Source organism: Pongo abelii, chromosome 1 (genome assembly GCF_028885655.2).
Source record: "Pongo abelii isolate AG06213 chromosome 1, NHGRI_mPonAbe1-v2.0_pri, whole genome shotgun sequence".
In the NCBI taxonomy this organism is placed as follows: Eukaryota; Metazoa; Chordata; class Mammalia; order Primates; family Hominidae; genus Pongo; species Pongo abelii.
The window spans coordinates 48,604,703-48,881,234 of record NC_071985.2 but is presented as its reverse complement, the minus strand read 5'-3'; the positions used below and the strand labels follow the sequence as shown (position 1 = coordinate 48,881,234).

At 41.6% G+C, this 276,532-nt stretch overlaps 4 protein-coding genes, 1 non-coding gene and 1 pseudogene across 19 annotated transcripts; 5 read left to right on the top strand and 1 right to left on the bottom strand.

Annotated features, from left to right (window-relative positions):
* Positions 1-65,169: 65,169 nt before the first annotated feature.
* On the top strand, positions 65,170-189,693 carry CAMSAP2 (calmodulin regulated spectrin associated protein family member 2). 10 transcript variants are annotated; one of them, XM_063725990.1, is made up of 19 exons: positions 65,170-65,367; positions 86,943-87,202; positions 109,856-109,945; positions 134,839-135,000; positions 143,015-143,098; positions 155,462-155,494; positions 159,086-159,227; positions 159,589-159,728; positions 170,976-171,069; positions 173,746-173,833; positions 176,223-176,257; positions 176,596-176,665; positions 176,988-179,190; positions 181,490-181,626; positions 182,262-182,482; positions 183,809-183,881; positions 185,005-185,120; positions 186,300-186,418; positions 186,748-189,693. In XM_063725990.1, exons 1-19 carry the CDS (start codon positions 65,229-65,231, stop codon positions 187,051-187,053), a joined length of 4,512 nt encoding a protein of 1,503 aa, XP_063582060.1. In that variant the 5' UTR covers positions 65,170-65,228; the 3' UTR covers positions 187,054-189,693. The 10 variants fall into 10 exon arrangements, with proteins under 10 accessions (XP_063582060.1, XP_063582054.1, XP_054379489.1 ...); XM_063725984.1 differs by having other exon boundaries at positions 176,175-176,257; XM_054523514.2 differs by lacking the exon at positions 109,856-109,945.
* On the top strand, positions 164,789-169,070 carry LOC112128476 (prothymosin alpha-like). Its single transcript, XM_063726013.1, has one exon. The coding sequence runs from the start codon at positions 168,692-168,694 to the stop codon at positions 169,019-169,021; it is 330 nt and encodes a 109-aa protein (XP_063582083.1). The 5' UTR covers positions 164,789-168,691; the 3' UTR covers positions 169,022-169,070.
* A 2,983-nt stretch (positions 189,694-192,676) lies between the features above and the next one.
* Positions 192,677-193,523, top strand: LOC112133068 (large ribosomal subunit protein eL34-like; annotated as a pseudogene).
* A 7,235-nt stretch (positions 193,524-200,758) lies between these two features.
* GPR25 (G protein-coupled receptor 25) lies at positions 200,759-203,944 on the top strand. 2 transcript variants are annotated; one of them, XM_002809640.5, is made up of 2 exons: positions 200,759-201,044; positions 202,091-203,944. In XM_002809640.5, exon 2 carries the CDS (start codon positions 202,145-202,147, stop codon positions 203,228-203,230), a length of 1,086 nt encoding a protein of 361 aa, XP_002809686.1. In that variant the 5' UTR covers positions 200,759-201,044; positions 202,091-202,144; the 3' UTR covers positions 203,231-203,944. The 2 variants fall into 2 exon arrangements, with proteins under 2 accessions (XP_002809686.1, XP_054379492.1); XM_054523517.1 differs by having other exon boundaries at positions 201,006-201,044; positions 201,963-203,944.
* Positions 203,945-220,222: 16,278 nt separating this feature from the next.
* INAVA (innate immunity activator) lies at positions 220,223-244,847 on the top strand. Of its 5 annotated transcripts, XM_054523506.2 has the most exons (11): positions 220,680-220,878; positions 224,075-224,258; positions 227,565-227,628; positions 228,648-228,772; positions 229,280-229,396; positions 230,112-230,334; positions 237,035-237,088; positions 237,928-238,135; positions 238,412-238,585; positions 240,516-241,200; positions 242,647-244,847. In XM_054523506.2, exons 1-11 carry the CDS (start codon positions 220,718-220,720, stop codon positions 242,737-242,739), a joined length of 2,088 nt encoding a protein of 695 aa, XP_054379481.1. In that variant the 5' UTR covers positions 220,680-220,717; the 3' UTR covers positions 242,740-244,847. The 5 variants fall into 5 exon arrangements, with proteins under 5 accessions (XP_054379483.1, XP_002809685.4, XP_054379481.1 ...); XM_054523508.2 differs by lacking the exons at positions 220,680-220,878; positions 224,075-224,258 and adding an exon at positions 220,223-220,673; XM_002809639.5 differs by lacking the exon at positions 224,075-224,258 and having other exon boundaries at positions 220,529-220,878; positions 227,480-227,628.
* A 17,557-nt stretch (positions 244,848-262,404) lies between these two features.
* On the bottom strand, positions 262,405-262,507 carry LOC112130960 (U6 spliceosomal RNA). Its single transcript, XR_002913128.1, has one exon. It is a non-coding gene; the product is annotated as a U6 spliceosomal RNA (small nuclear RNA).
* Between the last annotated feature and the right edge of the window lie 14,025 nt (positions 262,508-276,532).

Sequence of the window (276,532 nt, the reverse complement as noted above, 5' to 3'; positions counted from 1 at the left end):
TTTTTAGTGGACAGAGCTCAGACATTCTTTTTTCTTTTTTTAGGAGAAAAAAATCATAAGTTCATTTTATTCAAATTTAGGATTACAAGGTTTTTATTTAACTTTAAAAAGTTAAAAGGTTTTTAATTAAAAAGTTTTAAATTTTATTTTGATATCATTTTTACACTGAAAATTTTAGTTTCTAAGTATATTAATGGCCAGGAGTGGTGGCTCACACCTGTAATCCTAGCACTTTGGGAGGTGGAGGTGGATGGATCACCTGAGACCAGGAGTTCGAGACCAGCCTGGCCAACATGTCGAAACCCCATCTCTACTAAAAATACAAAAATTAGCTAGGTATGGTGGTGCATGCCTATAGTCCCAGCTACTCAGGAGGCTGAGGCAGGAGAACCGCTTGAACCCAGGAGGCGGAGGTTGCAGTGAGCCGAGATCACACCAGTGCACTCTAGCCTGGGCAACAGAGTGAGACTCCATCTCGAAATAAATAAATAAATAAATAAATTTTAAAATTTTAATATAATTTTATTTGTTATATATAAAATGGCTTCCGAATAATAATACCAAAATTATTACTAACCATATAATTACTGAAAATAGTTTAAAATGTCTTTGACTTTTTAAAAATTCCAGATGTATTCTAGTAAGGATACATAGTCAAATTATTGTGTTTTAAAACCATGTGAAATAATCCTTTCTGTATGGTTAAGCCACTAAGTCAATTCAAAGGGTGGATTTATTTGTTTCCTTTTGCTTTTGATTTTCATGAATTGATTTTCTTTTCCATTTTGATTTAACATTGTTTTATAATTTTATAAACCTGTCTCAGATACTTGGGAGGCTGAGTCGGGAGAATCACTGAAGCCCCGGAGTGTGAGGCTACAAGTTGCTATGATCATACCTGTGAATGATCTGCACTCCTGTTTGGGCAACATACCTAGTCCTATCTCTAAAAAAACAAAAACAGAAACACAATACATTTACAGGGTTTGAAATCAAATCTACAAAACAATGTATATTCCGAAAACTTTAGCTTTTATTCCTGGTCCTTCCACCCTATTCCTTCCCTCTCCCATAGGTTACTTAATTTTTTTAATTCAAAAATTGTTTTGTCTATCCTTCCAGTTTTGAAAATATAAGCAAGTATTTTATATCTGTGCATATATATATACACCTTTTAGATAAACAAGCATACTGCAGACACTTTTTCCACCTTCTTTTCAGTTGACAACATATCCTGGAGATTGCTTCATGGCAGTGTATAAAAATATTCTTCATTCCTCTCCACTTCTCCATCGGGTGCACTATAGCTCCAGTCTTTCGCAGATAACCATTTGAGCTGTTTCCGGTTATTTGCTATTACAAATGCTGCAGTGTATAGCCTTCCAGATACTTAATTAAGATTTTATAAGTATGATCATATTTTATGGAATCTGAAACCCCATCAATTATAAGTGACACCATTACTCTATATAACACTAAAAAAGAAAAACACCCTGCCAATTAACTGTGAAATGCCATTGATTGTAAAATGAATCTCAATTTCAGAGCTGTAAAATGTAAAAAATGTACATCTTAACATTTAGGAAATTAAAATCTCGTGTAATCCTCATAACAACCTAAAAGGAAGGTACATATAACTATCGCAAGCTCCACGAAGGAACAAAGTTTTTCTTGTTTTTGGCGGTAATGTATTTTTTTAAAAATACTTTTTAATATTTTAAAAATAGAGATGGGGGTTCTCACTATGTTGGCGAGGCTGGTTTTGAACTCCTGGCCTCAAGCAATTCTCCTGCCTCGGCCTCCCAAAGTGCTGGGATTACAGGCATGAGCCATCATACCTGGCCATTTGGCTCTAATCTCAGCCCCAAGAACTATGCTTTCAAGGAGAAGTGTGTCTAATAGTGCACAGTAGACACTTAAATATTTGTTGAATAAATGAATGAGCCCCCATTTTACAAATGAGGAAATTCTGAGGTACAAACTTTAAGAAACCTGCCTGAGAGCAGTCATTGACTGGCAGAGCCTGGATTTGAACCAAGAAAGTTACAACTCATACCTGCTGCACTCCCGCCTTTAAATTCATGGGTACCCGGCCAGGCATGATGGCTCACACCTGTAATCCCAGCCAGCACTTTGGGAGGCAGGTGGATCACCTGAGCTCAGGGGATCAGCTTGGGTAACATTGTGAAACCCCATCTCTATCAAAAATACCAAAAAAAAAAAAAAAAATTCAGCTGGGCATAGTGTTGTGCACCTGTGGTCCCAGCTACATGGGGCTGAGGTGGGAGGAGAATTCCTTGAGCCTAGGAGGTGGAGGTTGCAGTGAACCAAGATCCAATCTCACCACTGCACTCCAACCTGGGTGACACAGTGAGACCCTGTCTCAAGTAATAATAATAATAATTCATGATTACCAGTCACAAAGGGGCCCTCAATAATCCTATTGCTTTTCTCTGGTCAACTTGCTCTTCCACTGCAGCAACAATTATTGTAAACCATCACTCCCTCCAAGCCTCAAAAATCCCCTCTCCCAGCTAGCTCCCCTGGACCCACTTCCTGACTGATTAGAGAACCTTGCCTCCTATTTCATAGACAACACGAAGCCATGACATAAGAACCCTCTCACCTTCTCACCAAACATGCAAATCTTGCTGCATTATATGTAATTCTCTGTGCTTCCTTCCCTCTGTGCTACATAGGATGTGCCCTTTGTCCTACCAAAGGCTGATTCCTCCACTGGGGCTGGGGATTCTGTCCCTCCTGCCTTCCTTAACACTAGTAGTTACTCCTTTTTGCCCTGTAAATTCAACCTGTCCCTCTGTATGAGTTAGGATTCAGCTTGGCTGCATATAAGAAAAAAATCAAATTAATTGTGGCCTAAATGAGAGAGATGTTTTTCACTCTCACGTATTTATTTACATTTTAATTGGTCTGAGTATGTGATGCTTATACATTGTATAAAAAGTAAAAGGTATGAACTGTACTCCTACCCTTACCGCAGTCACCTAGCTCCTCAACCACTCTTTTAAGTTTAAAAATAGCGTGTAAAGCGACAGGAGTGGAAATGGTCACTTGACTTGAGAGTATGCATAAACAGAGAGAAGGGAAGCAGGGACAGAGACTTTGGCACTCTTGCTTTTAAAGACTGAGTCGAAGAAGCACTGGCAAATGATCTAAGAATAAATGTCATTGAAGAAGGAGGGAAACCCAGAGATTGTTTTGCCCTAGAAGCAAAAGAAGAAAGTATTTCAAGGAGAAGCGTTTCTAATACCTCTCAGAGATTCAAGTAAAATAAAAACAGAGAAGTGACTGTTATATCTGGCAGAATGGAAGCCATTAGTGACTTGGACAAGAGGAATCTCAGGGGAAATGGACTGAGGAGAAAATGTGGGGTAAAAAGCTAATCAGCGATTATGGTCAACTCAAGAAGTTTTGTTATGAAGGGGAGCAGAGAAACTTGCCTGGGGCTGGAGAGAGATATGTGGTCAAGATATGTTTTTTCTCTCTTAAGATAGGAGATATTATGGCATATTGTTTGCTGGTGGAAATAAACCATGGGAAAGGGAGAAATTGATTATACAGGTGAGAGAGGGAATAATTTCCAGAGCAAAGTCCTTGAAAATGCAAGATTTGCATGGGCTCCAGAACACAAACAGAAGGGCTGGCCTTTGAAATGCAAGGACACTTGATCCATGGAACTAGGAGGTAACTCAAAATGGGTACATACAAAAGCACGCTGTAGTTTGAGTGGTCCTTTTCTGCTTTGATTTTTTTTTTTTTTTGAGATAGAGTCTCGCTCTGTTGCCCAGACTGAAGTGCAGTGGTGCAATCTCAGCTCACTGCAACCTCCGCCTCCCAGACTCAAGCGATTCTTCTGCCTCAGCCTCCTGAGTAGCTGGAATTACGGGCATGTACCACCACATCTGGCTAATTTTTTATATTTTTGTAAAGATGGGGTTTCACCATGTTGGCCAGGCTGGCCTCAAACTCCTGACCTCAAGTGATTCGACCACCTCAGCCTCCCAAAGTGTTGGGATTACTGGTGTGAGCCACCGCACCTGGCTGTCTGCTTTGATTTATTCATTTTTTGTTAAAGCTGTGGGTAAGAGTGGGGCTATAGCTGGGGTTGTGGGGAGGTGGTATCATTTAGAAGCTTTGAAAAGATGGAAGATGTGAACTAGTCTTTTTGAAGAGTGGGAAAGAGAACATTTCAAGAAATATAGTAGGATTGTCAAGTATGCTAAGCACCCAACTGAGATTTTGGGCCATGAATTTAAAGAAAACTAATGGATATGGTGAATAAGATCAGCTGAGCACTATTTGGCTGCTCTCATGCAGGCCCAGAGTGGGCAGATTGTTGGGTATAAGCAGAGTTGGAGGCTTTCCTAATTGAATACAACAGGGTAAGCTCAGGGAGAGAGGGGCAAGGGTTTTAAGGGTGTTTGCAAGGGAGTCATTATAAACATGAGCTGTGGCTTTTAGGTTAGCTAAAGAAAAAGACGTGAGGACACGGATAGCTGATTATAGTTGAGAAAATGATAAGAGTCTAAAGATGAGAGTTCTTCCTGAAGTTGAAGAATTGCTGAAGCAGGAGTTCTTGAGAATCCAGAAGGATGGGGGATGCTGGTCAGAGAATGGGACTCTGGAAGTTACAGTGTCAGAAGTGTGCAGCGATTGTCATGACAAAAAGAATGCCGTGGTCATCTGAGGGGGCACGGAGGATTAGATTATCAGAGGCCAAAAAGGCTGAGGAACTGAGAGGCCAAGATGTCAGATGGAATATCCACATGAATTGTGAAATCACTTCAAAAAGAGAGAGAGCGAGAGAGAGAGAGAAATGAAAAGGAGAACAATGAGCCAGGTGGGGTGAGGACTATTTATGTCTTCAATCAAGGCAGGCCTGGGCTTCACATTTTTTGGCTTTCTGAGGGGAGGATATTTCCAAGAAAAAAAAGAAGACAGGCACAAAGCAAAATGAAAGAAAAAAGCCAAGAGAGTTTGTCCCAGCCCAGTGTTCTAGTGTGGTTGCCTGATTGTGAACTGCAAATGCATTTTACTCTTAACTCAGGACTGCTCAAGTCTGAGCATTCGAGTAGGGCCATAGTGGACATAAGAGCACAGTTCTTAGCCCATTCTCCATATGTACATATGGGCTTTTTTATCTGCTGGAAGTATCCACAGATTTCATTAGACTCTCAAAGTGAGTATGACTCCAAAAGGTCAAGAGCCACCTCAAAGATCAGAGTGGGTTCCCTATAAAGGGGAGATGAGCAAAATCTCAGTCAATTGCACTATAATATTAATGATAATAATGATAATGATAATGGCTGATATTTATTGAGTACTTTCTTCCTTTTTTTTTTTTATGAGACGAGGTCTCACTCTGTTGCCTAGTCTGTTGTGCAGTGGCACAATCATACCTCACTGTAGCCTTGAACTCCTGGGCTCAAGCAGTCCTCTTGCCTCAGCCTCCCAGGTAGCTGAGACTACAGGGACTACAGGCACAAGCCATCATGGCTGGCTAATTTTTTTTTTAATTCTTAATTTTGTAGAGACAGAGGTCTCACTTTGCTGCCCAGGCTGGTCTCGAACTTCTGGCTTCAAGCAATCCTCCTGCCTTAGCCTCCCAAACTGTTGGCATTATAAGCCTGAGCCACTGTGCCTGGCTTTTATTGAGTATTTTCTATGTGCCAGGTCTCATGCAAGAGAAAACATACCCTGAGCAAACATTTTGAGCAATCTGGTCTGTGTCAGTGAGGTGCCTCACAAGAAATGAGTAAGAAGGCATTCCACTTTAAATATCAGTCTTTGGTGAGTTGGTTACCGTGAGTCCTTTCTTCAGAGACCAATCAACTCTCTGAATCACTGATCAAATTTACTTTCAGAACTTACATAGCTGACTTCACTTTGGTGACCACATCGATGTAAAGTAACCATGTGAGGCCTTGCTGGAGTAGTCACCCTGTCTCTGTAAATCTATATCTTTTTGATTGCTTCATTAGGTCACTTTCTTCAAAGTGTTTTCTTTCAATGGCAATTTACTCTGTGAGGCAAAATAAGGCAGTACTACATATAGAAAATAAAAATAACATTAAAATTTGAGATTTTTGTTTGAGTGTCGTGGCTCACGCCTATAATCCCAGCATTTTGGGAGGCTGATGCAGGAGGATCCCTTGAGCCTAGGAGTTCAAGATCAGCCTGGGCAACATAGACCTCATCTCTACAAGAAACTAAAATGTGTGTGTGTGTGTGTACACACAAGTATATATACATGTATATACATAATTTGAGATCTTTAAGATATGGGGAAAAGTTGGTTATTTGACTTAATCTATCAAAAACTTCTAGGTTTGAGATATCCTTCTTACAAAATCATTGCTAAAATGTGAATTCAAAATTTGTCAAGATTTTTAAATGATAATATCCAGCTTTAGTAAGCATATAAAGAAACTCACGCTCTTATACATTGCTAGTCAATTAATACAATAGCAGTATTTTTTAATCAAGTCCTTAAAAATATTTGTACTTAGCCATTTTTCTTTCTAGGTTTTTTTCTTATGGTGTAATTACTGATACAAATAAAGCTATATTTTGGGGATGTTTATTATGTTAAAGATAATGTTATTCTGAAAACAGTCTCTTAAGTATTAAGAGATTAGTTTAACTAATTTTTATACATCTGTACAATGGAATATAATGCGACCATTAAAAATTAGGTTGAATAGGCCGGGCGTGGTGGCTCACGCCTGTAATCCCAGCACTTTGAGAGGCCAAAGCAGGTGGATCATGAGGTCAGGAGATCGAGACCATCCTGGCTAACACGGTGAAACCCTGTCTCTACTAAAACTACAGGAAGTTAGCCGGGCATGGTGGCTGGTGTCTGTAATCCCAGCTACTCGGGAGGCTGAGGCAGGGGAATGGTGTGAACCCAGGAGGCAGAGCTTGCAGTGAGCCGAGATCGTGCCACTGCACTCCAGCCTGGGCAATAGAGCAAGACTGTCTCAAAAAAAAAAAATTAGGTTGAATATTTAATGACAGAGGATATTAATGGTCTATTAAGAGAAAAAAGTTAAAAACTGCATGCTTGGTATGACTCAATGGTTTTGAAAAAATAAATGTGAAAAAATTTATATAAAAAAGATGAATTCATAGCAAATATTAATAGTTGCACAAGGATAGACATATAGGTCAGAAAAATAGAATTGAAAGTCCAGAAATAAACCCTTTCACTTATGGTCAATTGATTTTTAACAAGGGTGTCTAGCCAATTCAATGAGGGTAAAGAATAATCTTTTCAATAAATGTTGCTGGGATGACTGGATATCCATGTATAAAATAATTAAGTTTGCTGGGCATGGTGGCTCATGCCTGTAATCCCAGCACTTTAGGAGGCCGAGGTGGGCAGATCACCTGAGGTTGGGAGTTTGAGACCAGCCTGACCAACATGGGGAAACCCCATCTCTACTAAAAGTACAAAATTAGCCAGGCGTGGTGGCGCATTCCTGTAATCCCAGCTACTCGGGAGGCTGAGGCAGGAGAATCGCTTGAACCCGGCAGGCGGAGGTTGCAGTGAGCCCAGATCACGCCATTGCACTCCAGCCTGGGCAACAAGAGCAAAACTCCATCTCAAAAAAAAAAAAAAAAAAGAATTCAGTTTAACCCCAGCCTCACACTTACCAAAAATTAAATCAAATGGATCAGACTCTAATCTCTAATGTCAGAGCTAAAGTTAGAAAATTTGTAGAAGAAAATACAGGCACAATTTTTATGACCTTGAGTCAGACAAAACCTTCTAAGATACAACACCAAAAGTGTAAGAGACAAAAGAAAAAAATAGGTAAATTAGACTTCATCAAGTTAAAAACTTTTGTGCTGCAAGTGATACTATCATGAAAATAAAAGACAATTCATAGAATGGAATAAATGATTTGTAATTAATATATATCTGATAAGAGACTTGTATCCAGAATTTATAATGAGGTCTTAATACTTTTAAAAAAACCAAATTTTTAAAAGGACAGAGGATCTGAATAGACCCTTTTCCATAGAAAATATGCAGAGAACCAATACATGAAAAGATGCTTAACATCATTAGTAATTAGAGAAATGCAAATCAAAACCACAATGAGATAGCACTTCACACTCACTAGGATAGCAATATATATATAGTTGGCAGACAATATAAAGGGTTGTCAGGATGTGGAGAAATTGGAACCTTTATACATTGCTGATGGGACTGTAAAGTGGTACAGCCATTTTGGAGAATAATTTAGCAGTTCCTCAAAATATTAAACGTAGGGATACCATATGACCCAGAAATTTCAGTCTCCTAGATTCTGAGAGAATTAAACAGAAGTACTCAAACAAAAACTTGTACATGAATATTTATAGCAGCATTATTCATGACAGTCAGAAAGTGGAAACAACCCAATCTCCATAATAAATGGATAAACAAATTATGTTATGTACATACAATGGAATACTATTCAGCAATTTTAAAAAATTAAGTACTGATACCTGCTACAACATAGAGGAATCTTGAAAACATTATGCCAAGTGAAATAAATCAGTTGCAAAAGACAACATACTGTGATCCTATTTATATGAAATATCCAGAATAGGCAAATCTCTAGAGACAAAAAGTAGATTAGTAGTTGCTTAGGACTGAGTAGGGGGAAATGTGTGTTAGGGGAAATGGGGAGTGATGCTAATAGGTTTCTTTTTGGGGTGATGAAATGTTCTAAAACTAGGTGCTGATGATGGTACAACTCTAAATACACTTAAAAAATTGAGTTGTACACTTTCAGTGGGTGAATTATATGGGATGTGAATCTCAATAAAGCTGTTAAAAGTGTTAATAGTAGTTATCTCTGATGGTGGGCTTATGGTCATTTTTTTTCTTCTTCTTCATAAATATCTTCTACAGTAAAAAAGTATCACCGGGCGCAGTGGCTCACACCTGTAATCCCAGCACTTTGGGAGGCTGAGGCGGGCAGATCACAAGATCAGGAGTTTAAGACTAGCTTGGCCAACATAGTGAAACCCTGTCTGTACTAAAAATACAAAAATTAGCCAGGTGTGGTGGCGTGTGCCTGTAGTCCCAACTACTTGGGAGGTTGAGGTGGGAGAAACGCTTGAACCTGGGAGGCGTAGGTTGCAGTGAGCTGAGATTGCACCATTGCACTCCAGCCTGGGTGACAGAGTGAGACTCTGTCTCAAAAAAAAAAAAAAATAATAAATAAATAAATAATTAATTAAAAAGTGTTTTTAGTTGTAAGAAAAAAGGAACAGTTATTGGTTTTAGTGGATTATCTCAACAAGGCAACAGAATTTAGTAGAGCATTTCAGGGATTTGAGAGCTTTTTTTTTTTTTTTTTGAGACAAAGTCTCTCTCTGTCGCCCAGGCTGGAGTGCAGTGGTGTGATTTTGGCTCACTGCCTGGCTCCAGCAATTCTGTCTCAGCCTCCTGAGTAGCTGGGACAACAGGCACCTGCCATCATGCCTGGCTAATTTCTGCTGTTTGCCTGGGCTTGTCTCAAACTCCTGAGCTCAGGTGACCCGCCTGCCTTGGCCTCCCAAAGGGTTGGGATTACAGGTTTGAGCCACCACGCCCGGCCAAAACCATTCTTAAATACTTGTCTCTAGAAGAAAACTGCTCCATTCTCCCATTCCATTTCCCACATCTTGTTGTTCTCTACTGTAAAATAGAAGTTTTTTTTTTCCGTTAAAATAATGAAACCTGTGAGTGTTTCTATTTTTCTTCATTTTATGCAGGATTCATTTCAGGCTGAATGCCTTTTCATTTTTGACTTCTCATTGTTTGCTGCATCATAAGAAACTTCTGCACTTCAAAATCTTTATTTTTATGGGAATACATTCAGTGTGCTTTCAGAAATTGAACTTAATACTTTAATCCAATTTAATAGATTGCATTCTTGCTCTTATCCCAGGACCAGATATCATTTGGTTATAATCCCTTAACAGTTATAAATATTAACAACAATGAATGCAGCTTGCAAAAAAATTAAATTTCAATTTGACAGTGTAATAATGTGCTGTGAGAATTAAAACGACTTGTTAAAATATAGTCTACAAATTACATGAAAGCATTGTCAAAATTAGGGATTTTCTGTTTATTATAGCATATTTTGATGTGTTGATTAATCGATCATTGCAGGTAGGTGGATTATTCAGTGTCAAATGATAACTGGACTTAAGTATGAGCGATCATGGTTGCTTAAAAGAGATTTACTCAGTTGAAAGGCAATACTACTAAAACAGTGGGAAAAGTCCATAAACATGTTATAATATCAAATTTTCCTATTAGATATACACCATGAAATTTAAAATGGCTACATTAAATTGTGGGAGACATAGCCCACAAAATCTGAAATAACTGATGGAAAAGTACTTGAAAAAGTTAAGAGCTTTTTTTTTTTTTGTGAGATAAAGTCTCGCTCTGTTGCCCAGGCTGGAGTGTAGTGGCACAATCTCAGCTCACTGCAACCTCCACCTCCCATGTTCAAGTGATTCTCTGTCTCAGCCTCCCAAGTAGCTGGGACTACAGGTGCATGCCACCACACTTGGCTAATTTTTGTGGGTTTTTTTTTTTTTTTGTAGAGGCAGGATTTCACCATGTTGGTCAGGCTGGTCTCGAACTCCTGACCTCAAGTGATCTACCCACCTCGGCCTCCCAAAGTGCTGGGATTACAGGCATGAGCCATTGAGCCCAGCCAAAAGTTAAGAGCCTTATAAAATATAAAATATTATCATTATTATCACATGAAGTAAGAAGACTATGTGTCCTTAGAAAGGATGAACATAGGCCAGGCGCGGTGACTCACACTTGTAATCCCAGCACTTTGGGAGGCTGAGGCGGGCAGATCACAAGGTCAAGAAATTGAGACCATCCTGGCCAACATGGTGAAGCCCCGTCTCCACTAAAAATACAAAAATTAGCTGGGTGTGGTGGTGGGCGCCTGTAATCCCAGCTACTCGGGAGGCTGAGGCAAGAGAATCGCTTGAACCCGGGAGGCGGAGGTTGCAGTGAGCCAAGATCGCGTCACTGCACACTCTAGCCTGGGAAGCTGAGTGAGACTTCGTCTCAAAAACAAACAAACAAAAAGAAACGATGAACATAAGCATTTGCAAGAAATATTCAAGTTAAAGGGTTTTTGTTTTGTTTTAATGTTTATTCTTGAAGTCAGCTTTCTGAAAAACAGCAGGAGTTCTGCAGAGGTGCTCGGAAATCAGGAATGAGGGTAGCAGCTTTCAGTTTTATACCGAGGGGTGATTTCATTTAAACACAGGATCTGGAGTCTAAAAGAAGGGAAAAAATGTTTGAAAACCATGACCGAGGCCGGGCGCAGTGGCTCACGCCTGTAATCCCAGCACTTTGGGAGGCCGAGGCAGGCGGATCACGAGGTCAGGAGATCGAGACCATCTTGGCTAACATGGTGAAACCCCGTCTGTACTAAAAATACAAAAAATTAGCCGGGCGCGGTGGCGGGCGCCTGTAGTCCCAGCAACTCGGGAGGCTGAGGCAGGAGAATGGCGTGAACCTGGGAGGTGGAGCTTGCAGTGAGCCGAGATCGCGCCACTGCACTCCAGCCTGGGCGACAGAGCGAGACTCCTCTCAAAACAAGCAAACAAATAAAAAATGACCGCAGATGTATATGTTTAAATCCTTTCAGTATTAATTGATGGATTATTACCTACCCCTGAATTATAAGGTGGAGAACTGAAGGCTCTTCTTTCTTTGGTGAGGCAAGCAGACCCATAGCTGGGCTGAAACCTACTGTCAGAAGTGTGAGCTATGTACCATAACGGCCCAAGTTTCTTCTTCTTTTTTTTTTATTTACTTTTTTTTTTTTGAGACGGAGCCTCACTCTGTCGCCCAGGCTGGAGTGCAGTGGCACAATCTCAGCTCACTGCAGTCTCGACCTTCCGGGTTCAAGCAATTCTCCTGCCTCAGCCTCCCAAGTAGCTGGGATTACAGGTATGCACCACCACGCCCGGCTAATTTTTGTGTTTTTAATAGAGACGGGGGTTTCACCACGTTGACCAGGCTGGTCTTGAACACCTGACCTCAGGTGATCCACCAGCCTCGGCCTCCCAAGGTGCTGAGATTACAGGCGTGAGCCACCACGCCTGGCAATGGCCCAAGTTTATAAGAGCCAAGGATGTAGTTGTGTTTGCATCCCTTGGAGATTATATTTAAGCAAAAGGACAGTGATGGGGGTGGGAGGAGAGTGCACTGGGGGTGTGTGTTTGTCCTTATAAGCAAATGCAAGATCAGGTTTTCACTCAGTGTTATAAGGTAATAATTATTTTGGATGAAAAATTTCACACTGGGGCTATATCAGAGCTTTTCACTAGGATTTCCTGCCTGTTTCCTGGGCTGCCTTAATCACTCTACTATAAAATTCCTGAAGGTAAAGACTGGCTTTTTTACCTTTGTGTCACCAGCACCTTGGCAGTACCTGATACAAAAATATTTGAATTACTTACAAGATTTAATAATCTAGCAAGCTACCAACAAAATGATAGAAATTTATTTTCCAACTTAGGGTAATTGATGGCCCTCAGACTAGAGAAAGCATTAGCAGGTGCCATTTGCGGATTCTTTTTGGAAAAGAATAGAACCAGATATTCTCCAAATATTCTCTGGCCCCAATATTCTCCATCTTAAACATTCTCATCCCTACACTTAGAGTTTCCATACTTTTTATAAGGTTAAGTCATACAAAAGATTGCACTGTAAACTTGGATAGCCTGTTTTTCTGGAAGGTCACAGTTTTAAATAACTGTGCCATTTTAATTACTCCCAAAACAACATTTCAAAAAAGCATTACAAATATTTTCTGATTTGAATTAGATTTTGAGAAATGTGAAGATGCTACATTTTCAGAGTCAATTAAAATTTAGCTATGAATATGGCTGATACATCTTAAACTAATTTGCTTTCTATAAATAGGCAAGTATCAATTTCTGTATTTTCTTAATTTTAATTTTTCACCTTGTCACTAAAAAAATCAGTATTTAGTTTACCATTTAATTGCTTTTTAAAATAATCATAGCAGCATAAATGTGTGATATAGTAGGCTGTGGAACTGATTTCCTTTCATATGTAGAAATTGAAAAATAATAAATAATAATTTTACCTAGCCTTACTTATGTTCATCTTACATGTAGATAGATTTCATAATGACCAAAGAAGGAAAAAACCTAAAATTTTCATAGGTTACTTTTGGAGGATGCTAGGGAATCAACTTATAATTTTAAAATGTGTAAGTAAAAAGAAAGAATGAAATGATTGTGTGACCTTTCTGGGTAACCATTAGTGGATGAAAGAAAGTTTTCCTTTATGGGGATATTCTAGCTAATGAGTAGAGCAGGCATAATAGAGTTAGAATATCACAGTGCTGCAATCTCTAATGAAATAATGGATGCAAGCAAAGATCACCAATGATTGCTAAAAGCATTAGGGGAAAAGCTGACAGAGAACTTTATAGCATATGATTCAGCCTGGCAAAGCCTGAACCCACTGATCAATTAGCCTCACATAAAGAAACAACCATATATTGTGTGTCTCTAATGAAAGTACACAAACCACTTACAAAGTATCTCACCAAAAAATTGAACCTCAATTGAATTGAGCCTCTAGATGTATTCATTTACAGAAAATATAACCGACAGAGGAATCTTTTAAACAACATCAGTGGGATGCAATTAGCAAAATTCAGACTGTGGGAAACTTTACAGGAAAAATGACAAATACATTTCAAGGAAAGGAAAGTGAGAGTGATAGAAACAGAGGAGGAACCCATAGTTTAAAAGAAACATACTAACTAAATGTAGTATGTGATCCTTATTTGCTTCCTCATTTAAAGGAACTGATGTTAAAAAAAAAAGATTCAAGAGCTAACAAGAAGCTCTTCCCTACCAAAGGCAAAAACAATATCAAAAACCCCTCTCTTACTGACTTTTGTTGGCGTAAATCCTACAATTATAGAAGTGTACCTTTTAGTTAAACCTTTTCGTCCTGAAATGAACACTCCTAAGAGTCAGCACATTAAACCTGTCAATCACAAACTTTACTGAGTTTATGACCCATTTTCCAAGGGCAGATGTCAGTAAAGGACCTGAAGCATGAAGATGATGATTAAAAAAAAAAAAAAAAAAAAAGTCCCTAGAAAAGGGGAGATAAGATGAAGATAGAGAAAACTCAGAAATCAAAGCAGTCTCCCTTCATTCACAGTTTTGTTTCCAGTGATTTCAGTTACCCATCGTTAACCACAGTCTGAAAATATTAAATGAAAATATTAAATTCCAGAAATAATGCATAAGTTTTAAATTGCTCTATTTAAATTTACTCAGAAACTTATCTATAATTATTCTATTTTATTATGTTATTGTTGTTCATCTCTTACTATGCCTAATTTATAAACTAAACTTTATCATAGATACGTACATATAGGAAAAAAACATAGTATGTAGTGCTACCTGCGGTTCCAGGAATCCACTGGGGTCTTGGAACCTATTTCTCTTGGATAAGGGGGAACTACTGTATATGAAGGAGTGGCCCGACCCACTTTCCTATTGAGGATATAAGCTGAAAGTTACATGAATCACTTCTACTCATGTCTCATTGGTTATAACTTTGCCACATGGCCACACCTATCAGTAGGGGAAGTGGGAAACATAAGGATTATTCTGACTAGCCATGTTCCTGGATACTAATTCTCTGACTTCAGAATAAGGGGATAATGCATAGTAGTGGACTATTGGCATTCTTTGCGATGATAACTCTAAAAAGAAGCTATGTGACCAGATATCATAATGATATTGTGTTCTAAACTAAGAGTTTCACCGAAATATCCAAATACAAGTAATATGTGTGTGATGGACATTTGTCCTTGACTACCTAACATCCATTCACTCTACTTTCAGTAATATACTCATTTTTATTTGAGAATCCGTTCTCCCTCACTCTCAGTCCATGGGGCTCTGTAGGTATGACTCCATTCTTAGCTCTAGCAGTGACTTGTTACCAACTCTAGGGGTGACTTGTGACCTAGCCTAGCCAACCAGAACTTCACATTCCCTAGACAACAACGGCTGTTTCAAGAATGGGCACATGACTTCATTACAATTACTAGGAAAGCTGACTTACTTTAAGTTTACAACCATCTTGCTGCATGGACCCTGGCAATAAGACCAATTTTATGTCGTTTTATTTGTATCCTAGGATCCAGCCATATTTGGAGTCTGCTTTACACTGGAACTTCTTTTTTTTAGATGGAGTTTTGCTCTTGTCACCCCGGCTGGAGTGCAGTGGTGCAATCTCAGCTCACTACAACCTCCGCCTCTTGGGTTCAAGCAGTTCTCCTGCCTCAGCCACCTGAGTAGCTGGGATTACAGGCGCCTGCCACCACGCCTGGCTAATTTTTGTATTTTTAGTAGAGACGGGGTTTCACCATGTTGGTCAGTCTGGTCTCGAACTCCTGACCTCAGGTGATCCACCCACCTCGGCCTCCCAAAGTGCTGGGATTACAGGCGTGAGCCACCACGCCCAGCCTACACTTGGGCTTCTTAGGCACAAGATCCAGTAAGCCCTCCCTCCTCCTCCCCACCCCTTTTTTCTTTACACTAATGTTTTCTGTAATCCTGCAATAGAAAGAGTCCTAACTGATATATTTGTGACCATTTCTAAATCTCCAAAATGTAAAATTATACAATTAAGAATTAAAATAATTTATTAAAACCAAGTGATATCTGACTGGTTCATGTATTTAAATGAATAAATTATTATCATATAGTAAAGAAATACAAAGCATCATTGTTCTACTCTGTATTTCCAAAATTTGAAGCACTGGTCTGATTACAGGCTTCAAAATCTAGTTCAAGAATTCTGTCTCACACATTGCCAACTAACATTACTGTAGATTCGAGAGCTTAAAAATTTGGTCATTATCAAGAATTCAGCCTTAAGTTCTTTCTGGAATGAAGTAGGACTATAAATAAGTTTAAAAAGTCATCAAGCCATTTTTTTCTCCTTTGGATGGCTTCTTTTCTCCTTTGGACGGCTTCTTTTCTAAGAAGTAAATCTCTATTTTCACACAAACCCCATATTCTCATCCTGTGATACTTTACAAGCACAACAATACTTCTTACCACTTAGAGTGAATAAATAATTCAGAGTAAGATAATATCAAATGTAACATAGAACTAGTCAAACATCTTACAAGCCCCTTGAGAAGTATCTTCAAAAGAAAATACTGAGGGACAATTTTATGGATTCCTGTATTTTTTCCAATAATGTCAAAACAGTAAGAAACATTCATATTTCATGTTGTCTTTTTGGAAAAGTCCCATTTGATCAACAGGGTAGCTCTGGTGTTCAGTAATGCACAAGAAGCCCAGACAGCTCCTGCAGTTTGCCAGATAATAGAATATAAGCTAAAAGGAGCTGAGAGGTCTTCCAGCACATCTTATCTAGGGAATGATTGCAGCAGAATTATGCTAGAAACGAGAGATTTAGCTCACTTTACAGACCGGCAGAGAAAGGAATGCCATTCTTTTCTTAGTAATCCATTTCAGTGCATAACAAGCCTCACAAGAAATTGATCAACTGTATGTTATCCAAATCCTGTGAGCTGAAATTTTTCTGTTATTAGTGAAAATAGAAAGCTGCTAGTGACTGTCATCAGTGTGAGAGCCCTTCATATATTTGGACACTGTAAAAAAGAGCTCTTATTTATGTTGAATATCTTAACCCCTTTAACTTAGTAGTTCTCGACTGGGGGCAATTTTACCTCCAAGGGACAGTTGACAATTTCTGTAGATATTTTTTAGTTGTCACAGATGGAGGCGCAATGCTATTGGCATATAATGGGTAGAGGCCAAACATGGTGCTAACCACTCTACAATACACAAGACAGTGTATCACACACACACACAACAAAGAATAATCCCCAAATATTAAAAGTACCGAGGTTAATAAATTCTGCTGCCTTTCCTCATATAGACTTATTTTCTAGACCCTTAATAATAATTTTCTTTTCTTTTTCTTTTTCTTTTTTTTCTTTTTTTTTTTTTTTTGAGATAGAGTCTTGCTCTGTCGCCCACACTGTAATGCAGTGGCACAATCTCAACTCACTACAGCCATGACCTCTCTGGCTCAAGCAATCCTTCCACCTTAGCCTCCCGAGTAGCTGGCCAATTTTTGTATTTTTTTGTAGAGAAGGAGTTTCGCCATGTTGCCTGGGCTGGGCTCGAACTCCTGGGCTCAAGTGATCTGCCTGCCTCTTGGCCTCCCAAAGTACTGAGATTACAGGCATGAGCCACCATGGCTGGCAAATTTGAATTTTTTTTGAGCCTCCTCTCAGACTTAAATTAGATTTGAAGCTATGAATTACAGATAGGCCTGATTATTAGTGAACATTAAGGACAAATTACTTCATAATTCCTTCAGTGTGTGATACTTGTTAAGGGATAATTGAAAGTGACTATGTCCTGCGTGAAGGTTATAGACACAGAATTCTCTGGGGATATAGATGACCCACATCAAATGTTCTAACCTAAGAGTTTCACTGAAATCCTCAAATACAAGTAATATATACGTGATGAACATATGTATTTTGATGAATTATAAGTGCATACCCAAAGTACTATCCAAATAAGATTACCACAATATCTGAGACTGATAGAAAAGGAGATGGGCTGAGTGTGGTGGGAGGGGAAACCTCCGTTTGATCTTCCTGAGCTACAGCCAGAGAATAAGAGTGACAGAAAAGGGAGGTCTCCCAAAGCTCACTCTTACAACTCCCAATGGAGGTGACCAAAGAAAGGGACTGAGTGAAGCTTCCTAGCTTCAAGTGTTTCATTGTGGCCTAAGGACATGTATTTAAGTTAACTTTTGGTGATTTTATAAACTTCTGTAACTTTTTATTTTATTTTATTTTATTTTTTGAGATGGAGTCTCACTCTATCACCAGGCTGGAGTGCAGTGGCATGATCTCAGCTCACTGCAACCTCCGTCTCTTCGGTTCAAGTGATTCTCCTGCCTCAGCCTCCTGAGTAGCTGGGACTACAGGCGCGCACCACCATGCCCAGTTAATTTTTGTATTTTTAGTAGAAATGGGGTTTCACCATGTTGGCCAGGATGGTCTCCATCTCCTGACCCCATCATCCGCCCACCTTAGTCTCCCAAAGTGCTGGGATTACAGGTGTGAGCCACTGCACCTGGCCTAACTTCTGTAACTTTTCTAATGTTAACTTTAAATCTCCTATTTCTCAGTAATATAGAGCAGTAAAAGCCCTTTAAGTGCACAGATTTGTGAGCCTGCTTCAAAATAGCAGAAGCAACCCCCTTTAAGGCAAACCGTGGAAAAATGGATTTCCGAAAGAAAAACTGGACTAGCTAGGAAGAGAATCAATCTGGGAGAGTCCCTGAAATGTGCAAGAAGAAATTTGGGATCCATGCAGGGCTAATGCTGGGGTTGGAAAAAGTGCTTCACGTCTTCAAATATGGATGCTGAGTTCTGCTTTACATAGCGCCTCATGAGAGGATTTAATACATGTTTTTCTGATTTTGATTAGTATTTTGCTTCTAAGTACTGCTCTTAAATTCAAATTATAGCTTTCCAGAGGATAAAAAAAAAGATGAAGAAATATGCTGAGGTCTGCATAGAGATCAAATGACCATTCCACTCTAAAACTATGGATTCTGCCATTTGTTGGGTTTTCATGCCAGGTTTGACATTTCTTACGCTTGATGTCTAGATACAAACATTCACATTGGAGAGTCTGAACAAAAATCACTTGGTTGGTTTGAGCATTGTAAGGAATATATAAAATGTTCCTTGAAATTATAGTTCCAAGTTTGCTTTTATATTTAGATGACTCATTGATATGGTTAGGCTCTGTGTCCCCACCCAAATCTCATCTTTGAATTATAATCCTCACATGTCAAGGGAGAGACCAGGAGGTAATTGAAGCATGGGGGCAGTTTCCCCCGTGCTGTTCTCATGATAATGAGTGAGTTCTCACAAGATCTGATGGTTTTATAAGGGGCTCTTTCCCCTTCACTCGGCACTTCTCCTTCCTGCTGCCCTGTGAAGACGGTACCTTGCTTCCCATTCACCTTCCGCCATGATCGCAAGTTTCCTGAGGCCTCCCCAGCCACGCTGAACTGTGAGTCAATTAAATCTCTTCCCTTTATAAATTATCCAGTCTCAGGCAGTTATATATAGCAATATGAAAACAGACTAATACACTCACAAAGACTTTATTTGCACACTATCCATTTAGCATGAAAGATGATCTGAATGAATATGAAAAACAATTGATTTCAAATTTAAGTAAAGAAAAGATGGCAGCTTAATGTCTCTCACATTCTCTCTCCTTCCAACTCCATCTTGACTCCATCTGCTGGGGCCAGTCAGTAGGCAGGAGTGACCTGGAAGGGGAGAATCATAAACCTGATGTAATGGTTTCTTCAGAGCAGGCGGGACAGGAGCTGGGGATTAAAGCTGGATGGTCCTGACATGAAGATCTAAAAATGGTGGTTGCTGGCAGCTGGACCCTCTTGTGGTGCCATGATAGCTGGCCTGCCAAGAGGTTGATTTCTGCTCTGTGAAAGTATACATATTATCCCTGACTGCAGCTGCTGGGGGAGACCAAACTGAGGCCAGGAGAACATGAGGAGATCAGGGAGCTTCCTTCCTTCCTGAAAAACTGTCTGCTCTTATACAACATGAAACATGCAGACACTGCTGTCTTTCACCCTTTCAGTGACACCAAAGCTACTTCCAAGGCACCCAAAACCAGAAAGAGAAGGAGCAAATTGAACAGAGTAAGTCTCTTATGAAACACAGTTGCTGAAAGAGACAGATGATAACCTGTGCAGCAAGAACAAATTAATAAGAACACAAAGGAGGTCTAAGTGCAGCACAAAAGAAATGCCCTGGAGATAAATAAAACCATGATTTTTCAGACTATAAGTGTAATAATAAAATAAAGGCCAGCATTGAGAATAAAATTAGAATCCTAGAAAATCCAATGAAAGAAATATCTCAACTGACAGAGCAAAAATACAGAGGGATAGAAATTATGACAAAAAAAAATCAAAGATAAGAAATTTGGAGGATAGACCCTAGAGGATAGATTCTAGAAAGAGAGAAAAAAAAAGAAGATGGAGGAGAGATAATAGTAGAAGAAAATATTTTGTGTTGAAGAAACATCTGAGTCTACAAATTCAAAAGGCTCACTAAGTTCCAGGAATAATTAATGATAAACATACCTAAGCATATGCTGGTAACATTCTTGAACTTTTTTTTTTTGTTTTTTTTTGGGGGGGGGTTTGTTTTTTGTTTGTTTGTTTGTTTGTTTTGAGACAGAGACTCGCTCTGTCGCCAGGCTGGAGTGCAGTGGTACAATCTCGGCTCACTGCAACCTCCACCTCCCAGGTTCAAGTAATTCCCCTGCCTCAGCCTTCCTAGTAGCTGGGACTGGGACTACAGGTGCTCGCCACCAAGCCCAGCTAATTTTTTTTTCTTTTGTATTTTAGTAGAGATGGGGTTTCACCGTGTTGGCCAGGATGGTCTCGATCTCCTGACCTCGTGATCTGCCTGCCTCGGCCTCCCAAAGTGCTGGGATTACAGGCGTGAGCCACTGCACCTGGCCACATTCTTGAACTTTAAAAGAAAATCTAACAAGTTTCCACTGGTGAAAAAATGAGTAAATTGACAAGAAAAACAACCAGACATGTAATTTATCTCCAACTTTGGAGGCTAAAAGAAAATGGGGCATACTCTACAAACTACTGAGAGAAAAAGACTACAATCCAAGAATTCTTTATCAAAGCAAGTTATTTGCATGTCAGTGTGAATGAAAGATATTTGTAAATATACAAGGACTCAGAGACTATATCACAGACATAATATCAGTTAAGAAAAAGATTTAAATATACAAATTGATTAATTATTTTTGAGATTGAGTCTCACTCTGTCGCCCAGGCTGGAGTGTAGTGGTGTGCTCTTGGCTCGCTGCAATCTCTCCACCTCTCAGGTTCAAGCGATTCTCCTGCCTCAGCCTCCCGAGTAGCTGGGACTACAGGCATGCACCACCATGCCTGGCTGGTTTTTGTATTTTTAGTAGAGACGAGGTTTTGCCATGTTGGTCAGGCCAGTCTGGAACTCCTGACTCCAGGTCAGGCCCATCTATCTTGGCCTCCTAAAGTGCTAGGATTACAGGTGTGAGCCACTGTGCCCAGCCATAACAAATTAACTTGGATATATACATATATAAAATATATAAAGTGCATACATATATAATATAGAAATATAATTAGTTATTTGTCATTGCATAACAAATTATCCCAAAATTTAGTGACTGAAAACAACAGTACGCATTTGTTATCTCTGTTTTTGTGAGCCAAGAGTGGCTTAGCTAGGAAAGTCTGTCTTGAAGTCACTCACATAGATGGACTCATGATGTGGGCCCAGGCTGCAGTTACTTGAAGGCTGAACAGGAACTGGAGGATCAGCTTCCCTGGTGGGTCACTCATATAGCTGTCAAGTTGTTTAGCTCTCGGCAGGAAACCTCAGTTCCCTGCAGGTGGGCTCTGCTAGGCCTAGGGCTGCTCAAATGTCCTCATGATATGGTGGCCAGCATGTGTCAGGGCTAGTTATCCACAACAGAGGAAGCCAGGAGCAGCCTCGGAGGTTGCACAGTATCATTCTAGAAGCAAGTCACTAAATCCAGGCTATGTTCAAGGAGAGGGCAATTAGATGCCATCTTTGAAAGAAGAAGTGTTAAAATATTTATTTTGAGGTGGAGTCTTGCACTGTTGCCCGGGGTGGACTGTAATGGCACAATCTTGGCTCACTGCAACCTCTGCTCCCCAGGTTCAAGCAATTCTCCTGCCTCAGCCTCCCAAGTAGCTGTGATTACAGGAACCCGCCACCACCCCCAGCGAATTTTTTGTATTTTTTTAGTAGAGACGGGATTTCACTGTGTTGGCCAGGGTGGTCTCAGACTCCTGACCTTGTCACCTGCCTGCCTCAGCCTCCCAAAGTGCTGGGATTACAGGCATGAGCCACTGCGCCCGGCCTGTGAATATGTTTTAAAACACCACATACATAAAGTAAAAGCTAATAGAAATGCAGGGAAAAACCTAATAAAAATTAAATCGTGTTAATAAATTTCAACATATCTTTTTTCAGAATTGGACAAATAAAGCAGACAAAAATTAAGGAAATGTAGAAAAAATGCATTAATATGCTAGATTTAATAAACATACATAGAGCCTTATATCCCTCAGAAAGAGCACATACATCCTTTAATCCATAAAATAAATAAAAAGCAGACCTAAAGTAAAAATATGTAGCAATATATTTGCTAGCATTTTTTTTTTTAGTTCATTCTGTATGGCAGGTGCCTAAGCACTTTACATGTAACAATTTATTTAATTCTCACAACAACCCATGAAGTAGGATTACATAACCACTTGGAAATAATGAAACATGTCAACACATGCTAGCTTATCTTTGGTCTAAAGAGGGAATAAAAACTGAAATTATAAGTGGGAGTGGATATTCATCAAAGTGCACTAATACAGGTATACTGGAGTTAATGGCTAACATCCATTCAAGTGGTAGGTTCCTGCACAAAACACTGGTTGTTAAACATATTTAATATAACCCCTATTATAAACTATCTAAAGAACTTTGAAGAGAATACTTCATAACAATAGCTTACACTTTATACAAAAATTACATCAAAATGGATTTCAGACTTAAACATAAAATTTAAAACTATAAAACTTTTTGTAAAAAAGTAGGAGAAAATCTAGGGAATTTAGGGCTAGACAAAGTTCTTATACTTGACACCAAAAGCATGAACCACGAAAGGAAGAATTAATCAATTGGACCTCATCAAAATTTAAAACTTTTGCTCTGCCAAAGCCCATGTGAAGAGGATGAAAAGATAAACTACAGATTGGGAGAAAATATTTTCAAATCACAGATCTGACAAAAGATTAGCATCTAGAATATATAAAGATCCTTTTGAACACAACAGTAAAAAACCCAAGCAACTCAGTTAGAAAATGTGCAAAGACATGAACGAACATTTCACTGAAGAGGCTCTGTATAGCAACTAAGCACATGAAAAGATGCTCAATATCATTAGCCATCGGGAAATGCAAGCTAAAACCACAGTGGGATTTAACTACAAACTGGTCAAATAAAATTTAATAAATTAAATAAAATGAATATAAAATAAAATTAAATTAAAATAAAATTTAATCAAAGCTGGAACAATTCGAGCAACAAAATAAAGTAGTATTGAATTATAGTGAAAACACCAAATGCTGGCAAGGATATGGAGAAATTGGACCACTCATATTTTGCTGGTGGGAAGGTAAAAGGGTACAACCACTCTGGAAAACAGTTTGGTAGCTTCTTATAAAACTAAACAAGCAATTACCATACCACCCAGCCATTGCATTCTTGGGCATCTATCCCAGAGACATGAAAATTTATATTAACACAAAAACCTATACAAAAATATTTATAGCATTTTTAATCCTAGTGGCCCCAAAACTGGAAGCAGCCCACATGTCTTTCAGCAGGTGAATGACTAAACAGACTGTGGTATATGTTCATTGTAGCATTATTCACAGTAGCCAAGATCAACCTAAGTGTTTACTGATAGATGAATGGATAAAGAAAATGTGGTATATACACAGAGTGGAATACTGTCTGCCCATCAAAAAGTAGGAAATCCTGTCATTTGCAACAACATAGATGAATCTGAAGGACATTAGGTTAAGTGAAATGAGCCAGATACAGAAAGACAGATACCACAGGATCTCACTTACATGTGGAATCTAACAAAGTTGAACTCATTGAAGTGGAGAGTAGAATAGTCATTTCCAGGGCTAAAGGGGTGGGGTAGATTGGGGGGATGTTGGTCAAAATATACAGAAGTTCATTTAGACAGGAGGGATAAGGTTTCAAGAGACTGTACAACATGGTGACTATAGTTAATAATATATATTGTATACTTGAAAATTGCTGCATAGATTTTAAGTGTTCTTGCCCCCCAAAAATGTGTCTGTGAGATAGTACATATGTTAAGTAGCTCAATTTAGTCATTATACAATGTATAGATATTTCAAAACATCATATTCTACACACAAATATACACTTTTTATTTCTCAATTTAAAAATGTTTAAAGTTGTGGTATATACACACCATGGAATAATACTCAGTGATAAAAATGAACAAACTATTGATAGATACAATAATTTGGTTGAGTCGTCAGGGAATTATGCTGAGGGAAAAAAAGCCAGTCCCAAAAGGATACGTACTATATAAGTCCATTTATATGACATTTCTGAAATGAAAAAAATTAAGAAATAAAGAACAGTTTTGCCAGGGGTTAAGGACAGGGGTAGGGAGGTCGGTGTCATAAACGAGCAACATGAAAAATTACTGGGGTGGTGAAACTACAGTATCTTGACTATGATGGTGGATACACATGCAATAATATTGTACAGAACTAAATATACACACACACACACACACACGCACACACAAAAATCAATACAAGTAAGGAAAACTGGGAAAGCCTGAATAAAATTGGTGGATTGTACAATGTCAGTATCCTGGTTCTGATATCATCCTATAGTTTTCCATAATGTTACCACTGGGGAAATTGGGCAAAAGGTACAATGCATCTCTCTGTACTTTTACTTATAACTGCATGTTAATCTATGATTATCTCATTACAATTTCAATTAGAAATAGATAGCTACTAACTTTTTATTTTTATTTTTTTTTTTGAGACAAGGTCTCACTTTGTTGCCCAGACTGGTCTCAAACTCCTGAGCTCAAGCCATCCTCCCACCTCAGCAGGACTTTCCCAAAGTGCTGGAATTACAGGCATGAGCCACTGTGCCTGGCCTGAACTTTAAAATATCTCAGAGGGCATGAAAAATGAGAGAAATAAATGCCATCTGTTATTGAAGACGTAGCTATAGGTAGACTGTCTATCCATCTGGAAAAAAAATACAGTCAGACCCTGTGTCTTATTATGCAAATTATACCATATAAATAGAAGAGATCATTAGCTTCATCTTTTATATATGTTTGTACCATGTTATTTTACTTGTTATTAGAAGCATGGGGTGCTGTTTTACTTGTTATTAGGAGCATGGGTTACTGCCGTAATGTTCAAAAAATCAAATAGAGAATTTTTTTTAAGTCAAGCCCAAGTTTTTCCCTTCAATACGTCAAATGTTTACCACGATCTGCATGGAGTGCACATATCAGAGGAATATGCTAAATGTCCATTTTAGAGACAGTATACAGTCACATATTGGCTTAAAAAATTACTTCAGGCTGGGCATGGTGGCTCAAGTCTGTAATCCCAGCACTTTGGGAGGCCGAGGCAGGCGGATCACCTGAGGTCAGGAGTTCGAGACCAGGCTGGGCAACATGGTGAAACCCTGTTTCTACTAATAATACAAAAATTAGCCAAGCGTGGTGGCACATGCCGTAATCTCAGCTACTCGGGAGGTAGGAGAATCGCTTGAACCCGGGAGGCGGAGGTTGCAGTGAGCCGAGATTGCACCATTGCACTCCAGCCTGGGGCAACAAGAGCAAAACTCCATCTCAAAAAACATAACATAGAAAGAAAATAATACTCAAATTTAGGTGCACAAATATGTATTTAAGTTCATCTTGAAAGAATATTAGATAGCAACTGATAAAAAATAAAGCAAAGCAATGCTCCCTAATGCAAAGCAAGAAAGAGACTGACTCAATGTGGATGGGAATACGATGCTGCCTGTAACACACAGCAGTGACTATTCAGGCCTGTGGGCACTACCTGTATTAACTCAGGCAGCCACAGCACCAGGCAGAGCCAAACTCATCATTTAAGACAGTTTGCTGAGGCCTGTAGGAAGACCACCAGGGCCTTAGGCAAATTGTAAAACAGAAAAATTTAAGTGTGTTCCCTTTCTTTATGTCTTCCCCTTCCTCAGACTCCCATTGCCCATGTCATTGGATGTGGAAAGAGATTTTCTTGTCTGAAAATTTCAGCACCAGCCTCAAAGCTGTGGATGACAGGTGACAAATGCCCCCGTGTTCAAAAGAGAGATGTTAGATACATTCATGCAAGACTTACTAAAAGGTGACCAAATCAATCTTTGTTTTTTTTTTTTTTTTGAGACATGGTCTTGCTTTGTCACCCAGGCTGGAGTGCAGTGGCCACATCACGGCTCACTGCAGCCTCAACCTTCTGGACTCAATGGATCATCCCACCTCAGCCTCCCAAGTAGCTGGGACTACAGGCACGCACCACCATGCCTGGCTAATTCTTGTTTCTTTATTTATTCATTTTGTAGAGACCGGTGTTGCTTTGTTGCCCAGGTTGGTTTTGAACTCCCAACTTCAAGTGATCCTCCTGCCTTGGCCTCCCAAAAGTTTGGGCTTACAGGCATGAGGCACCACACTGGGCTCCTGATCTTTAATAATCACTACTATTACCCGTCTCCAAGTTGGTAAGAAAAGGGGAGATTTATTAATGAGCTTCTTGGTAGTAAGAGAATTCGTATAATTAGAATGCCTTATTAACATGCTTCCTCTCCCACCAGCAAGTCAAAAGAAGCAGTCCCACTTGGAAGGGATCCAAATGATCTACTTTAGAGATCGGCGCTATCTACAGGAGAGGATACTGGCATCTCATTTTTCCATCTGGAAGCTGGATGTCTTGCTGCCACAGTGAAATATAGGAGCATTTTGGGGAGAAAACGTCTTCAGGAAATTGGGTTATACAAGATAAAAGGAGAGACTAGTGGCTTAACTCTCCCCTCACAGGGTGGGGGGCCTAGCTAGAGTTGCCCATGGCATCAGACAAGATTGTCTAACAAGCCAGCCCAGATTCTTTTTTTTTGTTTGTTTGTTTGTTTTTTTTGTTTGTTTGTTTTTTTAAATTTATGAAGTATTTATTGATCGTTCTTGGGTGTTTCTCGGAGAGGGGGATATGGGAGGGTCATAGGATAATAGTGGAGAGAAGGTCAGGAGATAAACACATGAACAAAGGTCTCTGGTTTTCCTAGGCAGAGGTCCCTGCGGCCTTCTGCAGTGTTTGTGCCCCTGGGTACTTGAGATTAGGGAGTGGTGATGACCCTTAAAGAGCATGCTGCCTTCAAGCATCTGTTTAACAAAGCACATCTTGCACCGCCCTTAATCCATTTAACCCTGAGTTGACACAGCACATGTTTCAGAGAGCATGGGGCTGGGGGAAAGGCCATAGATCAACAGCATCCCAAGGCAGAAGAATTTCTCCTAGTTAGTACAAAATGGAGTCTCCTATGCCCACCCCTTTCTACACAGACACAGCAACAATCTGATCTCTCCTTCCTTTCCCCACACTTCCTCCCCTTCTCTTCAACAAAACCGCCATCGTCCTCATGGCCCGCTCCCGATGGTCGCTGTCTCTTTGGAGCTGTTGGGTACACCTCCCAGACAGGGCAGCCGGGCAGAGGCGCTCCTCACGTCCCAGACAGGGCGGCCGGGCAGAGGCGCTCCTCGCTTCCCAGACGGGGCTGCCCGGGCAGAGGCGCTCCTCTCCTCCCAGATGGGGCGGCCGGGCAGAGGCGCTCCTCACTTCCCCGACGGGGCCGCCCGGGCAGAGGCGCTCCTCGCTTCCCAGAAGGGGCCGCCCGGGCAGAGGCGCTCCTCGCTTCCCAGACGGGGCCGCCCGGGCAGAGGCGCTCCTCACTTCCTCCCAGACCGGGTGGCAGCCGGGCAGAGGCGCTCCTCACCTCCCAGACGGGGCGGCCGGGCAGAGGCGCTCCTCACTTCCCAGACGGGGTGGCCAGGCAGAGGCGCTCCTCACTTCCCAGACGGGGTGGCCAGGCAGAGGCGCTCCTCACTTCCCAGACGGGGTGGCCAGGCAGAGGCACTCCTCACCTCCCAGACGGGGCGGCCGGGCAGAGGCGCTCCTCACTTCCCAGACGGGGTGGCAGCAGGGCAGAGGCGCTCCTCACTTCCCAGATGGGGCAGCCGGGCAGAGGCGCTCCTCACTTCCTCCCAGACGGGGTGGCGGCCAGGCAGAGGTGCTCCTCACTTCCTCCCAGACGGGGTGGCGGCCGGGCAGAGGTGCTCCTCACCTCCCAGACGGGGCGGCCGGGCAGAGGTGCTCCTCACTTCCTCCCAGACGGGGTGGCGGCCGGGCAGAGGTGCTCCTCACCTCCCAGACGGGGCGGCCGGGCAGAGGCGCTCCTCCCTTCCCAGACGGAGTGGCCAGGCAGAGGCGCTCCTCACCTCCCAGAGTGGGCGGCCGGGCAGAGGCGCTCCTCACTTCCCAGAGTGGGCGGCCGGCCAGCCCAGATTCTTAAGAATCACTCCTTCCTCTGAGTTCCGTATTGCTGACTGGCAATGAAATAAAATATTCTGTCTCTGTAAGCACCCTCAGATCACAAAACCTAATTTTCAGTTGAAAAATGTGGCCACCCTACACCCAGTCTTTCTCATTTATGTCACCATTTATTTTAATGTTTATACCCTACATGTCACAAATTCCTTGACAGCAGGGTTATTCTTCTTATTTGTCTCATTATATCCCCAGACTAACATGCAGTCGATTCTAGATAAATATTTGTTGCTGGTGTTTATGTTGCTGATAATTGAGTTCTTCCTTTTCTGCAGTCCTTCCCACCTTCTTCCTGGGGACCTCTCCCAAATACTCATTGCCCTTACGTTAACTTCCTTTTTTTTTTTTTTTGAGATGGAGTCTCGCTCTGTCACCCAGGCTGGAGTGCAATGGCGCGATCTTGGCTCACTGCAACCTCTGCCTCCCAGGTTCAAGCAATTCTCTTGCCTCAGCCTCCTGAGTAGCTGGGATTACAGGCACCCATCACCACGCCCAGCTAATTTTTGTATTTTTAGTAGAGACAGGGTTTCACCGTGTTTGTAAGGCTGGTCTCGAACCCCTGACCTCGTGATCCACCTGCCTCGGCCTCCCAAAGTGCTGGGATTACAGGCGTGAGCCACCGCGCCTGGCCACCCTTACATTAACTTCCTAATGAACTGGGAATCAAAACTACAGGCTTACTGTTTTACCAATGATCTGTGGGCCAGGTTTCTGAAAAGGCTTTGTTCTACTTTCTCTGTTTTAAAAATGGGAACAACAATATATTTTCTTCTGTCTAATCACTAAACATATTAGCAGAATCAAATGAGATGATGTGAATCGTGTTGCTCTGTAAATCTGATTATGTATCATTAGCCCTTTGCAAGATCATTTCCAGAGAGACACAGAAATAACTTATCTAAAAGGATACTAGCTTCTCACAGGATTTTTTTTATGCTCTTGTCAAACTAGAAATCAAGATTGGTAAGATTTCAGTCCTTTAGGAATGAGATAGCTGCGCCATGAAGCAATTATGACTTATTTCAAGGATTTAAACAATGTAAAGAAAGCTTAGCTCCAAGCCTTCTCATTCTGTAAAGGTTAAAAATTGTATCCTAATTTCCATTTCTGGAATCTCTATTAGTCACAAGGAGGAGTCTACTGTGCCCTAGTTTAGCAGAAGGCAGATTAAGTACAAGATCGACATTTGCTCTCAAAGAAAGCAAATAGCCATATTTTATCTTGAGAAACTACCACGATATGGAGAAAAAAATGAAAGATAATAAGATTATCTGGTGGGTTTTATTTGCTATGTTAATGCTCTGGATGATTCAGGAAAACAAGCCCAGAAACTGAATTGTCTAGATTATTTGTCATCACCTGAATCTGAATTTGCTTATTCCACAGATAAATCAGCCAACCCTTCATTTTCCTGTTGGTTGTTTAAAAGTAGGGCAATGAGTCAAACATCTGATTTTTCTTCCCTGGTAATGGAGAGTCCAGGGCTCTGACCTTAGCTAGAATTTTGGGGGTACAAAATCAGAACTGCCTGGGGTACAGGTGAACAGCAATGGGAGCCTGAGGTGGGGGACCCAATGAAGGAGTCTCGGGAAGCAAAAATAGAGGGCAAAAAAGATCAATGGCCCAGACAAAAGACAACTGGATTCCAAACAAAGATCTGCAATAGTGCATACAGGATGGAGTTGACTGCGATGACTGAGTGTGGGGGCACTTGAAAGTGCAGCAGGCAGAAAGACATCGTACGAAGTGCCCATTTCTGAGCATCATTAGCTGCAGCAAGTCAGAGTGGGCACCCCAGGCTCAAAGCAGCAGCTGTCACTTCACATAATACATTCCCAAGCAGAACTGAGGTTATCTAGTGATCTCCAAAGTATCACAGAGAAGTCAACTAATAGAATCCTTGCTAATTTATTCACCCATTCATGTCTTCATTCAACCAACACTAATCGAGTGCCATTCTATGCCAGCATCTGTTCTGTGCTATTAGGATATGGCAGCGAATGATGCATGTGGAGCTTAGAGTCTAGTGAAGGAAAACTATAACTATAGACAAAGTAAATAAGAAAGCTATATGGTATTTAATATTTAAGAAGATATTAAGGGCTATGGAAAAAATTACAGCAGGGTAAAAGTGTTGAGAGTGCCAAAAGTGGGAAGAATTTGCCATTTTAAGCAGAGTACTTACTGAGAAGAGGACATTTGAGCAAAGACTTGAGAGAGATGAAGGAGTTTGCCATGTAGATATCTAGGAACAGAATGGTCCATAGTGTTCCAGGCAAAGAGGACAGCCAGGCCCTGAGTCAGGGACAGGCCTGGTGTGTTGGGGGAACAGCAAGGAAACCAGTGTGGTTGGAGGTGAGAGAGTGAAGAGGAGAGAGTGAGGGGATGAAATCAGAGAGGAAAGGAGGGGAGCAGAGTTGCAGATCACACTGGGACTTCTAGGTCTTCAGAAAGAGTTTGACTTTTGATCTGCAAGAAATGGGGAATTGTTGGAGGTTTTGCAGCAGAGGAGTGATGTGATCTGATTTAGCATTCAAAAGGATTTCTTTGGAAACTGTATTAAGAAGAGACTGTAGAAAAACAAGGGTGGAAGCAGAGACTAGTTAGGAGACTTTGTGTTATTCTGAGGGAGAGAGATGTCAGTATAAGTGACGGGTAAAATTTAATCTGCTGTTCCTCAGTGAGCAGTACATTTGGATATTGTACCTATATCGATTCTTTTTTTTTTTTTTTTTTGAGACAGGCTCTCACTCTGTTACCCAGGCTGGAGTGCAGTGGCATGATCATGGCTCACTGAGCCTCAACCTCCCAGGCTCAGGTGATCCTCCTACCTCAGCCTCCCAAGTATCTGGGATTACAATCTCTTTATGCCTCAGGCAGTCAATGGTGTTCACTGAGATGGGGCCTGGTGATGAGTCAAGCTAAAGACCCAATGGCAAATTGATGAAGTCTGTTATAGCATTTAATAGGAATCTAAACACAAAGCAAAATATTCAAAATATCTAAATATCTCATCTGTATTTTCTCATCTTTATCTATCTATATTTCATCCATATTTGCTTATGCATTCTTGTTAGGGAGTTCCTACTTCTTTTTACTGTCATATTTGCTGACTCTTAACATGTGTTTTCTGAGGCATTATATCTACAAGTTATCTTGAATCTCAAGAATGCATATGATGGACAGAGTCTGGAGTGGTATGGGTCTTGTACCTCTTCCTACCTTTATTTTTCCCTCAGAGCTGCTAGGTCCACCCTAGCTGGCTGATTTCAGGACCCATCTCATGGCAGGTGGAAAACTACATGGCAGGGAGACTTAAAGCTGGACCCAGATTTCCTTATGGAACACAAGACCACTGCAAGAGCTGTCTAGGGCCTGTGAATGTGGGGTGAACTGGGCAGGTATTCCTCTGCTGGGAGATGCCAGGGCTGGCAGGAGCCAGACATGCATCACCTAAGACTTGCTGCTGTGGAATTCACAGTGGCCCAGTCACTGTGCTGAGGAGGATCTGTTGTTTGAAGGTAGTGATGACTCAGTTTCTGATGCAGTGAACATCAGTGATGAAGTGAATCCTCTGGATACCAGCAGTGACAAAGGATTTCATCTTCAAGAGTAAATGATTTTCTTGCTTTTCAGGATGAAGATTAAAATCTTTTATTAATTCTTGGATGTTTTGTGACTGATTTTACTCTACTACATGGAGTGAAATATCAGCTTTTAAAAAAATTCACTTAATTTTCTCCTCTTTGCTCCCTAGTGTCTAATGTGACATACGAAAGAACATTACAACATAGGAATCTCTTCTTTTCTGTTCTTTTTTGAGACGGAGTCACTCTATCGCCTAGGCTGGAGTGCAGTGGTGCGATCTTGGCTCACTGCAACCCCCACCTCCAGGTTGAAGTGATTCTCGTGCCTCAGCTTCCTAAGCAGCTGGGACTACAGGCACATGCCACCACACCTGGCTAATTTTTGTATTTTTAGTAGAGACAGGGTTTCCCCATTGGCCAGGCTGACCTTGAACTCCTGGGCTCAAGTGATCTGCCTACCTCAGCCTCCCAAAGCAATTGACAGGCATGAGCCCCTGTGCCTGGCAGGGAATCTTTTCAACATTTTCTGTTTCTATATTTTTTGTGACCATTTTCTTTTCTTTTTTTTTCTTTTTTTTTTTTTTTAACTGTGATATTTGTTAGTCTACATGTACCAGAGTCTGTCAAGTAAGAATCTTTGCTTTCAAACATCAGAAACAGACTCTGGGCCAGGCCCACTGGCTCATGCCTGTAATCCCAGCACTTTGGGAGGCCGAGGCAGGCAGATCACCTGAGGTCAGGAATTCGAGAACAGCCTGGCTAACATGGTGAAACCCCGTCTCTACTGAAAATACAAAAATTAGCCAGCCATGCACCTGTGGTGGCGGGCACCTATAGTCCCAGCTACTCGGGAGGCTGAGATAGGAGAATCACTTGAACCTGGGTGGTAGAAGTTGCAGTGAGCCAAGATCGCACCACTGCATGCCAGTCTAGGCGACACAGCAAGACTCCATCTAAAAAAAAAGAAAGAAAAAAGAAAAAGGAAACAAATTGGCTAATCTCATTCAGAGTGAATTTACTGGAAGGCTATTAGGAGCTCATGGAATTGACGAGAGGCTTAGAATCCAGCTTTGGAATAGGTCAGATACAAAGACAGTTACTAAGCCTAGGAAGCAGAACTCAGAGGAATTGTCTCATAGTAGGGACCTTCTGGTTCCTTTGCAATGACCAGGATGGCAGAAATTTTGACTGCTTTTAGTCTTTTCATCTCTTTGATCATGATCCAAATTTGGGTGTGGTGGGATGGTGATGACTTAGTCTGGGCCCTCTGAGAAGAAGGCAGACACCAAGATAGGATTAACATGCAAGGATCGTTTTAGGAGAAAAGCCTGGGAGGGGAAGGGGGAGGGAGCTGGGAAGACCAGAAGGGTCATCAGATCTTAACATGAGTCTGACTCTGAGTGAAGGAGTTAGGGAAGGAAGATAGGGTGGAAGATCCTAGATGGCTGTGCAGTCTAAGGAAGTTTTGGCAAAGGCCCTGGGGAGTTCTCCAACCGAAGCCACCCATCAGAGGAGGTCTGTCTCTCCCAGGAATGGGCCTACTGCATTTAGTCATTGGCTGGGAGCAGCCCCAGTGAAGCATGACCTCTGGTGTAAATGTGGCCATGGGTTTCAGCAGGCAGCAGCTGGGGACCCTAGGTCAGTTATGCTCCCTGTAGTTGGATCTCTGTGAAGTGCATTCTCACGGTTGCCTCAGTGACTGACAGGCTTAGTATGGGCCATGGTCCCACTCTGTTAGGGCAGGGAAGAGCCCTGTTACGGTATCACAGATGGAAGATGTAATTATCCAAAAGGAAATTAGGTCCTGATACAGCGGGGAAATGTATGATGGATGGCCAATACCCAACAAATTCCACTTCTTGTAGCTACTTGTTTAGAAATTCCTTAAAATTACCTGTTTTGCCACTTGTTTTGTGCCAACTTTAAAAAACGTATCTGTTTCATCCACATGGGCTATTAAAATTTCATGCAGGCCAGGCACAGTAGCTCACGCCTGTAATCCCAGCACTTTGGGAGGCCAAGGCGGGTGGATCACCTGGCCAACATGGAGAAACCCCATCTCTACTAAAAATACAGAATTAGCCGGGTGTGGTGGCACATGCCTGTAATCCCAGCTACTTGGGAGGCTGAGGCAGGAGAATCACTTGAATCTGGGAGGGGGAGGTTGTGGTGAGCCGAGATCATGCCATTGCATTCCAGCCTGGGCAACAAGAGTGAAACTCTGTCTCAAAAAAACAAAACAAAACAAAACAAAATTTCATGCAAACATATATTATGTTGATGCTTTTGGTTATGAATATTTGCTGAAATTACTGCTGATATTTGTTTTGATAGCATGTGTCTTATAAGGATTCTTTTAGTAAACATATGTGCTGTTGCCTGTTATCTCCCAATATTCAACATTACAAATATATTCTTTTTGCTAAGGGAGTTTATACTTATTTTAGGATTCAGTCAACTATTACTGCGTGTCTAGAACTTAAGACTGTTGACTTCGGATTCCAGTATTCTCTGCATTGTATTTACGTGAATAAAATAATGTTTTCTTTTATTTAAAAAACTTTATGGCCTGACCCGGTGGCTTATGCCTGTAATCCCAGCACTTTGGGAGGCCAAGGCAGGCAGATCATGATGTCAGGAGATCAAGACCATCCTGGCTAACACAGTGAAACCCTGTCTCTACTAAAAATACAAAAAATTAGCTGGGCGTGGTGGTGGGTGCCTGTCATCCCAGCTACTTGGGAGGCTGAGGCAGAAGAATGACTTGAACCTGGGAGGCGGAGCTTGCAGTGTGCCGAGATGGCACCACTGAACTCCAGCCTGGGCGACAGAGCGAGACTCCATTTCAAAAAACAAAACAAAACAAAAAACTTTATTTATTGATTTATTTTTATTTTTTGAGACAGAGTCTTGCTCTGTCTCCCAGGCAGGAGTGCAGTGGCATGATCTCGGTTCACTGCAACCTCCACCTCCGGGGTTTGAGCGATTCTCCTACCTCCACCTCTCAAGTAGCTGGGACTACAGGTGTGTGCCACCATGCCCAGCTAATCTTTGTATTTTGAGAAGAGACAGGCTTTCATCATGTTGGCTAGGCTGGTCTTGAACTCCTGACCTCAAGCAATCCACCCACCTCAGCCTCCCAAAGTGCTGGGATTACAGGTCTGAACACCGTGCCCAGCCTATTTAAAAAAACTTTAAAATGAGGCCCTCAATACATGTATTAATTTATTTTATTTTATTTATTTACTTTTTTGAGACAGGGTCTCGCTCTGTCGCCAGGCTGGAGTGCAGTGGCGTGACCTCGGCTCACTGCAATCTCTGCCTCCCAGGTTCAAGCGATTCTCCTGCCTCAGCCTCCCGAGTAGCTGGGACTAAAGGTGCGCGCCACCAAGCCCAGCTGATTTTTGTATTTTTAGTAGAAAAGGGGTTTCACCATGTTGGCCAGGATGGTCTCGATCTCTTGACCTTGTGATCCGCCCTCCTCGGCCTCCCAAAGTGCTGGGATTACAGGCGTAAGCCACCGTGCCTTGCCTGGCTTTAATTAATTTTTCCAAAGAAAATTTTCTTTGTAAAATTGAAGCATGCCTTATATGGCAGTAATCATGGTGGTTTGGGGAAGGAAACCCTGCCATATCCATCAAACTTCTGATAAATTCTCCAAATGTAAATAAACATAAATTGTACGTCATTTACTTTACTTCTAATTGCTAATATTGGAGGTTTTCTCCCAGCCCTCTGTAAGTGGATTATGCATCATATGAGTCCCACTCAACATTTTCTTTTTTTTTGAGACAGATTCTATCTCTGTCATCCAGGTTGGAGTGCAGTGGCGTGATCTCAGCTCACTGCAACCTCTGCCTCCCATGATTCTTCTGCCTCAGCCTCTCGAGTAGCTGGAACTACAGGTGTGCACCACCATGCCCGGCTAATTTTTGTATTTTTAGTAGAGATGGGGTTTCACCACATTGGCCAGGGTGGTCTTGAACTCCTGACCTTGTGATCTGCCTGTGTCGGCCTCCCAAAGTGCTGGGATTATAGGAGTGAGCCACTGCACCTGACCTGAGCCCCACTCAACATTTTCATAGAAATTATCAGGGCATTTTATAACATTTTTACCAATTTATAGTTATTAAAAGTCAAACTGCTCAAGCACGTAAGACTGGAAGATATAATTTGCTCATGTTTATAAGAGTTTTACAGTAATAAGGGGTTGATATGGCAATATATAAAAGTAGGAATCATTTCAATGTATCCCAGATGATAGTGGCATTAAATAAAAATAATATCAATTAACTAGTGAAAATAGACTTTCTGATGTTTCTGCTTTTTAGAATATAAAATGACAAATCTACTACATTTGCTTCTGTAAAACAAACTTTCTCTTTAAATATAACATGTGGTCAGGAAAGTATACAAATAAAATGTATGGCTCAATGAATTTTTACGAGGTGCATTTTGATAATCACTAGAATGCATCTTCCTGACCTCTAATAACAAGGAGCCTAATTGACCACTGTGCTCTACAATTTATTCTTATACCTGGGCTGAGGCCACTCTGGCCTTGGGCTGCTGTCAATCAATGACTATGTTACTCAGGCAGGCCCATTACTGGGAGACACAGGTCTTCCTTGATGGCCAACTTAGACTGGAGGACTCCCCAACACCCTTGCTGAATCTTCCCCAGACTTCATGGTGCTCTAGGATGCTTTCACCCAACGTATCTTCCCTTCCTCTTTTACTCAGGGTCAGACTTGCATGTGACCAGTCTCTTAGTCTTTCCAACTCCTTCCCTATGTTCTCACACAAGCATTTTCCTAATAAAATCCTTGAACATTTAATTCTGTGTTGGTGTCTCCTTCTTAGAGAACTCAAACTAACACATGAACCCAACTATGTAACCGGCCCCAGAACAAGAGACAGAATATAGCCAGTATCTTGAAAGAGCCTTTTGTGCCTCTTCCTAAAAATTATGTCACAACCAGCCCTCTATCAAAGGTAACCATTATCTTCACTTTTAATTCCATAGATTAGTTGTGCCTGTTTTAGAATTTTGTATAAATGAATCTTACAGACTATATTATTTTGTGCCTGTCCTCTTTAATGCAACATTATGTTTGTGGCATTCATCCATGCAGTTATATATAGCAAGATTTCAGATAGATTTTTGTGTCTTATTCATTCTAGTTGTTATTGATAGGAGTATTGATCTACCACATTAAGGTGATAGTGAATGTCCTTCACTAAATTTATATTTAGTAACTGTAGTACACCAAAGAATTTATTACCTAAAGAGTACCTTGTTAAATAAATAAGATCTATTCAAGCCTTCACTGGCTTAAAAATGAAGTTTCATTGACTTTTACCTTTAAATGAATGTAAATCCCTGGAGGATGTGGATGTCAGGATGGGACTTCAAATAGAAATGAAATAGACTTCAAAAAATGCTTTATATTATATAAGTACAAAGAATTCACAGTATAGTGTGCCTTTCAGCAGCCTTGAATTTATCACTCCAACCCAGTAAAAATGCTCTCTTAAGATTACTAGTGACCTCATAATTGGTCACGTTGATACTTTTCAGCCCTCGTTTCATTCGATAGTAGTGAATGACACTGTTAAATTAAATTTGGCCTATGGCTGCCTTCATAAGCAGTGAACTGAAACCTAACTCAGTATGTAAACAAACTGCAACTGAATTAAGCCTATATTCTTGTAACAGGTAGCTGATTCTCAGCCAATCATAGCAGCTGAACTTCAGCCAGTCACAGGTTGCCAACTGATTAGACCATGTCCATAACACAAATGGTGACCTGTAAACAATTAAACTGTTTCTGCATGTCACTCCCTTTTTCTGCCTGTAAATACCGCCTGCCTGCATTGCTGGGTGGAGCTCCCTGAATCTCTGTTGGTTCAGGGTGCTGCCCATTTCATGAATTGTTCTTTGCTCAGATAAACTCTGCTAAATTTAATTTGTCTAAAGTTTTTCTTTTAACATCAACGACGATATTCTTAAAATTGTCTTCTTACTTAGCTTCTGGAGAGAGAATATAGTGAAGTGGTTAAAGGTACAGGCTCTGGAGCCAGATTGTCTAATTCTGAATACTAGCTCTAAACAGCATTCTGTTTGTAATCCGTCAAGATTATGTAAGCTTTCTATCCTTCTGTTTCATTATCTTCACAATGGAGATAGTAATAGTGTTTGCTTCAAAGGGCTATTGTAAGACTTGAATGAATTAATATTTGTAAAGCACTTAAAATAGCACTGGCACATTTTAAACAGTATATGTTTGCTGTTATTAGTCTATTCACATTACTGATTCATCTCTGATATCCCAGTGGGCCTCAGTTGTCTCTGCAGGCTCCTCTTTTTCCCAGTTCCCTAAGGTTTTTGTTCCCAACAATTCTCTGGTAGTCTTCTTGTCACTTATTTATTTTAGAAACAGGGTCTCACTCTGTAGCCTAGGCTGGAGTGCAGTGGTGTGCGCACAGCTCACTGCAGCCTCAAACTCCTGGGCTTAAGCAATTCTTCCACCTCAGCCTTCCAAGTAGTTGGGACTACAGGTGTGCGCCACCATGCCCAGTTTTTTTGTTTGTTTGTTTTTTGTGTTTTTTTGTAGAGACAAGGTTTTCTATATTGCCCAGGATTTCCTCTCACTTTAAACACTCTCCTCAGGGCAACTTTACCCATGCTTCCAGATGAAAGACCACTTACAAGTCAATGGCTCCTTAGCTTAGTCAGCCATCTTGGCTTCTCTCATGAGCTCTAGATTTATATTTTCAGCTGATTACTAAACATCTAGAGGTACCATAGACACTTCAAACTCAACATGTCAAAAAGCAACTTAATTTTCTTGTTGTCTCCATTTTTCTAAACCTTCACTTTATAGCCAATGAAGAACCCTAGAAATTAGGGCAAGATGTTCTTCATTGTTAATTTAATAGAAGAGGATGTTGTAGTATTAAATATGGGTGGGGGCAGGTGCTGTTCAATTTCCTTTAGTGGCAGATATCGTCATGCCTTGTAGACCACATGAAGGGTTTTGGAACAAGACGGGTATGTGTTCAAGATTAGTTTTGAGATACCTAGAGAAAAGGTGTATTGTAGTCTAGAGTGGATGCTTTTACCCTTCTCTCCTCCCCTACTCATGTAAGCTAAAGCTCACTTCTCTCCCGTATCCAACAGGAGAATCCAGACTGAGGAGAGAAGAACTTGATCTGGAGCTCAGTGCAAAGTTCTGCAATTTACTAAACACATGAGAGAACTTGATTTTTGATGAAGAAGTGGCACATTCTGGAAAACAGAAGAGAGGTTAAAGACATCAGAAAAGGGATGAGTTAAAAGAGAAAGGGACTGTGGGGAGAAGAGAGCAGATTAGCCATAAGAAAGGTGGGAGTCTTCAACCAGGGACACCTGGAAGATCTGAACAGTGAAGCTCTGTGCTCTTATGGCCTGAAAGGGGATGAAAGGAATGGGTTAGTGGCACAATGCCTACTTTTCTACCCTCTGACTATATAGGGTTTGGATTTATCACTGATGGCTTTATGTAAAGAACTGTTTAAACACCCTTACGAGTCCAGTGTTTGTTTACTGCAGAAGCAGTTTTCCAAAATAGAATCTGGAATGAGGGGGGACTATTTTCCTTTATCCTGATTTACCAGTGGCAATGTTATATTTACTATGAAGCTAAAGAAGCATCAGCTGTACAGACATTCACTTGTGTGAGCCCTTGCCAAGGCCCTTGGAGAAGCAACATATCCTCCTGGTCAAATGTTTTTATAAAATTTGAACAGGCAAGATTTTTTAGTATTCTTTTTCTATGAAGATCTCCCCCATATCCCACCCCTATAAAATTATAGAAGCTTCAAACTATGTAAAATCTGACTCTGACACTGTCCCCCTACAAACAACAAACCTTAAAAACATCTGCATCGTAAACTACAAGGAAAAAATGACAAATCAACAAGGATGGGGGAGATTATAACATCCTTTCTCAGTGACTGATATATAAAGCAGACAAAAATTAGAAAAGATATAGATGTTTGAAAACACAATTAACAAACTTTATCAAATGAACATATATAGAACCTTGTAACAAATAATTAGATAAATTCTATTCTTTCCAAGCACATATGACACATTTATAAAAATCACATAGACTGCCACAAGAAAAAATTTTTAACAAATAACAAAGAATTAACATCACACATAGGATGATCTCTGAACATACTATCATGAAGTTACACATCATTAACAAAGTTAACAAAAAGGGATAGCTACAAACTCCACACATTTGGAAATTTAAAAATACACACCTATAAATTTGGCAAAATTTTGATAATTTTGACTCTGGGTGTCAAAATTCATTGTGGATCTTGGAAATTTTTTCATAATTAAAATATGCTTTTAAGTAATTCTCATGTCTGCCAGGTGCGGTGGCTCACGCCTGTAATCCCAACACTTTGGGAGGCTGAGACAGGCAAATCACGAGGTCAGGAAATCGAGACCATCCTGGCCAACATGGTGAAACCCTATCTCTACCAAAAATACGAAAATTAGCAGGCGTGGTGGCGCATGCCTGTAATCCCGGCTACTCAGGAGGCTGAGGCAGGAGAATTGCTTGAACCCAGGAGGTGGAGGTTGCAGTGAGCTGAGGTTGCACCACTGCACTCCAGCCTGGCAATAGAGCAAGACTCCGTCTAAAGAATAATAATAATAACAATTCTCATGTCAAAAAAAGAAGTAATAGACTACCTGATAGGCCAGGTACAGTGGCTCATGCCTGTAATCCCAGCACTTTGGGAGGCTGAGACCGGACAACTGCTTGAGGCCAGTTCAAGGCCAGCCTGAGCAACATGGTGAGACTCCAGCTCTACAAAATATACAAAAATTAGCCAGGTATGGTGGTGCATGCCTGTAGTCTCAGCTACTCAGGAGGCTGAGGTGGGAGGATTGCTTGAGCCCAGGAGGTCAAGGCTACAGTGAGCCATGACTGCACTACTGAGCTCCAGCCTGGGCGATGCAGTGAGACCCTGTCTCAAACACAAAAATTAAAAAAAAAAAAAAAAAGTAAAAGAAGTAATAATGTAAACTAGTAATTCTTGTAACTGAAAAATAATGAACATATATATATATACATATATATATACACACACACACACACATATACACATACATCAAAACTTGTGGGCTGAAGCTGAAGGTGTTCTTAGAGGGAAATTGATAGCCTTACATGGTTACGTTGACAAAGAAGAAAAAAAGGAAAAAACAGAAAAAGTGAAATTAGTGAGGTAGCATCAACTAAGATGTAATAAAGAGAACAATGTGAACTCAAAGAAAGCAGAGGAAGGAAATACAGAGTAGAAAATTAATGATACAGAAAACAAAGATCAATAAAAACAAAAGTTGATTTTTAAAAAAGTTTAACAAGATAGACATACTTCTGGCACAACTAATTAGAATATAAGAGACAAGGCACAAAGAAGCAATACTGGGAATGACAAAAGGGACATAACTACAGATAAAGCAGAAACTGACATACTGAGAGAATGCTAAGAGCAATTACATCAATCAATCTGAAAATATAGGTGAAATAGAAAATGTTCCTAGAAAAATATAACTGATCAAAACTTACTCATAGAAGGCCTGAATAGACTTTTTTTGTTGTTGGGGTGGGGAGGACAGTCTCTCTCTGTCACCCAGGCTGGAGTGCAGTGGCATGATCTCAGCTCACTGCAACCTCTGCCTCCCAAGTTCAAGCGATTCTCCTGCCTCAGCCAAACAAGTAGCTGGGATTACAGTTGTGCACCACCATGCCCGGCTAATTTTTGTATTTTAGTAAAGACGGGGTTTCTCCATGTTGGCAAAACTGGTCTTGAACTCCTGGCCTCAAGTGATCCGCCCGCCTTGGCCTTCCAAAGTGCTGGAATTACAGGTGTGAGCCATTGCACCCAGCCCTGAATAGACTTTTAACTTCTAAAATGTTGATTCAAAGGTAAAAATTCTTCCTCTAGAAATACTACCAGGCCTAGATTTTCTCAGTAAAGTTCTATCAAACCTTCAACAAGTTGATTATCCTATTTTATGCTGCTCCAGGTAACAGAAAAAGACAGAATGCCTTCAAATACAATTTATGCAATTAGTGTATTCTTTATGCCACAATTGGACAAAGAAAGAATGTAAAGTAAGTTCAGAGGTAATCTCAATTATGAAAATAAATGCAAAAAGTAATAGTCCATACCAGAATTGATAATATTCATCATGATTAAAACAAAACAAAAGCTCTTGGAATAAAAAGGAACTTCCTTAATCTGATAAAGGTTGTCTTCCAAAACCTTATACAAACAGGATACTTACTTGTGAATTATTATAAGTACCACTTTTAAAGTCAAGAACCATCCATGGAAACCTGTTATCACAATGTGTATTCATCATTGTACTGGAAGTTCAAGTCACAGCAGTAAGACAAGTAAAACAAGAAAGATATAAAGATTAAAAAGACAGAAACTATACTATAACAATTCACAAGTTACCAACTATCACAATTCGCATAGAAAATCTAGAGAATCAATAAATTATTAGAACAATAGAGTTTTAAAAAACTGAACTGCATCTACATATATCAACATAACAGTACCAAAACCCTTAAGATTCTTAGGAGTAAAACTAACAAAAAAAAATGTCAGGGACCTTTTAGAAAATAATTCCGAAACTAATTGAAAGAAATGAAAGAAGACCTACATAAGTGCAGAGATATACTTTGCTCATTGGAAAATTCAATACTGTAAAAATGTCCAATCTCCCCCAATTAATCTCTGAATTCATTGTAATTCCAGTGCAAATCACTACAGAGTTTTGGCAAGTGAATTCTGAAATTTACACGAAGAGATGCTTTTAAAGAAAAATAACAAAGTAAAGGAGTTTTTCCTACCATATTAGAAAGTGTATTATAATTAAGCTTTACGTGATAATAAAGACATGGTATTGATGCAGGGATGGGAAAATAAATCAATAGCATTAAACAGAGTTGCAAACTGAAAACATTTATGCATGGAAACTATATACAATATTACAAATCAGTAGGGAAAGGACAAACTTCCCAATGATTGGTGCTGGAAAAACTCATTAATCATATGAAAAAAACTAAAATTAAATACCTATTTCACACAATCTGCAAAGGAAAATTTTACATCAAATAAAGACAACACAAAAGCAAAATGGACAAAAGATAGGAATAGGCAAGTTACAGAAGAAGAAACTCAACACAAAATAAAAATGCTCAAGCTCACTTTTAATTCCCTTGTAATCAGAGAGATGCAAATTATAGCCAAAATGAGCTAGCATTTCATCCTACCAGAAAGTCTGATGATGCCAAATGCCGGTATGGATGTGAAACAGGAGAAGCTCATACACTGCTAGTGGGAGCTTAAATTGGATCAATCCACTTTTGAGAGCAATTTAGATATATATATATATAGTTAGGTTAAAGATGCACATATTCATAACTCTTAACAACTCTTACATGTACTCAAGAAAATAAGTACAAGAATATTCCAGCGCCTCTGCCCGGCTGCCCCCTCTGAGAAGTGAGGAGCGCCTCTGCCCGGCCATCCCGTCTGGGAAGTGAGGAGCGCCTCTGCCCGGCCGCCCCGTCTGGGAGGTGAGGAGCGCCTCTGCCCGGCCGCCCCGTCTGGGAAGTGAGGAGGACCTCTGCCCGGCCGCCCCGTCTGGGATGTGAGGAGCTCCTCTGCCCGGCCGCCCCGTCAGGGAAGTGAGGAACGCCTCTGCCCGGCCGCCCTGTCTGGGAGATGAGGAGCGCCTCTGCCTGGCTGCCACCCCGTCTGGGAGGAAGTGAGGAGCGCCTCTGCCTGGCTGCCACCCCGTCTGGGAGGAGGTGAGGAGCGCCTCTGCCCAGCCGCCCCGTCTGGGAGGTGAGGAGCCCCTCTGCCCGGCCGCCCCGTCTGGGAGGAAGTGAGGAGCACCTCTGCCCGGCCGCCCCGTCTGGGAGGTGAGGAGCGTCTCTGCCCGGCCGCCCCGTCTGGGAAGTGAGGAGCGCCTCTGCCCGGCCGCCCCGTCTGGGAGGTGAGGAGCGTCTCTGCCTGGCTGCCACCCCGTCTGGGAGGAAGTGAGGAGCGCCTCTGCCCGGCCGCCCCGTCTGGGAGGTGAGGAGCCCCTCTGCCCGGCCGCCCTGTCTGGGAGGTGAGGAGCGCCTCTGCCTGGCTGCCACCCCGTCTGGGAAGCGAGGAGCGCCTCTGCCCGGCCACCCCGTCTGGGAGGAAGTGAGGAGCGCCTCTGCCCGGCGGCCCCGTCTGGGAGGTGAGGAGCGTCTCTGCCCGGCGGCCCCGTCTGGGAGGTGAGGAGTGCCTCTGCCTGGCCATCCTGTCTGGGAGGTGTACCCAACAGCTCCGAAGAGACAGCGACCATCGGGAGTGGGCCATGAGGACGATGGCGGTTTTGTTGAAAAGAAGTGGGGGAAGTGTGGGGAAAGGAAGGAGAGAGATCAGATTGTTACTGTGTCTGTGTAGAAAGAGGTGGGCATAGGAGACTCCATTTTGTTCTGACTAGGAGAAATTCTTCTGCCTTGGGATGCTGTTGATCTATGGCCTTTCCCCCAGCCCCGTGCTCTCTGAAACATGTGCTGTGTCAACTCAGGGTTAAATGGATTAAGGGCGGTGCAAGATGTGCTTTGTTAAACAGATGCTTGAAGGCAGCATGCTCTTTAAGAGTCATCACCACTCCCTAATCTCAAGTACCCAGGGACACAAACACTGCAGAAGGCCGCAGGGACCTCTGTCTAGGAAAACCAGAGACCTTTGTTCATGTGTTTATCTCTTGACCTTCTCTCTACTATTATCCTATGACCCTGCCATATCCCCCTCTCCGAGAAATACCCAAGAATGATCAATAAATACTTAATTAAAAAAAAAAAGAAAAAAAAAGAATATTCAGAATATTCTAACACTGCTTGCAACAGTGAATAACTGGAACACCTAAATATCCACTAGCAGCAAAATACATAAACAAATAGTGGTGTATTTGCATAAAAGAATTCTATCCAGCACTGGAAGTGAATGAACTTGAGCTAAATGCATCAGGATAGGTAAATCTCAACATTGAAAGGTAGTATGACATTGTTAATATGAAATTTAAAAACATGTCAGTACAGGTTTTGTTTTACTTATTACACATTCATAAATAATAACATTATAAAAAGGAAAAACATTTGGTGTATAATAGTGCATACATGTAAGGTAGAGGGTGAGGAATCGAATGGGAAGAGTGTACAGAAGGTCTCTTTCTTTTTCTCTCTTTCTTTCTCTCTCTCCCTTCCTTCCTTCCCTCCTTCCCCCCTTCCTGCCTTCCCTCCCCCTCCCTCCATTCCTTCTTTCCTTTCTTTTTTTTTTTTTTTGAGACGTAGTCTCGCTGTGTCACCCAGGCTGGAGTGCAGTGGTGCCATCTCGGCTCACTGCAAGCTCCACCTCCCGGGTTCAAGCCATTCTTCTGCCTCAGCCTCCCGAGTAGCTGGGACTACAGGCGCCCGCCACCACACCCAGCTAATTTTTGGTATTTTTAATAGAGAAGGGGTTAGACTGTGTTATCCAGGATGGTCTCGATCTCCTGACCTTGTGATCTGCCCACTTGGCCTCCCAAAGTGCTGGGATTACAGGTGTGAGCCACCGCACCAGGCCTCTTTCTCTCTCTCTCACTGCTGCAACCTCCACCCCCTGAGTTCCAGGGATTCTCATGCCTCAGCCTCCCGAGTAGCTGGGATTACAGGCGTGCGTCACCACACCCGGCTAATTTTTGTATTTTTCCTAGAGATGGGGTTTTGCTCAGGTTGTCCAGGCTGGTCTCGAACTCCTGGCCTCAAGTGATCTGCCTGCCTCAGCCTCCCAAAATGCTGGGATTACAGGCATGAGCCATTGTCCCCAGCCAGAAGATTTCAATTGCCTCTGTAACATTTTATTTTTAAAAGTTGAAGCAAAAATAACAAAATATTCAGATTTGACAAAGATCGGTGGTCAATACTTTACAATGTTACTTTCTGTAACTTTTGGCAAGCTTGAAATATTTTAAAATTAAAAAATTAAATACAGTAGAACCAATACTGGGTGATTTATACCTTCAAATAATTACATTAGTGTCTTAATATAGTAATGACATATTGCATGATGTTAGAAACATTTTTCTAACATTTTCAACTTGATTAAAGGTGTCTTATGAAACATTGACTTAATAACAGTATTTTCTTCTTCTTTTCTTCACAGCAAATAATGAAATAATTTAAAATCAAGTAGCACTTGCTGAAATTGCTTCACTAAAGCAAAAGAGTGAAGACAGCAGTGTTTAGTGAAAACGAGTGAATGATGAAGGAAAAGGTGAAATAGGCTGGCGGTGTAGCATAGGGATAAAGAGAGGAATATTGCCGAGCAACCAGGAGGAGACAGGACCAAGAGTAAAAAGGACAAGAATTAAAAGGGATGCACCCAAGACCAACGATAAAGTGAGTACATTGGAAAGTAACAAATCAGCCTGGGCAACATTAGCCGGGTGTGGTGTCGCATGCCTGTAGTCCCAGCTACTCGGGAGGCTGAGGTGGGAGGATTGCTTGAGCCTGGGAGGCCAAGGCTACAGTGAGCAGAGATTGTGCCACTGCACACCTGCCTGGGTGACAGAGCAAGAGCCTGTCTCAAAAAAGAAAGAAAGAGAAAGAGAGAGAGAGAAAGAAAGGAAAGAAAGGAAGGAAGGAAGGAAGGAAAGAAAGAAAGAAAGAAAGAAAGAAAGAAAGAAAGAAAGAAAGAAAGAAAGAGGGAAAGAAAGAAGAAAAGTAACAGAGAGTAATAGGTAATTTTTTTTTTTTTTTTTTTTTTTTTGAGATGGAGTCTCGCTCTGTCCCCCAGGCTGGAGTGCAATGGCGCGATCTCGGCTCACTGCAACCTCCACCTCCCGGGTTGAAGCAATTCTCCCACTTCAGCCTCCCGAGTAGCTGGGACTACAGGCTTGTGCCAGCATGCCTGGCTAATTTTTGTATTTTTAGTAGAGACGGGGTTTCATCACGTTGGCCAGACTGCTCTCGAACTCCTGACCTCAAATGATCCTCCCATCTTGGCCTCCCAAAGTGCTGGGATTAAAAGCATGAGCCACCGCGCCAGGCCAATTCTTTATGTAACTATAGAAAGTAATCTGGCTAGGCGCGAAAAGAGCCTGGGCGAAAGAGCGAAACTCCGTCTCAAAAAAATTAATAAATAAAAGTAATTTAAAAGGCAGACCCAGATGCTAAATGTGATTTGATTTACTTAGACCATAGAATTTTACGGTTACTAGCATTTTTTTCAACACTCTTATTTCAGAATGGGAAAACTGAGTCTGATTTACGCACATTTCCCTGTGGTTAAGTGTAGAGCTGAGAGTAAAACTCATCCTCTGGAGGCACCTTGATGCAGTGATTCTTCCATTTCATTGCACTGCCTAATATTACCAGGATCTCCAACAGGCCATGCACTGCTTCTGGGTGGGAGTGCAGTGTGAGAGGGAAGCACAAGGACTCACCCAGGGCAGGAAAACTTCAAAAAATGATTGCAGCAGAGAGACATAAACAGAGCTAGCTTCTTATGCCTGTATAGTCCTCCTCTTCTGTTTTTAAGCCTTTAAAAAAGAGGCTTGTGGGACATGCTTCTCCTGTTTTAGGTATTTTAATGGACAAATGATATGAGAAATTTAAAATGGGGAGTTGAAAATAAAAAATGTTGAGAACGGTTATACTAATCTATTCTTTACTATTTTTATTTTAGTTTTTCTGGCAGAACATTCTCTATAACATATTCCTTGTAATCCAGTAGAGAAAGTATCAAAAAGGAACCTTCTCTAATTAGGCCCTAAAATAAGATTACAACCCACAAAAGAGGAGCTGGTCTATAAACAGTTCTATTATGATTACTCTGATTTCCCTTTTTAAGTGTGAATTATACCACATTTGAACAGTAAACCTTGGCTTTTAATGGTTGTTTGATTTTTCTAGTTAAAAGATGGTTTTTTATATATATATATATAATATATGTATATCTTTTTAAAAGATACATATATTTTAAAGATGGTTATAGTTTTAAAATTATTTTTTAAAATTTACTTCTCTGGAAATAATGCTAGATTTCTTTTTTATTTTTATTTTTGTAGAGACAGAGTCTCACTATTTTCGACTGGTCTCAAACTCCTGGCCTTAAGCAATCCTTCCACCTAGGCCTCTCAAAGTGCTGGGATTACAGGTGTGAACCACTATGCTCAACCTGGTTATATGTTTTAAGACAGCATATGAAATTAAAAAAAAAAACAAGCAAAAACAAATTGGTTGTGTGATACTCTGAACTTTAAGTTTCTCAGTTTTGTGAAACTCATTATTTCCTAATGAAATATATGTGCCCAAATAATTTTTGGTTTATAAGAAGTCTGATGCATAAAAAGATGCCCAGTACATTTTTGTATGTTTCTTTCCATGCCTTTGAGTTTTCCTGATAAACTTCACTAACAGCTCTAGCAATCTTATATTTAGCTGGTGACAGACTCAAGCATTAAGTGGCTGACTTGACTCATGAATGAGTCTTTGTTTGAGCAGAGAAGTTGTACTGCACTGAGGGCACTGTCCCACCCAACACTTGCCATTTAAACCTCCCTTTGCTGAGATTTATGACTTGGCTGGAACATGTTATTCATCATACAACTTGGTGTCAAAGGATTACTTTTTATAAATTCTAAAAACACACACACGAAGTAAAACAAATCAAACATTTCATAAATGGTAGAGCCTGATTTTCTCCCTTCGTAAGTTGTGTTCTCATTTTTTGGAGAAAGGATGCAATTAGGGAAGTGGGTGTTTCAATGAGACCTTTGATTAAAAACCAATCATACTCTTGGCAAGCATTTGTTACATAACGTAGTTTTAGTTTCATTTGGAATCTAGTAAGAACTAAGACATTCGTTTGGGAAAAGTGTGGTAATTTGTTTTCTTTTACGGCATTTCCTCTTAGAAAAGGTACCTGAGATCCTACTGAATCAGTTTAAAAACTGATTGTGGTAAAAGTCACTTAGTGTCTAAACTACAATAATTAATATATTTTTTAAATAATGTAATACTCAATTTTTAAGAAGTTCCACAAAACTGTCAGTATCCGCTAAAGTGTTGCAGAATTCAAGGATGAACTGGCCTCTGAGGTCACTTGGCCCATCTTTCCACCAGGCAGGGCTGTCCCCTGTATTGCTTCCTTCAGCATTCTCTCCAGGCTCACGGAATGTCTAAAGCAACACAATACAGTCCTTTGAATTATAATTGTACTTTGCAGTTTTCATCAACTGGAGCAATGCTGAGTGGAAATCATTTTTCTAAATTGAATGCTGCTTTTAATCTTCATTAAGATATTTAAAATTAAGCCAATGATACTTTTAAATAAATGTTGGTATTCTATTTGGGAGTGGGTGTTAGCTTGTATGCAACTTACAGACTAAGCAATGGTTCAAACTTTTACTATAATTAGTTATGTTTTAGAAGAGATAGCTCTATGCAGAGTCATGCTATAATGAGATGCTACTGTAACACATAATATTTTGAAAATGTATTGCTTTATTACATACAATTATTCCATAAAATGCTATACTATCTAAGTATTCAGCTGGAAGTGTTTGGAGAAAAATAATTTAATGGAAGAAATTACCTCAAGACAGAAGGCATATTACCCTAGAGAATAACTGCAGACACATTTATTAGAAACAAGTAGGACAGGCACGGTGGCTACGCCTGTAATCCCAGCACTTTGGGAGGCCAAGGCGGGCGGATCACGAGGTCAGGAGATCAAGACCATCCTGGCTAACGCAGTGAAATCCCATCTCTACTAAAAATACAAAAAATTAGCCAGGCATGGTGGCAGGCGCCTGTAGTCCCAGCTACTTGGGAGGCTGAGGCAGGAGAAGGGCGTGAACCCGGGAGGTGGAGCTTGCAGTGAGCTGAGATTGCACCACTGCACTCCAGTCTGGGTGACAGAGAGAGACTCCATCTCAAAACAAAAACAAAAACAAAAACAAAAAACAAACAAAAAACAAGTAAGAGACAATTAAAATGCTTTACTTGTGTGAGTGATACGAGTAAATAAGTTGAAAATCTATTATTACATAAACTACAAATATATCCTCTGTCATTTATAAGCACTGAGTTCTAAGTAGAATGGACAATTCTATAAGAAATTTCACCATACCAATGAAAAATTTTTGAAAAGAAGTACAAATAGCTTTTACTTTTGTATTTTCAGCTGTTCATCCCATCTCTGTCAGCAAGTTTTCTTCATGGCAAAATACATTTTGTGTTTGTGGATCCATTCTTTCTGTTCTGTTCATGAATAAAAATCAACGACATAATTTGACTACTTAAAATCACTGTTTCTGTAGTATAGTTGGTTTTAAACATTCCCTAAAGTTTGACTATAAAATAACTATTTCCCCAAACAGTTCATTTGAAATCCTTGGGTTGCCCACCCAAAATAGGAACAAAATAAATGAAGAGGCTGCTGGAGGATTGGGAGGAGGAGTGGAGAACCTATCACATATAAATCTGCCCCATGGAAGTAATTTGGATGGGGGAGGTGGTGGTAATATGTAATAATCAAAGCTGTTTCCTTTTCTCACACACACACACACACACACACTCAAATCCAGACCAATTTATACAACTCTTTTCATTGCTATCTGATTGGGAAGAGAAAAGGAAGGGAGAGAGAGAATGGGGAGGAAAACAAGGATAAGGACAGGAAGGTAGAAAAGTAGGGTTGTAAAGAGAAGGTCTGGTGAGGCAGGTGGAGGAGTAATACAGAGAGGGGCATTTGCTTTAGCACTGATGGAGAGCAAACTACCACCCAAATACCATCTCCGGGAAGTCTTTTCTGACCCCTCCTCCTGACTCACTGGCATATCCCCTTTATTAGCCATCTATTGCTATTTAACAAATTAACTCAAAACTATCTCACACAGTTTCTGAGTGTTGAGAATCCAGGAGCATTTTAGTGGAATCAATGTGGCTCAATCTTTCATGAGGCTATTGGCTGGGCTGCTGTCTATTGAAGGCTTGACAAAGACTGGAGGATTTGTCTCCAATATGGCTCACTGACATAGCTCTTGGCAGGCAACCTCAGTTCTTTAGCAAGTGGGTCCCTTCATAGGCCTTTTGAGTATCCCAACATGGCAGCATGATTTCCCAGGGCTAGAGTGTACTTCCAGAAAGAGTAAGAAGGAAGCTGCAATGCCTTTTATGGCCTCCTCTCCAGTGACTATGTTATGGATGCTATCTCTTATGCTTTTTTAAATTCTTTGGAATTGTGTTCCAATTCTTTTCTCCGGGAGGTCCAGCCCATGTTCAAAGGAAGAGTAATCAGGCTTCACCTTTTGAAGAGAATATCAAATGATTTGTAGACATATTTTGAACCATCACATCACTTACACTGCCTGGGCTGACAGAGCGGTGCTGAGCTCTTGTGTGGTATAGTACCATAATTTACAATATCAGCTCTCAGCCCATCAGTCTTTTATTCAATTCATAATAAAAACTGCTAGTAGAAATAATCCCTATGAAATAAAAAGGACAATGGCCCAGATTGCATAAAGTAAAAGTTGTAATAGATAAGAAGTTTTGCTTGGAGAATCACATCTTTTTAACAAAATTAGAGCTACGAAAATGTGACTGAAAACTGAACTTGTTAAGAATAATGGCCGAAAAAGAAAATTTATGATAGCAAAAGCTCTTGCTGTTAGAATTTGATGTGGACAAAAAAAGCTGTGCAATACAATAAAATCTTTATTGTAAATTGACATGGAACATAACTAATCCCAATAAAAATATTCTCAGTAAAACAGCAAAAGAAAATGAAAAAATCAGAATAGTTTAACTGCAGAGTAGAGAAAATTGATAAAATAAACTAGCCTAATGGTGCTCACCCTAAAAACACTATCTTCACAATCAACCTATTTGGTAAAATTCTGATTTAAACACTTGTGTTAGCATATAGAGCTAAAATGTTCTTGAGATCAAAACAGAGGAGTCTAAATATCTCTGGAGACAAAATGTCTGTATCAACACATTTATTCATTTATTACATGAATATTTATGTATTCAGTTATATAGCCTTTTGGGTGAGGGTGGCAGTGGAATAAGGGCTTTTCTAAGGTTGACATCTAAGGCAGAAATTGTAAAAGATTGATAGACTTGACTACAGAAGAACAAACGCAACCCAAAATGCTAACACAAACATTAAAAGAGAAATGATAAACTTGGAAAAATTACTGATTTTATAGACAAAGAATTGATAGGCTGGGCGTGGTGGCTCATGCCTGTAATTCCAGCACTTTGGGAGGCCGAAGTGGGAGGATCACGAGGTCAAGAGATTGAGACCATCCTGGCCAACATGGTGAAACCCCATCTCTACTAAAAATATAAAAATTAGCTGGGCGTGGTGGTGCATGCCTGTAGTCCCAGCTACTTGGGAGGCTGAGGCAGGAGAATCACTTTAACCCAGGACACAGGGGTTGCACTGAGCCGAGATTGTGCCACTGGACTCCAGCCTGGCGATGGAGCGAGACTCCATCTTAAAAAAAAAATAAAAAAGAAGAGTTGATGAATAAATTTATCCACATCTAAGAATAATCAGTGAGGTAGGCAAAAATGTATGTTCAAGGGTATTCTTTACAGTGTCACACTATTATTCCATAAAAACAAAAATCTAGAAAGAATGAACATATCCTTAACAGACGCTTGGTTAAAATAAGAAATAAAAGGATGTATCTCTATAATGAAATTCTATTATGCATTAAATTTATGTTTTAGGTGAACATTTACCAATATCGAATGATAGCAATAATATTGTTTTATGAAAGAAGTTATAAATGGGATGTACAATATGATACCATTTGGGCACAAAATGAATGGAAAGGTATACAAAGGATATCTGTAGATAATGAAATTATAGATGTTTATTTCCTCCATTTGCTTTTCTTTTTTAAATTAAATAAATGAATATAGATTGCTTTCATTATTAGAAAAACAGTGTGATTTTTTTAAGTATAAAGAATACACTCAGTTGTAATTAGAAGGCTGTCTAGCTTTATTTGTAGTCTTGATGTAGGGTCCTTTAAATTATTTATACTGTTTTTGGCCAGGCACGGTAGCTCATGCCTGTAATCCCAGAACTCTGGGAGGCCGAGGCAGGAGGATTGCTTGAGCCCAGGAGTTTGAGACCAGCCTGGGCAACAAGTGAGATCCTTGTCTCTACAAAAAAAAAAAAAAAAACACACAAAAAAAATTAGCTGGGCATGGTGGCTTGCGCCTGTGGTCCCAGCTACTCAGGAGGCTGAGGTGGGAGGATCACTCAAGCTTGGGAGGTTGAGGCTTCAGTGAGCTGTGACTGCACCACTGCACTACAGCCTGGGCAACAGAGTGGGCCCCTGTCTCAAAAAAAAAAAAAAAAAAAAAAATCAGTTATACTGTTTTTCCTCTTACTGATGAAAAAAATAACATACTTTTAAAAAAAGAAGCTGGCTAAGATTTGGGTACGGGCTGTAGCTATTACCACCCCCTGTTCAACCCTGCCCCTACAGTCCACGTTTCTACTCCAGTTTCCCATTCCTACTCTCACTCTGAAAAGTTAACCTGACTAGCCAAGTGGCTGATGGAAGGTAAACAATAAAATTTATTTCAAGCAAAGTAAAAAGTTAAATGATTACAGGTATACAACCTGCTTGGACCAACCCCTTTATGTGAATATGAATGTAAACATACAAGGCTTGGTAAGGGAATAATGGTTTACTATTAGCACACATCCAGGCAGTTCTTCAATTTCCAGTTCTAGTTATAAATAAATAAAAATTTCCTAATTTTATTTAGAAATGGTTGTTATTCTGAATTGTATTTCAAATGGCTGTAATTATTCTGGATTGTGTTCACTAATTTCATGTAACAAAAAATGTTTTAAAATACAGTAAGAAAAAAGAGAGAAAAAATACAGTAAGAAAGGGGCTTAACCAGATTTTAAATGGATTAGTAAAAGCACTAGAGTATTTCTTCTATTTTTAAAGAAATCTTTAATTTTGGATTTGTGAAGGACTAGGTCAGCACATTTTTAACCCACTAGGCTTTGTTGTTGTTGCTGTTGCTTTTCTTTTCTTTCCAATTCCAGCTTTCATTTTGAATAATCTAAAAGTAAAGTGTTTCTCATATGGCAAAAGTAACATTCTGAGCTATCTAAATTCTATAAAGAATATCATTTTGGATGCCACAAGCTTTTGCCTTTTCAAATTCTCAACGTCAAGCTATAATTTTCCTCTTCTAGTTTTATCCAGAACCTTTAAATTAACAGCATAAGAAAGTAAACAGGAAGTTACATTTCTCTGATGTAGAAAATTAGGAGGAAGATGGGGAACAGATGAGAAAGCTAAATCAGGGAAGGACGCCACCATGTTTGTTTCTGTTAATCAAATCATATATTCAAAATCCTCCTAGTATCCTAACTAAAAAGATGAAGTATCAAAAAGAAGTGTAATATATTTTTCCAGCTGTCCATAGGTCATAATGAAAGGAAGAAAATGACCATTTCCTCTGATGCACTGATGGTTCAAAATCTATTTAAAAAGGGGTCCATGAAAGTTAAAGCATAGCTCCTAACTAATGTTTCAAAGGAAGATTTGATTTATATTTTTAGAGATTTAAAAAGAAAGAAAATTTAGCCCATATGCCACGACTAGTTCAAATACCAACATATTTGAGACGACAACAATGACTGTTTCCATAGCAAATATAATACACAAAGATAACAGATTTTTGCTTTGTTTTTCTGAATACTATTAGGAGCCAGTTTTGTTAAAGAAGCAATCAGGACTAAGTCACTTATTTTGGTTAATTAGAGCAATGACCTCCACACTCTGGAATTTCACAATGCAACCAAGTTTCTTAAATGAATGAATGAATTGAAGAGAAGTGAATATAAAGGTATTAACTTTTTCATTTTACTAAAGGAGACTACACAAAAGCTCAATTAGTATCTACAACGACTATCATTTCATAAGAGAAAGGACATTTTAATAGAAAAAAAAAGCAGAAAGAAAATTATAATAAAAAATAGTCCTTCAGAGGAAAAAAATCAGGTGTATTAAAAAATCTCTACATTTTCTCAGAATAAATTTTAATAAAACATAATAGCTTTGTGTTTAGGAACCACTGGGAACCACTCGGTATAGCATTAAGGAGATCAACTTTCCATTTTTAATTCCCATATAAGCTAGTCAAGTTATATTGATCTATTTCATGGCCCTAGAATGTGTGTTAGTATGTATTTTTTTGTTACCCGCTAATTCACTGATTCTTTCCTCTATTCAAGAAATACTTGCTGTGGTCTATTATATACTAAGCACTGCTAGTGAAGCAGAATAAGATTGTCTTTTCCTTTATGGAACACAGAAAGAATTAGAATTCAAGACAAAACATACCACAACAGAGCACAGATATATCAGGGAGCCAAGAGTGGGGCAGGGAAAGCTTTACGGAAGAGAGGCATTAAAATTATTGAAAGTTGAGAAGATTTCCATAGCACATGTTGGGCTCATGAAGGGCATTATAGAGAAAGGTTAACAAAGGCCAAACCAATAAGCCTTGGAAAGACTTAAATATGTTGAGGGTCCTTAGAGTCGTTTGGCTTGATATATACAGGAGGATACTAGGGAAATGTGAATGTAAAGATAGGATATATTGTAGAGGATCTTCAAAGGCAAGACAAATGTTTATATCTGGTAAGCAATGCATAGCCACCAAGCTGTTGAGTGAGCAGTTGAGTTCAAGTGCAGGAAAGATTCCCGAACTTGAATTCAGGAACCATGAGTTTGAACATGGGTTCTGCTCTTTATCATAAAATCTTAAGGAATTTCCTCAGTCTTTCTGAGCCTCCATTTTTCATGTATAAAATTAGGCTAATCTCTATTGTTTTAAAAAACATTTAGACAAATGAAATTTAGCAGAGTTTATTTGAACAAACAAATAATTCATGAATCAGGGCAGCACCCTAAATCCTTAAAGGTCCACACAGTTCCATTCAGCAATGTGGGCAGGCAGTATTTATAGACAGAAAAAAAAAAAAGTGACATACAGAAATAACCTGATTGGTTGCAGCTTGTAGTTTGCCTTATTTGGACATGTCTGAGCCTATTGCAGCTTATGATTGGCTGAAAGCTTGGTGGCTATGATTGGTTGAGATTCAGTTACTTGTTACAAGAATACACTCTCAAGTTAGATTGCAGTTTGTTTATGTACTAAATTAGGTTGCAGTTTGCTGTGTATGGAGGCAGCCTTGGGCCAAATTTAACACTACGTTACGTGCTATTTTATGATTAAATTAAATAAGATTCAGTATGTGAAAGGCCTAGTACAATCTCAGACACATTGTCTGGAGTCACTAAAGTTTGCTGACTGTGGATATTTGTTGAATCCTCAAAGTTTGGTTTAGGAAAGTTAATGTGTTAACGTGTAAGTTCAAAAGAGAGAAACAGTGGGAGTATATGAGAGAAAATAAGACATTTGTGGGAATGGAAAAGAGTACATGGAAGTGAGAGATATTTGGATTGCTTGCATGGGGTGAGATGAGAGAAAGGGGGAGCTCAGGGATGACACATTTTAAGCAGAGAAGGGTGTCATTAGTAGAATTTGGAAGATTGGGACTAGAAGCCAAGTAAGAGGGAAATCTCATGAGTTTGTTTTTGATATGTTGAATTTGAAATCCTAGGACTATATCTGGGTTAAAATGCTCAACAAGCTTTAGGAAGCTACTCAGGAAAGGGATCAGGAGCTGAGATACAGATTAGGGAACCACCTCCATAGAGATGAGAGTTGAAGCCAGAAAGAGATCATTGAGCCGAGCTGGGGACAGTAAAGGATGGAGGGAAATAAGGATGGATGGAGTCGAGTAGCTGCCCTGCTGGGAAGGCAAAGAAACAAAGGAGGTGAAAAGGGCAGCTGAAAAGGTATTCAAAAGTGACAGAGAACCAGGTGCCTAAGGGAAGTCCCTGGAACCAGAGAGAGAAGATAGTTTTAAGAACTCCAGCCTGGGCAACATGGCAAAAACCCATCTCTACTAAAAATACAAAAATTAGCTGGGCGTGGTGGCGGGTGCCTGTAATCTCAGCTGCTCGGGAGACTGAGGCAGGAGAATCACTTGAACCCGAGAGGCGGAGTTTGCGGTGAGCCGAGATGGTGCCGCTGCACTCCAGCCTGGGTGATAGAGTGAGACTCCATCTCAAAAAAAAAAAAAAAAAGAACAAAGGGACACTCATAAGAACTACAAGCTATAGAGGCCAAAGGAGCAGGAGCACAAAAGTCACGACAAGGAGTTTTAATAACTTTTGTGAGAATAGTCTCAGTAGTGTGGTGGGAGCAAAAGCCACATTGCCAGGAGAGATTGAAAAGGTTAGTTTCAGAAATATTATTAATTTATATTTTAAGTAAGTAAAAATGAGAAGGGGTGTGGTGACTCAAGCCCTGTAATCCCAGCACTTTGGGAGTCTGAGGAGAGAGGATTGCTTGAGCCCAGGAGTTGCAGGCTGCAGTGAACTATGATCAGACTGCTGGACTGCAGCCAGGGTGACAGAGTGAGACCCTGACTCAAAAAAGAAAAAAAAAGTAAACATACATATAAATCAAAATGCATCAAAAGCTATCAAAGCATATAAAGAAAAAACTGAGTCTTTGACCTACTCTAGTTTCTTGTGTATCTTTCTGGGATATTTAGATATTTATATATTATAAATATATAAATGTACGTATTTTTCTTTTTAAAAAAATTTTTTTTAATAGAGACAGGGTCTGTGTTGGCCAGGCTGGTCGTGGACTCCTGAGCTCAAGTGATCTTCCCGCCTCAGCCTCCCAAACTGCTAGAATTACAGGTGTGAGCCACCATGCCTGGCCAATATTTTAACCACCGTACTAAAACATATTATTGTGCATTTTTCTCTTTTTACTTGACCATATGATGTCTTGGAGATCTTTCCATATGATGCAATGGATCCCTATGTATAGCATGATTGATTTGATCAAATTCTCTCTACTGGTGGAAATTTGGGTTGTTTCCATTAAGAAGCTGATAAAAAGGGCAACATCTTCCTGGTTAACTAGGTGACACTCTAGAATGTTAGACCTTGTTGGCTTATATGGTTGAACTACTGTATTTATCAACAAACAGCTGCATCCATCTCCTTCTCTCTAGAGTCCTTCCATTTTTTGTTTTGTTTTGTTTTTGTTTTTTGAGATGGGGTCTCGCTCTGTCGCCCAGGCTGGAGTGCAGTGGCGCGATCTCGGCTCACTGCAAGCTCCGCCTCTGGGGTTCACGCCATTCTCCTGCCTCAGCCTCCCGAGTAGCTGGGACTGCAGGTGCCCGCCACCACGCTCAGCTAATTTTTTTGTATTTTTAGTATAGACAGAGTTTTATCGTTTTAGCCAGGATAGTCTCGATCTCCTGGCCTCGTGATCCGCCAACCTCGGCCTCCCAAAGTGCTGGGATTACTGGCGTGAGCCACCGCGCCCAGCCTCCTTCCGTTTTATTTATTTATTTATTTATTTATTTATTATTACTATACTTTAAGTTCTAGGGTACATGTGCACAACGTGCAGGTTTGTTACATATGTATACATGTGCCATGTTGGTGTGCTGCACCCATTAACTCGTCATTTACATTAGGTATATCTCCTAATGATATCCCTCTCCCCTCCCCCCACCCCACAACAGGCCCCGGTGTGTGATGTTCCCCATCCTGTGTCCAAGTGTTCTCATTGTTCAAGTCCCTCCTTCCGTTTTTTATTTAGTCTCTACCTTAACTGGAGGATCCCATTTTCTGCTGTTACCTCCCCTTGACTTTCTATACAATCGCATCTTAAAACTTTCTGGAAATAAAAAAGTAACTACTGCGCTAAAGATTTAAATTCTGAATACCAGGCAGCTGACTGATTTAACTTTCAGTTATAATCTAGTAAAGTATGTAGATGTCATCCTCCTATCGTAGACTATTGGTAATAATGGTACTTTAGAAGGTGCCTGGTTCTATCTACCCTGTTGTTTTATTGCAGGGGAAACCTGAGAGGAGGGAGGTGGCACATGTTTCCTCAAATCACATGGCAGATATAAAGAGCAGCACTGGAACCCAGAGTCCATACTCCTAGCCTAGTGCTTTTTCTGTTACCTCCTAACACCCTGACCTGCCTTCAATGATGTTAAAAATAAAAGAAGCATTGCCCATTGTTGGAGGCCAAGGGTTCTTGGTTTGAGTAGGGGATTAATCAAGGAAAAATGTTTTAGGGGTCTGGGAAAATATGGTGCTATACCTGGATACCTGAGGGCTGGGTTTCTCTGTTTGGTTCAGACACTGACTCACAGTGTGACTCTGGAAAGTTATGTGGCCTCCCGGTGTGTCAGTCATTCCAGCCACACACTTGGCATCATACTACGTAGGCCTCGCTAGAACTATTGTGAAGGTTGATGAGGTAATCCTTATAAAACTTTGCTAGCTATTCCAATGAAAGCCACGAGTGTATCTAGAAATGATAGGCTGTCAGATATACAGCACAGACTCTTCTATCTCATGTTGGTTTATTAGAGTCGGCTATACTTCAACCAAGTGAACCTCTTATTGTCATCAATTAGCTTAGCATTCTTTCTCCCCTCTTCACCCCCACCCGTGGCCATTCTTAACCTGGTTGATTTGAAGTTTACTTATTCTAGTCCCTTGAGTTTCAAAGGAACGTAAGGTCTTCACCACTTAAAATTAAGTCTTCTGCCCCTTGGTTTCTCCAGCCACCAAATGAGGATGATAATAGGCGCTGTGGTGGGGATTAAATAAGTTACTGTAGGATCAGGACTGCTACACAGAGAGTGCCAATAACTGTTAGCTGCTATTAGTGTAACTAATTGAAAGTGAATGATAGTACATGTGTATATGCCTTCTATTTAAGAAAATAATGTGAAGTCTTGTAGTGCTTGCTGGTTTAGTACTTCTTTGCTTCTGAGGGGACACACTGAAAACGTCTATAGGTGAAGTCACAAGGCTTCTAACTTACAGAGATAAGGACATGACAATGAAGGAGAGCTGGGCTGCTCAGGCCATAGGGTTTCCAAGTTTTCTTACCAAAACTTTGTTTCTTCAGCTGTCTGTTTAACATCGCATCCTCAGCACCCAGGGGCTCTATCAATACTGGCTGATGAATGAATGAATGAACTTATGAACCTATCAGACAGAGAAATAGAGGATCGCCATATGGAAGGAAGTCTGGCTGGCATTTTGAATTTTCCAGGAGAAAAGAGAGAAACACGTTTAAAACAGAGAGAAGGAGGGCTGTCTGTGTGGGAATAAGGGTAACTGTTGCTCAATGAACTGAGCCCCTAGGCCTGGAGATAAAAAGTAGAGGGATAGCTGTGCAGTTGGACAAGCAGGACCAGAGAACCATTGGGTTTTGTTTTGAACAAAGTCAGATATCTTAAGGGGAAGTGGAGAGCATTTCTTTTTGACAGTGATATTCTGCAGAGATTTCCAGGTTTTAAAAGGATCATTCTTAAGGTGACACAAAGAACACCCTATTAGAGTGTCTGTCTCCCTGAAAATGAATCCTTCTTCTTTGTACTCAGGGTGTTTCCCTCTTAATAATAGCCTCCTACTATGACCCCAAGTTGTTTCACAGCCTCTCTGAAAGTAAAAGCTGCTCACTGTTTAGGCATTTTGTTTTTTCCCATTCCTAAACACACTCCTTCCCAGTTGGGGTTCTAGTAATGCCATCTCTACTAAATGCATCACCATTGAATCAAGGGACAAGTTGCAGCAACTTACTTTGTTTCCTTCTCTTCCTTGTCTTGTTCATTTAGGTTGAAATAGTTTTCAATGAAATCCAACAAGTATTTACCCAGCACCCATTGAAAGCAAACTACTGTGCTAGGTCACATGCAACACCAAGGTGATTAGGCATGATTTCTGGCCCTGAGAATCTTGTATTGGCTTGCAGATTATTATAATGACTGGTAAAATGTTTCAGTATCTCTCTTCAACCTTTCTGGGCTATAGGTTCTTCCTAACATGATTTATGTGCTCTAGAATTCAGTCAAAGTTGCATTTGAGAACACTAGATTCAACAGATGTCTCCAAGAAACCTTCCCAATCCCTCCACCTATATATGGTCTGCCTGCAAGCTTTTTTTGGTTTGTTTTTTGTTTTTGTTTTTTTTGAGATGGAGTCTCGCTCTGTTGCCCAGGCTGGAGTGTAGTGGCATGATCTCAGCTCACTGTAACCTCCGCCTCCCAGGTTCAAGCAATTCTCCTGTCTCAGCCTCTCAAGCAGCTGGGACTACTTGCATGCATCACCACGCCCAGCTAATTTTTGTATTTTTAGTAGAGATGGGGTTTCACCATCTTGGCCCGGCTGGTCTCGAACTCCTGACCTCGTGATCCACCCTCCTTCAGCCTCCCAAAGTGCTGGGATTACAGGCATAAGCCACTGCACCTGGCCTTTTTTTTTTTTTTGAGACAGAATCTTGTTATGTTGCCCAGGCTGGAGTGCAGTGGTGTGATCTTGGCTCACTGCAATCTCTGTCTCCTGGGATCAAGCAATTCTCGTGCCTTGGCCTCCTGAGTAGCTGGGATTACAGGTGTGTGCCACCAGGCCTGGCTAATTTTTATACTTTTAGTAGAGACAGGTTTTTGCTATGTTGCCCAGGCTGGTCTTGAACTCCTGACTGCAAGTGATCCACCTGCCTCAGCCTCCCAAAATGCTGGGATTACAGGCATGAGCCATTGTGCTTGGCCCCTGACTGCACTTTATATCTCTTACAGCACTTATCACTTTTACATCGTATTATAAATTTATTTATGTACATGTTAGCCTCCATAATGCGGAAAGAGAGCAGGCACAGGGAAAAGTGCCAGAGGAGTGGAGCCAGAAGACCTGTGCTTGAATTTGAAGCCAGACTCAGATATGAATCAACCATGAAATCTTGGCCATGCCACTTAATCTTTGCAATTCTCAGTCCTGCATCTAGAATTGGAAGACAATAATAATTCCTACTTCATAAAATAGATATGGAAATTAGTTATCATATGAACATGCTTTGTGAACTGTTATCTATATGTTGATTTTATTATCCTCCATGTGATACAGCAAAGGGCCTTCTTGCCCATGAGAAAAACCCTATTAATATTAATTAAATTATTGGAAAAATTACATCAACCACCCTGTGGCATATTATTATTCTCACATTCTTTTCATATCCCACATTGTTAGCAAGCCTTATCTGTTGTGTCCTACTAGGTTTAAGGAGGAGTGTTTACAGGGATTAAACAGAAACAAAGGGACCTGCTTTTTGACGGAGCTGCCCTCTGCCTTTACTAGTTGTGCAAAATAAGAGTAATTAATTTTTTTTTCTGAGCCTTAGTTTTCTCATCTGTATAATGAAGATAATACAGTATTTTATAAAGATTAAAATTAGATAATGCTAGCACTTTGGGAGGCTAAGGTGGGAGGATCCCTTGAGTCCAGGAGTTTGAGACCAGCCTGGGCAACATAGGGAGACCTCATCTCTACAAAAAATAAACAAAATTAGCTGGGTGTGGTGATGTGTGCCTGTAGTCCCAGCTATATGGGAGGCTGAGGTAAGAAGACTGCTTGAGTCTGGGAGGTTGAGACTGCAGTGAGCTGTGATTTTGCCATTGCATTCCAGCCAGGGCAACAAAGCAAGACCCTGTCTCAAAAAATAATAATAATAGGCTGGTCGCGGTGGCTCACACCTGTAATCCCAGCGCTTTGGAAGGCTGAGGTTGGCGGATCACCTGAGGTCGGGAGTTCGAGACCAGCCTGGCCAACACGGTGAAACCCCGTCTCTACTAAAAATACAAAAAATCAGCTGGGCGTGGTGGTGCTCGCCTGTAGTTCCAGCTACTCAGGAGGCGGAGGCAGGAGAATCGCTTGAGCCCTAGAGGTGGAGATTGCACTGAGCTGAGATCTTGCCACCACTCTCCAGCCTGGGCAACTGAACAAGACTCCATCTCAATAATAATAATAACAACAATCATTTAAAAATAAAATTAGATAATGTATTAAAATGAGACGTGAGGAGCTAGTGATTTAAGTAAGCTCAGTGTGTGTTAACTTTGATAATATTCACATGTAGCCCATTAATTGAGCAATTATACTATGGGGCTGGGCACCGTATAGCTGCTGGAGATATACCCTGTCATCATGTCATCAATGGGAAAAACAGACAAGTAACTGATTATTGCCACACGATGTGATAGATGCTACGACAGAAATAAGAACAGGGTGCTCCGGGAACAACAGGGGAGGCACCTGTGTGACAGCCCTGACTGGAAAGTTGTCAGCAGCTGTCAGGGAAGGCTTCATGGAGGAAGTGACTACTGTGGAGTTTGAAGGTGCAGTAGGAGTAAGCTGGGTGGACAGAGGAACCACCCTGAGCAAGGAGGTAGAGATCTGAGAAGGCATGCTCATTGAAGAAAATAGAGAGCAGTTCTGACAAAATGAAGCTATGAAGGCCTGTAGATGCCAGATCACAAAGGGCATTAGCTTGTTTTGTAAAAGAATTTATGCTCTTTTCTGAGCGAATAGGGAGGCACCGATGGATGTGTGCCCTCTCAGAGACAAAATTTAAGTGGAGAGCACTGAGTTAAGAAAATATCTCGATATCATGAAATTAACACAGGTTTGGAGCCCCCACAGATCCTCAATCCTGGTTAAGTTCCATGTATGACCTAATCAACTCCGCCTCTCTTTCGTGGACAATCAGCAATGACATCTACCTCTCAGGATTATTGCGAGGGCTAAATGAGATAGTGCAGGTCAAATTCGCTGCAAAGTGTGTGTCACATAATGAACATTTTAAATAAATATCAACTCTTTTCGATGAAGCACTGTGTAAGTAGAATATGAAAGCTATTGCCAGGCCTCTTCCTCCTCCCTTCCTTCCTTTTCCTCTCTCAGCAGTGCAGGCAGCAGCAGCCAAAAGCCAGGGACGTGGAGGATGTCCACTCAAGCGAGTACTCCAGAGCGATGATTAAAAGGCAGCCGCCCCGAATCCCGGGCGCTGGCGGGGAGCGAGGCTGAGCATGCTCACTGGGCCGGAGACTGGAGGGAAGCGGCGCGGGGGCGGGGGCGGGGGCGGGGGCGGGGGTCGGAGCCGCGCGAGGGCGCATGCTCAGTCCCCGCATCTGCTCTTCCATCCAGTGCCGCAGCCGGAAAACCGCAGCGGCGGCGGCGGCGGCGGCGGCTGAGGGGGAAAAACCCAGGGAGCTGCAGAAAGCGGGGGGGGCAGGAAAAGATTACAAGGACATTACTGATAAGACAGGAACTGAGAGCTTGGGTTTCGCGGCCTCTCCCAGGCCACCACCGTCGCCATCAGCAAGGGAGGAAGACCCGGGAGACGGCAGCGGCGACGGCGGCAGGGGAAGGAGGAGACGGCGACGGGAGGGAGCACAGAGGAGGGGACGGGCCGGCGGCGGCCTGTGAGCCGCAGTGATTTTGACGTTTTCCGCTGCTGCGTCTCCCGCGGGCCGGGGCCGGGCTGCGCTGGGTGGGCCACCTCGCCCCGCGCTTCCCCCTCGTCCTGCTCGTCCCTCCGCCCACCCGGGGCCTGAGGGGTCTCCCCGCTCCGAGGGAAGGGGAGAGGGAGGCGAGGGCGTGCGGGCATCGCGATGGCGGGGACATTTTCCACAACGTGATTGTTGAAGGTTCCCCCCACCCCCCCCTTTAAAATTCCGGGTCCTTCCAGCTTCCACCCTCCCCCAAGCCCGTGTGACTAAACCGAGACAAAGGGGAGGCGGCCTCGCTCACACGCGGGCTCGCGGGGCGGGTGGCTCGGAGGGGCGCGGGCACGGGGCGGACCTCGCGCGGACGGACGGACGGAGACGGCGCCGCCACATTCCTATGCCCGGGAGCGGCGGCGGCGGCGGCGGCTCCCGCGGGAGGCGGCAGGCGCACGGCGCGGACAGCTGAGCTTCTTCCCCGTCGGCGCCCGGGCGGACATCGCCCGGGCCCCGATGGTTTGAGCTTGCTTCTCCCTCCCTCCCGACCCCCGTGGTGGCGAGGCCACGCCATGTGAAGGTTAGGGCCGGGACATCCCGAGGAGCCGCGGTGAAAGATGGGGGATGCTGCGGACCCCAGGGAGATGAGAAAGACGTTCATTGTTCCAGCCATCAAGCCTTTTGACCACTATGATTTCTCCAGGGCCAAAATCGCCTGCAATCTGGCCTGGCTGGTGGCCAAAGCCTTTGGGACAGGTTAGTGGTGTCACCCCTTCCCTCTCCTCTTCCTCCTGATGTGGTCCACATCTCGGTTTTTGTTCCCGATTCTCGAATCCCTCCCTCCCCGTGCCTGTCTTCTCGTACAGGTTCAGGGAGATGATGGGAGGCTAGGAAGAGAAAGAAAGGAGAAATAAGGAAAGCGGGTTTGGTCTTCAATGAAGGGCACGTGAATGGTCAGGTGGGGTTTGGCCAGATTCCTTTTATTGGATGGCAAAATGTCCCCCCACCCCCACCCCCCAGTGAGCAATTTTATGTTTTTACATAGAGTGGTTTTAATTTGTGGTATTTTCTTCATTGTGCTGTGTACATTTCTGCCTCAGTCATAATTGTGATTACACCACCAAGAAATCTGAGTTGGTTTCTTTATTATTGCAAGAAGGTGGATGGTGCATAGTACTATATTGATTTTGACATTTGTAATGATGGCTGCTATTCAGGCTCCGCTGGATGTAAGGTGGCCTGTGTCGAGTGCAGTATTAATTTTTGTTGTCATTCTTTAAGGCTGTATCAGCCTTCTGCACACATGTTAAGTTCTTATTAAATCAGTTGTTTAAAACCAGTGTTCAGTTTGCTGACTGTAGGGTGCTGTTTTCATCTCATATTATCAGTGAGGCATATTCTTTTTTCCAAATATATTTTGGCTTCATAAATTAAAAGAAACAAAAACTCGCTACTTTGGGAAATTTTTTAATAGATGAGTTTTTTGAAGGCGTGTGCTGTTGACACAGAAATTGTATAGTACAGTAGCAGTTAAACACTCCCTCCATAACCCAGTCTTTGCAAAATAACAGGAAAAGGGCCTCCCGTTGTGATTCTTTAGTGTTGCCTTAGGAGCCCATGTTGTGAAATGCTAAAAAAATTAGAGAGCTGCTTTTCATTGGAAGGTGCTTCTGTAATTTGGTAACTTTTAAGAGTAATTTTACAAGATTTCTATTCCCTAGTTAATGAAGTTTAGATATATGAAATATTTGTTGAAAAGTTCCTTAGTACTCACAAATTTCCACATGTTAAATATAGGGTTTTTCAGGGGGAGGGTGACTAATTTCCAATTTTAGGACTATGTAATGTTTTGGTAAATGGTTTAGTTCAGTTTTACTGCTTAAACTTACACAGCTGAGTATTTTCAGGACTTACACATCCTACTTAAACAGCAGATTAATCTCAGTGTTTGGAAAATTATTTGAATTTGTTTTTGGGGAAACTTCACATTGATGTGATTTTATGTTTATGGCAGCCTTAATTTTACTTGAATTTTCATGCTTTGATATTAAGCTGGCATCAGGAATAAATATAGTAAATCCTTTTCAAATAATTTAAATTGTAAACATCTCTTTGAAATTAAATGTCTAGTGTAACTCATAGGAAGAAACACAAAATATTACTGCCTTTTTATAAAAACGTTCTGGCACCACTGATATAAGCAGTGAGAATAATAGATGTATTTTGGTTTTAACTTAAGCAGCACACTGAAGCTGGTATCTATTTGGATGGCAAATCAAGGCTATTTAAGTGCTTAGAAAACATGGAAAGAGGGAAATTTACATAGTCACCTATGTGGAAAAGTAGTATGTATGAAGTGGAAGGCAAAGGGAATAAGAGAAATATTTTCTTTCCATCTGGAACTGAGAGGATACTTATAGGATACAGATATCAAAATTTTGCCGTGCATACACAAAAGCTTCCAACTAGAAAATGGCCTACTTTCTGGGTATGTGTCAGGCAGGTTGGTAGATTCTAGACACTTGAACATATTGAACACACCTGAAAAAGAAAGGAAATGAAGGGAATCTGGTATCAGTGGAATCTGATGTCTGCCAGGCACTCTGCTGGATGCTTTGCATTAGGTTGTACATTAAAGATTGATAACAGCTCTCTGATGTAGGTAGTGTGTTCCCCGTTTAAAAAATAGGAGGAAATCAGTGCATAGAGAGGTTAACTTTCCTACTATCACAGTGTTAGTAAGTGGCAGAAATGAGTTTTGATTTGAGGTCTAACTCTAAAGGGTAAAGGTATTGGTGGAGGTGGAACACTCCTGTTAGATACCCAGCACTCTGAATACATTACTTCATTTATTCCTGCAGCAACCCTGTAGATACTGTTCTCATTTTGCAGATAAGGTAACTGGCTCACAGATTAATTTGCCCAAGATTAAACATCTGGCAAGTGATGTGTTCTGCATGTCTGACTCTGAAGGCTTTGCTTATTACTCTATACCATTCTGCAGAGTAACTGTTTTATCTGCAGGTGTGAAAAATGTGCACATAGTACATATTGAAGTCTAATTTTTTTTCTTTAAAAATTGTACAAATCTTAATTCATTTTCAGATAGATGATACTGTTGGCTATTACATTTGCCTTGGCAGCAGTTGGAATGGATGAAAAGACCATATTCAAATGGGATGAAAAACAAGTTTAGAAGACCTTGAGTGACTTAGTAACGATATATTAATACATTATTAAGAATGTTATGTTTGTACATTTTGTTTATTCTTTATCAACAGTCTTTCAAAACAAATTTATATGGAGTGAATAGAAAAAAATTAGGATTTTTTTTGATGTAAATATTCTTTATTTGCTGCAGATACTCTTATGCAGGAAAGATTAATAGATAGCATATTTCAAAGGTATTACCTAATTATATTCAGTTATTCAAAAAATTAGCCCAGCTTTCAAGTATGATTTACTAAAATCACTCCTTTGACAATGACTTACAGGGTCTTCAGGCACTGATTTGGTGTTTTCTATTAGAAACTTTCTAACTTTTGATGTACTGAAAAAGTAGTCAATTTTATAACCATATGTTGTAAAAGTCATTTAAAATGATAGCTAGAAATAAATTGCGAGCGTAGAATGAAGTAATTGAACTTAAAAAAAAAAACAAAACACTGATGTTGTAATACCTAGAAAGCAGATATGGAATATTTACTTAATTTGAAGTCTTAGGAGCCTTGAATCATTTTCTTCTCTTTACAGTAGTATTACAAAAGTATTACAAATAGCCCAAATTTTAATAGTTTATCTTGTGGAAGAATGCAGATACAGGTTTGATTAAATGAAGAATACGTTTTTATAGATGAATTTGAAACACTAAATAGATAATCCAAATTTCAAAGGAGGAAGTAGTTCAACTATTTGTGCTTTTACTATATTTGAAGAGCTTAACCCATTTAAGCAAAGATTTTACAGAATTTTCTTTAAATGTTCTGTTCCCTTAAATCCTTTGGGGGAAATGGTAGATGCAAAACCTCTTGTGACACTCTTACTAAACTCTTGAATTTGGAATTCAAGGCCCACTTCCTAGTGTCAGTTTATCACTTCAATCTTCTCAACTATTATTCTCCTTTTTATCCCATTTAGTTTAGTGATATAAAATATTTCCTATTATAAATATACTTTGTTACATTTCTTTGTCTATCTTAACAAATCTTGCTGTCAAAGTCCTATATAAGGTCTGACTCTTGTGCATATGTGAAGATTGTTGAGAGCAGTGGGTGGCATTGTGGTTAAGAGAGACCCATAGCAGAGGGGCCAGTTTGGGACATTATTGCAGGAGTCGGGGCAAAAGATAAGGTCCTGTGTCTTTGACTTTGTAGTCAACAGAAAATTTACCAATAAGAAAAAAAAAAAAGTTCATGAGGTCTTGAAGTAGGGGGGGCGGGTATGATAATAAAGCTGCTAATATAGGCCGGGCATAGTGGCTCACACCTGTAATGCCAGCACTTTGGGAGACCAAGGCGGGTGGATCACCTGAGGTCAGAAGTTCAAGACCAGCGTGACCAACATGGTGAAACCCCGTCTCTACTAAAAATACAAAAATTAGCTGGGCATGGTGGCGAGTGCCTGTAATCCCAGCTACTCAGGAGGCTGAGGCAGGATAATCGCTTGAACCCAGGAAGTGGAGGTTGCAGTGAGCCGAGATGGTGCCATTGCATTCCAGCCTGGGCAACAGAGCAAGACTCTGTCTCAATAAATAAATAAATAAATAAAGCTGCTAATACTTATTGAGCTCCTACACTGTGTGTCAAGCACTTTACACATACTGTATCATTTAAATCCTCATCACAGCCTTTTGAGGTGGAACGGTTACTTATTCCAGTTTTACTGATGAGGAAAGTGAGGCCTGGGGGCTTAGGAACTCTTCTAGAGTTACCCAACTAATGGAGCTGGGATCTGAACCCAGGGAATTTGACTTCAGCCTGTACTTGTAACTACTGTTCTCTATGGGTAGAAGTCAAAAAATGGAAAGGAGGCAAATGGTAGAAAAAATGTTGCAGAGATTTAATCTCTAGTATTTCTAAGTGGGTACATGGGAAATGGTTTGAATGAAAAGGGAATGTGTAAGAGGGTGAGGTCGCCTGAGGTTTTAAGAAGGATGAGGTTACCTGAGATTTTGAGATTTGGTGACTGACAGGCTGAATTGCGATGCCGTTGACAGAGAAGAAAGTGTAGTAATACTGAAGCCCTGGAAGGAGAAAATTTCAAGGAGAATGGTGTGATTCAACAGTGTCAAATCCTATGTGTTTAAGCTATGCCTTTCTTTTAAGAGTTTATGCTTTAGTAGGGGAGGTATGATAAATGTATAACCACAGTAGAGTTCAGAAATAAGCTAAGAGTCATATAATTGGAAATATGACATTCAGAGGGAGACTGGTGGCGGTAGGATGCGGTGGGGTGGCAGGGGAGAGGCCATTTCCAGCCTCATCAGTGGTCTGTGAAGGAAGACCTCTCTAGTGGAGGTGGTATTTAAGCTATAGGCTGAATTGAAAGTAGGCATGGTAGATGGAGGAAATGGTTTGTGTGTAGACATGGAGTTATGAAACCCAGGTAGTGCTAATGAAAGAGCATAGACCAGATTGATGGGATAAGGTTTATGTAATGAAGCAGTGAGAGAGCCAGCTTGAAAGACAAACGGACAGAATTATGTGAAGAGTGAGGTGAAGGAATTTGGTATTTATTTAGTAGTTAAATTATCCTAAGCACATTGGATTAAAAAAAAGAAAAAATACTATTAAGTGCATTAAACATGTACTTTGTGCTCATTATTCTTGTAAGCATTTTATATGCGTTATTTATTTTAATTCTGAGAATGAGGCTATTAAGTAGATATTATTTCTTCTAGGACTCTAAAACAGGGTTTCTCAACTGCAGAACTATTGGCCAGATAATTCTTTGTTGTTGTGGGCTGTCCTGTGCATTCTAGGATTTTAGCGGCATCTGTGGCCTCTACCCACTTGATGCCAGTAGTGTTCCCTACCTCTACCCCTACTCCTACCCCAGTTGTGACAACCCAAAATGTCCCCAGACATCTCCACATGTCTCCTGGGGAACAAAAGGAGCCCAGATTGAGAATCACTGCTATAAATATTATAAGACACACTATTGTGATCTAAAAAGGTTTTTTTTTTGTACATTGAAGTACAAATTAATTATAAGACATACTGATTTCACAAATATTCAATTTGAAAATAATAATTTAGGAAATATTATATGATAGTTCACCCTTTTTAAAATAAACAATGAGACAGATTTAGAGGAGTTAACTAACTTGCCCTTGGTCATACAACTTGTAAGAGGTGGAAACAAAATCAGAGTCTAAGCCTTTGTGATACTGAAATTTGTATCTCAACCTCTGAGTTACAGTCTTCCTGGATTTTTAGTAGAGATTGGGGTTTTGCCATGTTGGCCTGGCTGGTCTCAAACTTTGGGGGTCAAGTGATCCGCCTGCCTCAGCCTCCCAAAGTGCTGGGATTACAGGCGTGAACCTTCGTGCCTGGTTGATGATGATGTTAAAATAGATTGTTGACCATGTAAACTTATTTTCTAATTTACGTTTTATAGAATTTTGTCTCGTAACAGATTTTGAAACAGCAGAAATACTTTCTATTATCTACCCTTTAAAAAATAGATGCTAGTGGTCTTTATTTATATAGGTTCTTGAAAATTTATTAACAGTTAAAAGTTTTTTAAAGTAGGTATATAGGTACAGATTCAAAACTCAAAGGTATAAAAGAGTAGATCTTGTGAGATGTCTTCTTCCCACCTGGACCCTGAGCCAGTCAGTTTCTGTTTTAAGCGAGATGAAATCATCAGAAGATTTGTTTTTAGAAAATCTCTTGGAATACACTTAAAAATGGTTAAAATAGTAAAGTTTATGTAATGTATATTTTACCACAATTTTTAAAAAGATGTCTTGGAAACAGTAGAAAATGAATTGGAGGAGGGCCGAGAGTTATGAAGGAGGAAACCAGTGGGAAGTTATTATGTTTCAGGTGAGAGATGATGGCATCTTGAATGTGGATGGTAGTGGTGGATATGGAAAGAAGTGGGTGAATGTAAAGGATAAGTCTTGGTGATTGATTGGATATGTGGAAGAAAAGATGAGATCTTGGGAAGTATTAAGATTGATTCTATTTTGTGAGAAAGGGAACAATGGAAGAGGGCCAGTGTGTGTGTTTAAGAGTGGGTGGGGGGGAAAGAACCATGTTGAGTTTGAGGAAAATATAAAATGGTGGTGTGTGCATTAGACCTGTGGAAATTCATGTATGGAGCTTAAAAGACCTCAGGGATGAGAGCTATAAGTGGTAATTAAAATTTTAAAAGTAGGTGACTACCAGTCACTAGTCACATTTTTTTTTTTTTTTTTGAGACGGAGTCCTGCCCTGTCGCCCAGGCTGGAGTGCAGTGGCGCGATCTCGGCTCACCGCAAGCTCCGCCTCCCGGGTTCTCGCCATTCTCTTGCCTCAGCCTCCCTAGTAGCTGGGACTACAGGCGCCCACCACCACGCCCAGCTAATTTTTTGTATTTTTAGTAGAGACAGGGTTTCACCGTGTTAGCCAGGATGGTCTTGATCTCCCGACCTCGTGATCTGTCCCCCTCGGCCTCCCAAAGTGCTGGGATTACAGGCATGAGTCACTGCGCCTGGCCTAGTCACATTTTTTTTAAGGTCTCACTGTCACCCAGGCTGAGTGCAGTCATGTGATCAAAGCTCATTGCAGCTTCAAATTTCTGAGCTCAGGTGATCCTCCTGCCTCAGCCTTTTGAGTAGCTGGGACTACATGCCTGGCTAATTTTTTTGAAAATGTTTTGTAGAGATGGGGTCTCACTGTGTTGCCTAAGCTGGTCTTGAGCTGCTGGATTCAAGCACTTTTCCTGCCTCGGCTTCCCAAAGTGTTGGGATTACCTGCGTGAGCCATCCCACCCAGCTGACTGCCAGTCACTTTGAGGGAGCGTATGGAGAAAGAAAGGACCCAAGACAGGCGAGCCAGCAAAGGAGCTAGGCATAGGGTAATTAGAAGGAAAACCAAGGGAATGTGGAGGCTCAGAAGACTAGGGAAGAGAACACTGGGGAGGAAGGAATATGAGGTGTAGCTGAGAAAGATTAATCGAGGACTCTCAGAAAGATCCATTAGATTTAGCAACAAGGAGGTTATTGATGATTTTGCTGAGAACATTTTGAGGGAAATGTAGAGACACAAGCATGACTAGGTTGAAAGTAAATGGGAGATTGTATCAGTTATGCTGTCCTCACTTGTAGTAACAAAAAATCCACCTCAAATTGGCTAATAGTAAAGAGGATTTATTGTTTCTGAAAAAGTCCTCAAGTGGGATGGGCTTTGGTTTTGATTTGATCAGGGCTGTAGCTTCATTTCTGTGATTCTTTTAGCTGTGCCCTTGTTGATGTGTGGATTTCATTCTCAGGCTGTCTAGTCTCATGTTAGAAAATGGCTGTAGCAGTTCTAGATCTCACATCTATGTACCACACCATTCAGAGCTCTTCTCTAATCACTGAAAGGTCTACACTCTTCTCTTGCTTTTTTCTTTCTTTTCAACAGAAGGATTGATTATAGAAAATCTCAAATGTATACAATAACAATAATCTTTCACATACCCATCATCCAGCCCCTGCTGTCATCAACTTATGGCCAATCTTGATTCATCTCTAAACGCTCCCCACCACTGCCAATTATTTGAAACAAATTCCAAACATCATGTCATCCCATCTATACGTGTATCAGTATGTATTTCTGTAAGTCCACTCCCTTTTTAAAATGTAATCGTGGCACAGCCATCGCAGCAGTGTTGTCACAGGATTCCATATCATCAAATCAATATGAACATTTCTGATTGTCTCATAAATGTTTTTTATTTTTATTTTACAGTTTTATTTGTTCTAGTTAGGATCCATCTAAAGGCCATAGTTTGTAATTGGTTGATATCTCTTTATATTGTTGTGTTTTTTTTTCTTTTTCAGGTATATATTACCAGAAGATTTTTTTTTTTCTTAGTGTATAGGCTCCTTCTCCATCTCATTTTATCTTCCTTGCAGTTTATTTGTTGGAGAAACCAGAGTATTTGTCCTATAAAGTCTCCTACAGTTTGGAGCTCCATGATATTAACAAGTTTCTCTTTGTCCTCTGTATTCAGTATAAATTGATAGTTAGATCTAGAGGATTGATTGCATTCAGGTTTGATTTTTTTTTTTTTTTGGTATACTTTATAGGTGGTGTGTAGTTCTACCACAAGATACTTAATATCTAGTTATCTATCTATCATGACCTCTCTATTTATTAGCTGGAATGCTGTTTTAAAAATAAATTTCCCTTTATTATTTGGTTACCCTGAGTGCTGTGTGGGAAATTACCTTGATCCAATGGTAGCTTCTAAGTACGTGCCATATAAAACTAGCCTAGAGGTCACAGAACAGAAAGCTCACAGAACAACTTAAAATGCCCAAATTATGTGATTTGTTAAATCAGTTTTTAGTGAGAAGCAAGAGGAAAGAGATGGGATGAGTTAAAACACTTAGGATAGGATTCAAACAGGGAGGAAGGACCACACTCCTGAGTACTGCAGTATATTATACATTTCATATGTCCTCTCTCTACTGCATTAGCCTTCTCTGCTGATAGTGTGGTCACCAGGACCAGAGCTGAGGTTTGAACAAAGAGGCCCACACAGACATAGGCCAGTGCCACACACTTGCTCTATTAGACATGGGACAAGGAAGCCTGCCACAGCACTAGCTTGCCACAAGCCTGATGATAGCCATGGGCTTTGTGTTCCTTGGGCAGAGGACACATGGGCCAGACTGGGCATCACCAATGGGTAGCTGAATTAAGGACTCATGAATATTGTGCTCATGTGTTCATTGACTCTTGTTGTTTAGTGTCATGCATATTTACTCTGTCATGAATATTTAGTACTTAGTATATTTAGTGTATCATGAATATTTAATACATAGGTGCCTCATAAATATTAGGTATCTTGTTTTTTCCATCCCTTTCTATGTTTACTGTACGTGTGCTATTAACTGCTTACCTTTATTTAACATGTTCTATCAATTATATGTTTAACAAACTTTTAAAACTAGCTCCTTATCTATACTTAAAATATCTTCGAACATTTCATCTATATCTTACAAACTTATTCATCTTTATTTATAATAGAATTGAATAGTCTCAAAAGTAAAATTTTACTACATTGAGATACAGGGAAAGCAGGATAAATGCTATATTCTTTCTCTTTATGGGGGGGGAAACTGGACCAGACTGAATGGATCACTGGCCCCTGAGAATCTGAAAGGGAGTAAAGAATAGGGAGAACATTCCAGAGAATGTGAAAAGGCTCTGGAGTGGAAGAGAGCTTGGTTTCCAGGAACTGAATGTGACTGGCAGGGATAGGATCATTCCATTCTTGTAGGCCAGAGGAAGGATTTTAATCCTTAGAGAAGTGGGTAGTCATTGGAAACCCTTGGGGATGGGTGTGTGTGACATGACCAAATTTGCTTATGGGAAATAAGCAAATTCTGGCTACAGCAGAGAATGGTTTGGAGCGGGGAGCAGAGTGAATGTGGGAAGACAAAATTTGGAGTAAATATAGTAATTAAGATAAAAAGTGCTGGTTACCTGAACTAGGGAGAACCAGAACCTGGAGTCTGAGATAGTGAGAAGGGGGAAGACTTTAGACTGGATTCTGTAATGGATTTTATTTATGGTTGAAGGAGAGGGAGGCATTAACGATGACTCCTAGGTTTCTGACTTGTTCAGCTCGGTGGATTGTGGTGTACTTTATTGATGTAAGGAACATTGAAAGATCATCAAGTTTGGAAGAAAAGATTGGTTTGGGGCATTTTGAAGTTTTGTAGCATTTTCAACATAATTTCAAGTGTGTAAGAATAGTATAAAGAATTCCCAAATACTCTTTATGCAGATTTACCAATTATTTTGTCCCATTTGTTTTATTATTCTCTCATTCCTTCTTCCTACCTCCCACACAAATGCCTGTGTGTGTGTGTGTGTGTGTGTGTGTGTGTGTAGAGAGAAAGAGATAGATAGATAGATACGTCTTTTTTTTTTTTTTTTTTTTTGAGATGGAGTTTCGCTCTTGTTGCTCAGGTTGGAGTGCAATGGCACAATCTCGGCTCGCTGCAACCTCTGCCTCCCGGGTTCAAGTGATTCTCCTGCCTCAGCCTCCCGAGTAGCTGGGATTACAGGCGACTGCCACCACACCCAGCTAATTTTTTTGTATTTTTGGTAGAGACGGGGTTTCACGATGTTGGTCAGGTGATCCACCTGCCTTGGCCTCCCAAAATGCTGGGATTACAGGCATGAGCCACCGCGCCTGGCTTTTTTTTTTTTTTTTTTTTTTGAGACAGAGTTTTGCTTTGTCACCAGGCTGGAATGCAGTGGCACAATCTCGGCTCACTGTAGTCTCCAACTCCCGGGTTCAAGGGATTCTCATGCCTCAGCCACCCAAGTAGCTGGGATTACAGGCACGTGCCACCACGCCCAGCTAATTTTTGTATTTTTAGTAGAGATAGGGTTTCACAATGTTGGCCAGGCTGATCTTGAACTCCTGACCTCAAGTGATCTGCCTGCATCGGCCTCCCGAAGTGCTGGGATTATAGGCATGAGCCGCCATACCCAGCAACGTATATATAACGTGTGTGTGTGTGTGTGCGTGCGCATATATATAGGATATAAATAAATATATATAATATTTCTGAACCATTTGAGAATATGTAAAGAGATATTGTACCCTACACTCCTTCAGTGTGTATCTCCTATAAAATGAAGGATAGTTCCTGAGCATAATCTCATTTAAAAATTGGGAAATTTTAGCTGGGTGTGGTGGTGGGCACCTGTGATCCCAGCTACTCGGGAGGCTGAGACAGGAGAAGCACTTGAATCAGGAGGCGGAGGTTGCAGTGAGCCATGATCGCACCATTGCACTCCAGCCTGGGTGACAAGAGTGAGACTCCATCTCAAAAAAAAAGAGCAAAAACAAGCTACAATATGAGGCTATGGTAAAGGCAGGGACCAGACTACCAGATTAGTCAGTTCTCTCTAAATCATAACAGAATATTTAACAAACCCTAGGAGCAATCAGTGGAAGGTCACTGGTGTGTCAAAAGCTTTCCCTGGCTAATGATAAGGATGAAAAGATGGTGAGAGCACAGAAGTGTTGCTGGAAGTCATGCAAGAGGTATGGGACCTGGAATGAGGTAATGCATTTAAGATGGAGAGACACAGAGGTGTTCACAGTCTGTGTGGGAATCTGTGTTGGAAATAGAGCTTGGTTATAAATTAGATGGAGTATAGGGTTGGGCTGTGGGTGTAACAGGTGCAAAACTGACCCTCAGTTGACTCATTTGGAAATAGCAGAGTTGTGGTTTACTGACGTGGAAGCACTGGATTGGGGCAGACTTATTGTGTGCAACATGGGCCACATTAACTTGGAAATGCCTGTAAAACATACAAGGGAAGATATCACAGACATAATCTGTGGCTCAAAGGGGAGATCTGGGCTAAAAATCCAAATGTATTTTTTTAATTTTATCTTTCACTTTAAATTAAACAATGCATGACCATTGGGGAAAAAAAGCATTAAAAATGACCATAGAGTTCTTTCTCTACATGTGTACACATAATTATTATCTACAAAAAGAATTATATTATTTGTAATCTGATTTTTAACATTTTGAGCACAGTTTCTTCAGGTAAATATAGATTCCTTCTGTGATCTGTAACTTTAATGAGCATATAATATTGCTTAATGTATCTGTACTGTAAATTATTAACCTGGTTCTTATTTTAATATATATAGATGGTTTCTAATATTTTGCTACAATAAGCAGCACTACAATTAACACTGTTATATGTCTTTGTGTAATCACTTAGTAAAATTCATAATTCATAAGAAAAAATTGGGAAATTTAACCTTGACGTGATATTCTTATCTGATTCACAGCCCGTATTCAGATTTGCCAATTGTTTTGATTTTCATTATTGCTATTTTATTTCCCAATTCAGGATCATGCTTTGCATTTAGTTGTCATGTCTCCTTTTTTTTTTTTCTGAGATGGAGTCTCGCTCTGTTGCCCAGGCTGGAGTGCAGTGGCGCCATCTCCGCTCACTGCAAGCTCCGCCTCCCAGGTTCACACATTCTCCTGCCTCAGCCTCCCAAATAGCTGGGACTACAGGTGTCCGCCACCACGTCCAGCTAATTTTTTGTATTTTATAGTAGAGACGGGGTTTTGCTGTGTTAGCTAGGATGGTCTTGATCTTCTGACCTTGTGATCCGCCCCCCTCGGCCTTCCAAAGTGCTGGGATTACAGGCGTGAGCCACAGTGCCCGTCCTAGTTGTCGTGTCTCTTAAGTCTCCTTTAACCTGGAATAGTTCTTCAGTCTGCCTTTGTCTTTAATGATATTAACACTTTTGAAGATAGAGCACCAGCCTGGGCATGGTGGCTCACCCCTGTAATCCCAGCACTTTGGAAGGCTGAGGTGGGCGGATCACTTGAGGTCAGGAGTTTGAGACCACCCTGGCAAACAAGGTGAAACCCCATCTCTACTAAAAAATACAAAAAATTAGTCGGTGGTGTGTGCCTGTAGTCCCAGTTACTTGGTCCGTGCTTGTGGTCCCAGCTACTCGGTAGGCCGAGGCAGGAGAGTTGCTTGAACCTGGGAGGCAGAGGTTTTAGTGAGCTGGGATTGTGCCACTGCACTCCAGCCTGAGCAACAGAGGCAAAACTCCATCTCAAAAAAAAAAAAAAAAAAAAAAGATAGAGCACCCTTAGCTGTATGCTGGCTGGATATCAGGCCCCTTCCTTAGGCATTGTCTTAGCTCTTGCCAAACTTTTGCCTGTGTGTCTGGTACAAGCAGCCAGTTCTCTGCAGGAGCTGACTGGGTGCCTCCTTCTTTGTGTTCCTCTTTACTCTGGAGTGCTGGGCCCTGATTTAGCAGATGTCCCCCTCCACCCTTGGTCCAAATGACTGGGACAATGATGAGATCCTTACATGGGTGCTGGTATTGATAGGAATACCTAGACAGTAGGAAAAAAACAAATTACACAGAGTCCTACCCTCAGACAAGAGCTGATGGAGACCCAGGAACTGGAGACCTTCTCCTAAACCCCCACTACTTCTGCCCTCTGGTGCACCCTATCTTTTGGCTTTCTTCCCTCTTTCGTACTTCCCTTCTTCCCTCTCTTCCATTCACTCTTCCCTTCTCCCCTCTGGCAGACCCACTCTGTACTCCTCTTGCTTGTCACTGCCACTACCACGACCACCAGTTGTCTCTCTGTCAGCAGATGTGCCCTGTTGCCTCTCTGCACAGTACCATCCCTGCATTCCACAGAAGACTTGGGCAGGGGTGCCCGAGAGGTACCCAGAGACAAATCACGTGGCAGCCAGGCAGTCCCAGAGCAAAGATGTTCAGACAGATGAAAGTCTCCTTACCCCCATTTCTTCCAAGATCAGAACAGCTTACATACTCCCTCATACACAGTGATGCCAGGAAGGCAGGGGAGGCGTGGGAAGTCTTCCTTCCCAGTACCTGCAAAATGTCTGAGCATTATGTGGATTTTTTTCCTTTATTCAAATGTAATTTTTAATCTTATAAAAACAATAGGCCTGTTATTTTATAGAATGTCTCTAAATTTGGATTTGTTTAAGGTTTCTTTATTCAAGTTTGATAAGGTTCAAGTTATAGAAGCCTGGTAGACTACTGCAGAAGAGATGTTGTATTCTCAGTAAATCATATCAGGGGACACATAATGTTTGTTCCAGTATAGGTGATGTTAACTTTGATTACCTGGTCAAAGTGGTATCTGTAGTTTTCTCTATTATAAAATTTTTTTTCCACTTTAAATTAATAAGCAATTTGTAGGGAGGTAATTCAAAATATCCTGTTCATTAAACTGTTACCCGCCATTTTAGAATCCAATAATGATCTTGCCTGAACCGATTATTGCTGTTGATTACTATCCTTTTTTTCCATTTGTTTTTTGGTATTATTCTACCACAAGAAAGAGCTGCTTTTTTTTTTTTTTTTTTTTTTTTTTTTTTGAGACAAAGTCTGGCTCTGTCACCCAGGCTGGAGTGCAGTGGCGCGACCTCGGCTCAGTGCAAGCTCTGCCTCCTGGGTTCATGCCATTCTCCTGCCTCAGCCTCCTGAGTAGCTGGGACTACAGGCACCTGCCACCAGGCCCAGCTAATTTTTTGTATATTTAGTGGAGACGGGGTTTCACCATGTTAGCCAGGACGGTCTCTATCTCCTACCTTGTGATCCGCCCACCTCGGCCTCCCAAAGTGCTGGGATTACAGGCGTGAGCCACCGCGCCTGGCCGAAAGAGCTTTTTTAATGTATTATTTATTTGTGTCAGGATAGACTCATTGATGCGTGTTTTATTCAGTGGGTTATAATTCTTTATTATGTATTCTGATGTTGATGTTTTCCCAGTTTTAGCCAATGGCATCCCTTTCCATCTGGATCCTGTGTTCTTTTGACATGGCTCCATTATTTGTTAGCATTTCCTTACTTTCTGGCACATACCACAACAAAAATGTTCTAAGCATATCTTGTACTTTCCCTGCTCCACACCTGGAAACATTTCTTCAAGGAGCCCTGTTGCTTTTGGTGGGGAAGGTATTAGAAACCAAGATACAGCTGCTAGGCTTATTGCTAACAGTGTTATTTAGCAGACAGATAGTAAACACACACATATATACATAGTGTATAGCTCAGTCTATTTCTTTTGCTATCCATATATATAAAGAGATATATATCTGAAACATCATGTATTTATAATGACACTTCCCATTTCAACCAGCACCACAGAGTTTATTCTAGTTTTTCCCTTTTCCATATTTGTAACTCCCCTGGTCACTGAGAAACCTGGCTCCCGTTTTGAGTTAGGTTTCTTTGTGACACCCAAGTGAAGAGCTGAGTAGGCTGATGGCTTATAAAGATCTGGAGCTCAGAAGAGGTGCTTTGGCCTTATAGGGTAATGGGAGGAGTGGAGGTGATAATTTAAGCTCAGGAATGCTGCACCACACTTACCATGCTATTTGGTAATAATGTAGAGGGCAGGAGGGAGCTAACTTTTAGTTGGTACCTTCTTGGAAGGCAAGGCTCTATGTGTAGGCACCGTACAGTCTTTTGGTAAATATTTGAGTGTGTACTTTGTTTCAGATGCAGTTCCAGGTACTAGTGACACAGGCCAGATAAGTATCTTGCTCTCCTTGAGGTACCTTATAGTGAGAGGAGGTAGAAATAAAATATTATGGGATAGTAATAGTTGTTATCTAGAGAATTAAACTACAATGAGTGACTGGGTGGTCAGGGAAAGTGTGTTTGAGGAGGTTACATTTAACTGAGATCTGAATGGAAAGAGCCAACCATTCATTCGGTTAAGGGGAGGAACATTAGAGGCAGAAGGCCTCTAGTGCGTGGGCCGAAAGGTCTGAACCTGGCATATTCTAGCAACAGGAAGAGTTGGGTGTTTGGAACATAGTGGCCTGGGGAAAGTGGAGGAAGCTGAGGTCAGAGTAGGAGTAGGCAGCACATTTGTGGAATATGGAGACACTAAAACTCAGAGAAGTTAGTTACTGAACTCAAGATCCCATCAAGTAAATGGCTGGGCCGGGCATGGTGGCTGGTGCCTGTAATCCCAGCACTTTGGGAGGCCAAGGCGGGCAGATCATCTGAGGTCAGGAGTCCAAGATCAATCTGGCCAACATAGTGAAACCCCATCTCTACTAAAAATACAAAAATTAGCTGGGTATGGTGGCACATACCTGTAATCCCAGCTACTCGGGAGGCTGAGGCACAAGAATTGCCCGAACCCAGGAGGTGGAGGTTGCAGTGAGTCGAGATCACATCACTGCACTCCAGCCTGGGCGACAGAGTGAGACTCTTTCTCAAAGAAAAAAAGAAAAGAAAAAAAGCAAGTGGTAAAATTAGGACTCAACCGATTCTTTTAAAATCTAAAGCCTATACTTTCTCAAAGCCCAAATTTTTACCAAATTTCAGAATGGATGTAGGTAGTGAATGTAGGTAAACTGAAAACCTATTTGGTTTTGAGAGAGATTGCTATCACAGAAATTAAGTGTGGCCCAGAGAAAACTAAAGTTTCTCAAAGCATGTACAAGGAGTAAATAATGATTACTAGCACAGAATCAGGTAGTAAACTTGAGGGGGAAATTTGAAACCTGGGAGTACTTTCAAGAAAAGGCTAGTGACTAGAATTTTTTTTAATAACATTTTTATTTATTCATCAAATCTTTCCTTACCATGTACCAGGCGCGAGTTAGGCCCTAGAGATTCATATCATGGTAAATGAGGAAGACATGATCCTTGCCCTTTGGTCATATATTATTCATATCAGTACATCCTTGTCAACAGTGGGTTTAAACTTTTTTTTTTGTTTGCCATTTTGATAACTTTAATTACTGGTACTATGAAGTTTTAAATGTTATTGATCATCTTTATGTCTTTTGGTTAATTTCAAGTTCAGATTCTGTGGCTTGCTTTTAATTGGAGTTCTTTGAAACTTAGAAGTTCTGTAATAGTTATTACCTTAGAAACTATTTTTTAGATTTGGAAAATAAGGTGGCATTCCTATGATTTAGTGTGATGATATTTCTAAAATGTACTCCCCTCCTGCTTCCTGCCCCTTTATTGCTTTTAGTGAATCTGTGTCACTTGCTGGAATGTGGATGAAACTGGTAGCTAACCCAGATTTATAGAAAATTGCCTTGAGTAATACTGTCTCTGCTCCCTCTACCTGTACCTCAAGCATTTCAGGTGGATGTTAATTTCAAAACTTAAGTCTAGTCAGGACTTACAGTAACATGATTAAATTATGTTCTGCTTAAGTCATGGTATACAAGAAAAACTCATCTCGTATCCTTTGCAATTCTAGCAGTGGTATTTCATTCAGCCGTTCTGTCAGTATTAATTTCTTACTTTTTGTGTTCTGGAGGTTAGGGAGAGAGTGAAATCTCTTATCTTTGATTTTGCTGTTTATTTGTTAATATGCTGTTTCAGTTCATTTTTTTTAATGTGGTACAATTCCAAACTTTAAAAAAAATAATAGTTTTATACCATTGGTAAAATGATAGACACTTTTGAAGTCTTCTCTTAAGTATATTTAGCTCTTGAAGACTTGTTTTTAAAATGACCTATTTTATATTCAGTATGAAGTTTTACATTCTCTTGAGGGCTGAAAAATCTATTTTTGTTGTATTCTTGAAACAGTCTTTGATTAGCTATGGATCCTTTCCCTTTTCCTTGCATTGGGGTCTTTTTAAAACTTACACTTTCACAACTTAGGTTAGTGGGTATATTTTAATGAAATGGAAGCAACCCCTGGACTCTTGTCTTCCACCTTCCACCCTTTTGATCTTAGCAAATCATTATTATGTTTGAGCCTGTTTAGCAAGATGGTGTAGAGCTATAATTCTGTGCTTATCAGCTATGTGCCCCTGGGCAAGATGTCCTTTCTTGAGTTCTTTATCTGTAAAATAAGGTAAGAGGGTTGTCAGAATTAAATGACAGAATGCATGTTTAGGACTGTGTCTGACAAGGTGTTATAAAGGTCATATATGAAAATGGATGTAAAAGCAGTAAGTAAATGCTAGGTGGATATATAGGTATGATAGATAAATTTGTAATCCTGATAATGAGCATTTACTTTTCATAGCTAATATTTAGATGCCAAATAACCTATATTAGCCATTTTTTTATTGATACAGGAAATAAAAATCCATTATTTATACATTTTATAATAGTTATCTTAAAATCAAATAATTTTCCTTTTACAGCTGTTCTACTAATAGTTTCTGTTTATTTCCTACAATACTAAAGTGTAAATGAATACCAGCACTATATTCTGCAATTTAAAACTGAACTTCACCATCACGCTGAGGCAGCTATATTAAATTTAAAGCTGGCTCACTACTGGGTAATGCATCTACGAAGAAAGGAAAGTGTTTTCAATTATTAAATGAGGATGATATTTTTAGATGTCACCAAAATCCCAAATTGATACATCCACTCTTGACCTCTTTCCAGAGTCCTATATCTCCAGCTGCTTATTGGATATTTCCACTTGGATATTTTTGCTATTGTTTCAAACTCAATATGTCTAAAACTGAGTTTTTGATCTTGCTTTTAGAATTGGTGCTGCCTCTGATTTTCATTTTTCTATTAATGATATCACTGTTTCCCTTGTAACGCAGGCTTATTATTGATTTCCATCTTGACCCTCTCTCTTTGCTGTATTCCTGGGTACTTTTTGTTTGTCTTTAGCAGTTAGTCTCTTATGTCCTGTACTTTCTGTTTTCACTACTGCCTTTGAACTTCATTTCCTTGTATCTATATGGTAATCTTCTATCTCTGATTTTTATGGCCATCAATATTAAATACCAGATTGTTCCAAAATGTCAGTCTTAATGTGACACTGTCCTGTAAAACTGTCAGCACCTCCTTGTTAGCTAATTACAAAGGCCTCGTGTTTAAAAGATGAATATTTCTTTCAAGTCCTCATCACCAGCCTCTCCCATTCCAGCTTTGCCTCTTACTGCTTTCCCACATGAACTCTTCTCTCCACCCAGATTGTTCAATTTGGTGTCTTTTCACATCTTTTTTCCCTGCTTTTTCTCTCCTCCCCTCCTTATGTTTAGAAAGGCTCTTTTTTTTTCTAAGATTCTGCCGATTCCTGCTATTCTTTTTTTTTTTTTTTTTTTTTTTTTGAGATAGAGTTTCACTCTTGTTGCCCAAGCTGGAGTGCAGTGGCACGATCTCGCTCACTGCAACCTCTGCCTCCCAGGTTCAAGCGATTCTACTGTCTCAACCTCCCAAGTAGCTGGGATTACAGGCACCTGCCACCATGCCTAGCTAATTTTGTATTTTTAGTAGAGAGGGGTTTCATCATATTGGTCAGGCAGGTCTGGAACTCCTGACCTCAGGTGATCTGCCCGCTTCGGCCTCCCAAAGTGCTGGGATTACAGGTTTGAGCCACCGTGCCCCGCCTATTCTTTTTTTTTTTTTTTTTTTGAGACAGAGTCTCGCTCTGTCACCCAGGCTGGAGTGCAGTGGTGCGATCTCGGCTCACTGCAATCTCCGCCTCCCAGATTCACGCCATTCTCCTGCCTCAGTCTCCTGAATAGCTGGGACTACAGGCGCCCGCCATGACACCCAGCTAATTTTTTGTATTTTTAGTAGAGATGGGTTTTCACCGTGTTAGCCAGATGGTCTCGATCTCCTGACCTCAGGTAATCTGCCCGCCTCGGCCTCCCAAAGTGCGGGGATTACAGGCATGAGCCACCGCGCCCGGCCTCAATTTTTTTTAAAGATGAAGTTGTGTCCCCCCATTGTGATGCTCCCACTTCTGAACTCTAAGTACTTAATTGTTTATTTCTTTCATTTGGTGCTTAATAATTTCCTGCTTAGTATTGTCTCTAATTTCTGAATTGCTTAACTCTACCTCTCTGTCTGTTTAGAGTTTTGTAAATTACTGGCTCCTTGAGGATGAGGGTTATTTCTGATTCCTTGAATTCCTTAGAACCATGCTGGTATAGAAAATGAACATGCAATAATTATTACAATATTGTGTGAAGATATTTTTCTAAATAGGAACTTTTTAAAAAACTTTAAGGTGAAAATTGCTAAGGAGTATATTAATGCTTTGTGAACAAATTTTTCTTTTTTTTTTTTTTTTTTTGAGACAGAGTCTCGCTCTGTCACCCAGGCCGGAGTGCAGTGGTGCCATCTCAGCTCACTGTAAGCTCTGCCTCCTGGGTTCAAGCGATTCTCCTGCCTCAGCCTCCTGAGTAGCTGGGACTACAGGCACGTGCCGCCACACCTGGCTAATTTTTTGTATTTGTAGTAGAGACGGAGTTTCACCGTGTTAGCCAGGATGGTCTCGATCTCTTGACCTCATGATCCACCCGCCTCGGCTTCCCAAAGTGCTGGGATTACAGGCGTGAGCCACCGTGCCCGGCTACAAATTTTTCAAAGTACCAGTTTTGGTTAGTACTGTGGCATTATTGAGCTTATATTAAAGTTGCCTATTCAGGAAACAGCTAAGATCAGTGATGGGATGGCTGGCTTCAGAACCTCACTTTCTAGAGAGGAGGCAGGTGAGGGACTGGCTAGGTCTCAGGACAGAGCTGTCAGGTTCTATAATTGCAGTTCCATGTTAACCTCTAACTCAGAAGCCCCACCTCTGGGGGACATACCTCATCCTTGTCCTGCTTCAATGAGAGGCATAGAGCCCAGGTGAGAAACGGAGAGGAGGAGGAAAGATACAGGGTGGAATAGGCAAGAAAACTTGTAAAACAATGAGAAGTATTTTGTTTCTCTCGTTTGTTTTGGTAATTTTGCTGCCGTCAAATACAAATGCCTTTGCTTAAGGTGATTTGGGAGCAGACATTGGGAGAGTGGGAGTGGACATTGGAAGAGTGGGACTTGGCATTCTTAAAGGGTAGTGGCTAGCAGGAAAGAGAAACTTTGGAGGAGATTTTGGTTTCCTTCCCATCTCCCATTTCTAAACTACTAGTTATGTTTTAGTCGAACTTGTCAGTTGGGTGCCCAGGAAGTCTTTTTTCAGGTAGGATGGGGAGTGGTCAGTGGTAATGTGGCAATATCAGTGGTTTTCTAGTGTAAGGGATTTTTAAGAGTAGCTCTCTCCTAAACAATTGCTATAATTCTTTTTCAGTAGTGTCAGCAGGCTAAGCATGAAGGGAGAGTCGGCAGGGGTCTTGAGGCAAAGATAGAATAAGTTAGGCAGTCTCTATTCTGCAGCTCATTAGCTGTAAAACTGGGCAGATAATTTTGTATTCTCAGGTGGCAAGGACTAGCAGTCCCCTGAAATACCTACTGTGGTGCATTTCCATGTTGACCCCTTGCCTGTGAGGAGCATCACTGAAATTAGTTTTTAGGAATCTTATAGTTCGTTCTGTAGATTTGACTATGAATGTGGGAATACTTTCCCAAGAGCCACTAGACTCAGAAAACTTTTCTCCTTGTCTTGTAGTCCTTTTTTGGAATATACTCAGAAAATATCTTCTGTAAAGGAAATTTGTACTTTGTCTCATTCCAGATTATATGTCAAGGTTTAATGAATCATCTTTTCAGTTAAAGGGTTATTGCTATATTTTTAGAGGGAATCTTAAATTCTATGACATAAATAATAATTATTAATTAAATTCTATGTTTCTTTTATAAAAATCTTGTAAGAGAATTTTTTCCATTAATCTTTATAGAAAATGTGCCAGAGGAACTTCGAGAACCATTTTACACAGATCAGTATGACCAGGAACACATCAAACCACCTGTTGTTAATTTGCTTCTATCGGCTGAACTATACTGTCGTGCTGGGAGTCTCATTCTCAAGAGTGATGCTGCAAAACCCCTTTTGGGCCATGATGCTGTAATCCAGGCTTTAGCACAGAAAGGTCTTTATGTCACTGACCAGGAAAAATTGGTAACTGAACGAGATCTCCACAAGAAACCCATACAGATGGTGAGTCTTTATATACCCAAGATTATTTTAAGTTTGAAGTGTGTACTTTTGAGTGTGAATGATATACTGTAAAACAGAGGGAAATGTTTTGAAATTGGATTGTCTTTTTGCCTAGAGTTTAAAACTCATCTTTTTCTTAACCTTGTTTCCAAATGAAGGAAGATTTTAACGATTTTGGAATGTTTGGTGCCATCTAATACCTTGGAGAAACAACAACATAATTTCCAACTAACTTAATGTAATCTTAATTGAAAACTTTTATTTTTTCCATTGTAGAGACTGGCTAGAAGAGATGGAAAATGCATCCTTGACCTTAATCATTAGAAAAGAGTTGAAATTAATAAGTGCTCATTTATGGCCGGGCCCGGTGGCTCATGCCTGTAATCCCAGCACTTTGGGAGGCCGAGGTGGGCGGATCACCTGAGGTCGGGAGTTCAAGACCAGCCTTACCAACACGGAGAAAGCCTGTCTCTACTAAAAATGCAAAATTAGCCGGGCATGGTGGTGCATGCCTGTAATCCCAGTTACTTGGGAGGCTGAGGTGGGAGAATCGCTTGAACTCGGGTGGAGGTTGTGGTGAGCTGAGATCATGCCACTGCACTCCAGCCTGGGAATAAGAGCGAAACTCTGTCTCAAAAAAAAGAAAAAGAAAAAAAAAAAAGCTCATTTACTTACTTGAATAACTTCTTGGTAAATTTCTGCATATCAGATATTTTCATTTATTTAATAGCTTTGAACTCATTCTTGTAGAAAATACACACAGAAGGCCTCTAAGCTGGCCTGGGACCATCATGCAGGAACTCTCTCATAGGCAGTCTCAGGAGACATAAATCTAAATGTTTAAGTTCATTGTATGCTGGTTCAGTCCATTGTACTGCTTTAGCTTGAGTTTCACAAAATGTGGACATCACCAAGAATGGTATTAAAAACAAAAGTGGTTTTTCCATACTCGATTAAATCAAAGAGTAGAGTTTTGCTTGGGAGGAAGGTAAGGTGTATATGTAGAAAAGTATATTATAAAATTTATGAAGTTACAAAATTTAGGAAGATGAACAAAAAAATTAGTTTATAAAATCTATTACTAAATGAGGTGATGACCTTTTTTGTTTTCTGGTTTTTTTCCTTCTTTAAAGTAACTCTTTTAATATTTCTAAGTAATGGAAAATAATGTGTTGATTAGTTAATGGAATTTAGTTATAGATTTACAATATAGTTATTAACAATGACTAGAATATTGATTATCCAGTATGAGATTGTCATCTTTCATTAATGGCTCCAAAATCACCTTATAGTTACCCTCTGACTTTGGCATACCTGCTTTGCATACATACCATATGTGAACAGTTTGCCCATACCAGGGACAAGCAGAATCTACTTAGGTGTCCTTATCAGTGTCTCATATTCATCTGCCCCAGAATCATTCCCCTAGTTGGACACTCCAGCTTTTGATTACTTCTGCTTTCATTGTTTGAAGGCCAAGTGGATAGTTAGAAAGCACATCCATGACTTTGTGAAGTGGTGTTTGTTTAGTTGCTGTTCTTTCAGATACAGATATATATGTCATAGGTAACCTACTTATCCTTAGAGTGTCTATTTTACATCCTCTAATAAGAATGAAACAAATTTAACATGTTTTCTACATTTTTTTTGCAGTGTAGTTTGTATGTGTGAAATACTTGGACAATTAATTTTAAAATGAGAGGTTTGATAGACTGCTGATTGTGTTACTCAGGTTTCTTGCACACTTTATTGATCCTGCTGATAGCTTTGAATGTATTTTAATAATATTTAAGGAATGTAGTTTAAATGACATAGAATCTTTTTTTTGGTTTGTTTTTCTTAGATGGAGGCTCACTCTGTTGCCCAGGCTGGAGTGCAGTGGTGTGATCTCGGCTCACAGCAACCTCCACCTTCTGGGTTCAAGCAATTCTTGTGCCTCAGCCTCCCAAGTAGCTGAGATTACAGGCGTGCATCACCATGCCCAGCTAATTTTTGTATTTTTAGTAGAGGCTGGGTTTCACCATGTTGGCCAGGCTGGTCTTGAACTCCTGACTTCAAGTGATCCTCCCACCTCAGCCTCTCAGTATGCTGAGATTACAGGCGCACGGCACGGCCAACATAGAATCTTTATCTCTGCTTCTAACTTCTATTTGTGGATTGTTAGAACTTGAGAACTTCAGGCTGGGCATGGTGGCTCACGCCTGTAATCCCAGCATTTTGGGAGGCAAAGGCTAGCGGATCACCTGAGGTCAGGAGTTCGAGACTAGCCTGGCTAACATGGCGAAACCCCATCTCTACTGAAAATACAAAAATTAGCCAGGCGTGATAGTGCGCGCCTGTAGTCCCAGTTACTTGGGAGGCAGAGGCAGGAGAATCTCTTGAACCCAGGAGGTAGAAGTTGCAGTTAGCCGAGATTCTGCTACTGCACTCCAGACTGGGCGACAAAGTGAGACTTTGTCTCAAAAACCAACAAACCAAAGAACTTGAGAACTTCATATTTGACCTACATCATCTTAACCCTTTGCAGTTTCACATTTACCAACCTATGTTTTAATTGTATACTTTCAACTTTTATCACAATTTGATTTAAAGTTTTCCAGTTGCTTTGGCATTTTGATTGATGATATTTAATGTAACTATTTTCCTGAAACCTGCGTGAGAAAATTTCTCAGATTACTAGTAAAAAGTTGTTCCTTAAGAAACTATGTTTTTGGCCGGGTATGGTGGCTCACGCCTGTAATCCCAGCACTTTAGGAGGCCAAGGAGGGTGGATCATGAGGCCAGGAGTTCGAGACCAGCCTGGCCAACATGGCGAAACCCCATCTCTACTAAAAATACAAAAATTAGCCAGGTGTGATGGCAGGCACCTGTAACCCCAGCTACTTGGGAGGCTGAGGCAGGAGAATCGCTTGAACCTGGGAGGTGGAGGTTGCAGTGAGCCGAGATTGCGCCATTGTACTCCAGCCCAGGTGACAAGAGCAAGACTCCATCTCAAAAAAAAAAAAAAAGAAACTATTTTTTTAAAGAGTAAAGTAAGAGTTAATGTAAATTATCAGTTTTTTTCCCCTGCTTTTTGGGAAGTATCATGAAAAATAGTATGTTTAATTGCACTGAATGTATTGCCCCCCCACTTCCACTTCTAAATTATCTTAAATTTGGGATATTTTATTTCTGTATGCCAGCCTTTTGGGGGGGAAAAAAAGTGTGGTGGTAGCAAAAGTATCATCCTAATTTTTCAAGAAATAATGTTAGTACTAATTCTTTTTCATCAAAGTCTCAGTATAAAAATTCCCCGTGAAATAATATATATGAAGACAGTAATCTTTAGAAGAATTTACACCAGACTGTTAACTTTGGTTTCTTCTGTGAAATGGGATTAAATAGGATTGGAGAAATAAATGGTAACTTTCATGTCTTATTTGATATATTTCTGCACTATTAACATTTGTATATGATTTTACTGTTTTAAAATTTAAAATGTAGAGAAGAAATTTAAATTCAAATAGAAATTATCATTATCTGAAATAACATGCCTTGTATGCATACTAAATATTTCTGATAGTTAAATTGTTAAAGAGAAATAAGTATCCTGCATTTAGCCTTTAAGCAGACATAGGAAATAAGAGTCAATATTGAAGACCTCTCTAAATGGTTAAATTCCAAATATCCCATAAATGGCAATTCAAAGCTTTAAGGTATCTTTTCTGTAGTTCCTTTTAGTAATCAGTCTTCAAAAAGAAAAGATGTGGCTGGGCGCGGTGGCACATACCTGTAATCCCAGCACTTTGGGAGGCTGAGGTGGGTGGATCACCTGAGGTGAGGAGTTTGAGACCAGCCTGGCCAACATAGTGAAACCCCATCTCTACTAAAAATACAGAAATTAGCTGGGCGTGATGGCAGGCGCCTGTAATCCCAGCTACACAGGAGGTTGAGGCAGGAGAATCGCTTGAAACCGGGAGAAGGAGGTTGCAGTCAGCCGAGATTGCACCGTTGCACTCCAGCCTGGGCAACAGAGTGAGACTCCATCTCAAAAAAAACAAAAAAAACAGAAAAGCTCAACATAACTTCTCAAAACAAAAACATTTCTCTCAATCTCCACCCCAAAATTAATAATACAATCTGCCTCTCAGTCAAACTTGCCTTAGTCATACTTCTTTTTTATTTTTTATTTACTTATTTTTTTGAGACTGAATTTTGCTCTTGTTGCCCAAGCTGGAGTGCAATGGCACAATTTCAGCTCATTGCAACCTCCACCTCCTGAGTTCAAGCGATTCTCCTGCCTCAGCCTCCCAAGTAGCTGGGATTACAGGTGCGCCACCATGCCCAGCTAATTTTTGTATTTTTAGTAGAGATGGGGTTTCACCATGTTGGCCAGGCTGGTCTTGAGCTCCTGACCTTGTGATCCACTCACCTTGGCCTCCCAAAGTGCTGGGATTACAGGTGTGAGCCATCGCACCCAGCTATATTTTATGTTCTATGTATCCAGCTGACCACTGACATCTCCGCTTGAATGATGTTTGAACTAAAAATCTAATGAGGAAGAAAACTGGGAAAAAAAACTAGACAGTATGAAATAAATGTTCTAACTTTAAGCAATAGATACTGAGATCTTAGAGGTGGATGTGATCATCTCTATTAGGGAGGATCAGGGAAGGCATCATAGGGTAGAATGATAAAATGGGATTTCAGTAGTTGGGAAAAGGGATGGGATGAGAGTAGTAACTGGGTTGAAGGAATTGTTTGACTCATTGAACTGTGAAGGTATGTTAAGTATTACAAATTAAAATATTGACTGCATGGAGGGATAAATGTCAGATGAGGCTAAAAATAATTTAGAGCTAGATCATGAAGAGTCTGTAAGTTAGATCATGAGGAGGCTGTAAGTCTGAGTTAAGGATTTTTAACTTTCTATGGGTTACAGAATCATGGAATAGATTTTCATACTATATTGCAAAACATTTGGAAACATTGCGAACTGAACCGCTATACTGTCAGCTTAGTTTAAATAATTATTGCAGTCTATTAATTCTCAGATTTTATCTATTGTTTATTTATGAGACTATCAAGTAGCTCTTTTTTTTAATTTATTTTTTATTTTTTTATTTTTCTGAGACAGGATCTCACTCTGTTGCCCAGGCTGGAGTGCAGTGGCGCGATCACAACTCACTGTAGCCTCAACCTGCAGGGCTCAGGTGACCCTCCCACCTCAACCTCCTGGGTAGCTGGGTCTGCAGATGTGCACCACCCCACCTGGCTAATATTTTTTTAAATTATTTTTGTAGAGACAGGGTCTCCCTATGTTGCCCAGGCTGATCTCAAACTCCTGGGCTATGCTGGGATTACAGGTGTGAGCTGGGATTACCACCTGGCCTATCAGGTAGCTCTTTTCATTTGGTTTACTGTGTGCCAGGCAGTGTGCTTACACTTTAACACTCTTACATAATTTAATTCTTACAACAACTCTTAAGAGGAAAGGATCATCCCTGTTCTATTGACGAAGAAACTGAGGCTTTGAGAACATAACTAAGGTCACAGAGCAAGTATAGTAAGTAGTGAAGGCAGGATTCTGAACGTCTCTGCTTTAACTGTGAATCCCAAATTCTTTTTCTTTTTTTTTTTTTTCTTATTTTACTTCTCTTTTACATGATAACAGGATAAATCCTATGTTCTTAACCACTAAATTGTATTTTTGTCTTTGCCTAGGGAATAGGTAGATGGGAAGTAGTGAGGTGGAAGGAAATAGAAATGGTGTACCACCTGGAACTCTGCCTGGTGGTTTGTTTGAAATCTTGGTAACTTGCCTAGGTTTCTTTTCAAAGTAATTTCCCCTCTCTGTTCCATTTACCCACTCTGTGTCTTAAAGGTTATGTTAATTCCATGTACCTTAGGAGTAATTATAGCAGTTAAGTAGAATGACTGCTGACAGGGGATGAAGTAGAGTTGTGACAGAGTCTAGGTGGACATGAGTTAATTGATACAGTATTTAAGAATATGCAGGCAGCGTGCAGTGGCTCATGCCTGTAATTCCAGCACTTTGGGAGGCCAAGGCGGGTGGATCACCTGAGGTCAGGAGTTCGAGACCAGCCTGGCCAACATGGTGAAACCCCATCTCTACTAAAAATACAAAAAAAATTTAGCTGGGCGTGGTGGCACATGCCTGTAATATCAGCTACTTGGCACATGCCTGTAATACCAGCTACTTGGGAGGCTGAGGTGAGAGAATTGCTTGAACCTGGGAGGCAGAGATTGCAGTGAGCTGAGATTGCGCCACTGCACTCCAGCCTGGGCAACAGAGTGAGACTCCATCTCAAAAAAAAAAAAAAAAAAGAATATGCCGAATAATTCTCTAGTTACCATTATTTTTGCTGGATACACAAAATGTATTGAGAACAGAGAAGCTGATCCCAGGAACTCTGTGTCGTCCCTCTTTTTTTTTTTTTAACATATTGGTCTTATTTGGCAACTATGCTTATGAATTTCCATTGTGTCACCATCTGTTGGAACTCAAGTGTAATTTACTCATGTAGAGGCTTGTTAAAAAAAATCCTTTCGCTGTTTAAGAAGAGGATTATATAAATGTAGTATTGTAATAGTAGGTGAGAAGACATTAATTTCTGGTCACCCTTGTATATGAGTGGCTTGCAAATTTATAAGCCAAACCTGTCTTTGAAAAATTAATTACATTCTCATAGATGTTGTTGAACAGGGTTTTCTTCTTCATGCACAGTGCTAGAACTCAATTTTCTGTTTACTACTCATGTACCTAATTTGGATTCCATTATTTCTAGGTAACATCTATACCTCTGTTACAAATTCACAATATCTTTTGATACCTTACAACCATGTTTATCATGTTAGAGTAACTCTTTATTTGTGATCATTTATTTGGAGCCCCAAGTTTACTTTCTCATAGAAATAACTTGATGAATGGTACTTACCTTATTAGATGATCTCACAAAGACTCTTTTTAATAAAACTGAATTGTCAGACCGTTTATTAATTTATTTAAGGAACTTCTGCATTGTCCTTTGTATTTTCTACCATGACTACAAAGAGTTTCATGTTCTTCAGTGTCTCACTTTCTAGCGGTGGCTTATAGAAAACTGTCCAATGTTTTAGGAGTGTAAAGGCACCAAACTCTGTACTACACTTAAACTGAATTTTGAAGGATGCGGAGGAATTTACCATGTAGAGAAATGAAGGCTGTGTTGTACGGTATTGTATATGGGAGTATAATGGGATGTTAAAAGGGAGTGTGAGAGCATGGTGTACCCTCAGGTCAAAGGAAGCAGCTTGGTTGTAGCGTTAGCACTAGCTGCCTTTTGAGGGGTGATAAGAAACGAGATCACAGAGTTAGATAGGGACAGGGCATGAATGACGCTTTATGCTATGCCAAGTGTTTACGCTGTCCTGGAAGTGATGGGAACCCTAGTGTAGGGTTTTAAGCCAGAGAAGGTATCATCAGATTTGTGTTTCAGAAAGTCACTGTGGTGTATTGTAGAAGAGATACCACTTAGGAGGCTGTTGAAATAGCTGGAGGCCTGAACTAAGGTGCAGGCCGTGAAGATTTATTAGTAGGGTTGAGTGGGAGAGACTTTTTTGTTGTTGTTGTTGTTGTTTTTGTTTGTTTGTTTTGTTTTTTTGAGACGGAGTCTTGCTCTGTCACCAGGCTGGAGTGCAGTGGCGCGATCTCGGCTCACTGCAACCTCCACCTCCCAGGTTCAAGCGATTCTCCTGCCTCAGCCTCCCAAGTAGCTGGGACTACAGGCATGTGCCACCACGCCCGGCTAATTTTTGTATTTTTAGTAGAGATGGGGTTTCACCATGTTAGCCAGGATGGTCTCGATCTCCTGACCTCATGATCCACCCACCCTGGCCTCTCAAAGTGCAGGGGATTACAGGCATGAGCCACTGTGCCTGGCTGGAGAGACCTTGTTAAGGTAGGATTGAGATAATACCTTGATTTATCAAGAATTGGGAGATTAGGAAGAGAAACCAGAACAGGGCTGGCAAAAAGTATTTTATCCATTATGTCAACTCTAATTAATTAATCAGTAGTTAAATACTGGAAGGTGGGAAAAACTAGCTCCTTGGTTTTCACTCTGTTCCTTTGGGAGCCTCGGGGTCTAAATGTTCCCTTCCCCATCCTGTGTTGCTCCTAGTGCTTTTGAACTCTTGTATTTTTTACCTAATAGTGGTAAATGACAAAAACAAGTAAAGGAACAGCTTTATAAGTTTGAAGTCTTGAGCTGATATTGCTAAACTTGCTATTTTTGATGAGAAAGATAAAGGCTGTTCTGTAAGACTCATACTAAGTTTCTCTTCTTCTTAGAAAAAGAGTTGAAAAGAATTTTTCCCCACACTCCAAGCAACGGACACCAGTGGGGTGTCCTCTAATTCAGTTCCAACATTATCTACCTGGAGATAGTATCAGATCAGTGTCAGATCCCACAGGTTGAGGGCTTAGTCCCCAAGACTACCCCACCACCACACCAGTCACAAGTCCAGGCCTCTGGTACTTCTCACTGATCGGCTTCAAGTTGGGGTTCCCATGACCCCCTCTTTGGGTTCAGTTAATTTGCCGGAGCAACTCACAGAACTCAGGGAAACTCTTACCTACATTTACTGGTTTATTATAAGGGATATTGCAAAGGATACAGATGAAGACACGTTTAGGGCAAGGTATGGGAGAAAGGGTGCGCCACCCTCCAGGAACCTCCCTGTGCTTAGCTGTCCAGAAGCTCCCTGAATCCTCTTCTCAGTTTTTTTGAAGCTTTATAATCTTGGCATCCCTTTTCCCAGGGTATAGGGTGGGACTGTCTCATAGAGGGTCTTAAGACCCACAATCAGAAAGGCAGGAGATGATTAGATTCCTGCCTTGGGTCAGGTGAAAGGAGGGCAGGAGATTCTGTTTCCTGAGGCCTAACACACCCATGATTATAATGAAAGACTATAACAAGGTCTTTAGAAGTTATGAACCAGGAACTGTAGACGGAAAGCAATATATATCATAACACTGCAGTGATCAAGTAGATAGATGATTCTCCCCTATCATGTCTTGGAAGATGTGAGGTGTGTGATTAAAAAAGTGAGTGTGGAAACGGGATAGGACCGAAGGTACAGAATTGTAGGGATGACATGAGGGATGAGGAAAATTGAGTACACTTTACAAATATTATGAATGTAATGTTTGATATAGGTCGTGCCCTATCGATGAGGAAATTGATCTATAACTGACTCCAAAAGGTGAGTTAACTTGCCCAAAGTCAAACAGGTAATAAACAATAATGTTAGGATTTAAACTTGCATCTGCTGATTCCAAAGCCCATGCTTATTCTGTTTACACCACGAGGCCTTCCCAAACCAAAACAAAAAGTCCCCCTACTATTTTTTTTTTTTCCGAGACGGAGTCTCAGTCTGTCGCCCAGGTTGGAGTGCAGTGGCGCCATCTTGGCTCACTGTAAGCTCCACCTCCCGGGTTCACGCCATTGTCTTGCCTCAGCCTCTTGAATAGCTGGGACTACAGGTGCCCGCCACCACACCCAGCTAATTTTTTTTGTATTTTTGGTAGAGACGGTGTTTCACTGTGTTAGCCAGGATGGTCTCAATCTCCTGACCTTGTGATCCACCCGCCTCAGCCTCCCAAAGTGCTGGGATTACAGGCATGAGCCACCGCACCTGGCCTACTATTTCTATAGTACTTAATAGCTTGTAAAGCATGTATACGTTATTATTATTATTTTCTGATAATAACCAGAGAAGGCAAATAGGGCAGTTATTACCATCTCTTTTTTCACAAGTAAGGAAACTTTACGGATGGGTTTATTTAGTAGATACTTACTCAGTTCTTAGTGGAAAGAGATGTGGAAAGAAAAAATGCATAGATCATGATCACATGGCTAGGCTAGTTAGTAACAGAGCAGAGCTAGATCCCAGTCTTCTTACTTCTAACCCAGTCCTTATTCTACAAATGCATCCTGCTGCCATCCTTTTTCCTGTCCTTGTGGATTATACCATGTATTGATTCTGGAAAGACTAGCAGGAATACGAGCATGGAGTAGGATGTCAAATGCTGAGAGGCGATAGCAAAGAAGGGGAGAGGGGAACAGGGCAGGAATCCCAAGAATAGGAATAGAAGGGAGAAAAGGGGATTGTTTTGGTCACCTGACTAAAGCATTATTTTCTCATGTAAGAGATATATCTTGTTTAGCGACCACTGACAGGAAGATTTAGATCTACAAAAATAATTTACTTTGCAAAGTAATTTTTCATTTAAAAATATTTAGAATTAATTTTACATTGTTTTAGAAAAAACAGAACTTGAAGTAACAAGTTTTCAAGAACATGTGAAATGAAAAATACCATATTCATTATATTGTTTAATATAATGTTGATTATATTAAAAATTATCTCATTCTTAAGTAAAATATACATTCTCCTTTATTGATAACATATTTTATATTTTTTATATTGTACCAAGTATCATGCCTGGTACATAAGGGCTTGATAAACAAAGTGTTAATTTCTGGTCATAAAGAGATGTTTTAGGCAAATTGGGGAGGTGGATAATTCGTTATTTTTCCAGAGACCGTGTCTATGCCTCTCACTTTGCTTTCGGCCATTGCTGATTGATCTCAGGATTAAGAAATCAGATGTAAGATGGGCTGACTAGATTGTTTTCTGGAAAACTGGAAACCCAAAGGGAGGGAGAATCACTGTACAGTGATGGAAGGTGGTTGGAACCACCGTGTCTTATAGAAGCAGTGCCCTAGGGAGAAATCTGTGAGCTCCTGCTGCTGCAATACTGGAGCTGCTCAATTTCCATGCTTTCTGAGCTTAGTGTTTCAGCTCTTCCTTAGATTATGTGAACTGCTTTAGTGTTCCCTCAGTAAATTACAGCTAATTTAACAGAGTTAGATTCTGTTGCCTGCCATTAAAAGAACTGTAGCTAAACAGTAAATAAATAAAAAGCCACCTGTTGACTGACCACTTTTACTCACTTGAGGACAGATTTCATTACAGAAGTATAGTTTTAGAGCTGAAAGAGATCCTAGCAATTATCTGGTCTCGAGTTTTGAAATTCTCTTAACTATGACTCACAGTTAGGAATACATTTTGCTTCAAGATACACACCTGGTTTACCTAGTTACACATACATTACAGAAACTAAAGTACTTATCCTTGTAACTTTATTTTTTTGAGATTCTATTTGAAAAAAAAATATGGGTTGTGACCAACTAAATTGACTTTATGCATGACCCATGAATGGATTATAAACCCACATTTAAAAAATACTAATGTAGGCTGGGTACAGTGACTCATGCCTATAATCCCAGCACTTTGGGAGGCTGAGTTGGGTGGATCACTTGAGGCCAAGAGTTTGAGACCAGCCTGGACAACATGGCGAAACCCCGTCTTTACTAAACATACAAAAACTAGCCAAGTGGGGTGGCGTACGCCTGTAATCCTAGCTACTTGGGAGGCTGAGGCATGGGAATTGCTTGAACCCAGGAGGCAGAGGTTGCAGTGAGCCAAGGTCATGCCACTGCACTCCAGCCTGGGCGACAGAGGGAGACTGTGTCTCAAAAAAATAAATAAAAATAAATAAATTAATCAAAAATACAAATGTAGTTAAATTGCTTTATCTTACAGAGAAGAGTGGTAAAATGACAGTGTTGATACTGGAAACTAAATACCATACCCATGTTTTTCTTTAAAAATGTATTTTCATTTTCAAATTACCAATAGCATCTATTTGTTTGAAAAGAGCTATGGAAATAATTTGTTGTACGTACTCTTACTTCCTTGAAGTTTGTCTAATCTCTATGGTGTACTGCTGCTGGATTAATTTTCCTGAAATACCACTTTGATATCTAGCTTATTTCCTAATTCAAAACTTTTAATTATTTTATTTGACTTAAAATGCCATATATATTTTGGGTTCAGATGTATGTCCTTTTAAATTTGTCAAATTTTCAGAGCTAGCAACTGTAAGTATGAGGGAAGAAGTTGCTGCAAACTTTGTCCATAAATTAGATAATTCACTTTTGAATAGTGAAAGTTTTATATTCTTTTGTTTGTAATCTTATGTACATAAGAGACAATTCAAAGTAACAAAAGCTAAGATACTTAGGGACTTGTCTGATATTACAGACCTGCCAGCAATAATTTTTATGAATATAGAAGATGAATTAAGCATATATTAACCATGACTTTTCATTTTTTATTTTTATTTATTTATTTATTTTGAGACAGAGTCTCCCTCTGTTGCCCAGGCTGGAGTGCAGTGGTGTGATCTCGGCTCACTGCAACCTCTGCCTCCCAGGTTCAGGTGATTCTCTTGCTTCACCCTCCCAAGTAGCTGGGACTACAAGTGCATGCCACCATGCCCGGCTAGTTTTTTTTGTATTTTTAGTAGAGACGGAGTTTCGCCATGTTAGCCAGGCTGGTCTCGAACTCCTGACCTCACATGATCCGCCTGCCTCAGCCTCCCAAGTGCTCAGATTACAGGTGTGAGCTACCATGTCCGGCCGCATCTTTTAAAAAGATAAAAAGATTTCTATGCATTCACTGCAGATTAATAAATTTAAATAGATGGTGTATTATAAGGTAAGTTAGCGTCAGTGTCTGGGACCCGGCCTATTCTGGAGTAATAATGTTCTCCTAGTTTAAATATCTAAAAAACTAACAGTAGACACACACATATAAATAATTGGAGTGGCTTGGTACGGTGGCTCAGGCCTGTAATCTCAGTACTTTGGGAGACCGAGGTGGGCGGATTGCTGGAGCTCAGGAAGTCAAGGCTACAGTGAGCCATGATCATGCCACTGCACTTCAGCCTGGGCAACAGAGCAAGACTCTGTCTCAAAAAATAAAATAAAATAAAATAAATAAAATATTGGAGCACAAGGTTGAGATGTTTTAATAGGTTTTGTATTAAAACTACGTATTTTTCTGATTTACACAATACAGTGTAGTGCTGTAGAACAGTGGACAGTCACGGCAGTTGTCTGTGGCCATCCATACCCCAGTGAGTGTTGAGCAGATTGATGCCCCAACACTGCCATGATATGGAACCATTTTTGCAATTTGTTAGGTTATAGCAGTGAAGCAGATTATTTTTAATTAATGTCAGTGATGTGATTTAGTGAAATAAAATAGGTGGTCATTAAAACAAAAACTTTAGTAACTGTTATTTGGTTGCTTGCTTGTTTTCCGGTAACTGCATAAATGAGCTTCTGTAATAGAAAAAAAAAAAATCTTTACAATGCTGAGATTCCTTCTCAGCCTGTACTGTTCCATGTTTGAAAAGAGTGTTAGAATGAGCTGTGTTACAAAGTGCACTGTGTTACAAGCTGTCCTAAGGGCCCGTCTTTTCAGGAAGTTCTTTTGCTATACTTGGAGGATCGTGAGAATACTGATTATTGTTTTCCTGAAGCTAAAACTATTAGTTTGTGGTTAGCAAACAAGTAAACAAATATTAAAAAGGTAACTAGAGAGTGGTGAAAGCTATGAAGAAAGTAAAAGCAGGATAATACAAGTGATCTGAAGGAATCATGTGTTATTTTATTATAGTTAGAGTGGCTAGGAGCAGTCTTATACAGGAGATTATGTTTGAGCAGAGATTTGAAAGATGAGGAGCCATTTAGGCAAAGATCAGAGGCTAGCGCATTGCTGACGGAGGGAATAAATACGAAGACCCTGAGTTAGTATATAATTCACAAAATAAATAAACTTCATGGCTGGATGATAAAGGTCCTACTAAGAATTTCCTGGAGGGAACATCTTCAGGAATTTGAAAGTGTAGAGTCACATTTATTTACCATATAATATGTGTGATAGGAAGTACTTGACTCATTCAATAAGTACTTGTTGGTTACGGGATGTAGTAATGAGAAGACAGACCAAGCCCCTGCTTTCATGGAGCTACTATTTTAGCAGTAAAGATGACCAGAAAACAATTAGACAAATTGTAACAATTTCAGGAAATGGTAAATGCTGTGAAAAAAATAAATTAGTAAGGAGCTACAAGGAGTGGAACATGCTCTTTTCATAGGAGGCTGTCAGGGAAGGCCTGTCAACTGAGTTGATATTTGAACTGAGACCTAAATACCTGAAGGAACTGGCAGATGATCTGGAAAAAGAACATTCCAGGCAAAAGAAATAGTAAGCTTACTGGCTCTGATGTAAGAGGAGTTTGGTATGTTTCAGGAACTGAAAGAAGGCCACTGATTTTGGTAGTGAGCAAGATTGATATGGAGAGTGATAAGAGATCTGGTTAGAGAAAAAGATTGTAGCCAAAGCAAGTAAAGCTCTGTAAGCCAGATTTTATTGTGAATGTGCAAGGATGTCACTGGAGGATTTTAAGGAGGACAATGAGTTGATCTGGTTTACTTTTTTTCAGAATCATTAAATGCCATAATAATAATTTTGGTAAAATAGAAAAGCTTCCTTTTTCATGAATATCTGGGGTTTTTTTGTTGTTTGTTTTTTGTTTTTTGAGATGGAGTCTCACTCTGTTGCTCAGGCTGGAGTGCAGTGGCGCAATCTCAGCTCACTGCAACCTCCACCTTCCAGGTTCAAGCAGTTCTCCTGCCTCAGTCTCCCAAGTAGCTGGGATTACAGGCGCACGCCACCACACCTGGCCAATTTTTGGATTTTTAGTAGAGATGAGGTTTCACCATGTTGACCCAGGTTGGTCTCGAACTCCTGATCTCAGGTGATCCACCCCACACCGCCCTCGGCCTCCCAAACTGCTGGGATTACAGGCATGAGCCACCATGCCTGGCCAGAATGTTTGTATTTTAATGTAGTAACGTTATAGTAAAACAAAATAATTTGGGAAAAGACTTGATGACAAGTATATAACTTTAGTAAGTACAGAGTGCTATACCAATATAAAATCCCTGTTTCATCAAGGCAAAAGCTTTCAAGGATCTTTAAAAACAACAAAAAAAGAAAAATCACTGTTTCTTGCATGGTGAAGTAGGTAGTCAACATGAGTAATAATAATCCAGATAAGAACTTTCAAAAGCTTCTTTTTTATAGCAAAACATTTTGCCAATCTTATTATTTTTTAAAAAATTGTTTTTGGTGTTGAAAATGCATAGCTTTAGATGTTGTAATCATAGTATTTGGTCAGGGAGCTTGGAAACATTTTAATTGTTCTTCCACCCAGCCTTCAGGTTGCTTTGTGGAGAAATACTTGAGAGAACTAGGCACAGAAAAGGTAAAGCAAGACAAAGAAAACATTTTAGCATTAGCTCAGGTTAGGTTCCAACCCCTGATGCAGAAATCTGTTAGGTGAAACTGGACCAAGTAAAAGGGCTGTTTCTGTCCTGAGCCAGATTGGCCTAGAACCAAGTGTAGTCATAAATGTCCTTTATTTTCCTACGACAACCAAACATGGAACTCATTCTTCCAAAAATAGGGTCAATGGTCATCCTGCCTTCAGAGGGAGAAGAACTTGAGGGTAAGAGAGAGAGAGAAACCTGGGCAGGCTTGTGCACAGGAAGGGCAGGAATAGATAAAGAGTTGACCGGGTGTGGTGTTGGGTGCCTGTAATCCCAGTACTTGAGAGACTGAGGCATGAGAACCACTTGAACCTGGGAGGTGGAGGTTGCAGTGAGCCGAGATTGTGCCACTGCACTCCAGCCTGGGCAACAGAGTAAGACTGTCTTAAAAAAACAAAACAACAACAACAAAAAAACCAGACATTCATGAAAAAGGAAGCTTTTCTATTTTACCAAAACTATTATTATGGCATTTAATGATTCTGAAAAAAAGTAAACCATTGGTGGAAGACTTGGGAGAAGAGTGAGAAAAAAGGAGGAAGGAGAGTCAATGAGAAAGGAAGGAAAAGAAGGAGCTGGAATTGGGAGGAGACAGTTTCCAGACAGGTGCTTGCCTCAAGGCCCCTTATGTGGAAAATCTTCAAAGGAGAGAGAAGGACAAAACACCTCAAGTTTTCTCAGAGCTCCTCTTAATACCTTATTTAATAATCATAAGGAAGAGAGAATGAGAGAAGGATGACCAACCTTTCTCCTGAAGGAGTAGGTCCTGGGCTCATCAACACTGCAGCCATATGGGAAGAGGCAAAGAAAAAGCCATGACTCAGTGCTGACCTTTGACTGCTTTGAATATGCTAACCCTACAAAATGTGGGGCCCAGTCTGTGTTTTGGAGTCATTTATTCTCTTTCCTAGATACGGAATAGAGGGATGGACCCCTTTATTCCTCATGGTGCTTAGAAGAGAGAAGTTATTTCCTTCCCCTTGAGCCATCTTTGTAATGAAAAGGATTTAGACTTTTTCATTTTTTGTCTGTGTAGTAAAGTTGCTTCAGAAAAACAATGAGAAGAAGCATGGTAAAACATCTTGTGAATAACCTCAAAAGAAAGAATATTGCATGTATCTCTAATTGCCTTTTTTTCCTCCCTGATAAATGAGGAGAGATAAATCGTATTGAACAAAGTACTAAAAAGTGCTCAACAACACTTTTATCTCTTTAAGTTTTTCTTTTTCTAACTTCTAGGAGTCATTTTTAGGAAAGATGGATGCCTGTAGATTTCAGCATATTTTTATATAATGGAGCCAAAGTGAAATTTTTCAAGTTCTTAATAGGAAAAAAAGGTGTACTTTACAGTTGTGCCACCCAGCCAAGGCTAACATATATTCTCTATATATGCTATATGTGCATATATTCTATAATATAATCTATATTAAAAAGTGTGATTTTGGAAATAATAAATTAGCTGGGCATGGTGGCAAGTGCCTGTAGTCCCAGCTACTCGGGAGGCTGAGGTGAGAGGATGGCTTGTGCCTGGGAGGTAAAGGCTGCAATGAGCTGTGATTATGCCACTGCACCCAGCCCAGGTTACAGAGCGAGACCCTGACTCCAGAAAAAAATTTGTGAGGCCAGGCACAGTGGCTCACACTTATAATCCCAGCACTTTGGGAGGCTAAGGCCAGAGGATCACTTGAGCTCAGGAGTTCAAGACCAGCCTGGGCAACATAGAACTTGTTAAAGTGTGCTTTTTACAGAATCAAAAAACAATTTTATATAGAATCTTTTTATACAGAATCAACTCCACAAAGAGGGGGCCATAATTGTCATCGTATTCCCAGTGCCTGGTCTAGAGAAGATGTTGAATCATTGAACAAATAAGAGGTATTAGTGAATATTTTAATTAAGAATTAAATATATTTTTTAAGAAAATAAAGTCATTCAGAATTATTACTAAGAGAGTGGTGGAGGTTCTTTGTTTTGTTCCTCCCTTGACATTTGAATAGAGTAAGCAGTAATTATTGAAATACGTATTTATTGAGTTTTGAGAATTAAGTGTTTTGGGGAAGGCTCCTGAATGCCTGGAGTTTATACGATTATCTAACCAAGTGATTAGATGGTTTGTTTTCTACTTTATCATTTTAATATAACAAGTACCTTTATATTTTCAAATACTCATGGGGAAAAGAGTGGACTTTTGGTTTCAGTTAACCAGTGATCATTTGACTTTCCTCTCTACCTTTGCTTTTTGTGTCTAGCTGTGTTGTTTAAAATTTAACAAATAAATTAATCATGTTTAATATATAATACCTGCATTTTTACCAGTTTTTTTCATGAAGTGAAGCATGATTGAGATATAAATACTGTAGATCTATTTAATACCAATGATATATTTTAGAAACTAAATCCAGCTACAGTAGATTTAGGATGTTCCTCATTTTTTTCATTATATATTAATAGTTGGATTGTATTGATCTAGAAATCTTTTAATTATATGTTAATTCAGAATTTTATTGGGTTGGGTCCAAACCATTTTTTTGCAAGAGCAGTTAAAATCCAAAGAATAGCTATGACCTACGGCTCTTGGTGTGGGGCCTCTGGCACAAGATGATGAATGAGGCCAATCAGATTCTTTGCCTCAGAAACCTGAACAAATCGTGGAAGGAATTTGCTTATTAGCAAATTGGGAAATTAAGCAGAGTCATGAAGTAGAGTTAGGGCTGGAGGAGCTGTGAGAAACCATGGAGTTAACGCTGGGGAGGGTGCCTGGAAAAGCTTCATAACCATTTTTCCATTTTAATGAATATAGGTCTATACCGTGATTTTTGAAGGCTGCACAATGTTCTGTGGTATGAAAAGTACCACAATTTATTTGCCTCAATCCCTTGTTGATGAGTGTTTAGGACCTCCCCACACCAAAGGGTTTTTAATCACAACAATGACACCATCAGAGTTCAATTTTTAAAAGATAGAAAAGACTGTGTAACCTAGACTAAGCAAACTAGGTATATATTGTAGTGACTTTTACTCTCATAGGAAAAAGAGGAGAGAAAGGAATTGGAGTCAGGAAAATGGCCATGGTAGAGTGCAGAGATAATGCATTCAGTTTGGGACAAGTTTAGGATGCCTTCAGGACACCCAGGAAAAGATAACCAGGGAGGTATGGGCTTGAGATAGAGATTTGGGAAACAGCTGAGAGTAGTAGTTATTTGAAGTCATGGAAATTGTGATGCCCAGGGAGGGCATGTTTTAAAGTGAAAAGAGAAGGTCAGGGATAGAACTGTTAGAAGACAAATATTTAACTAATGTGCAGAAAATATTGTGGAGGATAGTCAAAGGTGTAGGATATAGAATTGAACAACTCTGGGTAACATCTGAAACTTCTTGTTCTATGAAATGCCTATTTTTTTTCTGATTTTTTTTCCATTTTGCTGGTTGATCATGTTTTTGGTCTTATATCTCAGATTGGGAAAATATTTTAACAATGTGTTTAATAACTAGAATATCAGGATATGTTAAGAGTGATCTTATAGATTTTTCATAATTTTGAAATAAAAATGGAAAATTCTTTAAACTTTTTAAAAATAATGAGGCAGACAGGTTCAGAAATTATTTGGCTATTTTGACATTTTATCATTTGTAATAAATACTATGCATAGGTACCGTGTGTCTATAATAAGCCTTTTCTTCTTATTAATAGAGTTTATGCCATACCATTAGTTTCCTTGTCACTAAAAGAATATATGAATATTTTTCAAGAAAGCCTGAAAACGCAAAGAAACTAGTTTTTTTGTCTTTATTTTGTTAAATAGCATTATTTATTGAATTGTTAATGTTTAGAATTTAGATTTAAATACTGTCAGTGATTTATTACGAATTAGTGTTTTAAAGGATCCATATATGACATGCTCTACCAAAATTACAGAGGTCGATGTTTTATGGGGCAGTACTTGTCAACTCTTTGAAAAGCTGGTGCTGGTAAGGTGTTGTCAGCTGATAGAGTTAAAAAAACTTAACAGTCTTTTGTAACCCTTCAGCAGTAAAGATTGACAACTTTATTGTGGGTAGGAGCATTTAGTGAGAATTATGACACCCTGTTAATTTTGCTTAATTTGGGGGCAAGGAAAACACCTGCTTTGTGGTTGACTAGCATCCCTTCTAGCATACTTGTTCATATATTCAAACTTATTTCAAGTAAGTATAAGTTCTGGTACCCACCAGATCTACAATTCCTGATAGCTACACTTTCTGTGCTCTGGCCATATCTGTTTGTAGAGGCAGTGAGGTGTGGGTTAGGTAATGTTTGGTCTCTTAGTTCCACCTCTAAGGCCTGCTAATGTGGTAGTTGCTTGCCAGCAGCATAGGTCTGAAAATGGGTGACTTCTAGATACTTGGTAGGTTGGAGGAAAGGTGTTACTACTTCTTACTGTGCTGTTTGAGTATTTGCCATAGATGTTTACGTTCAAATCTTGTGAAACCCCCTGCTGTTTCTCAACTGTAAGTTGTCTTTGTAGTTTATAAAAACCTGGGATGGCTACTTAACGAGGTAGATATCATGACTTTTTCTTTTCTCTTTCTCATACATAGTGCTTGGGAAATGAAGCCTGACTGAGTGGTAGAAGTAAATGGGGGAACAGTTACGATTATGTCAAAACCTTGTGTGGTTCAGTTTCGTTTTCTTCTAATAAAACTAGTGCCGTGAGGCACATTTTTTTATACACACCCAGCTGAAAGAAATGTGCTGACAAACTTTTTTTCAGGGAATTTTTTGAGTGTTAATTGGAGCTTTTACTGATGGTTATTTTTATATGATAAAGTATATTTCAGTGAATTTAATGTAACTTGTTTTAGATTTTTAGATTTGAAGCACAGTTTTTGGCTCAGGACCAAATATGCCTGGAAGACTTTCAAATCTGGAAAGCTATAAAACACAAACATACTTTGAAGTATGGCATGTGTGACTGTTTAAAATATACTAGGAATGTCTTTATTGGTTAGCAAATGAAAGAACATAGCTATCATTTTTATATTGTTGGCATAGGGTAGCAGCAATTATGTTGAGTGGTGGTGGACAGGCCTGAGCTGCCTTATATAAATTATCATAAAAATAAGTTTGCCCAGGTCGCTATGGTTAGGACATTTGAAAAATACATATGTTCTGTACTTAAATCTTGATTTATTGAATATAATCGTCTAGTGGGTTTTTTCATAAAGCCTATGTTGTATACTGTTTTTTTGTTGTTTGTTTGTTTTTGTTTTTTTTGAGACAGGGTCTCACTCTGTCACTCAGCTTGAAGTGCAGTGGCATCATCTCGGCTCACTGTATCTTCAACCTCCCGGGCTCAGGTGATCCTCCTACCTCAGCCTCCCAAGTAGAGATTACAGGCATGCTCACTATACCTGGCTAATTTTTTTGTATTTTTTGTAGAGACAGGGTTTTGCCATGTTGCCCTGGCTGGTTTCGAACTCTTGAGCTCAAGCGATCCTCCTGCCTCGGCCTCCCAAATTAATAGGATTGCAGGTGTGAACCACTGCGTGTAATCTCATGATTACATTATGTATACTCTTGATAGTTACTGTTTTTTTCCTGCTTACATGTCTTTGATGGCTCATTGGCAACTCCATTATTAGTGAACCAGGCACATGAAGAAATTTCCTAATTTATTTCCTTTAAGTATTAATTGATATAACATTTTGGAGGAAAAAACATAAAAATAAATGATTACAGTGAAGTTTGAAGATTATCTTCAGATTTTATTCATTATTGTAATAAAGTGATTCTGTAGGCTAACCTGATAGCCATACAGTGACTGTATAATGCCTTAAGTAATAAAAACACTAAAAATCTTTAGAGCATTGGGAAATTTTTAGAGCAGTTTGATATACATCTCATTTGATGCCGTGTGTGGTAAGAAATGAAGTATTATCCCACATTTAACAGATGAAGATGAGGCTGAGTGAAGTCCATTGATGTCCTAAGGTCAGAACTTTCTTTTTTAAAAAATCAACTTTACTAAGGCATAATTTACATAAAATGTACCAATTTAAAGTAATTTGGACAGTTTTGACAAAGGTATGCACTCTTGTAAATACCACTCCAGTTGAGATATAGAACATAATCACCCCCCAAAATTCCCTTGTGCCTTTTTGCAGTCAGCCCGCAGCCCCACCCCACTTCAGGCATTCATTAATCTCAGTTCTGTCATTGTAGATTAATTTTTGCCTGTTCTAGAATTTCATATAGATGAAAGCAAACTGCACGAACTGTTTTTTTACTAGATTCTTTTGCTCATATTTTTTAGATTCATCTATGTTGCTATGGGTAGTTTATTCCTTTTTATTGCTGAATATTCCATTCTGTGAATACCACAATTTGCTTATTCATTTACTTGCTGATGGACTTTGATGCTGTTTCCAGTTTTGGTGTGTTAGAAATAAAGCAACTATGATTTGTATTTAGACATGTATTTTCATTTCTCTCTCTCTTTTTTTTTTTTTTTTTTTTGAGACAGGGTCTCACTCTGTCATCCAGGCTAGAGTACAGTGGCACTGGCTTGATCACGGGCTCAACCTCCTGGGCTCAGGTGATTCTCCCACCTCTGCCTCCCAAGTAGCATGTACTACCATGCCCAGCTAATTTTTTGTAGACATAGGGTTTCACTATGTTGCCCAGCCTGGTCTGGAACTCGGAATCAAGCGATTCGCCTGCCTCGGCCTCCCAAAGTACTGGATTACAGGCCTGAGCCACTGCACCCGACCTTATTTTCATATCTCTTGGTGGGCCACATGTATGTTTGACTATTAAGCTATCAAGCAATTTTCCAAAGTGGTTGTACTTTCTATTTCACCACCAGCAATGTATGAGGGTTCCATTTGCTCCACTTCTTTGCCAATACTTTTGGTATTGTCAGTCTTAATTGTAGAAATTCTAGTGTGAATTAGATTCTCCTTGTGGTTTTATTTTGCATTTCCCTGAGGACTGATAGAATTTAATGTTTTTTGTATGCTTACTGGTCATTCATACATCTTTTATGAAATGTCTGTTCAAATCTTTTTCTCAATGTCTTATTGGGGTTTTTATTTTCTTATTACTGTAGGAGTTCCTTATCCTGAATACAAGTCCTTTGACAAATACATGCATTGCAGATACTGTCTCCTAGTTTGTGGTTCACATTTTATTTTCTTTTCTATTTTTGAGACAAGGCCTTGCTCTGTTGTCCAGGCTGGAGTGCAGTGGCATGATCATGACTCACTGCAGCCTCGACTTCCTAGCCTCAATCAATCCTCCCTCTTCAGCCTCCTAAGTAGCTGGGACTATAGGCGATTGCCACCAAACCTGGCTAATTAAAAAAAAAATTTTTTTTTGTAGAAACGGCCTCACTGTGTTGCCCAGATAGTTTTGAACTCCTGGGCTCAAGTAGTCCTCCTGCCTTGGCCTCCCAAAGTGCCGGGATTACAGGTATGACCACCATGCCCAGCCTGCATTTCATTTTCTTTGTGGTGTCTTTCAAGGAATTTTAAATTTTGATGAAAACCAGTTTACAATTTTTTTCTTTTATAGTTAGTGCTTTTATGTCATAAGAAATCTTTCCTTGCCTAATTATGATTGTAAAGATTTTTTTCCCCTATGTTTTCTTCTCAAAGTTTACAGTTTTAGCTTTTTCATTTAGAACTATGATTCATTTTGGATCAGTTTTTTTGTATAGTGTGGTTGAGGTTCATTTTACCCTTTTTTTTTTTTTAACAAGATTATCTAGTTGTTCCAGTAGTATTTATTGAAGACTGTTGTCTCCCCATTGACTGACGTTGACACCTGTGTCTCTTCCATTGATTTAGATGTCTATTAGGCCGTGCCACACAGTCTTGACTAATGTAGCTTCATAATAAGTCTTGAAACTTGTTAGTGTAAGCCATCCAGCTTTGTTGTTTTTTATCAAAATTGTTGTAGTTATTCTAGGTTCTTTGCATTTCCATATAAATTTTAGAATCAACTTGTCAATTTCTATTAAAAAAAAAAGCTTGCTAGGATTTAGATTGGAATTGTGTTGAATCTATAGACCATTTTGGGAAGAATTGATAGTTTAACAATTTTTGTCTTCCAGTGAAAACATGGTTTCTCTTCTTATTTAAGTATTCTTTAATTTATTTCGGCAGTGTTTTATAGTTTTTAGCATATGAGATTCATACGTACTTTGTTGAATCTTTCATATTTTTTATTTGGAATTGCATTTCAGATTTAATTCTTAAATTGTTTATTGCTAATATATAGAAATACAATTGAATTTTGAACATTTTTTTTATCCTGTGACCTTGCTGTATACATTTATTCCTAGTATGTTTTTGTGGATTTGTCAGAACTTTCAACCTAAACAATCATGTTGTCTGTGAATAAACACAGGTTTACTTCTTCCTTTCCACTATGTATGTGATCTGCTCCCCGCTTCTTATTGCACTGCCAAACACTAACAGGTAATGTTGAGTAAAAGTGGTGAGACCAGACATTTTTGTCTTATTCCTCATCTTATCAGGAATCTGTTGAGTTTCCCTTGTTAAATGTGATATTATCTGTAGGATTTTTGAAGATGTTCTTTTTCGGGTTAAGGGAGTTCCTTTCTGTTCCAAGTTTGCTAAGAAATATATGTATGTTTATGTTTTTAAAATCATGAATAAGTGCTGTATTTTGCAAATGCTTTTTCTGCCTCTATTAAGATAATCATATGGCTTTTCTCATTTATCCTGTTAATAGGTGAGTTACATTGATTTTCAAATATTAAACTAGTCTTGAATTCCTGGAGTTAAACTCAGTTGGTCACGGTAAATTATCTCTTTTATATATTGTTAGGTTTAATTTGTTAATATTTTCTCAAGGGTGTTTTACAGCCATGTTCGTGAGAGATATTTTTCTTCTCATTTCTTTGTCTTGTGTTAGCATCAGGGTAATACTGTCTTTATATAATGAGTTGCAAAGTGTTCCCTACTCCACTATTTTCTGAAAGACTTCACTTAGGATTTCTGTAATTTCTTCCTTAAATGTTGGGCAGAATTCACTAGGTATGCCACCGGGGCTTGATGTTTTCTTTTTTTTTCTTTTGGTTTTTTTTTTTGAGGTGGAGTCTCACTCTGTGCCCAGGCTGGAGTGCAGTGGCGTGATCTTGGCTCACTGCAACCTCTGCCTCCCAGGTTCAAGCGATTCTCCTATCTCAGCCTCCGAAGTAGCTGAGATTACAGGTGCCCCCCCACCACACCCGGGTAATTTTTGTATTTTTAGTAGAGATGGGGTTTCGCCATGTTTGCCAGGCTGATCTCGAACTCCTGACCTCAAGCAGTCCATCTGCCTCGGCCTCCCAAAGTGCTGGGATTATAGGCGTGAGCCACGCACCTGGCTGATATTTTCTTTTTTTTGAGACAGAGTCTTGTTCCGTTGTCCAGGCTGGAGTTCAGTGGCGTGATCTTGGCTCACTGCAACCTCTGCCTCCTAGGTTCAAGTGATTCTTGTGCCTCAGCTTCCTAAGTAGCTGAGATTAAAGGCATGTGCCCCTACTCCTGGCTAATTTTTTGTACTTTTAGTAGAGAAGGGGCTTCACCATGTTCGTCAGGCTGGTCTCAAACTCCTGACCGCAAATGATCCGCCCGCCTTGGCCTCCCAAAGTGCTGGGATTACAGGCGTGAGCCACTGCACCCAGCCAATTTTGGTTATTTTATATCTTTTAAGACATTTGTCCATTTCATCTAAATATGTCAATTTATTGGCATTAAGTTGGTTATAATACTCCCTTATTATCTTTTTAATATCTATAGAACCTGTAGTGATATCCCTTTTTACTTTCCTGGTGTTATTAATATGTATGGAGGTTTATCAATTCTGTTATCTTTTCTAAAAACCAGCTCTTTGTTTCAGTTTTTTAAACTAATTTTTGCTTGTTTTCTGTTTCACTGATTTCTGTTCTTTATTATTTCTTTTCTTTTTCTTATTTTGGCTTTTTAAAAAAATCTAGCTTCTTAAGATGTACTCTTAGGTTATTAATTTTAAAGCTTTCTTCTTTTCTGATACAAACACTTAAAGCCATAAATTGCTTTCTTTTTTTTTTTTTTTTTTTGATGGAGTCTTGCTCTGTCGCCCAGGCTGGAGTGCAGTGGCGCAATCTCAGCTCGCTGCAGCCTCCGCCTCCCGGGTTCAAGCGTTTCTCCTTCCTCAGCCTCCTGAGTAGCTGGAATTATAGGCGCCCGCCACCATGCCCAGCTGATGTTTGTATTTTTAGTAGAGACGAGATTTTGCCATGTTGGCCAGGCTGGTCTCGAACTCGACCTCAGGTGATCCACCAACCTCGGCCTTTTAAAGTGCTGGGATTACAGGCATGAGCCACTGCGCCCAGCCTAAGCAACAGATTTTCGATGTAGATGAAATAGCCTTCCTTTGGAAGAGGGTGCCATATAGGACTTGCATAGCTAGAGAGGAGAAGTCAGTGTCTGGCTTCAGTGCTTCAAAGGATAGGTTGACTGTTTTGTTATGGGCTATGCGGGCTAATGTAGCTGGTGACTTTAGATTGAAGCCAGTGCTCGTTTACCGTTCTGAAAATCCTAGGGCACTTAAGAACTATGCTAAATTGACTATGCCGGTGCTCTATAAGTAGAACAGCAAAGCCTGGATGACAGCACATCTGTTTATAGCATGGTTTACTGGATATTTTAAGCCCTTGTTGAGACCTGCTCAGAAAAAAAAAAGATTCCTTTCAAAATATCACTGCTCATTGACAATGCGCATGGTCACCCAAGAGCTGTGATGGAGAGAGACAAGGGCATGAATGTTTTCATGCCTGCTAACCCAGCTTCTGTTCTGTGGCCCATGGATCAGGGAGTAATACTGAGTTTCAAGTCTTTTTATTTAAGAAATAACATTTTCTAAGTATATATCTGCTATAGATAGTGATTCCTCTGTTGGATCTGGGCAAAGTAAATTTAAAACCTTCTGAAAAGGATTTACCATTCTAGATGCCATTCATGATTCGTGGGAGGAGATCAAAATATCAACATGAACAGGAGTTGGAAAGAAGTTGGTTTCCAACTTTTAGGGATGACTTTAAGGGGTTCAGTGGCAGAAGTATCTGCAGATGTGGTGGAAATAGGAAGAGAACTATAATTAGAAGTGAAGCCTGAAGATAGGACTGAATTGCTGTAATCTCATTATCAAAATTGACTGGATGAGGAGTTGCTTCTTACAGATGAGCAAAGTGGTTTCTTGTGATGGATCTATTCCTGGTGGGGATGCTGTGAATATTGTTGAAATGACAATAAACAATGGATTTAGAATATTATATATCAAGTTAGTTGGTGAAGCAGCGGCAGAGTTTGATAGGACTGACTCCACATTTGAAAGAAGTTCTACTGTGGGTAAAATGCTATCAAATGGCATCACATATTATAGAGAAATTTTTGGTGAAAGAAGAGCCAATCAGCACTCAAGTTTTGTTGTCTTAAGAAATTGCCACAGCCATCCCATGCTTCAGCAATCACCACTCTGATCGAACAACATGGAACCAAGACCCTCCACCAGCAAAAATATTGCGTTTCATTGAAGGTTTGGGTGATTGTTAGCATTTTTTAGCAATACAATATTTTTAAATTAAGTTAGGTACATTGGTTTTTTAGACATAATGATATTGCACTCAATAGATTACAGTATAATATAACCATAACTTTTATATGCCTGGGAATATTAAAAAATTGTGTGACCCGGTTTATTATGCTACTTGCTTTATTGCAGTGGAATGGAATGGAACCTGCAATATATCCAAGGAGTGCCTGTAGTTGGAATCATAAAGAATGTAGCCTTTTCACATTGACTTTTTATTTAATAATGTGCATTTAAGTTTCCTCCCATGTATTTTTATGACTTGATTGCTCACATCTTTTTAGCACTGAGTAATATTTTGTTGTCTGAATGTGCTACAGTTTTAAAAATTCATATATCAACTGAAGAATGTCTTGGTTGCTTCCAAGTTTTGACAATTATGAATAAAGCTTACATAATCATCTGTGTTTAGGTTTTTATGTGGACATAAGTTTTCCGCTCCTATAGGTATATACCATGGAGTGTGATTGCTGGATCATAGAGTAATAATATGTTTAGTTTTGTAAGAAATCACCAAACTCTCTTCCAAAGTGGCTGTATCATTTTGGATTCCCACTAGCAGTGAATGAAAGTTCCTGTTGTTCCACAGGAACTTTTCAGTCCAGTATTTGGTGTTGTCAGTGTTGTGGATTTAGACATTCTAATAGGTTTTAATTTGCATTTCCCTGATAATATATGACTTAGAACATCTTTTCTTTTTTTTTTGTTTTCGAGACGGAGTTTTGCCCTGTTGCCCAGGCTGGAGTGTAATGGCACAATCTCGGCTCACTGCAACCTCCGCCTTCTGGGTTCAAGCGATTCTCCTGCCTCAGCTACCTGAGTAGCTGGGATTACAGGTGACTGCCACCATGCCTGGCTGATTTTTGTATTTTTTTTTTTAGTAGAGACGGAGTTTCACTATGCTGGCCAGGCTGGTCTCGAAATCCCGACCTCAGGTGATCCGCCCACCTCAGCCTCCCAAAGTGCTGGAAATACAGTCGTGAGCTACCGCGCTGGCCAGAACATCTTTTCATATGCTTACTTGCCATCTTTATATCTTCTTTGGTGAGGTGCTTGTTAAGGTTGTTGGCCTGTTTTTTAATTGGGTTGTTTTCTTATTGAGTTTTAAGAGTTTTTTGTATATTTTGGATAACAGTCCTTTATCAGAGAAGTCTTTTGCAATTGTTTTCTCAATTCTCAATTTCTCAATTTCTCCTGTAACGGCCAGAACATCTTTTCATGTGCTTACTTGCCATCTTTATATCTTCTTTGGTGAGGTGTTTGTTAAGGTTGTTAGCCTGTTTTTTAATTGGGTTGTTTTCTTACTGAGTTTTAAGAGTTTTTTGTATATTTTGGATAACAGTCCTTTATCAGAGATGTCTTTTGCAATTGTTTTCTCCCAGTCTGTGGCTTATGCTTTTCATTCTCTTGACACCCTTTCACAGTGCAAAATTTTTTATTTTAATGAAGTCCAGCTTATCAATTATTTTTTCATGGATTGTGCATTTGGTTTTGTATATAAGAAGTCATTGCCAAGCCCAATATTATCTAGATTTTCTTCTGTTATCTTCTAGAAGTTTTATAGTTTTGTTGTACATTTAGGTCTGTGATTCATTTTGAGTTAATTTTTATGAAGGCTGTAAAGTCTGTGTCTAGAGTCTTTTTTTTTTTTTTTCATGTGGATGTCTGGTTGTTCTAGCACCATTTGTTAAAAAGACTGTCTTTCTCCACTGCATTGCCTTATTTGCTTCTTTGTCAGAGATCAGTTGACTTTGTTCGTGTGCTCTATATTCTGTTCCAGTGATCTATTTGTTCTTTTGCCAGTACCACATTGTCTTGATTACTGAATCTCTGTAGTGAGCTTTGAAGGTGCGTAGCATCAGTTCTCTAACTTTATTCTTCTCCTTCAATATTATTTGCTATTCTAGGTCTTTTGCCTCTCCATGTAAACTTTAGATCAATTCATCAATATCTACGAAATAACTTGCTGGAATTTTTACTGGGATTGCATTGAATCTGTAGATCAAGTTGGGAAAAACTGTTATTTTGATGATATTGAGTCTTTTTATCCATAAACATGGACTCTCTCTCCATTTATTTAGTTCTTTGATTTTGTTAATCAGTTTTATAGTTTTCCTCACATAAATCTTATGCATTTTTTAGATTTGTACTTAGTATTTATAATTTGGGGGTGCTAATGAAAATGGTATTTTGTTTTTAATTTCAAATACCACTTGTTCATTGTTGGTATATAGGAATGTGATTGGCTTTTGTATGTTAACCTTGTATCCTGCAACCTTGCTATAATATGGTGGTAAGGTGTGGGGGAGAGGAGAAGCATTGTATAGTCCTATAATTAAGTCTCAGTCTTTTAGTGAGCCTATGCCTCTGGACTGTGGACTTCATAGATGTTTCTCAGGTTTTTTTCTCCCTCTTTAGGTGGGTCAGGAAGGCTAGAGAGGACAGGATTTGAATGTTTCCCTCTCCCAGGTCAGTTAGGCTTTGATAGTACCTTAACAGATTAAGCTCTGGTTTAACCTAGTTTCTTCTGAGGGCAGGCCTTGTTAAGAAGAATGGAGTGCTCTAGTATATTTAGAAATTCTCTCTCCCCTCCCACTGGAACCATGGGGGCAGCGGGGCTGGGGGGAAGGGTGGGGGACAGTTTCTGATATTTATTGTGAGAACCTGTTCAAGCTAGAGCCTGGTTGAGCTCTTGAAGGTAAAGCCCTCTATAACTTGATCTCCTTGGAGTTTTAACTCTCAGACTTGTTTACTCTGAACCTGCAACAATTCATCAGTTACAGTTTAGTTTTCCTTCTCCAGCACTGGTTCCCTTGGCTGTTTCTGTTTGTGAGTCTTTGCTCTGGTAATCTGTGACTTCCCTTTGCCTGTCTGTCTCTCCATCCTTTGGGCTGTTGGTTTGCCTTGTGTTCTCACCTTTCTTTCAGATCTTAGAATTGTTGATACTTCATTCTGTTCAGCTTTGTGCTTGTTGTTAGAACAGAGTGACTGCTAAGGTTTTTACATGCAGACCAGAAACTAAAGTCTTCTTTCTTTTACATTTTTTTTGTAGTGCACATTTGCTAGTGACATCTTTAGATCAATAAACATTGAGAAAAGTTATCTTTATTTTACCTCCTTTTTTTTTTTGAGACGGAGTTTCGCTGTTGTTGCCCAGGCTGGAGTGCAGTGGCGCCATCTTGGCTCACTGTAACCTCCGCCTCTCAGGTTCAAGCGATTCTCCAGCCTCAGCCTCCCAAATAGCTGAGATTACAGGCACACGCCACCATGCCTGGCTAATTTTTGTATTTTTAGTAAGGATGGGGTTTCACCATGTTGGTCAGGCTGGTCTCGAATCCCTGACCTCAAGTGATCCACCTGCCTCGGCCTCCCAAAGTTCTGGGATTACAGGCATGAGCCACTGCACCTGGCCTTTGCCTCCATTTTTGTAGGTTATTTTTGCTGAGTAAGATGCATTCTGTGTCTTCTGGCTTGCATTGTTTCTGAGAGAAGTCAGATGTTATTCTTATCAGATTTCCTCTGTATGTAATGTGTAATTTGATTGTCTTCAGCTGCTTTTAAGATTTCTTTCTTTTTTTTCCCAGAATTTGGTTATGGTGTGCCTTAATGGATTTTTCTTTGTATTTACCCTGTTGGGGATTTTTAAAGCTACTCATATCCGTGAGTTTATAGTTTTCATCAAAATTGGAAAAATTTCAACCATTATTTCTCTGAATACTATCCCCCACCATGTTTTTTAGACTCCATTTGTATAACTGCTTGCTATTGTCCCACACACAGGTCACCGATGAGGCTCTGAGGCTCTGTTCATTTTTTTAAGGCCTTTTTTCTTTTTATGCTTTAGTTGGATAGCTTGAAATATCACTGGAAGTTGAGAACAGGAAAATCTGTTATATTTACAGTCTTATTCCTGTGGTCCATTTCAAAGATGTATTCTGTTGCAGTTAGCACCTGTGATTGTTATTCTTTTCCTTTAAGACCCTCTTAGAGATTTACTTTTTGTGCAAGCTAGTTAGATATGTTAAAAATTAAATAAATACTCAGTAAGGCCAATATGGTAAAGCCCTGTCTCCACTAAAAATACAAAAATTAGCTGGATGTGGTGGCACGTGCCTGTAATCTCAGTTACTCAGGAGGCTGAGGCAGGAGAATCGCTTGAACCCAGGAGGCAGAGGTTGCAATGAGCCAAGAACATGCCACTGCACTCCACCCTGAGTGACAAAGCAAGACCCTGTCTCCAAAAAAAAAAAATACTTACCCAAAATAATTTCTTTGTTTAACTATGCCATATGACCTGAGTTCTTCTTTTTAAGAATATGAACTTTAATTTCCTTAGAACTTTAAACATTCATAAGAAAGGTAGGTTAAATTGGGAAAATTAGGCCACCCATGATAGTAAAAGATTTAGTACTTCAATTTAATATATTTGAGGTAATCCTAAAAACATTAATGAGATAGTTTTGTTGAATGTTCAATGTGTAGGTCAAGCTGATGTATTTACATTTACAAAAGTGTTTATATTTCATAATCTGAAACAATTGTTGTCTTAAGTAGTTTACTGGAATACTACTCAACAATAAAAAGAAATGAACTATTGATACATATAACAGCTTGTATGAATATGCATAGACATGCTAAGTTTAAAAAAGCCAATCCCAGCTGGGCACAGTGGCTCAAGCCTGTAATCCCAGCACTTTGAGAGTTTGAGATCGGGAGTTTGAGACCAGCCTGGCCAACATGGTGAAACCCTGTCTCTACTAAAAATATAAAAACTAGCCAGGTGTGGTGGCAGGCGCCTGTAATCCCAGCTACTCGGGAGGCTGAGGCAGGAAAATTGCTTGAACCCGGGAGGAGGAGGCTGCAGTGAGCCGAGATCGCGCCACTGCTCTCCAGCCTGGATGACAAAGCAAGAGACTCTGTCTTGGGCAGTGGGGGTGGGGGAGAAGACAACCCCGAAAAGTTACATACTGTATAAATCCCATTTATATAGACATTCTTGAAATGACAAAATTATAGAAATGGAGAACAGATTAGTGATTGCCAGGGGTTGGAGAGAAGTAGGTGTGACTGGGAAAGGGCAACATGAAGGATCCTGTGTTCTAGTATTTTGTGGCTTAATTGTATCCATATCAGTATCCTGGTTGTGATATTGTACTATGGTTTTGTAAGGTGTTACCATTGGGGGAAACTGGGTATATGGTAAATGGGATGTTTCTGTGTTCTTTCTCACAGTTGTGTTTGAACTTACAATGAGCTCAAAATAAAAAGTTTAATAAAAAGATGTATGAGGAATGAATTTTTAAGATGAAAAGAAAATGCTACTATGTGGAGCAGAGATGGTTTCAGTGTCATTTCTCACTGGTAGTGAGAAAGTATGGAGTGATCGAGTACATTATCTCTGTAGCAGACAGACCTGGATTGAAACCCCAACAATGATCAGCAGTTTGACTTTATAACATTTCTAAAACTCTCTGAGCTTCAGTTTTTCTCATCTGTAGTAAGCAGTGATAATATTGTCTGCCTTATAAATAGGTGTGAGGATTAAATACAATAGTGGCTGTGAAGTATCTAATGTGGTGCTTGACCTATAGTAAGAAAGATCGGTGCACGTTAGCAGTCATCGTTGGTTTTTATTGACCTACTTCTATTTCTAGGGTGTTTTTTTAATGCATATTAGTATATATGTTAATTTAAATAACATGTATAACTGAGTTACTAGGAAAAATGTTTACTTATATATGGGAAAACAAAATAGTAACAACTAAAAGAAATACAATTATTTTTCACTTTAGATCATAAAATTTCTTAAGAGTAGATTTGATTTTGGAAGGGTTGCTGCAAAGAAAGCTGCCTTGTTTGGATATTACCGATGGTAGGACAGTATTCTGAGCTTAAAACACTTGTATCCTGTTGCTCTGTATATTTATGGTATAATTGAAGTGGCTTATATTTGCTTTGAAAACCCACTTGAAGGCATTTTATTCTTAAGGGTTTTTTTTTTTTATTTCCATCTTTTATTTCTTTTTGGCTTATTGATCCCCCTTTAGTTTCTGTAACTAATTGTAGCAACTGGACTCGCAAACGTTGTTTAATTAGCACTACATTAAGGTTGTAGACTTTCTTATACCCACCTGATGACATGTGTATTAAACAAACAAACAAACATTTTGAAGTGCATTCTTTATAAGGTAAGGCTTGGGAGGAAAGCCACCCACAATTAACTTAGGAATTAAAAAGGTAAGCAGAAACAACTTATTCTGTGGATGTAGTAACAGCTCCTTTTTAATCCAGATATTACCCAAAGCTTACTTGTAAACATAGTTTTCTGGGACAAGAATATTGAGATCTGTAAATTCATCTTCAGACCTTAGCTGACTTAGCTATGACATATATAATGATGCATGTATAAGATGTGCTTACTGATTTCTGTGGAAAAAATACAAGCTTTGTTTGCTTCTAAATTATATTTTCTTCTATTCTTAATTTTGCCGAAAGTTTAAAAACTAAGATAAGATAAACATTTTGCCATACAGTTGACCCTTGAACAACATGGGTTTGAACTGAGCAGACCCACTTTATAAACAGTTTTTTCAGTAAGTACAATAGACCTTGCAAATCAGTGGGTTTGGCATAACCAAATATGACATAACCAAATATTCCAGACTCACTTTCTTCTTTCCCTATCTCTGAGCTGGAACCAGCCGTTTTCTGTGAAGTCTTGGGTTTATATTAGTGGGGAATGTTATTTAGAAACCATGATCTGGGGATAGATGTATTTATTGCTGCTGCTTTGGTGTTACTGCTAGGCCCTTAACTCATGACAATGCCAGGAGAAATATGTAATCATGAGTTCTTACTGATATCTCCATAGGATTCTTCCATATTTGAATCTTATAATGAGCATCTGCCCCAGGACCCCTTCCGAGAGGTATGCATTCCCAGCACAATGCAGTTCTTGGCTAGGGTCAAGTTGTATTGCCTCCTATGCCTGCCTTAATCTGGCTCTGCTGGCTGAGATCCATGTCTATCTGGATTCACCAGTAGCATTCACCATGCGTGCTCTAATTACAGTCCCATCTGCATTTCCACATTGTAGTTTTGTGCATTTTTCAGTATGGCAACCTCCAGCCATGCTGATGAGTCTGCCTGGGCAGTCCTCATTGCCTCCTGGTTATAAAGTTGTGTGGCTTTTGAGTGATTCATCCTAACCCTATTCTTGACATAAACCATGTTATTTTTAGAGCATGAAATGCCTTGTACTATTATTGTCACTCCATTTTATAGTTGAGGTATTGGAGCACAGAGAAATTAAGGAATTTGCCAAAGATCACCTAGTTAGTAAGTGGCAGAGTTGGGATTAAACCTAGGTACTCTGCTTAAATGGTCTTTGCTAGCCTATGCTGCTAGACTATAGGATTTATGTGGGGAAGTAGTAGAAGACCTGAAAAGAGTGATTATTTTAAGATCTTGAAGAATTTTAACATTATTTAAATAATCTTGGATTTGTTGGGTAGGCCCTGGGAAGTCATTGAAGGCTTTTGACTGTAGAGTGATGTGATTGGCAGTGTCCTGTAGAAAGGTTAATCACTTGTAGCTGTTAAGGACTTTGAAAGCAAGATTCCTGATAGTATGCTGTTCTTGGGCCTCTCTCTAGAGATCTAATGAGTCAGTCTCTAAGGTTTGAGCCAGGGAATTTATGATCTTTTTGATGATCATCCATATTTGGAATGACTGCTCTAAACTGTTTCCTTTGTTTACTATATTCGTTTGACTACTAGTATGCCATTCCTGTATGTGTCCATCCAGTAGAGCCACATTTAAATGCCCTTAATTTGCCATTTGAAGATACATATAGTCCAGATGAAGTCGATGAGTCTGCTCAGGAGACATATCTTTCATCTGTTTGGGCCTTGCATTTCAATAGATATTTGAGTTATACTCTTTCTTGTATATATTAAGTTTGCAATAAAGCTTAATATCAGCTTGTTTTAACATTATCTTGGTAACACTTCTTCATTGGGTAGTGTGATTATTACCAAATGTAAGTGACAAGATGTAAACCAGATACTCATCTACTTCTGTATAAACAGATGAAAGAGAACTCTCAACTACTTCCTTGTCTCTAATATTTGCTTCCTAAAAATTTGGGCAGAATTAAATAGCAGCTAAATAGTATCATTGTACTAATAGTCGCATGCTAGTCATCATACTTTTTTGACTTGCTCTGCATAATTCATTGACATGTCTAACCAGGGAGGTCCAAATAAAATAAAAATAGCAGTTTTGTGAGATCAGTTGTTTAAGCATATGTCATATTGTTAAGATTTTGAAACTCTTCAGAGAGGTATTTTGAATCTCATGAAAGTCACCCCTCTTGCCAGGGCTGCCACATGCATAGTTCCACCTGGGTATATAGCAGAGTAGCAGTGGCACCTTTGGTCCTGACTATGTTTAATACAGATTGGATATAACAGCAGTATGTCTGGAACAACAATGCCATAATCCTCTTGTAGGTTACTACTTAACTATTTGCTGTTCAATAGTTAAACAAAATTTTTTCTGTTAAAAAAAATCAGTTGACCGTAGACATATGGGCTTATTTCTGGACTCTCAGTTCCATTGATCTCTGTTTTTATACCAGTACCATATTGTGTTGATTATTGTTGCTTTGTAGTAAGTTTTAAAATCAGGAAGTATAAGTCCACCTACTTTGTTCCCTTTCATGATTGCTTTGGCTGTGGTGAGTCCCTTGAGTTTTAATATGAATTTTAGGATCAGTTTGTCAGTTTCTATAAAGAAGCTGCCTGGGATTCTGATAGAGATCACATTACTTTGTATACCAATTTAGGAAAGTATTGCCATCCTAGGAGTATGTAGTCTTCCATCCATCAATATGGGATGTCTTTCTGTTTAATTTCTTTCAACAATGTTTTGTAGTTTTCAGAGCATAAGTTTTACACTTCTTTTAAATGTATTGCAAAGTACTTCATTCTTTTTGGTGCTATCGTAAATGGAATTGTTTTCTTAATTTCATTTTCAGATTGTTTATTGCAGATATATGTGTTTACAAATGTAATTGCTTATTGTATATTGATCTTGTATCCTACAACCTTAGTGAATTCTTTTACTGGTTCTAATTGTTTTAGAAGATTCCTTAAGACTTTTTATATATCAGATCATGTCATTTGCAAGTAAAGATAGTTTAACTTCTTTCTTTCTGGTCTGGATGCCATGTCAGATATTTTTTCTTTACTGCAATTTAAGCAGTATTGTTATTTTACCAGAAAAAAATTTCCTCTCAATATGTGGCTTTATAAAGGTTTCTAGATTCTTTGGGTTTTTAGGATATACTCAGTTTTGCTGTAATGTAATATATATGCTCTTTAAATCACTGTACTATGGAAAATTGTGCAATAAACACCACAGGACTTACGAGAAAAGCTGGTAAGAGCAGTGTATGTTGTTTTAAAATGATAGGAATATAATAAAAATGGTGGTATAATTTTACATGTGTTAATGTTTAAAATATACATACATACTATATTATGTATGGCACTTCACTTTGAAAAAAGCCTGAAGTTTTCTTGTGGAAGTAGCATTAAAATGGTTGCAGCACATGAGTTATTGTGAAGTATCCTGTCTGAAATAGGATGGAAAGTGATAACACCAGAGAAAGTTATAATACCAGATGAGAAAGATGAGGGTATAGTTCATGTTACACACGGTGAACTGAAGGAAGTGGTAGATGTCTGAGATGTGTGTGCATATATGTATTCCCACATGTCTCAGTACAGCTGTGTGTGATTTTTTGCATTCACCTAGTATTTCTGGTGAACAAAGCTATGCATAAACAAACTGCAATTCAGATTGTTCCTTAATATACCAGTTGCATGGAAACAAATGTGTAGTTTCAAAACAGAAGTAACTGTATTTCTGTCAGATATTTGCTCCTCTAGTTGCAAAATGAAAGCCAACCTAATTCAACTTGCAGAAATTTGCTTTATACAAAATTTATCCAGAGAAATCCCTATACTACTAAAAGGCAAGAACATTGTAAAATATCTGAAGGTTATTTATTTATTTTTTAATTATACTTTAAGTTCTGGGATACATGTGCAGAATGTGCAGGTATGTTATATAGGGATACATGTGTCATGGTGGTTTGCTGCACCCATCTACCCATCATCTACATTAGGTATTTCTCTTAATGCTATTCCTCCCCTAACCCTCTACCCCCTAACAGTCCCCAGTGTGTGATGTTCCCCTCCCTGTGTCCATGTGTTCTCATTGTTCAACTCCCATTTATGGGTGAAAACATGCAGTGTTTGGTTTTCTGTTCCTGTGTTAGTTTGTTGAGAATGGTTTCCAGCTTCATCCATGTCCCTGCAAAGGACATGAACTCATCCTTTTTTATGGCTGTATAGTATTCCATGGTATATATGTGCCACATTTTCTTCATCCAGTCTATCATTGATGGGCATTTGGGTTGGTTCCAAGTCTTTGCTGTTGTGAATAGTGCTGCAGTAAACATACGTGTGGATGTGTCTTTATAGTAGAATGATTTATAATCCTGTGGGTATATACCCAGTAATGGGATTGCTGGGTCAAATGGTATTTCTGGTTCTAGATCCTTGAGGAATCACCACACTGTCTTCCACGGTGGTTGAACTAATTTACATTCCCACCTACAGTGTAAAAGCATTCCTATTTCTCCACATCCTATCCAGCATCTGTTGTTTCCTGACTTTTTAATGATTGCCATTCTGACTGGCATGAGATGGTATCTCATTGTGGTTTTGATTTGCATTTCTCCGATGACCAGTGATGATGAGCTTTTTTTCATATTTGTTGGCTGCATAAATGTCTTCTTTTGCGAAGTGTCTGTTCATATCCTTTGCCCACTTTTTGATGGGGTTGTTTGTTTTTTTCTTATAAATTTGTTGAAGTCCCTTGTAGATTCTGGATATTAGCCCTTTGTCAGATGGATAGATTGCAGAAATTTTCTCCCATTCTGAAGGTTGCCTGTTCACTCTGATGATAGATTCTTTTGCTGTGCAGAAGCTCTTTAGTTTAATTAGATCTCATTTGTCAATTTTGACTTTTGTTGCCATTGCTTTTGGTGTTTTAGTCATGAAGTCTTTGCCCATGCCTATGTCCTGAATGGTATTGCCTAGGTTTTCTTCTAGGGTTTTTATGGTTTTAGGTCTTATGTTTAAGTCTTTAATCCATATCGAGTTAATTTTTGTATAAGGTGTAAGGAATGGGTCCAGTTTCAGTTTTCTGCATAGGGCTAACCAGTTTTCCCAACACCATTTATTAAATAGGGAATCCTTTCCCCATTGCTTGTTTTTGTCAGGTTTGTCAAAGATCAGTTGGTTGTAGATGTGTGGCATTATGTCTGAGGCCTCTGTTCTGTACCATTGGTCTATATCTCTGTTTTGGTACCAGTACCATGCTGTTTTGGTTACTATAGCCTTGTAGTATAGTTTGAAGTCAGGTAGTGTGTTGCCTCCAGCTTTGTTCTTTTTGCTTAGGATTGTCGTGGCTATATGGGCTCTTTTTTGGTGCCATATAAAATTTAAAGTAGTTTTTTCTAATTCTGTGAAGAAAGTCAATGGTAGCTTGATGGGGATAGCATTGAATCTATAACTTACTTTGGGCAGTATGGCCATTTTCACGATAGTGATTCTTTCTATCCATGAGCATGGAATGTTTTTCCATTTGTTTGTGTCCTCTCTTATTTCCTTGAGCAGTGATTTGCAGTTCTCCTTGAAGAGGTCCTTCACATTCCTTATAAGTTGTATCCTAGGTATTTTATTTTCTTTGTAGCAATTGTGAATGGGAGTTCACTCGTGATTTGGCTCTCTATTTGTCTCTTATTGTGGTGTATAGGAATGCTTGTGATTTGTGCACATTGATTTTGTATCATGAGACTTTGCTGAAGTTGTTCATCAGCTTAAGGAGATGTTGGGCTGAGACGATGGGTTTTTCTACATATACAGTCATGTCATCTGCAGACAGAGACAATTTGACTTCCTCCCTTCCTTTGAATACCCTTTATTTCTTTCTCTTGCCTGATTGCCCTGGCCAAAACTTCCAATACTGTGTTGAATAGGAGTGGTGAGAGAGGGCATCCTTGTCTTGTGCTGGTGTTCAAAGGGAATGCTTCCAGCTTTTGCCCATCCAGTATGATATTGGCTGTGGGTTTGTCATAAATAGCTCTTATTATTTTGAGATATATTTCATCAATACCTAGTTTATTGAGAGTTTTTAGCATGAAGGGGTGTTGAATTTTATCGAAGGCCTTTTCTGCATCTATTGAGATAATCATGTGGTTTTTGTCATTGGTTCTGTTTATGTGTTGGATTATGTTTATTGATTTGCGTATGTTGAACCAGCCTTGCATCCCAGGGATGAAGCTGACTTGATCGTGGTGGATAAGCTTTTTGATGTGGTGCTGGATTCAGTTTGCCAGTATTTTATTGAGGGTTTTCACATTGATGTACATCAGGGATATTGGCCTGAAATTTTCTTTTTTTGTTGTGTCTCTGCCAGATTTTGGTATCAGGATGATGCTGGCCTCATAAAAAGAGTTAGGGAGAAGTCCTTCTTTTTCTGTTGTTTGGAATAATTTCAGAAGGAATGGTACCAGCTCCTCTTTGTACCCCTGGTAGAATTTGGCTGTGAATCCGTCTAGTCCTGGGGTTTTTTTTTTTTTTGGTTGGTAGGCTATTAATTACTGCCTCAATTTCAGAACTTGTTATTGGTCTGTTCAGGGATTTGACTTCTTCCTAGTTAAGTCTTGGGAGGGGGTATGTGTCCAGGAATTTATCCATTTCTTCTAGATTTTCTAGTTTATTCGCATAGAGGTGTTTATAGTATTCTCTGATGGCAGTTTGTATTTCTGTGGTATCAGTGGTGATACCCCCTTTATCATTTTTTATTGTATCTATTTGATTCTTCTCTCTTCTTTATTAGTCTGTCTAGCAGTATATCTATTTTATTAATCTTTTCAGAAAACCAGCTCCTGGATTCATTGATTTTTTGAAGGCTTTTTCATGTCTCTTTCTCCTTCAGTTCTGCTCTGATCTTAGTTATTTCTTGTCTTCTGCTAAGTTTTGGATTTGTTTGCTCTTGCTTCTCTAGTTCTTTTAAATGTGATATTAGGGTGTCGATTTTGGATTTTTCCTGCTTTCTCTTGTGGGTATTTAGCGCTATAAATTTCACTCTAAACACTGCTTTAGCTGTGTTCCGGAGATTCTGATACATGTGTCTTTGTTCTCATTGGTTTCAAAGAACTTACTTATTTCTGCCTTAATTTTGTTATTTACCCAGTAGTCATTCAGGAGCAGGTTGTTCAGTTTCCATGTAGTTGAGCAGTTTTGAGTGAGTTTCTTAACTTTGAGTCCTAATTTGATTGCACTGTGGTCTGAGAGACTGTTATGATTTTCATTCTTTTGCATTTGCTGAGGAGTGTTTTACTTCCAATTATGTAATCAATTTTAGAATAAGTGCAATGTGGTGCTGAGAAGAATGTATATTCTGTTGATTTGGGATGGCGAGTTCTGTAGATGTCTATTAGGTCTGCTTGGTCCAGAGCTGAGTTCAAGTCCTGAATATCCTTGTTAATTTTCTATCTCGTTGATCTAATATTGACAGTGGGGTGTTCAAGTCTCCCACTATTATTGTGTGGGAGTCTAAGTCTCTTTGTAGGCCTCTAAGAACTTGCTTTATGAATCTGAGTGCTCCTGTATTGGGTGCATATATATTTAGGATAGTTAGTTCTTCTTGTTGCATTGATCCCTTCACCATTATGGAATGCCCTTCCTTGTCTTTTTTTTATCTTTGTTGGTTTGACATCTGTTTTATCAGAGACTAGGATTGCAACCCTTGCTTTTTTTTGCTTTCCATTTGCTTGGTAAATCTTCCTCCATCCCTTTATTTTTAGCCTATGTGTGTCTTTGCACATGTGATGGGTCTTCTGAATACAGCACACCAGTGGGTCTTGACTCTATCCAATTTGTCAATCTGTGTCTTTTAACTGGGGCATTTAGCCCATTTACATTTAAGGTTAATATTGTTATGTGTCAATTTTATCCTGTCATTATGATGCTAGCTGGTTATTTTGCCTGTTAGTTGATGCAGTTTCTTCATAGTGTCGATGGTCTTTACAATTTGGTATGTTTTTGCAGTGGCTGGTACTGGTTTTTCCTATCCATATTTAGTGCTTCCTTCAGGAGCTCTTGTAAGGCAGGCCTGGTGGTGACAAAAATCTCTCAGTATTTGGTTGTCTGTAAAGGATTTTATTTCTCCTTCGCTTATGAAGCTCAGTTTGACTGGATATGAAATTCTGGGTTGAAAATTCTTTTCTTTAAGAAGGTTGAGGCCTGGCACGGTGGCTCACACCTGTAATCGCAGCACTTTGGGAAGCCGAGATGGGTGGATCACAGGGTCGAGAGACTGAGACCATCCTGGCCAACATGGTGAAACCCCTTCTCTACTAAAAATACAAAAATTAGCTGGGCGTGGTGGTGTGTGCCTATAGTCCCAGCTACTTGGGAGGCTGAGGCAGGAGAATCTCTTGAACCCGGGATGTGGAGGTTGTGGTGAGCTGAGATCGCGCCACTGCACTCCAGCCTGGTGACACAGCAAGACTCCATCTCAAAAAAAAAAAAAAAAAAAAAAAAAATAGAATGTTGAATATTGGCCCCCACTCTCTTCTGGCTTGTAGGGTTTCCACGTAGATATCGCTGTTAATCTGATGGGCTTCCCTTTGTGGGTAACCTGACCTTTTGGGTGAATCTGATGATTATGTGTCTTGGGGTTGCACTTCTCGAGGTGTATCGATTTGTGGTGGTGTCCGTATTTCGTGAATTTGAATGTTGGCCTGTCTTCCTAGGTTAGGAAGTTCTCCTGGATAATATCCTGAAGAGTGTTTTCCAACTTGGTTCCATTCTCCCCATCACTTTCAGGTATACCGATCAAACGTAGGTTTGGTCTTTTCACATAGTCCCATATTTCTTGGAGGCTTTGTTTGTTCCTTTTCATTGTTTTTTCTCTAATCTTGCCTTCATGCTTTATTTTATTAAGTTAATCTTCAGTCTCTGATATCCTTTCTAAAATATCTGAAGGTTTTTAAAGCTTACACCATCTAAATTATACTTAGATGAGTTACCTATAAGCTAAAAGCTAGAGTCAGATGGCAGTATCTAAGATGAAATCTTGAATGTAGGTGGTATCCTTGTTTTCTTTTTCATAATCTCTTTAACTTGTCTTAGTACTTTATTTATTTATTTGTTCTGGGAACCACATTTGAGCTTTGAGAGGCAGGAGGACAGTGCTTGATGTGTTAGCAGCTAGTAACCCCTAGTTTAACTGAGTTGAGGACAGTAGTAATACTATGGTGGCAATAGCAAGATTTTTATCTCTGCAGCCTTATAGTACAACTGTCTTGGTTTAAAACTGGATTTTAACTAAATTCTGTTTTAAACCAAGATAGTTCTGTATAAGAATGTCTTTGGATTGGAAGCCTTGGTTTTAGTTTATTCTTGAATTGTCAATATCAGAAGTATTAGAAATAGTAATTCAATGGCAAAGTATTATTACATAATAACAAAAGATTTATTGTGAAATACTGGGGCCAACATGGAGGAATGGCAAGTATACGAGCTTTGACCGTAGACAGACCAGGATTTTGAATCCTAGTTCTAACTCTTACTAACTCTGTGACCAAATGTAGATACTCATCCTGAGATTTCCTCATTGATAAAATGACATATCACCTCAGCGGAGTTGCAAGTGGTGTTTTACTTTTATCTCCACGTAAATTAAAGATAAATGAAACTTACGAAAAAGTGTTTATATAGATAAATGATATGTAAAATATTTTCTAAATTGGAATAACTTTGAAAAACTGTAGAGTATAATATGAATATGCTGTATGTACCATTTCAGCAGAATAACTAGTACCTCATGTTTGTGATTGATTTAAGTATTTATTTCCTCTTAAATACCTATGGGCGCACTTGGGCATAGTAGGCAGTCTAGCCACTTTATTAGTCTAAAAACTAAGTTCATTTTAGGATTTTTTTTTTAAGTTCTATGTCTAAATCTGATACAAGAATAGTAAAAGCCATGCAGTAGCAGAACTTTTATCTTAATTTATGAGGCTAAAAATTTCTTATAACACTGAAGAGCTTTCCTTTCTTTAATAGGTTTAACCTTCATTTCTAATACATAAATGTAATTTATTTTTGCTTAGGCTCCACTAGTTGGAGATGATAAAAATATAACCCTTGTAACACAGATATAGAACCTAATGGTGGCCTTTGGATGATACTTCAGCTCTCACCCAGTAAAGTCCCTGGGATTCCACATTCCCCAAATCCTTTTCTTTTCATTGAAATGCCCTCCTGCTTTTTCTTCCATAACCAGTCTTCCTGCTGCTGCTCTTAGATGTCATGCTATGCTCTGCCACCTGGTGGTTGCAATGTACACTGCTGTTTCTGTTGCTGCCGCAGTTGCCTCCTACTACAACACTGAGAGTCAAGGTGCAGAGGTTGGGATTAAGTCTGCAGGTGTGATGTTCAGTGATATGGGCTCTGGAGCCAGATTTCTAAGTTTGAATCCCTACATCACTACCTCCTTGCTGTGTAACCTTGGACAGGTTATACAGTTTTCTTATCTGTAAAATAGCTAGAGTAATAGTGCTTACCCTCACAGGGTTGTTTTATTAAATTAATACAAATGCTGAGAACATTACATACTGAAAACAGTACATGACAGAAAACAGTAAAATGCCAAAAACAGTATGTGACACTTAACAGTGTTAGTTATTGTTATTATTCTGATCTGAATGCTTTAGGTCAGCAATTAAACATGTGTATTTTATTTGGAGCTATCATAGCTCCAAACTGATTGATTTTAGCCTTGAGTTTATTTTTTAATGTTGATCTTTTCTAAATCCATTATGTATATACTTTCTGTTATACATAATTTTCAATTATCGGTATCTCATATTGTAAAGTTAAGAAGTAAAAAAAAAAATCACACTAAAATGTAAGAGTTCTTAAAGTGAGTGAATATCATATGGAAATAACCATAGCACAGTAGTGGAATTTTTAGAAATTTGTTTTTTAATTTGGGAAGTTAATCAGTGAAATGAGCTTTGTTCTGAAAATGTATACCAATTTTCGAAGTAAACTATAGATTTTATTTGTGTTTTTACATACTATAACAAGGTAATTTCTAAGTTTTACTTTTGTTCATTCATTTTCCCTTTCTGTTGTGTGTGTGTGTGTGTGTCTGTGGTATTCAAACATTATTATGGTATGATGTTCTGTTTTTCTTTTCTTTTTTTTTTTTTTTTGAGACAGAGTCTTGCTCTGTTGCCCAGGCTGGAGTGCAGTGGGGCGACCTCGGCTCACTGCAGCCTCCACCTCCCGGGTTCATGCCATTCTGCTGCCTCAGCCTCCTGAGTAGCTGAGACTACAGGTGCCTGCCACCCCACCTGGCTAACTTTTTGTATTTTTAGTAGAGACAGGGTTTCACCGTGTTAGCCAGGATGGTCTCGATCTCCTGACCTCATGATCTGCCCGCCTCGGCCTCCCAAAGTGCTGGGATTACAAGCGTGAGCCACCACGCCTGGCCAGATGTTCTGTTTTTCTTGTTTCTGTTCTGTTTCCTTCCTTTTTCATATTTTTATGTATATATAAAAAACAGTATTGTAGTGTGGTATTCTGTTTTTTCCACTCAATTTTATATTGTACACATTTCCCTTATTTTTAAATAGTTTAATATATCATAAATTACTCATTTTGATTGGATATTGTTTTCTTTCTGTTGTATAATATTATAATGGTTATTTTTTATTTATACAGCTTTTTTCTCCTCTCTCATGTGCTTATGGAACAAACTGCCAAAAGGAGTCTTAAGAGTACATGAATGATTTTGTGGCTCTTGAAATATTTTCCCACATTTTAATCCAAAAATGCCATGCTTTTTAATGCTGTTAAACACGAATTTACTTTCACCCATAAAACATTGTCTAGGAACAAAAGTGAAAAAGACAGGATCCCTGCTCTCCAGGAAGGAAGAACTGGGATAGTTGGACAGTAGCAGTGTGGAAAATACTTCTTAGAGGAGATTGAACATGAAAATGTGGTTTTAATTTGAAATAATTATTGATGCTACTTTTTCTTTCTTGCATATTATGTTTGTCTTTTCTGAAACATATTTTTTTGCTTTGCAACAAAATGACTTAACTCCTGCCAACTGCATGATATGGTAGAAAGAGCACACAGGTTTGGACAAATTGTTTAATTGTCTAAACTTCAGTTTCTGCACATATAAAACATAAATGATACTGCCTTTAGAGACTTTTGAGGATTATAGAAAGTGTTTTTTATCTATTATCTCCAGGCTTATTTCAAAAAATATTTGAAATGAAAGAGTTAATATACTAATAAAGTATTTAGCACAGTATATGGCACATAAGTTAGACTTAGTAAGTAGGAGCCACTATTGGTTTTATGATTGCCAATGTTAAGCATTCTGCTTCTTACAAAGCATCAGCTTTCCTATAAATACTGCTCAGTTTTCTAGAAGCTGGAACTGCCACCTCCTAAATGATCAGAATTCACTTCCTCAACCTCCAGAGTAACCCAGCTCTTGAGTCTTTATAGAAACCAAAAGGCTAGCTTCTTTCTTTCCTTTCCTTTCTTTAGCCCCTGCTGGTTGCCAGGTACCATGTTAGATGTAGGGAATAGGAAGATAACTGAGATAATATCCTACACTGTCTACCTAGAGAAATAGAGTCATATGCAGGTGACTGTGCACATGTCAGAGAAATCAGTGGTTCTCAACCCTGGCTGCTCATCAGCATCACCTGGGGAAGCTGTTTAAAAATACCAGTGCTGATGCTGTACTTTTGATAATTTAGAAATTAATGGAAGCAGAAACAATATTCTGTAGGAACCTGTACTCATTGATAGGTTGAGTGAGTCATTTTGATTGGAAAGAGAACTGGAAAAATCTTCACAATTAGAGTAACATTCAAACCAACAACAAAACTTAGTCTATATTGTTAGGAGGACAACAAGCCAGGGCACAAAAGCTTGAAAACTGGTAGCAGATTGGAGAAGGAAATAGTAGATTCTAAGGCTAGACTAACAAAGCAGCTAATAAGAAAGAAAGAAACTTTACCTCTCTTAAGGAGTTTAGACTTCATTATGTAGAAAATGAGGTAGACTTTATGAGAGAATGATATGATGCAATCTCTGATTTGGAAAAAACAGCCACTAGTTTATAACATTGTCAAAAGTAAATTCTAGATGGAATTAAAGTTATGGAAAAAATAGAGAATAATATTTCTATATTTTGGGGTTGGAGAAGACCTTTATAAACATGTTATCAACTCCAAAGCCATAAAGGAAAACACTGAGATTAACAGATTTTACCAAGTAAATATTTAAAACTCTGCAACAAAAAGTACCCTAAAGTTGAAAGTCTGGAGACAAACTGGGGGAAAGTATTTGCTACCTCAATGACAGAAGGTTAAAAAGTACCTAATATATAATGAGCTCTTGCAAATCAGTTAAGAATAGGCAAAAGATTTGAGCAGGTAGCTTTCCAAAGAAGAAATGCAAATGGTTGCTAAAGCACATAAAAGGATGCTTATCTTCAGTGATAATCAGGATTGTAGAGTCAAACAAGAGTGGGGTCTTCTAAACTTTCATGTTGATACAGATTTTTAAAAGTGAATAATATCTAATGTCAAAAATGTGGAGAAACAGGCAGGCTGATAACGTTGGTGGGAGATAAGTTGGTGTAACCTTTCTAGAGAGTAGATTAGTGGTTATCTATCAAAACTTAAATTGTGATTGCCCTTGGACCCAGTAGCCACAACTAAGAATTATCCCTGGAGAAATACAATGTTGTAACATTGTTTGTAATGCCAAGCAGTGTAAATGTGTACATATTTGATAGGCAATAAACTTTTTTGTAGGAATATATACCAGACTGAAGAAACTGGTGGAGAGAGGGGCACTTTATATACTGCTGTAATGTTTTTTTTAGAACTTCCATATAACAGTGTGTGTGTGTGTGTGTGTATCTATCTATCTATCTATCTATCTATCTATCTATCTATCTATCTATCTATCTATCTATGCCAAATCTATCTGTGCCAAAGGCTAGAAGTCCTGTTCTGGATGAATTAGATGAGGAAGAAGTTGGAGGCAGGAAAACCAGTTAAAGAATTTTTTGCCTTGTTCAAGTGTGAGAAATGTTTGGGTCTGAATTGGAACCGTGACAATCAGAATGAGGAAGAGGGAAGATTTGAAAGATAGAGAATCTATAAACTTGTACTATGTGGGTGAGAAGAATGAGGAAAGACCGTCAAAGATGGTTCTGAAGTTGGTAAGTTATATTGCTGAGTAAGTGACCATGACATTATAAAAAATAGGAAAAACAACAAAAGAAGCATCTTTGGAGTAGAAGATAATGAGTATCTTAAATATAGATCCTCAATAAGTATTTGAACAATAAATTAGTTTGGGTCAGTTAGCTCATCTTTAGCATGTACAATTTATGCTTTCTTATTAAGGCTGGTCTTCTGTAGTTATTCTTCTGCTTGTTAGAAGATGTCATTAACATTTCAAAATATGTAAAAAGCAATTTCTAAGTATAATTTTTAAACTATTTGTCTTGTTTTATATTTTCAGAGTGCACATTTGGCCATGATCGATACCCTCATGATGGCTTATACTGTAGAAATGGTCAGTATAGAAAAAGTAATTGCGTGTGCTCAGCAGTATTCAGCTTTTTTTCAAGCCACAGATCTGCCCTATGATATTGAGGACGCTGTCATGTACTGGATAAATAAGGTAGGATTATACTCACTTGAGTAAATTGCATCTCATAGCCAGAAGACGTGAAATTCTAAATTATACATTGCCACTTCATTACTCTTTTTGTTTCAAATCAAAGTGCAAACTTAAGTTGTAAAATACACTTAAATTTTTTATTAAAAAAGCGTAAAATGATGAAAATAGATTTCTGTATACTCAGCAATATTTATAATTACTCTTTTTTTTTTTTTTTTTTTTTTTTTTGCGAAGTAGTCTCGCTCTGTCACCCAGGCTGGAGTGAAGTGGCATGATCTCGGCTCACTGCAACCTCCGCCCTTCAGGTTCTAGCAATTCTCATGCCTCGGCCTCCCAAGTAGCTGGGATTACAGGCATTTGCCACCACACCCGGCTAATTTTTGTGTTTTTAGTGGAGACGGGGTTTCGCCATGTTGGCCAGGCTGGTCTGGAACTCCTGGCCTCACGTGATCTACCCACCTTGGCCTCCCAAAGTGCTGCAATTACAGGCGTGAGCCGCCACGCCTGGCCAATATTTATAATCACTCTTAATGATTAATCTAGTTCATACCAGATTATGAAAAAATTCAGAACACTCCTAATAGTGAACTATACACAGTGGGTGTTCAGTAAATATTTTTTGAATTCATTTCAAGAATGAAATAATTTTCTTACATTTCCAGTTAGGGGATTCTTAGGTTTGCTTGACCAAATTGCACAAGATCGTATTGATTGTGAATTCCTCTTTTTGGAAATTTTTATGGAACTGTGATTTGTGCTTTGAAGATGCTTAATTTGTCAGCTTATCACTCCCTTTGCCAATTTGAGTAGTTAATTTGTCTTGATCCACTTTCATTTACAACTGCCAGCCAAAAGAAAATTAAACCTTATCTGAAGACAAGCACTAAACAGATTTAAAAGAAGTTGTATCTTCAGGTATCCTTTCTTGAAAGCTGGCATGAAGCTCGTAATAAAAAGCTAAATGTAAAAAACACTATTACAGCTATCTTCATTATCCATAATATCAGTATCATTGTAAAAGGACTGCTTAATACTTTGCCTCTGGAGTTCCTTTATTTCTTCATCTTTAGTAATCGTTCCCTGACTCCTCCTCAGCTGTAGAAAATCACAGTCACATTCTAGACCTATTCATCTTGAGAAACTATGCAACCTTCACATCCCATTACAGACTTCCCATTCTTGAACAGTTTCTCCTATCTTCCTAACTCACTTGCTTTAAATAATAATTTTTAAAATGTTTAACCTCACTATGACGTATAAACTATTGAGCCTATTATTTTCTCACAATCTTATTGGACTTCATATTTGTCCATCTTGAACTTAGATTTTTATAAGTACTCTCAGTTCTTATGTCTCCCCTTCCCTCCCTGTTACTCATTTGGTAACAGCTCAGATGGTTTAGCTTAGTTACCCATTTTATTTCCAACCTGCATTTGCAGAGGCAAATATTGCTGGAGAAATTTACACAAGGAAGTTGGTTTCACTTTAAGTTCATAAGCACAAACTTCCACTGCCAGTCCAACAAATGTGTCCCTAAGTTTGCTTTCCCACGCTTCATGACAACTGTGTTACCCATTTTCCTCTAATTCTCGAACCTTCTGTAACCCTTTCCCTACTACTGTCAGCTAAATTTGCCTTATCTTTTCTTGAGACCAGAGATGGGAAGGCTTTAGGTGGGAATTATCTTCCTTTCATACTAGCAAATCTGTAAACAGTTTTGGATCGCACTCATTGCCTTTCTTTTGTCCTACTGTTAGAATGAAGAATTTCCCCCTTCACATCAAATGTGAGTTCTCTACTACTTGCTCTAGAACTTTCTTCCCTTTTTTGTGGTCATTGGTCCTGTACTTCAGTTCTTACTTTTTAATATACATAAGAATTACCTGGTGTATTAGTCCATTTTCTTCTTGTAACAGAATACCTGAGCCAGGCGCAGTGGCTCACGCCTGTAATCCCAGCACTTTGGGAGGCCAAGGCAGGTGGGAGGTCAGGAGTTCAAGACCAGCCTGGCCAACATGGTGAAATCCCGTCTCTACTAAAAATACAAACATTGGCTGAGCATGGTGGCAGATGCCGGTAATCCCAGCTACTCGGGAGGCTGAGGCAGGAGAATCACTTGAACCTAGGAGGTGGAGGTTGCAGTGAGCCGAGATCGTGCCAGTGCACTCCAGCCTGGGTGACAGGGCGAGATCCTCTCAAAATAATAATAATGATAATAATAATAACAGAATACCTGAAACTGGGTGATTTATAATGAAAAGGAATTTATTTCTTATAGCTATGGAGGCTAAGAAATCCCAGGTGAAGAGGCCACTGGTGAGAGCCTTCCTGCTAAGTGAGGACTCTGCAGAGTCCTGAGGCAGCACAGGGCATCATCACATGTCTGAGCATGTTAGCTCAGGTCTGTCTTCCCCATCTTACAAAGCTGCTAGTGATAGCCCGTTGATCCATTGATCTGTGAATTGGGTCTGCTCTCATAACCCAATCGCGTCTTGAAGGTCCCACCTTTCAGTACTGCCACAGTGGAAATTAAGTTTCAACATGAATTTCAGAGGGGGGCAAATATTCAAACCATAGAACCTGGGAACGTGTTAAAACAGCTGATCTGAATGAGGAGGTGTCTAGGGTGAAGCAGGAGAGTCTGCATTTCTAACAAGCTCCAGGTGATACTAATGCTGCTGGTTTGGGACCACACTGTTACTTGTTCACTCCCACATTGACTCTTCCTGCCTATTGGATCATTCTTATAAGAATACAGATTTGGGCCAGGCGTGGTGGCTCATGCCTGTAATCCCAGCACTTTGGGAGGCTCAGGCAGGCGGATCACCTGAGGTCGAGAGTTCAAGACTAGCCTGGCCAACATGGTGAAACCCCATTCTGAAAATACAGTAATTAGCCGGGTATGGTGGCGGGCGCCTGTAATCCCAGCTACTTGGGAGGCTGAGGCAGGAGAATTGCTTGAACCTGGGAGGTGGAGTTTGCTGTGAGCCGAGATGGTGCCACGGCACTCCAGCCTGGGTGACAGAGCGAGACTCCGTCGCAAAAAAAAAAAAAAAAAAAAAGAATATAGACTTGGAGGCTGGGGTGGCGACTCGCGTCTCTAATCCCACTACTTTGGGAGGCTGAGGTGGATGGATCATCTCAGGGCAGGAGTCCAAGACCAGCCTGACCAACATGGCGAAACCCTGTCTCTACTAAAAATACAGAAATTAGCTGGGCATGGTGGCACATGCCTGTAGTCCCAGCTACTCGGGAGGCTGAAACAGGAGAACCACTTGAACCTGGGAGGTGGAGGTTGCAGTGACTCGAGATTGCACCACTGCACACCAGCCTGGGCAACAAAGCAAAACTCCATCTCAAAAAAAAAACAAAAAACAGACTTGCTCTAGTGTCTTCTATCCTAAGAAACAAAACTTCCCCATCCAAATACGACCCTATTTCTCCATACAACAGACTCTCTCAAGAGTTGTTTGCTATTTCTTTAGCCTGCTCTTATCTCTCTCTCCCATACCCATTCCTACCCTGAAATTGTTCCTGAGTTGGTCAAAAAGGCAAATCCAATCAGTATTTTTCTGTCCTTAATTTAAACTCAGTCTTTACTTCTAAAGCATGAACCACCTTTTTGAAGTTTCAGTGGAAAACCCAAGGTGTTTACCAAGCCCTCCTCTACTTGGTGGGATTTGAACAACAAACTCTGTCTCCCCTGTGGTGGCAGTTTCTTTGGCTTCTGAGCAGTTTTCTCCCTTCACTTCTTAGAATCTTTCCTACACGTGCACAGTCCAGGGCTCAGCCAAGAGTTGAGGGAAGTTTATATGCAGATTTTGGGCCTCCCCCATTACCCTTCCTAGAATATTCCTCCTCAGTATCCAGCTACTCTAGCAGTGCCAGATTTCCCTTGATTCCTCCTGCCAACCAGACTACAGTTTTCTCCTTGAGTTCTAGTCACAGTGCACTGCTGAATTGAGGGTAAGGCCATATAAACATGGATTTCACTCAGTGTGTTTCTTTCTTTCCAAAGTTGAATTCTTTCTTGCTTCTACCTGTTCTTGGTTGCTCACCAGTACCTCCAACAGATGCTTTGTATATTTTGTCCAGAATTTATAATTGCTCTCTGCAGGGATTAGTGTGATGCATGCTATTCCACTATTACCAGAACCAGAATTCTAAAAGTATCTTTTTATATTGCAGCTTGGATCATGCCATTCTTTTGCTCAAAACTCTTCAGTGACTTCACTTTACCCTTAAAATAAAATGTAAAATTTATCATGGCCTGCAAGGTACCACCTAATCTGACCCTGTGTACTCCGTAAGAGGCTCATGGCCACTGTATGCCTTTCTCACTTCTTTGACTTCATTCCCACTATATGCCCTTTCTCACTTCTGAACCATTGAACCTCATGTTTCCTATTTCTGGGCAGCTGAGCTCCCAGCTTTCTGCATGACTTAGTGCTTCTGCTCTCCATCAGCTTGGATAGCACTTTTTCCTGACAACCTTATCTAAATGAAGTGCCTCTATCAACCCCTTGTTTTCTATACTCTAACACTCTACTTTTTTTCTTTCATGGCACTTTTCAGACTAATTACTTTTCTTAATCATTTAATTTTTTAAAATCTGTCTTCCTAACTAGAATAGTCTATGTGAGGATAGGTACAATGAACTTTTTATTTCTAGTGCCTACGATGACCTTCTTTCTTCTTTTCAGTTTTAGTATCTAGACTAGCACAGTGTTTAACAAAGAGATTATATTTAATAAACACTAAATTAATAAAGAGAAGAGATAGTTTAAGCCATTGAATTAAGCTAGGCACTTTAGAACTTTGGAAATCTACACAAAATTAAGGAAATCACTTAACTAGGAATGTTCAGCACCTTTATGTAGTCATATCCGCCTCATTCCATTTTCAAATTAGGTTTAAAACAATTTGATTCAACCTGAACTGCAATGTGTTTTTTCCCTTGATCCATTCTACCAGCCCCAGCATTATTTTTTATTCTTGCATTATGACTCACCCTTGCCTCTCAGATTTAGTATATGTTTTCTCCTTCTGGCTCTTGTTTTGGCTCGTCCGAACCCAGTTGCCTTTTTTCCTGGATAATGCATCCACAAGTATAAAAAAACCTACCAAAGAAAAATGGCAATAACATGGCTAAAATAATTATCAGCATAGTGGCTAAAATGAATTTAAACTTAAAAAAGCAAAATCAGAGAAGATAAGATTATATTGAATGATTGAATCATGCAGAGATACACAAAAATCATGAATATATTAACCTTATATTATTTGGCTCTACCTCTGTTTCAGATCTTATTTTGTGACTTCTTTGGGTTCACTGTGTCATTCTGTTACTTAAACACGCAAGTATTTTTCCTACCACAGGGCTTTTGTTTATGTTTTTCATTCTCTCTCTGGAGTGCTCTTTCCTCTACTTTTTCCATAGCCAGCTTGTTCTCTTTAAGATCTCAGCTTAAAGTTACTTCTTAAAAAATTGTCTTAGTCTGTTGGGGTTGCTATAACAAAATGCCTTAGCCTAGGTAATTTATAAACAGCAGAAATTCATTGCTCATAGTTCTGAAAGCTATGAATTCCCACATCCAGGTGCCAGCAGATTCAGTTTTTGGTCAGGACTTGCTCTCTGCTTCAGAATGGCAGCTTCTTGTTGTGTCCTCACGTGGCCGAAAGGGCCACTGTGCTCCTTCAACCCCCTTTATAAAGGAACCAACCCCATATGCAAGGGCAGAGCCTCATGACTTAATCATGCCCCAAAAGGCTACACCTCTTAATATTAACATATTGGGGATTAAGTTTCAAATATGAACTCTGGGGGGCAAACATTTAGACCAAAACGAAGGCCTTGTCTGATATAACCATCTTTTCTAAAATAGATCTTCCTGCTCCCATTATTTTCTACTCACATTTTAATGTATTTATAGCATTTACAAATGGTTTTTGTTGTTGTTCTATCTCCCCTGCTTCATGAGGACAGGAATCACTTTGGCTTTGTAGTCCATTGTATACCTAGCCTCTTAATACAGTATCTGGCACATAACTGGCGTTCAGTAGATATCTGCTGAATGGGCAAATACATGAGTGAATGGTGGTTTAAAATGTTAATTTGTGACCACTTTGCTTTTTGGACAGAATCAGATAAAAACCTCTTTAAAAATGAAAATATTTCCTCAGTGGGGAAAAAAATAAAAACAAGGATATTTCCAAACTGGCAGATCAATTACGACTACCTGACAATGAATTAGAAAGTGTTTGTTTTTTAACTTAAAGGAAATGAGGCTGGATGTGGTGGCTCACATCTGTAATCCCAACACTTTGGGAGGCTGAGGCAGGTGGATTGCTTGAGTCCAGGAGTTTAAGACCAATCTGGGAAACAAGGTGAAACCTTGTCTCTACCAAAAACAAAACAAAAAACAAAAATTAGTTAGGCATGGTGGTGCACGCCTGTGGTCCCAGCTATTCAAGAGGCCGAGACAGGAGGATTGCTTGAGCCCAGGAGGCAAAGGTTGTAGTAAGTCGAGATCACACCACTGCACTCCAGCCTGGCTGACAGAGTGAGACTGTGTTTCCAAAAAAAAAAAAGGTTGGTGGGGGGAGGGAGGGGTGGGCGGGTGGGGAATGAAAATACTACAAAACAAACAAATAGAAAACATTATAAACTTTCCCAGGATTTGGTCCTGTCTTCTTCCCCTCCCCCAATTGGTAAAGAGACCAAAATGCTTAAAGATACATGGGTGTTATAAAACTGCTTTGTAACACCATGTATTACCATGATAGAAAATATGGGGCCGGGCACGGTGGCTCATGCCTGTAATCCCAGCACTTTGGAAGGCCGAGGTGGGTGGATCACCTGAGGTCAGGAGTTTGAGACCAGCCTGGTCAACATTGTGAAACCCCATCTCTACTAGAAATATTTAAAAAATTAGCCGGGTGTGATGGTGGGTACCTGTAATCCCAGTTACTTGGAAGGTTGAGGCAGGAGAATTGCTTGAACCCAGGAGACGGGGGCTGCAGTGAGCTGATACAGTGCCACTGCATTCCAGCCTGGGCGACAGAGTGAGACTGCGTCTCAAAAAAAAAAAAAAAGAAGAAGATATGAATGATTTTGTCAACATGTCAGACTAAAAGTACAACTCTTCCTGTTAGGAACACCTAAAAATGCTTGATAAATATAATTAGAAAAGTTTATACTGCAGAGTTGAGTTTAAAGGAAGAAAAGGGAATTCTTAGGTGCCAGAAACAAAGTGGGGACTGAAAGTTTCAGTGGCTAATGGCATTAATATTTTCTACAGTGCCATGATTAATAAATATGAACTTTTATTGATTGTTACTAGAGTGACCTTAAAATCATTAATTCAAAACCAAAAATTATCTAAAGTCTTCTCAAGAAATAATTTATGCACCATGTAGACTTTTTTTTTTTAAACTGTTTTTGGATTATGGATTGCTTGAATAATCTGATGAGCGAGAAATTAAGCTCTCTCCCCAAAAAGTTTTCATATGCAGAAATTTTGCATGTGTTTTAATTGTGGCATTATGACTGCCCTAAACTCCCCCATGATTATGGATATGTCTGAAATCATACCTTAAGAACTTGATTCACAGTGTTATTTATTGATAACAACAACATTAATTTTAGGGAAAATAACTTTCATTTACTAGTTCTAAAATAGATTGTAAAATTTTTACTTGGTATTAGTTTGCTTCCTAAGCATTAAAACTGACATTACCGAGTACCTTTTTTCCCTTAGCGCTCCAACCAGTTCCTGACATACAGTGTCTGCTCAACAACTATTTGATAAATTAATGAATTCTAGAATATCAAATAAGTACCCATAAACTATTTTTTTCTGATTGTGAAGCTGAAATTTTCTTTGAGTGAGACTGATATTTGACATCAGGGCTCTGACTATAGGCATCTTAACGTGTGTTATTTTATTGTTATATTTGAATGTAAATTCAAAAAAAAGAATACAAATTCAAACTGATATTTTTATATTTTAAGGTAAATGAACATTTGAAAGACATAATGGAACAAGAACAAAAACTGAAAGAACATCACACAGTTGAAGCTCCAGGAGGTCAAAAGGTATTTATTTCAAAAACAAAAAGGTGCCTTTATGAGACTGTATATATGTTCACATATTTGTATTATTTTGGGAAATGTTAATAGTTGTGTTAATTAAATTATTTTTTAGTGGTGTTAACTGTACCCTAGAAAGCCATACTGTAAACACTAAGTAAATAGAAGTACAAAATGAAGGTTAATTGGATGATGGTGTTTGTAAAAAAAATATATTAATGACTAGAACTCAAGTTCTGAGGTTCTTTTGTCAGAAATAACAGTTTGCCTTTGTTTGGTAAAATGTGTAAAACAACAAGGAAACAATTTTAAATGTTCAGGCTTTATAATGACGTGCAATGCAGCAAGACCAACATTTACAACAAAATTCCCAGAATTTCACTGGGTGCGATGGCTCACGCCTGTAATACCAGCACTTTGGGAGGCCAAGGCAGGCAGATCACGAGGTCAGGAGTTCAAGACCAGCCTGACCAACATGATGAAGCCCCATCTCTATTAAAAATACAAAAATTAGCTGGGCATGGTGGCGTGTACCTGTAATCCCAGCCACTCAGGAGGCTGAGGCAGGAGAATCGCTTAAACTCAGGAGGCAGAGGTTGCAGTGAGCCGAGATCATGCCATTGCACTCCAGCCTGGGCGACAGAGCGAGACTCCATCTCAAAAAAAAAAAAAAAAAAAAAAATATATATATATATATATATATATATATATATATATATATATAGGGCCAGGCTTGGTAGCTCACGCCTGTAATCCCAGCACTTTGGGAGAATGAGACGGGCGGATCGCCTGAGGTCAGGAGTTCGAGACCAGCCTGACCAACATAGTAAAACCCCGTCTCTACTAAAAATACAAAACATTAGCCAGGCGTGGTGGCCGGGGCTTGTAGTCCCAGCTACTCGGGAGGCTGAGGCAGGAGAATCTCTTGAACCCGGGAGGCAGAGGATGCAGTGAGCCAAGATTGTGCCACTGCACTCCAGCCTGGGCAACAAGAGCAAAACTGTGTCTCAAAAAAAAAAAAAAAAAAAAAAAAAAAAATATATATATATATATATAGACACATACACACATATATATGTGTATATATATGTGTGTATATATATATTTTCCCAGAATTCCAAAATGTACAGTATGGTTGTTCTGTGAAGAAAGAAGAAACATTAACATGGATTTATTCTTTTAAAATTCTCAAACAGACTTTTAGAGTTTTCTTTTGTCACATGCTAAGACCAAAAGCATATTTTTTATGATATAGTATATCTTATGTCTTTTAAAATGTATTGTAATTGGAACCCTTTAAACATGTTGTATAGTATTAGAATTGAGGTATAAGAAATTGTAATAATTCAGAAACCTTAATCTCCATTTGGATTAAAGTTTCTTCATTATTACACAGTACTTCTATTATTTTGAGCTTATTCTTATTCCACTAGTCACTGATCTCTCCATAAAAAGAGAAAGAAGGGAAAAAGGAAGGAAAAGGGAAGCTGTTCTCTTATCAACTTCAATGGAAAAATCTTGTGGAGGACCACGTACAATTTTGTCTGATTTTGATGTTTTGGGATCACAATGCTTTCCCCCATTTGGTTAACCGACTGGCTCCTGAAAATACAATTTGTGCTTAATCCTTCATCCTAACTCTGTTGAGGTCCTTTCCCCTAAAGGTAGATTGGAATGGAATTCTCCTTTTTTCCCATCACCCCAGATTATGTTTCATTTCCCTACTTCCAGCCAATTTCTGTCCTTGCCTCTTCCCTGTTACGTCCCACAGTCTTTTCTTGTCAGCTTCCTTCCCTTTCTCTTTTTCATAATCATAGGAGCTGAAACTTTTGCCTTGGAGATGTGTGTAATCCTGCCCCTCAATTTTGCTCCTGGCTTTTTATCAGTAATAAGGTTGAGGTGGCGTCGTTCTAAATTATAACACTAATGAAATTTCTCTATAGAAATCTTGTGTATTATATATAATGGTTAAATTCTGTAGTATTGCATATACATTATGAACCAAATGGGGGTTTTATATGATGACAGAGGGCCCAATAAACATTTTTTTAATGAAAAAAAATGCTATTTGTATTTCAAACAACCAAATAAAGTGATCTTGAAGAAAAACTGTATGGAATCTAGACTCTGTTGTATTACATGGCTTTTACTTTTTCACAGCACTTAGTTCCATGCAGTTGCACGTATTAACTGTACAACTAGTATTTGTTGAATGGGTGACTGAGTGAATAAAGAAATGATTGTGCAATTCATTTTTAAATATTTGATTAGTATACATTTTTAGTTTAGCATATACATAGCATTTACCCCTTCATTTTCAAATGAATTTTATCCTTTCCCCCCCATTGTTTTTGAAAATTGAATCTTTGTGAAAATAAGGGTTAATTTAACATAATCTTACTGTAGGTTCAGGTGTTGTCATTATTAAGAAACACACTATCACAGAATAAACTAGGGAAAGGAATCTTGCTCTGTTACCTAACAATGGGATTTTTGGCATTTGAACTATGTACTTGGTTTGGCTAGAAATATTATCATTCCATTCTTGGTTTTTAATTCTGTAAAAGCAAAATTCATGCTCCTTTTCTTCTTTTACAAATGAGAGAGAAAATGACTTGCTCTTTCTTATTGCGATACAGTTGGTAAGAAGTTGCCACTCTTTCCATCTACTTCAGTCAGCTTTTCTAGTGAGGCGTACTCAGGAGCCTAGCCCTGTTGCCTGTTGCTTGTCCAGCTATAGACAAAGCCGGTGGTATTGAATAATAACATATCTTACCTTTTGTCCTTGCCCAACTACTCTTAACTCAGATGTCCAGTAGAATTTGTTTTATGAAATATCTTTTTATAACCATATTCTTGGTAAAATATATGCACATGTTGAAAGATACTTGTACTATATATTATTAGGGTTGGACTGAAATGAAAGATTTCAAAGGTATTTCTTTAGGGTATTAGATCCTCCAATGATGTATTTCTGATCATTGGATTGGGTGGTGTCCTAAGAGAAAGGCATTTTAAATAGTGTCATGTCCTAGGAAAATGTTTTGTTTAAACAGTTTACTAATGTTATTTTCTCTTTTTTTTCCAAGTTGCTCATTTTGCTTCTAATGCTTCTTTTGATTGTAAATTAGGGTGCGTAATTAAATTTGAATGCCAGAGAAACAACAAATAATTTTTTTATAAGTTTCACAGGTGTCTTGTATTGTGTGAGCATCTTGTATTTATTTGCTAAATCTGGAAGCCGTACTTGAACGATTTCTGAAGTTTATAGCCGAGATGACATTAAGTCCAGCATTCATTCTCTTGAAGAGTTTGTATAAAGTACTATGGTAAAATGAGTATTGCACATAAAGTCAGGCTAGTTCTGCCACGAAATAGCATTGTGACCTTTACAAAGGCACTTGACCTCTCTGGGCCTTGGGTTGTTTTTTTTTTTTATCTGTAAAAATTAAAAGGTTGGATTAAATGGTTTCTAAATTCTGTAATTAAAAAGATGCTCAGTTTTTCCCTTTTCAGTATGTTAGTAAACATGAGACAAAAACAAAAGGTTTGTGAAAATAGTAAATAGTTATCATAGACTTTTCTATATGTATATTACTAGTAGATTTATGCTAACTGTATGCATGAAATATCTAGGAGTACCTTCTAGAGGATGTGGGACTTTAACAGGGCCTTAGTAGATTTCATGATACTAGGTCATAAGGAACAATATAAGTAGTGACACTAAGTCACAAGTGAAGGCACATGTGGGAATTACTGAGTGGATGAATTTGGCAGAATCAGTTTTGAAAGAGCTATGAATTCATGAGTTTGTATTCTAATACTAACTATATAGAGAATGAAGTTCAATGTTTCTCAAATTTTTTTTTTTTTTTTTTTTTTTTTTTTTTTTGAGACGGAGTCTTGCTCCATCACCCAGGCTGGAGGGCAGAGGCATGATCTTGGCTCATTGCAACCTTGGCCTCCTGGGTTCAAGCAATTCTCGTGCCTCAGCCCCCCTAGTAGCTGGGATTACAGGCCTGCACCACCATGCCCAGCTCATTTTTTGTGTATTTTTAGTGGAGATGCGGTTTCGCCATGTGCTGGTCTTGAACTCCCGACTTCAGGTGATCCCCCGGTTTGGCCTCCCAAAGTGCTGGGATTATAGGTATGAGACACCACCCCAGCCAATGTTTCTTAAAGTATTAAAGATACATGTTTACTTAATGTGGCATTTGCTACTTTTTAAAAAGAAATATTTGTGAGATATTTTACAGGGGAGTAGGAATTAGGTGAAGGAATTACCTTTGGAGAAAAGACATCCACAGAGCTCTAATTGCTTTTCACTTTAAGGTGTATCTCAATATAGACTACATTTTCCCCCTATGAGAGAGTAGGTAAATGCTTATACCTCTTTGCCTGATTACTTCAGCCCTTATGAATTTCTCCCTTGACTAAAATTCCTTAACAATTAAAAACTATAACCCACTTTTTTCTCCCTCAAATGCTGTTTCTTCAAATAGTACTATTTGAGAGAAGGGCTCTGAAGTAAAATACATTTGGGAAATGCTGCCTAGTCTGTGCCCTTTTAAGAATGTTGCAATCCATTTTAGTACATTAAAGGCCCAGTCAAAGAGACTGTCTAGCCATTTTCCAAACATTTTTGATCTTTGAACTGTTTTATGAATGACTTTTACTAGCATCCCATAGAATTAGTGTTCTTCAGTGCACAATGTAGAAAATGGTAATTTGTAACGTATAACTTTGTACTTAAGTTGCCTATTTAATATGTATATAAATATATAAAACATTTAGTGTTCAAATATAGCATATCATTCTCAGGTACCTCATTTCATTTGACTCTTAGATTTACCTTGATTTCTTTTATACCATTATTTTAGTTAACAAACTGTGAAGACATAGCCTGTCTAAATTAGATAATTTTTGTTTTGAATCCTACCCTTAAGATTCTGTTTTATAATTATAAATCTATCCATATGTAGCCTTCTTCTTCTTTTTTTTTTTTTTTCTTTTGGAGACAGGGTCTCACTCTATTGCCCAGGCTGGAATGAAGTAGCGAGATCATGGCTCACTGCAGCCTCAATCTCCTGGGCTCAAGCAATCCTCCCACCTCAGCCTCCCAACTACTTGGGACTATAGCCGTGTGCCACCATGCCCATCTAATTTTTTTACTTTTTGTAGAGTCAGGGTCTCACCATGCTGCCCAGGCTGATCTCAAGCTCCTGAGCTCAAGCAATCTGCCTGCCTTGGCCTCCAAAGTGCTGGGATTACAGGCCTTTGGCCAATGTGTAGGCTTCTGTGGTCAGTGCTAATTCATTTCTTCTTCTTCTTTTTTTTTTTAAATGTTTTTTATATTAATAGGGATGGGATTTCGCCATGTTGGCCAGGCTGGTCTCAAACTCTTGGCTTCCAGCGATCCACCCGCCTCGGCCTCCCAGAGTGCTGGGATTACAGGCGTAAGCCACCACACGTGGCCATTTCGTTTTTTTATCCCTAATATCAACATACCTTTTCTCTTTCATAATAATTTACTTGCCCTTACAGGAAACACAACAACCTAGAGTATGTCCCTCTTCTATTATTAACTCATTTATTATAGTTAAGAGAACTTGGCATTTTAAACATTTTTTTGAATTCAGAGATGGTACCATGGTTTTAATCTTTACCTAAGAGTATGATAACCATTAGATTTCTCTAACAGTTGTATAAATTAATAGTCTTGTGCATTTGGACACAAGACCCTATAAAGACTTGGATTGGTATAGATCTAATATAACTTTTAAAGAACTTTTATTTTATTTTGAAATAATTACACCCTTACAAAAAGTTGCAGGAATAGTAAAAAGAATTCTCAAACTGTTCAGATTCATCAGTTTTTCAGCAGTTTGCCACATTTCCTTTATCATTCTGTCTCCCTCTCTCTTTCTCACTCTACACACACACACACACACACACATAAATTGTTCTACCACATTTAAAAGAAGGTTGCATATATCATGCCCCTTTACCCCTTAATACTTCAATATATATTTCCTAAGAACAAGGCAATTCATTTCCATAACGACAGTACAGGTAATTTAATGTCAGTATAATACTTTATCATTTATGTTCCTATTTTATCATAATTTATTTCGCTGTCATATCCCTAGTCTTCTTTAAACTGAAGCAGTTCTTTAGCTTTTCTTTTCTTCGTGGCCTTGATACTTTTAAAGAATCAGGCTATCTTAATAGAGTACTTCTCAATTTGGCTTTTTCTAATATTTCCTCATTATTAGATGAAGGTTGTGCTTTTCAGGCTAGAATGCTTTGTAAATTGTGTCCTTATCACAGTGTAGTATCCAGAGGCACATGATATCCATTTACCCCTGCTAGATAATGTTCATTTTGATCAGTTGGTTAAGATATTCTCTGGTTTCTTGACTACAGGGTTGCATTAGTCCTCTTTTATCCTCAGAGGATGTGTTCCAAGACCCCCAGTGCATACCTGAAACCTCAGATAGTACTGTATCTACACTTTGTTTTTTCCTATACAGTAATGGGCAGGTAGCATATACAGCATGGAATGCTGGACAGAGGTATGATTCCCTTCCCAGACTGGATGGAATAGGACAGCATGTAGTTTCATCACACTACTCAGAACAGCATGCAATTTAAAACTTAGGAGTTATTTCTGGAATTTTTCATTCATTTTCAGACAGTGACTGTGAATAACTGCAGATACAAAACTATGGGTAAGGGGGGGACAGCTATATTATGTTTCCGTTTGTAATAGGTAATTTGAGAGGAGTTACTCTACCACTGTAAATAGCCTGTCTTTCTTGAAAGCTTCCCCTCATCCTAGATTTAGCATTCATTGAATATACCTACCTGAATTAATTTTACTATGATAGTCACAAATTTATAATTTTCTAACCCCTTCATTTATTCCATATTTATTAGTTAGCATTCTGTTATAAGCAAGTTTTTCTTCTTCCACCCATCTATCTACCTGTCTATGTAACATTTCTCTACTATCTGAATGAGCTAATGGATATATAATGGGTTATAATCAATTTTTGTCCTTGTATATTTACTTTTAAAATTATTGCAGAATGATTTTAGATTTACAGGAAAGTTTCAAGGATAGTACAGCTTCACCCAGTTTTCTCTAATGTTAACATCTTACATAATTGGAGCCCATTTGTGAACAGTAAGAAAGTAACATTGGTACGTTATTATTGAGTACACTACAGACTTTGTTTAGATTCTACCAGTTTTCCACTGATGTCCTTTTTAAATATTTGTCAGGTGTTTTGTAGTGTTCTTCAATTTGGGTTTGTCTGATATTTCTCATGGTTAGACTGGAGTTACAGGTTTTTTGAGAAGACTACCAGAGAGGTCATATATCATATCATATATTGTATCACGGGGTACATGATAAGAACATGATTTATCACTAGTGATATTAACCATGATCCCTTGGTTAAGGTAGTGTTTGTCAGGTTTCTCCGTTATAAATTTACTGGTTTTCCCTTCTTATTTTTGGAAGTGGATCACCACCTCCATCCTACACTCCAAAGGAGGGAAATTAAGCTCACTCCCTGAAAGGGAGAATACTTGCATATACTATTAGGGATTCTTCTGTAAGGAAGATTTGTGTCTTCTTCCCCATTTATTTTTTATATTCAATCATTTATTTATATCAGTATGGACTCATGTATACTTAATATTTTATGCTTTGGGTTACAATCTAATACTGCATTGTTTATTTTGTTGCTCAAAATTTTACAGCATCAGCCACTGAGAGCTTTTTGGGGTTAGCTTTGGTATCTCTTGGATATGCCCCAGTCCTTTTGTTTTTTGAGCACTTCCTTACTTTCTGGCACTACAGAATGCTCCAGGCTCATCTTGTTCTTTCCTTGACCTAAAATTAGCTATTTCTTTATTTTGATGCTCAAATGGTCTTAGATTTGGCCAACGGGAGTCCCTTCAGACTGACTCCTGTGCTTTTGATATGCCACCATTCATCCATCTCTTTTTTTTTTTTTTTTTTTTTTTTGCCCTTCCTTACTTAATTTCTGGCTCAACAAGATGTTTCAGATTCATTTTGTAGTTTCCTTGCCATAATCCTAAAATCAGCCATTTCTTCAATAAGTCTTAATTCTTTTTTATGGAAAACAGTATTTAGCAACTGTAAAATCTGGGCACTAAGTGACTCATTGCTACAGGAATATCATTACTTCTAGGCCCTATTTCAGTAGACAGAGTTCAGAAATAAAATTTTAAAAATACACAAACATGATTTCATATATAAACCTCCAATTCCAATCAAACTCCATAGAGTTCTTCTTGGCTTCCCCTATTCCACACGGGACTTCCCCTTCCACAGTGAGAACTCAGGCTTCTAACAGCATTAATATATTTTACTTATTTGCTCAATCCTACAATACATATACAATAGTTTCAGAATTGCTATACTCATACCAATATGAAAAATAAACCTACTGGCCGGGCATGATGGCTCAAGCCTATAATCCCCGCACTTTGGGAGGCCGAGGCGGGTGGATCACTTGAGGTCAGAAGTTCGAGACCAGCCTGGCCGACATGGTGAAACCCCGTCTCTACCAAAAATACAAAAATTAGCCAGGTGTGTTGGCATGCGCCCGTAATCCCAGCTACTTGGGAGGCTGAGGCAGGAGAATTGCTTGAGCCCGGGAAGCGGAGGTTGCAGTGAGCCGAGATCATGCCAGTGTACTCCAGCCTAGGTGATAGAGTGAGACTGTGTCTCAAAAAAAATAAAAAATAAATTAAAAAACCTACTAAGAAGAGTTTAAGATTTGTTTGCAATTTTTTTTTTAGACGAATAGTATATAGTCAAAGTACCGTGTTAAGTTGTTTCCCTCTGCCCCCACCTTCATTGTGGTTATATTATTCCTTTGAAATACGTTTGTGTTAATTGGTTTCTGTATTCGTTCCATTTTAGCGATCTTTTTTGACACCATCCTTGTTAACTTTTGTTTTTTGTATATGTAGAACATTGACGTAATTCCAAAAATCAGAACTATATAAATGGTATACTCAGAGAAGTATCACTCCCTCCCCTATCTCTTCTACCCCTTACTTATTCCACATGTACTCCCTGCCAGCCCTTCTAAATGGACCAAGCACGTATGTGCGTGTTTGTTTCTCCTCCTTTCTAGCACAAAACATAACATATTTATTCTTTTGCAGTTTGCTCTTTTCAGTAACTGTATATCCTGGAAATTACTCCATACGGTCCCTAGAGATCATTCTTTCTTTCTTTCTTTTTTTCTTTTTTTGAGACAGAATCTTGCTCTGTCACCCAGGCTGGAGTGCAGTGGCACAATCTCGGTTCACTGCAACTTCTGCCTCCCAGGTTCAAGCGATTCTTCTGCCTCAGCCTCCCAAGTAACTGGGACTACAGGCGAGCACCACCACACCTGGCTAATCTTCGCATTTTTTAGTAGAGACGGGATTTCGCCATGTTGGCGAGGCTGGTCTCGGCCTCCTGACCTCGTGATCTACCCGCCTTGGCCTCCCAAAGTGCTGGGATTACAGGTGTGAGCACTGTGCCCGGCGAGTCATTATTTCTTAAAGCAGCATAGTGCTCCCTTGTGAATATGTGCCATAGTTTCTTCAACTATGTACCTATGTGTAGGCATTTAAGTAGTTTCCAGTGTCTTGCTATTGCAAATTGTGCTGCACAGAATACTGTTATATGTGGCCTTTTATATTTTGGATATGTATTTTCAAGGTAAATTTCCTAGAAGTTGGACTGCTAGATTGAAAGGTAAATGCATACTGTATGTAGTTTTGTTAAATGTTGACAAAATCCCCTCCAAAAGAGCTTGTACCATTTTATATTCCATCAGCTATTCTACGTAACTTTTGGATCTACAACAGCTAAGAGATTAAGTCTAATGGCTGGGCGTGGTGGCTCACACTTGTAATCCCAGCACTTTGGGAGGCCTAGGTGGGAAGTTCACTTGAGGTCAGGAGCTCAAGACCAGCCTGGCCAACATGGTGAAACTCCGCCTCTACCAAAAAATACAAAAATTAGCCAAGCATGGTGGTGCATGCCTGTTGTCCCAGCTACTAGGGAGGCTGAGGTGGGAGAATCACTTGAACCTGGGAGGCGGAGGTTGCAGTGAGCTGAGATAGCTCTGCTGCCCTCTACCCTGGGTGGCAGAGGGAGACTGTCTCAAAAAAAAAAAAAAAAAAAGATTAAATCTAGCAAATTAACAAGTCATGCAGTAACAAGTCACAGCCATGATTAACTCCCTGAAGGACCCCAACTCTTTGAGGTTTCCAATAAAGACCACACCAAACCAATATCCTCCTGGAACGGCCTGAGAGCACCTAGTAGTTCAGGAATTATCCTACCTTGCCAGAATGTTGTAGATACCCAGAGGAAGAGTATTATTTGGAGAGTATTAATGGCAAGTCCTAAAACAACTAGCCAAAATTTAGGGTGAGCCAAACATGTATTATAAAGACAATTGAAAGGAATACTTGAAATTAGAACTATTCCAGAAAATCTGGACTGCCTAGGTTGGCCCCTTTGTCGGTGGAAACTTAATAAAAGTTTTTTCACCTGTTATCCATGGGTTTTAAAAAACCCTTTGTTTCTTGCCCTGGTGGTCCTGATAAAAAGAAAAAAAAAAAAACAAAAACACCTTTGTCATGGTTATTTACATCTTAAAACAGGATTTGATGTTGCAGTTTGCCTAATTCTTCCCTGAAAACCAAAAGGATAGTTGCTGATCACTTCAGAAATGGAGTTATTCTTCAGCAAGGAACTTATGCTATGTATTTGAGCTTTTTGAAGCATACGTATATAAGTATGCATAGTACATTTATTTGTTCTTTTAGTACATTTACTCTTTTTAGTTAAATTTCCTTCACACAGCCAATCTGTGGGTTTCCTTTTTCACACAAGAAGATTGCTGTTACCAGTTTAGATCAATGGAGGGGCAAGAGAAAGGCCAGAGCAGTCTGAATTAGTAACAAAATCCAATTATTGCATATTTTACAAGAAATATGGAATAACTTTAACCATTAGAGACTTCTTTGTACACCTGCTGTTAGGAATAGTCCACAATAATTTCTTGTTATCACCGTTTTCTATTTAATGGGTTCTTCTAGTCTAGAAAACAAAAAAATCCTTGTTTTTAAAATTTCTGTTACAAATTGGAAACCCTGACACGTTTTCAGTGGCTTCCTGCTCTTTGGTCCTGCTCTTGTACTTTTTGTGGCTATTATAACTGCAGCTGCCAAAAACGTTCAGTTAAATGGGAGATTAAAATACATTCCACAAAATTATTGAGGCTGTTCTTCCTGGTGCTATAAGAAAAATTTATTGGAAATGTTGTTTATATATAGGAAGCTGATATGTTTCTGATTCTTCAGGTGACATTTTTCTAATTCTTAAAGTTCTTGAAAATACCTTATTTATATTATTTTTCTAAATAATCTTATTTTTCTGTCAGTTTATATGGAAAAACTTTCTACGTAAAAATTTTGGATATGAATTTTAATTTTGGATATGAATTTTAACTCAGATTCTATTTACTTTGGTTCACTCCAACAAATATTTATTCAGAGCCAGAAGCTGTTTTAGCAGATACAAAGATAAACAAACACAAATGATTAATTCATGTTATCTGAAATTATGGGTTTATTATATTCATTTTTTTAAAGAAGAAAATTAGATTCTTTGAGACAGCCCTTGATAGTAAATTTAATAACATTTATATTCTCTTTGTATGAGTAGTTACTTGCTTTAGACACTTATAAAAATCTTAACTGGTAACAATTGCCAACTAGGTTTTTTTCCATTAATTAAAAGAAACTTTTTATATAGTGAAAGAAATGATCATCTTGGTATATTCTACTATATTATTATTTGCTTTATACTTGTTTTATTGAAATTATCTTTCTACTTTGCTTTTTTGGGGAATATTGCCTTGTCAGATAGTCTACTAATACCTAAGAATTATGATTGCAAACCTAGCTGTAGAATATTTTTACTTCCCTTTTGTGACATAGATTTATTTTTTAATATGACATATGATTCCAAAACTCAGAAATAAAATTTTTTGCTGCTAAAGTATACAACATATTCTAGGTATCCTAAAATGAATATCTGTATGGGGAGAGGAGAGAGACAGGAGAAGATGGTGGTCTTTATCATTAGAAACTTATATATTTTTAACTAAAGTACTTATTAACATATGAAATGTTATGAGAACTATAAACTTGGAACTCCACTATCAGAAGCTTTACTATAATTTGTTAGTTGAAGATAATTCTGATGAATTTTCCCTTTACCTTTTGCTTTCCCCTTTTTTCCCGCTGCTTCCTCTGAAGTCTCCTTCCAAATGGTTTTGGAAACTGGTTCCAGTAAGTTTGCTCAGCTACTTCAGTTTGCTCTCCAGAATTGTAATTGTAGAATGGTATTGTTTATGTCTTGCTGTTAAAGTCGTTTCATGTAATTCTATTAGTCACTGAATAGAGATTGGATTTTAAGGTCATGTAAAATGGAAAGATAAAAGATATAGCCAAGGTTTAGATCAGAAGTTCTAAAAATAATTTAAAGGGTAAACATCCTATTGCTAATCTTGTCAGTATTCACAGACTATCAGTAAGTAGGTTAAAAAAAAAAGAAACTTATGGGCCAGGTGCACTGGCTCACACCTGTAATCCCAGCACTTTGGGAGGCCAAGGCGGGCAGATCATGAGGTCAGGAGGTCGAGACCAGCCTGACCAACATGGAAAAACCCCATCTCTACTAAAAATACAAAATTAGCTGGGCGTGGTGGTGCATGCCTGTAATCCCAGCTACTCGGGAGGCTGAGGCAGGAGAATCGCTTGAACCAGGAAGGCAGAGGTTGCAGTGAGCCGAGATCGCGCCATTGCACTCCAGCCTGGGCAACAAGAGTGAAACCGTCTCAAAAAAACAAAAACAAAAACAAAAAACTTACTATGTAGCTTCTCATTAGTTTAAATAATTTTAGTAAATATTAATTTGAATTGCATGAATAAATTGCCTGCATTTAAAAATCATCTTTGTGGCTGAGCATGGTGGCTCACACTTAAAATCCCAGTACTTTGAGAGGCCAAGGTGGGAGGATTGCTTGAGCCCAGGAGTTCAAGACCATCTTGGATAACATATTGAACCTCCATCTCTATTTTAAAAAAATTATCCTTTTGACAGAACTAGTTCCTTTTCAGCTTGAATTATAGATGACACTTCACTTTTTGTGTGATTAAAAAAGCAGAAGGTTTTCTGTGACCTCACCAGAAGTGGACCAAAACCATATTAAATTCTGATTTGACTTAAAGATTGATCTTTCAGGTTTAAATATGGGGATGGGTGTGTTAAACCACTTAAGAACTGTTTTACACCCTCGAGAATAAAACTCTAATTTAGAAATATACCATAATGGCCGGGTGCGGTGGCTCATGCACATAATCCCACACTTTGAGAGGCTAAGGCTGGTGGATCCTTTGAGCCCAGGAATTTGAGACCAGCCTGGGCAACTTGGCAAAACCCTATCTCTACAAAAAATACAAAAATGAGGCAGGCATAATGGTACACACTTGTGGTTTCACCTTCTCAAGAGGCTGAGGTGGGAGAATCACCTGAGACCAGGAGGTCGAGGCTGCAGTGAGCCATGATTGTGTCACTGCACTCCAGCCTGGGTAACAGAGTGAGATGCTATCTCCAAAAAATAAATAAATAAAAAAAAATAAAACAAACAAAAAACAAAAAAAGGAGAAGAAAATAAATATACCATAATGTTGAAATATAAAAATATAGGGTGTTCTTTCTAAATGCCAAATTTCTAAGTTTGCAGAAAGAAAGGGCATGTTTCCATGCAATGAGTTTATAAAGCAAATAGCATGTTCAAGTACAAAAGACTCTTTCATGCATTGCAGATGAACCTTCTGAGTGCTGGACATAATCTCAAGATTTAAAGTTGGTTTACCTAATATATCTTCTAGAATACAATCTTTAGGAAAATGTTTTGGCATCCCATTCATAATTCTCTGTCTAGTCTAAACCGTAGATACTTATTGCTAATGTCATATAAAGCTGTGTGTGTGTGTGTGTGCACGCACACATACATATGCCTGTTTGCACATACCTTGTACAAAAGTGCTACTTTGCAGGAGGGAGTAGAACAAATCACATAATTCAGTTCTTTGTTCCATGACCCTGGGTGCTTGGCTTAGTCCAATTCAGGTCATAGGCTGAAAACAAACTACTAGTCCCAGCCCAATTTTGAGGATGTCCAAGAGGCAGACTATTTTGATCCCAGATAACCAAAGAAAAGCATGTAAGGATCTGGAACAGATACTAATTGTGAGAACAGTAGCTTAAGCCTGGAAGATACCACTGTACTGGTTGATTTCTTTTTCCTTTCTTCCTTCCTCTTCCTTCCCCATGGTTGATTTTAAACTGTTTCTTAGCTGCAAAGTGAGGAATTTTCTAAGAATTATGTTAAAATGAGAATCAATTAAAAAATCTATATAGTACCTGCAAGTAATTTTTTTCTGAATATAGTTACCCCCTGAATTAGGGATGTACTCTTAAATACAGAGTCTATTATGCACTAATTAATAAGAACCTTCAGAAATCTTTAAGAGAAAAACATGTTCCATGAATTTTGTCCTTGGGTAGCCAGTGAGAGAAATCCAGGAATAAGTTATCTCCTTCTTCATTAATGCTGATGCTTTTCTGAGAGATAGCATTGAAAAGAAATCTAACTTCACTACCAAATCTTAAGTATTCTCTTTCAATAAATTTTTATTTTTCTATTTTTATTCTCACAAAAGTGTTTTATCTCATAATTATATTTTAATTCTAAAATATAGAGATGACCAATTTAGATGGAATTAGAAGAAACAATAGTTTGATAACCTTAAAAAAACTACCAGTAATTTATGTTATATATTTTGCTAGTAAAATACTTTAGTGTGTACATTCACTAAATCTTCAGCATTATTTTACTTGGCTTTAGAAGAATTAACAGCTAATAGCTAACCTTTATTGATTGCTTGCTATGTGCCCAGCAGGATGCATAGCACTTTGTGTCCATCATCTTACTTAATCTTCCAGTGGTTCTATGAAGTGGGTACCATTATTACCTCAGTTTACAGATGGGAAAATGAGAAATGAGAGTTTAAGTAACTTGTCCAAGATCACAAAACTAGTAAGTGGCAGAACCAGGATCTGAACCAGGATCTGAATTTGGTCTCTTAACTATTACAGCATGTCTCATTTTTTAGAGATCTATTTTTAAAAATTCTATCTAGCCACACCAAACAATCTTTAGGAAACAAAGGTTTCCTCTCTTTTTCTGAGGGGGAGCAAGAACCCATATACTTGCTCAATTATTAATGAAATCTAAGTTGGGAGGGTTTTTCTTTTTCACTTTCAAAGTTGTTAACTATTTGTGTTTCCTTAACATTCAAATAATAACCCAGAATGTCTTGGTGATACTATTCTAGTTCCTCAAATTTCTTTTAAGAATAGTATATTCTTTTACCTTCCCCCTCATTTTGATAACTCTTTCTGCTTGAATAGCATTCTTGCTCTTCCCGTATAAGAATTTTCAGTTTAAATTAAGTCTGAATTAAAGTGGATGAATTTTATTATCTTCAAAAGAGCAGAACTGATTATTTGGATACAAAGTGTTCAAAATCTGTTTTGTGATGTTTTTATACTTAAATATTTAAGCCAAATGTCAGTTAGTGTAAATTAGCAGTATGTTGTATTACGTATTGAGCTTCAAAACTATAGCTATTGCTGCCGTGTATTTAACTTTGGTAATACCTAGTGTTATTTAGAAAAAAAGAAATATTGGTGAGTGGTCTCATTTCTCATGATTTATTTTATTACCGATACATTAGAATTTACGGTACTGATTTTTTTCCTATGCGTTGTCTGGTACTTATTTATTTTCATGTATTTTTTTTATATTATAGGCTCGTTATAGGAAAGAGCAAACATTGCTTAAGCAACTGCCTTGCATTCCATTGGTAGAAAATTTGTTGAAGGATGGGACAGATGGCTGTGCATTAGCTGCCCTTATTCATTTTTACTGTCCTGATGTTGTCAGATTAGAGGGTAAGTGTTCCATTGTAATATTTCTGAACTGTAGACAGATAGTAACCAATATTTAAGACAGTATCATTTTGCACTCCAGCCTAGGTGACAGAGTGGGACCCTGTCTCAAAAAAAGACAATATTATTTAATAAGTACTGAAAACTTTTTTTAAAAAAAAAGAACATTTATATATAATTCTGAGGGAGGCAGTTCAAAAAAAATAGTGCTCGGTTTCTAAGTCTTAATGTATAATGACTACTATATTTATAAATGTATGTTTGTTAACCAGAATTGTGTATTTGTACTAATTACAAGATGGATAGGAAATATTTATTATCAAATTAATCCAAAGTCACCACCTTGCTCTTTTCTTATTTGAAGATATTTGTTTGAAAGAAACTATGTCTTTGGCTGATAGCCTGTATAATCTGCAGCTGATTCAAGAATTTTGCCAAGAATACTTGAACCAGTGTTGCCATTTCACTCTGGAAGATATGCTCTATGCTGCTTCATCCATAAAGGTAAATTAAATTATTCTTTTTTTCCCTTTGCTTTGTTAAAATATGTTTTTTTAAAAAACAAACAAACAAAAACGCCGGGCACAGTGCCTCATGCCTGTAATCCCAGTACTTTGGGAGGACAAGGTGGGGGAATTGCTTAAGCCTGGGAGGTTGAGGCTGCAGCGAGCCATGATCGTGCCACTGCAGTCCAGCCTGGGCAACAGAGAAAGACCCTGTCTCAAAAAATAAGTAAATAAAATTTTAAAAATAAAAAATAAACCATAGAACAAGATATATAAATGACCTAGCAACTTTAAGCTTATAGATTAACTATATCAGTCAAAAGAGCTTTTGAAGAAAGTTTTTGATTTTTTTCTCCTTATTTTGTTTTTTAATATACTATTAGCTACAAGTTTCTTTTATAGTGCAAAGCCAAACTTAAAGTCATGTACAAAATTGGCCAGGTGTAGTGACTCGTGCCTGTAATCCCAGCACTTTGGGAGGAGGAGGTGGGCAGATAGCTTGAGCTCAGGAGTTCAAGACCAGACTGGGCAACATGGTGAAACCCCATCCCTACAATAAATGCAAAAATTAGCTGGGAGTGGTGGCATGTGCCTGTGTTCCCAGCTACTTGGGAGGCTGAGGTAGGAGGATTGCTTGAGTCTGGAAGGCGGAGGTTGCTGTGAGTTGAGATCGCGCCACTGCACCCTAGCCTGGGCAACAGAGCCAGGCCCTGTCTCAAAAAAAGAAAAAAAAAAGTCATGTACAAAATTGATCTGTTGTCTTAATGTTTGCAAAATAGAGAATAAGCCATTAAATGTTTCTTACAAATAGCAATGCTTACAAATAGTAAGATTCTTTATAAATAATGAAGCTTTTTCTTAAAGAATTTTTAATTTTTGAATTAAACAAAAAATTAATTGAAAAGTAACATTATGTACTATTTAACTACCATTATGCATAAATATATGATATGTATAGTTAAATGATATGGTATCCTTGCGTATTTTTATGTGTACAATGAGTCACTGAGCATTAAATTGAAATTTAGTTTGTTTATTCTCACTAGATTATATATAATTGTTCTGTAGTTATCAGACTGTTTGAAATTTGTCACCTTTATTGTCCTTTGACTGTTGGCTAATGTATGCTGTCAGATTGTGTTAAAAGAATAAAATTTCACATGGGTAGTATTATTTTCTTAATTTTAAGTTGATTATATTTTATTTACATTGATGTTAAATGTTAAAGATAATAATCATGGCCGAGCATGGTGGCTCACACCTGTAATCTCAGCACTTTGGGAGGCTGAGGTGGGCAGATCACTGAGGCCAGGAGTTTGAAACCAGCCTGGCCAACATGGTGAAACCTCACCTTTACTAAAAATACAAACATCAGCCATGTGTAGTGGCATGCGCCTATAATCCCAGCTACTTGGGAGGCTGAGGCAGGAGAATCACTTGAACCTGGGAGACAGAGGTTGCAGTGAGCTGAGATGGCACCACTGCATTCCAGCCTGGGTGACAGAATAAGACTATGTCTCAAAAAAAAAAAAATCATCATTATCATCATCATGAATAGATTTTTGAAAATCATTCCATTCCATTCCCAAGTTTGAAAATTAAGTTGTGTTATGAATACTGTTATTTTTAATACTTCAAGAATTATTTCTTATCCTCCAGATGTTATTTTAGTAATGTTAGTGTTATATTTTATGTGAGTCAATAATATAAAGTCAATTCAGAAATCAGAAATGTTTTCTAGTTGAGTCATATTAATTTATGAAATACTGAACTACAATATAAAAACTTCAGGCCTGGTGCGGTGGCTCATGCCTATAATCCCAGCACTTTGGGAGGACAAGGCAGGAGGATCACTTCAGTCCAGGAGTTTGAGACCGGCCTGGGCAACATAGTGAGACCTTTGTCTTTACAGAAAATAAAGTTAGCGAGGTGTGATGGCACACACCTGTAGTACCAGCTACTCAGGAGGTTGATATTGGAGGATTGCTTGAACCTAGGAGGCTGAGACTGCAGTGAGCCCTGATTGCATGACTGCACTCCAAACTTAGTGACAAACCAAGACCCTGTCACCAAAAACAAAACAAAACAAAAACCATAGGGGCTTTCTCTTTTAATTTTTAAAGGTTAAAAAAGAGTGTTTAAAATAGTAATTATTTGAAGTTCAAGATTTGCTGTTGCTAAAAACATGGTGGGAATCATATGCATGTTATATAAACACAGGCAACCCCCATGTCTGCAGTTTTAGTTCTGGTAAACCATTTGGAAGCAGATTGGGGAAACGAACTGGGTACACCTATTGCTTTTGAAGAATTTTAGGATTTGTTTGCAGCTAGTCTAGATTACCAAGTGTCACATGTGCATCATTAGAACAAAGCCCTAATTTAAGACACTGAAGAAACTACAGAATGCAAGTGTGTAAAAGTTATTAAGATGAAAAGAAAGGAGCATTAAACAAGTTTGTCAGCAAAATGTAAAATGGCAAAATTTGGAGATTATTACAACTTTTAGAACATTGCAGGACCCACACTAATGTTTGAAAAATATTTTAGCAAGAGACTATTATATGCTAGACACTGTGCTGAGCCTGGGGATTTGGTCATTTATTCATTCATCGGCAGATATTTACTGAGTATCTCCATGTGCCAGACACTATTCTTAGCTTTGGAGGTAAAGCAGTGAACGAAATGGCAGGGTAAACTATAAAGCCAGTGGTAAAGACATTTCCAAAATAAGCCACTGCTCCTGCTGACCCGAAGTTGTACCCAGTCTCTTGTGTCTGACACATCAAAAACAATTTTTTTCTAATTGATGTTGAAGGTTTAAACCCTTGTCATTCATATCAGAATGAAAGTTAGGTAATATTATTTCCATATATATCGTAATGCTTTTTCTGGCATTTTCGGGTAATAACAGAAATATTAATTTCTGTTAATACCAGAAAAGGCATTAACAAGATATCTACGTTGTCAGCTAAAAATTTAAATGCTACTTCTGTAATCTCAAAGGAAAAAAACTGTCTCACTAAATACATGGAGATATAAGATTGCATTTGTTTAAGTTGGTATACCTTGGACTTCCAATACATAATATACAGTCCTGATGTTTATATCAACTTTGTCTGGGTACGACCCATATAAAGATATTTTCTTAAATTAGGTATATTTAAACTATGATTGTCTACAGAAAGAGCTTTGGTCACTTTCTATGTTCTTTACTTATTACTACCACAGCTTTGACTTCATTTGAATACCTTTTTTTTTAAGTTCAGTCTTATTTTAAACTTTTAGCTTAAGTTCAAGGGTACATATGCAGGTTTGTTACATAGGTAAACTTGTGTCATGGGGGTTTGTGGTACAGATTTTTATTTCGTCACCCAGGTATTAAGCCTAATACCCGTCAGTTATTTCTCCTGATCCTCTCCCTCCTTTCACCTTCCACTCACGGATAGTTTGCAGTTTCTGTTGTTCTCTTTCTGTCCCTGTGTTTTCATCATATAAGTGAGAGCATGTGGTGTGTGGTTTTGTTTCTGCATTAGTTTGCTAAGGATAATGACCTCCAGCTCCATCTGCGTTCCTACAAAGGACATGAGCTTGTTCTTTTTTATGGCTGCATAGTATTCCATGGTGTGTATGTACCCCATTTTCTTTATCCAGTCTACCGTTGATGGGCATTTAGGATGATTCCATGTCTTCGCTATTGTTAATAGTGCTGCAGTGAACATACACATGCATGTGTCTTTTTGGTGGAATGATTTATGTTCCTTTGGGATATACCCAGTAATGGGATTGCTGGGTCGAATAGTATTTCTGTTTTTAGGTCTTTGAGGAATTACCACACTGTTTTCCACATCGGTTGAACTAGTTTACACTCCCACCAACAGTGTGTAAATGTTCCTTTTTCTCTGCAACTTTGTCAGCACCTATTATTTTTTGACTTTTTAGTAATAGCCATTCTAACTGGTGTGAGATGGTATCTCATTGTGGTTTTGATTTGCATTTCTCTAATGATCAGTGATATTGGGCTTTTTTTCATATGCTTGTTGGCCACTTGTATGTCTATGTCTTTTGAAAAGTGTTTATTCATGTCCTTTGCCCACTTCTTAATGGGATTATTTTTATCTTGTAAATATGTTTAAGTCCCTTATAGATGCTGGATATGAGACCTTGGTCAGATGCATAGTTGCAAAAATTTTCTCCCATTCTATAAGCTCTCTGTTCACACTATTGATAGTTTCTTTTACTGTGCAGAAGCTCTGTAGTTTAATTAGATCCTATTTGTCAATTTTTGCTTTTGTTGCAATTTCTTTTGGCACCTTTGTCATGAAATCTTTGCCCATTCCTATGTCCAGAATGGTACTGCCTAGGTTTTCTTCCAGGGTTTTTATAGTTTTGGGTTTATATTTAATTCTTTAATCCATCTTGAGTTAATTTTTTTATATAGTGTAAGGAAAGTGTCTGTTTTCAATCTTCTGAGTATGGCTAGACCGTTATCCCAACACCATTTGTTGAATAGGGAGTCCTTCCCCATTGTTTGCTTTGGTCAGCTTTTTCAAAGATCAGGTGGTTGTAGATATGTGGCCTTATTTCTGGGCTCTCTATTCTGTTCCATTTTTTTACCAGTACCATGCTGTTTTGGTTACTGTAGCCCTGTAATATAGTTTGCAGTCAGGTAACATGATGCCTCCTGCTTTGTTCTTTTTGCTTAGGATTGCCTTGGCTATTCAGGTTCTTTTTTGGTTCAATATGATTTTTAAAATAGTTTTTTTTAGTTCTATGAAGAATATCATTGGTAGTTTAATAAGAATAGCATTGAATCTATACATTGATTTGGGCAGTATGGCTATTTTAACAATATTGATTCTTCCTGTCCATGAGCATGGAATGTTTTTCCGTTTGTTTGTATCATCTCTGATTTCTTTGAGCAGTGTATTGTAGTTCTCCTTGTAGAGATCTTTCACTTCCCTGGTTAGCTGTGTTCCTAGGTATTTTATTCTTTTTGTGCCAATTGTGAATGGGATTGCATTCCTGATTTGGCTCTTGGCTTAACTGTTGTTGGTGTATAGGAATGTTAGTGATTTTTGTATATTGATTTTGTATCCTGAGACTTTGCTGAAGTTGTTTATCAGCTTAAGGAGCTTTTGGGACAAGAGTATGTAGCCTTATGACCATCTTAACTAAAAGAAGGAAAGAAGAAGCTTTTAAATGAAATTAATCTGGCATCATTCCTGAAATATGGTGACAGATTTATTGCTGTTTAATCGTCATGAACTCAGAAAGACATAATCTTCATGAGCTTTAATTACTGGGAAAATTATTTCTTACTGTACTGACATCTTGTGGCCAAATAGTACAATTATGTTATTAGGATGGCTATCTTACCAAAGTCCTTAAAATATTAACTTATTTTCTGTTCAACAGATAATTATTGAGCACTTAAGCAGTATTTTTTCAAAATATAATCAGCTTTCAGTTAACTAGGCTAGTAAAATGGAACCTAGCACCAGTACTTAAAAACCAATTTTATACTTTGGCTTTAGAAAGTATACCATAAAGATAAGTATAAAGAAGAAATATAAATCATAGTAATCTTATTACCCAGAAATATTCTGTCAATGTTTTGATGTTTTACTGACTGTTTTTTTTAGTACGTAGATTCATTCATTTGTACATTCGTTTAATAAATATTTATTGAGCATCTATCATGTGCCAGACACTGTTTTAAACACTGAAGATATAATGATGAGCATAAGCTTTGTCTTTTTAGACCTTATCATCTGGAGGGTAAGATGAGGAACCCCGGAGAATGTAGTAATAGATAAATCTGGGAAGAGAAAAAGGGACTGTACCAAGTAGCCTCTTGTAAGCCATAGTAAGATTCCCTTTACCTCAAGAGCAATGGAAAGAGAGTTGCATTTTGAAAAGTTTGTTTTCTTAGCAAGCCAAAGAAAAAGCTATTGTGTTCCAAACAAGGCAAAAATGTTTGAATCAGAGCAGTTATGATGGAGAGAAGTTGGTGAATTTCAGAAATATTTAGGATGCAAAATCTGCATGCTTTGGTGATGAATTGGACATGGAAGAAAGAAGAAGGTGTCAAGGATGACTCCTAGGTTTCTGGTTTGCACACTGGGATAGTGGAGCCATTCAGTGAGATAGGACTGCAATAAGATCACATTTGTAGAGAATCTGGTCACTATTTCAATTTTGGACATAGGCCTTTGAGATATCCAAAAGAAAATGCTCGGTAGGCCACTGCATATATAAGTGCAGTCAGTACATTTGAGAATCATTTAGTAGATGATGGACGTAGGCATGGCAGTGTTTCAAAAAGGGGCGAGATCAGGAATATCAAATACAGCTGAGAGGTCAAGTAAGATGGGAAATCTGTTTGATTTAGCAACATATGTACATCATTGGTGACTTGAGCAGTTGCTGTTAGGGGAATGATGTGACTCAGTGCCAAGACTGAAGTAGATTAGAGAGTAAAAGTGATGAAATGGAAAATGTCAGTAGAGGCCTGCTCCTAAAAGAAGTTTGTGAAGAGGTAAAAAAATGGTGGGAATGAAGAGAAACTAGAGAATAGTTATTGAGTAAAGGTTTTGTTTCATTTATTTTGATGGGAGGGATTTGAGCATGTTTTTTTTTTCTTTTTTTTATTATTAGTATACTTTAAGTTTTAGGGTACATGTGCACAATGTACAGGTTAGTTACATATGTATACATGTGCCATGCTGGTGCGCTGCACCCATTAACTCGCCATTTAGCATTAGGTATATCTCCTAATGCTATCCCTCCCCGCTACCCCCACCCCACAACAGTCCCCAGAGTGTGATGTTCCTCTTCCTGTGTCCATGTGTTCTCATTGTTCAATTCCCACCTATGAGTGAGAACATGCGGTGTTTGGTTTTTTGTCCTTGCGATAGTTTACTGAGAATGATGATTTCCAATTTCATCCATGTCCCTACAAAGGACATGAACTCATCATTTTTTATGGCTGCATAGTGTTCCATGGTGTATATGTGCCACATTTTCTTAATCCAGTCTATCATTGTTGGACATTTGGGTTGGTTCCAAGTCTTTGCTATTGTGAATAGTGCCGCAATAAACATACGTGTACACATGTCTTTATAGCAGCATGATTTATAGTCCTTTGGGTATATACCCAGTAATGGGATGGCTGGGTCAAATGGTATTTCTAGTTCTAGATCCCTGAGGAATCGCCACACTGACTTCCACAATGGTTGAACTAGTTTACAGTTCCACCAACAGTGTAAAAGCGTTCCTATTTCTCCACATCCTCTCCAGCACCTGTTGTTTCCTGACTTTTTAATGATCACCATTCTAACTGGTGTGAGATGGTATCTCATTGTGGTTTTGATTTGCATTTCTCTGATGGCCAGTGATGAGCATTTTTTCATGTGTCTTTTGGCTGCATAAATGTCTTCTTTTGAGAAGTGTCCGTTCATATCCTTCGCCCACTTTTTGATGGAGTTGAGCATGTTTAAAAGCCAAATAGGAAGGATTCTGTTGAGAGGGATACATATGAAGGATACATATGTAGGAGAGAAAAGTAGGATTAAGAATATGATTGCATTCACAGCAATTTGGATGGAATTGGAGACCATTATTCTCAGTGAAGTAACTCAGGAATGGAAAACCAAACATCATATGTTCTCACTCATAAGTGGGAGCTACACTATAAGGATGCAAAGGCATAAGAATGATACAGTGGACTTTGGGGACTCAGGGAATAAAGCGGAAGGGACGTGAGGGATAAAAGACTACACATTGGGTACAGTGTACACTGCTTGGGTGATGGGTGCACCAGAATCTCAGAAATTACCTAAAGAACTTATTCATGTAGCCAAACACCACCTGTTTCCCCAAACACCTATTAAAATAAGAAATACATTTTTTAAAACTGTAAAGTTTCTGAGAAGTCAAGCAGGGATGAGATCCACTGCATAGCCTTTATGGATTATAAGGATTCTTACTACTTTTTTTAGTCACAAATTTTAATGGCTGCTTCAATTAGTATGTATCTGTATATCAACATTCTAAAATTCTGAGTATTTATAGTAAAAGCAAACACTGAAGGTAAAGTAGAAACCTACCAAATGCTCTTCATCACTGTGCATTATCTTCTGTAACACTCCAGACTCTTACACTCAGCCACCTACAAGACAGGTCCACTTAAATGTCCAGTGAACATCTCAAACAATGACTCTAGATTCCTTTCATTACCTGTTTCTCCCAGTCCTCTGTATCTCACTATTAGTTGCTCAAGACAAAAACCTAAGAGTCATCACTCTTGATTCTTCTCTTTTCATCACTTTCTTTTTATTTTTTTTAGAGACAGGGTCTCACTCTGTCACCCAGGCTGGAGTGCAGTGGCACAGTCAGCCAAATCCTGGGCTCAAGCTGTATTCCTGCCCCAGCCTCCCAAGCAGCTAGGATGACAGGCATGTGCCACCATGCATAAGCTAAGTTTTAAAATTTTTATAGAGGCAAGCTATGTTGCCCGGGCTGGTCTCAACCTCCGGGCCTCAAGCAGTCCTTCCTCCTCAGCCTCCTCAAGCACTGGGATTACAGGCATGAGCCACTGTGCCCAGCCTCTTTTCTTCACTTTCTACATACACAATAGCCTTCCAGAACTATCAGATGAGAGATGATATTTGAAAGTCACCAACTTAAACATGAGAAATAAAACCAAGAGAACGCAGGAGTTCTAGTGGAGAGCATACAGAGTTTAAGGATTATTCATAATTAGCAAGTAGAAAGAAGGCAGACTGGCTGCTCTGAAAAGCCATCTTTGCATTGTTCCTCGTCCGCCTCCTTGCTCGCCGCAGCCGCCGCCGCCGCACGCCTCCTCCGCCGCCGCGATCTCCGGCAGCTTTATCGCCAGAGTCCCTGAACTCTCGCTTTCCTTTTAATCCCCTGCATCGGATCACCGGCGTGCCCCACCATGTCAGACGCAGCCGTAGACACCAGCTCCGAAATCACCACCAAGGACTTAAAGGAGAAGAAGGAAGTTGTGGAAGAGGCGGAAAATGGAAGAGACGCCCCTGCTAACGGGAATGCTAATGAGGAAAATGGGGAGCAGGAGGCTGACAATGAGGTAGATGAAGAAGAGGAAGAAGGTGGGGAAGAAGAGGAGGAGGAAGACGGTGATGGTGAGGAAGAGGATGGAGATGAAGATGAGGAAGCTGAGTCAGCTACGGGCAAGCGGGCAGCTGAAGATGATGAGGATGACGATGTCGATACCAAGAAGCAGAAGACCTACGAGGATGACTAGACAGCAAAAAAGGAAAAGTTAAACTAAAAAAAAAGGCCGCCGTGACCTATTCACCCTCTACTTCCCGTCTCAGAATCTAAACGTGGTCACCTTCGAGTAGAGAGGCCCGCCCGCCCACCGTGGGCAGTGCCACCCGCAGATGACACGCGCTCTCCACCACCCAACCCAAACCATGAGAATTTGCAACAGGGGAGGAAAAAAGAACCAAAACTTCCAAGGCCCTGCTTTTTTTCTTAAAAGTACTTTAAAAAGGAAATTTGTTTGTATTTTTTATTTACATTTTATATTTTTGTACATATTGTTAGGGTCAGCCATTTTTAATTATCTTGGATGACCAAACCAGCCTTCGGAGCGTTCTCTGTCCTACTTCTGACTTTACTTGTGGTGTGACCATGTTCATTATAATCTCAAAGGAGAAAAAAAACCTTGTGAAAAAAGCAAAAATGACAACAGAAAAACAATCTTATTCCGAGCATTCCAGTAACTTTTTTGTGTATGTACTTAGCTGTACTATAAGTAGTTGGTTTGTATGAGATGGTTAAAAAGGCCAAAGATAAAAGGTTTCTTTTTTTTCCTTTTTTGTCTATGAAGTTGCTGTTTATTTTTTTTGGCCTGTTTGATGTATGTGTGAAACAATGTTGTCCAACAATAAACAGGAATTTTATTTTGTTTATTATAAAATTTGTTTATTATAAAAAAAGAAGGCAAGACATTAGAAAATAACCATATCCAGGATAATCTTAAAAACTTAAATTTAATATGAAATAAGACCTTATTAAATATTAATAAGTTTGATAGTAACTATTTTATTAAATGCCAAATACCCAAAATTTAGAAAACATATTATTTTAAATAGTTATGAAAACAGATTTTGTACAGTTTTTAAAAATTTACCAAATGCCTAAAATTGAAATAATTCTTCATGCTTATAGCTTTTATTATATATGGATTTTAAAATATAAGCTTGTAGTAGAAATGTGCTTTTGAGGACCCTTAATCCTTTCTCTTAATTTTAAGCCGTTTAAAAAATTATTTACATTTTAAAATAGTAATAAAAGGTAACATTGTTGACTTAATAACTTTTCGAAGTCAGGTGGATACATTAATTGTATAAATAATGTTTTGTACATTTCAAAATTATTAAAAATTAGCTATAAAAATTTAGTTTTGGTGTTATTTAGCACCTGTATTACTGGTGAGTTTGGCATTACTGAACACATACATATAATTTTTTTTTTTGAGACAGAGTCTTGCCCTGTCACCCAGGCTGGAGTGCAATGGCATGGTCTTGGCTCACTGCAACCTCTGCCTCTTGGGTTCAAGCTATTCTCCTGCCTCAGCCTCTCAAATAGCTAGGATTACAGGCACGTGCCACCACACCCGGCTAGTTTTTTGTATCTTCAGTAGAGACGGGGTTTCACCTTATTGGCCAGGCTGGTCTCAAACTCCTGACCTCGTGATCCGCCCACCTTGGCCTCCCAAAGTGCGTGAGTCACCACGCCCGGCCACATAAAATATTTTTTAAACACTACATCCAATTACGTTTTGGAGAAATTTCTAGGGATCTGAGTAGAGCTTAGTTATTTTTTGAAAGTGATAACCCCTCTTTAGAGTGTCAGATGATTGAATAACTTTTTAAGTTGCTTATATTTACTTTGGAATGAAAGTGCCTTATAATTATCTCAGTGTTCTACACAGTTAGAGGTATTCATGCCTGCTAGATCAGTTGGACCACCATTTTAGAACTATAGAGCAAATGATCAGCAAGAGGTTTTGAATAGTTGTTATAATTTTTACCCACAAGAGTTAATATTCCATCCTATGTTTAATAGCCTGTAGTGAATATACTCCAGTGATGAATGAATGAGATTTAAACCTATATTTTAAAACAATAAAATTCTGTTTATTGTGAAGTTTTACCTAATGTAGGCTTTCTCTTAAATTTCCTATATAGAGTAATTATTTGGTGTTCATGGCGGAACTGTTCTGGTGGTTTGAAGTGGTGAAGCCGTCTTTTGTACAGCCTCGTGTTGTTCGTCCACAAGGAGGTAATCAATCTTTTTAATTTTAAATGTTCCTATGAACAGAAAAAAATGGAATGTTGATATAACCTTACCTGGTTACGTTTTTAGAAAGCAGCCTATTTTTTTTTTTTTTTAGATTTCAGCTATTACCCTTGATAGATTCTCCTAACCTCTTAAAATGGTTAGAGGAGAAGAAAAAGAAAATGGAGGGAATGGCTTTGTATTTGAAGTCTTATGATGTGGAACTTTTAGCTTTAACTGTCCATTTCTTTTCTTTGCATCTTTTATCCCTATCCCAGCTTTTATTCCCTTTTAGATTCTTAGTTTTTAACATTGTGTTACCCAGAATCCCCACAAATTATTGTTTGGCCTTAACCCGCAACTCGAATTTGCCATTAAACCATAAAAAGGTTTGTATGGATTTTTAAACCTAGTGGATTTCGTGACTATTATATCATGAACTATTGATTGTACATAATAAGAATAAAACTAGTAAGAAATAAGGGGGTTACTGTAAAGACCCAGAGATACAAGGAACAAAAAATCTTCCTAAATTTTCTGTAAAGCAAAATTTCACATAGCAAAACCAATTTTCCCTTGGCTCCCATTGTAAAACTAGAGGTTTATTTCTAGGCTGGGTGCGGTGGCTCACGCTTGTAATCCTAGCACTTTGAGAGGCCGAGGCAGGTAGATTACCTGAGGTCAGGAGTTTGAAACGAGGTTGGTCAACATGGTGAAACCCTATCTCTACTAAAAATACAAAAAGTAGCCGGGCATGTTGGTGCATGCCTGTAATCCCAGCTACTCAGAAGGCTGAGACAGTAGAATTACTTGAACCCAGGAGGCAGAGGTTGCAGTGAGCCGAGATCGCACCACTGCACTCCAACCACTGTCACTCCAGTGACAGAGATGAGACACCGTCTCAAAAAAAAGAAAAAAAAAAAACTAGAGGTTTATTTCTACAGGTGGAAAAATGATCTTAAATTATAAGCTTAGCCCACTAAAGAACTTTCTTCCAGCATAACTTATAGAAACATTTCTGTCTGCTACCAATAGCTGCCCTACCCAACACAACACATGATTATTGTGCATCCCAACTACTTAGCAGCTTTCCTTGGCTCCAAAGTTTGTTATTTTTGTAACTGCTACCGTTACCTGCACCTCCCCCTTAAACCCCCAAAAAATAAGAGAAAGTGATCAGGAAGGAGGAAAAACATATGTAGCCAAAGGGGAGGCATAGTCTAGTGAGTACAAGGAGGTTACTTCAGGCAGCCTGCTGCATCTCAGGCAAAAATCTGTGAAATAAGCAATAATTTGAGCATTGCTAAGCTTCTTAAGGCAGATTCTGAATATCGAGTCACTATATAACATTATATAACTTCTTTACATGCCTATAAAAAAATTGAGATGCTCCCCTAAGGCCATTGAATGAAGTCAGATATTCTTAGTAATTTTCATAATCAATATTTGTATAATTTTTAAAAATTATTAACAGGGTTTTCACTACATTGCTTTCTGTGATTTCACCTGTGAAACTCACTATTCAAAATACCAACAGCTGTTGCATCAGATCTCAAAGTCAAAAAGTAAATTGAGTCTTCCTCCAGAGTTACTTACAAAAATAAAAGTATACCAGCAGGTTTAATTATTTTCTAAAGAAATTCTGTTTTTCTCTAATTGACCAAAATACCAGCTATTTCATAAAGAAGCAGAGCTGACCATATGTATTTGAAGTTCTATGAAAGTTTTCACAAAATTAAACACTCAAACTTATTTTTGTTTTTTGTTTGTTTGTTTTTGTTTTGTTTTTGAGATAGAGTCGCTCTGTTGCCCAGGCTGGAGTGCAGTGGCACGATCTCGGTTCACTGCAAGCTCCATCTCCCAGGTTCACGCCATTCTCCTGCCTCAGCCTCCCGAGTAGCTGGGACTACAGGCGCCTGCCACCACGCCTGGCTAATTTTTTGTATTTTTAGTAGAGGCAGGGTTTCCCCATGTTAGCCAGGATGGTCTCGATCTCCTGACCTCGTGATCTGCCGGCCTCAGCCTCCCAAAGTGCTGGGATTACAGTCGTGAACCACCACGCCCAGGCACTTATTTTTGTTTTAAATACGAGTATTTATTTTATGTTAGGCTTTTTCCCCCTAATTATCCTGAATCAGATGAATTTTTTAATTTAAGAAATTTTTGGCCGGGCGTGGTGGCTTACGCCTGTAATCCCAGCACTTTGGGAGGCTGAGGTGGGCAGATCACAAGGTCAGGAGTTCGAGACCAGCCTGGCCATTATGGTGAAACTCTGTCTCTACTAAAAATACAAAAATTAGCTGAGTGTGGTGGCGGGCGCCTGTAGTCCCAGCTGCTTGGGAGGCTGAGGCAGGAGAATCGCTTGAACCCAAGAGGTGGAGGTTGCAGTGAGCTGAGATCACACCATTGTACTCCAGCCTGGATGACAGAGCGAGACTCCGTCTAAAAAAACAGAAAGAAATTTTTTTTAAATTTTGAATTTAAGTCTGAATACTTCAAAAAGATCTTAGAGAAATTTGACCCTTTGAAAATTATTTAAGAAGAAAACTTTATGCTATGATTTCTCAATACGTAGAAAGGGAAATAGAAGTTAAATTTTATTATAAATTTGTTTATGGTCCAGAATTTTTCATAGAAATATGCTAATTTGAGGTTCTTTTTAAAAATCTTTTATTCCAGCTGAACCTGTAAAAGATACGCCTTCCATTCCTGTCTTGAATGCTGCCAAAAGAAATGTCTTAGATAGTAGTTCTGACTTCCCTTCAAGGTAAACTCCACAATGACTTTATTTTCACCATTTCTATTCTATTTACTGATTAAATCAAATAATATTATATTACATTAAATAAGGTTTTTAAGAATTTCAGTTGGATTTTGAACTGTTATAATTAGCTTACCCTATTAAAGCCTGTTTTAACTTAAATATAAATTGAAATGTACACTGAAATGAATGTTTATGTACCACACTGAAAAGATGGGAGAATATATTCTAAGTTCCCAACAACCAACCTAAAACCAAACTTTTGATGCATAACTTGTTCATAATTGAGAACTGTCTAATAGGTAACTCTTAGGCCTTGGAGGAAAATTTTGAAATTCTATTAGGACTTCTACATATTTTATTATTTTAAAAATCTTTGAAGGTTTTTCCTGCTTTTTTTTTTTCTGGTTAGGATAGCTATTGAGAGGTCACAGTGTTACCCACACAATGGCTGGGTTTGGTCTCTTGACAGATGACAGTCCAAAGCCACAACCAAGGAGGATTTAACAAGACGAGGATTTTATTACTTGCAGCAAGTAAGGAGGACACCGGGAATAATTCCCCAAAGCAGTGCCTCCTCAAGCAAAGGTGAAAATAGGGCTTTTAGTAGGCTGGTTAGCTGTATCACTGTGTGTAGAGGTGGAGTAAAGGCAGTAAAGGTGCGGGCATCAGTCACGCTTCTGCATACTGGCATGTATAGAAAATGCGGAATAAGCTCCTCCTTGGATGGGATTTTTAGTGTGGTAATGGTAATACATCTCCGTCTCAGGCATCTCTGCATCCACCCAGCTTGTGTATTTTTTGTTTTGTAATGTGGGGTTGGGCTGCTTCCTGGAAATTTCTGAAACAATAAAAATCTCAGGGTGCAACAGTTACAAGCAGGTACCTTTTCACAGTGTGTACCTGAAAACCCAAGGACCCTGGGTTACAACAATAGAATATTTATTACAATATTGAATCTTTAATGCTTTAGCACATAATGTTAGGAACTAAATTGAAAGCAAAGTAAAAATGTCCTATCATATTAATACCTAGGTAATCCTGACTTCTCACCCAGGTATGTGATAGGGACATTAGTTTGTTTAAAAATGTATTTCAGCAGCTCCTATAAGCAGCTTTTTATTTGAATTTATTAGAACCTACAATTTATATTGACTTTGGACTCCTAATCTATTCGATTTTTTACGTTAAAACTAATGTCTTTTGTGGGTTTTTGGAAATTCAGACACATTAAAAATACATTTCAAAAATTATGAGTAAAACATTCAAAGTAATTTCTGTATGAATTCTTGGCTTAACACAAAAATATGAAATTTAGCAGTCATGGTGGGTCAATAGTGACATTTCCTTCCTTGAAGATTTAGAAAACACTCAGTGTTCTAGGTCATCACTCTTGCCCTATTAAATCTTTAAATTCCACTTTCAAAGTGGAGGTAAGTAAAGCTTTCCACTCAAAGATTAGATTATTCCATAATTATTCTAGGAACCTAAATGGACAGTCTCCCACATTTCTGAAAAATGTTTTAATTCATGTCCTCTGGAAAACTCATCTCTTTTCTCTCAGACATCTCAGCGGCTCGTTTTTCCTATTTTTCCCAGCAGAAACTCTTTTTATAGTGCAGATGGATGTCTACATTCTTTTCCTTGAAAAGTTATTGTGTGGCCATTATTCTAGGCTGTTCTGAGTTCCTAGTCATCCTCTCATTTCTATAAGTCTCCATATGGTCCATTGTAGTTCTCCAACACTGTGGAACTTTTGAGAAAGAATTGAAGTATTTTTCCCTTCCTGGGGATAATGTAGCCACATCTCAAATGTTAGTGAACCTAAATAATGATTTTATGAGAAAGAAAAAAACAAAGGAAGAAGACAGACAAAGCAAAAGATGTTTTCAGCAGCTACTCCACACACTTGGCTACCAGCTGTTGGAGATATACAAACACAGGTCCGTGAGCAGAGAGGCTATCAAGGTATTTTACTAGGGTTTATTATACCTGTAGTTTTTAGAGATTCAGATTTGACCAAAGTATTTCAAATTGATGAGTTTCATTTTACTTTTTTACGTATCAGTTTTTATGTTTATAAAATGAAAATAATTCACATCTCACAAAGACATTGAGATGTATATGAAAGTACTTCAAGTTGTTTGGCTAAAAGACATAAAATATATATAGATACATACTGTAATCACAGCCATTCTTTGGTTTAAACAATATATTATGTTTCCATATTTTTAAAATTTAGGATGTAGAATCAGAGGTGGTAGTGTTGTTTCTAACTTGAGACATTCTACCAAAATTTATATTAAACAGCTAAAATATAACATTTTAAATTTATTTTCCATTGCAGTGGGGAAGGAGCTACATTTACACAGTCTCATCATCATTTGCCTTCTAGGTATTCACGTCCCCAGGCTCATTCTTCAGCCTCAGGTAATATATTTGAAAAAGCCTAGGAAAATACTCTTTTAAGTAGGTTACCTGGGAAATGATTGACAATAAATATAAATAAACAAATATCCAGGGTTTTTTTGTTTTTTTTGTTTTGTTTTGTTTTGTTTTTTTCTGAAAAATGGCTATTATAACACACTAAAAGCATGGTCAGTTTCACTGTGGTTGCTTTTCTTGATAAAATGATCTCTAATTCTCCTTATGTACCTACTTAATTTGTATTGCTATTAATGAATCCTCAAATACGTGAAGTCTCCTAAGTTGCTATAAGTTGATTTTTTTACATGATTTCAATGGCTTTTTCTTTTTTGCATTTGAAGGAGGAATTAGAAGGTCTTCATCTATGTCTTATGTTGATGGCTTCATAGGGACATGGCCCAAAGAGAAAAGGTAAACAAAGAGAATTACTTTTAGTGTATTCAGATTATTAAGAAATGCAGATTGCATCTGTGTCTCTCTTTTATTGATAACCAGATTGCTAAAACTTTTAATTAGTTCCTAAATTTGAAAAAGGCAGTATAGGCAGATGATAGAGATGTAAAAGAGGCTAACTTTAAAAAGTAGCTAGATAGCCCTCCCCTTACCTTGAAGACAGTACGATTATGAGAACTGGGGAAAGAAAGGAAATGTAATTTCAAATAATTCTTGTTAAATGATACTAAAAATCATTTCTAGGATTTTTAAAGGATTTTTCTCTTTAACTTTTTTTTAGATCATCAGTGCATGGCGTATCATTTGATATTTCTTTTGATAAAGAAGATAGTGTACAGAGATCCACTCCAAACCGAGGAATCACTCGTTCTATTAGTAATGAAGGACTTACTCTGAACAACAATCGTGTATCTAAACACATTAGGAAAAATTTGTCCTTCAAGCCAATAAATGGAGAAGAGGAAGCAGAGAGCATTGAAGAAGAACTTAATATAGATTCTCACAGTGACCTCAAATCTTATGTGCCCCTTAACACAAATGAACTAAATTCTAATGAGAATATTCATTACAAGCTTCCAAATGGAGCTTTACAAAATAGAATACTTCTTGACGAGTTTGGCAATCAGATCGAGACACCAAGCATTGAAGAAGCATTACAAATAATTCATGATACCGAAAAATCTCCTCATACACCTCAGCCAGACCAAATTGCTAATGGCTTCTTTCTTCATAGTCAAGAAATGAGTATCCTGAATTCAAATATCAAGTTAAATCAATCTAGTCCTGATAATGTAACTGATATGAAAGGTGCCTTGAGTCCCGTAACTGACAATACTGAAGTAGACACTGGAATTCATGTTCCTTCAGAAGATATTCCTGAAACTATGGACGAAGATTCTTCGTTGAGAGATTATACTGTAAGCTTGGACTCTGACATGGATGATGCATCTAAATTTCTTCAGGATTATGATATACGAACTGGCAACACCAGAGAAGCTTTGAGTCCTTGTCCAAGTACTGTAAGTACCAAGTCTCAGCCAGGGAGCAGTGCTTCTTCTAGTTCTGGAGTTAAAATGACCAGCTTTGCTGAACAAAAATTCAGGAAACTGAATCATACCGATGGAAAAAGTAGTGGAAGCAGTTCTCAAAAAACTACACCAGAGGGCTCTGAACTTAATATTCCTCATGTGGTTGCTTGGGCACAAATTCCAGAAGAAACAGGGCTTCCACAGGGACGGGACACTACCCAGCTGTTGGCTTCTGAGATGGTGCATCTTAGGATGAAACTAGAAGAAAAGAGGCGTGCTATAGAAGCCCAGAAAAAGAAAATGGAAGCTGCTTTTACCAAACAGAGACAGAAAATGGGAAGGACAGCATTCCTTACTGTAGTGAAAAAGAAAGGGGATGGGATATCCCCTCTACGAGAGGAAGCGGCGGGTGCAGAAGATGAGAAAGTATACACTGATCGAGCAAAAGAAAAGGAATCACAAAAAACTGATGGACAAAGGAGCAAGTCACTGGCAGATATAAAAGAGAGCATGGAGAATCCTCAAGCCAAATGGCTAAAGTCTCCAACTACACCTATTGATCCTGAGAAGCAGTGGAACCTGGCAAGCCCCTCAGAAGAAACTTTAAATGAAGGAGAGATTTTAGAATATACCAAATCCATTGAAAAGTTAAATTCATCCCTGCATTTTCTACAACAAGAAATGCAACGCTTGTCACTTCAGCAGGAGATGTTAATGCAGATGAGAGAGCAACAATCTTGGGTGATTTCACCTCCACAACCCTCTCCACAGAAACAGATTCGAGATTTTAAGCCTTCTAAGCAGGCAGGCCTGTCATCAGCCATTGCACCATTCTCCTCAGACTCCCCTCGTCCTACTCACCCATCTCCACAGTCTTCTAACAGGAAAAGCGCATCTTTTTCTGTTAAAAATCAAAGGACTCCTAGGCCAAATGAGTTAAAAATAACACCTTTGAATCGAACCTTGACACCTCCTCGGTCTGTGGATAGCCTTCCTCGGTTAAGGAGGTTTTCACCAAGTCAAGTTCCTATTCAGACTAGGTCATTTGTATGTTTTGGGGATGATGGAGAACCTCAGTTAAAGGAATCCAAACCTAAAGAGGAAGTTAAAAAGGAGGAATTGGAATCCAAAGGGACTTTGGAACAGCGTGGACATAATCCAGAAGAAAAGGAAATCAAACCTTTTGAGTCAACAGTCTCTGAAGTCCTATCACTGCCTGTCACAGAGACTGTATGTCTGACACCAAATGAGGACCAATTGAATCAACCCACAGAACCCCCTCCTAAACCCGTTTTCCCACCCACTGCTCCAAAAAATGTTAATCTGATTGAAGTTTCCCTCTCAGATTTGAAACCCCCTGAAAAGGCTGATGTACCTGTTGAAAAATATGATGGAGAAAGTGATAAAGAACAATTTGATGATGACCAGAAAGTATGCTGTGGATTCTTTTTTAAGGTGTAGTATTAATCTGCATAGTTTTGGGCATCTTCATTAGATGAGTGCGGTTGTGTTGGATATTTTTTTTTTCAGTTGACATGCTTGCTTCTTTCAGTAGCAGTCTCTTTTGATACAAGTTCATCCCCATTAACTATAGTAACATTCAAGCACACTGTGGTTTCCAGTATGGACTCAAAGCTGTAATAAATCCTTTTATCACATGTTTAGATATATTCCTTGGTTTTGCTCCTCTACTGCTCTTTCTCACTTTCACAAAAGCCTTTTAAAAATTAAGCTACTCAGATCTCTTCAGAGAGTGATTCCATTTTGTCTCTTAATCATGTAACACTGCCATTTTTTTTAACAGAATGCCACTCTAGACACTAATAGATATTAAAATGTACTGTCTAGAGACTCTGTTCCTTGCAGAGGAAGGGAAACAAAGGGGAAGAAAATCATTAGTGTAAAACAGGCAGTACCTCTGTTGCTTCATTTCTATTCCATTTATTTACACATCTTCACCACCCCATTACTCATCTGTTGGACTATGGTTACAGCTTCTTGACTGGGCTGTCTGTCTCCAATCATGCCATTCCAGTCTTCATACTGCTACTAAAGGTGATAGTTCCAAGAGCATAGCTCCAATTGAGTCTCTTTCTAGTCAGAAATCTTGCCTGTTGAATAAAGTTCAAACCCTTTAGCACAACATTCAGGGACTTTCACAGATGAACCTAAATCTTTTTGTCTAGCTTCTTCCCCATAATTTTATTTTGTACTGTTCTTGAAGATTAACTTCAAGCTTCATCTAAAGCGTTTTATAATTCCTTCAGTCAAGGTCAGATGTTTCTTCATTTGTGTATCTATTGTATCCTTAATGTACTCATACCTGTCCTGTGTCCCGGAGTTTTCAACTGTTTCGTATGATTTGCTTTGTCTCTTAGACCATGACCTCCTAGAGGTGCTGCATCTTTATATTTTTATTTATTTATTTATTTTTTGAGACAGAGCTTCGCTCTTGTTGCCCAGGCTGGAATGCAATGGCGCAATCTTGGCTTACTGCAACCTCCGCCTCCTGAGTTCAGGCGATTCTCCTGCCACAGCCTCCCTAGTAGCTGGTATTACAGGCATGTGCCACCACGACCGGCTAATTTTCTATTTTTAGTAGAGATGGGGTTTCTCCATGTTGGTCAGGCTGGTCTCGAACTCCCAACCTCAGGTGATCTACCCGCCTCAGCCTCCCAAAGTGCTGGGATTACAGGCATGAGCCACCGTGCCCAGCCAAGGTACTGCATCTTTTTATCCCCATAGCATAGTAAAGTGTCTGGCAAACTACAATGTATATAATTTGATAGATGAAGACATATGAATGTTTGAACTAATTGCTTGAATGGTATCTTCTGACTTTCTCCATTCAGAGTTAAATCTCTCTCTGGATTTCCATACAAAGCCTGTTGTTTGTACCTCTTCCCCTTGTGATTTTTTAGGCTCCTTGACCTGAGGTACCATATATTTTAATATATGTAATATCTGACACTATGTTGTGAGTATATTAGACACCAAAGAAATGTTTATTGAATTAAGCATTGGCAGGGACAATTAACAAGGAGACATTAAGACAGTGAACCACTTCTACAGCAGCTTGTTACTTTGCTGAATTCTGAAGCATTTTGGAAGCCCGCTGAGAACTAGGGCTGTCCCTAAGGATTCAGGTAGAAACTAGGGCAGGCCCAGGAGGCCTATAGAAAATGAACTAGCTCTCAAAAGTACTGTAGAAGAGAAGTATAATCATCCCCATCTTTTCTTCAATGGAAAAATTTTCATTATAGTTCAGAACCTATCAAACAGACTGTCAGTACCTCAACTTAAAATCATGCAGCAATAGTTTCATTTATGTGATACAACATTGGGTGGCTAATTTTGGGATGTTTTTACTTGAGGTATTTTTACTGAGCTTATATTTTAAATAAAATTTAAGTGCAATTTTAAAAATTGGTGGGGGAACTCCCTACTGTAAGTTATTAAATTAGGGTTAAAAAATTTTGTTTTTTTTTTTGTTTTTATGGTTGTTCTTTGCAAGTCTCATAGGTTTTGACAGAGTGTAATTAAATAAGTTTGCCTGTCCTCTTTTTTGATGGAACTGTTACCACTGTAGTTCAGTTCTTCCTTCATAATTTCTCAACCACATCCACATTCAGAAGGGTTGTAATAGTTCAAACTTTCAGTTATAGGACTAACCACAAAATGTGACTATAACAATTGAAAATGAGAATATTGGTACCTAAAATGTTTCATTGTTTTCAATGAAATTCGTTCTTAGGATGATCAAAAAGCAGAAAATGATATGGCAATGAAACGGGCAGCTTTGTTGGAGAAAAGATTAAGAAGGGAAAAGGAAACTCAGCTCCGGAAACAACAGTTGGAAGCAGAAATGGAGCATAAGAAGGAGGAAACAAGGTAAAGGAAATTGCTGGGCCAGTGCTAGATCTGAACTTTAATGATGCATGGGCATATTTAGAAAAAGTTGGTAAGTACTCAAAGAGGTAGTCTCTCATTAATTTTTATTAACAGATTTTTTTCAGAGAAGTTTGTAGTATAGACAGACAGCTGGATCAATGCTTCTTTTTGGTGCTTTGTAGAAATCAATTTATTTTCCCAAAGTATTGCCTAATTTTATATTTTTATCTTAAGCTTAAGGCATCTCATGGGAAAGTTCTCTAGAAATATTAATTTAAATAATTAAATGTTTAAAAAACATTAAAATAACTTTTCTGGGACATATATATATACATATACATATATATACATATATACATACATACATACACACACACACACACACACACACACACGACCTAAATTATCTCAAATACCTTTATTTTTATTTCTTTGACTTTTCCTTCCCTCCTTTATTTACTTATTTATGCTTAATCCCATGTCTCAGCAGAATCATCAAGTACCTTTTAAATGAACCATTTATTCACCAAGGTGATGAAATAGAATTCTCCCTTCTCATATCAAATACATAACTCTCTCCTGTATGGTTTGTCTTTGGTATGCAGAATAAGAACTGTAACCATTTGATTTCTTAGGCGTAAAACTGAGGAAGAACGTCAGAAGAAAGAAGATGAGAGAGCACGCAGAGAATTTATTAGGCAAGAATATATGAGGCGGAAACAACTGAAACTAATGGAAGATATGGATACAGTAATTAAACCCCGTCCTCAAGTAGTAAAACAAAAAAAACAGCGACCAAAATCTATTCACAGAGATCATATTGAATCCCCCAAAACACCAATAAAGGGTCCTCCAGGTAACATAGCTTATTATGAAGAGTCTGTTCATAAAAAACACCAGCTTGGTTGGTTTGTCATACTAACTTGGTTGTACTTTGATATGCAAAATTGGATACACAGTTTGACATTGTGCATGCTCCCTTTTGGAAAACCAAAATGAGCAAATGAAGTTTTTAATGAATTAAATGTATTATGTGTGCATGCATATATTCAGTAGAACAAATGTGAATGCTAAAAATCAAATCTAAATATTAATCTATTAGGGAACTGTGCCCTCAGATATAATCTCCTTGAATTATTAACTGCCCTTTACATACTTATAAATTTAAATGTTATATGCATGAAATGTGCAAGAAACATGTTGGTATAATAAGGAATGTAAGATCAAGAGTTCAAAAGTCCCTCCTTCAAGATAGAAATGGTTGAAAATCCAAACTTATAATATCTGGAGTTGAGAGAATATATTTTCTTTAAAAGTCAGTATACATACTCATTATTATTATTATTATTATTATTATTTGAAATGGGGTCTCAGTCTGTTGCTCAGGCTAGAGTGCAGTGGTGTGATCATGGCTTACTGCAGCCTCCACCTCCCTGGGTTCAGGTGATCCTCCCACCTCAGCCTCCTGGGTAGTTGGGACTACAGGTGAGTGCCACCATACCCGGCTAACTTTTTTGTATTTTTTGTAGAGATGGGGTTTCTTCATGTTGTTCAGGCTGGTCTCGAACTCTTGGGCTTAAGTAATCTGCCTGCCTTGGCCTCCCAAAGTGCTAGGATTACAGGCGTGAGTCACTGCGCCTGGCCATACTCTTATTTTTAAAAAAATCTTGGGGTGCAGGGATAAATTTGTAAAAAGAAAAGAAATCTTTAATAAAACCAAATGCCATGGAAATTTTTTAGAGAATTCTCATAGTTATACTAAACCTGAGGAAAAATAACATAATATTGACTGTTTAAAGAGAACTCTCTTTTCAAGCCTGTAAAACTAATTAATATAGTTTTCTACCTAGAATTTAGATATTATGAAATTTTTTTGTTATTGTTTTTTTCTTTAGGATCACAGTATCATGTCTCATATTAACACTTTCCTTTTGGAACGCAAGTTAGTTTTATCATTGTTTCCTAAAAGTCGTTTCCTTGCTAATTTTAAATAAATTGTGTATATATGCATGCAAGCATATTATGTGTTTAAATTAAAAGCACAGAGAAAAGGAAAAGAAATTACAGAAGCTCAATTTTTATATGCTGGTGTTATCTAATGAACAGACTCTTTGCTAGTTGCTCCTTTTAAATTTCTAATTTTGTTTTTATTCAGGATCATGAATTTATCGTGTTTTTTCAGTCTCTAGCCTTTCTTTGGCATCGCTGAACACAGGTGATAACGAGAGTGTACATTCAGGCAAGAGGACGCCAAGGTAAATCTATAACGTATGAATATTTTTACAGAAAAGAATATAGTACCTGCAATTATACAAACTCTAAGTAAAAATTCTTTAGTGTTTTTATTTTATATTTTATAATGACCAAATCATAATCACAAATTTTTCTAAGTTTTGCTGACTTAGGACTGTTAGCGTTTCTGTTAAAAGAAATTATGTAAAGAGGTGTCTATTCATCTTTCAGTGCTTTTTGTCTTTTAGAATTTAGAATTATTGACATTGATAACATACTTTTTATAAGCTATGAAACATTAACAGTAATTATACATCAGTAATTGCTAACATGATTATTAAATCACAGTCAGTAGAATGAGAGTACCAACTTCTCTAGTCTATTACCAACTAATACAAAGGAGTTTTCCCCATTAGAATAATTCCAAAGTGGGTTGCCTATGACTTAGGAAAGATCTCTTTTCTATTTTCTTTCTCTAGGATTCTTTCTCTAGATTAGAAGCTAAAAGTCAGTATTTTATTACTTTATACTATAATATCGTATCAGAAAAGAACATTTCTAGTGACAGTCATCATCTTAGAGTTCTTATCTTTGTATTACCATCCTTTGTGTTATTTGCCAATTTTCACATTGAAAAACATTCATTCTTTCAACAGATATTTATAGAATGCTTACTATGTTCTAGGAACTTGGATGTGTAGCTGTGAATAAGACAAACAATGTTATATTATTTTTTATTATTTATTATTTTTTTTGAGACGGAGTCTTTCTCCGTCGCCCAGGCTAGAGTGCAGTGACATGATCTCGGCTCACTGCAACCCCTGCCTCCTGGCTTCAAGCGATTCTTCTGCCTCAGCCTCCTGAGTAGCTGGGATTACAGGCGCGTAACACCATGCCCAGCTAATTTTTGTGTTTTTGGTAGAGACAGGGTTTCACCATATTGGCCAGGCTGATCTCAAACTTCTGACCTTGTGATCTACCTGCCTCGGCCTCCCAAAGTGCTGGGATTACAGGCATGAGCCACCACGCCCGGCCTTATCATATTATTTTTAGGCCTTTAGGTTGATTTTGATTGGTACTTTCATGTATACCCTCTGGGCCCCATTTTTTCTCTGAGACATAAAACATATTTTATTTTCTAATTAGATCAGAGTCTGTAGAAGGCTTCTTATCTCCAAGTCGTTGTGGCAGTCGAAATGGAGAAAAAGACTGGGAGAATGCATCAACAACTTCTTCAGTGGCTTCTGGAACAGAATATACAGGTTAGTGTCTATACATTTTTAGAGAAACATTTGAATTTAACACACTCATAAATGGAGGGTGTACTAAAGAAAATTTTATTGGCTCACCTTTGGGTCTTAAACATAGGCAACTAATAAACAGTGAATGCAGGTGGTCACTTTCAGGTAGTTCAGTAAGTTTCTAAACAAAATTAGTGATGCTACTTATATCTCATCCCTCTAACCAAGGCTGGCCATTTCTGTGTGTAGTTTGGGTCCGAAGAAGTTTTAGAGAAGTTCTACATAGTTCCTCAGTACTGAGTAAAGGCTAGAATCCACCAAGTCCTCTCCCTAATACTGGGATTTCAGGTATCCAGAATTGTGCACCTCTAGCAAGTATTAAGAGGCTCTAAAAGATAAGAATGCGTTGAATCTAGGAAGGTATCTAGCCTCACATATCCCCACCAAGTCCTCTTCTAGCTTCTAGGTAGGCATGATTGGAATAAAAGCAATGAAGAATACAATGTGGGTTAAGGACACTTCTAAATAAATGAAGCAGGAGATAAATCAGAAGAAATGTCAGCAGCACGTTGAGAGGTAAGATAGGAAGGCATGGGAGAACATGTATGGGGAAGAGCAGAGGGAAAAGGAGATGCCTCCATCCATCCATGATAGAGTGGAAGTGGAAACCCTAGAAAGGCCTAAAGAGGTTAGAACTTGCTAGAGACCCACTCTGTGGCTTTTAATACTACCTCCTACAGCCAGTCTGACAGCCTTTAAGGCCTGGGATTTGACAGTATTTCCATGTTACTCCCTCTGCTTCTCTATGTTAGTCCAGTTGAACAATCTGAAAAAGAAAGGTTTTTTTGCCTTTTGAAAAGACTTAAATTACTCATGGACCCATTCTACTCTAAGCTAACCAGTAACCTTATAGATTTAAGAAAGAAGGTTAAATAGGCAGTATGACAGTTATAGCAATATTTTATTTTTAGTACTGCTCTCACAGGATACTCCAAAAGGCCATAGGAACATCCTCCATATCTCTGGTTGGATAAAACAATGTTTTGGTTGGATTGCAGCCAGTAAGAGGCCTTTAAGCACAGAATTTGGTCTTCTATTACAATATTTCAGCAGTGTAGGAACAATTACATCATTTTAAAATAGTAGTATTTCTGACTTAGGAATGTTATTTTTATTATTGTTGTTAAATCCCTACCATAGGACCAAAGCTCTACAAAGAACCCAGTGCAAAATCCAATAAGCACATAATACAAAATGCTTTAGCTCATTGCTGTTTGGCTGGAAAAGTAAATGAAGGTCAGAAGAAAAAAATACTGGAGGTAAGCATGTTTGCATGTAAATTAAATTTGGCAAACTGTAGAAGTCTTTTATCCATTCAAAAGAATGTACTCTCATGGGCCTAGACTTTCAACAGCATGTAAAAAGATCTGTAGCTAGATGTTTTAATTATCAGATTTAGTTTATTTTCACATTAGGTTCTGGAAGCCTGCAGATTTTATTAAAGACTAGCAATAGGCTTTAAGATTTGTTATCGCAATAATGTTATAAAATGTGACTAAGAAATGTAACATAATTATATAAACTTTATTCAGCAAAATTAAGGGTTTTTATTGGTGGTGTTATGTTGTTTTTGTTTTTTATTTTAAAGGAAATGGAGAAATCAGATGCCAACAACTTCTTAATCTTGTTCCGGGATTCAGGATGCCAGTTCAGATCTTTATATACTTATTGCCCAGAAACTGAAGAAATCAATAAACTGACTGGGATAGGCCCTAAATCTATCACTAAAAAAATGATTGAAGGACTTTACAAATATAATTCTGACAGGAAACAGTTTAGCCACATACCCGCTAAAACTTTATCTGCCAGTGTTGATGCAATTACCATTCATAGCCATTTATGGCAGACCAAAAGACCAGTAACACCCAAAAAACTTTTACCCACTAAGGCATAGAAGTTGGGAAATACTTGCTTCAGAACATTCATGGTAAATTTGCACTTCATCTTTCCTGCCTATAGAAAATCTTTCTAATTGCCAACAAGACTTTTATTAATTAAAACTGGACATTAAGCTCTGTTGTCATGAACAACTGGAATGTAAACCACAGTATTTTGGAGTGCAGAAGATTCGTACTTAAGTGATAAGTCCAAGTGATGAAGGAAATGTTTTAATTCACAAATGGAGATTTGTATGTGTTATCAGGTTCACCTGCTTGATATTAAATACATTAAAGCACTGAATTTTCATGGATATTAGTTGGATTTATCATTGAAATATAGTTAAGATGACAAATTATGTGTTTTATTTGTTGCTTTTTTTTAACCTTTTAATGTATATTCTTGTCTTCAGATGGTTTGCTATTTTTCTCTCCTGGGGGTTTATTCTGATACCTTTGTATTTTGTTTCATGTGGAGATCATGAAAGTAGGAAGTAGACCTTCAGAAGTAACTCGCACCTTTCTTATGATGTTAAGAGAAACACTAGTGTTTAGTTTTACAGTAACCCTCATATTTTAATGGTGTTACAGCATTTGCAAAACTTATTCTGCTAAGTATTTACAACTCTATTTATTATTCACTCAAGTATTAACATTCTCTATTAAATAAGAGGAGGTGTTGTAAAGAGCTGCTAGTAGGTTCGCTTTAAACCACATGAGCTTAACCAAGAATATGTTATAAGAAGTTGCTGATTAAATCAGTGCTGTTTTTACACCACTTCTGGCCAACTCAGAATTATTTAGATTGTTCTTTTAACAAAAAAGGCTTTCTATCTCTTTTAAAGTAAGTCACTTTATAAGTTGGCAGAAGTGAATGACACTTTGAGAGTAGTCTTTCAATCTGAAGATGTAAGACTTCCTGAAACAAGTTCTCAAGAAGTCTTTACATTATATTTATAACTCATATAAAAATTATATTTAGAATTTTTAAACATGTACAAAGGGCTACATTTTAATTTTAAAATAGCTTCACATTATTTTACTTATATTGGGTTTTTCTTCGTTTTAATCCTTTTCAAGTGGAACGGCTTAGATTAAGTATACACTTGAAATCTCCTCTACATGATCTTTGTTCTTTAACAGTGTATACCAGAGGGTTAGTTGGGGAAAAACTTCATTCTCAGGAAAAGACTTGAATGATTATGTGACCCTGTTATGTTTCAGTGTTGTGACAACTGTGTAAACTAGGGGGGAAGACAGTATTGTATCATAAATGAGATGCGTAGTTTGTTTTCTTTCATGGGAAGTAGAGATAAAAATATATACATTTCTCTAATTGAGTTGTTTAGAGAAAGAACTAATGTCGTATATGATGTATTTACTTATTTTAAAAAAAAGAATAGGAATGAGATGTCCCTGAGCTGTACTTTTCTATTATTATAAGGCCTTTAGGCATCAGTGCATCTGGGTTATCAACATTTTCTCAAATGCTGTCAATATTTTACTGTAATTTATGTTCTTATATTTATGTATATTTGTTAAAACTGTAAAAAAAATTTCACAGATTTTTTTCCAATACCTGTGCAAGATACATGTGTAGCTCAAAACTATTTGTGATCTACTGTTTGCATGTAAGAGACCAGGATATGTAACTCTTATATTTTAAGTGTATACATATTGTGTATATAACATATGGATATTAAAAATGGGGAATTGCACATTTTACCTTTTAGACAGTAATTTCTATCACAATTAGAAGGAAATGATTGTCAAATACACGTTTAGATTAAAACTAGTTTAAAAAATTATAAATGAATCTAATCAGAATGTGAATAGTAGTCAGAAGGATAATTTAATAAGCATTTTACATTACTAAATTTGTTCATTTCAATATTAACTCAATTTCCCTCATCAAAGCAATCTTTGTGATATTACTTGGCTATTAAATAAAGAAAATTGGATGCAAGACAATGGAGAAACTTTAAAACTAAACAGGACCACCCTTTATTCTTAACTTTGTGTGTCCAACAGTTGAATTGAATGTCTATAAGGTCTAAAGGTAGAATGTGAATATTGCCACAGAGTTCATTGCTCTCAGTATAAGATTTTACTTTATTAATGCAGAAGGAATATGGATATATTTCTTTAAGTCTGCAGATTTTTTTATTATGGTGCAGCTTTTTTAAATTATGTTTTTAAAATTATACAGTTGAAAAATATGCCATTTCATAAAGTCTGAGGATTTTCGTCACCTTACTGAAACACACTGGTGCTTTCATCGTCAGAGGTCAAATTATTATGATAACTATTCCATTAAGTTTGCCAAACATTTGTCGTGGTTACCAGTGCAGCCTGTCAAATTCTGCTATTTGACACAGCTTTGGAAAGCTTTTAGTTCTTGGTTTTTCCGTTTTGTATTAGAATGACTGTTACAGTTTTATTTGGCTGTTTAAAGCCAAATTCAGCTATTTAATTATGGTTTCATGGACACTGTTGAGCAATGTACAGTGTATGGTGTGCTAACCTGTCCACTCTAGAGCATTGCTTACAGGTTTTTTGTTTTTTAAGATGCTGTGCTGTAAAATACTGTCATACTTGCTATTTCCTGGTACAGTGTAGTTTTTCCCCTTTCATTTGAATAAAAGCATGGCACCAAATGACTCCTTTTCTGTTTCTTGAATAAAATGTAGTTTTTGGTAAAATTATTTGAACTTGAGGTAACTCATACAGTTTTTCTATCCCCTAACCTATGTTTAAATTTAATAACTTGAATATTCATAACAGGCAACTTGAAATAATTAGCCTTTTAAAAATACTAACTTAGGGCAATGTTAAAAAGTCTGTAACTTTCTATGCTTAGCTCAGACGGTCTACATAGTATGATTTATAAATGTGCTTATCTTACATTAATCTTGCTCATACTAATTCACTATCTTTTGGTGAATTGATAGTTATATTGTACCAGAACTAGTGCTCTGTGTCTTTGAAACTGAATGGCCAGTGAACTCACTGATCTGGAGTAGCCATGAGAAGCTAGTTCTTGACCATTATTTTGTAAGTTTCACTTTGATTTTGCTGATTCTACTTACTCAGAACAAAGAGGTGTTTTTTAAGAAAAAAGAGGTCTGATAACAAAACTATAAAATAATCTTCATGCCTAATTATATACCTGAAGAAATATCTGGTTAGTAGACATAAATGTGGTTTTCTACCTTGGGACCTTTTTGATAGGTTCTGTAACTTCAGAACACAGCTATACTTCCACAATATTTTCTAGTACTTTAATTTTCAGAAATAAAAATATTTAACCCGGCTGGGCGCAGTGGCTCACGCCTGTAATCCCAGCACTTTGGGAGGCCGAGGAGGGCGGATCACGAGGTTGGGGGATCAAGACCATCCTGGCTAACATGGGGAAACCCTGTCTCTACTAAAAATACAAAAAAAATTAGCCAGGCCTGGTGGCGGGCACCTGTAGTCGCAGCTACTTGGGAGGCTGAGACAGGAGAATGGCGTGAACCCGGGAGGCAGAGCTTCCAGTGAGCCGAGATTGCGCCACTGCACTCCAGCCTGGGTGACAGAGCAAGACTCCATCTCAAAAAAAAAAAAAAAAATTTAACCCTAAGACCCAGGCAACATTAGAAAAATGTACACAATGCCAGATATGGTGGTGGCTCATGCCTATAATCCCAGCACTTCGGGAGGCCAAGGCGGGTAGATCACTTGAGGTCAGGAGTTTTGAGACCAGCCTGGCCAACACGGCGAAACCCTGTCTCTACTAAAAAATAAAAAAAATTAGCCAGGCATGGTGGCAGATGCCTGTAATCCCAGCTACTCGGGAACATGAGGCAGAAGAATTGTTTGAACCCAGGAGGCAGAGGTTGCCGTGAGCCAAGATCGCACCTCTGCACTCCAGCCTGGGTGACAGAGCGAGACTGTCTAAAAAAAAAAAAAAAAAAAAAAGTGTACACAAAACCTGGAGCCCCCACACAATAAGAATGTGTTGCCTTATGACTGAAATTGATACTTCTTAACTAGGGCAGAGGAAAATATTCTGTAGTGAATAGGAACAAACACCTTTATTTCATGATCTGTCTACACAGAAAGATGATAATAAAATTCAGCAAAGGAAATGTAGCTGTAATGTTATGACCTAGGAATTGGCTATTGGAGAAACACATCTATAAAATGAGTGTGAAATTCTGTTGTCCCTCAGAAGTATATAGATGCTTAAGAAATAGGTATCTTCTCAAAAGAAACAAATGAGATATTAATGATTTTGCCTAATTTGATGGGGGTGGGGGAAGTACACAGATTGGTATGTCAGAGTTGCTCTTCAAATAAGGAGATCTAGAATCTGGTTTCAGTCACCTCCTTTTTGCCCCTGTGGGCATGTAGGTCTTCTAGCAACTCAAGGCCACATGCTTAGACAACAAAGATTAGTTTTGTACATGTGTTTAAATCACTGTGGTGATATGTGTCACAACAACAGCTAAAATCAGATAACTTTATTCCATCTACAGTGGCTTATTTATGTCAGAAAAATAGGGGGCAATTATTACTTTCCATCGAAGAGGTGAAAAGCAAATTAAGAAATGTTTTAAGACCCACTAAGTTTTGTTGTTTTTTTTTTGACACATTAAGCAAAGCCACCATGGTACCTTAGGCTACTAATGCATCTGATTCTTCTTAACCCCAACCTGTTGTTTTAGGTGAATGAACCTGTGATTCAGCCTTCAGTAGGTGTTAGAGGCATCCAACACAGGTGGCATGTGTCATCTACAGCACCTCTACTTCACAGTTACATTCAGCTGCTGTGATTCCTGGCCGACCCTATTATTCATACTTCAGGGTTTGTGTGTTTATGTAGAAAAGGAAATGTGGCTCTCAACCCGAGATCGCGCTGCTGCACTTCAACCTGGGTGACAGAGTGAGACGCAGTCTCAAAAAAAAAAAAATTGCTTTATAATTTAAAAGATTCTTTGCTTTGCTTTCTCTTTTAACTTACTGCTGCCTGGGAGGAGGTGAGCATTTACATCTCCATTCTACAGATGAGGAAGATGAGGCTTTAAAAGGTTAGTAGCTGTCCCAGGGACTCAAAGCTAGTAAGTGACAGCATTACAACTGGCACCTAAGCCTTCTGGTTTCAAATCCCCTTACTGTGCCATATGGTACAGTTTCCCACTGCGTTGTACATGTTGTGGAATAAGAATAAGGCTCACAGCTGTACTAGTTAATAATGTATTCACCATTGGTAGAAAACTCAGAACTTGGGGTTAAAGTGGATTTTGTTCTCTTGCCCAAGACTTAACCATCATCAACACAACAACAGCTAAAATCAGACTGTTAGGCTCACCTACTGTTTAATATCTAGATTCATAAGGATGAGAGAATGGAGAAATTGCAAAAGTGGTGAAAACAAATTCTGATAATAGGTTGATCAGAATTACCTAGGAAACAGTTATTAGATGAAAAGGGCTAGGTAGGTCACAAAGGTAAGTTCTCTTCCACCAAGGAACTCTTGAAGTGGATGCCATTAGACCTTTACAAACAACTGATATACTGTTTGCTGTATTAGAGGTATGGAACCGAAAGTAAAGGACAGATGCGCCCTTGTCTTGTCAACAGTAAGAGGCTCTTGTCCATCAAGAGAATTCATGTACTAGATTATCTTATTAAAACTAACTCTATAAAGAACTTAAGACTGCTCTTCCTGGGGAACTTGTCTACAGGCACTCAGAATGGTCCAGCATTTGACATACTGTTGTAGGCTTTCCTACAATACAGCCTCTAACAAAAATACACTGTCCTGAACCCCTAGTAATAGAATTATTTACCTTTATACCAAGAAGGTTGGGAAAGCATCAAAATCTGTGTGTGGCGTGTGCCCAGGCAGACTTTGAGGGGTTTGTGCTGTAAGACCTAAAGTTCTTATGAGGTTATCCAAAACAAAGAAACGTGTTAGGAGGGCCTATGGTGGTTCCATGTGTGCTAAATGTGTTTGTGACAGGATCAAGTGTGCTTTCCTTATCAAGGAGCAGAAAATCATTGTGAAAGTGTTGAAGGCACAAGCACAGAGTCAGAAAGCTAAATAAAAAATGAAGCTTTTTTGAGTAATAAAAATGAAAAGACTTGCTGTATGAAAAAAAAAAAAAGACTATCTTACCTTGTCGGCCAACAGGATACCACATTAATTCTTTAAACAGTGAATTTTGCCGGGCACAGTGGCTCACGCCTATAATCCCAGCACTTTGGGAGGCTGAGGCAGGCAGATCACGAGGTCAGGAGATCGAGACCATCCTGGTTAACACGGTGAAACCCCGTCTCTACTAAAAGTACAAAAATTTAGCCGGGTGTGGTGGCGGGCTCTTGTAGTCCCAGCTACTCAGGAGGCTGAGGCAGAAGAATGGCGTCAACCCAGGAGGCGGAGCTTGCAGCGTGCTGAGATCGCTCTGCTGCACTCCAGCCTGCGCAACAGAGCGAGATTCCATCTCTAAATAAATAAATAAATAGTGAATTTTGAATTGCAGAGACATCAGTTCTGTTGATAGGGCCTTGAGGTCCTCATTTATGATGAGAACAAAGCTAACTGTAAACTGCATCCTCTTTCTTAGCCAGAGGCTAAGTACAGATATTTTTGTATACATTAGGAAATGAGTTTGTGCTTGGATTCTTTATAGTCTCAACACAATCGGTATTCAATAAATATTCGTCAAATGAATACATGAAGGGAAGACTATGCAGTCCTGGCCCAAAATTCAAAATCAAATTCAAAACGTGTTCTGATTTCTGCTAGGTCACCCTTAATTTCTTACTATAGATATTTTTGCCCCCAAAATATAAACCCACAGTTGGCTTTTCTGCTCTGACTCCCTCTGGTTCATGCCATTTCAAAGGACCCAGGTGCAGCTTGAAAATCTGAACTATTGGTCACCGTGACACAATGATGTACTGTTCCCTTTTACCTCTCTCCAGCTCTTCTCACAAATTATGGGCCAGTCTCAAGGCTCAAGTTATTCATGTTCTGCTGTTTCCACTCTTTCCAAGAAGGCCTTCAATATCAGCTTCGACTGACACCTCCATTCAGAATCTACATCTCCAGCCCTGAAAGCTCCCTCTGGGCCCACTCATGCATCTAACTGCCATCTCAACATTTTCACCTGGGAGTTCCAAAGTCATTCTCAACTCAATCTGTTTAAAAACCAAAAGTCAACCTGATTTTACAACTTCCTTATAAAATCAACTCTCCTTCTCGAAAGCCAGCCACCAAGACTGAAAGGTCTTATCCCTTCCTCTCTTGTCTAACACAGAAGACAGCCTCATGCCCAGACAGCCACCAAATCCTATCAAATATTTTTACTTTGAAACTGCTCCTCATCCCTGCTGCCACCAGCTTCAAGTCCAGGCACCAAGATTATACCTAACTCTGCAAGAACCTTCAAGTGGTCTTTCCCTAATTCGATTTCACCCTCCAAAGTGTCTTGCAAAATCTAACTTTCTTAGACTTATCTTAAAAGTTCAACATTGTTTCTATTTTGAATTGCGGGGAGGATGGGGGTGGGGTGTTGAGGTGGTGGTAATCTGTTCAGTGCTTGGAACCACTAAAGGAATTGATCCTGTTTTTCAGGCTGCTCCTATACACAGACCTTTTCTTCAGAAAAGCTGACCTGCTTCAATCTTGATAGAAGTCAGGATATCACAATCTGCCTTATATCAAAGTTATTTGTACATTATAGCTAATCTCCAATAATGTGTAAGCTTCCTGTAAGGATGCACCATGTCACATTCTTTGTATCTGTTACATTACCCAATAACAGTGCTTGCCCCACAGAAAGAAGAGGCTGTTTACAAAGTCAACTGGAATCAAGTGTGATATTAAGAATTGGTTTTGGCCCGGGCGTGGTGGCTAACGCCTATAATCCCAGCACTTTGGGAGGCCGAGGTGGACAGATCACTTGAGGTCAGGAGTTCAAGACCAGTCTGGCCAGCATGGTGAAGCCTCGTCTCTACTAAAAATACAAAAACTAGCTGTGCATGGTGGCGCACGCCTGTAATCCCAGCTATTCAGGAGGCTGATGCAGGAGAATCACTCGAACCCAGGAGGCAGAGGCTGCAATGAGCCGAGATTGCACCACTGCACTCTAGCCTGGGTGACAGAGCAGGACTCCATCTCAAACAAAAAAAAGAATTGGTTTCACTGATCAGCAGCAGGATCACAGCACTGTAGAGGGAGCCTCTACCAATGCCAAGAGAATGCTGCCAAATTCCTGCTGCAAATACATGGAAATTTACACTAACTCTGTGAAATCACTGAAAAGTAATGGCAAATCATAGGTTAGAAGCTCCTGTGGGCAGAATAATTGCTACAAAGAGAAAACGTTACTTTCTTTCCAAACAAATTCTGGGGTCATTTTTATATTGGGGATGTCCCTATTGCTTGTCTTTTAAGTTTCTGATGGTTTTTTTTTTTTTTTTACCTTTAAAAAACGTTTGAGCGACAAAAACTTGCAGTGGAAGAAAGGAGTCTCACTTTCCTTGAAAGCTACACTCTTCTCCTCCAGCTTCCCCTCCCTTCCCTGACTCCCTCCCCCATGTCCCCTAAGAGGCATCAATGATGTCAGGGGTAGATGGGGGGCCCTGGGACAATCACACAGCTGCAGGCCACAAGGCTTTCACATTGAGTCATCTCCTTAGCAGTGTGGGCTGAAGCCGAGTCTCATGTCTAACTCAGATGGTGCCCTTTCCCAGCTACCCCGTATTTAGTACCTGAAAGTTTCTGAAGTAAATGAACATCTGAAACGTTCTGCAGGGCCTCTGGCATCCAGGGTGGGGCTCCTCATCTGGTGTGTGCCAGCCCTCCCTTAGATGTTGAGGGTGTTGAGGGTGCAGGGTAGGGGCAAGAGCTATTGCTGTCTTCTGTCCTCTAATACCCTGTTCCTCCCCGCCACCCTACACACACACACACACACACACACACACACACACACACACACACACACACACACACACACACACACACACACACACACACACACACACACACACACACACACACACACGGCCTCAGGGCTATGCGGTCTATGGGAAACCTCATCTTGGTAGCCAGTCAGTAATAGTGAATAAAATAGAGGACTCCCCATTCCCAGTTCAATGTTTATCGAGAGAGGTTGTAAAAACAAGGAGATGTGGCTTTGCAAGATTTTCCTCACACTCAGGACTCAAGTTACTGTTAACCTCTCCGTCAACCGCAACTGACTTGGCATAAGGCCACCTGTCTGTGCTTCAGTCCTGTCAGCAGTTTCTCTGCAGCATCCAGACTGTCACCTTGTAGAAATCACCATTAGGATAATACCAGGCACCAGACACTGTGGTGGTCAAATCTTGAAGAGTCAAATCTTGGGAGTCTCTCTTTATAGATTCCCAATCCAATCCCCAAAACATTTACTTACCACCCAGGAAAGAAAGCACCGTGACCTGGAGGGTAGGAGAAGCAGCGCAAGCAGCTGAGTCTAGCAGCAGGACCACCAGAAACTAGAGCCATTCTTCACAATGCTGCCAGCCAGGGAACGGAGTGAGCCCATGAGCTCCAACCCAGCATGGGCAGCACCTTCCACAAAGGGTGCCTTATTTGATCTTCACAACACCCCTATCGGGTAGATACTATCATGCCTATTTTAAGATGTGGAAACTGGAGCCCAAGATCACACAGCTATCAAGTTATAAAGCTGACATTTAACCTGGACTCTGACCACTAATAACCTGATCTGCATGTTCACTGATCAGAAACAGACAAAATGACATATAAGAAATTGATATTGGCCGGGCACAGTGGCTCACACTTGTAATCCCAGCATTTTGGGAGGCCAAGGTGAGAGGATCGCTTGAAGCCAGGAATTTGAGATCAGCCTGGGCAATATAGTGAAACTGTATCTCTACAAAAAGTAAAAAATAACATTAGCCAGGCATGGTGCTGTGCACCTGTAGTCCCAGCTTCTCAGGAGGCTGATGCAGGAGGATTGCCTGAGCTGAAGAATTCGAGGCTGCAGTGAGCTATGATCGCACTGGGCTACACTGCAGCCTGGGCAACAGAGCAAGCCCCTGTCTGTAAAAAAAAAAAAAAAAAAAAAAAGAAGAAGAAATGCATATAATAAAAAAAAAAGAAATGCATATAATAAATTTTATATCACAACACAGAGCAAGGTTTTAAAATATATATATTTTAAATTTAATGATGTTAGGAAAGCTGGATAGAAATATGAAAACATCGATTACACACTAGGCAAACTTTAAAATATTAACGAAAATTATTTTTTAATGACAGACTGAATCTTCTTACATTGTCAAAGAGAAAGTAACATTCTAAACTCTGAAATTGCTAATAGCAACAAATTTGACTATATGAAAATGTAAAACTAAAATAAATAATAGCTAAGAAAAGAATTTGGAAAAATATTTGAATCAAGTGGAATAAATCATGATTCATCCTACATATATAGTTTGTACAAATTAATAAGAAATACAAAGATTATAATAAATGTGTGAAGGACATGATTAGAATGGTTCACTTAGGAAATAAATAGATTTTCCATCTTATTTATAAACAAGTGCAAATTGAAATGAGGTACCATTTTACCTCACTGCCTATTACAATGGAAAATATATGTTACTAATGAACATCTCTAAGAAGACTGTGTTGAACCTTATACTCTCATACAATGCCAGTGACATTCTAAACTGCTAATTACTGTAAACATTTGTATCAAGCAATAAAAATTTTCATAGCCTTTGTTACAAAATTTGTATTTATAACGTGTTTTATAACATATTTATATAAATAAATGTTATATTTATACATATTTATATAAATATGTTATATTTGTACATATTTATATGTATATAAATACATACTTATATGTATTTATAACAAATACAAGAACATTTATGTTATAAAAACAGTATAAAAGAAAAAAGTCATAAGTGCAATTATTCATTACAAATTTCTATAACAGTTAAAAATACTAGAAACATCCTAAATATCCATATTTAAGGGTTTAGAAAATTAAGCAACATAGACTCGTGGATTTATATGATATTAATTGAGAATACTGTGTACACTCTAATTACAGATATGATTTTGAAACACCTGTGTAAAAAATGTGAAGAATATCTGAAATGGAATATTTAAAAATAGAAAATCTAAAAATCATGAGATTATAAATGAATACTTTTGAAAATGTCCTTCACTGGCTAAGTTTGGTTGTGTAGCGGTAGCAGGTCCAAGATGACTACTTCTTCTTTATTCTGTAATGTGATTAGATGGCTTTTATGATTAAAAATAAAAAGGCAAATACAATTTACTTAAAATGTTAAGATTCTTTGTACAGAAAAATTAAAATTGGAAAAAATAAATTATAAGAACTTAAATATAACCTGTAAAGGGGCAGAAATAAACCTACTCTCGAAAACAATTTAGCCCGAAGCATTGGATATTTATTTAAAGTATCTCCTCTGTTTTCAGGCTTGTGCTAATCACCCTGATGAGCAGAAAGAAGCTCCCCCTCGCCCTGAGAAGTTCATAATCCCATGGGCAAGGCAAGACAGAGCCACGTAACAGTTGCCCTGGCTCCAGCAGTGCAGAGAGAGGAAGTCCTATTAGGGATGGAGGTCAGAGAAGGCTCCCAGGGGTGGGATGGAGGAAGAGGGAAGACTGCTTCTGCTTTGTCCACACCTGTTAGAGAGCATGGCCGGGATTCCCAGCCTGTAAGGGTGAGTGTTTCTATTAGGTGACTTGTGTGTAATCCTGTGGGGAGTCCTCCTGAAGGGTGAAAGAGCGGTCTTGTGAAGTTGGCCTTGGTCACTGAAACCGGGCTGGGCACCCCGGGAGACCAGGCCTAAGGCAGTGTCCCTGACTCTGACCTTTGCTGCTTCTTCCCATCCAGACAAGTTCAGTAAGGCCCACGGACAGCACCCAGGCCTCAGCAGAGAAAATTCAGCATATGCTCTGGGCCACAGACTTCCCTTGGGTATGAGATGATGGCCCAGGAAGCAAGTAGCTCTGTGATTTTTAAAATAAACAACCTACTTCTACTTCCCCTCAACCCCCTTCCTATATTCCCCTCTTGGTCTGCTTGCCCCATTCTTTGTTTTCACCTGGTAGCTTCTCTGCTGTTCATCTCTAGCTTTCAGGATCACTCACACTCTCTGAGCCCCCAGACTGAGGTGTGCCCGAGGGGGTGAAGTCCAGCAACACTGGGTCTGTCTCTGATGGTCTCTGGGCTCTGGCAGGCAAGCACTGCCCCTGCTAGCCTTCTAGGGGAGGAGGCTGCAGCCCCCTACTCCACCCCGGATGTGGGCACCGCTCACCAGCAACCACATGCTCAGACATTAGAAAAGCGGCTCTGGGGTGGGTCTTCAGGGGAAAACCAAGCCCGGAGGCTGAAATGCCAGTGAAGGGAAGGTCCAGACCATTCATTCCCTAGCCTCTTCTCTTCTCTGCCCATCTTGTAATTGGTGTGGGAGAAATTCTTGACAGGAGCAGCCTAAACACTGCATACCCAACCTTCTGTGAGCTCTAGGACCATTTTCTTCTTGAGATGGAGTCTCTCTCTTTCACCCAGGCTGGAGTGCAGTGGCTTGATCTCAGCTCACTGCAACCTTTGCCTCCTGGGTTCAAGCGATTCTCCCACCTCAGCCTCCTGAGTAGCTGGGACTTGCGTGTGCCACCGTGCCCGGCTAATTTTTGTATTTTTAGTAGAGACGGGGTTTCACCATGTTGGCCAGGCTGGTCTCGAGCTCCTGACCTGAAGTGATCTGCCCACCTTGGCCTCCCAAAGTGCTGGGATTAGATGTGAGCCACCGCACCCAGCCTCTAAGACCATTTTCCAAATCCTTCCTAGGGATCTCCGTGTGCCAGAGGGAACCTGAGCGAGGGTGACCTTATGTCCCAGTTTGCCCAAAATAGTCCTGGTTTACGGCCCAGGTTAATTCTGATAGTGCCCCTTTCACTCTCAGAAACATCCTGGTTTAGATGATAAATTATTTCATGACGCCACTTCAAACCAACATCAAACTGAACATATACACACACGCGCCTCTCTGTGTTCTTGGCAGTTAAGGGGACAGCGTCCATATAGTCGCTAAGCAGAGAAACCCCAGGCTTATCTTTGACTCCTCTTTGTGAGACCTATGATGTTACAATTATCTCTTGAATATATCCTCCCATTTCTGTCCCCACTGCTCATGATCTATTTCAGACACAAATAATTAACAACCTACTATGGGGTCTCCCTGGCTTGAGACTCTCCCTTCTCCATAGTTCTGCCAGCGATCTTTTCAAAACACAGATTGATGCCTCCTGGCTCCCCATGACCTACAGATTGAAATCCAAATCCCTCCATGATCCTTTCCTGCTTCATCTCCTGCCCCCGCCTTCCTACCCTGGGCTCTGGCAGACTGCTTGTCCCCTGAAAAGCTCACATTCCTACTCATTTTGGTATACTTGTTCCCTTTACTCCCTCCTCCGAGTCTCACCCTTTCTTCTCTTTTCTGCTGCTCTTATTTGACTTTCAGCTCCTTCCTGGGACTGATCTCAAGTGTCATCTCCTAGAAGGCCTTTTCTGATTCAGCCCTCCCATCAAAAATAATCACTCCCCCTCCACTAAACCCTAAGAGGGCTTGGTTTTTAACATTTACTACAATTTGGCCCCTGCATAAGGTTACATAAGTTTCTGCTTATGTAACCATCTCTCCTGCCTATGCAACAAACTGCGAAGGCCAAGAATGGCATCTCTTGCAGTGCCTGGAACAGTGCCCGCTTCATGGAGGAGTTCATTGTTAACAAGTCTGAATCGAACAAAATTGATAATCCACCTCAAATTTTCCACACCAGGTTGCCCAGCACATCAGCCACTCATTCCTGGGAACACTGGGGTCAGACTCAGAGGGCACTGTTACATCATCAGTTCCACCACAATATCTTGTGGAAGGGATATCTGCTAAGAAGAATTCAGATGTAAGTGGCTGCATGCCTCCTTCAGGAGAAAGAGCAAGCTTTCCCTCACCCATCCTCTCCTCCTTAGGTCCCACTGCTCCCTCAGGGTCAGACTTCATTCTCCCTCGTCTTTATGAATCCTCCCCTTACTCTCAGTTTCTCAGTTCACAAGGGATCTTGCTGCCTCCAAGCTCCTGACTCATAATTTAGGACAACTAATCTGGTGTTTCATTAGGTGTCATCTTTTGAACTAAGCTTACATCTGTGTCTGGCTTGATAGGTTTTTTAGGATAGGAGAAGACAGGGAAGAGGCAGATGTGAATCCCAGGTTTCACCCCTTTCCAGCAGGATGATCTGACTACACCCCTTCCTCGCTGCCTTAAAACCCTTTCGCGTGGCTTCATGAGGACCCGACTGGGTCAGAGAAGCCACTCATAGGGTGAAGACATGAGCCCCACATCTCAGGACGCTAACAACTGCTTAAGTGCCCAGGGCGGGCTCCCCCACCCACCCAGATCTGCTGTGTCCCGGCAGTGGACTCTTTCCTAGGGAAGAGGTGGATTTGGGGTGGGGCGTGCCTTAGGCCCCATACTCATAAAATCCCGGGGCTGTCTTCTCACCTCTAAAACAGAGAAAACAGCAGCTGGTGGGTGCAGGTGGGAAGGGGTGAGGTGGAGGCTGAGAAGAGATTAGGGCTCTCGGGCACCCACCACCTCTTGCAACACGACCCTGAGACAGTGGGGCAAGTATCCCGATTTCACGAACAAAGAAACTGAGCAACTAAGAGAGGAATGGGCCACGCTCCTACTGGGAGGCCGGGCAGGTCTCCCAGCCCTGAGGACTTTTCCTCCCAAGACTTAGATGTGAAGCCCCTTTTGCCTGTCCCTGCCCTTACCCCTCGGGTCAGCCCCAAATCGGAGGCCACCATCTTTCTCACAGGAGCCTGCCCCTCCCACCTCATCCCCTCCTCCCTCCCCTCTTTCCTGCCCACCCATTTGCCTCGGGCTAGGGTGGCAGGAAGGGAGGTGCAGGGCACGGGCGTGAAGAGCAAATCCCCTCCTGCCCAGAGCTGCTGCCGCCTGAGCCCAGGGCTGCACCCCGCGCAGGCCTCATAGCCAGGCATGGCCCCCACAGAGCCCTGGAGCCCCAGCCCGGGGTCCGCGCCCTGGGACTACTCGGGGTTGGACGGCCTGGAGGAGCTGGAGCTGTGTCCGGCCGGGGACCTGCCCTACGGCTACGTCTACATCCCCGCGCTCTACCTGGCGGCCTTCTCCGTGGGCCTGCTGGGCAACGCCTTCGTGGTGTGGCTCCTGGCCGGGCGGCGCGGCCCGCGGCGGCTGGTGGACACCTTCGTGCTGCACCTGGCGGCAGCTGACCTGGGCTTCGTGCTCACGCTGCCGCTGTGGGCCGCGGCGGCGGCGCTAGGCGGCCGCTGGCCGTTCGGCGAGGGCCTCTGCAAGCTCAGCAGCTTCGCGCTGGCGGGCACGCGCTGCGCGGGCGCGCTGCTGCTGGCGGGCATGAGCGTGGACCGCTACCTGGCCGTGGTGAAGCTGCTCGAGGCCAGGCCTCTGCGCACCCCGCGCTGCGCGCTGGCCTCGTGCTGCGGCGTCTGGGCCGTGGCGCTGCTGGCCGGCCTGCCCTCCCTGGTCTACCGGGGGTTGCAGCCCCTGCCTGGGGGCCAGGACAGCCAGTGCGGCGAGGAGCCCTCCCACGCCTTCCAGGGCCTCAGCTTGCTGCTGCTGCTGCTGACCTTCGTGCTGCCCCTGGTCGTCACCCTCTTCTGTTACTGCCGCATCTCGCGCCGCCTGCGCCGGCCGCCGCACGTGGGTCGGGCCCGGAGGAACTCGCTGCGCATCATCTTCGCCATCGAGAGCACGTTTGTGGGCTCCTGGCTGCCCTTCAGCGCCCTGCGGGCCGTCTTCCACCTGGCGCGTCTGGGGGCGCTGCCGCTGCCGTGCCCCCTGCTGCTGGCATTGCGCTGGGGCCTCACCATTGCCACCTGCCTGGCCTTCGTCAACAGCTGCGCCAACCCGCTCATCTACCTCCTGCTGGACCGCTCATTCCGAGCCCGGGCGCTGGACGGGGCCTGCAGGCGCACCGGCCGCCTGGCGCGAAGGATCAGCTCGGCCTCTTCGCTCTCCAGGGACGACAGTTCCGTGTTCCGTTGCCGGGCCCAGGCCGCGAACACTGCCTCGGCCTCCTGGTAGCTGCCCCGGGCCGCTGGAGGTGGGCGGCAGCGGAGCACCGAGAGGAGGCGAGAGGTCCCGGAGGGGACTGAGCTCCCCAGACGCGCGTGTTCTGGCGGCAGCAAGCTGCTCCGGCCGGCATCGCATTTCCTCGCGCGCTGCCTCGACTCCCAGGGTCTCCTCCATCAGCTTCCCCGGAACCTCAGAGCAATTAAACTCTCCTAAACCAGGCTCCTGTGACTAGCTGTTCCCTCTCAGCCTGCAGGGTACCTGAGCTAATTTTGTCCGGTCCAAGATAGGTGCTATGAGATGGAGCAGACAGCAACTCGGAGACACGCAGATTCACCAAGTAGACAGAAGGGAAGTGGGTTTCCTTCTCTGTCCCATCGGGAAGAGAACCCACCAGAATATCTAACCCAGACCCCCAAAATGCCATTCTGATTTCTGGCTGTGCTTTCTCCCGTCTCCCACAATAGCCTTTGCTTTCAGAGAAATACCTTCTCCAAGTCAGACCCCCTGCCCTTCTCACTCACAAAAGCCTGGTGTTGAATCTGGTGACACTTCTCCTCGTGAAGCGGCAGGACTCACCTGGAAGTTGTACTGGTCTTTCCCTCTGGACAGAAGGTCCTGAAATCGCTCACCAGGCGTTTTTTGAGGTCTCCATCACTCAGCCAGGAACCTCAAAATCTTCTCTGTGAATTCATCTTTCTCAATAAACACTCTTGCTAGCCCTGTCTTGACAACCGTCTTTGCTTGAGCAGTGGGAGTGAAATGCATATCAGGAGGCGGGTCGTACACTGGGTGAGACAAAACTCAACACAGTAGTTGAGGTTGATCTCAGGATGATGAGGATTTGGGGTGGTGTCTGGGAGCATGAGAGCTGGCTGCACTCTGCAGGTGCAGTAATCTCACAGGAGGAAGCAAATCATTTGTTCTTATTTTTAAGGACATTTCACATTTTGAAAATTACCGAAAGAAAATATGTTTATATAAGGGCATCTGCCAGCTGAGTGTCACTTCCAAGAGAAGATGTGTCGTTTTGGATTTTCAAATATATACCAGGCCTCCCCCGCTTTTTTTTTCCTATCTTTTTTCAGACCTTCCAGTACAAACTTTGGGGATTAGCCATTTTCTGACTCTGTCATTTCTCCTTTGAGGTTTCTGTAGGGTTTGGAAATTCACTGTTTATACTTTTGATTTAAGAGGATTTGGCCTAAAGACATTTCAGTCAGTGCACATCCTAGCCAGATCCCCACAGGCCAGTCTTGATGTTGCAAGCTTTGGGGGAACGGGTGGGTGTGCACGCAAATCAGCACCTCAGTGCTAGGTTGGGTCTGAAGCCTGGCATTCAGTCGCAGGCTATCCATCCCATCCCGCCATCAAATACCCCTGTATTCTCTTCAGCATTTGGAGCTGCTGGATTGAACAACGGCTCTCCTAGGTCAGCCTGCCAAAAAGTGCATCTCTGCATGTTCCTCCCATATACTCCAAGAGAGGCAAGCCTTGCAGCCTGTGAGGTCACCTCTGCCAGCAGGACACATTTCAGGCACTTCGGTGTTTGAGAGTTCAGTTAAGTCTTGGCCCTTCCTATCCTCACTATTGCTCTCCAAGGCAAGAAATTATTTTTTCATGGGGCTGAGACCCCAGAATTTTCAGGGCAGGGAAGCTGACTGTCATCTGGGTTTGTGTGTGACAAGATCTCAGAGTACAGAAGAGGAACTTTTCTAGGCTATTGGGACTGAGCCCCCACTTCCACCCCTGCCAAGTTGCTGCTTCTGACTTACTGACTAGTTGAGTTCCCTGAAAACAGACAGGAAGAAAGAAGGCTTCTCCGTGCCCTGGTGGGTTTTCGTCTCCCCTCCTGCAGTAGCTATTGAAACTCAGCATTCCCCTCCTGCTGTGGAACTCTGCAATGCGGAGACAGTTTCCACCCTTTGAGTAGACCACAGAATCGATCTACCATGTGTCCTTTGGAAATTTTCCCTTCAATTCAGACAAAAATGAAAGAGGATCAGTGAGCTCCCATCTCCCACTGGGGAAGATGAGGCTCAGATTCATCGAGGAACTGGTTAAACGAGCATTCCCGCATATGTGGCTGGTGGGAGTAGATTCCTTTAGAAAGCAATTGTCAATCTTTGTCAAGAGCTTTAGAACTTTTCATATCCTGTTTATTTAAAATGTTTATACCCTTCGACCCTGTAGTTTTGCTTCTGCCACTCTCTTCTAATGCAACCGTACTGAATTTAAATGATTCTGCACTGAGTTATAGAAGTTTTTTTGTTTTGTTTTTGTTTTTTGTTTTTTTGAGGCGGAGTCTTGCTCTGTCACCCAGACTGGAGTGCAGTGGTGCGATCTCGGCTCACTGCAACCTCCACCTCCTGGGTTCAAGCGATTCTCCTGCCTCAGCCTCCCAAGTAGCTGGGAATACAGGTGTGCACCACCACGCCCAGCTAACTTTTTGTATTTTTAGTAGAGACGGGGTTTCACCATGTTAGCCAGAATGGTCTCAATCTCTTGACCTCGTGATCCACCTGCCTCGGCCTCCCGAAGTGCTGGGACTACAGGTGTGAGGCAGTGCACCCGGCGGCTGAGTTATAGAAGTTTTTAAAGAGTTAAACCTGAAAGGAAACAACTTTAATGTCCAACAATAGTGTAATGTTTTTATTAAGATGAATGACTATTATGCAAATTTAAGATGTTCTTTAAAGAGAGATTGAAAAATGTTGACGATAACTTAAAAGGGAAAAAAAGGTAAAATTGTATCTGTAGCACACCCACACACTTCAAGTCTGGAGGATGTAAAATGGTTAGCACTGGTTTTGTTAAGTAAAACATAACATGCTTCATAGTCCTTTTGATAAAAATGATCTTTTGCTCTTTTATTTCTCATAGCTCAAGTTTTGAACACTATAGGTATATCTCTTTTCTCTAGGTTCTAACTAATGGAATGCTGTCGATTTATTTCATTGCTTCTTGCTTGTCTTTCCTGTCAGGATGCGAGCTCCATGCATGCAGACAGTTTTGTCTGTTGGTTCAAGGCTGTGTTCCCAGTGCCTGGAACATGCCTGCACATCTCAGGCACTCACTAACTACCTGTTGAATGAATGATCATCAGGACCATGTCATGATATGAAATGATGTCATAGAATGTGAAGAGTAAAAGGAAGGCTATTGCATTTTATGTATAACAGCTATGGTTTATTAAAGGACTTGCAAAAAAAGGCTAGGAAGAAATACAATAATCATTAATGATAATGATTGTGTATGATTGTATTAGAGTAAGTGGATTTTAGATCGTTTTTCCCCTCCATTTCTTTACTTTTAAATGTTCTATGAGTTTTTTTTTTTTTTTTTTTTTTAAAGACACAGAGTCTTCCCGTGCAAACATAGCTCACTGCAGCCTCCACCTCCTGGCCTCAAGCGATCCCCCAACCTTGGCCTCCCAAGGTTTGCTAGGATTACAGGTATGAACCACTGTGCCTCGGTTTATAAGCTTCTTTTTTTTTTTTTTTTTTTAGACAGAGTCATGTTCTGTCACCCAGGCTGGAGTACAATGATGGGATCTTGGCTCACTGCAACCTCCTCTTCCCTGGTTCAAACAATTCTCCTGCCTCAGCCTCCCAAGTAGCTGGGATTACAGGCTCCCGACAATTTTTAAATATTTTTAGTAGAGACGGGGTTTCACCATGTTGGCCAGGCTGGTCTTGAACTCCTGACCTTAGATGATCCACCCGCCTTAGCCACCCAAAGTGCTGAGATTACAGGCGTGAGCCACCATGCCTGGCCCCTATAAGCTTCTTTTAAAGGGCAGTTAACAAATAACAGCGAAGCTACCAAAGCACTGGAGCTCAGTAACAAGCTGCCTGTCCTTGGCCACCTCGCTTAGCTTTCTTGAGCCTCACTTTCTTCATCTAAAGGATGAAGATGATAATGTCTCCTCAGGCTGCCTCACAGATCAAAGGAAATAATCTTGAAAGTACTTTGTAAGCTGTGGTGTTTTAGACAAACATACTGCAGGAGTTTTAGACAACACACCCTCAGGATTAGCTTGTTCCAGGCCGGGCTACCCCCTCCCCATCCTTGTAGCCATGGAGAGGAGACGGGGTGGAGCCACTCTGGGTTTTCAAAAGGTCAGCATCTAGGCTAAGGCTGGGCACACTGGCTGTGTGTGATTCTGATTTGCTTCTTGTGACTAATTCTGGGCTTCCTCCTCACCTCTCTCAACCCCTTGGGTGCTTTCTTGGGGCAAGTGTGGGAACCTAGGGCACTTGGGTTGATGAGTGATTTGGGGAGTTCAGCAGAATGGCAGAGCTCCAGGGGTGGCACTTGGTGATATGACTCAGCCCCACACCACTCTGAAGGCAGAGTGAGGACTCTGGACACTTGTGAGTACGTCTTGCTTGTTAGAGCTTACTGGGTCTAACTCCCTGTCCCACCTGGGCCGAGTGGCCACAAGACATACTTATCCCATCACCCCCAGCCTCAGTCAAAAGGGGCAAATGATGAAAAGACCGGGAAATGCTTGGGATATGAGAGGAAAGGAGAAAGCAATGATGTGAAATCACCCCTCCTCTTCATCATCATGAAAATCAAAAAGTATTTATTGAGTGTGTAAGTACATCTTCCATGAAAGTGGGCACTGCCTGAGATTCATATTTACATCCATCACAGTGCTTTAAGGACAAAAGCTCATTTTGTCCATTCTGAGAACGAGGAGACTGAGGGCCAGAGATGGGAGTCACTTAAGGTAATAATCACCACTTATACCTGTGTAGCATATTGAAAAAAAAATTTTTTTTTTTGAGACAGAGTCTCACTCTGTCGCCCAGGCTGGAGTGCAGTGACGCGATCTCAGCTCACTTCAACCTCCGCCTCCTGGGTTCAAGTGATTCTCCTACCTCAGCCTTCCAAGTAGCTGGGATTACAGGCACGCGCCACCATGTCCAGCTAATTTTTGTATTTTTAGTAGAGACAGAGTTTCACCATGTTGGCCAGGATGGTCTCCAACTCCTGAGCTCAAGTGATCCGCCCACCTCGGTTTCCCAAAGTGTTGGGATTACAGGCATGAGCCACCACACCCAGCTGCAAATTTTTAAAAAGCAGCCTGGGCATGGTAGCTCACATCTGTAATCCTAACACTTTGGGAGGCCGAGGTGGGAAGATCGCTTGAGCCCAGCAGTTCGAGACTGGTCTGGGCATTATAGTGAGACTCTGTCTCTAAAAAAATTAAAAATGGCCAGGTGCAGTGGCTCATGCCTGTAATCCCAGCACTTTGGGAGGCCAAGGCGGGCAGATCACCTGATACCAGGAGTACAAGATCAGCCTGGCCGACATGGTGAAACCCTGACTCTACTAAAAATACAAAAAAATTAGCAGGGCGTGGTGTCGGGCGCCTGTAATCCCAGCTACTTGGGAGGCTGAGGCAGGAGAATTGCTTGAGACGGGGAGGCGGAGGTTGCAGTGAGCTGAGATCACACCACTGCACTCAGCCTGGGCAACAAGAGCAAAACTCTGCCTGAAAAAGAAAAAAGACAAAACAAAAAAATTTTGTCAGTTTGGTGTCTGCCCAACTTAAAAAGAAAATATTTACTATCTTGTTATATTATTTCAAAGACAAAAACCTTTTACACATAATATCTCATTACAGTATCCCTCTGAAGTAGGTGTCAAGATAATAGCTAATATTTACCGAGCGCAGCTGAGAGGCTCTGAGCTGAAGTTCGTACTTTATGTATATATATATTTATATAATATTAATCCTCACAATAACTTTATGGGGTATATAATATTATTGTTTCTATTCTACAGATTAAAAAAATGAGTTCTGGAGAGTTTATATAACTTGCCCAAAGTATCTTGCCTAAAGAACCTGTATTATTATCCCCATTTTAGATAGGAGAGTTAGAACTCCAAGAGCTCAGTTGACTTGCCAGGATCACACACGCAGGGCAGGGCTGAAAATTGTGGCTTCCTGGGACACAGCTCAACCCACCTTCCATCTTCCACCAGTTTTCTAGTGCCCGCTAACCCTCTTTCTCACTAATTGGTACTAAATCAAGTGTGCCAGAGTCAAGGCTGTTGCCCAGCATGGAAATTACCCCGCTTCTGTTCTCAAAAAATCAGAATCCCTGTCCTATGGACATGGACAGTAAATTGTTGGGGCATCGGATTGAGAGAGAAATGGGGCTCTTCCCAGGGGTGCTAGGGGCAGGACTGGGGAGAAACCCACCAACCCCAGGGTTGCCTGGTAGTCCCAGCAGTGAGTGAGAGAGCTGGGGAAAGACGGGCTGGGCTTCGATGAGCTTCGATGGGCTTCGATGGACCTCAGACAACAGCTGCCAGTGTCTGGGTGGAGACCGTGGTTTGCCTCAGGGAGATGTGCTAGACAAGGGGTGATTAATTGCTACCCTGCTCTGAAAATGACTGTCTTCGCACTGTGCATGCGACCATTTCTTTCTATTCATCATCTCTGCTTCTGAACAACCTAAAGCAAGCAGGTTGTGCCATAGGCTGCTCTTATTCTGGGTCCCACGAACACAGAGTGGCAGGATAAGGAAGGTCACAGGGCACTCTGAATTCCGTTTCTTTGTAGGCAAAGTCTTCTTCTTTATATAGCCAATTGTCCCAAATCTTCCTAGGTTTCTTTTTCTTTTCTTTTCTTTTTCTAAGAAATGGGGTCTTGCTTTGTTGCCCAGGCTGGAGTGCAGTGGCACAATCATAGCTCACTGCAGCCTCGAAATCCCAGGCTTAGCCATCCTCCCGCCTCAGCCCAAGTAGCTGGGACCACAGGCACACACACCATCACTCCTGGCTAATTATTTAAAAATTTGTTTTGTAGAGATGGGGTCTGTCCATCTTGCCCAGGCTGATCTCAAACTCCGGGGCTCAAGCTATCCTCCCATCTTGGCCTCCCAAAGTGCTGGGATTACAGGTGTAAGCCACCATGTTGAGCCTTCTCAGCTTTCAATTTCTAAAATTATTATTATCATAAAGAGAGGAAATATAATATTAAAAGTGAACTGACTCAAGGTCCTGCACCCTAATTGCAATAATTTTCATTTTTGCCCATCCTCTTAACCCTTCTCCACATGGTCACATTTTACATTGCTGTGATCGTGTCGTGTCCAGCTTTATTCTTTTTCAGAACATATTATAAACATTTTCCTGTGCCACTATATAGATTTCATAGTTTTCATTTTTAAAGGTGTCATTCAGTGTATAGCCCACAGTATAACTAACCATTCTTCCGTGATTAGACATTTATGTTGCTCAGGAGCCTCTGCTTTTATAAATATACCATAACAAACATCATTTCTATCTAATTTGGGACAATTTTGAATGTCTGTTTCAAACTGAAAAAATTCCCCTGCATCCATCACCCTCTTTTGGGTTCTTCCCCTTCACCACCCTGTGTGATTCTGTCACCTGTTATGTTCTCCTTCAAAAGATTGAAACCTCCTCAAAAGCAGTAGCTGTGGACTTGTGGGAAATGCATTTTGAAAAGAAATAGAGCACTCTAGGCCGGGCGCAGTGGCTCATGCCTGTAATCCCAGCACTTTGGGAGGCTGAGGCGGACAGATCACAAGGTCAGGAGATCGAGACCATCCAGGCTAACATGGTAAAACCCCGTCTCTACTAAAAAAATACAAAAAATTAGCCGGGTATGGTGGCAGGCGCCTGTAGTCCCAGCTACTCGGGAGGCTGAGGCAGGAGAATGGTGTGAACCCAGGAGGTGGAGTTTGCAGTGAGCTGAGATCGCGCCACTGTACTCCAGCCTGGGCAACAGAGCGAGACTCCGTCTCAAAAAAAAAAAAAAAAAAAAAAAAAAAAAAGAGCATACTAATGAGTGTTAAGTGCTTGTTAGTAACCATATATAGGCGTTCAGGGCACAAACTTCAGTGCCACTAGCTAGGTTTAAGTTCCAGCTCTGCTCCTCACTGTCTTTGAGATCTTGGGTATGTTATTCACTTACTTTTCCCCTCGGAATCCTCCTCAGATCACAGGAGGAGGGGATGATACTTCTTAAGTCACAGAGTTTGTGAGAGGGTGAAATGTGTTGACTATGACTATCTGGCACATATTAAGCATTCTATATTTGCTATAATTTTAAGAGTAAAATCGAATTCTACCATGGTTGTGGATTTCTCTTCCCTTTTTTTTTTTTTTTTTTTTTTTGAGACTGCGTCTCACTCTGTTGCCCAGGCTGGAGTGTGGTGGCGCGATCTTAGCTAACTGCAACCTCTGCCTCCCAGGTTCAAGCAATTCTCCTGCCTCAGCCTCCTGAGAAGCTGGGATTATAGCCGCCTGCCACCACGCCTGGCTAATTTTTTGTATTTTTAGTAGAGTCGGGGTTTCACTGTGTTGGCCAGGCTGGTCTCAAACTCCTGACCTCAGGTGATCCGCCTGCCTTGGCCTCCCAAAGTGCTAAGATTACAGGTGTGAGTCACTGCACCCGGCTGGATTTCTCTTCTTAAATTCAATGATTCAAGAAACTTTCATTTTGCATTACTACCGTGCCAGGTAGGATGCAAGACTGTGGGGCTACAGAAATGAAAAAGACGGCCAGGCGTGGTGGCTTACCCCTGTAATCCCAGCACTTTGGGAGGCTGAGGCGGGCAGATCACAAGGTCAGGAGTTTGAGACCAGCCTGACCAATATGGTGAAACCTTGTCTCTATTAAAAATACAAAAATTAGCCAGGTGTGGTGGTGTGCGACTGTAGTCCCAGCTACTCAGGAGGCTGAGACAGGAGAATTGCTGGAACCCAGGAGGTGGAGGTTGCCGTGAGCCGAGATCGTGCCACTGCACTCCAGCCTGGGTGACAGAGACAGCCTCCGTCTCAAAAAAAAAAAAAAAAAAGGAAGAAAAAAAAAAAGAAATGAAAGAGACTCCCAGCTCTCCTGCAGAGCAACCACGAGTAATTTGTCTCCATCCCAACCAAAAAAGAAATGGAAAATGTGGGCTTGTGTGGATCTTTTGTTTTAGGTAAAATGTTATTTTTCCTTTCCTATCTCTTTTTCTTGAAATTAAAAACCATACAAAGAATTCCATGCTGTGAATCGGCTGCTTTTGTATATCTTTGATTTTTGGAGATCAGTTGGTCAGTGTGTCCCCACAGTGAAAGACTGTGAGGAGACCCAGGACACTTTGTCTCTCTGTCTGGGAATTTCCTGCCAGAGCCCAGAGTGGTCTCTGAAATGAGTGAGGCTGTGTGCTTAATCCACAGCGATAGTTTTGTAGTGGTGCTATCTACAGACAAGGCCCCAGCACTGGGTGGGGGTTGGATAAGGAGACCTCTCTGATCCCTCTCAGCCCTAAGATCCCCAAATCCTATGACTGTAGGCCTAAACCTGTTCTCTAGAGACTTGTCTAGTTTATTGCTTAAAATTATTTTTTAACATTTAATAAAATGGACCCATCAAAAGGCTAGAAGTAGACTATCATCAATTAAAAATCAAATAATCAGATCAAACAATCAGGCAAAACAATTTAAAAAACCCATCCATTACTATGAACAAGCCCATCAATAGGAGACCAAAGAAAGAGAAATAACTGACAGCACTTATGCGAGTAAAATACACTTCTCAGCCCACTTAATACACACTTTGTGACATGTAAGAGCCTGATTCTATGTGGTCCTGTACCAAGAGAGATATGTGCACAAATACTTTATGCATTCTCAGAGGTTACGGTCTAAGGAAGACAGCAGAGCAGAGTTGGCAGAGGGCTCTCCAGAATGCGGTACTAACAGGGAAGTTGTTTTTAATATGTAATAAATCAATACGGGTGTCTTTATGGGATTTTCTTATATCACAAGCTGAATTTGGAAGCTAGATCAGTAAGAAGGTGATTAATCACATTTTATGAAGTTTATTGCTTTTTAACAGTAAAACTCATTTTAGTAGAAATAGCAAATCGCCTTTTGCAACCTCTAATAAAATAATTGATTCAGGCAAAAATCATCAACGACTGCTAAAACCATTGGGTGAGAGGCTTCTGGGGAGCTGGACTATTGCAAGATGTCAACATGTCGCCCCACAGATTCTTTCCCAGTGAGAAGGCGGAAAACGCACGATGATGATGAGGGGGCAGGCTGTCACCATCTGAACCCACTGATCTACTTAGCATTGCTAAAAGAGGACAAACAGACATGACATGCTTCAGAGTAGGAGCAGGATGAAGCACCCAGCACCACCTGTGAGGTACTTGCCAGAAAATGATAATCCTGAATGTTTGCAAGCCTTTGGTGCTAATTTCCATGTTTTAGGAAATATAGGGGTTAGGAGGAGTTAAATGACAACTTGAGGACACAGACAGATAAAACAGAATTTAGGACATTTCATGAGACAACTGACCCGATTTCTTTAAACAAGTCACTGACATGATTTTAAAAGTTGGGGGTTGCGGGGCAGGGAGCAATACCAGATTAAAAGAGGCAAATGCCATGTGTAGATCTTACTGGATCTAGATACAAACAAACCAAAATTTTATTTTATTTTTTTGAGACAGGGCCTCACTCTGTTACCCAGGCTGGAGTGCAGTGGTGGGATCTCAGCTCACGGTAACCTCAACCTCCCTGGGCTCAGGTGATCCTCCCACCTCAGTCTCCCAGGTAACTGGAATTATAGGAGTGTGCTACCACACCCGGCTAAGTTTTGTATTTTTCGTAGAGACAGTGTTTCTCCATATTGCCCAGGCTGGTCTTGAAGTCTGAGCTCAAGCAGGGAGGCCAGCCCAGGCCTCCCAAAGTGCTGGGATTACAGGTGTGAGCCACTGTTCCCGGGCTAACCAACTTTAAAAGACAGTATGAGGACAACTGGGGAACTTGGAATATAACTTGGTATTAGGTGAGATTAAGAAGTGATTGTGATAATGGTCAAGCGATTATATAAGAAAAATGTCCAATTATTTTCAGAGATACATTCTGAAACATTTATTAGTCATATGTCACCATGCCTGGGATTTTCTTTAAGATATTTCACTAAAGAAAAAAATAGTCCCAGTGCAGTGGCTCACACCTGTAATCCCAGCACTTTGGGAGGCTGAGGCAAATGGATTGCTTGAGCTCGGAAGTTCGAGACCAGCCTGGGCAACAAAGTGAGATCCTATCTCTACAAAAAATATAAAAATTAGCCAGGCATGGTGGCGCATGCCTGTGGTCCTATCTACTCAGGAGGCTGAGGTGGGAGGATGGCTTGAGCCTGGGACGCAGAGGTTGAAGTGAGCTGAGATCGTGCCACTCTACTCTAGCCTGGGCAACAGAGCCAGATCCTGTCTCAAAAAAAAAAAAAAAAAAAAGAAAGAAAAATGAAAGGTAATAAAGAAAAAAAAACTATAAAAAAGAAAAAATAATATAGGGAAATGTTAATCTTTACTAAATATACTAAATGTAGGTGATGGGTAAATGGGAGTTCATTCCATAAAACTGACTTTCCTACTGAGCCCTGTCTCACCACTGCCCGAGCCCACAGAGCTATGACAGTACCTACAACACTTTGGTGCACACATTTTTGAACAAACGAATGAAACTGCATTGACCTAAATGAACCAATTGCAGAGGGGTGTGGACGAGTGTGGGTTGGGGGCAGAGCTCTGAGGAGAGATGGGGAGGAGGTCACACGTAGCTGGGTTTATGGACCATTTCAATGGATTTAGACAGCATCTGACCTCAATTAAAACCCTCCTTTCTTCAAAAACACACTCCTTTCTTATCTCTTTGAGTATTTTAAGACAAGGCAAAGGTATAAGGTACTAATTTGTTTTTATGTAACCCATGCCAAGGCCATAGGCCCAGGCCTGATCACAGGGGGAGATTGGCCTTTTGAAGCCTCAAGTTGTTAAACCACAGGAAGTGGAACTTGGTCACCAGTAAACAGGTTTGGACCATTTAATTTGTAATTATCATGAGTAAATACTATCTTGTTTTTCCTGGGGATTGGGTGTGAGGAAGAGGAAAAACTTAAAAAAAAAAAAAAGATAATGTGGAAAACATCTTTAAAACACCCTGCCATTTTATTGGGTGCTTACTATGTGCAAAGCACAATGCTCAAAAGCATTTTATCTGCATGATTTCATTATCCTCACCACAGTCACGTGAGTGGGTCCTCTCATGCCCATTTTACAGATGAAGAAACTGAGGCGATCTGACTACAAAACACATATTTAAAAAGTTTCCCCCAAATTATGTACCTGAGCCACGCACTTAACATTCACAGGGTAAATTGATAAAAAGCCCCAAATGGGTCAGGTGCTATTTATTTATTTATTTATTTTTATTTTTATTTTTAGATGGAGTCTTGCTCTGTTCCCCAGGCTGGAGTGCAGTGGCACAATCTTGGGCTCACTGCAACCTCCGCCTCCCAGGTTCAGTGATTCTTGTGCCTCAGCCTCCTGAGTAGCTGGGATTACAGGCGCTGGCCACCACGCCTGGCTAATTTTTGTATTTTTAGTAGAGACGAGGTTTCACCATGTTGGCCAGGCTGGTCTCGAACTCCTGACCTCAGGTGATCTGCTCGCCTTGGCCTCCCAAAGTGCTGGGATTACAGGTGTGAGCCACTGTGCCTAGCCTGTCAGGTGCTATTTTAGAGGGCATCTCCAGCCCAAGGTCTTTGAAAAATGCAACTGTTATTAGTGGTATTAAATAAAATTTACTGGAGGTCATTGATTTGGACTGACCTCCTGCTCTAGGCTCAACAGAACAAACCAAAATGGTGTCACTTATGCTAAAGTTTCATGTCACCAAACTGAAACTAAGTTGTTTATCTGACCTTCCAAGAAAACAGGAGAGAGAGAAAGATAATAGCCAAATCCCCAGATAGGCCAATTTTAGCCAGCATGATAAGAAGTCCCCTCTGCTTTAACCCTTACAAAGAAAGTTAACTGAAGTTACCTGATGCTAACTGGTTGCTTTTTGTTCTGATTCAGCTTTCTTCAGCCCTTTTCTGCCTGTAAAGCCAACCTCCTCTGCTCAGCTCATTGGAGCACTTTTTCTCAGTTTTTAGAGAAAAATGCTACCCAGCTTCATAAATCACAAATAAAAGCCAATTACATCATTTAACTACATTTGTTGTAATTTTGTGTTTTGACAGAGGGGTAATAATCATCCAGCCCTCAGACCCCTGTCACAGTATCTTCACCTCCTGCCAGTATTTCAGGCTTCCTGAGGTGCAGCCCAGCTGAGACCTGGAAATTCCCGACCCCACACACCACCGCCTGTCGGGAAGGAAGCATGGACTGGCAACAAAGTATCTTTACTGTGTGCCATCTGATTGCAAACAGAACTGGGCTTTCCAAGAGAAACTGAGGAGGACAGTGGCGAGTTTTGATCTTGAACCCGGGAGGTGGAGGTTGTAGTGAGCCGAGATCGCGCCACTGCACTCCAGCCTGGCGACAGAGCGAGACTCCGTCTCAGAAAAAAAAAAAAAAAAAAAAAAAAGAGCGAGAGAATGGAGAATGGCCACAGAGGCCCGGGCATTAGGGCTTACTGGACCAGGGATGCTGCAGGGGGCTTGGGCTTGCGGTGAGAGAGGGGCCAGGTTTTGTTCTCCCCAAAGCAGGGGTCCAAGTCTCCCCAAGCAGGGCCACAGAAAGCAGGGGGTTCCAGGTTAAATTAGCGCCTCCAGGCCACCCCACTCCCTGCTCTCTACCCCCCAGCACTTTCACCCTTAGGTTTTCTTCCTCCAGGGCACACAGAAGAGCGGACTTCTGGCAACTGTCGCCCCCTGGGGGTCCCGCCCGGGAGAGCGAGTTACAAGAATGGCAGAGGTTGGGGAAAGTGTGTCAGGGGCCAGTGCTCTCCATGGGCAGCGCGAGGTCACTGTCCTGTGGTCCCTGAAATCTTCTGGGAGCCCAGGTGGCCAGGATAGAAGAGCTGTAGAGGAAGGGGGAGGAGGAAAGAGAGAGAACAAAGGAAAAAAAAAGTGAAGAAAGAGAGGAGGCGGGGAGAGTAGGAAGAGGACCCTAACTCCCTGGAGAGGACCTGGGAACATTGAGAAACCAGCCCAGGATTGCTGGCCAGGAGGATGCCGGTATGTCTCTGGGGAGCAGGCTCCTTTCCCATCTCATGCAACTCAAGAGTCTGAGCCCCAGTGATGGGCTTGCTCCTGTCCTCCAAGCAGCTCTCTAGATTCAGTATCCTGGACCCATTTGGGGGTTTTTCTTCCTTTGAAGCACTTTGAAGCAGCTGAGTGAGTCCCCCTGGCTGGACCTCCTAAGTCAGCTGTATGCGTTTCGCATAGCTACTCACCCGCTTGCAGCCCAGCCTGCACCCGATCAGTGGAGAGGGATCTGGTCCACAGAGGCCGAGGCCAATAGAGGACAGTGCCCCTTCTGCACCTGCCTCTGGCTGTGAGCTGCAGGATGCGGTCAGGAGAGGAAGCGAGGCCTAGGCCCGAGTCATTCTGGGGTTTCCTGAGAGCTTCTCACCGAGGGCATTGACAGGGCACTGTCTGGGTCCAGGCACGCCTCCCTCTCCTCATCCGGCCCCTGGAGCAAGGGTGGGGGGAAAGGGAGAGTGGGGAAGTTGAGCCTCTTCCCCCTCTTCCTCTGCCTGGCCAGAGGGCCTGAGGATTGCGAAACTGGACCAGGATAGCTCCCTCCGGGCAGGGAGAGGGCTGAGTGAGTCCCTCTACTGCGTATGGGAGAGGATGATGCTTCAGGGTGTGAGCAGCTGCCCAGCTACCATGCAGCTTTTAGAAGCTCAGCTAAGGACATCCAACTCTGCTTCCCTTTCTCCTGCCTAGCAAGAACTCAAAGTTTTTCCCCACTTCCCTTCTACTTCCCAGAAAACCCCATCTGACGGCGAATGCTTGCCCCTTCACCCAAAGTGGGAAGGAGAGATCGCCGATGGGGGCTTAGCGACCTTTTCCAAATTGCACCTCCTTCCTTCCCCTGCATGGGCTGAACACTCAGTTTCCATTGAGGACTCTGGTTTGTGCCTCCATGGTGCCTGCTTCTGAGGCCCTTGACCTCTTCCCTCTGCCTTTCACCCACTCTCTCCCCACTGCCACAACAGGAGTCTAGGTGCCATCGCCCTCGCCTGCACTCCTGCCTGCCTATGCTTTCTCCCCACTCCAACCACTCACATGCCACTCATCTTCTAAAGGTCAGTTTGCCCAGTTCATCTCCTGGGTCAACGTTTTTCAGCAGTGTGATGGTTAATTTTGCATGTCAACTTGGCTAAGCCCAGTGCCCAGATATTTGGTTAAACATTTTTTCAGATGTTTCTAGAAGGTGTTTTGTTGTTTTGTGTGTGTGTGTGTGTGTGTGTGTGTGTGTGTCTTTTTTTAGATGAGATTAACATTGAAATTAATAGACTTTGAGTAAAGCAGATTACCCTCCAATCTGTGGAAGGCCTGGTTGGAACAAAGTCTGATCTCCCTGGAGCAAGAATGAATCCTGCCAGCAGGTTGCCTTTGAACTTGAACTCCAGCTCTTTCCTGGGTCTCCAGACTGAGAGTCTATCCTGCAGATTCTGGACGGGCCAGCTTTCACAATCCAATGAGCCAGTTCCTTAAAATCAATCAATCTCTCTCTTGCATTCTCTCTCTCTAGATATAGCTATCTATACATACACATCTTACTGGTTCTGTTTCTCAGAGAGTGCTGATTAATTCAAGTAGCTTCTCTTCAACTTGAGTATAAAAATTTTGAATCCTCACCTAGCCCACAAGGCTCTTAGTCATCTTACCTCATATAATGCCTTTGTACAGATTAGAAAAAGCCACCCTCTCTAGGCAGATACAGCTCTGACCAAACATAGGGCAAGGTGTGTGGAGAACGGTGAACCTTCCCTCTTAGTATGGTGCACAACCTGGACAACCACATGGAGTTGCCTTACTTTTGTTTGTTGTTTGTTGTGTGTGTGTGTTTTTAATTGAGTAAGAGTCTCGCTCTGTCACCCAGGCTGGAGTGCAATGGAGTGATCTCGGCTCACTGCAACCTCTGCTGCATGGGTTCAAGCGATTCTCGTGCCTCAGCCTCCTGAGTAGCTGGGACTACAGGCACCCGGCACCATGCCTGGCTATTTTTTTTGTATTTTTAGTAGAGATGGGGTTTTGCCATGTTGCCCAGGCCGTTCTTGAACTCCTGACCTCAGGTGATTCACCCGCCTTGGCCTCCGAAAGTGCTGGGATTACAAGCGTGAGCCACCGCGCCTGGCCGTTCGTTGTGTTTTTTTTTTTTTTTTTTTTTTTTGAGACAGGATCTTGCCCTGTCTCCCAGGCCAGAGTGCAGTCTCGGGATATCGGCTCACTGCAACCTCCGCCTCCCTGCTCAAGTGATCTTCCCACCTCAGCCTCCCAAGTAGCTGGGACTACAGGTGCGTGCCACCACTCCTGGCCAATTTATTTATTTTTTGGTAGAGACGGGTTTTCACGATGTTGCCCAGGCTGATCTCCAACTCCTGACCTCAGGCGATCCTCTGGCCTGGGCCTTCCAAAGTGCTGGGATTATAGGCGTGAGCCTCTGCGCCTGGCTGCCCTGCTTCTGGATGAGCCCCTGACTGACGAATTAGCCTCGTCTCTCTTCCATGTTCTTTCCCTTTACTCCTTCTTCATCCAAAACCCTAACCTCTCTGCAGCTCCTGGAACCCGCTGTGCTCCCTTGCTGCTGTGCTTTTGTACACCTGTCACTGCTGTTTCAAGTCTCCCTCTTATCTTCTGGTATTGCTTCCTTTGGCCAAGTTTTGCCGAGGCTCAGCCTGGGTCAGCCTTCCCTCTCCTTGCCCAGGGTCCTAGCCCTTACTTCAGGTACTGTGCTGCTTCATCACTCGTCTAGATTGGAGAATCCTCCAGTGAATGGGGCTTTAGCTTTGATCCATCGTGCTGGGCACTAGTAGGTGCTCAATAAGTGTTTATTGAACAAGTGAAAACCGGGAAGTGAATGAATGGATGAACGGGGACACAGCAGCTCGCAGCGGGCAGCAGGAGGCGCTCGCCGGGAGGGTGCTCCTTCCCTTCAGCCAGCTCGAGTTCAGCCAGCGGGCCCGGCGGGAGGAGTGGGAGTGGGAGTGGGCCGGGGCCGGGGAGGAGCGGCTATCCCCGCGCGACCTGCACGTCCGGGCTCCGCGGCCCGCAGCGCCGCACAGCGAGAGGGAGGGCGCCTGCGGGGAGGACAGGGTCGGGGGAGCGCCCTTCCGCAGGCTCCTTTCATTCTTCCACTTGGGGGTCTCCAGGAATGAGAACTGGCCCCAGCCAGGCCAGAGCGCGCGAATGAAAGGCGGCACTGGGACCAAGAGAGAAGCTTCGTCCCGCCTGGGCTGCGGAAACTGGCGGCGCCGGGGGTGTCCCACCGCGCGGGCGTCCGAAAGCGGGGCAAAGGGGACAGTCTCGCCCCTCGAGCGGCTGCTCCCGCAGCTCGCTCACCCCTGCGGGTACCTCGTCACACCCGCGTGCGGCTCCCTCCCGACTCTTGGATCGGACTCTCCAGTCCCTTCTTGCGTCTTCCCCTCTTTCCTCTGGGCCTTGGTATGCCCCAGGGGACAGATGTCTTGGGATCTTTAACATTTGGGATGCTGCAAATGCCGAAGTTAAATGAAATACCTCCGGGGAGGGCAGGCCGCGGGGAGGCTCGGGGGGAGGGAAGATGGCCTGGACAAACAGGTCCTGAAGCTGCGAGGCTGGAGTGGAGGGCGCAGGGGCAGGCGGGCGGCGCCAGAGCTCCATGGGACAGGTAAGAGGGAAAACTTCGGGGCACCCAGCGCGGGTGAACTGGGGCGGGGGATCGGGCCCCTGAACCCATGGTCTTCAGCCTTAGCGGAGGGTGCCCTACAGGGAATGGGCTAATTTTTTCAAAGGGGCAGGAATTCTGAGTTCCTACCAAAAATGCACATTTCCAGCCCCTCAACCTTTCTCCTTCGACCTTCTTCGTTCCTGTGGGTCTTCCTGGCCAGGTTCCGGGAAGCCAGAAAGCAGCCAAACAAAAGGAGCAAAGTCTCGGGCCAGCCTGGATGTGGAGGGCGCAGTGGGGGAGGGGAGCAGGGTGGACAGGACAAAGGGGCTTTTTAGAGAAAGCCTAGAGGTCTCATTTCAGGGCGCATTCCAAGCTGGCTTGGAGTTCCCCTGTCCCAGCCCACTCCACCTTTGCTTAGTGGAGGCGAACACCTTTCCTAGTGAGCAGGGAGCAGATGCGAGTAAGAAAACAGTGAAGGAACCATCTCCCACCCCTCTTGTCTGGAGGGTCCTGGGCTATTTCACTTCTTCCTTTTTTCACTGTTGTCTCTAGCGCTGGCCATTGATTCCTTAATTTATGAAGTAAGATTTTAGCAGTGCCTGAGACTACTTTGCTGGAGGCTGTTGGGGATGTGAAGATGGTAGGACGAGGCCCTTGCTTTAAAGAACTTCAAATCTGGTGTTATCAGAAGACCCTAAAAGAAGGAACTTTTTTTTAAAAAATGGAGAGTGGATGGCTACAGCGCTGGGGAAGAGTTTTCTGATTCGGGACTTTTCCTTAGGAAACGAAAACACTGAAGAGGTCCAGTTTCTCTTCCCTGGGGAAGGGCTCTTGTCTGCAAAGATCAGATTCCAAATACTATAATGTTTTGCAAGGAAATACCACTTCCTCACCAACTGGTGGTCTGGACGGCACTCTGGGGTTTGGGGCTGGGGCATCAGTCCCCTGACTCCCCGGCCTGGCTGGAGTGGGGAGCTGTTTCAGATTCCCAGCTGGCCTCTGGAGTGCCCACCTCCCCCACTGGTATTTTGAATTGAATGACATGGCCATCAGAGAGCTCCAAGGATGGCTCCCCGGGGTTCTTGGCAGGAGGTTTGGTTTGCCAGCTCCCTTCCAAACCTCAGATTCTGCAGGGTTGGGAAATGTTGAGCGTGAATTTGGGAGAGCAAGGCGTTTTTGAGAATTCCAAAGGATCAATGCAAACAGTGAGATTGAGCATCTATACTAACCTCCCCTGAAGTCAGAGATGGTGGATTACCTGAGGGCAGGGATTCTTAACTGGGTTCATTGGCATTAGGCATCTGTAGATAGAATTCAGAGGGCGTGTAAACTAGGTGAGGCAAAAAAAGATATCATTGTTTTTCACCAACCTTTAACAGATTTTAACATCACCTTTAGTTATGAAGACAACAAATCACAGTAGCATTGGCAGTACCTGTGACTTTGCCATTAATAGAATTCACAGTTTCATATCACACTGCAGTCACAGCAATCTTGAAGTATTGTTTACACTCAGCCCTTGTGTGAAATTATCCACTGCTAGACCCTGCTTAATGTTAATAAAGAAGCATATATATTGCTATGTTTTTATATTTTTAGAACTTTATTTCATATAATTGACTTTTTTAGTGATCTTCTTAATTTTATTTTATGCATTAAGAAATGTGAACTGTGAGCCAATTCACAGCTGGTAGAAACTTCCACCAACCCCCACCTGGAGCTGGGCAAGGTGGAGGAAGGGCCGCTTATGCCCAGAGTCAACCCCTCTCTGCTTGACTTTGTAAGAAAGTGCCAAGCCTCTATGGGGAGGGACGGTGGGTCAAGGAGGACTGGGGAAGGGCAGGGCTGCAGGCTCTTTGGGAGACCCAGAGAACAAGCTCCCAATGGGGTGGGGGGAGGAGGAACTGACCCCTGTTAGGGCCCCTCAGCCTCAGCCTGGGCAGAAAATGAGGTGGTCAGCCTGGAGCACTCTGGGGCTAGCATTGTTTGGAAAAAGGGTGTGTACAGGAATGTGAAGGTGTGCTGGGTGTGTGCACTGGAGCAGTGGGGGATGCTGGCGGACTCCAGCCCCATGAGTTCCGCTCCACAGGAGATGCCTGGTGAAAGCAAACTTCCTCTGTCATCCCTGCACTTGGGGGTAGGGAGTGGGGACAGGGCTTTTTAGGGGCTGGGGGAGGGGAAGCAATCCAGACATATATTGAGGCACTGGAATCTGGGTGGGGGGAATGGTGGGAAGATCAGAGAGTGGGGGGAAAGGGAGGTGGTAAGATGGAGACTTGAGGGGTGCAGCCTGCTGGGGACAGGCCAGGCAACAGTCAGCCTTAGCTCTACTTCCCCCTTGAAATAGGCTAGATTCCAGTTTCCCATTTGCTTGGGGGTCGGTGGGATGGAAGACCTTGAGGCTTATTTTTTATAGGAAATAAGTTCCATTTTGGTCTCCGGTTCCTTGCATTTGGGGAGTGGGCTTAGGGTCTGGGGTCACAGTGGACCTCCTGTGGAGTAGGGAACAGGACTTGGGCTCAGGTCAGTGCCTGTCAGTGCCCTATGAACATGCATTGCTGGGGGATGGATGTAAATAATCAACAGAGAAGTGATGGCCTTGATACCCCTGGGGGACGATGTCTGGGATAAAAAGAACAGCCTGATCCTCTCTCTCTAAGGTTCTAGAACTTCTGCCTATTGGAATTCCAGCTGCCTTGCCTGAGGTTTTAAAATCCTCACTCGGGAGAGATAAAACCCAGGCCTTGGTCTCCATTTCGGTATGTGGGGAAGAGCCGTGACCCATCCCTGTCAGTTTGTAAATGTCCTGCCTGTTTTTTCCACGGACGGTGGACATTTCATCCTGCTTCGGGGGTGCTTAACAGGCCTTAATTTCTGGAAAGAGAAACTGAGGTCAAAGGAAGGCAGGGAGAGCCAGGGTCAGGACAGGAGGGCACGCAGTTACCTCACAGCTCAGAACGTTGTACTAGGGTCTCTTGAGGCCACGAAGACATGACCCTTGTTGTTGCCTTCTTTGGGGATTCCTCCATGGGAGCCCCTTTTTCCCTGCTACCCTCCTGCCCCCGGGAAGTGCAGAGGCCCAGGAGCTGCCTGCCGGCACCAGTTGCACGGGATTAGTTCAGGGAAGGACTTGCTCACCTGCTCCTCCCCTCTGACTCAAGTCATAACAAGTAACCTGGTTCCCCTGGCCCGGCAGGCTGGGAGGGACGGCAAGGCAGGCAGGTGAGCCGAGACGGACGGACGGCCAGCAGCCCCGTCGGCCGGAGAGAGAGCACAGGCCTGTGGCTTGGGAGACCCTGAGGCGACATGCGAGGGCCCTGAGCCCCCTGACTGGAAGCAGGGGCTGTTTCTCAAACTCCTGGACTAAAGCCCAGAAGCAGGTGAGGGCGGGGTAGGTGGAATGGGTCTTTGGGGCTGAGAGCAGGCTGGCCTGGGAGTGGAGGAGCCCAAGCAGTGGCCATCACCCCCCTCCGACCCCCACCCCCGCCAGCCTACGTCTAGGGTGTAGGGATGACAGAGGGGTGCTGGTGGGCTTGGACGGGAGCCTGTTCCTATGGTTGCCCAGGCCTTAGTTTCCACCAGAGGCAGGGCAAGCAGAGATGAGCTGGGACAGGCAGGCCCGAGACCTGGCTTCGGGGACACGCTTGGGATAGAGGAGGATCCCCCATGGCCCGGCCTGAGGGAAGGTGCTCTGGAGTTTCTCTCCCTCCCTCTGTGCCCCTTCTGGTCTCCTCTGCCTTTTTCTGGCGACATTGTTCAGCCGGGTGGGCTGCTTTTTAGGGCCCAGTACTGGGGCTTGAAGAGGCCCAGGAGGGATCCCTGTGTTAGGGAGGGGGCGGGGATGATACCTGAACTGCCTTTATCTAAAAGCAATGCCTTAGACACTTAAGACTCATAGCCTCCTGGGTGGGGGTGGTGCCCTCTCTCTCACCTGTGGACTCTGGGGCAGGTTCCCTACAGCTGTGGAGGGCGGCCTGGGCAGAGGCAGATGTGGGGGTCTGCTACATGGCTGTGCGGGTTTCCTTCTTGGCCTGACATTGACCAAGAGGTCGAGATTCAGACTGGGGGCCTGGAAAGGCTTTAGACACTGTGCAGTCTTTATTATGCACAGGAGGATAGGAAGCCCGGGGAGGCCTGGTGACTTCCCCAAGGTAGCACAGACCGCAGCAGAACCAAGCCTTGAGCCCACAGCCGGGGGCTCTGGGCGTCTGACGCTGTTCTCTTTGCGCTACTTGGGGCGGCAAGTCATCCCAGAGAGGACCCAGCATCAGCCTGGGACCACTGGGAAGATCAGTGCCTCCCCTTTGACGCTGGCAGTGAGAGACTGGGCTGAGCTGGGAGAAGGGGAAGCTGGCGGAGACAGGAGGCATGCTAAGGTACCCCTCTGTCCCTGTAAGTCCCCACTCCTCTGCAACAGTCTCAGAGCCCCTGAGAAGCAGGGGCTGAGTTGGCCCAACTTTCCAAGGCAACTACTTAGTGGTTAATAATTAATTAGCAAGCGTGACTAATTAATGGCTTCCCCTCCCATATTACTTCCTCCTCTGTCCAAAGCAGACACACTCAGCGTGCTAGCTGAGACCACCTTGCTTCCTAGCTCTGGCTGCACCCTGCCCTTGGCTTCTGGGGAGGGTGAGAGGATGGCTAGGGTGGGTGGGAAGGGGTGGGAGTGAGCTGCCTGCTCCTCTGTCCTGTTCTTATCTCTATGAGGGATAGAGTATGGGACAGATGGACAGTGCAGAGCTAATAGTCATCCGAAGTATCCTGCGGGGTGGGGTTCCAGAATATATGGCCAATCTTTCAGAACTTTGGCATGTTTGCAAAGGCCTCCCATAAAGTTAAAAAAAAATACTTCTCCCATGCATTCTCTAGACTTCCTTGAATAACTGAAATTCCAAAGTGCAAGGTACATGTTGCTTTCAGGGCTTTGTGTTTGATTGTTGCTGCCTGTGGTTGCTGTGTTGTTTATGTGGGTCTACAAAAGTTCTTGATCGTCCTGCTCTTATCATCTTGATGGGTGGAGAGGTATCACCGGGGACCTGGCTGACAGCAGTCCCCTCTCCCTGTTGGCCTTGCTTTGTTACCAGCTTTCCCAAGGCCGACTTTTCTGTCCTGTTGGCTGCCTGCGGAGGGGTGGAGCTCACCTCCCCCACCCTGCAACCCGCGCTCTGAGGAGGCAGGATAGGCTCCAGACAGAAACTCGGAAGGACTTTTGGACTCTTGCTCAATGGGCTGACTCAGTGAGGAGGTGGCTGGGCTCTCTTTCCAGACCGGACCGCCTGCACGGGCTCCGCCCATCCCTCCCACCCCTGCTGCAGCCAGCAGCTGCCAGGCCCTGGCCAGCTGGGACCCCAACCAGGGGTGTGGGTTGGTGAAGAGGTGAAGAGGGAGAGGGGGTGGGCACAGGTGTTATCTGGGTGACTGGTCCCTAGCTGAGCCGACACAATGGGATGGCACCTGTACCACCCAAGTGTTCTCCACCCCGAAGCAGGCAGAGGAGCAGTTGATCTCCTTTCTGTCCTTGCGCAGCTTCTGCTCTAGTCACTGCTCGCCCCTCACCTGTCAACCCTTGGCAACCCTGACATACACAGCCCTGGGTCTCCCCTGGCTGCGGGGTGTAGGGGATGCAGGCTGATTCCCCTTCAAGGTTCTCCTAGGAGTAACTGATGGTTTGAAAGTTGTTTGAGGGCTTTGGGACAGCTCTCGGCATTCAGTGGCTGCACATATCTGCAGATGTGAAGTTCAGAGTCCAGGGTGCCAATTCAGACAGCGGGCATCCTGGGCTTTGGAGGTCCCAGACCAGGGCCTTGGCCATGTGCCTGCCCACTTCTTGAAGTGCCCTCGGCCACTGGGGCAGTAGGACATGCCTCACACCTCCTGGGTTCTTGGGTTGAGGATAGCTGTGTCCCATAAAGATGTCTTCCCCTTCCTCTTTCTTTTTTTTGGAGACGGGGTCTCTCTGTTGTCCAGGCTGGAGTGCAATGGTGTGAACATGGCTCACTGCAGCCTTGACTTCTCCAGGCTCAGGCAATCCTCCTGCCTCAGCCTCCTGAGTAGCTAGGACTACAAGTGCACACCACCATGCCCGGCTAATTTTCATTTTTGGAGAGATGGGGTCTAAGTTGTCCAGGCTGGTCTTGAGCTCCTGGGCTCAAGCAATCCTTCTGCCTTGGTCTCCAGAAATGCTGGGATTACAGGCGTGAGCCACCATGCTGGGCCCCCTTCCTCCTTTCTTTGTTATCTCATCCCATTTTTTGTCCCCTTCCTTTTTATCCTGTCGCTGCTCTTTTCCTTCTTGCCCTTCTCCCCAGTCAAGTGGCTCTTGTGGCTACCACAGCTGTCGACCCCCTTACGCCTAGAGGACTTAGGCCCAGAGGGGAGCTAGGCTGGGCCCCTGAGAGCCCACTGAGAACAGGGTTTGCTGGTGAGGCCCACAGCCCCTTCTCTCGGTCAGCACCCCCAGTGCCAGAATCTCCCACCCTAGATTGTTCCTGAAGCACAGTCCTCCCTTCCACTCCCCTGCTCTCAAGCATTTGTTAAGCTTTTTGTAACCAAGATGGTTCATATCTAGCTTTTTTGTTATTGTTCTCTTTTCTCTTTAAAGCTGGGGAAACTCCAGGCTACCTATACAACCTGGCCCAGGCTGGTCACGGTGTCCCCCCTCCCTGCTCTGTGCCCTCTCCTTCCAGAAATCCACCATGGAGAGTAAGGATGAGGTCAGCGACACCGACAGCGGCATCATCCTGCAGTCTGGTGAGTGTTCAGGGAAATCCCCCTGCCCTGGTCCCTGGTCCCTGGTCCCTGGCCCTGACTCCTAAGTCCTGAGTCCCCAGGTGCTAGGGCTGGCCGGGCTGAGACTCCCAAGGGCTGAGAGGAAGGAGAGGGAGAGGCCTCTGCTGGGAGGAGGAGGAGGAGGTTTTGGAAGGGCTGGAGCCTCAGGGACATGTGGAGTTTTCCTCCTTGGAGAAAACTGGTTTGGAGTTTTGGTTCTATCTGGAAGAGGGATCTGCAGTGTTCAACTTTAGCCCCTGTTGAGAAGTTGAAAAATCTTAGCCAGGCACGGTGGCTCACGCCTGTAATCCCAGCACTTTGGGAGGCCAAGGCGGGTGGATCACAAGGTCAGGAGATTGAGACCATCCTGGCTACCACGTAGTCCCAGCTATTTGGGGGGCTGAGGCAGGAGAATCGCTGGAACCCGGGAGGCAGAGGTTGCAGTGAGCTGAGATCGCAGCATTGCACTCCAGCCTGGGCGACAGGGCAAGACTCCATCTCAAAAAAAAATATGATCTGGCCAACGTGAAAGTCCTGCCTCTCTGTTTGGCCAGACCTGTGGGCCTAGTCTGGCCTAGTCTTGACAGAGGACAAGAAAGAAGAGGCCTATGTGTGTGTGGTAGTGGGGAGAGGGAGAGAGAGAGAGGAAGAAGAAGGAGAAGGAAAAGTGGAAGAAGAAGGGAGGAGGAGTGGGGGGAGGACTGCATGGGCAGAACTCCCTCCCTGCACTCCCCCACATAGGTCACCTGGTGGGACGACCCTCCCTTCTGGGCTGTAACATTTGTGCAGCCAAGAGACGTGGTGTTTTGTGGCTGTGACACAGGCCACAGCAGCCAGCCTGCAATTTGTGGGCAGGCATGAGATGTGTGTGTGTGAGTGGGTGTGTGTGTGTGCATGTGTGTGCATGTGTGTGCATGTGCATTCCCCTAGGGGTGGTCAACAAGTAACGGAGGAGGCTTCCACCTTCAGCATCCCTGAGCATGTGCCCCCCACCCTTGCAGGCCCCGACAGCCCAGTCTCCCCAATGAAGGAGCTGACGCATGCAGTGCACAAGCAGCAGAGGGCCCTGGAGGCGAGGCTGGAGGCCTGCCTGGAGGAGCTGAGGAGACTCTGCCTTCGGGAAGCGGTGAGGCCCCAGCCAGCACACACAAGCATCGGGTTCATCTGAGGAGCTGTGAAGCCACGTGTGGGGATGCGGGAGCTGGGGAGAGGGAGCCCCATTCTTGAGGGAATTCTGGACATCAGGCTGGGGGCTGGGCCCCAGAGTCCCCATGATGCAGTGTTGGACCTTGTGCTGGATGCAGAAGAGTCAGACCCAGGCGGGGGGCCCAGGCACAGAGAACAAAGTTCATCAGGCGCTGCAGAGGGACTGCATAGACATAAGTGCATATGAGTGCTGTAACCCGGGTGGGTGTAGCTCTGGAGGAAGTGATCAGAAAGAGGTCTGAAGGGAAAGGGGAGGAGTGCAGAGTGGGTCTGAAGACAGGAAAGACAGTGTGGAGGATGGGATGAGGTGGGGTGGAGCGTGGTCCCACCAGGACTTCTGTGGAAGGCAGGCACATGCAGTGAAGGGGCCAGTGAGCCAAGGCTGGGCAGGTGGAGAGGACCTGGCTGGTCTCTGCTTCCTCCCCAGGAGCTGACGGGCACCTTGCCAGCGGAGTATCCCCTCAAACCAGGGGAAAAGGCCCCCAAGGTTCGCCGCAGGATCGGAGCGGCTTACAAACTGGATGACTGGGCCTTGCACAGAGAGGTGAGGAACCTCAGGAAGCTGCCAGTACCCTCGATCCCCAAAGCTGATCACTGAGACACCACACCTCAGCTCAGTACCCTGGCAGGTTCCCTTCCACCCTTTCACACCCAGTGAGGGTACTTGGCTGCCTGTTGGTGAGGGGCACCATGAATATGTAGCCCAAATGGCTGGGGAGAAGGGGCGCCACCATGGAACTGAGAGCTGGGAGCTCAAGGGAGGACACCGGTTTTGGCCCCATTGGGCAGAAGATCAGTTAAGAGCACTGGCCACCAACCCAGCGGGCAATAGCCTGCTCAGACAGGTTACTCTGGCCCCTAGGGCTGTCCTCCTTTCTCAGGAGGAGGTGGGGGCAGTCAGGCCCTGGGTGCCCTTCCCCCGTGGCGTCAATGGCAGCAGTTTCCCATGGGCCAGCCTGCCCCACCCTTTGGGGTCAGGAGGGAAAGTGTCCCACTTGGGTTCCCACCCTGCCGGGTTCAGCAGGCGGGCTGGTGGGTGGGTGCCCATGCCAGCTTTTCAGGCTGACAAGTTTGCTTTTTGGCTCCTCCCACCCCTCCACCCTCTGCTCCACATCCGTCCATTGGTGCTGCTGTCTGCCTCTCTTCTGTTCTCAGGGCTTAGGACTGGGACCTAGAGCACTGGGTCAGGGCCGCTCTCTACCCTCTGGGCCCCCAATCTCCCTGCCTCTCTCTAGCCTCACTCCTGCTCCCTCTCTCAGGACCCCCTAAGCAGCCTGGAGCGCCAGCTGGCCCTGCAGCTGCAGATCACAGAGGCAGCCCGTCGGCTGTGCCTGGAGGAGAACCTCAGCAGGCAGGCTCGGCGGCAGCGGAAGCACTCCATGCTGCAGGAGGAGAAGAAGCTGCAGGAGCTCCAGCGCTGCCTGGTCGAGCAGCGGCGCAACAGCGAGCCACCTCCGGCTGCTGCTCTCCCCCTGGGCCGAGGTGAGCCTGCTGCCCTGAGGGCCCTTGGGCCATGCTCCTTAAATGAGCTTTTGAGGGATGGTGGGCACACAGCCCCGTGCCACTGCCTTTGCATTCGGCTCCAGCTGGGTAAAGCTGATTCTTGGGTTCAGCTCCATCCCATCCTGTTTCTCTCCAACTCCAGCAAGTCTTCCCTATCCTGTGAGGTTCTCTCCTCCGTCTCCTTAGAAAACACCCTACTCTCTCCTTCCGTATCCTCCTCAAAATACACTACCTTCAAGAGACTTCCTACACAGAGATAGTTCTCAGCTGACCCTGAGCTGAATCCAAGGTTATTCAACTGGATAGCCCAGGCTGGCCCCGCTGCCCTCCAGGCCCACAGGGTGATGGTGTCTGGGTCAGGGTATTGTGAGGCTCCTGTGAGCCCGAGGCTCTGAGTTGATGTGTAGTCCCCTGGCCTGAGTTAGGCAGCAAAGGGTTTGACCATTGCTATGTGTTACTGATCACTGAATTGTTTCAGGGGCCCACAGCTACTTAGGAGATGCTCAGGTTGAAATCCAGCAGCACTGGTGCCACACCCCACAGCCCCTTAAGTATCTACAACCACCCTGGTCAAGGGTGGGTTCCTTCCATGTCTGTTCTCTGCCCTCCTTACGTCTGTAGTTCAATCCCTGAGCTCCTTGGCCCAGAGACTGGTGGCCGCGGGGGCACCTAGTGAGTTGTTGATGCCCAGGGCCTGCCACATCACATCAGTGTGTCCACCACAGGTTAGCTTCCAACAGGTGGTTCTGAGCCCTTAGGTGTGACTGTTTTCCTTTGTCCTGACCCAAGGCCAGCCTATCAGGTCAGGACTTGCATCTCTCCATTCCAAACCCTACCACAGCAGGCCCATGACTCAGCTCTGCCCCCCATCTCTCACATGGGACCCAGACCTCCCTGGCTGCCTCAGAGGGAACCAGGAGGGAATGAGGCCGTGGCCCTGCAACAGAATTGGATTCAGAGGTCTCAGCCTTCACTCACATTCTCAGGCTCCCATCCCTGCATATCGTGTTGGCTTTTTGCCAAGACTTCTCCTCAGCCTGGGAGCAGTCATGGGGAAGCTGGAAGGCCTTTGCTAGTCCCTGTGCCCCGGGGCCCATGCCTCAGGCAGGGGGTTATCTCAGCACAGGTCTCAGAAGTCCCTGCTCCCATCCGTGGCCTCCAATTTAGGGTAGAAAGTGCGTGACCAGACACCACCCAGCTCACCTCCCGCAGCCAAGAGTAAGTGATAAAGGAGGAGGTGCCTCCATGTGACAGTTAACCCAGTAAACTCAGAAGACAGTGGGGCTGACCCAGGGAAAATGGCCAGACCTTCGTCTGGTTCCAGTGGTTCTGGCTTGGCCGCAGAACAACACTCCCAGTCTCTGAGGCTCTAATGGAAGCAAGTTCTACAACCTTACTCCACTCTCAACAGGGATCCCAGGACTTGACAGCAACCTTGAAAGGTAGCTGCTGAATTGGACATGGAAGCCCCTAAGGGCCAACTTGCTCTGTGCCTGCAGGGAGAGGTCAGGGCGGTGAGATTGCCCATTGGTTGCAGCGCCTCCTGCTCCCTGGTCCAGCCTCACAGTGCTCAGCAGCCTCCCCTGTCCACCGGGACTGCCATTGCTGGGAGCTTCTGCCCATGATGGGTGGCAGGGGAGTGTCACCCTGATGCTGCCATTGTGACCCATAATGCTTCTTGTTGGGAGTCGGGAGCAGGCCAGGACTTCCCTGGGGCTCTGTGGGAGGCAGGAGGATGAGGTTCTGAAACCTTGGAGCACTCAGTCCAGGTGAAGACAGAGCTGTGGAGAGGAGACAACTGGTGTAGCTGCTGACTTTCCCACATCAGGAATCAAGACCCCACTGGCCAACTTCAGGCCCTGGGATCTAAAGTCCCGTCGTGAGAGCACAGAAGGGATCAGTTCTGGACAAGTAATTTCTGTTTTGTGGCTCCTCTGTCCAGCCGAGCCCTCCTAGAAAGGAGGAAGTAAAGCAGAATTATTAGTAGCTGAGGTGTTTTGAATTAAAAAGGGAAGGCCGGATATGGTGGCTCATGCCTGTAATCCCAACACTTTTGGAGGCCGAGGTGGGCGGATCATGAGGTTAGGAGTTCAAGACCAGCCTGGCCAACATAGTGAAACCCCATCTCTACTAAAAATACAAAAATTAGCCGGGCATGGTGGCGCATGTCTGTAGTCCCAGCTACTCCGGAGGCTGAGCCAGGAGAAATACTTGAACCCGGGAGGTGGAGGTTGCAGTGAGCCAAGATCGTGCCACTGCACTCCAGCCTGGCGACAGAGTGAGACTTCATTTCAAAAAAAAAAAAAAAGAAAAAAGAAACCCGAGGCCAGGTGCAGTGGCTCACACCTGTAATCCTAGCACTTTGGGAGGCCGAGGCGGGTGGATCACTTGAGGTTGGGAGTTCAAGACCAGTCTGACCAACATGGAGAAACCCTGTCTCTACTAAAAATACAAAATTAGCCAGGCATGGTGGCGCATGCCTGTAATCCCAGCTACTCGGGAGGCTGAGGCAGGAGAATCACTTGAACCCAGGAGGCGGAGGTTGCAGTGAGCCGAGATTGCACCATTGCACTCCAGCCTGGGTGACAAGAGCGAAACTCCGTCTCAAAAAAAAAAAAAAAGAAAAGAAAAGGGAAAAAAGCAAACAAACCAAAAACCCAAACAAAAAACCACCCTGCCCCCTTGGGCTCCATACAAGGGTAATTTAGTTTGGGAAAGTAACTGTGCTAGGTGAGAGTCATCAGCCATACTTTGCAGTGGCAGGGAGCAGTCAGGTGTTGAGCTCATTTACTGGAGTGAACCCCATGAGGGCCACCCAGCACCCACCTGTGCAATGTAATAGGCGCTCTGGATGCATCTGTTGGTCAACAACACCAGCCATTAGCCACATCCTCATAACATTTCTTTTTCCTTTCTTTTTTTCTTTTTTCTTTTTTTTTTTTTTGAGACGGAGTCTCGCTGTGTCATCCAGGCTGGAGTGCAGTGGAGCCATCTCAGCTCACTGCAACCTGCACCTACTGGGTTCAAGCAATTCTCCTGCCTCAGCCTCCTGAGTTGCTGGGACTGCAGATGCATGCCGCCACGCCCAGCTAATTTTTGTATTTTTAGTAGAGATGGGGTTTCACCAAATTGTTCAAGCTAGTCTCGAACTCCTGACCTCAAGGGATCCTCCCGCCTCGGCCTCCCAAGTGGTGTGATTACAGGTGTGAGCCACTGCGCCTGGCCTCTCATAGCATTTCTGAGATGATGGAAGTGTTCTGTATCTGTGCTGTCCAATACAGTAGCCACTCGCTGCATGTGGCTATGGAGCATTTGAACTGTGCCTAGTGTGACTGAAGAACTGACTTTATTTAGTTTTAATGAAAATAGCCACATGTGGCTAGTGGCAACTGTGTTAGACAGCATAGCCTTGGGGGAGGCTCAGCATTTGTGAGTATAATCTCCACCGTTACCCCTCTGCCTGGGGTGTCCTGCGATGCTGCTGCGGGGCAGGAGAACGTTGAGCTAGGGCAGGGTTGGGACAGTTACTGAGATAGTGAGCAGCTCTCAGAAACCTGAATCTTTTTTTTTTTTTTCCAATCTTTTAAGAGACAGGGTCTTGTTCTGTTGCTCAGGCTGGAGTGCAGTGGTGTGATCATACCTCACTGCAGCCTTGAACTCCTGGGCTCAAGTGATCTTCCTTCCTCAGCCTCTAGTAGCTGGGACTGCAGTCATGTGCCACCACACCCAGCAAATAAAACAAAACAAAACAAACAAAAAAACTATTTTAGAGATGGGATCTTGCTATATTGCCCAGGCTGGTCTCAAACTCCTGGTCTTAAGCAATCCTCCTGCCTCAGCCTCTGGAGTAGCTAAGATTACAGGTGTGCCTGGCCCAATGAAAATCTTTATTCCTAAGGTTTTTATAAAAGATCAAAGGCAGGAGACCAGAATTCAGTAAGAGGGGGTCTCTTTAATTGAACCCTAAAGTAAAGGCTACTTGTAAGCCAAGCAAAGCATAGGCTGTCTGGCTACTCAGTAGTCAAGCCCAGCTCCTGGCACCACATGTCCTACAAATCTACCGCCTGCTCTGGGTAACGTTTTTTTCATTAAGTTGCGGAGCAGGCTGGGCATGGTGGCTCAAGCTTGTAATCCCATCACTTTGGGAGGCCAAGGCAGGAGGATCTCTTGAGCCTAGGAGTATGAGACCTACCTGGACCACATAAGGAGACCCTGTCTCTACAAATAACTAAAATAAAAAAATTGGATAGGCATGGTTGTGGACACCTGTAGTCCCAGCTACTCAGGAGTCTGAGGTGGGAGATTGAGCTCAGGAGGTCAAGGCTGCAATGAGCTGTGATTGGGCCACTGCACTCCAGCCTAGGCAACATTGTAACACCCCATCTTTAAAAAAAAAATGTTGTGGAGCAAAGGTTAACAAACTTTTCCATAAAGAGCCAGATAGTACATATTTTAGTCTTTGTGGGCTGTTTGGTCTTTATCACAACTGTTCAACTCTGCTACTTCAGTGCTAAAACAGCCAGACATTGAATAAACAAATTCATAGCAGTGTTCCAATAAACATTTATTTATAAAAGCAGCTATTGAACTGGATTTGACCCCTGGGCCACAGTTTGCTAACCTCTGTTGTAAGGGATTTCAAGATGGTTGGAACTTTTTACTTTTTTTGAAACTTCCTGGGCAATGCCCATGCATTTGAGATGCAAGCTCACAGGGGAGAGCCCATAAAGGGTTGTGGTTAAGAGCAGACTCCAGTCAGACTGTCTGGGTGTGAATTCTGACTCAACCACCTTTGTTGAATATACAACCTAAACCACGTTACTCAACTCCTCTGAGACGTGGTTTCCTCAACTGTCACTTGCAGATGATAATATCTACCTTACGTGGTTGTTATGAGAATTACCTGAATTAATATATATAAAGTGCTGTATTTAGAAATGTATTGGCATAGTAGAAACATTAGCAATTATTACTTTTTCCTCATCTTCATTCTCAAACACAGTTGAAAATGTTTCATGAGTTCCATCCAGGTCACTTTAGGCTTATTCTCAAGATCTGAAGGCCTGGCCGGGCATGGTGGCTCACGCCTGTAATCTCAGCACTTTGGGAAGCCGAGGTGGGTGGATCACCTGAGGTCAGGAGTTCGAGACCAGCCTGGCCAACCTGGCAAAACCCTGTCTCTACTAAAAATACAAAAATTAGCCAGGCATAGTGGTGGGTGCCTGTAATCCCAGCTACTTGGGAGGCTAAAGCAGGAGAATCGCTTGAACCCGGGAGGTGGAGGTTGCAGTGAGTCGAGATCACGCCACTGCACTCCAGCCTGGGTAAGAGAATGAGACTCCATCTCAAAAAAAAAAAAAAAAAAAAAAAAATCTGAAGGCTTAAGTTTCTTCAAAAGCAATAGCAAAGATGATTTCCCACTGATTTCTTAGGTAACAAGTGCTGCTATACCATGCAGAAAAGTCACACCGAATTTCCTTCAGGTGACTTGCCAGATCACCAACTGAAGAAACTTCCCTGGGGCCAGCTGGCCAGGCCTTATCTTAAATTCAAATTCCTACCTTGCGTTCCTCTTGTTGTTGGTAATGCAGGAGGTCTCACATTGGGATCTTTGAATTGTATTTGTGATGTGAGATGATTATACAAAAGTTAGAGTGAAATTCCCTTTTTTTTAATTTGAGACAGGGTCTCACTCTGTTGCCCAGGCTGGAGTGTGGTGGTGTGATCATGGCTCACTGCAGCCTCGACCTCCCAGGCTCAAGTGATCTTCCCATCTCAGGTTCCCAAGTAGCTGGGACTACAGGCACGCACCATCATGCCTGGCTAATTTTCGTATTTTTTGTAGAGACCAGATTTCACCATTTTGCCCAGGTGGGTCTTGAACTCCTGGGCTTAAGCCATCTGCTGCCTTGGCCTCCTAAAATGCTGGGATTACAGGCATGAACCACCGTGCCTGGCCATGAAATTCTTTTTATCCTAAGGGCCTTCCAAAATGACCCTTTGTCTTTCCTTTCCACTGCCAAGAAGCCCTGCCAGAGGACACCCTTTTTCTTTTTTTTTTTTTTGACAGGTGGGGAAACAGGTCTAGAGCATTGAAATGGTTTATTCAAGGTTGCATAGCTAATATCAGAGTCAGGATTAAAATCAGGTTTCCTGTCTCTAGCTCTGCCTTCTATTTTTTTCTACTTCCGTGTAGTAAATTTACACCCAGGCCAGGCTCAGTGGCTCACGCCTATAATCCCAGCACTTTGGGAGGCCAAGGCGGGATGATCACTTGAGCCTAGGAGTTCAAGATCAGCCTGGGCAAGACAGCAAGACCTCTTCTCTACAAAAAATAAAATAATTTAGCTGGGTGTGCTGGCATGCCCCTGTGGTCTCAGCTACTTGTGAGGCTGAGGTAGGAGGGTCCCTTGAGCCTGGGAGGTCAAGGCTGCAGTGAGCCATGCTCACATCACTGCACTCCAGCCTGGGCAACAGGGTAAGACCCTGTCTCTTAAAAAAAAAAAAAAAAAAAAAAAGTTCACTCCCAATGTGTATTTAGCACACAGAGGGTATTTCCTCATAACTGATGCTGTCCTGGGGGAGTGATCAGGCCTGAGCTGCTTAGCACTGCTGGTTACTCATATCTGTTTGTTCATTTCTTCATTTCCTTCTCTTCTCTCCCCTTTGTTTTTCCCAGAGCTCAGTGCCTCTGATGACAGCTCCCTGTCAGATGGGCTCCTCCTGGAGGAAGGTGAGAAGGACGTTTGGGGGACTATTGTCAAGGCTGGACTCCTACTGCAAGACCATGGGGTTTGGGCAGTTTGCTGATGTGGAATTTAAGTGGGAGTGAAGACTAGGTGCCAGGCTTAGGGTTTCCGCTTGGACTTCATGTCAATTTCCACGTGTCCTTGCACATGCTCAGTTGAAGATGGGGAATGTGCTGATCATCTCCCATTCTGGAAGCTCATTATTTTTACAGGGAAAGGAAAGGTGAACTCCAAGAGAGCTGATCAACTCCAGATGTCCCTCCTTCACCCTTGGGTGTGATTTCAAGATGCACCAGTCAGAGCCAAAGAGCAATCTGCCCACAATCATTGCTTTTTTTTAAAAGAAGGGAGCATTGGGGAAGGAAACACAAGTCTATAGATTAAGAACCCTGTCTACAAACCATGAGGATGCCAGGGTCAAGGTGGATCGAGAAGCTGTCACAGTCCTGCCCAGGGGAGTGCCCAAGCCAGTAAGGAAATAGGCCATATGGGCATGGCAGGAACAAGAAAAATAGGTAAACAAAAGATAACTGCAGACATGGTACCAGGAACAAAGGTTAGAAAGTGGAGCACTGTAAGCCCAAGAGAGTCAATCTGGGCGGCATCTTGAAGGAGGAAGGCATAAAATAGGGCTGTGTGGGAAGGAGTAAGTCCCAAAGGAGAAGAAAACATGTTTGAGCATCTAGGGCTGGAGCCATGGCCTGGAGCAGCTGCACAAGCCAGCATGGGAGGGAGAGCGAGGCATGGGCTGTGGTTTGTGGAGGTTCTTGTTGGGCCGGTTCCCCCAGCCTCTGGCCTTACCAGGTTTCTTTTACTCCTGCAGAGGAATCCCAAATGCCAAAACCTCCAGAGTCCCCAGCCCCACCTTCTCGGCCTCTCCCACCCCAAACCCTTGAGGGTCTGCAGCCAACAGGACCTGAGCCTGGGGGCCCGGAACGGGCTCCAGTCCAGAACAGCCCCTGGAAGGAGACCAGCCTGGACCACCCCTATGAGAAGCCCAGGAAGTCTTCTGAGCCCTGGAGCGAGTCCAGGTCAGGATCGGGGGAAGGGAGAAGGGGAGGGCTGGGAGTCAGTGGGAGCTATGCTGGGGATGGCTATAGGCTGGGCAGATGGAAGAGTGGAAGTTGGAGGAGAGAGCTCCTGCAGTCGTGGGATGGAGGCGTGAGCCTTGGTAATTCCCCAAGGGTGCTGGCAGTTTGCCCCACTAACTTTGAGAGCCCCTTCCACTGCATCCCCATTCTTCTGCACCTCTTGAGCCCCTGAATGGAGGCATTCGTGCCACTGACCTGTCTCTAATCCTTTTGCAGCAGCCCAGCCACCACACCACAGGATGGGCCCAGTGCCTCCAGCCTGTGGCTTCTGGAGCCTGCCTCCTACCACGTGGTTCCCATCCGTGGTGTTCCTGGCCAGTGGCAGGGCCGCACCAGTGCCCCAGCCACCCCCGAGATGCAGGAGAGGAGGGGCCAGTCACAGTCTCTGAGGTAAGAGACAGCTTCCCCAGAGAGATGGGGGACCCACTCAGAGCTTATCGTTGGAGGGTGGGAGCTCCCAGGACACAGGTGGGACAACCCTGGGTGACACATGGCTAGTGCCTTGACTTCTCTTAGGATCTCTTCTTGGGGCGCCTCTCAACAGAGAATGCACTGCACCCCGCAAAGCCAAAGGCCATCCATGAAGCAAGTTGTTTTCTTCCAAAGACTCTAGTTTTGTCTTTTTGCATAACTTGATTCAAATTTTCTACCCTTGCCATGTTTCCTTGTGCTGGTAGATTATTATTGGTCACTGACAATAGGCAATTCACTTTTTCAATTGATGCACAGTTGATTCTCATTATCTGTGGTAGTTATGTTCTGTAAAGTAAAATTGACGCAAATCCTGAATTAGCAAATACTGAACCCTTGCCCCTGGGGAAATATAGGGTTAGGTTCCCGTGAGCCTCTGGTCATGATATTTTGCATCAACTGATTAATATATAACCTTGTGTTATGTGAGTTTCTGCTTAAGGACACCTTACTTAATATGGGTTGTTGATTCATTAACTCATGGCCAGTAGCACTGTAACTCATACCCAGATGAAGCTTACCTAGCACACATATTTTCTCCATAAGGCACACCACAGCCTTTTCCCAGTATGCCTTAGGGAGGAACAGTAGACAGCACTTCAGCACTGTATTTGGGGGCATTTTAAACAGCAGAATCACCAATCAAAGCAAAAACACACACAGTACATAAATATGCCACAAAAAGGACACTGTGTTCTTACAGCATGAGAACTGAAACATGAGGGCAGAACATGGCCTCGTTTAACCTCAGAACTTAAAGAGACTCAAATTTGTCACTTTTCTGCAGTGTCCAAGAATGACCATGAAAGCACTGTGTATATTGCTTTGGGGATTAAAAATAAAGTTTAGCAACTAGGAAAATTACAAATACTGAATCTGCAAATAATGAGAATTGACTGTATGTTACTTTCTAAGTCATCTGCTACTTGGTAATAGTTTAAATGGCTAAGCGTTGACAGGCAGTATTGGCCATACCATATGGGGACTGGGGCAGCATGAAAGCACTGCTGAATTCTCCATCAGCTTAAATTTGCTGGTCAGGAAGCACTGAACTGGGGGCAGCGTGGGACAACTGCTGTCAAGTAAAGCAATGGATTTTGTTTAATTTTTAAATTTTTTTTGAGGCAGAGTCTTGCTCTGTCGTCCAGGCTGGAATATAGTGGCGCAATCTTTGCTCACTGCAACCTCCGCCTCTCAGGTTTAAGCGATTCTCCTGCCTCAGCCTCCTGAGTAGCTAGGATTACAGGCGTCCACCACCACACAGCAATAGATTTTATATTTCACATGCTACCAGGGCCATTTTGCAAACTATGCCTTTGTGCAAATTAGGAAAAGGCAGACACAGCCCCATACCTGGGTGCATTAGTAGAGTGAAATGAAGGCTGGATTTCAGCCCCTGCCGGTCTTGGGCTGCATGTAACTGCTCTGGGTACCACATGACAGCTTTTACACGTTCAAGTCAGGTATCTGGCAGTGCCTACCGAACAGATGCTGTGGATGATCTGCCACTGGACACGGTGTACCTAAGCTGAAAGTACTTAATGTAGTACTTTAAAGAAAGTACTTAATGTGCTACTTGATGTAGCACACTTTACACGAATCACAAGCTTGTGAATGCAGCAGGAACACATTTGCACACAGTGAAGGAATGCGTTGCACCCACGCAGCCCAGCAGAGGGTTTGTTGGTTTGCTTTGGGAGGTTTGACCTAAGACAAGGGTCTTGCACGAGGGCCATGCTTGGGCCTTGAGGTAGAGCAGGACTCACCTGTTTTAACTCCACCTCCTGCCCCAACCCCAGTGTGGAGTTTCTGCCCCCCACACTCAGAATGCCTCTCTTTCCCTCTTCAGGGTGGATTCCTTCCGGGCGGGTCCTGAAGGCCGAGGTCGCAGCGCCTTTCCCCGCCGCCGCCCCACTCACTACACGGTGACAGTGCCAGATTCCTGCTTTCCCGCGACCAAGCCCCCGCTGCCCCACGCCGCCTGCCACTCCTGCTCAGAAGACAGTGGCTCTGACGTCTCCAGCATCTCCCACCCCGCCTCGCCGGGCAGCAGCAGCCCCGACATCTCCTTTCTGCAGCCTCTGTCCCCTCCCAAGACCCATCGTCACCGCGGGGCCTGGGTCCCAGCTGGCAGCAGAGAGCTGGTCGCCCACCACCCCAAGCTACTGCTGCCCCCTGGCTATTTCCCGGCGGGGCGGTACGTGGTGGTGGCTGAGAGCCCCCTGCCTCCTGGTGAGTGGGAGCTGTGCCGCGCAGCCCCGGGCCCTGCTTATGAGGAGGAGGGCACTCCCCTGCGCTACCAGCGGCTGGTGCCCTCCCGCAGCCGCATCGTGCGGACGCCCTCCCTGAAGGACAGCCCGGCAGGCCGGGGGCTCAGCAAGGCTGCCGTGTCGGAGGAGCTCAAGTGGTGGCACGAGCGTGCACGCCTCCGGAGCGCCCGCCCCCACTCACTGGACCGCCAAGGAGCTTTCCGGGTCAGGAGCCTGCCCCTCGGGAGAGAGGGCTTCGGGCGAGCCCTGGGACCCCGGGCACAGGTACGGCTGCTCTGGAGGGACCCCAGGGCCAGGCAGGAGGGCTGTCTTGCTGGAGAGGGGCTGTAATTCTAGCATGTGCAAGGATAGAGAGGCATCAAAGCAGCAACCTAGTGGCTGGGTAATCCCCATCTAGGAAGAACAGGCCAAAAAATCATTTCCTCTTGGCTTTGGAAGGCACTCTTGGCTTCCCTGGGGCATCTCCTAATTTTGCCTGCCATGTCTAGCTCAAGAGCATTTACACTGGTGGAGATGATCCCCGAAGATAGCTGAGACTTTTTCCCTCCCTAAATGATGATGCACAAAGCAGATAAGGCTCTTCGTAATCAACAGTCGAGTCCAAATCAGCCCCTCAAATTTCCATTTGAAGGTCTAGGACAAAGGGAGAGTAGGTAATGAATTGCAGAAGCCAGAACCTGTGATTTTCTGGGCATCAGCATCCTCCCTGACACCCCTCCTCAGCACCAAGCCGAGAAGAAGGGTAGCATCAGAGTTAAGAGCACCCACCCTCAAACTAGACCACCAGGTTCAAATCCCAGTTCTGCCACTTACGAGCTGTATGATTGGGCAAGTTACTTAACCCCTTTGGACCTAGTGTTTCCTCCCCTGTGAAATGAGAGTAGTAGAGTACCTATCTCATAGGGCGGCCAAGAGGCTGAAATGATTAGAGCAATGCATGGTAAGCACTAGATACGTGATTTTATTATCATCTGGGGCCGCAGAGGCCAGGGAGCAGGCTGGAGGGTAGTATATAGGATAGAGCACCCTGACACTGGGTAGGGTGGCAGCCTTGGTTTCCTTGGCCCCTATTTCTTCATTCTGGAAGTGGGGAGCCACACACAGGAATCCTTTCTTTATTCTTTCTCCCTGGTACGGAGGGCTCTGCAGGGGATGTGCTCCAGAACTTATCAACAAGCTGCTTCTTTGAGACCCCAGATTCCCAGCAGACCCAGCTGCGTGTCCCTCCCCCACCCATGGTTCTTTGGACTGCAGCTGGCATCCTGGGCCTGGCAGCACCCTGGCCCCAGTCCCAGGCCGCGCCCTCCAGCTGACGTGCTTTTCCTTTCCTGCACGCCTGGGCCTGTCCTTGGTTGGATAGACCCAGCCCATCTCAACCTGCCAGACAGGGAGGGTGATGAGAAGTGAGCCCAGGAAAGGTGGGGGAGGAGGAGGTCAGGGCGCCTGTTACACCCCAAAGGAACCTGGAGGAAAATGTGTAAAGGGGGTCCCTGAAGAACAGAGAGCCTCCTGGGAGGAAAATGTGTAAATGGGGTCCCTGAAGAACAGAGAGCCTCCTGGGAGGAAAGGGCTGAGTGCCAGGGCCTGCTGCTGCTTCTGCTTCTGCTGCTCAGTGTCCCTAAGGGATAAGGATGGTGTAACTGTGCCTGCTGTCCCCGCTTTTCTGCCTGGTTCATTTACCCACCTCTCCTTTCTTCCTGACTGTGGCAGGTGCCCACAGTGTGTGTGCTGCGGAGATCGCCTGACGGGGCCCCTGTGCAAGTCTTTGTACCTGAAAAAGGAGAGATCATCAGCCAGGTGTAACTCTGCACCCCATGCTGGAAAAAACTGTTTCATAGAGGGGCTGGGCTGAGACCCCCCACCCCTGAGTGCCTCTTTCAGCTCCCCCATCCCCATCGCAGGCCGATGACCTGGAGCTGAGACCTTTTATTATTATTTTTTTTACACGACTTTTTTCAGAAGCCCTGACCTAAGGATTTATATATGTGGATTGTCCTCAAGACCTCTGTGATGTGATTATGCTTTATCCCCCAGAGTTTGACCTACTGGACTTAAGGCCTTGCCTGTCTGACTGACAGCCTCTATCTCCTTATACAAGACAAGTGGCAGAGGACGAGTGAAGCAGAGTGGGCCACCTTGGGAGTTCTCCAACGCTCTGTGCTCTGGTTCTAAGAACTTCCCTGGGGAACTGCCCCGGCCCTCCTGTCCCACTATTGCTGGAGGCTGGACATGGTACATACTCATGCACATGACTCTCCCCCATTTCCCAGGTCTCTGGGTACCCCAGCCTGGGCTGGGGGAGAATCCCTTCCCCCTTTCTAATGTGCTCTGTGATGCACACACCAAGTGGTAGGTCAAAGGTCAGTATATCCCGGTGGTGTATTGTCTTGCTAGACCCTGCTGTTTTCCTGACACCATAAATCCTCTTTAGGGACCCAGTCACTATACCCTGTCTATGCCCTGTGGGCTCCCAGACCTCTGAGCTTTGAGTCAGTGGCATCACAGTTTGTAGGCTTAGGGGGTCTGGCTGGGGGCTGGTCCATGCTGGTGGTTAGTGGACAGCAGCCACCCTTTGACAGCTACCTCTGGGCATCTCAAGGGCTTGCAGCCCCACTGCTCCTTCTAACATTTTGTTTGTTTGTTTTTGAGATGGAGTCTCGCTCTGTCGCCCAGGCTGGAATGCAGTAGCAAGATTTCGGCTCACTGCAACCCCCGTCTCCTGGGTTCAAGCGAATCTCCTGCCTCAGCCTTCCGAGTAGCTGGGATTACAGGCAAGCACCACCATGCGTGCTAATTTTTTATTTTTAGTAGAGATAGGGTTTCATCATGTTGGTCAGGCTGGTCTCGAACTCCTGACCTCAAGTGATCCACCTGCCTTGGCCTCTCAAAGTGCTGGGATTACAGGCATGAGCCACCACACCTGGCCCTTCTAACATTTTTTCATCATAGTCCCAAAAACCAATACTTTACAAGTGGTTTTGGAAAGGCACCACTTTTGTGGCATGTCCTGGTTGGGAGAGGGAGTCACAGTTCCTACTCCCCCACCAGCTATGCTTCTGCTCTGAGAAGGTGGTTATTTATACAAACATGGACATACTCACTCCCAAGGGCTGACAAGATGCTGAATTTTCTTTGAGGGCATTCATTAATTGTCCCAGCTGCAGCGACTGGAGCAAGTCTGGAAGCTGCCTGTGCTAAGACCACCCAGCTGTCCCTGGGTTCTCATCCTAGGGCCTTCTTTGCTTCCAGGTCAGGGGATCTGCTTCAATGAGAAAGCAACTGAGTTGAGGCTAGGAGAGGTAGGGAGAGCTGAGTTCTGACTTCACCTGTGCAGAACTCTCTGCCCCCATGTTACCTGGACTGGAACAGACTGTGAATAAAGCAGAAGGTTCCAAGAACTCTGGTGTCTGACCTAGAAGAGGCACAGTTCTCCCTACTGGAAAGAAAACGATATAGCCGATTGCACAAGGGTGCCAAGGGAAGACCCAGGATGGCCCATCGAAGGAACCTGGGGGAGGATGCAGGAGGCTGAAGGGATGCACCTGGCATTTCTCTCACTGTGCTCTTACCGCATCAGCAACCCCCACCTTTTGGGCCTACTCTGCCCCCCATGTGTGAATACCCTGCTTGGATGCTGTGCTTTTCCAGTTTGTCTCTAAGCCCCTTTCTCCAGGGCATGTTAGTTTCCCTGGCCTCTCAGTGTCCTAACTGGAGCCCAGAGCACCTTGGTCTGAGCCAGGAGACGGCTGAGCACTGGCCCTCCACACCTAAGCGTCCTTTACATTAACTTATTGGTCTTATATAACACCTGGTGCCATTGCCAAGTGGCTGTGTCCTCAGCTACAGAGCTGGAATTGTGTGGGGTTTAGTGCTCAATACTTCAATAAAGTCTGTTTTTTGTGATTGGCTGAGCTGGGGATGAGGAATTTTTTTATTTTTATTTATTTTTATTTTTTGGCGTGTGTGTGTGTGTGTGCGCCAGGTTTCCTGAGCAGAGGCTGAGCCCGGCCCCCTGGGCTGCCCGCCAAAGTGGCCAAGTTGCCCGGCCCCTCCAGCTGGTCTGGCCAGGTCCCTGGGGAGCTGGTGTGATGGGTTGGGTGGTAGAGGGAGGCTCTCAGATTCTCTGCTTCCGGGGCAGGGTGGAAGCCAGCACAACCCCTGTCAAAGCTCCTTACAGCCTCCTCTTCAGCTTGAGGAGCTGGCCTCTGGGAGTCACTTCCCCAAGAAGGACAGGGCACTGGCCAGGCAGAGGGTAGAGATGGGTGGCTCAGCGCCTCCAAGCCATTCCTGGAGCTTTGACTGCCTGGAGCCCAGGCTCATGAGAAACAGCCCCTTCCCCATACCTGGAAGACTGGGACCCCTCCCTGGGGTGGTGAGGAGGCGGGGCTCTCCGCAGGCCCCTCCCCCATCGGCAAGAGTGCGCACAGCCCCTCCACTGCCTGGGGTCCCACTGAGGCCAGGGGCGGGGAGCGCCACCTTGGACACTTCCGTGCCTGCCCTGCAGGGGCCGCTCCAGGGCCCCGGAGCACAGCGCCCCCTGGAGAGGCTGTGCCCGGACCTGAGGCGCCGGCGTGTCAGGTAAAGGGGTCCCCCTTCCCGCCAGTTCCCTCCACAGCCAAGGAAGGGGCGGGGAAGGGCCCCGGCCCTCGCTGCCCAAGGGGCGCCTCCAGCCTTGCCTGGGTGCAGCCCTGGGGGCCGCGGGGATCTGTGGGCCTCAGGGGTCTGGGGCACTCCATTCTTGGGGAAGTTAGGGGAGGGGAGACGGCATCAGGGTCTCTGGAGAAGTTGTGGGGTATCCTGATCTCAGACCTGAGCGCTTCGACCTATTATTTGTGGGGAATGGGGCGTTGGATTCTGTATTTTAGACGATGGTGTTAGGCCCGGGGAAAACAGGGTGAGCAAGTTCCCAGGGGATGACCTGTCCGAGGGGCAGCTCCCAACAACAGGACAGACAGAGACCAGCTAAGAGGGGGGATACAAAAGAGACGGACACAGGGGCAGAGCAAGGCCCTTTAAGGCAGTGAGCGATGGGATGCGCCCGTTTGGGGACCCGAAGTGCAGGGCGGTGAGAGAACCAGGTTGCACAGCAGTTTCTTCCTGGTCCACCAGCAGGCTTCCCTGGGCCATGTCTGGGAGGGGCAGACATGTGGGGGCTCTTAGCTCCCCTACCATAGGGCAGAAGTAAGGTTATGAATTAGGGGGTGGGAACAGAAGCCTCTGGGAAGAGGGGACCTCGGGATTTTAGCACCAAGACTCCCAGAGGCAATCTGGCCTGGAGGCAGAGGGATGGCCACTGTGACCTAGGAGCCCACCTGTGAGTCTGAGATTCTCTATGCTGGAAGATGCCAGAATGGAAGACTCCTAGGCAAATCAGGAAGGACCAGGGCCCTTCAGAGGGTCCCGAATCTTCCCATGGAGAAGAAATGGGAAGCTGACCCTGGAACCCGGCACTGGCCCTACTCAACCAATTCCTTTTGTGGTAAATGGGCAGGGTCTGCCTCCTGCAGCTTCCCCCTGGAGTGAGTGCAGAGGCTGTATCCCTAGGAAGGAGTATCTTACCCCTAGCCTGCCCACTGTTCTCGTCGCAAGCTGCAGGCTGCTGCCCCAAGTGTACAGATGAATCCGAGTTCTAACAAGCGAAAACCAAACAGAGTAACCTTTGAGCCATCGACATTACAAGTCTCTTGGAAGTCCAACTTACCGGGTGAGCAGTTGGTTCTGTCTCTCAGTTAACTGCAGGTGCTCAGAAGTGGTGGTGATTGCCCAAGCCCTCACTTGAGGTGTACCTAATGGGCACACATCTGCCCACTTCTGGCTACCCCGTCACAGCTCTAGTCTCTCCATGACTGTGCTTTTTCAGGCCTGCCTCCCTGAGAAGCCTGGAGCTGAGCCAGGAACAAGACATTGCCTGAGACTTTGAGTGACATTTCGTCTAGCTGACAGCTGTTCAGGAGAGCCAGAGCACGTGCTCTCTCTCTCTCACTCGCTCTCTCTCTCTCTCTCTCTCTCTCTCTCTATATATATATATATTCTTTTTTTTTTTTTTTTTGAGACATGGTCTCATTCTGTCACCTAGGCTAGAATGCAGTGGCACCATCATACCTCTCTGCAGCCTTGACCTCCTGGGCTCAAGCAGTCCTCCCACCTCACCCTCCCAAGTAGCTGGGAGTACAGGTGCGTGCCACCATGTCCAGCTAATTTTTGGTTATTTGTAGAGATGAGGTCTCATTATGTTGGCCAGGCTGTTCTCGAACTCCTGAGCTTAAGTGATTCTCCTACTTTGGCCTACCAAAGTGCTAGGATTACAGGCATGAGCCACTGCACCCAGGCAGAGAAATCTTTAGATAACATCTACATGCCAACATTCCCAAATTGGTGTCTGCAGTCCAGATCTGCAATTCTGGAATTCCAGGCTCTTACATCCAACTGCCTATTGATATCTCCACTTTGATGCCTAGTAGACATCTCAAAATTAATATATTCCAAACCGAACTCTTAACTTTATTCCCAACTGCAAATCTGTTCTGTTCCCCACATCATTTAATGAGAACTCAATCTTTCCAGTGTCTCAAGGCCAAAATTCTTGACTTCTCTCTCTCATACTCACATCTAGCCATCAACTATTCCTATTGGTTCTACCTTCAACATGGATACAGAATCTGATCATTCACTTCTAACCACCTCCCTTGGTGTGAACCACCGTCTCACCTCTGGATTATTGTCACAACCTCCCAGTTGGTCTCTTGCTTCTGCCCACACCCCATGCCATTCTCCACCTCTACTCCTGATCTATTCTCAGCTGAACAGCCAGAGTGCTGTTGTTAATCAAAGTCAGACCACTTTTATTCCAAACCTGCCCAGGGCTCCTGTCCCCAGAGCCAATTGTCTTTACAATAAGCTACGAGTCCCTCATGATCTGCCCCATTACTGCTTTACCTTCACCTCCTACCACCCCTCCCTGCTCCTCCCATTCCAGGCACCCAGGCTTCCTTGCTGTTCCTTGAGCTTTCCAGGCACGATCCTGCCTCTGGGGCTTCACATTTGCTATTGCCTTGGCTTAGAATGCTCTCTTACCAGATATATAAATGGCTTGCCATTCACGTCCTTCAAGCCCACTTAAATTCAATGAGATTTTCTTTGACCTCTGTGTATATACAAACCTATATGGGCAAATACAAAATAAAAATTCTTTTAGAAGGGTAGTTCCTATGAAGGAACTCCCTGGTGTGTAAGAAGCTCTATGACAGCAAAGATTATTGTCTATTTTGTTCCCTGATGTGTCTAGGAGAGTCCTTTTATATAGTAGGTGCTCAATAAATGTATGCTGAAGAATGCACTCATTGATTTCCTACTATATGCCAGGAAGCATTCTAAATTTTTTTTCACATATTAATTTATTTAAATCCACAACAATAATAGATACTGTGATGATCATCTCCAGGTTAAGATGTCAGAACTGAAGCTTGGGGGATTTTAATTTGCTCAAGATCACTTCTTACATGTATTAAGCCTCATTGTTCATTTAATCCTCAAATAATAACAGATAGTATCATCTTCCCTGTCATACAGATGGGGAAGGTAAAGTTGACAGAGTTTAATTTGCTGGAGATCACAGAGCTGATGAAGCAGAGGAGCTGAACTTGGAACTCATGCAGTTTGGTGCCAGGGTCATTGTGTGTAGCTCCCGTGCTTTGGGTCCAAGTCCTATTCTGAGGGGCTTTTCTTGCAGGGCAATGTGAGAGGGCAGCAGCAACTTGAACTCAGGCCCGTGTCCCATGTTGCTTTGAAGCCCAGTGATGTCACCAGCTCCTTCCTCTTGCTTTACCTTCTCCCAACTTCACTTGGGGCAAACAGGCTCTATTCCTGGCTTCAACCCTCAGGCTCAGGGAGGCATGCCCTGAAGGCTGTGCCAGTCTAGTTGGCAAAGAAGCCTCCCAGGCCGACTTGGAGTTTCAAGTCCATTCACAACCAAAACTTTCGAAGTCAGTCTAGGACAGCCCTAGAAATCTGTGGCCACTGGGAGTGACTTAAAGGTCTCCTCCCAATTGTTCTTCCATCCCGGGCCATACCTGATGCAGAAAATCTTTTTTTTCTTTTCTTTCTTTCTTTTTTTTTTTTTTTTTTGGAGATGTAGTCTCAGTCTGTTGCCCAGGCTGGAGTGCAGTAGTGCGATCTCGGCTCACTGCAACCTCTGCTTCCTGGGTTCAAGCGATTCTCCTGCCTCAGCCTCCCGAGTAGCTGGGACTACAGGTGCGTGCCACCACACTCAGCTAATTTTTTATTTTTAGTAGAGATGGGGTTTAACCATGTTGGCCAGGCTGGTCTTGAACTCCTGACCTCGGGTGATCCACCCACCTCGGCCTCCCAAAGTGCTGGGATTACAGGTGTGAGCCACTGCGCCCGGCTGAAAATCTCTTAACTAGTCCCCACATGATGGCCTTTCCACGTTGGCTTTCATTGGCCTAGAGAAGCTGGTTCTGGGGACCCTGGTAGCTTCTGGGCCTTCTTGGTGGACAGGAAGGGAGGGGGAAGATGACTCTGCCTTCCTGTTCCATCTGGTGGAATCAGCTAAACTCCCCCAACTACATCCCTTTTCAGGACTGCGCCAATCAGAAAGAGAAGCCTGTGAGTTCATAGTGGAATTTCTAGAAGAAGAACATATGGTAAGAAAGTTTTCTGGACCTTTGTGTGAACTGAGGTGGAAAGTAGAAAAAAATAAGAGGGCTTATGCCTCCTTGGGTTTTGAGTACCAGCCCTGGCTTGGAAGCCACCAGATACTCAGCCCATTGTTGCCTCTTGACTGGGCAGATCTTTGGTGGCTAGGCCACCGGACAGGGTGTCTAGGTCTCAGATCTTGCAGTTCCCTTCCTGTAGGAAGGATCTTTGTCAGAGATCCTTAGCCCCACTGTCCTCCAGAGCCCTACACAGGTGGCCAGACATTGGTGAGCAGCAGTCCTGGGGACAGGGACATTGCAGTGAGAAAATCAAGTGAGCAATCCATCCTTTGGCCTAGTTGATCGGAATCTGGACTGGGTGTGAGGGGCAGGGCTGGGGTGTAGGTCTCAGGTGCTGCCTGTGGGCAGAGCTAAGGGCTGAAGCCCAGCTTATGGGCAGCAGTCTGTGTATTGTGTCCTGGTCTGAGTTCACCAAGCTGAAGTTCCCGAGAGCTGTGGAAACCTTGAATAGTGTTGTGTGTGCCCAGGCAGATGGCAATATGGACGATTACTATCCCAAAGCCATCCTGGCCAAGAAAATTGAGGTGAGAAAGACCCAAGCTCTTCTGGGAGTTGGTCATTCAGGGATGAGGATGACAAGTCCTGGACCTGAGGGCTGGCATCTCTCTCTGAGGGGGGGTTCTTGTTTTTTTTTTTTTTTTGTTTCCTGGCCTTTCTAGATACTAATTCTTGAAGAATCCACTGAGATTTTGACGGGCAACATGCGTCAGCAAGCCATGCTCTGCATCGTGGCGCTGAGGTGCCTTTCCTGCCCTTACCCACTCAGAACGCCTGGGTCTCTGGTGCTGAGAACATTTGGGTTGGGAGGAAGGGCAAGGTTTGGGGACTTAACTTTTGGCCTGTGGGTGGCACAGCCCCAGTGTCTGCCACTTTATCTGCCTGCATCCTTGGGTGGAGGTGGTGTTCTCCAATTGTACTTTTGGAAGCCTATTAGGACGTCCAGTGAGGAAAGCTCCCCCAGCAGCCCAGGCCCTCCTTCCCTGGAGGAGAGGCTATTAGAAAGTGTTTGGGGGCTCAGGTCCCCACTGTTTCCTGCATCTCAGAAAGAGCAGCAGAGCACATTCTCCCAGAGGGTCCTAGAAACATAACCCAGTCTCTCTCAGGGACCCCAAAGCCGCTTGTCATTCCCTGCCTCTCCCTGCAGTCAGGTGAATCCACCATTCCACTTGTCCAAGAAGCTGGATCTGGTAAATGTGGGCATCTCCAGCCTGTTCTCTCTGCTGCCCATTGTGCCCAGCCTGTACCGAAGAGACAATGCGAGTCTCTACCTCCAGATAATCCCCACCTCTTCATGGAGAGCTCCATGGGGAGGGTTTGTCTTTGGAGTCACCTTCTGCCCTGTAACTCCCCCGCCTTTCTCCTGCTCTGACCTCTCTGCAGAGCTCTTGGCCCCGTGTTCCTGGGGCTGCCAAGAAGCACTCCAGCTGTCATACCTTCACCTGTCTTTCCAGGGATTGGCCCATGCTCCCACCCTATCCTTGCTCACTAAGGCTCGCAGCAGCCTCAGTTATGGGAGGAGACAGTCTGATAATAAAACCCACAGATACTGTGGAGCAACTGACCAGTAGACTGCCAAATCTTCCCAGGGGCCTGTAGTTTTTTATTTTATTTTTAATTTTTAAATTTTGAGATGGGGTCCCACTCTGTTGCCCAGGCTGGAGTATAACGGTGCAATCGTAGCGCACTGCAGCCTCAACCTCCGGGGCTCAAGCTATCTTCCCACCTCAGCCTTTATAGTTTTAAAAATAGATGTTTCCTGGACCCAACAGAATGAATCTAATGCGGAGAGTCCCACGGGGTCTGGCTTTCCTGGGGAGAATGGCCCAATGCCTACATTTCACCAATGGGCTCACAATTTGGGCTGGACCTGGTCCAGTCTTCATTGAGGCCAAGAAAGGTCAGTACCAAGGAAGATCAGAGTGTGGCTGACCATGAGAGAGAGACTGCCAGGGGTGGCAGAGCCAGGCTGGCCCCACTTCCTTCCTCCAGAGGTAGGGGACGAGGAGATGGGGGAGTGCCCCCAGGGAGCCGAGCTGGCACTGTGGCAGTCTGTTCTGGACACTCCCTGTCTCTTCACTTGTCAGACGGTCCAGGCCTTAGACAACATGTTGCAGGCTCTTGTGATGGACAGTATGAACCCCAACATGCTCATACTACAAAACTTCCTGGAGGTAAGTGGCTGTGGAAATCAAGGAAACTGAAAGTCCATATTAATTCTAGTATGTTTGGGAGGAAAGGAAAAGAATATCAAGATAGCCTAGGTGTCATTCTAGTCCAAAGACCATGGGTTCTCAAGCCTCAGCACGCGTAAACATCACTTGAAGACAAATTTCTGTATCTCCCAGGAAATATCGTTTTGAGGATCACATTTTTGCAAACATAGCCAACTAAGCTGAGGACCCATTTCTGCCCAGGACTTGGACGTATTGGGGCTTCAATGGTAATAACATTTATATCTGTGCCAGACTTTAATCTTCAAAGTATTTTCCCCTTTTGCAGTGTCTGCTGTTGCTCTGTGATAAAGAAGACCTCAGTGCTTAACCACAGGCTACTTTTATATCCCTTAATGTAATCCCCACCAGAGACTCATTGTATTTCTTTAACTGTCTTTAGAGCTTTAGAGCGTTTCAAATATTCTTAGTTATGACAAATTGTTATCTCCTGAGGGTGGTTTGAGTTGGGGAAACAGCCAAGAGTCACTTGAAACCGACTTTCATGAACAGGATGGTAATCAATTAGGATAATAAAATTTTGCATAAAACATTAGGTGTGACTACAAAGAAGGAGACAAGATTGCCCAGGCATCTTATAAAAAGACCTTGACAAGGCTGGGCACGATGGCTTATGCCTGTAATCCCAGCACTTTGGGAGGCCGAGGCGGGTGGATCACTTGAGGTCAGGCGTTTGTGACCAGCCTGGCCAACGTGGTGAAACCCTGTCTCTACTAAAAATACAAAAAAATTAGCTGGGCGTGGTGGTGGGCACCTGTAATCCCAGCTACTCGGGAGGCTGAGGCAGGAGAATCGCTTGAACCCAGAAAGTGGAGGTTGCAGTGAGCCGAGATCGCGCCATTGCACTCCAGCCTGGGCAACAAGAGTGAAACTCCGTCTCAAAAAAAAAAACACCCCGAAAAACCCAAAAAGACCTTGATAAGGGCTTTAGCTAGAGGGAAATTTGTGCACTTTTGGACGAGTGACATAGTTCTTTTGGAATGTATCATCCCTGGTATGTTTGTTGAGAAGGATTTTTGTGCTTTTTAGGCAACCTCGCTATAAATGTAAGAACAAATGTTCTGTTGTTCTTGGAGCCTGTGGGGAACAGAGATGCAAAACTTTGGTCCTGGTCAGGGTAGAGTCTTCAAGACATCCATTACTGGGGTTCTCATAATCCAAAGATAAATGATGCCCTGCAAAAGTACCACCTGAAACAGGTTCCAACATTTTGTATAAAATAGTGGAGGAATCAATTTATCTTGATAAATAAAATTAAAGTATAAAAATAAGTTATTTTTATGTGTAACAAAATTTATTTTTGCTACTTTGAGGTAATTCTCAGTCAAGTGTGTATATTTTAGACATATTTTTCCTACAAAATGACATGATAGCATAATACAACATCATTTATTTCACATTTGACTTTGCAGAGCTGGATCAGAAAGGTTGAATTTGAGGGCTATATGGTTTTCTTAAGGGCCCTCCTTTTTCTTTTATCTTCTTTTTTTCCGTTTTTAAATTAAGGTATAATTTACATATAGTGTAATTCAGCTTTTAGTGTGTAGATCTGTGGGTTTTGACAAATGGATGCAGTCCTGTAACTACAGCCACAATTAAGCTATAGAGCAGTTCTATCACCCCCCCCATTTCCCCCATGACTCTATGGTCAACCCCTTCCCCATTCCCCATCCCTGGCAATGGCTGATTTGTTTCCTGTCCCTATAGTTTTGCCTTTTCTAAAGTGTCATCTAGGTGCAGTGGTTCATGCCTGTAGTCCCAGCACTTCGGGAGAGGGCGAGGTAGGGGGATCACCTAAGCCAAGGAGTTTGAGACCAGCCTGGGCAACATATGACACCCCGTCTCTACTAAAAATAAAAAAAATATATTAGCTGGGCATGTGGTGTGTGCCTGTTGTCTCAGCTACTTGGGAGGCTGTGGTGAGGGGATCGCCTGAAGTCTAGAGGTTGAGGCTGCAGTGAGCTGTGATCGTGCTACTGCACTCCAGCCTGGGCAACAAAGCTAGACCCTGTCTCGAAAATAATTAATTAATTAATTAAGATAATTAAAATGTTATCTAAGGCTGAGGACTCCAGCCTGGGGAACAAAGTGAGACCCTATCTCAAAAATAAATAAATAAAATAATTAAAATGTTATCTAAGGCTGAGTACAGTGGCTCATGCCTGTAATTCCAGCACTTTGGGAGGATCACTTGAGCCCAGGAGATCAAGACCAGCCTGGGCAACAGTGAGACCCCCATCTCTACAAATAATAAAAAAATTATCCGGGCATGGTGGTGTGTACCTGTGGTCCCAGCTACTTGGGAGGCTGAGGTGGGAAGATCACCTGAGCCCAGGAGGTCGAAGCTGCAGTGAGCTGTGACAGTGCCACTGCACTCCAGCCTGGGCAATATACAGGGAGACCTTGTCTCAAAAAAAAAAAAAAAAAGACATCTAAGTAGAATTATCCAGTAGACAGTTTCTGGAGTCTGTCTTCTTTCATTTAGCATAATGCATTTGAGATTTATTCATGTTGTTACGTGTATCAGTACTTTGTTTCTTTTTATTTTTTAATTGAGTAGATGGATCACAGTTTGTGCATTAATTTTCCAGCTGAGGAACTTTGGGGTTGTTTCCAGACTGGGATGATTACAAATGAAGCTGCTATAAATCTTTGTGTGCAGGCTTTTGTATGAACATAGGTTTTTATTTCACTTGAGTAAATTTCTTAGAGTGGGACTGCTGTGTTGTATGGCATGTGGATGTTTCACTTTATAAGATACTTCCCAGCCAAGTGCGGTGGCCCACGCCTGTAATCCCAGCCCTTGGGGAGGCCGAGGAGGGCGGATCACCCGAGGTCGGGAGTTTGAGACCAGCCTGACCAACATGGAGAAACTCCATTTCTACTAAAAATACAAAATTAGCCGGGCGTGGTGGCACATGCCTGTAATCCCAGCTATTTGGGAGGCTGAGGCAGGAGAATCGCTGGAACCTAGGAGGCAGAGGTTGCTGTGAGCCGAGATTGCACCACCACACTCCAGCCTGGGCAACAAGAGCAAAACTCCCTCTCAAAAAAAAAAAAAAAAAAAGTGGGGGATACTTCCAAAGTGTTTTCCCAATTGGCCGTTTTCCATTCCCACTAGCAATGTGTAAGAGTCCCAGTTACTCTGCATCCCTGCAGCATGTGGCATTGTTAGTGTTTCCTTTTAGTCATTCTTATAGATGTGTAGTGGTATCTCTTTGTGGTTTTAACATGCGTTTCCTAGTGACTAATGTTGGGGACCTTTTCATAGACATATTTGCCATCTATATATCTGCTTTGATGAAGCGTCTATTTAAATCTTTTGCCCATTTTTTTATTGGATTGTTTTCTTATTTGGGTGTTTGAGGGTTCTTTTATTTTATTTTGTTTTATTTGAGATAGCATCTTACTCTGTTGCCCAGGCTGGAGAGCAGTGACACCATCACCACTCACTGCAGCCTCAAACCTCCCTGAGAGACCTTCCCACCTCAGGCTCCTGAGTAGCTAGGACCATAGGTGTGTGCCACCATGCTCCACTAATTTTTGAATGTTATGGGCCAGGCACAGTGGCTCATGCCTGCGGTCCCAGCACTTTGAGAGGCTGAGGCGGGTGGATCACTTGAGGTCAGGAGTTCGAGACCAGCCTGGCCAACGTGACAGAACCTCATCTCTACTAAAAATACAAAACTTAGCCAGGTGTGGTGGCATATGTCTGTAATCCCAGCTACTGAGGTGGCTGAGGGAGGATAATCTCTTGAACCTGGGGGGAAAAGGTTGCAGTGAGCCAAGATCATGCCACTGCACTCCAGCCTGGGCAACAGAGTGAGACTCCGTCTCAAAAAAAAAAAAAAAGAAAAAATTTATGTAGAGCTACGGTCTCCATATGTTGCCCATACTGGTCTTGAGCTCCAGGGTGCAAGCAATCCTCCTGCCTTGGCCTCCCAAAGTGCTGGTATTATAAGTGTGTGAGCCACCACGCCCAGCCTTGAGAGCTCTTTGTATATTCTGGATGTAAATATTTTGTCAGATATGTGATTTGCAGACATTTTCTCCCATTTTGTGGCCTGACTTTATACAGTGTCTTTTTTTTTTCTTTTTTGAGATGGAGTCTCACTCTGTCACCCAGGCTGGAGTGCAGTGGCATGATCTCAGCTCACTAAACCTCTGCCTCCCCGGTTCAAGCAATTCTCCTGCCTCAGCCTCCTGAATAACAGGGATTACAGGCATGTGCCACCACACCCGGTTAATTTTTGTATTTTTAGCAGAGACAGGATTTCACCATATTGGCCGGGCATTCATTGAATACCCACATCGTGTTGAACTCCTAACCTCAGGTGACTCAGCCACCCAAAATGTTGGTATTACAGGCGTGAGCCACTACACCCAGCCCTGGCCACTCTTAACAGTATCTTTTGAAGAGCAGGTAGTTATTCATTTTGATGAAGTCCAAATCATTATTATTTTTTATGGTTATACTTTCTTTGTATTATTTAGGAATTTTTGCCTTCCTTAAGTATTTTCTCATTTTCTTCTAGAATGTTATCATTCTAGATTTTAAGTTTGTGGTCAATTCTGAATTAACTTTTGTATTGGCCGTTTAGGTACATGTTGTAGTTCATTTTTCTTTTTTTTGGCACATGGCTGTCCACGATGGGGCTCAATGCTCTGGGAGAAAGGCTACCCTGAAGGATACCTGTCCAGCAGCTATGATATGGGACACGCTTTCCCAAAAGTTTGTAGCAAGCAGGATACAGGCCTGTCTTCCCTGGTGGGATCTCAACTTAGTGTGGTAATAATAACACTTACAGGGCTGCTGGGAGGATAGAGTGGATTATTCTATTCAGAATACTTACCTGTGTCACTATTATTATTAACCTCCAGAAATGAATGGCTCTGAATCTCATCCTTCAGAGACCACTTTACCCCTTCCCCTGGCCTAGCAGGTAGGGGTTTGCATGGATATGCCACCAAGAGAACCCTGTCTCCCCACCTTATCCCATTCCTGCTTACCCACTGCTTTGTAATTCTACATCTAAGGCACAGCACTGTCTTTAAACAGTCCTGTCAGAAGAGACCCAGAAGGTAGCAGGTGAAGCCCCGGAGACTTTTTTTTTGAGACAGAATCTCACTCTGTGTCCCAGGCTGGAGTGCAATAGTGCGATCTCAGCTCACTGCAACCTCCACCTCCCAGGTTCAAGCCATTCTGCTGCCTCACCCTCCCGAGTAGATGGGACCACAGGCATGCACCACACCACACCCAGCTAATTTTTTGTATAGCCCCGGAGACTCTTAAACACACCTTTGCTTTGCCAAGTTCATGGGGCCGTGTGCTCTGGTGCCTGCCACAACTCCCTCCTTTTTGTGTTTTTAGCAGTCAGGGATGTGGAATTGAGAAGGAAGGGAGCAGCAGTCCCACAGAAGGTGTTCACAAGGTCTCTTTACTCCTTTTCCAGATCATCTTACCTTGGTCATTACTGTCAGACAAAGTGCATGAACAGATGCGGGCCTTGGGCACTATTTCCCGGTTGCTGAGGTTTATTTGCAATTTCCCCGAACTGTCAGTGAGTGCTTGGAGTGGGGAGAAAGGCTGACCCAGCGGGCCCTGCTTCTCTGCACATGGGGTACCTGAGAGTTTGTGGTTCTACAGGGGGTTACTGGGGGGTGGGCGGTCAGAGTGTCCCTCTTTTTTTGCATTAGTGCCTTTTCTGTTCCTATGGGGTAAGAGACTTGACTTGTTTGCTTGGTTTGCCCTTGGCCAAGTGAGTTCCAATTGGCTGGACACATCTCAGCCTTGTTGGGGGACCTTGGCCTAAACAGCTGGGTTGGGTCCACAGCTTCCAACTGGCTAACATGTTTCAGGGATCTGGCTGCCCCATTTCCCTGGGTGCTGCTTTGAAAGGTTTTCCTGGGCAGAGAAAGAGTGTGGAGCTGGTGTGGTGAGGGGATACATGCAGGCAAATGATTTAGTGGTGTAGAGGGGCGGGGAGGTTGGAGAGGAATGGTGGCCACAGTATGGGGAAGTTCCTTTTGGGGCGATGGGGAGTTAACCAGTTTCCTTTTCTGGGCAGCACATGGAGGAATTCTCGATGAGTGGGAAACTAATGAACATCTTCGGCCTCTTCGTCATGGGCTGCAACCACGAGATCAGCATAGAGGCATCAGAGGCGTTGCATTATCTGTTCAAAATCCTTGTGCTTCAGAGAAGTAGGCAACATGAACCTGGGTGGCCACTGGGCTACAGCCGTGGGGACCCATGAATAACAACAGCATATAAGCACTGTTCATTGAATGCCCACATTGTGCCAGGCACACGATGAAGGGCAGTTCCTTCTCACGAGGGCAGTGGAGTAAATATGCTATGATGCCCCAAGATGAGGGATCCCCATTACAAGTAGATCTGGAAACTGTATCTGGATGAGCTCCAACCCTACTGCTGATGCAATGCCCTCTTGGAAGAGATTCTAAGAGATTCTCGGGGAAAAGGGCAGCTAGGCTTGCAGCCACCTATGGAATCAACTTGGATCCTCAGTATTTCCCAGTGGTCTCAGCCTTACTGCTAGGCCTAAGACTGGGAAAATGAACATCTTTTCTTAGGGAACAAATTTGGGAGTCCCAGATTGAGCCCCTCTTTGCTCGAGGAAAACAAAAAATACAAACAGTCATACACGCTTACTGAGGTGCCAGGAGGATTTGCAAATATCCCTAAATGGAGTTTCAGAAACTCTGACTTCTCGTGGTTCAACAGGGCATACTTCTTGTAAGGGCATTTGCTCAGCACCCACGGGTAGAACAGTCCACATTCTGGCACAGGGCAGGAACAGCTGCAAGGACCACACTGAGTCCCCAGCCACATTCTCCCTCCACCCATTGGCCTGGTGCTGGGGAACTCTTCCCATTCTGTTGAGCAAATGTTATTTCACCCATTTCACTCTGTTGATCTTCTCTGAGGTTTGGAGGGGAAATAAAGGAGGGTGTGTTCCTATTTCCCTGTTAAGGCCCTGCCCCTTAATTGTTGTTTTTGGATTGAAGGTGTGAAACAGAAGACAGAGACTATCCTGAAGGATTTGCAGAAGCATTTCCATGGAGCATGGCTTGCCAGCCTGCGGAATCTAACACTGGTAACCCTCACTCTCCACAGTGCATGAAATGCCCAGATGGGGAGCCATGACAGGGAAGAAAGAGAGCTGGGGTTGGGAGATTGTAGATGGCCTGGGTGGGGCCACAGAGGAGTACTCCTTCACCCAGGGGAGTGTCTCCAAAGCTCAAGGTCTCATGGATAGCAGGCTGGAGCGGTAAGACTCATTCCCTAGCTGCACTTGAGTTGACTGAGGCTTGAGGTCACTGAGAGAGTTTTTTTTTTTTTTTTTTTTTTTTGAAATAGAGGCTTGCTCTGTCGCCCAGGCTGGAGTGGCACGATCTCAGCTTACTGCAACATCTGACTCCTGGGTTCAAGTGATTCTGTAGCCTCAGCCTCCCGAGTAGCTGGGATTACAGGTGCGTGCAACCACACCCAGCTAATTTTTGTATTTTTTAGTAGAGATGGGGTTTCACCACGTTGGCCAGGCTGGTCTCGGACTCCTGACTTCAGGTGATCCACCCGCGTTGGCCTCCCAAAGTGCTAGGATTACAGGCGTGAGCCACTGCACCTGGCCAAGAGAGTTCTTTAAAAGAAGTATAGTCAACCCTATTCTCCTCCTACAGATTGTGCCCTTGTACCTTATTCGTAGCCTAGCCTTAATTTTTTTTATTCAGTAAAGATGTATTGGTTGTCTTAGCTGGGTATGGTGGCTCATGCCTGTAATCCCAGCACTTTGGGAGGCTGAGGCGGGTGGATCACGAGGTCAGGAGATCGAGACCATCCTGGCTAACACAGTGAAACCCCATCTCCACTAAAAATACAAAAAAAAAAAAATTAGCTGGGCATGGTAGCAGGCGCCTGTAGTCCCAGCTACTCGGGAGGCTGAGGCAGGGGAATGGTGTGAACCTGGGAGATGGAGCTTGCAGTGAGCCGAGAGCATGCCGCTGCACTCCAGCCTGGGTGACAGAGCGAGACTCCATCTCAAAAAAAAAAAAACAAAAAGATATATTGGTTGTCTTAGATATGGTGTCTCCAGGCTCAATCAACTCAAATCACTCCAATCAGAAATCCAGGAGTCATCCCTTGCTCTTTCCTCTCCCTCACTCTTCACATCCAATTCAACACCAGGTTTGTTCATTCTGCCTCCTGGATAGCTCTTGAATTTGTCCACTCTGCTCCAACCCCACTGTGGGGCCCCCAGCATCTCTTGCCTGGGTCACTGCAGCAGCCCCTTACTGATCATCCTGTTTCCAACTGTGCTTCTTGTCACATCACTTTCTATGCTACAGTCAGAGAACTGCATTTCTAAAATGCAAATGCTGAGATTTATTATTCCCCTTCAGACTGCATTGACTCCCCACTGTCCTCATTCTAAAGTCCAAACTTGTTCACTTGACCCACAAGACCCTTCATGATCTGGTCCCTGCTGTAACTGTCCTGCCTCATCTTGTCTTAGTCTCCCTTTTCCACCTGGCCCAGGTCTCCCTTGCAGGACACAGTCATTAGGCGGAACTTCCTTCCACTCCAGGCCTTTGCATATTCTGTTCCCTCTGCCTGGAACTCTGTCCTTCTTTTTCCTTAGGTCTGAATCATGGCAGTAGGGGAACGAAACACATCCTTCTTCACATGGCAGTAGGAAGGAGAAGTGCTGAGCAAAGGAGAAAGCATCCCTTATAAAACCATCAGATCTTGTGAGAACTCACTCACTATCACAAGAACAGCATGAGGGTAACCACCCTGACACATGGGGATTATGGGAACTACAATTCAAGATGAGATTTGGGTGGGAATACAGCCAAACTGTATCACTCACATTGCACTATAACTGCCTGTTTACTTGCCCTGACTTGATGGTAAATTCCTTGAGGGTAAAGGCATTGTATGTCTTAGTCGCAGTTGTCCTGAGCTCCCAGCAATAGAACCAGGCACAGAGCTGGGCCTCAATATTGTTTGAGTGAATGAGCTTCACGTGGATATGCAGGTGCAGGCTCAGAGGCATGAGGCATGTCTGCTGTACAAAATAGCAGTCCTACTTGCTTTGGAATGCTGCAAGCTCACTAAACATCAGAACTAATTTCCAATGGACTCACTTGCTTGCATTCCAAATGGAAGTAGAAATGCCTTTTGCATTGTCCTCTGTATCAAGTTGTCTGGACCGTTGCTCCTTCCTGGAGACTTCAGAGCTGGTGGCACTCTGAAGCTTGGCTCACACCACGGAATAGCCAGATGCTGACCAGGGGCTGCCTCCACTGGCCCCTGGTTGATTGGTCTCTTTGGAAGCCAGAGGCTTTGGGCAGACCCAAGTTGGGATGCTGACATTGTGGAGACAGCTATTCTTCTTTCTTCAGTTCTTCAAGAAATACCTGACCCCTGAGGAGAGAGCAGATATGATCATGGTGAGCATGGAGGCCATGACCAACACCAGCAGGCGTGACATCTCTGCAGCTTCCAAGATGTTAAAGATGATCCTGAAGTACACAATTCCAGAGATTGGGAAGGTAGCAGCTCTGGGGGACCTAATGGTTCAAGGTCAATTTAAGGATTCTTCCTTTCTGTTCTGTTTTGGGTCTTGTTCTATCTCTTACCGGTTTGAGTTTAAAGAATCACACGCTTCAAACCAGAAGAGAAAAGGCTAAATGAGGAGTTGTGATTGTGGAAAAGACTCTTCTTTGGGAAGGGTTGACCATCTGGCTTCCATCTCCACCAGGATGGGAAGAAGAATTGAGTCAAAGCTATAGCAGACTACTAGGGGCTGCTGGGACCAGGAGAGACCTCAGTCATTCTTCCTGCTTCCAGACAGTATTTGATATGTTAGATCTATAGGTGCCTTCTTGTTTATTCAGGAGGGATAATTCAGGGGTGTGTGTGTATATAAATATAAATCTAATATATACCCATAAACTTGTGACACACTAACATAAATAGAGATGAAATACAGAGATTCCTTTATGAGAGCTGGGACTGGTTCTCAGTAAAATTAAGACAGCATAGGCCTGGGCGTAGTGGCTTACACCTGTAATCCTAGCACTTTGGGAGGCTGAGGTGGGGGGATCACTTGAGCCTAGGAGTTTGAAACCAGCCCAGGCAATATAGCAAGACCCTATCTCTTAAAAACATTAATAAAAAAATTAAGACAGCACAGTTTAGCTGTCCTTTTTATTATAGTATTTTAAAATATCTTATGGACTGATGGAGTCCCTCTTATTCTAATGGCCTAACCCACTTCTCTAACTCACTTATGACCTCTCCACTATAGGTCCTATGAGCAGTTCCAGGATCTCACATTTTCCACTTCTCTGGCCTGGATTGCCTTTTGATTGAATGCCTCAGAGCAGACCACTAATAAGTTGAAGGGGACCCCAAAGGTCAACTACTCTAACTCCCCACTTGATGCTTGTAATCTCTTTTTAAGGTTTTAAATCTATTTTGTATGGAATGCTTCACGAATTTACATGTCATCCTTGTGCAGGGGCCATGCTAATCTTCTCTGTATTATTCCAATTTTAGTATCTGTGAAGCAAGCAGAATGCTTGTAATCTCTTCGAGAGCACCCCAGACCACTGGACACCCAGACGGTGCTGAAAGCAATCTTGAGGCACTCACTACCTTAAACCATAGCTCATTTGTATTTGTAAATGACTTTCTTTTTAAAAAAAAAATTTTTAATTTACAAAAAGGATATATATTTATGGCATACAACATGATATTTTGAAATATGCATACATTGTGGAATGGTTAAACCAAGCTAATTAACATATCAATTAACTCACATACTTTCTTTTTTGTAGTGAGAACATTGAAAATCTACTGTCTTAGCAAATTTCAAGTATAGAATAGTCACCATGTTGTACAATAGATCTGAACTTATTTCTCCTGTTTAAATGAAATTTTGTATCCTTTGACCAGTATCTCCCCAATCCTCCTCACCTCCAGACCCTGGTAGCCACCATTGTACTCTCTGCTTCTATGAGTTTGACTTTTTTAGATTCCACATCTAAGTGAGATCACCCAGTATTTGTTTTTCTATACCTGGCTTGTTTTGTTTTTCATAATGTCCTCCAGGTTCATGTATACTGTTAAATGACAGGGTTTCCTTCATTTTTAAGGGTGAATAGCATTCCATTGTGTACATGCCACATTTTCTTTATCCATTTATCTGTTGTTGGAAGCTTAGGTTCTTTCCCTATCATGGCTATTACAAAAAACGCTGCAATGAACAGGGGAGTGCAGATATCTCTTCCAGACACTGGCTTCATTTTCTTTGGCTATATACCCATAAGTGGTATTGGTAGTTTTACTTTTAGTTTTTTGAATAACCTCCATAATGTTGGAATTTTCCATAATGGTTGTGCTAATTTACATTCTACCAACAGTGTATAAGGGTGAACCACTTTCCTTATCTAAAAGTTCTAACTTACAGCGCACTGAAATCTGCATCCCCGTAGTTTCTAGTCCCTGGCCCAAGTTTACCTTCTGGGGTTATGCAGAATTCAATTAATATTCAAGTGTTACTAATGCTAGGTGCTATATACTACGCTAGTTTCTTTTACATACTCTTGTATTGAATTCTTACAACATATCTGTTGTAAGAATTATTTTCTCTTTAGAAATGAGAAGGCCAGGTGCAGTGGCTCACACCTGTAATCTCAGCACTTTGAGAGGCCCAGGAAGGAAGATCACTCGAGTTTGGGAGTTCAAGACCAGCCTGGGCAATATAGTGAGACCTCATTTCTACTAAAAATCAAAAGCATTAGTTGCGCATCGTGGTGCACACTTGTAGTCCCAACTACTAGGGAGGTTGAGATGAGAGGATAGCTTGAACCCATGGGATGGAGGCTGCAGGGAGCTATAATTGCTCCACTGCACCCCAGCTGGGACACCAGAGCTAGACCCTGTCTCAAAAGAAAAACAAAATGAGAAAAGGCTCAAAGAGGCCATGAGCCTTAATTACTGAAGTTTCGTCAGCAGTTATTAGGTGACAGACACTTCCAACCAATTCAGATGCATTAACTCAGAAGTGTTGACGTGGGTAAAATCGTCCTCATATTTTGTGTGAGGAAATAGAGTGCAGAGAGGATGAAAAGCTTTCCCAAGCTCACACAGTTGGTAAGTGGGGAGGTGAAATTCACATCCAGGTAGTATGACTTTAGAGTTTATGTGGACCACCACCTGTTGCCTCCACCCCACATGGCCAGTAAACAGCGACGACTGACTCTTCTCTCCCTCCATAATAGTCTTGAGACCACTTGGAGGCAGCAATCCTATGCCCTCTGCCTTCCTCTCTCTAAGTTACTCATCGTTAGATTCTTCCTTCATTCTTCGTGACATGGTTTCCAGACATGGTTCTTGTCTCACCTGGCTGCTCTGTATTTTGTCCCTCTTAAAATATGCGGTCTGTTCCGTGGTGGGCAGGTCTGTATAAAGCTACCCTTAAAATCCAAGGAAGCTGAGAGGTCAAAGAAAGAGGTTGATGAATCCAGTTTCTGCGAAAGAAACTACTCCAGAGGCGGAGGCAGGAGAATTACTTGAACCCAGGAGGCGGAGGTTGCAGTGAGCCCAGATCGCGCCACTGCACTCCAGCCTGGGAGGCAGACGGAAACTCCGTCTCAAAAAAAAAAAAAAAAAAAAAAGACCCGGCGTGGTGGCTCACGCTTGTTATCCCAGCACTTTGGGAGGCTGAGGGAAGTGGATCACCCGAGGTCAGGGGTTTGAGACCACCCTGACCAACATGGCAAAACCACATCTCTACTAAAGATACAAAAATTAGCCGGGCATGGTGGCGTGTGCCTGTAGTCCCAGCTACTTGGGAGGCTGAGGTAGGAGAATCGCTTGAAACTGGGGGGTGGAGGTTGCAGTGAGCTGAGATTGCGCACTGCACTCCAGCCTGGGTGACCGAGCCAGACTCTGTCTGAAACAAAACAAAAAACAAAACAGAAGCCATGTCCCAGGAGGCTGCGAGACGAGATGATGGACCCCCCAGCCATCACCCACCATGGCCCAGGGCTTCTATACAATAGGAGTCAGACATGGTGGGTGTGCCTCTAGTCCCAGCTACTGGGAGGCTGAGGTGGGAGAATCACTGGAGCCCAGGACATCAAGGTTGCAGTGAGCTATGAGCATGCCACTACCCTGTCTCTAAGAAACTAACAAATATACCTTAGAGAAGGAATGTGTTGGACAATTAAAATCAACCCCTCAGGAAAAAGCAAGAATGCTATGCAAATCTGCCCTAAGGGCAGCATTTATGGTAAGGGTTGTTTCGACCTAAGGACAGGATTTACAGCAACAATAGATAAAGTAAGTCCGGGCCCGGTGGCTCACGCCTGTAATCCCAGCACTTTGGGAGGCCGAGGCGAGTGGGTCAGGAGGTCAGGAGATCGAGACCATCCTGGCCAACATAGTGAAACCCCGTCTCTACTAAAAATACAAAAATTAGCTGGGCATGGTGGTGAGTGCCTATAGTCCCAGCTATTCAGGAGACTGAAGCAGGAGAATCTCTTGAACTCAGGAGGTGGAGGTTGCAGTGAACTGAGATGGCGCTACTGCACTCCAGCCTGGCAATAGAGCAAGACTCCGTCTAAAAAAAAAAAAAAAATAGATCAAGTAGAAATCTTAGCGGTATTCTGGGAACAGAGATTAATCGGAAGTCAATATGGTGGCCAAAACGAAAAGAAAAGGAAAAAATAAAACAAAAAGAAGAAAAAAAAAGAAGTCAATATTGTAGGCCAGGTGCTGTGGCTCATGCCTGTGACCCTAGCATTTTGGGAGGCCGAGGTGGGCAGACTGCCTGAGCCCAGGAGTTCGAGACCAGTGTGGGCAACATGGTAAAATCCTGTCTCTAATAAAAATACAAAAAATCAGCCGGGAGAGGTGATGTGCACCTGTAATCCCAGGTACTTGGGAGGCTGAGGCATGATAAAACCCAGGAGGTGGAGGTTGCGGTGAGCTGAGATCTCACCACTGCACTCCAGCTGCATTGGCGACACAGCGAGACTCTATCTCAAAAAAAACAAAAACAAAAACAAAAAAAAAACGTCAATATGGTGGATTAGCATCCAACGTGGGGTTGCTTCAGGCCCCATAGGGTCCAAGACAGCCCACAGTCCTGAGGGTGTGGCCTGACCAGAGCAGAGTGCAGTGGGACGGTGACTTTTTTGATCTGGGCATGCTATGTATGCATCATGTGCAGCCCTACAGGTGAAGTGGGTGCCTAGTTATGTGGATGCTGGTGAGCTGGTGTTGAGTGTCTGGAAAGAACCTCCTTTTCTCTCATTTCAGGTGCCGGAAATCATCCAGTACATTTAACACCACATGAACAGCATTACAGAAACCACAGCCCAAAAGACCATTAAGAAGATCCTGTATCTGCTGTCCCAGCACTACACTGATGAAGTTATCCTGACACTATTGAAGATAGAAGATCAGTCACAAAAGTAGGTGACTTTTGATCCCACAAGTACATGCCCCCAATAGTCTATTTGCTTCTTCTTAAAACATATTCAGGACCTGCGCAGTGGCTCACTTCTGTAATCCCAGCACTTTGGGAGGCCCAGGTGGACAGATCACCTGGGGGTCAGGAGTTCAAGACTAGCCTGGCCGACATGGTGAAACCCCGCCTCTACTAAAAATACAAAAAATTAGCCAGGCATGGTGGCGGGTGCCTGTAATCCCAGCTATTCAGGAGGCTGAGTCAGGAGAATTGCTTGAACTTGGGAGGCAGAGGTTGCAGTGAGCCGAGATCACGCCATTGAACTCCAACCTGGGCAACAAGAACGAAACTCCATCTCCAAAAAAAAAAAAAGGAAAAAAGTAGCGGCTGGGCACGGTGGCTCACGCCTGTAATTTCAGCACTTTGGGAGGCCGAGGTGGGTGGATCATCTGAGGTCAGGAGTTCAAGACCATCCTGGCCAATATGGTGAAACCCCATTTCTACTAAAAATACAAAAATTAGCCAGGCGTGGTGGCGAGGGCCTGTAATCCCAGCTACTCAGGAGGCTGAGGCAGGAGAATCGCTTGAACCTGGGAGGCGGAGTTTGCAGTGAGCCGAGATTGTGCCACTGCACTCCCGCCTGGGAGATAGAGTGAGACGCTGTCTCATATATATATATATATAGATAGCTGTTCTAACAAGTGTGTGGTCGCCTCTCATTGTGGTTTTAATTTGCATTTCCCTAATTCAATTGCAACTAATGATGATGGGCATCGTTTCATGTCTTTCTTTGCCATTCATATATCTTCTTTAGTCAAGTGTCCAAGTCTTTTACCCATTTCATTGTTGGGTCATTTGTTTTCTTACTGGTGAGTTTTGAGAGTTCTTTATATATTCTGTATACAAGTTTTTTGTCAGATATACGATTTTCATGTCTATCTCCCATTTTGTGGATTGTCTTTTCATTCTCTTAAGAGTTCAAAAGTTTGTAATTTGATGAAATCCAGTGTTTTGTTTCTTATGAATCATATTTAGAGTCATAGGTATTTCTTTCCATGATTTCTTCTAGACGTTTTAACTTTTGTGTTTTATATTTATGTTTATATTTCACTTTTACTTAACTTTTTAGAAAGTGTGAGGAATGGGACTAGGTTCAGTTTGTTGCATATAGAAATCTAATTGTTCTTGCACCATTTGTTGCAGAGATTATCATTTCTCCACTGAATTGTCTTTGCACATTTATCAAAAATCAATTGATGGCTGGGCGTGGTGGCTCACGCCTGTAATCCCAGCACTTTTGGAGGCCAAGGTGGGTGCATCACTTGAGGTCAGGCGTTCGAGACCAGTCTGGCCAACATGGCAAAACCCCATCTCTACTAAAAATACAAAAACTAGCCGGGGATGGTTGCTTGCACCTGTTATCCCAGCTACTTGGGAGGCTAAGGCATGAGAATCACTTGAACTGGGGAGGTGGAGGTTGCAGTGAGCCAAGATCGCGCCACTGCACTCCAGCCAGGGTGACAGAGCAAGACCCTGCCTAAAAAAAAAAAAAAAAAAAAAAAAAATCAGTTGACAGTATTTGTGTGCCTCTAATTATGGGCTCTCTTCTGATCCATTAAGCTATATGTCAGTTCTTTCATCAATACCGTACTGTCCCTAATAGTGTAGTTTTATATTAAGTATTAAATCAGGTAGGATGAGTTCTTCAATTTTATTACTTTTTTTTTTTTTTTTTTTTTTTTTGAGATAGAGTCTGACTGTCACCCAGGCTGGAGTGCAGTGGTGCAATCATAGCTCACTGCAGCCTTGAACTTTTGGGCTGAAGCAATCCTCCCACTTCCACTTCCTGAGTAGCTGGAACCACAGGCACATGCCACCTTACCCAGCCTTTTTTTTTTTTTTTTTTGGTAGAAATGGGGTCTTGCCATGTTGCATGGCTGGTCTCAAACTCCTGAGCTCAAATGATTCTCCCGCCTCAGCCCAAGTGCTGGGATTACAGGTTGTGAGCAATTGCACCTGGCCTATAACTCTTTCTCAAAATTGTTTTGGCTATTTTATTTTCTTTCCTTTTCCATATAATTTTTTTTTTTTTTTTTTTTTTTGAGACAGAGTCTCACTCTGTCACCCAGGCTGGAGTGCAATGACATGGTCTTGGCTCACTGCAACCTGCACCTCCCAGGTTCAAGTGATTCTCTCACCTCAGCCTCCCAAGCAGCTGGGACTACAGGTGCGTGCCACCACACCCAGCTGATTTTTGTGTTTTTAGTGAAGACAGGGTTTCACTATGTTGGCCAGGCTGGTCTCAAACTCCTGATCTTGTGATCTGCCTGCCTTGGCCTCCCAAAGTGCTGGGATTACAGGCATGAGCCACCGCACCTGGCCCACTTTTCCATATAAATTTTATAATTTATATAGAATATTTATTTATTTAAAAATATGCTGGTGATATTTTTATTGGGATTATGTTGCATCTATAGATAAGTATAAGGAGAATTGACAACTTCACAATATTGAGTTTCTGGTCCATGAACATAGCATATCTCGTCATTTATTTAGGTCTTTAATTTCTTTCATCAGTCTTTTGTATTTTTCAGCATGCAGATCTTGTGAATATTTTGTTAGTTTTATACCTAAGTATTTTTGTGCAATTGTAAATGGTACATAAATATTTAAAAAATTTTTAATTGTTTACTACTGCTATATAGAAATAACATCAATTTTTGTATATTGACTTTCATTGACCTTATATCCTGCAATAAGTGAGGTTTCACTTATTAGTTCTTGGAGCTTTTTAATAGATTCACTGGAGTTTTCTACATAAACCATCATATCATCTGTAAATAGAGGCAGTTTATAGTGTTTCTTTTTCTTCCGAATTTGTGTTTCTTTTTCTTGCTTTATCACACTGGTTGGGACTCCTAGCATAATGCTGCGTATGAGTGATGAGAGTGGACATCTTTGCTTTATTCCCAATCTTAGAGGAAAAACTTTCAGTCTTTCACCATTAAGGATGGTGCTGGATGGTAAGGTTTTGTTGTTGTTGATGTTAGATGTCCTTTATCAAGTTAAGAAAGTTTCCTTCTATTTCTAGTTTGTTGCGAGTGTTTACCACAAATGGAGATTATCACAAATGTTTTTACTACATCTATTGAGATAATTGTGTGGTTTTTCTTTTGTATTCTGTTAATATAATAAATTACATTTTTGACCGTGGAGCCAGCCTTGCATTCCCAGGATAAAGCCCATTTGGTTGTGATGTATTATCTTTTTAACATATTGCTGGATTCGATTTGCTAATATTTTGTTGAGGACTTTTGTGTCTATTTGGTTGAGGATTTTTTTCATGGGAGATATTTGGTCTGTAGTTTTTTCTTTCATTAATTTATTCTTTCTCTTTTTTCTTGTACTGTCTTCGGTTTTTGTGCCAAGATAATGCTGAACTCAAGATTGTTTTGGGAGTATTTTCTTTTCCTTTTTCTTTTTCTTTTTTTTGTTTTTTTGAGAGACAGTCTTGTTCTGTTGCCCGGGCAGGAGTGCAGTGGCGTGATCTTGGCTCACTGCAACCTCCACCTCCCAGGTTCCAGTGATTCTCCTGCCTTAGCCTCCTGAGTAGCTGGGACTACAGGCATGTGCCACCACACCTGGCTAATTTTTGTATTTTTTAGTAGAGAAGGGTTTCACCATATTGGCCAGGCTGTCATCAAACTCCTGACCTCATGATCTGCCTACCTCGGCCTCCCAAAGTGCTGGGATTACTGGAGTGAGCCACCATGTCCAGCCTATTTTCTTATTTTCTATTTTTTGGAGGAGATTGCGTTAAATTGGTATTACTTTTTTTTCTAAACATTTAGTGGAATTCAATACTGAAACCATCTGGATCTAGAGTTGTATTTGTTGGAAGTTTTAAAACTATGGATTGAATTTATTTAGTAGTTAGGGTCATTCAGATTATCTATTAATTTGCTCATCTTCTTTTAGTCTCTTAAGGTGGAAGTGTAAATTACTAATTTGAGAACTTTCTTCTTTTTTAAAATAAGCATTTTAATGCTATGAATGTTCCTCTAAGCATAGCTTTAGCTGCATCTAACAAATTTTGATATATTGTATTTTCATTTTCATTTAGTTTAAAAATTTTTTCTAATTTTCCTTGAGTCTTTTTCTCTCACCCATGAATTACTTAGAAGTATTGTTAATTTCCAAATATTTGTGGATTGTCCAGGTATATTTCTGTTACTGATTTCTAGTTTAAATTTATTGTGGCCAGATAACATACTTTATGTGATTTCTATTCTTTAAAATTTGCTCAGGTTTGTTTTGTAGCCCAGAATGTGGTATATTGTGGGGAATGCTCATGTGCACCTACAAAGCATGTGTATTCTGGCCAGGTGCAGTGGCTCATGGCTGTAATCCCAGAACTTTGGGAGGTCAAGGTGGCTGCATCACCTGAGGCCAGGAGTTTGAGACCAGCCTGGCCAACATGGTGAAAACCTGTCTCTACTAAATACACAAAAATTAACGAGGGACGGTGGTACGCGCCTGTACACCCAGCTACTCAGGAGGTTGAGACAGGAGAATCGCTTGAACCTGGGGGGTGGAGGTTGCAGTGAGCTGAGATCCCACCACTGCACTCCAGACTGGGTGACAAAGTGAGAGCCTGTCTCAAAAAAAAAAAAAAGAATGAGTATTCTGCTGTTGTTGTCTGGAGTGTTCTATAAGTTAGGTTATAGAACAACACAGTGTTGTTCAAGACTTTTATAACCTTGCTGATTTTCTGTCTACATATTCTGTCAATTACTGAGAGAGGATTGTTGAAGTCTCCCAATATGCTTATGGATTTATCTATTTGTTCCTTTAGTTTTATCATTTTTTGCTTCATGTATTTCATTAGGTGTATATACATTTAAGATTGCTACATCTTCTTGATGAATGGACTGTTCTATCATTAATTAGTGTCCCTCTTTGTCCCTGGTAATACTCTTTGTTCTGAAGTTCTCTTTGTCTGATGTTAGTATGGCCATTTTTGCTTTTCAAACAGTTTGTATTTGTGTGGTATATCTTTTTCCATTCTTTTAACTAATATGTATAATTATATTTAAAATGCTTTTTTAATATAGCATATGGTTGGACTTGTGTTTTTATCTAACCTAACAATCTCTACCTTTTAGTTTGTGTATTTAAATCATTTATAATTAATGTAATTAATAATATGTTTGGCTTTAAGTCTACCATTTTATGATTTATTTTGTTTTTCCCCTTTGTTTTTTATTCCTGTGTTTCCCTTTCCTGCATTCTTTCAAATTGTTTGAATTTTTTTAGGCATTCTATTTTAACTTATCTATTAGATTTTGATTCTTTGTACCAATTTTTAGTGGATTCCTGGGCATTTATATACCTAAACTTTTATAGTCTACTTACATACCTAAACTTCCATAGTCTGCTTAGAGTTAGTATTTCACAGTTTTGAGAAAATGTAGAAGCTTTCACTATACAGCTTCTTTTACCTTACTTACTTTCTTTTCAGACTGTCTTGTAGGCTGGAGCACAGTGGCACGATCTCAGTCACTGCAACTTCCGCCTCCTGGGTTCAAGCGATTCTCCTGCCTCAGCCTCCCGAGTAGGTGGGATTACAGGCACGTGTCACCATACCCAGCTAATTTTTGTATTTTTAGTAGAGATGGGGTTTCACTATGTTGGCCATGCTGGTCTCAAACTCCTTGAACCTCAAGTGATCCGCCCGCCTCAGCCTCCCAAAGTGCTGGGATTACAGGTGTGAGCCACCTTGCCCGGCCTAATTTTTGCTTTCAATAGTCATACATATTTTTAAACTTAAGGGGAGAAAAACAGTCTGTTACATTTACTCATATATTTGCCATTCCTGTTGCTTTATCTTCATTGTTAAAATTTCAACTTTCACTCTGATAAAATTTCTTTTCTGCTTGAAGAACTTCATTAGCATTTCATTTAGAGCATGTCTTTGAGCGACAAATTCTTAGTTTTCTTCCATATGAGAATGTTTCAATTTTACCTTTTTTTTTTTTTTTTTGAGGCAGAGTTTTGCTCTTGTCACCCAGGCTGGAGTGCAATGGTGCGATCTCTGCTCACTACAACCTCTGCCTCCTGGGTTCAAGTGATTCTCCTGTCTCAGCCTCCCGAGTAGCTGGGATTACAGGAGCCCAACCACCATGCCCAGCTAATTTTTTTGTATTTTTAGTAGAGACGGGGTTTTGCCATGTTGGCCAGGCTGGTCTCGAACTCCTGGCCTCAAGTGATATGCCTGCCTTGGCCTCCCAAAGTGCTGGGATTACAGGTGTGAGCCACTGTGCCCAGCCAATAAATTTCTGTTTATTATAAATTACCCAATCTATGAGATTTTGTCATAGCAGCACAATACAAACTGAGACAATGGCAAAGGGGCTTTTTCAGCTAAGAATCTTGAGAAGGGGAGATTATTGTGAATTACTCAAGTGGGCTCTTAATGTAATCACAATGTGTCTTGTGATTGATGTATCTTATTCGAACTTCACTGCACTTCTTGAATCTGTAAATGTATGTCTCTCACCAAATTCGGGAAGTTTTAGGTCATTATTTCTTCAGATATTTTTTTCTGTACCAGTCTCTTTTTCTTTTTATAAGATTTCAATGACATGAATATTTGACTTTTTAATGGTGTCCTATAAGTCCCTGAAGCTCTGTTAATTTCTTTCTAATTTCTTAGTTCGTCAGATTGGTGTAATTTTTATTGATTCATCTGCAAGTTCATGAACTCTTCTCTCTGTAATCTCCATTTTCCTCTTGATCTCATCCAGTGAATTTTTGTTTCAGATATTGTATTTTTCAGTTCTAAAATTTCCATTTGGGTATTTTAAAAAGTAGCTTATTCCTCAGCTAAGAACATGAGGAAATCCATCTTTCCACTTCTTTCTTTGTTTCTTTGCTTCTGTCTCTCTCTCTCTCTCTTTAGTTCTTTTTTCAGACAGAGTCTTGCTCTGTTGCCCCAGGTAGGGTGCAGTGGCATGATCATAGCTTACTGCAGACTCAACCTCCTAGGTTAAAGCTATCCTCCCATCTCAGCCTCCTGAGTAGCTGGGATCACAGGGATGTGGCACCATACCCAGCTAATTTTTTAAAACTTTTTGCAGAGACAGGGTCTCTCTATGTTGCCCAGGCTAGTCTTGAACTCCTGGGCTCAAGTGATCTCCCGCCTCAGCCTCGCATAGTGCTGGGATTACAGGTGTGATCCACCACTCCTGACCTTTCCATTTATTTCAGTTATGTAAATCTTTACCTCATGGAGCATGGTTAAAATGTCTACTTAAAGTATTATTATTATTATTTTTAGACAGGGTCGTGCTCTGTTACTTGGGCTAGAGTGCAGTGACGTGATCATAGCTCACTGCAACCTAGAACTCCTGGGCTCAAGTGATCCTCCTGCCTCAGCCCTCAAGTAGCTAGGACTACAGGCATATGCCACCATGCCCGCTATTTTTTAAATTCATTTTTTAGAGAATGGATCTCACTATGTTGCTCAGGCTGGTCTTGAACTCCTGGCCTCAAGGGATCCTTCTGCTTTGGCCTTCCAAAGTGTTGGGATTATGGGTGTGAGCCAATGCACCCGGCAATCTCTCAGAGTTTTAGCTGCCTGTGCTGCTACAGCTGCACAACTGGATCTGGCTTCAGGGTGATGAAATGAGAAAAAAGAGAGAGAGAGAGAAAAAAAAAATAGCTCTTCCCCTACCCCTACGCTCAGTGGGCCACAGTGCCCTGTGTTAGGTGCTTTTGTTGCTGCCCCAACTGCTTCTACTGTACAGCTCTGCATGTGGAGTCACTCTCAGGACAGAGCTTGGGAGAGGACAGAGACAAAGAAAGAAAGAAACAAAGATTCCAACCATACTTCTCCAACTCACAAGGACCCATTTTCCCAGTCCTCTGGCCAGAGAGACAGAGTTTTACTCAGATTTTGTTGCCTGTGCCTGCTGCATAGTTCAGCACTCGGGTCACCTTCAGGTCAAAGCTGGAAGATAATAGAGAAAAAAGAATTCTGGGAAACTCACTCAAATGTTGTTTTTCCAGTGTTGGGAGGTAGTTGCTTTTTGTATTTGTCCAGTGTTTTTAGTTTTAATTGGTGCGAGAGCTAGGCTGGAATGGGCTTGCTCTGTCCTAGCAGATTGTGTAGACTCTCTTACTAGGGAAATTAGGGTTGCTTGTTGTTAATTTCCTTTATCATGAGAGGGAAGTGTCTTTCTATTCTATATCTGCTGAGTATTTTTTTTCCACTGATGTGGAATTGTTTAATGAAAGGTTGATATCTATAATTAGAGTGTTTTCTTTTGGGTTGGGGATGGTTTGAGACAGAGTCTCGCTCCGTAGCCCAGGCTGGAGTGCAGTGGTGCAATCTTGGTTCACTGCAATCTCTACCTCCCGGGTTCAAGCGATTTGCCTGCCTCCCGAGGAGTTGGGATTACAAGCCTGTGCCACCATGAGCAGCTAATTTTTGAATTTTTAGTAGAGATGAGGTTTCATCATGTTGGCCAGGCTGGTTTCAAACTCCTGACCTCAGGTGATCTGCCTGCCTTGGCCTCCCGAAGTGCTGGGATTACAGGCGTGAGCCACTGCACCCGGCTGGACAAAGTTATAATTTGATAGGAAGAAAAAGTTCTGGCATAGTAGAGTGACTGTGGTCAACAGTAAGGTATCATACATTACAAAACAGCTGGAGGAGAGGCTTTTGAATGCTTTCAACACAAAGAAATGGTAAAATCTGCTGAGTTTTTTGAAAAATAAAAAATAGACTTTGAAAAATACCAAATGCCATTACAACATCTAATGACATATTTATACAGATGTATACAGGTTACTTTCTTTAGCCTTTTAATTTCCAAGTGGTTAGATATTTTGATCATCTTTTTCTAGTTTTATTGGATGATAACTGGAAAACATGATTTAAATGTCTTCTCCTTTTGAGAATGTGTTGAGGGGTTCTTTTGTGTGTATAGACCAGGAAGATTAATGTTATCAATTTTACTATATGTTTAATGGCTATTTGAAATAAATTTATATTCTCTACTGCATGCAAAGTCATCTATTAGACCAGGCTTATTTATTATTTATTTTCCTTTCTTGTATGTTTTTAAAGTACAGATGGGTCTCACCATGTCACCCAGGCTGGTCTTGAACTCCTGGGCTCAAGCAATCTTCCCTCCTCAGCCTCCCAAAGTGCTGGGATTGCAGGTGTGAGCCACCTCGCTCAGCCAGACCAAGCTTATTTAATTGTTTTATAATATCTCATTGTACGATTACTACAAACTTATTTTACCCATTTTTTTTTAATGACTATTTGTTGTTTCCAGCTTCTTGCTATTATTAACAGTGCTGTTATGCTCATTCTTACTCTAATATCGTGTTTAGATTTATAGGCATGTTTACCATTTTATTTGCTCACCATCCCTTGCACCTCAAACTTTCCTTAGGAAATTATTTTTCTTTTCCCTAAATGGGAAAGAAAAAACAATACCTCGAAAGGTATTATTTAGGAGTTTATCCTCTAGCGAGACTCTATTGATCAAACCATCTATTTTTGTTTATCTATAAATAAAGCAAATCTGCATTAAATGATAGATTTGTTGGGAACTTGTGGGTTGATGTTTATTTTTGTTCCACACTTGGAAGATTTATCCCACTGTCTTCTGCTCTCTACTGTTTCTGTGGAGAAGTGGCTGTCAGTCTCATTGCCATTCTTTCACTGACGACTCATTTTTTCTCTCTTGTTTTTGTCCCCAGAGCATACCGTGTATTGTTTGCCAGCTGTGAAAGTCTGTCTTCACCTCTTATCTCACCTTCACTTCCTCAATGCTTTCTCTTCCTGTTTCAAAAAGGCCATGACTTCTTGAGGACACTAAGCACATTTTCTTAAAATTTTATCTTATTTGTAGCAAATGCTTTTCAGATATGTACTTTTCTTCTGAGTGTGATTTTGCCAGGTAAAAATTAGAGGGGAGACATGCTAGGCAAAGGGAAAGGCATGTGCCCAATGATAGAGGAGAGAGAGCTTGTCCATGGGATGAGGCTGGGTGTGCTGTGCAGGGCTGGTGATCAGACTCGGCCTAAAGAGGGGTGTGGTCATGCT

What these genes read in the sequence shown, in the direction of transcription:
- CAMSAP2 (XM_063725984.1), top strand. Translation starts at nt 65,229, where the DNA reads ATGGGGGATGCTGCGGACCCCAGGGAGATGAGAAAGACGTTCATTGTT. An exon ending in CCAAAGTGCCGGGATTACAG is followed by an intron (nt 109,946 to 134,838) that starts GTATGACCACCA and finishes TTATATTTTCAG; the next exon opens with AGTGCACATTTGGCCATGAT. An exon ending in CATAAGAAGGAGGAAACAAG is followed by an intron (nt 181,627 to 182,261) that starts GTAAAGGAAATT and finishes TTGATTTCTTAG; the next exon opens with GCGTAAAACTGAGGAAGAAC.
- LOC112128476 (XM_063726013.1), top strand. Translation starts at nt 168,692, where the DNA reads ATGTCAGACGCAGCCGTAGACACCAGCTCCGAAATCACCACCAAGGAC.
- GPR25 (XM_002809640.5), top strand. Translation starts at nt 202,145, where the DNA reads ATGGCCCCCACAGAGCCCTGGAGCCCCAGCCCGGGGTCCGCGCCCTGG.
- INAVA (XM_054523506.2), top strand. Translation starts at nt 220,718, where the DNA reads ATGCTGCAAATGCCGAAGTTAAATGAAATACCTCCGGGGAGGGCAGGC. An exon ending in CGGCATCATCCTGCAGTCTG is followed by an intron (nt 227,629 to 228,647) that starts GTGAGTGTTCAG and finishes CCACCCTTGCAG; the next exon opens with GCCCCGACAGCCCAGTCTCC. An exon ending in GACTCTGCCTTCGGGAAGCG is followed by an intron (nt 228,773 to 229,279) that starts GTGAGGCCCCAG and finishes CTTCCTCCCCAG; the next exon opens with GAGCTGACGGGCACCTTGCC.